Raw genomic sequence first — 243,793 nt, forward strand, 5'->3', positions numbered from 1 at the left:
ATCTCCCATATCACAGAGCGTGAACTTGGCTTTTCTTTTCACATGGGAGGATGTGTTGTATACAAGGTGGGAAAAGCATGTTCTCTGGAACCTGACATGGTGCATTTGTCTCTTCCCTCCTTTGCTAGCTCTGTGACCTCCAGTAAATAATAATAAAAGCAACCATCTATCACTTCTGCTGTGTCAGGCATCTTATATGTATTAACTTTTAATCACAGTCTGAAGTAGTAGAGAGTAGAGAATTCAAGTGGTAAGTAAAACGTACAATTTCATATATATATATATATATATGATCAAGTTAAAGTTGTATTTTTAAAATAAACCTTTTTCATAATCTGAGGAAAAGCCGGCCTTCACCAAACATGAAAACCAAATATACGAGCACAGTGGAAACCCATGAAAGTTTAGCACCAAATGGGTCTGTAAGATATAATGGAATTCAGTGACTGATTATTGCATGATTTCAACCACAGGAGCATAACAGAGTCTTACATACTGGGCTGCAGCCAAGGGACGACTGCGTGGCCAGCACAAGGCACAGACGACGGCCTGGGGCACCGCAGTGACGGTCATAAAGGCGGTGCTGAATAAGTCTACTTTGGTCAAAGAGTTAGGCAGCCCCATGAGACTCCCTTGAATGTGGTGCAGGTCACCCCAAAGCGGGGGTTACCTCATGAGAATAAAATGAAGCAATAAAGAAATATATAGAGGGGAGTAACTTATTTAAATTGTAGATTCCAGCATGCACACCCAAAACCTCCCTGGTATCAGAGACCCCTTTCTTTTCATGTGGATTCTGGTCAAGTCGATGAAATCAATACAGTATATAACTACACATTCACCTGGTCGCACCTGAAACCACTCAACCCTACTCCTGGGAGACAGCCACAGGCTGAGACACCAGAGCCACTAGGCAGCCTGTCTTGATGGCCTCCCCATCACCCAGCACCACCCAGAAACATAGGGGACCTATGAGGCTCAACCTGCTACTGTCTGCATTTTCTAGACGCTGAAGCAGGTCCTCCGTGAGATCAGCTCTCACATCTGGTAAGAGGTGAGGCTGTAGATTCTATTCCCAGAGCCCTTGAATGCCAAGCTCACGCCTCTCCCACCTCACTCCCCTAATGCTACACCACAATATAGCCTCTGACACATAATAAGCATTCAGTAGAAGTAGCTCTTTGCTTTTTTTTTAATTTTAAGACAGCTGCTGAATAATCTGCAAAATATCATGACAGTCTATGATTCATGCTTTACAGTAACATATGCTTTCAGAATTTAATTTGGTTGTGAACAGAATTAAACGTGCTGAAAATCAGGCCACAAGCTCTTCCTAATGAGGGGCAGAACACAGTAGTCACCTTACGTGCAGAGCAATTATTTAACATGAATTCACGAATTGCTTGATGGTGTTTTCTGGTGGAGACAGGCACAGCTGCTACACGGAGAAAGTGCCAAGTTGTATTCCGTTGCCCCGTTTCCAGGAAGAGAAAACCCTCCTGCCTTCTTCTGTAGGTCTCATTCTCCTCAAATGGCTCCACACCATTTAGCAGTGATTCCTGAGGCATCTCTGTCTTCATTGCTAAGTACTTGTTATTGGCCTCTGGCAACTGAGTGTGTGAGTATGTGGGTGGTGGGCTGTCATTGGGTTGCTGGGTGTTAGTATAATTAAAATGTATGCTATGTGATAAGGGCATGCACATTTATTAATAATAATAAGACAGAAGTTGATAGAAAAGCACTATAGAAAACGTTTTGATTCCCAGAGTTTTTCAGTTGATCTGAAGAGCTGGTAAAGCCCTCAAAGTCTGACAGAACATTCTAGGAAGCAAAAGGTTTCATGCATTATGGGGGTGGGGAGGAGTGGGTCGCATGTATCACTGGACAGAGCTCAACATACTGGGAAAATAGACACAGTTTCTTGGGAGGCTGGAAATCCTGTAATGGCCAGAGAACATTTTTTTCAACGAGGTTTTAGGTAGGTTAGTACTTTCAACAAGGCTATGCAGGAATGATAAATTCATGGGGACAAGACATTCTCTTGAGACTGACAAAAAAAAAAAAAAAGAAAAAAAGTATTAAAGCAGCCAATTCCCAACGAAAGAAGTAAGTTTATTCATAGATATGCTATGTTTCCTACTATATGCTGGCAGTTAAAACAGAGTGTGCTTTGGAGAGAGCAAAGATATTTTTGCCCTGAAGGAACAAGTTGATAAACACTCTACCCACTCTGTAAAAAGAATCCACTGTTCATACTTTGCATGATTCTCATTTTGTTTTCTTTCAAATCAGTGACCTTGAGAACTGAATTAGAATTCTGCCCCTTTCTTTTAGCCTTCCATCTCCTGAGCATTGTGTTTCAAAGCGAGCTACATTACTAATGAGTCAAATATTTGTTTTCACAGTAGTGACACAAAAGATATTACAACTAGTGTGTGCAAGACAAAGGATGTATTGCTAGTGTTGATGTTATTTTACTAAGAGAAAGGGCCTCTCCTTCCCCCACTTTCCGACTTGGACTCTGATAGTTGTGTCTTCTCCCTAAGACTTCACATGTCACTACAATAAAAGCTACATGAACGTCCCAGCTCAAGAAGAGTCCTTTGGAATATACAAATCACCTTCCTCAATATGTAGGAGAAAGTCAACATTGAATATAAAACAAAAAGAGTGATATAAACATGACTTCTCGCTTGTATCCCTGAAACATGAACAATACCTGAGTGGGTTTAATGGGAAAGTCCCCTAACTTCACTGTGGCACAGTCCATGTGTTGTAAGTGACCCAAGTCAGGGTAAACCTAATTATCTTGAAGCTTAACCGGTCTCTTTACCTCTTATCTCTCTCTTATCCCTCTCCTCCAATCCATCTCCCAAATTGACCTGGATTGATCTTCCTAAAGAATAGTTAATCTTCATGTTATGTTCCCTGCTCAGAAATCACCAAAGGTTCTCCACACTTCTTTGTTTGGCATTTAAAACCTTCTGTCCCTTTATCCAAATCACCTTTCAAGCCACAGCCACCTTTCTCCCCTGGACAAACTCTCAGCTTTCCCTTAGACACAGCTCACTGTGCTTCATACTTTCCCAGCTGCATGGCAGCATTCAAACTCTGTCTTCTGCCTTGACACTCTTCTCTCCTTACCTGAGTCCAGGTCCAAATTTTAATGATCTAGGAGACCATCAGTAACCTTTAAGCACTTTGCGAAGAGAGACTGTCTTGCCTATCTTTGAATCATCTCAGTAACTAAGAATGCCTTATACTGGATAGATATTTGCACAATATTTACCAAATAGATCAATGGGTGAACGCAGAGATAAGTAGGAAAAGAAATTTTGAATTAATGAGTGAGAGGGAGGATGATGAGTGAATAGATAAGTGAATGAATGGATAGATGATTCAATGAATGGTTTGATGAATGAAAAAATGAAGCATATCTTATTACATGAGATTCAAGTAAGAGAAACAACATCTAATAAAGTCAGTTGGCACTACAAAAATCTCTGGTAAAGAATATCAGTCCAACTGTGATTCTGGTCTAATCCAACTTTGTTCACAAAGACATTTTAAAAGTTAACTTTGCTACTCTGTCCTACAGCCAAGAGCTATTTAGAATAATTGTTTATTTCTATAGCTAGCACGGGAATGGTATTTAAATCAATCTTAACCCAGATCTATTTCCAAAGTACTACCTAACCAAATCCTCCTTCCACTGATGGAGAAAATGTATTGTTTTTTCAATACGATAAAGTTCACATCTCAAAAATTCAGGTTTCTGGAACCATCAACATCTCAAAACAAAAACAGTAAAAGCTTGATATGAGTAGCTTATACTCTTCTTAAAGAGGAGTACGCAGCCTTCACGTAAAGCCGAGAGACTTTTATGTAACTCAAAATGCTACCAAGATAATTTGATCTCCAACAAGCAGCAGATTACAAGCAACTACTTGGATACAGCAAGCATTCTGGCACAGACCAGTGTATTTACTGCAGTAAAAACTAGCAATTTAGGGGCAGCCGGTTAGCTCAGTTGGTTAGAGCATGGTACTTACTCTTAACAATAAGGTTGCCGGTTTGATCCCCACATAGACCAATGTGAGCTGCGCCCTCCACAACTAGATTGAAACAACTACTTGACTTGGAGCTGATGGGTCCTGCAAAAACACACTTTAAAAAAATGCTTAAAAATAAACTAGCAATTTATAGCCAACTGCTCAAGAGGGCGCAGGAAAATTATTTTAAAACTGTTTTAAGAAGCTCATTTTCTATATGCAACATTCCGTTAAGTTTATTGTTGTTGTTGTTGTTGTTTAGGTTTGGTTTGGTTTGGTTTGGTAACCATGTTATACAGCTTACTATATTGTCTACCGTTGACAAAAGTCTGGAGTTCTTTCCACATGTGGTTCTGGTTCTCTGAGCCCATCAGTGAAACAGAGAATTAAACGGGTGGGTCCCAAAAAGCTGCACTAGAGGACAGCCAACTAACCCACTCCTGGGATATCATGAAAGGCTTCGTAAAAAAAAGTGCCGTTCACACTTAGTCCTGAATGAAGGAAGAGCAGGAACACTACACACAACAGAGAGAGAGATGAAGTCACATTCAGGGAACCACAGTCGTTCAGAGAGATGGCAGCAGAGAGAAGAAAGGAAGTTTGTGGAAGTTTAGAGCTAGAGAGGAAGCAGGGTTTAGATGGCAAAGGACCTAATCAATTTGTGAAGTGGTTTGGAATTTATTCTGGAGCAATGAAGAGTCATTAGAAGGTTTTAAGCCGCGGTGTGACTTTCTAAGCAAAGATGCATTTTAGAAAGATCACCTTGGCCCTGGTGTGGAGGTTGGATGGAATAGAATAGACGAGAGGCAGCGTGAGGACATCTGCAACGATGCCAATGATGACCGTAAGGATTGCAGTGACCCCCAACTCTCTGAATATCCCCTGTCCAGAGTCCTCCAGGCTGTACTTCCAAAGTCTCCGGTTCTGCTTAGCACACACACCAGTGTTTCAGGCTTGTTTTGTCCACTCCTTTAATGAACTTGGATTCTCCAGCTTGATCTTGGCATTTTCAGAGAAACTTAGCTGGGAATCATCCTTTGGTTATTTCCATTCCAGCCCCCTCTGGCAGGACATTGCCACAGCTCTGTGTCCTAGAGCCCAAACGTGATATCCGTTTCCTCCAGTGTCCTCTGGAGCAAGGGTTTTATACAGTCAGTTTTCTGCCACAAAACTGAACTTGTGCAGAGAACTTTTTTGCAACAATCGTTTCCATAATTATGATTACGTGTACAACATTATATAAATATGTGTATACTTCATATAAAATTGCATTTTTGAAAACCACAGAAAATGTTAGAAAAGGAGAAAGTTCCACGGTCCTTCATATGCACACACTGTATATGGTCATTATCAGCATAAACATTAACACAGAGGCCTGGGGTGGGGGGAGGAAGGGACAGCCACAGGCTAATCAGAAATGAGGAAAAGAGAAAAGGAAGGAAGAGAATATAGAAGAGAGGTAAAGAGGCACCAAGAAGAGTAAGATCAAATAAACATAAACTTAAAAATACTTCAGAAAACAAAATGTACTAATATTAATATACCGACCAGAAGAAGAAAAAGAACCAGCTGAATAAAACTTGATAAAACTAATTTCCAATACGGCAGCATTGCCTCAATACTGTTTCGAAACAACTATTCCAGTACACACCGTTGGGCTATAATTCCCTCATAACTGAAGGATGCAGTACTGCCTGAAGTTTACACAAATGTTTCTGCGAGAGGTACAAACTAATTGCTAAAATTGTCAACATAACAGCTTTCTAAAAGGAATGGCTAATTGCAAAATGCTTTAGTCCTGGTCTCTGATCCTATACACCCAGTACATTCATTTTCCAAAAAGGATGTAAGATGATCAGACATTATACTAGTTGTATCTGAAATGTATTCATTGGAGCCAGCGGGATTAATTTATGTATAATGAAGTATTGAACTTCATTAGATGTGGTATTGAATTATTAAATTATTTCTTAAATAAAGAAAAAAGATGTGTTGCTCTGAAGAGTAAGAGTGGTATAAATCTGAGCAAAAGCTCTATTTTTGAACAATCCCTTGTTCTATTCAAACTTCTTTAAATTCACTGAAATGAATCTGAGTCCTATAAAGGTCATGACTCAAAAAATAGAAAAAAAAAACAAATTAATTTAAAGAGGCTAATCAAGGAGGACATTTGCAAGAAACAACCTTCTGAAATGGAAGCGAATTGACCAACAATTCCATTTTACATGTTAATATAACAGCCAATTATTGTTCAACAAAAGCAATACCCCAATTCATTCTTTTTCACAAGGTAACGACTCTGGACTGACTTGAGAAAATAAAATGATGGACTAGACACACGCCGCAGAGGAAAAGTGTGGGGTAGGTTTGGGGGCTTTTTACTGGATGCGGTACATTTCATTAGAGGTTGTGAATCTCCTGCTGGGCTCTTATTTCTAAGCCTTTTGTGTGGGATTTTCCTTTTAAAATGATACCTCAATGCAAACGTCCACATTAGTGTAAGAAAGCATTTAGCACACACCTAAAAAAACCTGTAGAATGGTCATGGAAAGCCCAGAAATTTTTTAAAGCAAAAATAAATGGAATATTTTGGGTTGCCCTAGCAGGTGGGTACTTGGTGGCTGAAAATCTGCTCTAAAACAAGCAGGACTGTAACTCTGTAACTGTAGCAAGAGAAAAGACACTTGTGTTCCAAGAATCCTGACAAAATTAAATTGCAGACCTGGGAGCATTAAGAGAGAGAGAGAAAAAAAAAAAATCCTTCAAAAGAAAAATAAAACAATGCTCCCAAAATAGGCCCGATTATGTGGGTCACTGCATACTATGTATTTCCCCTGTAGCATTTTATCGTGGTTACTGTTGCCAGGGGACACTTGATGCTCTCATTATATATGTTTGTCTTTCACATCAGAGCCACTCTTTTTCCTTGGATGCGCCCAGAACTGTAACAGAAATAAAAATAAGGAATGGACCCCATTATTACACAAATACCTACAAAGCAGAGGGAGTGACCCCCGTGGGTCACAGTGTTGTCCCTGGAAGCATTGATGCCCTTGCCCCCGGGGCCCCCAGCCTTTTGTCACAGGGTCAAAGCCAGGACCTCGACTGAGTATCCTCTGTGAAGAATTAACAAGTGTGACAATTTGTGGGCCCTCCCCCCTCAGCCCCTGGGCCGGCCTGCCTGAATGCTGTAAATAGAGACATCTGGATAGAGCCCTTTCACTGCAGTAATTGAAAATGAACACGGATCAAGTTCTGGCCTGTTGTATTCATAAATCTTGAGGCTTAATTACATTAAAGGGAAATCTAGGGCCCAGCGCTATGGAAACTGCAGATTCTATCAAGCGCTTGAATCATGAATCTTTAAGATAAGTGGGTTTTCTCTCTCCACCCCACCGTCCACTCTTCACTAGGGTTGAATGGGAAATTTCCAAATCAAGCTTTCCAGTATGAACGCACCAGGAATCTTCTGGGAAGATTTTCGTGCTCCACTAGTATTTTTTGCACATGTGCTTCTCATGTTCTCGGTGACATTTGCAACATTCCTCCGAAAAGATCAGCACTTGGAGGCTTACTTACCATTAGGCTCATTTCTATGAGTAACGATGATGCACTTGACCAATATTTAAATATGTTTTTCTCCCACGTTGAGCAGACAGATTATGCATCGGGTTAAAGTTTAGTGAGTTTCCAAATAAGAATTATGACAAATGAACATTCTAGATGAAGTCAAAGCTCTGGGCATCCCTTTTAAAGACAACAAGTGGGAAATTATATTCCTGGCCAATGTTACTGAAATATATATATATATATATATATATATATATATATATATATATATATATATATATATATCATGAATTGTTTTTATTTGCTTAATATAAAAAGTCACTCAACTCTATTAACTAAAGATGGATTTAAAAAGAAGTGTATGGCACGGTTAATTGGTTCAGTTAAGTTTTTGTTCTAATTTCATGTGTTGTATGATAGAGCCATTTTGGCAAATGGATGGATGGAAAGAAAGCAGGGCTACTTAACTTACTAGAAGTCCATCTACACCAGTCACCATGTAGAAGCCCTACAAGGACAGTCTCCACATGTAACTCCTGCTTGCTCTAAAGACATCCCCTCGCTCAGTTTTCCACACCCAGTGGGCACACAATAAGGGCTGTGGGGATGAGCTAATAAATGAATCACACAATGTATCTCTGGGATCAGCTGTGATAACGTAATCTGTTATTACCACCCCTTTGCCTTCGGTCCTTTGTGGTAACTTCTCGAATGAGATATATCACTGGGTATAAAAACATGTCAAGGAACCATGAGGAGACTGTAATAATAGTAGTTATCACTGATCTAGAATCCTGTCTTTCAGACATTGTGCTAGGGTCCCCCTATACTGTCTCACAAATGCTCACTACAATCCATCAAGTCAGATATCATTATTTCCATTTTCCAGATTGAGAAACTGAGCTCAGAGAAATTAGGAGACTAAGACTACACAAGTAGGAGTGATGGAGTTGAAAATTAAATAGAGGCCATTTTGACTCTGGAGTCCATGCTATTCCCACCAAACTACATTAATATCTAACCTCTTATGGAGATCTACCATTTATAAAGCACTGCCCTAAGTATCAGGGATAGCATAATATTGTGGTATGACCATGAGCTCTGGGTTCAAACCCTGAATTTGCACTTATTTGTGATGGCAGCCCAGACAAGTTAAGCTCTCTTACCTCCCAAGTTCCTCACTCTCAAAGGGGGAATGGGAATGACAGTAATAGCAACTGCCAAATTTGGGGTCATTTTGAAGATAAAATGAGATTTTATATATACTACTTAGCCTGGTCCATAAGAAAAACTCAAGAAACAATAGCTGCGCTATTCTCTTTTTCCCATGAGCTTCCAATGAATGTCTTTTATTATGATTTAATTATCTAGAAACCTCTTACTAGAAATATATCAGAACCGTGTTAGGAATTCATGAAGTATAATCAAAGGTCTCTGCTCCCTAAAGTTAGTAAGGGAGAAAATATGTAAATACACAGCCTTATTATATTTTATGGGCAGAACTGTGTCCCCCAAAGTTCATATGTTCAAGTCCTAGCCCTAAGTACCTCAAAATGTAAATGTATTTGGAGATAGGGCCTTTAAAGAGGTGATTAAGGTTAGGTGAGTCCTATCCAATCTGGGCAGCGTCCTTATAAGAAGTGGAGATTAGGACACACAGCTACAGATGGAAGACCATGTGAGGACACAGTTAAAAGGGGGCCAGCTACAAGCCAAGGACAGAGGTCTCAGAAGAAACCAACCTTGCTGACACCTAGCCTCCAGCCCTGTAAAAACATAAATTTCTGTTGTTTAAGCCACCCAGTCTGTGGTATTTTATTACAGCAGCCCTGGCAAATTAATACATTATACAAAATAGATTAAAAGCAGTAATACAGGAACAGATAACCCCAAACCCACAAAGATTCCCTTGGAACTATGTCCTTTCTTCCTAATATCTGATACATGGTAATTGTTTCAATTACTTATCGGTATTACCTAAAGCAGACACTTCCTAACAGGAGGGTATAGATATGTTTGCTGTTACGTTCCCCAACACCTAGCACAGGTCCTGGTACCAATAGATATCCATTAAATAAACAAAAACTATGAGAAATGCTTTATCTTTCCTTTCTGTGCTTCAGGGTAACCAAATACTTAATGAAAGAAAGTTCTTCTTTATAGAAACATTATAGCTAATAAATGCAGAAGGAATGACAGAATCGGGCAATTGCCATCTTGTAACCGTTAATGCAAAAATGGATTTAGCCAATGATTAAAAATGGATCCAAAAAATTATTAGTGAATTGTTGATGGAGAATTTACAATGAAAGGATCATGCTGACACCTGCGTTCATCAATCAGTCTTCAGATAGTTGAACAGGAGATGACCAGATAGTATGTACCTTATGGGGTAACAAGAAGGATGTAGTACCATCTCTGAAGTATCTTCCCTAAAATAAATTGTACCAGTGTCTAACCAAACCTCTAGAGCTATTGTTTAAAAAATATATATAGAAGACAGAAGAATAAATTAAAAGGCACATCAGTAAAGCAATCAATAAAATCTAGAATGTGGGACATTTTAGAAAGAAATAACCCATTTTCTCCAAGAAAACTGTAGTTCTGTTTTGGAGGGAAGAGGAAAGGGAGAGGGTCACAAAATTAAAGCGCACTTAACATTATATATGCAAAACGTGCAATTTGCTTGAATCTTGATTCAATCCTACCAAACGTAAAAGTGACATTTTTGAGACAAACTGAAAAAAGAAATGTGGGCTAATGTTAAATCATGTTGATGAATTACTGTTAATTTTGTTAGGAAAAATAATTGTATAGTCAATATGTAAAATTATGGAGACATGTAAATTTAGTTATGATATAGATAACCTTATCAAGTAATGATGCACACTGAAGAATTTGTGGATAAATGGCATGATATATGAGAATTTCCTTAAGAATTTTAAACCTTACTTGGTTCTCATAAATTCTCTACAAAATAAGACAGATGTTGTTATTTAAGGTGAAGACATTGGGAACAAAGTTTCTTGGTGAAGAAATTCGCCAAAGTTATTTAGTGAGGAAGTGGCAGGACCTGTTTCTTCTAACTCCTACACCAATGTATGTTATTTTAGACTCCTAACTCATGCATTAGGGATGAAGGCATACATTTTAAATTGTCGTACATTCAGCTACAGTAACCTTGCATCCAAATAAAAACCCTTGCTGGGTTTTTTATGTGCATTATTTCATTTGATCTTTGCCACAAAACCATGAAGTCTGTGCTATTAGACCCATTTTGCAGATGAACTGGAGCTCAAAGAGGTTATGTGATTTGCACAGAGTGGTGCAGGATTCAAGCCCAGATCTGTCTGACTCCACATCAAATGAGGAATTCATGTGGTTGGCCATGGAGCCAAATCAGCGTGGCAATCACTGCACACAGCAGCTTCCTTCTTGATTAGTTGCAATGTATTTTAGTTTAGCCAAAGTTCCCAAACTTTGACCATGAAACATTTTTTATATTTAAAATCTATTCACCTAACCTGTGCCCACAAAGTACATCTTGAGAAATGCTCCATTGCTCCACACTAGCAATGGATGAACTCTGAATATTTGTCTACCGTTTTTAAATTTGGGAATATGAATGCATACCATTAAATGGGAAAGGAATAAATCCATAGATCTAGCAAGCAAATAGGTGGCCAGCGTCATTGTTAATTGCTACGCAACTATCTTAACTCGGTCAAAAGCAATATTATTTCCTCCCGAGCATTTAGACTCCTGAGTATGATACTTTCCAAAGAGCTCATGAAGTTTTAGGCACCTCTTCCCCAACTCAAGCTCATTGGGAGTTTATTTCCTAGAATAGTGAATGGAAAGAGGAAAGGAAATTTGGCATTCAAAATCCCATACAAGCCCAAGGCTTTTGGCAAAATTTTAAGAAAATGAGTAAAAATTTTTTCTTGAGATGTGAATGAAGCCTTTGAACTGAAACTTCACCGTTAAAAGAAAAAAAAAAATGGAGCAACAATTTCAAACTGGGCTATTTTAAGAAATGCTTCCTATACGTGGCCAAAACTTGTCACCTCTTCCTCACCACTCCCTATATATCCTTATTTTTTATACAATTTTGAACTCAGGTATCTACGTGGATTTGCTACGTAGTAGCAACAGCCTCTGAGGCTGTGGGCAAAACCTAATGGAGACTCATCCATGTATGAAGGATTGAACCTCATCACGGCAAGGTCTTCAGAAGCAATAATAGTGGACTGAGGGCTAGAGGGCCAAGGTAAAGCAAACCCCACCTTCAGGATGTGAGTAGCAGCATCTTGCACCTTTCAGGTCTAGTATGATTGTCAGATGGGCAATTGTGAAACCAGGAAATGTGTTCTCCAATGACAAAAAGAAAAACAGAATTTTCTTTTGAGAAAGGGAGAGATGTCATTCTGCTTTCAAGGAAATCCAATCATTCAAGACAAATTCTTTCTCCCTTAAAAATCAAGAATCTGTATCGTACCCCTTAAAATTTCCACAAAAATTTCACAGCATGCTCCTTTTCCTCCACTTTTACAACTTTCCCCAAACGTCAGTTCCAATTATAAAATCTGATGGACATACATTTCCTTGGATGGAAAGGAAGATGATGACAGCCACTAACCATAACACATGTGCACACACGCTATCATTTCTTCAAAAAAGCAGGAAGTGACTGATGATCTCATAGCTGCTTTGTGGATCTCACAGTCCCACGAGGATGACAGCTCTGTGAGCAAGGACATTTGTAAGCAATGGGCAGTACAGACGTGCAAGTCAATGGATTGCTGGTTTGGGGGCTCATGACCTTCAGCAGACTGAAGACAAGGTCGTTTTCCCTGGAAAACCCCATCATTGACTTTCCAGTCTGGCAAATGGAGAGCTGGACTCCTCCACCCTGCTAAAATCTAAACCAGCCTTCATTCTGCCAGGTCCCTCTATTTTCAGTGCAACCTTTTTATTCCCGTCCTGATATACACTGATCTTCGTGCTCTAACAAATCACCAAATCACAGTGCTTTGTGATTAGAACAATGTAAATAAATTTATGAAATGACCAAATAAGTTAAACACCTTCTACTGGCCAGACATTGGATTATTACATGCTTTCTAGGTGTTACAACTGATCTTTTTGAAAAGGAGAGGAAAGAATAAACAAATTAAAAAATGATAGACATATTAAAGAGTAAATAAAATTTTTCATATTATTTGGAAAGGGAATTTGCCTTAGAAATTTTGTCTATGCTATTTCTCTCTCATATATATATATATATATATATATATATATATATATATATATATTATATTTATGAAATTATGTGTTTATATTACATATAACATAAAGACATTATACTGATTATGTGTTGAATTACATATTTTATACATAAAATGATCTCTGTCTCTCATATAATCATCCATTCAACAAATATCTCAGGCTGGCCCGGTGGCTCAGGCAGTTGGAGCTCCATGCTCCTAACTCCGAAGGCTGCCGGTTCGATTCCCACATGGGCCAGTGGGCTCTCAACCACAGGGTTGCCAGTTCAATTCCTCGAGTCCTGCAAGGGATGGTAGGCTGTTCCCTCTGCAACTAGAAACGGCAACTAGAAACGGCAACTGGACCTGGAGCTGAGCTGTGCCCTCCACAACTAAGACTGAAATCAGAACAACAACTTGAAGCTGAACACCACCCTCCACAACTAAGATTGAACGGACAACAACTTGACTTGTAAAAAAGTCCTGGAAGTACACACTGCTCCCCAATAAAGTCCTGTTCCCCTTCCCCATTAAAATCTTTTTTAAAAAATTAAAAAAAACAACAACAACAAATATCTCTTAGTGTCTATTAGGTGCCATGCTCTGCCCTAGGTGCTGAGAAAAGAGGAGTAAAGAGGGGAGGTGCCAGAACCTGCCTGAAAGCAACTTCCACGCTAATGTACACAGTTGCCAAGTGAAGATGGGGGAGGCAGTAAAAACAAACTGAAATTTTGAGTTTGCAGGTGGGTGAGGCGATGCATGGCTAGCAACTTCTGTACCTTAGAATAAACTGCAATCAAACAGCATGAGGTTCATTTTTCGAACACCTAAGCAGAGATGTTTATTATTATTCAATGTTTTGTCATGATGATTTTATTGTTCCTCTTGTTTTTCCATGGCTAAATAACAGGCGTCAGCATTTTATATAACAGAAAAGAACAACAACAAAGGATAAAACATGAAATGGATATTTACTGAGCCCTCAACCAGGACCCAGAACTCTGCGAGATGCTTCCATGTTCATATCTTAGTCAATATCCTTTAACCTTGGTAATCACGTTACAAGCCTAATATTTCCTCCACTCTGCTGATACCAAAAACCGATGCACTGTGGAGGTTAGGTAACATTCCCAAAACAATCCTGCTGGTAGGTGGCAGAGTTGGGATTAAAATTTGGAACTGTCTCTAGTCCTCAGCAACTCCAATATTTCCACGACAGAAATCTGGATTTTTAAGTGAAATCTCTCGATTTCTTTTTTTAATTGGCAATAATTCAAAAAAGTTAAAAATACTATGTAGGCCAAACAAAATACACCAGTAATCACATGCTGATGGCCCATTTGAAACCTCTGCCCTCTTTTTGCTCAGCTGAAATTATCCAGTTGAATTGGAATGACACAAACCATAAAGACTACTAAAAGGCAGCACATTGAGTAGGCATAGTCCTAAGCTTATTTTCTTCAGAGGGTTAGAATGTGAGAGAGAGAAGACTACAATAAACTTCATAGCTAATATCTAATTCAGTGGGTGTGGCAAAGTCCTTGAAATTTTAATTATCTATTTCCAGATTTAATGTTACCCATCTTTTTAATACTTTAATGTTTCTAGAGTCTGTATCTTATAATCAGTGGGAAATAAAATTCTTTACCTGTGCCATTTCTCTTTTTTCTTTTTACATTAATATATACCAAAGGTTTATTTCATAATTCTCGACAAAGACTCAACTTTTGGTTTTTAGTTCAACCTTACTCGTTTTTTATTTGTTTCTCGTTTCAATAATTTCTACTCTTATCTTCATTAACTGTAATGATTAGGGTTGGCTTTGTTATTCATTTGCTAGCTTTTTAAGTTGAATACTTGATTCTGTTTTTCTGGGTTTATTGTTTTTACTAAAATACCGTTTAAAGCTATACATTTTCCCCGGGACCTCACATGGGTGGTCTTCAATAGGCTTTGAAATGAAAGACTCTCATTCATGATTATTTAGTTCTTAGTCTATAACTTCCAAATTAAAAATTTAGAGTAAAAGTAGAAGCATTTTCTAAATTTTTTTCTGCATAATTCTTCATCGTCAGTCAACACAGTCTCTGTATCAAATTTTTTAAATCTATTGGGCATTTCTGTGTACTGAATATGTAAGTACATGACTGATTTTTGTAAATTTTCCAAATATATTTTAAAATGATGTGTCTCTTCTATGTGTATTTATATGTGCATACAAACACACATATAAAAGTGAATACTTGTCAGTTGTGTTAATATATCCTCCACAGCCAAACTAATTTTTGTGCACTTGATTCATTCATTTCTGGCCTAAGGAATTATCTATATTTTGTTGGTCAGTTTCTCCTTATGGGTGTTTCCTTAACACAAATAAGCAAGTTCCTTTTGTCCTCTGCCAGTTTTTGATGTGTTGACTATCACACCCTTCTTAAGTGATTGATCCTTGTATCAATATCAGAATTCTCTACTTTTTCCCTTTAAATGTCTTTTGCATTGAAATCTGTTTTGTCTGAAAATATTAGTACACATGCTTTTTCCATGATACTACCTCATATATTCTTTTCATACACCAAGAGGTAAACATTTTATGACTTTGGTTTTTATCATCCTCTTGATTAAAAAAAATAATAATAAGTTTTACCAAATATGTCTTTGTCCCTAACGTACCTATAACCAAATACATTCTTTAGTTCCACTTTTTTTTGTGCTTTATGTAAGTGGACTAAAACTTTATGTTCTTTCATGACTTGTTATTAATCTCATGTAACACTATAGTTTTAAGAATCATTCAATGCTGCATGTTTCTCTAATGAATTTGCTTTATTGTGATACACTATTCCACTGTATAAATATTTTACAATTTGTTTATATATTCTCTTGAAGTGCATATCTGGGTTCTTTCCAATTTTGGGTTGCTTTGTTCATTTGTGCTATTACAAACAATGCTACTATAAGCATTCCTGAACATAATAATCTCCTTGTACATATGTGCAAGAGTTTCTTATCTAGAGTACATATTTGGGAGTGGAATTGATGGGTCATAACATATGCATGTATTCAAAAAGACCAGATGATAAAAAACAGATTTTTTAAAACTAGCTATATAAATTTGTACTGTTTCTGATTGCTCCATGTTCTCACCAACATTCTAACCTTTTTTGGGGGGTGTGGGAGGGTAGGGAGGCCATTGTATTCGTTTGCTCAGGGTGCCATAAAAAATACCACAAACTGGGTGGTTTAAAGCATACAAATGTATTTTCTGGAGGTGAGAAGTCCAAAATCAAGGTGTCGGAAGGACTGATTTCTTCTAAAGCCTCTCTCGGTGGGCAGATGGCAGTTTTCTGTGTCTTCACAGGGTCTTTTCTCTGTGCACACCCATCTCTAGTGTCTCTTTGTGTGTCTGAATTTTCCCTCCTTACAAGGACACCAGTCAGATTGGATTAAGGCCCACCATATGACCTCTTGAATCTTAATTACCTCTTTGTAAAGTCCTATCTCCAAATACAGTCACATTCTGAGTTTGTGGGGCTTAGGGCTTCAACATATGAATTTTGAAGGAGCAAAATTCAGCCCATGACATCCACCTACTGCTATATCATTTTGAATTTAACGTGCATTTCCTTGATTTATTAATGAAAACAAGCATCTTCATATTCTCATTGGCCATTAATATAGGCTCTTCTGTAAAATACTTGTGCAAGTTCTTTACCCATTTTTCTATTGTGGTGTTTGCTTTTTAAAATAAAATGGTTATAAAGAGTTATTTATAAATCCTGAATATTAATACTTTCTGGATTATTTGTGTTGCAAATATGCTTTCCCATTTTGCAAATTATCATTTCATTTTCTTTGAGGTGTCTAAATGAACACAACCGATCTTTAATGTACTATACTAATCAAGACTTTCATTTTATGGTTAGTACCCTTTGCGTCTTGCTTATGAAATTTTTTCCCAGCTCAAGGTCATGAAGATGTTCTTCTATATTGTCTTTTAAAAGGTTTATAGATTTGTCTTTTATATTTAAGTCTCTACTCTATCTTAACTTGATTTTTATATATAGTATGAGACAATTTTTTTATAGGGATAATCAATTGCCTCAGCACCATTTATTGAAAAGTCCATCGTTTCATCGCCAGTCTGCAGCAATAGGACTAATGATCACAATCCCATCTGCTTTCCTTCTTTCTGGAATTCCTCCTTGCAGTTAGAATAGCACTGGACTACAACTGTTATTAGTAATAGTATAACAGTAACATTATAGCTAGTCATATGTAAGCCTTTCTAATAATATGTGATATTATTAGCTCTTAGAGGGGAGGATTCTGTCTTCCTTATATTTGTATCCTTCAGATAATAGAGCAAAGAGGCTAGACAGAGAAACAATGTAAAAGGAAGCCATGGAGATTTCTATTTCAACACGGTGAACTGGGTATATGTTTCAGTCTTCCACACCAAGTTTCTTGAATTGAATCAATCTGAATTACTTCTATAAAGCTTATAAAGCAATGTCTCTCACATTCTAGTTCTAGAGTGATAGAATTTTATAATTGTGATATATGTAACATATAATATTATGAGTTTCAGGTGTACAACATAATGATTAGGTATTTGTATGTATTTCAAAGTGGTCACCACAATAAGTCTAGTTAACATCCATCACCAATAGTTACAAAAATTGGTTCTTATGATGAGACTGAAGTGATATAATTTTTAAAGAAGGGTGACATAGGCAGAAATGTCTGTCTTTATGACCTTCTCCAAGTTTTAAGTGGGTTGAAAACTGTAATCCAAAGCAACATTTATTTAAAAATTCTCTATCTTTTCTGATCTCATAGGAGTCTTTTAATCTTGTCTCTCAAATAAACTCTCATCTGCACCATTCTAGTCTCCTGCCACCATCCTGGTCTGCCATTTTCTCTGTGTGCCCCTCAGCATTGTCTGAGAAGGCTTAGGTCTCTACTACAAGTCTCCTTAAGGTGTGAGCCTCCTCTTCCACTTTCATTGATTTTCCCTTAATAATAAACCCAGGCATCCTTTTGGTTTTTTCTCTCCTTAGAGAGAAGAAGAAAGAGGTGAACCTACATGTTAATTTTTATCCTATCAAGCTTAGAATGAGTATCTATAAGGTAAATTGGAGACATTTAAAACATTGACTTGTTTTTTTACTGAAAACATCTGCCTGTACAATATTCCTTTGTACTTTATCCAGGACAAATTTCACTTACTAAGAATCCCAGAGCTACATATTCTTTGTCTACGTGATGGCAGTGTCACTGACGTCTCAAGAACAGAGCTCCTTTGAATATGAGGGTTTTGACATTTTCTGGAAACAAAAGGAGTTTCTTAAAACTTCTCAGTAAAAAGACCTTTCATCACTGCCTCAGTTCCCTAATGTTTGGGCTCAAAACTTCACAGTGTTAGAATTGTTCACTGTACCACGAAAAGGAGACTTTTAACTCTGTATCCACCATTCCTGTTATGCAAATAACAGAAACGTAACACACGAGAAAAGAACCAATAACAAAACACAAAGTAAACATGTAGAAATTAACACTGGATATTTCCTCTGATATCTGCTTGGGTACATGGTACTGCATGCATTTCCATAAAAATCAGTATTGTTTAAAGGTTGAGGTTTATCAGTAGACCTTTGACATTGGGCTATGGTGTCCCTCGTCAGTCTGAACCCATCCTAATTTTTTTTTTTTTAGAAATTTCTCATAGAATCAAAGACATTCCTTTTGTATTACTCCATCAAGGAAATTAGCAATCTAGGAAAATCCTTTATGCAGTCATTTGTTTTATCTATGTTTTCTTGGTGTGATTTTTAAAGCAATATAATCTGTTTTGAAAAATTCATCAGGATGATGAAAAGATTTCTCTAAAAAAGAGACTGACCAGTCCAACTACTGTCCAGAAAACGCAATTTCTAAGAAGCCTAAATAGTTCACACATAACACAGAGAGAAAGAACCCCTGAGCCTGATGTTTCCTTTCCCTTTTGTGATCTTTCCTTAATTAACTTCTTCACAAATATGTCCTGAAGAACTAGCATGTTCACAGAACTTCAACTTTGTTGCTTTAAGTCACTGGAAACTATTTTCTATTTTGAACCTAATGCCCATGATGGTAAGGAGATAATTCTGGGAGTTTTCAATTCCAAATGAACATATACATAAGATTGAATTTCTGTATTACTTTGCCCCCCTGCAAGGAAAGTCACTTTTAATATAGTAAATAAAAGAAGCCATTGGCAGTGTGGATACTGTGTTTTTCAGAGGAAATTCACTTTCCTCTTTTCCACATTTGTGCCTCAGAAACTGTTTGTCTGCTCCTTCATCTGTGGCTTAAAAGGACAGAAAAAGAGAAGCCACTGGTGCCCTTGCATCTATCTGTGTAGCAGGGGTGCTATACGCTCCATGCAGCTGACCATCTCCCAGAAAACAGTGAGAAAATGACAGCCCCGGTGCCGAGGCCTGCTCTCCTGGCTAACGCTGTTCTTTCTTAACTGCATTCCTTTATGCTATCTGTCCAGTTGTCACAGCGATGTCTTACTGCTGTGTCAGACAGGTCAGCTGAATGGGGGCCTCCATGTATCTGTTTTAAAAATATTTTTAGTTCCCATACTTTCAAAAACATCTAGTTAAGTTGCCTAAATAGCTTGGTCTTTCAAGCTCTTAAACCAGTTGCCATGGTAACAGATGTTCAAAGACAGGGGCCTACAATTTTATATTAAACTATGTTTTCCTCAACTTCCCACAAGCTTCGCATTTATATGCTCTGTCTTGGGTAAAGCCCCCTAACTCCAAGCAAAATTCAATCTTCATTCCCCTTTTGTATTACATCTCTTTTTAAATAAAAGAAACTCCACATTGCACTCAAAAATTGGCCATAACAGAATGCAATTTCAAATCACTCTTGGTGTTTAATAAGACCTGAAAATATTGAAATAAATGTCATAGTAACTGAAAGGGGGAAAGGGGTGAAAGCATTAAGCTCTGTTGCCTCTTCTCCAACTATACTTCAGATAAAATTAAAACTACACAACTCCATTGACTGGTCATCTTGAAACAAAGAACAAAAGCTTAATCACATATCTAGACAGGGCAATTAAAGTCAAGACCACAGAAATCTAATTCTCCAAGCACATCCATGCATAATAACCACTATTGGAAATGCGGTCTATACTGAAAAGCCTCTGTGTCTGTATAGAATCTGTACTTTTTAATTATGAGAAATTTCACATAAAGAAGACCTGGGGGGCAGGGAGAATCCAATAAACCACAGGAGGGGAACAAACCAGACTCTGACACTGGTAGGTTTCTAGCCACAGCTTGTAGAAAGAAAATAGACAGTACTACATTTCTAAGAACTCACTGCAAAACTGCTCTCTGAAAACGCATGTGGCAAAGTAGAAAGGGCATGGTGGGTTGTGGAAGAGGGAAGACCTGGTTCAAATACCTGCTCTGCTTCTTATCAGATGTGTGACATGAACACATTACTTATAATCTTTGAACCTCATCCCCTTGTTGGGATAAAAATATCTACCTGAAATCGATTTCCACTTAATCATCCAATGAGATCTCATACGGAAAACATGCAACTTAGCAAGGTCTTAGTAAATATTCTTTTTTTTTTTTGTCTTCCCATCTCCATCAGGAATCCCCAAATTTGAAAGCAAGAAATCATCTTTTCTAGTGTCTCTTGAAGCCTCATTGTCACGTTCCTTGGGTGGACCACAGGGGTCTCTGTAACCACTCCTTACCCAGGGTGCCAATACAGCTCAAGGGCAAATGCTCATGGTTAGTAACGTCATATTACCTAGTCAGGACACTAGACAAGATAACCACAGGATCCCTCACATTTTAAGAGAACCGGTCCCTTTTTACACTTCCAAACGAAAAGATGAGAATATTTTCTGGGTTAATTCAGATTCTCTGAGAAGCAGAAGCCAAGATGGATTAAACACATAAGAAATCGATTAGGGGAAATACCTGTGGGAGAAAATGGAAAGGGACAAGTCTGAATCTGAGGAAAAAAGAGAGGAAAGGAAAGAAGAAAGGTTAGTTGGAAGCTTCCTAGATTATGATGCAATCTAAGGATAGTGTATCTAGAACTTCGGGGAGCCAAGATCAGCCATTAAAAGAGTCCCTTGTAATGGGCTCTCCTAGGATGGGCTGCAGTATCCCTACCACTCTTAGACAGATGTAAGAGGTAAATGCTCATGCCTGCCATAGTTTGCTAATTAGGTTTCACATTTTCTCCATCTATAGACAAAACCCTAAATTAAAACTTCGGTGTTTCCAAAGGAGTACTTATCTATATAAAGCCAATTCCCAGTTAATAAGCTCTTCCTATGAAGCAAGTTATGCAGAGAGCTGCTGGAGCCATTGCCACAGTTAGAGGACACTGTCACGGAGAAGCTAACACCCACATTGAGCACCCTTATCCCCCAGGCTTTCCAGGTCCCTGCTGCTAGAAGCCTTCCTCCTCAGCGGCCCTGAGAGCTCCCTGCACCCTGAGCCTCCTCCCAGGTTTTACTCTTGCTGTCATCCCATCTTCCTGAAAAGCTCAGAACATAGTGTCTTAACTCATAAGGAGTATTCATCAACACTTACTGTGGTGGTTAATAAATCCCAAAAGCTCACTGGCTTCACACAATTGAAATTTATTTTTTTGTATATCCAACAATTCATGTAGGTTTGTAGCAGACAGCCTTCAATACAATGAGTCAGGGACCTCCTCTTGGTCAACCCCTGGAGACTTGGAGACCTTCTCTTCCAGCCAGTGTGGACACACAAGAATAGAATATAGGAATTCCTGGGGGAGATTTTCATGGGCCAAGCTGGGGCATGGACTCCATCACTGTGGGATGTATTTGTTGACAAGAACAAATTCAATGGGCACATCCAACTGCAAGGAAGGCTGGGAAATGTAGTCTAGCTATGCACTCCAGCGTAAGAGTGGAAAGATTTGGTGAGTACATTTCTATCTCTGTTAAGAAGGGCCCAGTGCTGGGTCTTGGGGGCTGGGGTCTCGGGCTAACTGAATTACTATCTACCTGTGCAATAGTTGCTGCAGAAGGTTACGTCAAAAGATTTCTGAGGTTGGCTTCAGAACCTAACCACAAGTCTGCATGCGGCCAGAGGACTCACCTTCAGGCACTTAGTAAAACTTTTCAGGTAGAAAACTTCTATGAGAAAATGTATTTTGAGTTATAAACAACCTGTTTACAAACAGATTTTAGTAAGAAAATCCATCTGTAAATTGGGAATTAAATATATACATGTGAGCATAAGGGTACATGTTAAATGTGAATTTGGATATAAGGTAATTGGCCATTGGCTCTCATCTTCCAACAACTTAAATTCTCATTTATTGAGTTGAGTGGATCAGAGGCATGTTAGGATGTGACTGTCTGTGATATACAGTCTGTTACAAACACCATTAAGTTGATCTATACTTCTGTGGTTTGGGGGACAGCACAGACCGGCTAAAATACTGTCTTCCATTAACTTCCAGTGAAGCAACATGTTTTATGAGAATAAAAATTTTTGGACCCCATTTAATGCATTATGGTGAAATTTCGTATTTTTATGCATACGCAAATATGCCATTTCAAACATATGCTTGGAGAGAATGCAAAGACTGCTACCAATTTAGCCACTTTGCTCAGACAACAAACAATATTATCTTTTTTAAGCTATATCAGAGCTTCCTCTTACTTTGAAGATGACAAATGGCTCTTTATAATCTTGTAACAACATAATCCTGCATTACATTGTCCATTTTAGAAGACAGACAATATCATGGGCTTACAAATTAAAATCAGGAAATTTTGGGTCTGGTAAGAAGTTGAACAATAGATTCCTGATTAGAGAAATATGCATAGACTGACTTCCAGATGCCCTTTGCATTTATAAAACATTTCCATAACACTTATAGACATGTGGACATAAATGATATATTTGCCATGTATACATTTATGCTCATGAAATTGGAACAGAGATACCAGAGTAGAAAGAACTGTCATATAGGAGTCCAGAGACTTGAATTGTTGACTAAGGTCTTTATTTACTAGTTGTGTGACCTTGAACAAGTTACCTAACTTCTCTGGGCTTAAATTTCCTCCTTGTAAAACTCAGATTTGGATTACATGACTTTGTCCACCTCTAATATTCTACATGATAACTTTAATCTTTCTGAGTCTCCATTTCCGCCAACAGAAAAATGTCTATAAAACTAGTTACCTCTTTGCATCCTAACATTGTTTTTTTAAGGATCAAAAGAAAAAGTATATGGAAAAGAGCTTTGGAAATTGCAAAGTGCTATAGAAGTACGGGGGTGCCAAAAAATATATACACACAACTTGTAGTCATCTTTTGTTTTTGGTATATATTGAATAGTACAATTTTAATACAGTTCTTTTCTTTCTTAAAATGTGTATACATTTTTTTGGCACCCCCTGTATAAGATGTTTTAAAGAAAAACAATCACACCCATAATGTCCAAATCTTTTGCATGTTTACTTAGTCTGGACCCAAGCATAGATACAATGGAGTTTAAGATGCAGCTACGTTGATCCATCGAAACACCATTTAGAAAGCTGAGAGCTATTTCCTCCTTTGACAAGCTGTGGGAAATAGCCTAAAGTTTAGACAAAGAAACATTATTCACAACCAAAAAGTGAAGAATCCTCATAATATCACAATAGGTTGCTGCTGGAGGCTGCCTTCGAACCAGAATGTCCCCTAAAACCTACACACAAAACATGTATGTACAGAGACTAAAACTATAAGAAAGTAAACTTTTTCAGTAAAGGTCAAGTACGAAACACGTTATTTACTATGAGACAGTCAGACCTCTAAAACCCAAGGAGTGAAAACAGAAAAGACAAAGAAAAACAGAGAGAGCTCAGGGAATCACCTTGATTTGAAGAATACCAGGGCTCTTTGCACATCAGTCAAAGCACTGTCAGTGTGATGGTTAAATGTTAAAGAAGAAATTACAGGGCCATTGCTCTGATTACTCACTAGAGCCCATGAGTGGAGAATGTCCCCCAAACAAATGCAGCCACATCTTATGTTTCTTGCTTTCAGTGGCCCAGGCAACGTCCTGGGTGAGAATGTGATCGTGGCTAAGAGTTGGGCCTTTGGAGCTGCTCTTAGCAGGTTTGAATCCTGGCTGTGTCTCTTGCCAGCTCTGTGAAATTAGGCAAAGGGCTTAAGTGCTTTCAGCCTCAGTTTCCACCTGTATTAAGGAAACTGCTTCTCAATTTCCAACTGTAAAAGGAGAACGATATGTAATGAGGTCCATAAAAATTACATACACATCTGTACATAAAGGGCTTAGCACTGTGCCTGGCAAATAGTCAGTGCTGAGTGATTCGGTAGCTATTGTCTTGTTACCATCAGCCAGGATTATTGAGACTCATTGAGAAATGAAGGCTTCCTATGTCATACTCTGACTTATTTTCTTCTAATTTTCCCTAATTCCCCTCAGTAAGTATTTCATAACTGTTAGTTGTAACTTATTAGTATATCATTAGGTCAATTTAGTGGGACACAACCACCCACTATTTAAGTGGAGAAGAATGGAATGGAATGCAATGCACAGGGACAGAACATAAAATAGAATAGACTAAAATAGAATAGTAAATATAATATCCAACTATATCACATGTAATGAGAGGAATATTGTTACGTGCAAGTTTTGAGGGCAGAGGTATGGGTGTGTGTTACTGAGATAGGATGAAAAATATATTTCTTACTGTGGGATGCCATCCAAACACTTTCAAAGCCACAATCCTAAACCTTTTGATTATGCCCTCTGGAATCTATAGTGCACTGTAAACAAAATTCCCTGTATCTTCAAACTCTTTTCCGCATGGTCCTCAACCTCTTACTATAACTCAATGGTTCGAGTCTCCTGGAGAACTTTGTAGCGAGCAGCACCTAAGATATTCCCTCATGATCAATCCTTCAGTCCTAGTATTTCACCTGGTGTAATACTTGCTCATGTGAGCAACTCACTTCTAATAAATAGAATGCAGAAGTAATTGTTTATCACTTCCAAGATTAGGTTATAAAAAGAAAGACTGAGGCTTCCATCTTGTTCCTCTCTCTCTCTCTCTCTCTCTCTCTCTCTCTCCACCATCCACTGGGCAGAGCATTCCTTTTCATATCTCATCAGCACCACCACCACCACCACCACCATTCTTCCTAGCTCCATCACCTCTCTATCTGGAAAGAAGCTGCCAGACAATCTTTTCCAAGATCCAATCTACTCTCTAATGATCAATTTGTGAAGCTTATTTCTAGGAAAGCCCTTAGAATTCAAAATCTCTTTTCTCTCTCAGATACCTGACTCTTGTAATTGAAAGCTGGCTTCCAAGGCCATTGTTTCTGAAATGCTATTTTTAAAATTCTAACTCAGTCTCAGTGGGTAGAAGATGTAGAAAAGCAAGAATTCTCAAAATAATAATAATAATAAATAAATAATGTAACATTTTCAAAATGTTACCCCATGTGGTAGATTGCATTAATGGCCCCAGTGGTTCACCTCTCCCTGTATCTATGCCCCTGTGCCAGGTGACTGGGTAGCACCTCCCACACTGAATCTGGGCTCAGCCATGTGACTTGCTTTGGCCAATGGCATGCTAGCAAATGCAAACATAAGTACAGGCTTAAGGGGTTGCACTATTAGACTTGCTCACACTTACCCTCTGTCATTACCATGAGAATATGTCCAAGCTAGCCTGCTGAAAGCTAAAGGACACATGTGACAGAGCCAAGTCACCTCAGTCTTCCCAATCAAGGTCATTCTACATCAGCCACAACCAACCAACCAATCCCTTAGCCAAAAATCAGCCGAGCTGCCTAGCAGACTCACCGCTGACCACAAACATATGAGGGAGCCCTGCTGAGATCAGCCAGGTCCAGACCACATTAGCTGAACCTCTCAAACATCTGAGCAAAATAAATATTTACTATTGTCAATTGTCTGTTACATATTGGATAAAATGATGTTGGAAAGTATTTTCCCCCTAAATGTACATCACTGATCAGATCCCATATATTTACTAGAATTTTATTGATAAAATCTAGTAGAATTTATTATTTGCTAGAATTGTAAGATATGCACATACAGATCTAATCATTATGTAACCATCATGTACTACAGAATACAACGAATATCCATCATTATACTAATGGGGAGGGGAGGGGCTGGACAGGGCCGTATCTGCTCACTGAAAGGGGATTTCTGCTAAATAATCTGATGGATATGAATCTCTGCACACAGTGCGTTCTGAGCCTGCTTCCCATCTCTAAATACAATTAGAGGAAGTCACTGAGCTCATCCCAAGTCAAGCACCCAGGATCGTCATGGAGGGTTTCTCCCGATTCACTTCAAATACACTGGCTTACGCTGGGCTGAGCAGTAAGCTTGCTCTGCCCTACTTCCCTCAGGAAGAGAAACTATGGCATCTCTCATGACCACGGGGCAAAGATTGGATTGAGAAGGCATCTCTCAGAAATGTGCTCTTTGCTGCAACCAAGGGACCATGGACCTGCAGAACCCTGATGATAGAAAACCTACTGTATTAGCTCTTGGGCCACTGCATTTATTGAGAAAATGGCCTCTGTTTTCAGAGCTCCATGTCAAGACGGCTTTAACTCGACCACCTTATTTGGGTAGGTCTGGACTAAATATTTTGAAACTGTCGGTATTAACAAGATCATGGTGCCCACTGCCATATGCAATTTAAAATAATACATGCATTTGAATGTATTATTCAAAATACAAAACTTTGTGTCCGTTTCAATCTAGCTATTCTGATTGCACACTTCTTCACAAAAGCCAAAGCTTCCCTCTATAGTGGATTTTTTCTTGTTTATTTGGGGTGGGCAGTTGTTTTCATTTCTACTTTACTGGTTTCCAAAGCACATATTTAGCCCTTCTGTTAGGCAATCTACCCAAATACAGATTAGAAAGACCCCAGGAAAGCTAGATTTTTGTTTTTTTCTACCTGGACCTCAGACTGACATAAATTGTGTACCCATTTTTAAATGAAAACAATCTACACTAATGCCGAACTTTAATTAATAAATACAAAATAGATAAAGTTGCATACAATGTGCCTTGGAAAATAACTTATTTCTGAATGTGACTGCATTATAAGAACAAAGCTCTAATGGGTAATGTAAGTTCAGCCTATAATTGTTTATGTTGACTATTATCTGTTTTATATTTATAGTATTTATTGAAAAGAATCTGCAGACAAGTGAACCCACTATTATTATTTAATAAACTTGCTAACCACCCTTCTGAATTTACTTAGCCTGCTTTGAAATTTTAATTAGATGTAGTGTTCAGACAAACATAAAATGCTAGCATTCCAAGAGGGGTTGATGTATAAAGTATAGTTTCATCCTCATAAATGGGGACCTGCCCTTCTGAATCCCAAACTCAGCTTGTACACAGTTTCATAGGACTCACTGGGTTAAGAAAGGTATTTATTGTCTGAAGAACTGTAAGCATCATGCGTGCGCTAGTTGTGTTCACAGAATAGTTAGGAGGTTTTATTAACCAGAAGAGTAAACTTCAGAGTACAAACTGCATACAAATTCTAACCTGCATTTGTTTCCTGGATCAGACTTTTAAAGGCAAATTTCTCATTGTTCATAATTCAGGCCCTTTTACTCTTGACTAAGAGGCAATCTCTTCTGTTCTTGGTGTTTAACAGGAGGCAGCGACTTTGGAATTCCCTCCCATTTCAAGTGTCCATAAAACTGCTACTGCCATTTACAAGAGTCGTATAGAAGCCTGGATACAAAACAAATCCTATGGGAAAAATGGGTCTAATGAATTCACCCAAAGTGCAAATTACCTCCAGATTCAGTCTCCCCTTTTCTGCAGAACTAACAAGTACATCTTAGGAGTTGGGACAAAAAAAAAAAAAAAAAAAAAAAAAAACCAACAGAAACAAAACAATGAAGTGAGCCTTTGAGAGAGGTTTGTGCTGGTGATGACAGCATTTTCATGGTAATTTGTTAATGTTCTTGCAAAGCAGGGGTAATTTACTGCAGTAAAATCCAGCTAATAGCCTTGTTAGATTGGAGGCCTTCTTCTAGGAGGTCTCATGCAGGCCTTTAGGCTGTCTAGTGCCTGCAGGCTCCCATAGCCACTCAAACATCCCTTGCGAACTTGGTTCTGGCTGCACCACTGGAACCTCCTGGCCTGCGTTCCCCACCTTCACAGTCTCAAAGCCAGTGCTCACTGTGGGAAGACCAACTGGGGTTACAGGGAGCCCGGAGTTTGGGGAGGGGTAGGGCTGAAGGCATGGTGTTCATGAGATGTGGGAGTCATCAACCTGACAGCTTTCTCTTTTGGGGGGCAGTCCATTAGGAACAAGACAAAGGAAAAATGATGTGTAAAGGACATCTATCAATACCATTCGTTTCCTTTTCTGATTATAAAAAAAAAAAAATACACATTGATTACAGAGTTTAGAAACTCAGAAAGACACCAAAAGGGACAAAATCATCAATAATTCTATCTAGATGTCTTGATTCAGGTCCTTCCAGCTTTCCTCTATGCAGATTTTAATTACCTCATGTAACTTTATCACATATGGATACTTTTTTTGAAAATAGGATTCTGGTAGCTACATTATGCCATTATCTGTGTACACTGTAAGCTATGGAATCCACTTCCATTATTGCAAAACTAAATAACATTGTAGCGACCACCCTTGTACAGAAATCTTGGTCTCACTCTCTATTATCTTAAGATAGATTCTCAGAAGGGATGCGTGGTATCAATGGATATGGAGGTTTCAACATATTTGATTCATAAAATTGAGTCAAGTTTCTTTCCAGAAAAGCTGCAGCAATTAGACAGTATGTTCAACAGCAGCAGAGGAGTCTCGTATTAATGCACTTTCACCAACATTGAGTTTTTAATCTGTACTAATGTGACAGGCAAACTTATAAGCTGAAAGTCACTGTTTTAGTTTACAGATGCAAAATGCATTATGTATAGCTTGCTTTGCTCATAAAATTAACATATTTGGCCCATTTGGAGAACCACAAAATCATCACTCATTGGAAACTGAAAGTGACCTCGAACAGCATACAATATACCAAAGGTGAAGCATCACCCAGGACCATGTGATGCTTTAGTGATGAATTGGAAACTAAACCCAAAAATTCTTCTAATTCCCATCCCAGTAGTCCTAAATAGAGATTTTTAGTAAAAATGAAATCCACTTTAAAATCTGGAAAGAATGGAGAGAATGGATGAGGCTTTTAAACATCATTTGGTAAGTAAACATTTTCCCCACTAATTCTTCACATCTTGACAACACTGTACTGAGCTGGGGGTCCTGCCACCCAGCAGTTCATCAACTCTCACCTTCTGCCTCTCAGAAAGGGTCCTTTTTGAAGAGAGAAGTGACGAAATGTAAATTTCTTTCAGAACTAACCAGAGCAAAGTGTCATTAGGAAGCTTATTCCGTTCTGAAGATATCTCAGGTGACGATCTAAGGTCACATATAAATGACGCCTCCTTGCCCCTCTGCATTTGCTCCCAAGTTGTCTGTGGCTAGTTTATGGTGAGAACACGAAGATTATGGCCATAACTAAAGACTTTCCTTACTATCCCCTTCCACATTTAAAACCACCTTTTACTTTTTGCATTCAAGTCTCTTCTGTCTGACCTGCTGTAGCTTTAGAACCTAGCCACAAATTCTTCCTGATGAAAGAGGACGGGGTCTATGTCCCCCGAAACTCCCTTAATATGGACGGGCTGTGACTCTTTGATCAATAGAGTACAGGAGAAGTGATGCCATGTGACTCACAAAGCTAAGTGGTTAAAAAGCTATGCAGCTTCCTCCTTCCCCGCTGTGAACACTTGTTCTTGGAGCTGTGAGCCATCATATGAGACGTCTGACTACCCTGAGGCCACCATATGACGGGGAAGTCCACATCACATAGAGAGGCCACAGGTAGATGCGCTGATTGACAGTTCCAGCTGAACCCAGCCCAGGTGCCAGATATGTGAGTGAAGAAACCTCCAATTCCCAGCCACTTGGGTCAACCTTAGCCATCATGTCTTCTCAGCTGATGCCCCAGGCATCGTGGAGCAGAAGCAAGTCATCCCCACTGGGCCCTGGCTGAATTCCTGACTCACACATAATACAATGATTGTTGTTTCATACCCCTATGTTCAGGGCATTTATTGTGTGACAATAAGCAGCTGGAATATCACCACCACCACCACCACCAGCACCGACCCCCACCAACCCCCACCCCAGCCAGTCTCACTGCATTACTTTGATAGTCTGAATGTTTGTGTTTCCCCCAAATTCCTATGTTTAAATGCTAATGCCCAGTATGATGCTGTTAGGAAGTGGGGCCTTGGAGGAGTGATTAGATCACGAGGGCACAGCACTCAGGAATAGGATGATTGCCCTTATAAAAGAGGCTCCAGAAAGATCCCTAGCTCCTTGCAGCATGTGAGGGCACAAAGAGAAGTCTGCAGCAAGGAAGTCACCAGAACCCGGCCCTGCTGACACCCTGATCTTGGACTTCCAGCCTTCAGAACTGTGAGCAGTCAATTTCTATTTATAGGCCACCCAGTCTGTGGCATTTTGTTACAGCAGCTGAAAAGGTCTATGACGATTATTCTCCACCTTTTCTTTTCCTTACTCAGCCCAGTTCCCCCACTCTTCTTTCAAAAATCTCTGAGGATTGGAACAGGGGCATTCATAACAATACTTAATATTAATTTTTGCGTTGAAAAAGAGACTTGGAAGTCATCTAGAGCACATGAGAAAACCTATGAGGGAAATAGACTTTCCAAGTGACATTAAAATGTCTGAGGTCTTTTCTCTGCTCTTTTTTGGCATCCATTTCCTACCTCATTTTTTAATACCTATCCACATTTTAAACTTCAGGAATTTCCAGAAACTTACCAAACCCAACCAAGTAAACAGTTCACAGAGGTCAATTTCATTTAAAATAATCAAATAAGCTACCATTTGTTGAGTGCTAAGCACTTGACCCATATTCTCTTAGCATCTTGATGATATGAGGTAAATCTTATTAACCCAGTTTACTGAAGGGGAAACTGTGGCTCGGAGAAGTAAAGTAACAGAGCTGCTAAATAAATGGTGGAACTCAGATTTGAACTCAGGGTCATAGGACCTCAAACCCAAGTCTTAAACCACTACACCAGTAGCTTTCAAGTATTTTGGCCACATCCATGGAAAGAAATGCATCCCACAACCTGGCCAGTGAACACCCACACATATAGAACTGAATTAAAAGTGTCAGGAAACAATGACTACTTTCCCATATACACACATTAATTTTCAGTCTATTTCCTGTTTTTAAAATGTAGGTGGCAACCCATCAAACTGATTGCATAACCTGCTGTTAATTGATCACAACACAGAAACTGAAAAAAAAAAAAAGATCACTGAACTACCATCTCCAATTTGACTTAAAATCTGGGAGGTCATTATGCCAAGACCCTTTTCTTCTTTTAACCTGTCACTCCCCATAGGGTTAAAAACCAAAACTTTTATTTAATACAACTGTTTAAAAATTAGAAACAAGCCTTAAAACTTCTATCTACCACTCCTCTTTTTAACGTGAGACTATTTAATACAAAGCCCTATTTGGAAAATTTAACAAACAGTAACATTGATGCACAGTGACATCCTAGATCGAGTTGCTGGACACAATAGACACTATAGGAGAGATGGGCATCCTGGGTTTGCCTCTTTGCTCAAAGCCCTTCCAAGGAGAGCCAGCGCTCCCGCCAAGTCCTACAGTACACGACATACTGGTAGCCCCTCATTGCTCTAGCTTTTTGGACCATCAGCAGACTAGAGAATCATGACGTGCTGTGGCATGAAGAAATTAGCTGGGCTGATGTCAGAAAGTAGGATGAGGATGAGGAAATGGCCAACAGAACTGGGAGAGGAGAAAGTGAATGGTCGTGAGGTAGTGCTGGGGCTAGAGAGGCCATGGTGGCCATGGACAAACCACAATGATGAAGAAACTGAAGAGGCCACCTGACAGGAAGGTCAGGTTGACAGAAGCAGAGAGGGCCCTGCAGGGACCAGACATAGTCAAAGACAAGCTGGTTCCTCGCATGGCAGCAGGTTCTGCGGGCTTTCTGGTTCCAATTTCAATAGTATGCACGCTGAAGATAAAGATAGATCTTTCTTTCTGGATATGTGAAGAGCTTTTAATCCTTTGAAATCCAAAGGTCCAAAATATTACTACAGTGAAAATTCAAGAGAAATGCAGTGTGGGACAGCCACAGCATCACTGAAAAGAGACAGAACTTCAGAGAGAACTACTCTCACGCTTTTGCCTTTTGGAATATTAAAAATATTCATTACGGTGCCTGTTATCTTAATAATACAGTACTTTACAGTCCATAAAAAAACTGATTACACACAGTCATCTGTAAAGTGGGGGTAATAATTGTACCTGCTTCATATTTTATTGTGGAGGCAGACTGAACAAACACATGTAAAATCCTTAAACTAGGACTTCCCACATAGTAGAGTCTCACTACATAAGACCTCATCCTATAGTAATACTGTGACATGGGTAAGTGTTATAGAGCCATTTGATAGGTGAAGAAATGGTCACTCAGGGAGACTCCAGGCCATACTAAAGGTTACACAGCTAGTAAGTGGAAAGGAAGGTCGTGGGGCTTTGTGTCATCCACCTACTCATTCCACAGATATTTATGGAGCGCCTGGCTCACCCCAAACACAGTAAATGTGACAGATACAATTCCTACATCCACAACTCACAGCCAAATGTTCCTTCCCTAAGTCTTATCATGTCTCTAGAATACAAGCATCAACCAGATAGTTGTTCATTTTTTTATGCCTTACAAATGAGATTAAATTAAGCTATAATGAAGAGCCACAAGGCCAGAAAGGTATCATCTCCCGGTATCTTGAGAAATTAGAGTTGGTGTCTCCTCTGTGTCTGACCACAGCCTCCTGGGGCCACCCCACCACGGCACCGGGCACACTGTATTGGAATTCTTGGATAATTATCTGTCTCCGTGCCTAACCCCAAGGCTGTCAGCTCCCTCCGGACAGGGTCTATCCTCAAAGCAGTACAGAATAGGTGCTGAATAAATGTCGGTAGATTTTATTTGAATAAAAAGTGTTTGGGGTTTTTTTTCTCGTATCGGTGTAGATGCCTTGATTTTTCTTAATAATCAAGTTAGTCCAAGTTTTTAGTGTCATTGACAAGCTTTCATTCCTCAAGACTTTTTTTAAGTTTGTTTGTGTTTTTCCCTCCTATGGTAGTTTCTCAGTTTAAGAAGTACATAAAACTCAGTGGGACCTGAAGTAAGTGCCCGGAACTGAAGTGGTTTCCACCACGACTATCAAGGACACTTCAATACATTTCCTAAACCCTGAGCTCTAGGAAGACAAGGGACAGAAGAGAAAAGTAAGTGAAAGGATCGAGAAAAGAGAATGGAAGCAAAAGTGAGAAAGACGTTGGAAAACAGTTCACACCCATTCAGACTTGACAAAGCAGAATTAAATCTACCAGAAGGAAAAATAGTACAGTGCCATTCTGTCTCACCTCCTTCCCACCGAATCAAGGAAATGTTTAGCTGATTTTTTATATATATATATATATATATATATTCATATATGAAATATTATGAAATATATATTTTATGTATATTTTATATACATATTTTATATATTTATATATTATATATTTTTATATATATAATTATATATGTATATGTTTATGTATTCATAAATTATGTTATTTATTAATATAATTTATTATTATTTATCATATGTATTAGAGAGAGCAATAGAGACAGAGAAAAATTAAGAAAGATTAGTCAAAAATCAGTGTGGAACCCTTTGGAGTCTTTTATTAGAAGTGAAGAATTCTACAGAACTACAATAACTTTGCAAATGTAAAATCAGCCATGTTCCAAAAAGTCTATCAACCAGAAATACAGTTCTCGCTTTTAATAAAGCCACTACTTTGGGTTAATTAAACCTTGCCCAAAGTGGATTTTTTTCATTATTAATACATTTCATTAAAATTCAGAGTAGAGCAGTTTTGAGATCAAAATAGCTTTCCCCCAAAGCCAGAGTTTACAAAGTCAGTAGTGCTACATTTTAGTGGATTTCATCTCCATGAAACTTGGGGGTATGGGAAGGTGGCTGGATCATTTTGAAACTTCATAGAAACTTCATAAACATCAAATATTAGGAGTTAGCCATGAATGGGTGAAGGTTTAGAGACCCTCAAGATAAACTTCCCAAAGTTAGTCTTCTCTCTCCTGGTTAACCTAAGTCAAAGGCTTCTCTGGGGAATACAGTACATTTCAACTTTTGTGTGGCCTTTTTATTTGTATGTTTGTGTTTTAGCAAGCATCCTGGAATGGCAAATGCTTCCTCATCGGTGGAACCATGTAGATTCAGAAAAAGCCATCTTCCATTGAGAAGACAATTGTTTTCTATAGAGACAAGAAACAAATGCCTATGACCCAGGTCACATCGTCCCAGCAGGCTTTTGCTGCGGCTTCCTCTGAGCAAACACAACAAAGTCCAGAGCAGTCAATCCTGCCACCTCACACTGGGCCCCTGCAGTTGTGCTCTGCTATTTACCCTTCCTATTAATCTGTCAATGTTATAGTCAAACATGCAAAACAATATGGTGGGTGCATAGTTTGATTGGCCATTGCTAAGTAACTTGGGCCAAAGATGAAGAAATGGAACATCCAACCAACAAAATGTGAGGCCCAACCTAATTGTTAGAAAATGTTCAACAATACCAGTGCATTTCAGGGTGGCTGTGATTTAGCATCTCTCTCACCAGAAAAGAGTAGTCCCAATAAATGACATTCTGTTCTAGAATCTAAATGCAGGTCATGTTGCTGGTTTTATCATGGTGGGATAGGACAGCCTGGGTGTTTTGTAGAGGAAGATGTTTGATATAAGAAGGTGTTCAAAATGTGACATCATCCTGATAATGAAGGGACTATTGAATTTAGTTTGGCACACAGGTGAGCCCCTAGATAACAATTGAAATATTCTTTGAACTGAAAAGTCAGAGTCCTTGACTCAATGCTTTCTGAATGCTAAACAGTATAGCTCCATAGTTCCAAAATGTAATCTAAACTAGCCAACATTTGGAGCAAATTTAGTAGCTCATTTCCTCACTCCACATTTCTCCTGCTCTGCTATCCCAGCTGAGACCTCAGAATCCTTCTCAACACAAAACTCTAGGTAGCCATTTCTAATCCACTGGAATTAGCACAAAAAATGGAGCTTATTGGTTCTTCCAGCCCTGGAGCCTCAAGTGAAAAAATCCATCACGATATAAGATAAATAGATCATCAACAACAGTTCAAAACACTCCCTACTTGTATTATAAAGCATTTCCCTGCTATGTGTTTTCAGAAACCAGGCAGAATGGGAAGAGTAGGTAGTTGTTTATGAATCTTGGATGACAGGAGATAGTACATCAAAGTGAAAGAAAATATGGATATTGAAGTCAGGCTGACTTGGGATCAAATTCCCCCATTTAGTAGCTAATTACTAGCTTCACAAACTCTGGCAAGTACTTAACTGCTCCGAGATATGTTTGATCATCTGTAAAATGGAGAAAGTAAGACTGTATAATGTATGTCAGGACTTTTTAACTCCTCTCCTTGTTCCATTCTCCAACTATTTACTTCTCCACAGACCATAGGCATCCCTGGGATCATATCCTTGCATTTTTTGACCCAGGAGAAAAAGGAACCCTCTCTTCCCAGATTGAGTTCAAAAATTAAGAGGAAAAAATCTGATTGCCTTGACTGAGGTTATGTGGCAACAACTGGCCTCCCACTATGGGGATTCTGATTGGTCCAGACTGAATCACATGCCCATGCATTGCCAAAGTACTGTGGATGGACTATTTTTTCACTTGAGGCTGGAAGAACAAATAGTGGGAGTGGGTAGGAGCAATTTTCCAAAAGAAGTGGAGAATACTTTTCTGAGGTAGACAAAACAGTAAATGAGTGATTTATGACCTCATGGAGTAAGAAGATTAAATAAAATAATGTAAAGGACTAAGTAACTGACACATAGCAGTATTCCATAGGTAGTAGCAAAGATAATGGTGATTATTTTCATTATTATTATCAACCTGTAGTCTCCAAAGTTACAACCAAGAGTAGGGGTATTTACAGAAAGATGCTTAATGTTTCACACCGAGTTTATCACTCACTGATGTCAGTTTTAATTCTGGCTACTCAATTAGCAGTCTCAGTAAAATAACTAAGTGCAACAGTCATACTTTTTGTACTTCAATTTGAATTCAGCTCATAATTCAAATTATAGATATTTCACTTTGATCCAGTTCACTGAAAAAATATTATGCTAAAGAATGAAATAAAGAAATTGATTCACTCATGAATTTACTTGAGCTCTGATGTGCCAGGCACTGAACTAGACACTGGTGACACAGGGGAACAAAACTGACTAGACCCTGCCCTCAGGGAGCTTAGTTTCTAGAAGGGAGCTGAGAGTAGTGAGAAGAGCTATGGAGAAAAAAATGAGTGGATTTCAGACAGAGGCAGGCCCTCTGAAGAAGAGACATCTGGGCAGAGATATGAACAAAGTAAAGAAGTCAGCCCAGAGAATCCTTGGGGGATAGCATTCCACACTGAGAGAATGGTGAATACTGAGTCTAGAGTGTGGCAATGTGGCGAGAATGAGCAGGGTGAAGGTGACAGGAAGTGATGGTATACAGCTTGCCCACTCCTACAAGATGTACATGTCCTAATATGTGGAACCTGTGCTTATGTTACCTTGCATGGCAAAAGGGGCTTTGCAGGTGTGATTAAGTTATGGACCTGGAGTTGGAAGTATTATCCTAGAGTATCCAGGTAAGCCCAATGCAATCATAAGAGTCCTTAAAGGTTGAAGAGGGGGGCAGAAGAGGACAACAGAGTGATACAATATGAGAAAGACTCAACGCGCTGTTGCAGGTTTTGAAAATGGAGTAAAGGTGACATGAGCCAAGGAGTGTAGACAACCTCCAGAAACTAGAAAGGCGAGGAAATAGAATCTCCCCTAAAGTCTCCGGAAAAGAATACAACCCTGCCAAGACCTTGATTTTAACCCACTGAGATCCCTGTCAGACTTATGACCTATAGAACTGTAAAATAACAAATATGTGTTGTTTTAAACCACTATGTTTGTGGTAATTTGTTGCAGCAGCAATAGAAGTCTAATACAGTATCATTCTTAACATTACCAGATGATTCTTACTTTGTTTACATGTCACTGAAAAGTTTCTTTCCATCTTGACTTATACAACTGCTCAGTAATACTATCTGTTGCTTTAAAGTGAGTACAAATGCCCCACCCTAATGGTCTGGAGTCACATTATAAATACACAAAAGAGAGAATAGCAAAGGAAACCTGGGCTGTTTCTCCATATTTTTCTAGTAGAAATGTATTGTGTCCCTGGGGTTGTAAAAATTTATTTTATGAAGGCATGTAAAACTGTACTGTCATTCACAAAGACGCAGATAAGTATGGAAACTAAGAGAATGTTCCAAACTATAAGATCAAGAGAACTGAATAAAGAATCAAAATTATTGGCTGAAACGGAGCAAATCTACTTGCCTAAACAAAATGTTAGAGGATGTATTATTTGTCATATATTACCTGCATCCTAAGGGAAAAGGGTCTGGTGTGTAGTCCTCGAGAATCCTTCTTCTCCTCTTGCTCCATGCCATGTAACTTTAGACATATATTTGCCAAGTTCAACTCTCTATAAACAATGGATGGAGAAAGAAGAGAGGTTTAGAATATTCAGAGCTTCTGGTCAAGATGGTGGAGTCGATAAATGATGTGCTCACCTCCCCCCACCACCCCCACCACCTCAAAATTACAACTAAATTACAGAACAACCATCATTAAGAATTGCCTAAAGTCTAACTGAACCAAAGTCCTACAACTAAGGACATACAGAAGAAGCCACATCAAGACTAGTATGAGGGGCTGAGACATGAAATGGGCTGGTCTCACACCCACATGTGGCAGCTAGGAAACAGGAGGGATATCTCGGCTGCAAAGTTTACCCCAGGAGGAGCGAAAGATCATAGCCCCACACCAGGCTCCTCAGCCCAGGCCTTCAGTGCTAGGAAGAGAAGTATCCATAACTTCTGGCTATGAAAACCAGCAGGGATTGTGGCTGGGTGAGATGAAGAGCTGCTAGAATGTTCCTCTTAAAGGGCCTGTGCATGGATTTACTCACTGACAAACTCACTCACTCTGAGCTCCAGCACTGGGGCAGCAGCTTGAAAGGCATCAGGGACATACGGGGAGGAAATGAATTGTCTGGCTTCAGGGAGACAGCTGGAGGCTCAGCTTTCTCCCAGACAGAAGTGCTGGCAGAAGCCATTGTTCCTTTGTTGATCCCTCCCCCATCCATCCAGCATACCGATACAAATGGATGCCATCTGAGTCTCCATCAACCTAGATAACACCTCTCACCCCACCCTGCTGATTCCCTGAGACCCTGCCCCACCCAACTTGCAGGCCCATCCAAGGTGCTTCCAGTGGCTTTTCCTTACAAACAGCCTGTCTTGGCTCATGCTGTGGACTTTCTTAAAATTTCTCAAAGATTCACAAAGCCCAAACAAGCAGCATCTGGTCTTGGAGTGCCCTGTACCTCTCGCTAAGTAACCACAAGCCTGGCACTCATGGCAGCTGGCCTTAGTTCACAGCTTAGCCTCTCCCAGGCACTTCTAAACCCAGCACAAGTGGCAATCTGTAGATCATCTGTAGCTCAGACCAAGTAGCTCCAGGCAGGGCACTGGCAGTGGCTAACCTTGGCCTGTACCAATGTCCCATCCCCAAGTGGCCCCAGAACCAACACACCCAATGGCCAGCTTCAGACCATACCAGCACCACTCTACCTCCTCCACAAAAGGCACACCCAAAGGGCAGACTGGGCAGGCACCAGAGCCCTGCTAAAGTAAATCTTGCTCTGTAGGGTCAGCTGTTGTACAACAGCTCCTCCACTGTAGTCATGGCCAATCCTCACATTCAGCCTGAGGGTCAATCCCTCCCATTGACATGCAGACAGCAACCAAGGCTCAACTACAAGAGGAGGCCACATACAACCCACACATGGGACATACCTGCAGCACCCAGCTCAAGTGACCAAGGAGACTACACCACTGGGCCCCACAGGACACCTATTACATAAAGCCACTCTACCAAGGCCAGGAGATACAGTAGCTCTACTTTATACATTGAAACAAACAGATGGAGCAGCCAAAATGAGGAGACAAAGAAACATCCCAAATGAAAGATCAGAACAAAGCTCCAGAAAGAGAACTAAACAAAATGGAAACAAGCAATCTATCAGATGTATAGTTCAAAACACTGATAATAAGAATGCTCAATAATCTCAGTGGGAACTTCAAAAAGGAGATAGGAAACAAAAAGATGGAGACAGAAAACATAAAAAAAGAACCAGTCAGATGTGAAGAATACAATAACTGAAAATGAAGAATACATTAGAGGGAATCAACAATAGAGATGAAGCAGAGGGTCAAATCAGAGACTTGGAAGGTAGCAGAAAACACCCAAGAAGAAGAACAAAAAGAAAAAAGAATCCCAAAAAAATGAGTATAGTTTAAAGAGCCTCTGGGACAACATACCAACATTTGCATTATAGGGGTACCAAAAGGAGAAGAGAGAGAGCAAGAAATTGAAAACCTATTTGAAGAAATAATGATGGGAAACTTCCCTAACCTGGTAAAACAAATAAGTATACATGTCCAGGAAGCACAGAGAGTCCCCAACAAGAAGAATCCAAAGAGGCCCATACCAAGACACATCATAATTAAAATGCCAAAGCTTAAAGACAGAGAGAATCTTAAAAGCAGCAAGAGAAATGTAGTTAGTTACCTACAAGAGAGCTCCCATAAGCCTGTCAGTTGATTTCTCAACATAAACTTTGCAGGCCAGAAGGGACTGGCACAAAATATTCAAAGTGATAAAAAGCAAGGACCTACAACCAAGATTACTGTACCTAGTAAAACTATCACTTAGAATCAAAGTACAGATAAAGACCTCCCAGACAAGTAAAAAGCTAAAGGAGTTCATTGCCATCAAGCCAGTATTACAAAAACTGTTAAAGGGACTTCTAGAGCAAGAAAAAGAAGAAGAAGGAGAAGGAGAAGAAGGAAGAGGAGGAGGAGGAAAAGAAGAAAATGAATAATATAATGACAATAACTAAATATCCAGCAACAATTACTTTAAATGTAAATAGATTAAATGCTCCAATCAAAAGACATAGGATGGCTGAATGAATAAGAAAACAAGATCCTTTCATATGCTACACACAAGAAACTCACTTCAGATTGAAAGATGCATACGGTAAGGGGGGTGGGGGGTGGGGGGTGGGAGATGAGGGTAAGGGGGATCGAATATATGGTGATGGAAGAACTGACTCTGGGTGATGAACACACAATGGGATTTATAGATGATGTAATACAGAATTGTACACCTGAAATCTATGTAATTTTACTAACAATTGTCACCCCAATAAATTTAATTTAAAAAAAAAAAGAAAGAAAGATGCATACAGACTGACAGTAAAAAGGATGGAAAAAGATATTTCATGAAAATGGAAACAACCAAACAAAAAACTTGGGGTAATAATACTTATATCAGACAAAACAGACTTCAAAACAAGAGACAAAGAAGGACCCAGCAATTCCACCTCTCGGTATTTATCTGAAGAAACCCAAAACGCTAATTTGAAAAGATATATGCATCTATATGTTCATTGCAGCATTATTTACAATAGCTAATATGTGGAAGCTAAGTGTCTATCTGTAGAAGAATGGATAAAGAAGTGGTACATATATACAGTGGACTATTACCCAGCCATAAAAAAGAATGAAACCTTGCCATCTGCAAAAACATGGACAGACCTAGAGGGTATTATGCTGAGTCAAATAAGTCAGACACAGAAAGACCAATATTGTATGATTTCACTTACATGTGGATCTAAAAAACAAATGAACAAACAAAATAGATACAGAGAACATTTTGATAGCTGTCAGATGGGAGGTGGTTGGGGGATGGGTGAAGAGGGGGAAGGGACTGAAGGTACAAATTGGTAGTTACAAAATAGTCATGGAGATGTAAAGTATAGCATAGGGAATATAGTCAATGATATGGTAATACCTATGTATGGTGCCATGTGGGTACTAGATTTATCAGGGTGATCACTTTGTAAGTCATATAACTGTGTAATCACTACGTTATATACCTGAAACTAATATAATGTTATATGTCAAATGCAATTGAAAAATAAAAAATCATTAAAATAAAGAAGAGAATTTTTACAATAATGCAACAATGGGAACAATTGACATTTTTAAGATACTTAATCATCCTAACTTTGAATATATTACTTTCTAGGGATTGCCAGTAAAATTTTATAGTTTTCTACATAAGTTATTGACCATCTTTTTAAATATGTAATCCTAGGTACTGTTGGGGATTTTTCTTTTTTTTTTTTTTTCTTTTTGGTTGTTTTTCATTATAAGTAGTATCCTTTAAATTACATTTTTTCTATTCATTTTCAGGGTATAGAAATATGATTTAATTTTATAGATTGTTTTAAAACAGTAAACTAGCTAAACTCTCACGTTAATTCTGAAATATATGTCTAGATTATTTCGGGTTTGTGATGTGAACATTTGCATCACCTGCTAACAGTGACAACTTTGTTTCCTTCCATTCTTTACGCTTTAAATTTCTTGTCTTGTTGCCCTAGCTTACATCTCTAAAAGAGTGTTTAACATTTGTGGTGGTGGTGGGCATCCATGTTTTTCCCAAAATCATATTCACTGTTTATTTACTAAAGTAAATAAAACTTGGTTGTAGAGGCCTCTGTGAATTCTGGGATTATTAGTATTTGCAGAGTATTCTAGGTTGAGCAGCACTTAATGAAAAATTGCTTTATTACCGTAGGTCTCAAAATGACAAAACTAAACATACTCTTACCATATGATCTAGAAATCGTTTTCCTTGGTATTGACCCAAAGGAGTTGAAAACTTATATCCATACAAAAACCTGTACATGGATAGATGTTTATAGCAACTTTATTCATAATTCCCAAAATATAGAAGCAAACAAGATGTCCTTCTTTAGGTGAGTGGATAAATTATGATACATCCAGACAATGAAGTGTTCTTCAGCAATTGAAAGAAACTGTTACACCATGAAATGACATGCAAGAACCTTAAATGCATATTACTGAAAGAAGCCAACCTGAAAAAAGCTACATACTGTATGAGTCCAACTATATGCACTATGTGTATACATTCTCAGAAAGGCAAAACTATGGAGACCGTAAAATGATCAGTGGATGCCAGGAGTTGGTGGGAAGAGGGCAGAAGGGATGAGTAAGCAGAGCATAGAGACTATTTTAGGCAGTGAAAATTCTCTGTGATACCATCATGATGAATACATGACTTTATACATTTGTCCAAATGCAGAGAGTGTACAACACCATGAGTGAACCCTAATGTGATCTACGGACTTTGTGAGATAATGATGTGTCAATGCATGTTCATCAATTAAAACAAATATACGACCTGGTGGGGATATTGATAAAGCGAGAGGCTGTGCATATGTGGGGGCAGGGGTCTATGGGATATCTCAGTACCTACTCTCAGTTTTGTTCTGGATCTAAATCTCTTTTAAAAATTTTTTTGTTTGTTTTTTAAAGTCTCAGGATAAAATGACCTAAATCTCTGTCTCCAATTTTTTGTATTTTCTTTTCACGTTCATTTTGATAGATAATTTTTAATTGTAGTATGGAGGCTTGAATTATGATATATTTCAATCAAAAGGGAGTTACGACAGGAAATTGCTTACAAAGGTGTTGGAAAAGAAGAGGTGCAGAGTTCCAAAAATAAAAAGTGACAGAAATCACAAGGTGCTAGTCCTCATGTAATGAAGGATCCAAAATAGTATAAGCTTCAGCCTTTACAAAAGTTGTACTTTCTTGGCTGTTCCTGATATTAATAGGAATTTATACAACATTTTTCCCATCAATTACAATGTTTGCTGCATTTTTATTCATTATTTATTTATTCTTGGTAGACTGCCCTATCAGGTTAAACAAGTTCCCTTCTAATCCTACTTTGCAAAGTTGTTTTGTTGTTTTGTTGCAGGGGTGTGTTGTTTGTTTTTAATTAGGAAGAGATGTTGAATTCTACTGGATGTCTTCTTTGCATCTATTAAAATGATCATAGTTTTCTTTTTAATCAGTTAAAGTGATGTTACATTGACCGAATTTTCAATATTAAACCAGCTGGGCATTCATGGAATGAAAACAACTTGGTCACAATGTATTTTCTTTTTAATATATTGCTGTATTTTGTTTGTTAATATTATGTTTTGTTTTATTTTATTTCTTCAATGATCATGAGCAAAAATGAGTTTTTTTCCCCTTATTTGTCTTACTTTGGTACCAAATTATGCAAACTTCATAAAATGACTTGGAAAACATTCTCTTTTTCTAATTGCTGACAGAGTTTGAATAAGATTAAAATTACATGTCCCACAATATTTGAATGACAGTATTGGTAAAACTATCTTATTCTCATGTTTCCTTTGTGGGAAAATTTTAAACTACTGATTCAATTTATTTAATGCTTATAGGACTATTTAGTATTCTGTTTCTCTTGAATCAGTTTTGGTAAATTGTGTTTCCCTAAAAAATGATTCCTTTATTTTCTAGGTTTCCAAATTTGACATTAAAGTGTATATAATATCCACTTAGGTTTTTAATCTATTCAGCATGAGAACATGTTCCTGTTTTAATTCTTAATATTATTTATATTGCATTACTCTCTTCTTTCTTGACAAATTTTGCCAGAGGCTTATCAATTTTATTACTTTTTTCAAAGAACCAACTTTCATTTTTGTTGATCCTTTTTACATGCTTATTTTATGATTTATTAGTTTTTTTAATTATTGGTTTTCTTATGCATTTTGGGGTTTATTCCACTGTTCTTAACTCATTGATATAATTTTAAAATATTTTATCCAGCATTCGCTTTGTCAACTTAGAGAGTCACACAAGATAATTAGTCTGCAATACCCTTAGAAATAGAAAAACCCCATTGGACTTTCCAACTTATCATTATTAATATTTTAAAATTATTAAATCTTCCACTTTTATTTGGCATCCAATTAGCTTCTTCAACGTGATCATTTTTCTATCGATTTTTTTCAGATTTTATTGGTGAGCAGTATGTTATTAGTAATTAGTGATCTTTTCCTCTTTTCTTTTCAACTGGTATACTACTTATCTTTGTTTCATGTCTTATTTAATTTCTTAGAATTTTCAGAATAATCTAAAATAGTAGTGACATGGTAGGTATCCTTGTTTTATTTGTAACTTAAGTCCTCTAGTGCTTTTCATTAAGTATGATAATGGCTCTTACAATAAGATAGATTCTTTATTGCATTAAGTACCTGTTTCTAATTTATAAAAATTTTTATAAGGAATGCTATCAAAATGTTTGGTATTTAATAGCATCCTGATATGATTTTTCTTGTTCATCCAGCTATTGTGATATTTTTTGTTTCTATATAATTCCTAATGTTAAATTATCCTGAAATGATATCTGCTGGGTACGTAGAGTATAAGACAATGTATTTATATTATTTGCATATTTGTATAAGACAATGTATTTTATGTACAATGATGACTTCAATATGTTCATGGGGTTTTTAGGACATTGACATCCATATTCACCAGTAAAATAGTTTGTTGATTTTGTTTTATTGTAGTACCTCTGTCCAGTTTGGCTGTCAAATGAATTAGGAAAATTTCACCAGTTTTTATGTCCTATAACAATTTCTATAATGTGGAACGTGTTTCTTTAAAGCATTGAAGGAACTCACTTGTAAAACTGTCTGGGCTCAGAACCTTGTTTAGAGCTAATAATTTGAAAGCATTCTTCATCACTGCCATGACTTCTGTTCTAAGTAAGTCTGTCATCTCTCTGAGTTAATTTTAATTGCTTGTGCCCATTTTTGTTGAGGCTTTTAAATGTATCACCATGAAATTCTACATGGTGGTTTCTTATATTATAAATCTCTATCTGTACTATAGCAAGAGGAAACTGGTTCATCCATTCCATTTCCTTGGAATTGTAGGTATGGTTGGTTCTGTTCTACTCTTTATGAGAAAATACAGAAACAAACACCCCTCCCCTCAAAAGATAATTGGTGAGATTAGAGAAGGCTTATACCTATGGGGCCCAATTTACAAGGAGTTACACTATTAAAAAAGTAATAAGGGTATCTCTCTAGCTCTGTTTTTATCCTGCTTCCTCTTCTGCCTTCCTGTTCCTGGCCTGGTTTCTATGTGGAAAGCAGACCTCACAGACTTTGGCAAATTGTCTTGTAAGTCACTATTTGTCTACTCAGTTTTTCCACTGTGACTTTTGATTTATCTTCATTCAATTCAGATTGAAGATAGTGGGAAATCCATTCTGGCTTAAAAACCAAGCCACAATTTCAATTTGTCTTTACCAGTGAGCCTTTTACTTGCTTGGCAAGGCATTTGGCCTACATTACCGTGTTTCCCCGAAAATAAGACCTAGCCAGACAATCAGCTCTAATGCGTCTTGTGGAGCAAAAATGAATATAAGACCCGGTATTATATTATATTATATTATTATATAAGACCGGGTTTTATATTATAGTAAAATAAGACCAGGTCTTATATTCATTTTTGCTCCAAAAGATGCATTAGAGATCATTGCCCGGCTAGGTCTTATTTTCGGGGAAACATGGTAGTACAGCTAATAAGTTATGCAAAACAGGCCTTGAGTCTATGAAGCAGGACTCTGAAAGGGAAGAAGGCATTATTCACTTCCCGAACATAACCCCTAACTTATGAGAGACCTCTTCTCATTCTCAATCTTATGTGTTTGCGGTTTATCTTTTCTCTTAGATCAATGGTCCAGCAATTTTCATGTCGTTGTTGTTTCAGCATCTAAAATAAGAGATTCAGTCTGAACCAAAAGCAGCGGTAAAGACCTCAACTGCATAGCTTTATAGAGCTTCACTCCAATGATACTTTAGTTATACAGCATGGTTTCTTTACATACACTTGCTTCTCTCTGCCATCTTCTCTTCCCTCTATCAAACAATTTCCTACCCCTCCACTGTATTTCATAGCTTCTGCTTACTTATGTCATCCATTTGATCATGATGCTTAATAATTATTTATCCAGGACTTTTCAGCTCCTCCTCTGATGCTAACAGCTGGGTTGTGTCAGATCCAGGAGGTAGGGAATCTTACTAGCCCAGCTTGTGCCTTCATGCTAAGCCATATCACAGATCCCGAGAAGCCTAGAGAATGGACAGCCCAGGGCTGGTCAAGCATCTGCCCCTAAGCCTTGATCTCCATTTGGCCACCTCGATAACAGCTCCAAATTAACATGCCAAACCAGTATGCAAGCCTGTTCTCCCATCTCTGCTCTCTTCCCCATCTCCATAACGTGCACCTCCATATGCCCAATCATTCAGGCCTGTGTGCTCTCCTAGGTTCCTCCCTTTCTCTCATCACCTCACTCCCACACTCCCACTTATCAGGTCTTAACCATTCTTCCTCTAACGCAGATCCCAAATTCACCCATTCTTTGCATTTCCATTAACTTCACCTTAATTCAGGACACTATCGTTTCTTATTTAGATTATTACAACAGTTTCCTAACGCTCCCTAACGAGTCATGGCACTTCCAATTCTTTTCATCATTCAATCCATACTCCACACAGCAGCAGTAATTATCTTCTTAAAATAGAAATTCGGTTGTGCAGCTCCCTCACTGAAAATATTTCAATAGCTCCCTATTCTTCCTAGAATAAAACCCCGTGCCCGACACAGCTTTCCATGATCCGTTCCTGCCTAACCTCTCCACCTCATCTCACAGTGTGCTCCCCCACTCACAATGTTCCAGCGATACAGGCTTCTTTCCGTGACTTAGGGCCCTTGAAGCTCTGTTCTGCCTTAGGGCCTCTGCACAAGCCTCTGCTTGCTCTTCCCTCTTTGCTTCTTCATTTGCTTTAGATATGTGCTTCTCTGAGAGTCTTTCCTTAGCCACTCTGTGCAACCAGAACTCCCCCCCAACTTATAATTCTTTATATTATTGCCTTATGTTTTCATATTTGTGTCTGTCTCCCTAAGTTATTGGGAAAGAAACTACAAAGAACAGAGAAAAACAAGCCAAAGTCAAAAAGAGAAGAAAATGAAAACTTCAAGAGATAACAAAAAGGGGGAAAGGCAAGAAATTGAAAGGGAGTAAGCACAAAATCATTAACCTTACTGGAGAAAAAAATTCATAAACTTTTTAAATAAATGCAAATAATGTATACCCCTCAAGTGAACATTTTAACCACTCATTTCTAAGTCTTATGTAATGATTTTCTAACTTTCCTGTCTTTAAGATTTATGCACGTCAATTTTCCTTGAATTCTGGTGGCTGCTACAATCTTCTCTAGTTTGAGAACTTATCAAAATGAAGACTCAAAATGAGTTGGAAGCATTTGAAAAAGTCATTACGAAACACTAGAAGAGTCTAATGCTTCTTTTCTCATTGTAAGTTTGCATAGCAAGCATCCAAGACAAGTTTTAAAATAAAACAAGCCTCTCTGGTGGCTATGGGTGCATGGGGCATACTTTTCCCACAATAGCCTGGCCCTCTCGCCTCTCTTTGTCCTCTGCAATGCCTCTTTGTAAATCACAGGTGTTTGTGGGCATAAAGCCCATCAGAAGGGAGTTTATTGTGAAGAGTTCTTTCTTTGCCACTTGTTCTAAACCTGTTCAGAGAGTGCTCCGTGCCTTAGACCAAATCTCCATAAAAATCAAGAAACAAGAAGTTTTCTGTATTCCTGCCCAACAGCCGCACTATGACATTAGTTTCGACAGCTCTGTGACCCCGTATTGTCCCAACTTTATTCACTCGTCTCTTTTTGTCTTTCTCTCTCCACTCCTTTTTTTTAAGCCTTTATTGGGATTTTTTATCTACTGTAAAATAAAAGCAAGAGGATGGGTGTTTTTTTAAAAGCACTCTATGTGGCGGCAGTTAAAAAAAAGCTATCTGCAGTTACTGTAGTAATGGTTTCAAAAAACACCTGCAAATCAAAGAAAGACACCATAGCAGTGTCTTCAGAGTTTTTTTTCTTCTTCTTCCCTTAAAGGTCCTTCTTGGCCATTATAGAGTACGCTCGGGAATGAATTTATGTGACAGCTATGAAGTTAGTATTAAAATTGTGAATAGTGCCTAGCAGTTTTCATGCCCTTAGTATAAGATCGCCTCAATTTGCCACACAGCGGTGAATAGAGTAAGGGGGGGGGGGGCGGAGGGTGTCAAATGAATGGGAGGAGGAGGGTATGTGAATGGGAGGGTTCCCCTGGAGGGAGCAGCACGGTAGTCACAGGAGAAGAGTGATTTATTTTTGAAATTCCAGAGAGAAAGGCCAAGAGAAGCCGCCTGAAAGATCGTGGAGCATAGGGTGGGGGGATGTGAGATAAAAATGTCCGTACACATTTAGCAAGTGTCAACACCAACTCTAGAAGCAGGGACGGGCACAGAGGTAAAGGAGTGGGGGGTGCAGGGGTAAATCCATTCCTCTGGTCTTCCAAGATTGAATATTAAATGCCAGCGGGGAGCAGATGTGGGTAGGGGCTGCAGAATGGGGGTGAGAGGCATGGACAGAGGGGGTTAAGCGTTTATCTCAATGGAAATTAACCACTTGGTGAGAATTAGGAGAGAGCTGAAGCATGCTGGGCTGGGGCGGGGTGTGGAGGGTGTCTCTCAGGGTATTTAAAGAGAAGAACTCTTCTGGTGCGAGGATTTGGGGAGGACATTCACAAAAATGAGGCGAGGTGGCCTGCAAAGAGTAAGGCGGGGCGTGCCCTCGGCTGCCCCATGGCCCCGCCCCGGCGGCACCCTCCCGCCTCCCTGCCCCCCACCGCCCGGGTATTAGCATGCTGGCCGCAGAGGGCCGGGCAGGCGGGGGAGGACAGCAGTGGGGTCGCAGCGCGGGTCGCATTGTGGGCCGCGCTCGCCTCCGCGGGGGACCATCTGCTCGCTGTCAATGCATCACCTGCTCGTCTGGGCCGTCGCCGGGGCAACGGGGGCGGAGGATTAAGGAGCGTGTGTGTCTCCATCCAGGCCACCGCGGCGGGGGCGGGCCGGGAGCTCCTCGGCCGCCGGGAGCCCCGGGACCGGTCCGCCCGGCAGAGGGGGCCTGCGACCACCATGGCGGGCTCCGCCACTCGCCGTTGCCCTTCGGGCTTTGCAAAGGCCTGGGAGCTGCCTTCACTCCAGGAGGAGGCTGGAGTCCTGAGGAGGAGCAGAGAGCAAAAGGCCCTGCGAACCCACCCAGAGGAAGAGAGAAACGCAACCCCCGCGTCTACCTGGAGCTGAATGGGCCACGTCCCAGGCGGGACCCCCGCAACCTCCTCCAGGGAATCTGTCTGGCCCGCTCAGTCCCTGGGATCGCGGCGCTGTGCAATTCTGAGCGCCCCGGAGTCGCTGGGCAACCACAATGGGGTCAGCATCTCGGGTAGAACCTCCCTGGCTCCAGCCACCCAAGTCACAGATAACTTCCACATCTCTCATCTGACCTTCTGGTCTGCTGCCCCGACTTCAAGACTGGGGGAAGTGTTCGACATCAGAATATGAGTGACACCTGCCCTTTGGTCCTGAGGTTTATCAAAACGGGTTGATTTTCCACGGAGGGAGTAGTTCTGGAGATAAAACTCCCCAGAAATCCTGAAATTCCCCTTCCACCTACTCTTGCTCACACTCAAAAATGAATACAGAAGTGCAATGAGAGACGTGCCAACAGCAGGGGGCAGAGCTAGGCTATAGGTGGGAGCAGTGTCCACTTGGGGATTATATTCCATCCAAAGTCATGCTCTCTGGTTTAGAAGCTTCCAGGAAAATCTGTCCTCTGCCATTCCCCATCTCCACCTCCAACTGGTCAAGAACACTGTTGTATCAACAAAGGTCAGTCATATCTGCTAGAGGATTTCATTCCCCTAATCAAAGAGGGACCAGTTAACTGCTTCCATGTGCACTTTCCATAGACTACACAGAACCAAGGAGTTGTTAAATTTTAATCACAACTCGTAAGATGTCTTTTTTTCTTTTTCCTTTCTGGGCTGGCTAATTACTGTATTCCTCTACAGAATAACAGACAGTAGCAGAAAGTTGAGATTCACAGAGTCCCAGACTGGACCTTCCACCCTGCTCCAGACCCACATCAGAAGCATTTCCAGCCAACTAAAATCCCAGCTAGTTTCTAAAGAGCTGTGAGTCAAGAAAACCCCAACCTTTCTTGTTAGGTCTCATTCCAGGCTCTGATAACTCTTGAGGAATCAATAGTCTTTCTTTTACTAACTCAGTAACTCACATCCATTTCCTGCAGTTCGGCTTTCTGAAGAAACAGAGACACTGGCCTCTTTTCAAATCAACACTTTGTGCTGAAGATATTGTTAAATTGTCCATCAACCTTCTCAAAATTTCTCCTGTCTTTTACTTCAGTCATTTTTATTTTCTTTAACAAAACCGTTAAAGTTACACCAAATATAAGTTTGTGATATTGACCCTATGTACTCCAACTAAACTCTCATAGCCATTAAATAAAATTTCTCCCATACTTTTCTGACTTCTAGACATGAACAACATGAATTTTATGATTAAAATGAACTCTTAGAATTTTACTTTTACCTCAATTATTTGCTATTCTTACCCATTATATACAGGAGGAAAATGTCAACTTATATATAAAAATATCCACGTGCTTTGACATAATAGATGAAGGAAAAAGAACAAGTGTTCAATGTATAAATTTTCTTAAAAGATAAAGAAAATTCAACCTATCCAAAACTACTTTTAATTGTGACTCTCATGAGTTAAAGTTGAGGGTTCCAAGAAGGCATGTAGTTTGATTCACGAGGTATTTCTAAATAGAATCAAGGCATCATTCCCACTTAAAGAAAGTTGAGTTTGAGACCAACCATCCTGTCTATAGCTAAAGTAATTGAAACTGAAAGATAACTAACCAGCCCAAGACTGTTACCCAAGACAGTGGGTGGGGATGCCCAGGGCACTTAACCCCACTAACCTCCCAGAGGAGCAGCTTTCCACACTAAAAACACCTCAAACTGCCATTTAGCCACTCTGTTCCCACTCCTACAGCTGCTGGCTTCACAGGCAGAGATGAGAACTCTTCACCAATTCCACAAATAATCATTGAACACCTGCCACATGTCAGGCAAACTAGACAAAGATCCCCACCCTCATGGAGCTCACTGTTTTGTAGAGATAAATATTTTTTTAAAAAGCTACATTTACCCAATAAACATTTCTTGAACATTTCTACAAGAGGAAAAAAATATACATCTAAATAAGATATAGATATCTCCCTCAAAAAGAGAGAAACACACACGAAGAAATCAGAGCATAATATAATTAATCAGAAAATAGTATCAGTACGACAAAGTATCATGGGAATATAGAGGAGGCATCAGATAATTTTTGTCTAGATAGCACTGCAGAGATATCATGAACTGGGCCATGAAGTAGAAGTGTCCAGCACCTAAAACAGGGCATGGTGTGTAACAGATACTCAATAAATAGTTGTTAAATAAATAAATGATACATTTTCCAAGTAGACAAAGGGAAGATATTTCAGGTAAAGGTATCACAGTGTAAATCAAGGCTCCAGGACATACTATTTAAGGAATGATGAGTCAGAAATTCATTGTGAGCAAAACAATACAAGGGGAAAGAGGAAGATGAAATGCTGGTGTGGAGGCTTTGAATATCATACCAAGAATGTGGACTTTGTCTTGAGGACGAACAAATTTTCAACAGCAGAACACTTGTTTTAGACAGAGTCCTGCAAGAAACTCAAATGTAATAAAATTGATCAAAGTAGAGCCACCATGGTTGAAACAGGGATAGGACCTGACACCCTTCTGCTTGGCTACAACTTCACCATGTAGGCACCACTGGGGAACCCTAGTATGCCCCTTGGAACACTGTTTGAAAACCAGTGTCATGGACAATGGATTGTCACTGAACATTATTAGACATGAGGGTGTTGAGTTTGGATGATAAGAAGTCAAGGAGAACAGTTAGAATGCTATTGAAATTGTCCAAACACAAAAATAATGAAGACTTAAATTAGCTCGGTGACATGAGTAGTGAAATGGAAGATAAAGAAATTTTGAAGATGGAATCCTTAATATGTATGTTCTTTTTGCTTCAGGGAAAATAATCTCACCTCTGGCACATCTGAATTTGGATACTTCAAAATGGTAATATATCACAAACTGTGCATCGTAACTGTTACTATGGCCAACACATTCCCACACTTGCCAAAGTTAGTGAAAAATACAAATTCCTTTATAGTAACAGCTTAAAATATGACTCATATGTCAGAATATAGATTTTGGGATCCTAAGATGAGCAAATGGAAGATTTAGAAAGATAGCAAAAAGGAGGGCACAGATAAGAGATACCAGAGGAACCAATTTTTGAGCAATGATTATAGTTATGGTGATTGGTGACTTTCCCAGCTCTACCTTAAATGTAAGCATTCAAGTGTTTTACTTAAAAGCCACATAAAATTCATGATTACTCACTTATATTGAGATACAATTGTCTGTGAAGAGCTTGTGATTTAAGGAATCCACGACACTTCTGGACGGGGTCAAACAAAGATATATGCTCACACAAATAAGCTAACGGAAGAGAGGCAGCAAAGTGGAGCTGGGAAGCTGAGGAAACTCACATGATGAAGATAGCTGGCATTCAGCCCAAAGTGAAAACGACAAATATTAATCAGATGAGAATCAGTGTCACTTTGCTGCAAGAATGTTCTGTAATTAAAAGGGTGGGTATTGTGTTGTGTGTGTTAGCACAATTGCCGCCAATAATATTGGATGCCAGCAGCTCCCGAGTGCTGGAGAGAACAGAGATGCTTAAGGATGGCACCCAGCAGAAAGTTTGCTACATAAGCATCAGCCATTTATGTCAAATTTAAATGATACTTCAAAATAAAGGGAGGAAAATAAATAAATAAATAAATAAATAAATAAATAAATAAGGTAAAGAAATACCATAGTTTCAAATTTGTGTTTCTGTCTTTAAAAAAAAGGCAAGGCAAGAAATGTTTGTTGGACACCTAATAGATGCCAGGCATTTATCAGACACTTTCCAAACAACATGTCACTTAATCCTTATATTAAACCTGCACAAAAGGTGTCCTCATAACCACATTTCAAAGATGCGGCAGTTCCAAAGTTGGCTGTGTAGTCCAGGGTGTGACTGTGGTGAGTGTGTCTGAAGTGGAGCAAATGTGAAATGTCCAAGACATTGGTGAATTATAAGATCATGAGATTAGGGTTCTTAATGGATCATCCATGTGAGCACTGAGTCTCCCAGGAAGCTGATGACCCTTGAAGTGGATGGAAAGGCTTGGAGGGAGGCGCCAAAGCTCTCCTGTGGGGAAATCACTAGTGACTCCACTCAATGGTGAGGCAAGGATGTTCGAGCAACAGACCAAGAGTGTCAAAGGAAAGGGCATTATTGGAGATCATGGGATTAATGGTGGAAAGACATAAAGGCGGGGAAAAAGTATGCCGGTCCTTTACTTCCTCTGTGCCTGGTCATGGATGAGAGAGGAAAAACAGCTTCCACTTTAGGAGGGTGCAAAAGAAGTTATCTCTTCAAAGGAAAACGTTTTGGTTAGGTCAGAAGTCGAGGCACCTTTGAATGAAAAGTTCTGGTTAGGTCACTCTCTGGTCTCTCCCTTGCCTACAGTCCAGATCTTTAAACATTGTTCAAGGGCTGATATGATTTTGTCCATGGTACCCTAATGAATGCTTAACAACCAGCTCTCTGGGAGGATAAAGCCATGATTTGTAGCATTTGCTAGTTTCCCCGGTGTAAGTACTCCCACCATGACTCATTTCAAACTCCCAGCATAGCATTAATGAGTGCAGAGTGGGGAGAAGGTATGCACCGTCAGCTCGTAGGAGCAAGTGCACGTTGGCTCCAGCAGACCACTGGCCTTGTCTAGCTCATATTTTCCGTTTGCTTCTTCCCACTCTGTATTTGTGTTCAAAGAGAGGTCTGCTAATTTGTGCCAACTATACATTGCACAACTCTAGCAGTTCCATGTTCACCACAGACAGCGTTGATAGGCACATGTGACAGCTTTCCTTCAGATGGCTGTGAAGTGTACAGAGAATGAGACCTTCCATAATTTGCACAAAGTGTCATTTGGTTGTTGTGCTGCTCAAAACCACATACTAAAAGTCAATGCCAAATCCAGCTCACAGACATCTTTTCTTTAGTTCACACTGGGTTGAAAAAAAAAAAGATTTTTTTTTTTTTTTCTTTTTAACTTGCCAACATTTACAAGTAAGGAAACCAACACCCAAATTTCTAGATTCTCTTGGAGAAATCAGAGCAGGCTGCATTATTAACCTATGGAAAGTGCCTACACCTGCAACAACGTAGTCGCTCAAAAGATGTCAGCCCCGTCAGCCCACCTGGTGAAATTTCATACTCACGGTTTTTATCATGATACCCTGGGATCCGTGTCATCTGGACTTCATCTTCCTCTGCAGGTCCTCATTCACCTTCTCCCAGTTTCTAGAACAGTGTTTCCACCTCAGGACCTTGTACCTGACATTCTTCTTCCTGAAACACTCCACTCTCTACTTCCTTCACTTGACCAACGCCTACTCATCCCTCCATCCCAATTTAGACATAATTTCCGCCATCAGCTCTCAACACGACTCCCAAATGGCCTTCGACAAGCTTATCCCCATGCCATGTACCATAAAGTGCTCAGAGGGACCTTTTTAAAAGGTAAATCAGATCATGGCACAGTGAAATTGCAATGACACACAAACTCCTTAAAATAGCCCTTCCAGGACTATGTGATTTGGACACTCTCCCCATTTTTCAGTTACACTGTTTGCCTTTTCTCCTTCACAAATCCACCACACGTGTGCTCCTGCTACTCCCTCCACATGGAACGCTCTTCCCCGGGGCTTCTTCATAGAGCCTACACCTTCATAGCATTCAGGTCTCAGTGCAAATCACCTGCACATCCTCAGAGAGGCCTGCCATAGGGATCCCTATAAAACAACAGCCCTCCTCCCTACCAGCCTCTCTGCAACTACGCTTTATCACATCCGTTTGTCACATATCCCAGATATCCCCCCAGACCTCCAAATCAGAATTCCTGTACTTTTGCTGAGCTACCCCTGATGTTTCTGATGTGCACCAATTTGGGAACATCCAGTCTATGGCACAACAGGTAAGGAAATAACAGTATAACAGTATGTATGTTAAGGAATGTTAGTGCTTCGTTCCTTCTGAGTTTTTGTAGTTCAGTACTGCAGTGACAGTACAATACCACAAACCCAGAATAATTGTGCGGCAATAAAGTACTAGTATTTCCTTGCCTGTTTATTAGTGATACCTAAGGCCTCAGTCGACAAAATTCCACAGAGCCTGTTAGAAACAAAACCCAAAATTCCTCCAATCCCTTTGAAGAACAGTGGTGATCAGAGGGGTGAAAGGATGAAGTGACGGATGGACACCTAAAAGTGATCTCCACAACAAATAGGATGAAAACAAATACAGACAGGGGTTAAAATCTTAATGTTGATGAAAAATAAAGACGAAAGGAAAAGAAATGGAAAGTGGCCATAAGATCAGCAAAGTATAATCCGTCTTGTGAGCAGAGAGACTGTTTTCCTGCCAAGGGGAACATGGCAATCATGGAGAAATTATTTCCCAGCAGATTTGCAAGCTTTTGAGTTTGTCTTAGCAAACCAAAGCCGTCGGTGATGTCATTTCCATGGTATGCTTCCAAATTTCACACTTACATAGGAAAAAGAGTCCCAAGTCAAATTTGAAAGCCCACAAGCACGAAGTGGAAATGCAATTCAGTAGCTGTAAGACAGACAGTATTGCTATTGTGGAGAACACTGCTGAGAAGAAATGTCACTTTCTCTGAAGCATCCATCATGTCTCTATCTACAGAGAATCTCTCCTAGGACCTTTCTTTTTTTAACTGGAAATTACAGTTACTTATAAATATATGTATCTTCCCTTCTACACTGTAAGTTCCTTTAGGGCAACATAATTCACAATGGTCAATAACCTAAACATTGGAGGCAGAGACACCTGGTTTCAAGTCCTGGCTTGGCCAGTTGCCAACTGCATGGCCTTGTGTAAATTATTTGACTTCTCTAAGTGTCAATCTCCTCACCTATGTAAAAAAAAAAAAAAAAAAAAAAAAAAAAAGTACTCATTTAAGAAATAATAATTATAGCTAATATTTATAAATGCTTCCGTGCCAGGAAGGTATGAAGTGTTCCAAGTGTTTTACATGTAATATTTTAGTCAGCCCTCATAGGAACCCTGTGAGGTAGCTACTACTATTTTCCCCATTTTATAGATGAGGCAAGCTGAGATATAAGAATGTTAAGTAACTTGCTCAAGATTACGCAGCCAATAGGTGATCGAGATGGTACTTACACCCAGCCCCTCTGATGCCAGAATGAGACGATGCTTGTAAAGTGCTCTGCACAGCAGTTGTGTGCCGAGGGTGATCTGTTCACACCAGGGAGTCCTCATGCCACCTTCTCACCAGTGCCATGGGGCAGTTACCAACCCTACACTACCTTATGCTCCAATCATGTAATGTTTGTTGCTGAGGAATCAGGGCAGGAAATACACAAGAATAATCTTGGAAATATCTCATTTCTTCTGAAGTTAATCACCACCCAACTAACAGCCTCAAGGAAGAACCATTTTCCTGGAACATTTCCAAATCTGCTCTCCTCAAAGGAAAAAAAAATCAATCTCAGCTCTTGAGCCAAGCTTGAACACCTACAGACAACCTTGCGAATGTAATTTAAACAACACCCAAAAAAGCATCCTTGTGTAAAATACAGATGATACTGCTAAAGAAAAGAAAATGGTAAATCAAAGTGAGTTTCCAAGCCTAAACCAGTTTAGCACCAATTTTGATCAGAGCAGGTACTGGATATTACACATGGCTATACTGATCCTAACCAAGTCCCATTTTTATTCTGAATTCCTGTTTTGAGCAGTGCAACACACACAGATTTCAGAGATCACACACATATATGGAATACAATAAATCCCAACACAGAGGCTTTCTCTTTTTCATCCCTAAACACACGATAACAATTTCCACATCCCATTTCATCTCAGACCTTTAGACTTTCTGAACCCAGGGAGTTGACATGGAGATATGATTTTCTTAAATCCCCTTAAAACTATCATTTTGTTTGTGATAAAATTACAGTATCACACCAGAGAAACCCTGGGTTTCTTTCCTTTGTGCTATAGGCTCAAGAGAGGCCAGATCACAGGCATTTGAGAACAGAAAACTTCAGTGTGAAATCAGATTTTATTTTGTCCCTTCTTTAATGGCCGCAGTTTGGTTCTTGGCCCATTCTTTATCCCAGCTGCACACACGGCAATTCTCTCTTGTATCCTGTCCATGCTCATCACGTCCAGCCCCCTCTTCTACCAAGAGACCACATGCTGTTGGTTGCTCCCAAGCTAGACAGTGAAAGACATTATATGGTCACTTTGGAGAGTTATAGAGGTTCCCGTCCATGAGGACGGGGGACAGGATTGAGCATCTAAATTCTCAAGAGGCTCACAGGTGAAGCTCTAAATTTTAAAGCCCTCAGAGAAAAAATGGAGGGGAGGATTGCAACATCTTTGAGAATTTCATTCTCCCAATATGGTAATCTCATTATGACCTGAAATTAGATGCCACTGATGTTTGGAAAGTCAAAGAAGTAAAAGAGAACCAAACAGATGTTATACGAGGTTGGACAATTAAGTTCGTGAACTCATCCTAGAAAAAGTGCTACATGCCTCATTGCTGAATATCACTATGGTCACCTTTGAAGTACTCCCCTTGGGAAGCTATGCACTGATGCCAGTGCCTAGTCCACCCTTCAAAGCAATTCTGGAACTCTTTTTCTGGAATGGCCATCACAGCTGTCCTCATAATACACTTGATGTCCTGAATGTCATCAAAATGTCTTCCTTTCAGTATTTCCTTTATCTTTGGGTAAAGAAAGAAGTCATTGGGGGCCAGAGCAGGTGAGTAGTGAAGGTGTTCCAATACAGTTATTTGTTTACTGGCTAAAAACTCCCTCACAGACAGTGCCTTGTGAGTTGGTGCATTGTCGTGATGCAAGAGCCATGAATTGTTGGTGAAAAGTTCAGGTTGTTTTCGTCTAACTTTTTCATGTGGCCTTTTCAGCACTTCCAAATAGTAAACTTGGTTAACTGTTTGTCCAGTTGGTACAAATTCATAATGAATAATCCCTCTGATACCAAAAAAAAGGATAGCGACATCATTGTAACTAGTTCATGAACTTAATTATCAGATTTCATATATATTTAATAAAATTATTTGTATAATTTATAATATAAATATATTATAAAATATGTAAAACATTATATACATAATACATGTGTATATACACTCATATAATTGAAATGTAACAAAAATTGTCACACTATAAAAATACCCTACAACCCTCATTTAGGAGTGTGAGGTATTCCCAGTTTGATCAATCCTTTGCTCAACTCCCTTTTCTTTCTTTCTCCTAACTTCAGTCTCACTCTCTCTAGAGGCATAGATAAATGCATTCAATTACTTGAAAGAGCCACTAGCTTGAGTGCATTTGCAAAAAGTTAGTACAACTAGAAGCAGGGCCAGGCAGAGATGTCCTTTTTCCTCCAAGTTGGCCAGTAATGTGATATTCCTGGTACGGTAATGTTTGATGCCTTTTCAAACTGTTATTATTTAAGTATTTTAAATTTTCACACTCTTACTTGCCTTAGGTTTTCAAACATCTAAATATACTTTTTAAGCTTGCATGGTTTTTTTCTGTGGAGAGGGTGACAATGACAGCTCTAGCTTCACTGTATGTGCTGGAATGTTAAGCTCTGCCTCAAGTGTACTTCAACGCAGTCTGCAAAACGGAAGCCCTGAAGGTAGCCCAACCCAGTCTCCTCAGAGAACAGTTTAGAAAAATAAGAGTGTCATATTTGAGCCTGCTCCTTGGGAGTCTTGGCCCTTTTCCAGGTGGATTAGCCATATTTTCATGCCTATCACTATTGTACTCTCCTGAGAAGTACTGGTGTATTTGATTTTCTCCCTTTATTAAATTTCCAGTGATTTTCTTGGTTCCTTTCATGGAATTTACTCATATAACAAATGGCACAGGTAGCCTGCCCTCCGATGAGACTCTGGGACTCCATAGGGATTGTTGTTGTTGGGGGTGGGGGTAAAGCTGGTCTTGACAGGGTAGCAGACACCTCTTGCTCTGTCAGTCCAGCATTCATTCTTGCCTCTTCAGGTAAGAGTTTGCTGATAATCCGCTGGGGAAGTACTCACACTCCAGTTTCAGTCCATGTGTCCCATGGGTCATGTGTCCCGAAAGTGGCACATAACTGGTTCAGAGATGGACAGGTGACCCCAGGCAGGCCAAGGAGAGTCAGGATGTTTGCATAAACCATAAGGAAAGGGGATCTCCTTTTCCATGGGGTTTACTAAATTCCATTTGGCCATTTCTTGTCATCGGATGAAAAGAGAATGAAGACACACGGAAAGAAACAGAGCCAAGAAAGAAAGATTCCTGAGGACATGACTTCCTAAGAGATCTAGCCACGCCTAATGCCAGATAGGCCCCTGAATTTCAATTAGGTGAGCAACTTCCTTCTCTTTGCTTAAGCCCACAAGAGTTGGGTTTTCTGTCCCTTGCAACTAAAAAGTCCTGATTTATAAAAGCAAACTCTGTGATCAGCCTTCCCCCTCACTAACAACAACAAAGATTTTACCCTGAGATTAAGAAATGGGGTCTTTTTCTGAGGATGGATTATAGTACATCTCTGGGATTGGAAGACTCTAGTTTGGGGAGAAAATTAAGATAGAACCAAAACCCATTTGAACTAAATTTACTAACATAAAGAGTATTCAATCCCTTAACGAGTATTACTGACACCAAATGCATGTTAGACAAGTCAGCGTACCCGGTGCTGAGACACAACTCGGAAGACAAGGCAGTGTCTGCCTCCTGATGCGCACGCTCCAGTGGAGGGAAACGGAAAATAAGCAAGTAAGTACTATGCCACATGGCCATGTGCTTTGGAGAGAAATAAAGCAGGACATGGGGTAGGGAGTCGGGGATGGGATGATAGGAGAGCTCACCTGAGCAGGAACCAGAAGAAGGTGTGAGAGCCAGGGTGTGAGAAACTCTGAGGGAAAGGTGTTCCTGGCAGAGGACAGAGCAAATGCAGAAGCTCGAGATGGGAAGGGGCAGAACAGAGCCAAGGAACAGCCGAGAGCCTCGTGTAGAAGGGTCGGTTGAAGGTAAAGTCTGAGTTAAGAGGGAGGCCAGATCCTATAGGTCCCATCGGGAATTACAAAAGACGTTTTTACTTTGGCTCTAAGTGAGGTGGGAGCCATTGAAGGGCTTTGAAAAGAAAGATACGATCTGACATCACTTAAAGCTTCACTCTAGTTGCTGGATAGAAAATAGGTAGTAACTGGGGGGAGCAAGGACACGCTGAGAGATATTGTCCCTAGGCAAGTCTACACAAGCTTTTAGATGGAAATACCAGTATAAAACCTCTAAATCCAAATAGTCTGTGAAGCTCTAGTGTGAAGAACTGAGTATAAAAAACCAACTCCCAAATATACTTGAAGAGAAAGAGGTCAAAACCGTAGCACATAAATAGTTATTATTTTAGTCCTTCATAGTTCCAAACCCATGGTTCTCAATCAGGGGCCATTTTGTCATCCACCCCCACCCCCACCCCAGGAGGCATTTGGCAATGTCTGGAGAACTTTTTGGTTGTCAGGACTGGCAGGGGAGAAGAAGGGGAGAGAGTGCTACTGGCATCTTGTGGATAGAGGCCAGGAAGGCCACTAAACATCTATAATGCACAGGACAGACCCCCATGACAACTATCCGGGCCCAAATAGCAATAATGCCAAGGTGGGAAAAACCCTAGTCTAGAGAATGTAAAGATTCGTTGTTCTTCGTTTTTTTTAATAACTAGTGACTTTTAAACTTGCAATAAATACAAAATCAGAGAAGCACAAACTGAGTTTGATTACTTTCCTCTTTGGCCAATCATTTGAACGGCAAAGACTATAGCTGCTGTTTCACATTTAAAAACAACTTATTGGGAAAATAAATAAATAATGGCCTTTGCTTTCAAATAGATCATTAAGAAAACAAAAGTGACATAAGAATATTCCTAAATTTATAACAGGATGAAGAATTACAATTTTTTTTTTTTAATATGAAAATGTCACTCCAGGGAAACAAAAGTACCTGGCACAGATTTTTCTTTGGGGAGGAAAATGCCTTTGAAAACCCAACTAGTTGTATAATTAAGTGATAATGAATGCAGAGCTGTACTTTGTATTCCATTCCAGCACATTGGAGTTGAATCTGAGCTTGAAAAGCTAAATCCCTCAGTGCCTTGGCCCCTCATCAGTGAAGTGCAAATCAAGGCCTTTAACTGCTACAGAAGGGGTGGTTCCAAAAAAAGTGTGAACTACAAATATTATGTTTTCAAACTGCCTGCTTTCTAATGATATGCTAAGTTGTATGTGCAAACTGTATTTAATAAAAAGACATGTTTCATTGGAACAAGGAAGCAAACTATCATATGTGATGTTTTATGCACAGTGGAATGATAATCTTTTTTAAAAAAAAAGAAATAAGGGCTATTAATTTTTATTTTACGTGGAAAATAGAAATGCTTTCTGGATTTTTAACTCACTGACGATTTCACTCACAGAGAGACTAAATAATATTTTATAGTTGTGCTCTAGCTAACATGATGTACAAGAAAGATGTGCGAGAGTAGATAGGTGTGTTGGATTGAGTTTTTTGCTTGGTTATAGAGATACAATACAGTACAATTAGTCCTTGAAAACTTGTTTGAATGAAAGTTGGAGAAACTTCCCTTAAAAATACTGCAACAAAACCTTCATAGAGGACCTGCAAATGGAAGAAATTCATAACTTCACGAGCTATTTTATATTTTATCATAATAATTAAAGGTCATAATATAACCAACCTGTAGATAGGTCATCATTCGAAAAAACTACTAGCATTTGATGTCTTTCTCTTATTGTTTAAAAACAAACAGAAAGGAGATGAAATATGTTTTTGTTTTCATACAAATTGGTATTTTCTCAAAGAGGGACTAAAAAATTCCACATACAAAGAATTTAGGAGTTAAGCCTGATGGGGAGTAAAATAGGTGATCTAATACATGGTCAAGTTTAAGTAGCATTTATAAAATAGGTAGGCTTAAAAGTCTACTTAGTCACACACGGGCACCCAGGTCAAGAAAAAGAGGGCTTTGTAATAGGAGGGTAAACAAATGACAAAAACAGTGAGAAAGCATACTACTCAGTTGAATTTAACACCACCTGGTATCTACCAGATTTAACAGAGAACACAAGTTCTCACTTAGCCTTGACCACAGGCACCAGCCATGGTGCAACAAACTCTTGGAAGAGGACCAACCAGCCACAGGTCTATTGAGGGGACCACCAGAGAAGACCAGGACAGCAGTCAAACAAGGCTGCCCTGACGAAGCTGTCCAATCGGTGTATTCTCTTCACAGCAAAGATCTGATAACAGAAGGAGGAAGTTTGGGCAAGCCAGGTTGGTGACACAGTAAGACAGACCCAATATAAATTTCTCTTTTGTAAATATACATACATCCAAGTCTGTGTGCTTGAGAACTTTCTGGGTGAGACAGGCAAGTAGCTTCTTCTGCTGGCTCTGGTCAAACCAGTGTAATTAATTATTCATGGGGTTGCATACCCACATTGCCCCGCCTCCCCTGCAAGTCAATATCCCAGCACCAACAGAACTACGGATTGGGAAGCTTGCAACCTGAAGCCTGGATGGCTCACATAAGAGGTTTTGGTGGAAGTAGTCAAGGCCACAGTAGCAAGAGCAGGGTGAGAAGAAGGCCTTCGGGATGTCTTTGCCGATGCCAAAGATGGAATGTAGGCAGCCCACTTGAAGTTCTGTAGTGGCATGACCCCCGGATGGATGACCCCCAAATTAAATAGACCATTTCAGATGAGTAGCTGGAGAGGAAAATGAACTAAAACTTCTTTTCTGATATTTTCGGATTAAAAGATACCCACAAGACAGCCCAGAGGCAAAACAGAGGCCTGGCCTTTGGGAAATGCTTTGAATTATTAATTTTTAATGAGGATGTCTTTTCTCTCAAACTGGATTAAAAGTTTCTTATGTTTCTCTCATCCCAGGCATTTGGCTTTTAAAGACAACCTTTAGCAAGACCCCGCTTAGAGGAAAGAATAAAAAGTCATAGAGGACATTTTTAAGATTTGAAAGAAAATTCATTGAAAATAACTTTAGTTTCTTCTGAAAGAAAATATAAATTACTGGTACATTTGTGGATTATACCTCCATTTTTTTCCTTTTGTTTTTTGTTTTGTTTTGTTTTTAATCATCATGAATCAGAAAGCAAAAAAAAAAAACATTGAAAAGCATTATTCAAAAGGCAGTAGAAATATGCTAATGCCACTAAAGGCCCAGCAGAAATTACAACACTTCAGTCAGGATATAAAGGTTAAAAACAATGTGAGTCATGAGGAAGATGCACAGATGTTACTTTGAACTCTAAGCCAAAAATTGGCCCACAGGCCTGCCAAGGGCTAATGCTGTATCAGTCAGAGTTCTAGGGGCAAACAACAGAATCTACTTTGGTTGGTTTAAGCAGAATGGGGATTTATTAAAGTTATATAAGGTAGCTCACTGAGTCTTAGAAAGAGACAAGGAGCCAGACCTGAAGTCACCTGGCTGGGAATTCTAGCCATCCCATGGGATTCTCTAATGAAACATTACTGCTGCCTCTGCTCAGCATCCCCTACTTGGGACCAGACACCAGAAACTTCCACTGCCGCCTATGTGAAGCGGACACCATTGCCCCACCACACCCAGAAGACTGACTCTCCCCCACGTCAGGTCAATTCCTCCCATTGCTGTCTCATATGGGTGGGCCCAACACGCACAAGCACCCAAGTGCAAGAGAGTCTAGGGACACGTGGTTTTTTGCCTTCCACCTTGAAAAGGACTTATAAGGTGAGAAACTATCAAAATGTACAGAGAATGTTCAAAGATGGTAGGTAGCCACAAGTGACAAAAGTCCAATATGAACCCCAATCTCCCCCTTTCATCCATATTTCTTTCCCCCAAGCCCTCCATTCTAGGCAGCCTGATCTCTTTATTTTTCCCCGCACAACCTACATCCCAGTTTTACAATATGAAGCACAGTTTAGTAGCTCCAGATCACACAACTACAAAGAAGTAAAAATCTGAATTTGAACCCAAGACTGTCTTGAGGTCCAGAGTCCACATCTCAGTCATGTGCTGAGAGTAGATTTAAAATCTATCCTAGCCTTCACCCTGTCCCCAACCACCCCGTTCTCTATACTAGCTACTTCGTACCAGGTACTAAGGTAATAATTTAATTCATTTCAACAATTTCAACAATTATGGTTTTAATGCCTGAAATGGAGTCTTAGTTCAGCCACTGAGAAATTATGTAATGTTGGACAAACTACTTAACCCTCTGCGTCCATTTCCTCATCCACAAAGTGAGAATGATGAGTTTCTCATAGAGTTGATATGATGAGATTTTTGGGAAATGCGGCATAAGATTGGACTGGAATAGACACACGATAAATAGCAAGTTCACTCATAAAGGAGCACAGGAAAAGGCCTTATGCTTTCATGGAGGCAGCAGCTGCCTAGATGTGTGATTTCCAAGGTCCCAGGAAGCCCTTCCGCCCCTCAAGCAGTGTCCCCCACTCAAACAGTGTCCCCTCCCCATACACACACGTCTGCTCGATGATGACTGACGTGCGGGAGATTCCAGAACCCAGCCAAGAGAAATGAGGCTGACGACATCATGGATTTGAATAAACGGAAGTAATGATTATGAGGTCCTGTTCTGAGAGCAGTTGTACAGGAAGAGGAGGGAAGAAGATAAAGGACGTTGGACTGTCTGGTGGTAGCAGGAGATGAGCGTCACAGAAGGCTGACTGGAAGTCAAAGGGGATTAGGTGGCAGCTGAAGTGGCCCAGACAGTCCTTAAAGTGACAAATGACAAGCTCCATTTGACCAACGTGGAGAGTGAGCAGCGAATATAAACGACTGGCAAGACCCAGGACAGGGATCACAGAAGACTGGAAAACTATGATGTGACATGCCTGTATCACCTTAGAAGGTGAACAAATTACCCACAATTCTTGGGTACAGGCTGTCCCCAGTAGGAGGTTGGGGAGATTTCACTCTCTTTGGACCTTAAGAGCAGAGAGTTGAGTTCCTTATCTCTGGCCCATGAAAGACCATGTATCCCTATATATCAGAAAGACTATGTTTCCCTACATATCACCTTATAATAAACACCCCTCCAGAATAGCTCTCTATTTCTTATGATCAAAAGCAAAATGAACCAAAAAGAACTAACTGAAATGGTGGCCTGGGCCAGAAACTCTTGAGACAAAAAAAATGGAAATGTGAAGACTTCATGGGCATGCCCAACCACACATGCTTTTTCATCTCTCTGCCTTGTGTGAATGCTATTTATCCCTGGCACTATTCGTGGACTCCTGTTCATCCTTCAAGACCCGTCTTCATTATTTATCTCCTTCTCTGTGAAGCCTTCTCCCAGGACAACAGAAGAAATTAGTCACTTCCTTCCCACTTGTGAGAGGCTTTTATGCTTCCGGTTGCTACAGTGCTCACCCATCTCCCCTACTAGGCAGAAAACTCTGCCTTTATTTGTCATGCCAAAATTCTGTATGTACTCTATAAGCTGTAGACTGTGGCATGCGCAGTACTCCATTAAACCTTTGAGCTTCAGCAGCAAACATGGTATCGAAATGATGTTCAACAGATGTGGATGGAGTGACCAGCCCTGACCTTGATTCTATTTCCCTTTTGGTTGTGCTTCGTCTCACTACATGGGCACCACTGTGTTCCATTTCCCATTTTCTTGGCTCACCTTTTTGACTCAACCCTTGTTGTGGCACCAGCTGTGCCCTGGAACTACCTGGCAATCTTATACCTCAGCTGTACCCCCATCTCTCATGTTTCTCCATCACAGCCTCATCCAGCCATCTTGATACATGTGCAAATCTAGAAGGAAAAGGGAGTCAACACTCCATGGGACAACCCTTGACCATTGGAAGATGGGAGCTGGTGGGGAAAAAAATGTCCCACTTTTTCATGTCTCAGGGGACAATTTTGAGGTTCATTCTACATGGGATTGCGTTCTCGTTGCCCCCAGAAGTAACCAGCTAATAATATACCCTTCAACAGGCTTTCAAGTCTTCCTAGCTTCACTATCTAGCCACCCCTCCACACACATCTTGAAATTACCTCCCAAAATAAATAGGGCCTCACCTCAGGCTCTGCTAAGATAGAAGTTCACAACGATTTTGATTGTAAAGCATATGGGAATAAAATCTCCAGAAAGACTATTCTTCTATCCTCAACAAGTCAGTTTGGAAACACGTCCTATTGTTACCTGGATTATGAAAAAAGACAGTATCTGGCAGGTTCTTGTGGCTAGATAAACACAAACCTATCCAGTCCCAGAGAGGAAAACAATACCAACTTTGAAAGATGTTAGCCTAAGGACCATCTTTGCATAGGGAGACCATTTCCTTTATCTAACATGGTTTAGTATTGACAGCTAAGATAAACTAACCCTCTCTTCCAAAGATGGCCCACCTATAGTTCAAGTTCAATCCTTTCAGATGGTGATTCCCAGTCACCGGAGGTCTGTGCGGCTATTGCAATACCACATAATAATTTATATGAGCACTGTGCCTTATCTGTAGACAGAATACATGTCTCATCATTTTTATCTAAGTACCTATGTATGTAGATGTGTTGTGATTAATCAAATAGAAATTCATTCAAAATGTTGCTGACTTCAGCCTGTATGCACCGTGTTTCCCTGAAAACAAGCCCTAGACAGACAATCATCTCTAATGCATCTTTTGGAACAAAAATTAATATAAGACCCTGTATTATATTATATTATATTATATTATATTATATTATATTATATTATATTATATTATATTATATTATATTATATTATATTATATTATATTATATTATATTATATTATATTAAAGACCCGGTCTTATATTATGGTAAAATTAGTCTGGGTCTTATATTAATTTTTTGTTCCGAAAAATGCATTAGAACTGATTGTCCAGCTAGGTCTTATTTTCAGGAAAACACAGTATTTTCTCCATTAATAATATATATTCTGACATGAGGGGCATCTGCAAATTACTTTACCATTATAAAGGGATACCCATATTCCAAAAGCTTAATAACTCCCTGTTTTAAATATTATTAATATAAAATAATTGCTTAATAATAGCTTCTATGCATTGAGTGCCTACATATATTATCTTAAACGTCTCAACAACCCAGCAAGAAAGTATTATTAGTCTCATTATAAAGGTAAGAAAACATTCAAAAATGTGTAAAGAACTAGCCTAAGGACACAGAGGTAATAAGTAATGGAGCTAAGATCAAAATCCAGGCCTCTGAGACCTATTGGCGTCACTCATTCATTCATTTCCTTATTGGACAGACATGTTTGGGGACGGGGCATGTGCTATATACTTTGGGTAAACACAGTCGTTACCTAACCCCTGATCCTCAAAACATGCTCCCTCTGCCAATTTAATTCAATTATTCTGTCTTTCTGTTCAGCTTAAGTTGGTTTAAAGTGTAACAGAATCTGACTTTCTCCTTTAGCTTATTTTCACAGCCCCTAAGACCCATCCTGCCTATCCTTTTTCAAGGATTTCTTGCTCTTTTATCATGTGTTTGTTCTCTGGCCTTGAGTTCACCTACGAAGATGACAGAAGAGACAAGTCCAGCGATTTGAGTCTCTCTGGCCACCTCAGTTTCTTCCTTTGGCCTGGGAGGAAAGCTTGGGTCAATAGAGAGCAATCGAAAAGTTGGCAAGAACACAGCCCCATCATGCTTCCTTGAGGCACTGAGTAGGGACAAGAAAGAATGGGGTGATCATGTTTTCCAAGTGTACCGTTTTTGTTCAAAGCCAAAACGACATGCTTTCCTCGCCCCCACCCCAACACACCATCCCTCGTTCCCACCCAGTGACAGCTAACCCTGGGCCAGTTCTCCCTTTATAATTCCTGTGAACAAACCCAGCAAACCCAGGCAGCCATCATCAACCCTGCCACTTAACAGAATGACTGTCAGCCCACTGACACAGTAAGACTAGACGAAATCATTTTTTATTTATTTGAAATGTATGATTTGCGAAGTACATTTATCTATTACTACGGCTCGGGCTGTTCCCTGACAGGGTGTCTCATGATGAATGGCTGCTTGGGGGCAAAAAGAACAGAAGTTCTGTTTCCAGATCCATCAACAGGTCGTGGGTGAACATTGTGCCAAGACAGTCACAGGACATCTCCAGGAAATATTTTCAGGGACACCTAAGGTGGCACGGTGACAAGGGGAGCTCAGCACCGCAGTACAGGAACAGGGTTGCCTTCTCCTGAGTCCAAGGGATACTAATCGCAAAATACGCCTGGGCCAGCTGCAAAATTAAACATTAGCTCCATCAGATGGTGTTCTTGAGTCTGAAAGAAGCAGTGTGGCAAGTGTTCTTTGACCCAGCACTTCAACTCCTCTAGGAACTCATCTTAATGCATGCAAAGATTTGGCGCCAAAGCTGTTTGTCATAGTGTGACGATGATGATGTCAAGTGATGATCAGAAGGATGACAGCTAAGGCCTATGGACCTTGTGCATATTAACTCAGTTTATCTTCATAGCAACCCCATCGAGTAAGGGCTATTATTGTTACCACTTTACGAATGAGGAAACAAACATCAAGTAGTTAAATAATTTCCCAATATTACACAGCCAGTAAGATGCAGAACTGGGATTGTGGCCCTGGCTGCCTGCCGTCAGACACTGTTCCCTTAACCAGTTACTCTAGCTGCGAGAAACCAGACGCCTCAGTGTGTTTCATCTTTCAACTGTGCAGAATTTTCAATCGTATATCTTTTAGTCCTCAACAAAGAGAATCCATAATAATATTCATATAACAACATGACCAAGCCACCTTTGAGAAGAAATGATACAATCCTTAGGGAGACTAAAATACAGTTTGCTTTTTTGCTTTTTTTTTTTTTCATATTTAAGCTACTCTGGCTTCCTGAAACAGCACTAATCTCATTCATTAGGACTCTATCCTCATGACCTAATTACCTCCCAAAGGCCCCAACCCAAAATACCATCACATTGGGGGTTAGTTCTTTAATATATGAATTTTAGGGGGACACAACATTCAGTAAATAGCACCAAGACTCAAAGAAACTAAGAAACATGTTCAAAGTCATACAGTCGATCCGTGAGTGGTAAAGCCGAAAGTCAGATTTTTTGGACTCATTGTTCTTTCTACCATGTAATGTTTCCAAAGGGTAAGGAGATTTGGTGTCCTTTTTAAAATAAGCACCGATGCCAACTAAATTTAATGTTTTGTCCCATGATCTTATGGAAACCAATAAATCCCTCTCTTCTAAGTACCTGAGAGCTTCCATGAAGGGTACAACCGAAAAATAGAGATGGTCCCTATCCCTTACATGTATCTCGTCTCAAATAATCCCAATGAAAAAAACAGCACAAGATTCCAACCTTTGTGTTCACTATTTCACTCTTCTCTTTACCACTCTTACTAGCCACAAATATTAAGTTCTAGTGGACCCTCTATTCCTCTTGATAAACTAGGGTATAACTCAAAGGTAGATTTTTTTTCAGAATGTAATACCTGGAATATTAGATTTTGTCAATCTTTTCATAAAAATGCTGTGGGGGCTCAGGGTTGGAGCCCCTCACCGCTAACTGCTTTCATGATTCATGAACTATTTCTACTGTGCCTCACCTCCTTCTCCATTCTCAGGATATTGGTTGCCAGGTAAACACCCCATTCTGAACAACCCCACCTATAAACAGGCCGTGCTGAGTTAGCACAACAATGCACAGATCTGTGCTGGCAGTAGGAGACAGTCAGGGATGGGGGTTTGAGAATTTGAGCTCTGCAGACTGTTGGATTTCTCTGGAGTGTACTAGAGTGTGGGCGTTCTGCTCTTCAGTACCCTGACAGCTGTAATAAATGCAATTCCACTGATCATTTCAACCTGCAATTTGCAGAAATCTGATTCCTTTTATGATGTGTGGCTATTTCAACAGTGAGGCAAAACCAATCCTGCACTTGGGCGTTGAACTCTCATCACTTTTAAACTTCTTTTTTTCTCCTCCGAAAAACTACTTCCAAGAGTTCTCTTATGGTCACCCTTCTTCCTCATACTTCATTAGATAGCATCACCCCTCTGACACTCAAAATAGTCCCAGAGACCCATAGAATGGGTCTTAGGAACATATTTCTTACAATAACCTTGTCTTAGTTTTGCTTCAATCATTACGCTCAAGACACAAGTTATTTAAATGTGTATTACTGACTTGACTTTAGTATTTAAAAGTGCAAAAAAGTCTTCTCTTTATATTAACTAATGGAGGTGCCGAAAATAATAAAGCCTGAAATGGGAAAATTTCAGCTAAATCCTTTTTCAGAGATTCCTCTGAAAAGAGAAGATGACCCATCCCAGGACATAAAAGTTATCGGGAAGTGTTTGCCTAGTTTTCGTGGAGGCTGAGGCCATTCTCTTCTGGAATCCAAACTGTCACCAGCACATGGAGTCTGACTGACTTATGAAGAGTGTGATGTGGAATCGTTTGGTATTCTGCAAAGGCAGTGGCGTGTGTTGGGGGGCCAAGGCATGCTGGTGACTCTGGGGTCTGCCAGGCTTTCACTCTCTCCAGATTGCCCCTGTCTCACAGCAGGAGCTGACCCAGGCTTGGAAAAGGTTAACTAGCACAAACAGCCATCATTTGTGATGAGTGGGAAAGCCCCATGTGTTGTCCCAGCTTCTCTTTATGAGGCATGAGGGGTGGTTTTTCTCTGTTGTTCAGACGGTTGGCACAAGGTAAGTACCCAGCATGCTTCTGCTTTAGGAACTGGAAGGGCCTGTCTCCAGGCAAGTGTTCAGAAGGCCAAAAAAAGAAGCCATCGGAAACCCTCCTATTTCTAAACTGGGAGAGGTGAGGGGTGAAGGGGGTAGGGAAAGAGGTTGGGGTGGGGTGGGGGAAGGAGCAGAATAGCTCTTCAGTGTGCACTGAATAAATGCGCTCACCTCGACCTAATCGGTTCAAATGCTCTATTTTCAGACCCCATCTGCTTATCTCAAGGAAAGTTTGGGGAACAGCTCCTGTCCTATTGTGAGCCCATCATTTTGCAAATCTATTCCCGTCAGAGCTCTCATTATAACAGATGTCAGCAGCGGAATCTGAGCTGTCGGAGAACCGCCAACCATGAAAAGGAGGGGCAGAGGCAACAAGCCATGCACACAAAACCGTCGCCCCCACCACAAACGTAAACAGGCATGTTTGTCACAATATTTTCCCACATTGCCTAACAATTCCAGGGGACTTTGTTTGAAAAGGAAAGGGGAAAAATCACTGTCACAATAAAGATGCAGAATCCTTCAAATTCATTTCCAAGTTGAAAGATTTATACCCTATTGCTAAAATCGTCTTTTTCTGCAACAAAAATTAATACATTGTTTATTCCCTACAAGAGAGTTTCCTGCAAACATTAAAATGGTGTACTGGCTAACTTTTGGTCTGGGCAGCAATGTAGAGTTTAAATTCTTTTTTTTTTTTTTTTCTTTTTTTTCTAATAAACCCTCCCGTCACCCTGGGTTGTGATCAACACCAGACCTAAAATTTTGCATGTAGTAGGAAAGAGAGCACAATTTTTTGTCAGCCCTACCCTCTTGTCAGGCGTTAGAATAACCCACAAATGTCGTCTGTAACAATACAACGTGCTCGAGGGCTGCGTCCCTTGGGAGCCGTTTGTCTAAACTGGGTTTTCTGTGGTGAAAGAAAAGCAAAGAGTTGGGTTTTGGAACTGGAGATAGTGGGGACACTGGATTTTTTTCCCAGCTCAAGATTTTAGTAGTTTGAATGGCAGGTTCTTCTCCCTACTATTTAAGTAAAAGGATATTGACCTGGTGACTATTAACAGTTAGCATTCATCAAAACATATTAATTCCTGGAACCTGAAAGACTTCCCTGAGCTCTCATCCAAAATCAAAGCGCATCAGTGATTTTGTTTGAAGACTAAAGCCCTCACCATATCTGCAAACAGGAGCTTCACTTACTCACACAGTTCTTTATTGAAGAGAAGACAAATAACCTGAAAGAGCATGCTGGTTCTTTCAAAGTTTTATTTTAATCTCAATTTTAAAAGCTGCATCATGAAGCGTTGTGGGGTTACAGTTTTGACATAACATGGGTTGTGATATTCAGTCGGTTGGTTTTTCTACTTTTCAGACCAAATGACTGAAGGCAGATTCCAGTGTTACAGCCTATCTATGAAGCATTACCCGCACGTCCTATAAAGACACTTTACGCAAGAGTCTGGTGGGTACTAGACTTATCGCAGGGACCACTTCTTAAGTTATATAAATGTCTAATCACCACATTGTATACCTAAAACTATTAGGTTGGTGCAAAAGTAATTGTGATTTTTGCAATTATTTTTAACCTTTTAAGCTGCAATTACTTTTGCACCAACCTAATAATATTGCACGTCAATTGTCATTGAAAGAATGTTAAATATATAAATAAAAAACTAATTTTAAAAAAAGGACTCCTTTTCTGGCATATCCTGCTCTGTGCTTCACAGAAACTCACTTAACTTTCATGACAACAAGACAGCCACGCAAATGTTAGTATTCCCATTTTACACTTGAGGAAATGGAGGCCCTCCAAGAGCTAAGGTTTAAAGCTGCATCTTCCAACCCTAATGCCCCATGTCTTTCCTGTGCACCCTATGTGTGAAAAAAGCCCATCAGTTTCCACACCCATCTGCATCACAAAATTCCATGCGGTCAGAAATAAAAATAAAAAAAAACAGGTAAGAATATTTATTAAGATAAGAAAATGTATGCAGTATATGATGTGGGAAAATGCCAGATACCAAAAATGTGTATAGTATGATGCCAATTTGTTTTGCAAATGAATTTATTTATATGCCTAAGATTAGAAATATGTACAAAAATACTAACTGACTAACTATGGTTGTCACTGAATGGTGATAATTTTACTTTGTCTTCTATGCGTACTTTGTATTGAAAGCAGTTTATACAATAAACTTGTAAAATAGTGTTTTGTCCATCAGAAAAAAATAAAATATTTGATTGGTAGTACTTATCACAAATAATGTTCTAAATGAAAGAAAATTTAATAAGAAAGGAAGATAGCTCTCCTTTATTTTGTTTAATTCTCTGTGAACTCCTCACGCAATGACAAGGAATCTTCTTGACTTTCAGATCTCTGACTGCCATGGCAAAATCAAACATTGTCATCTGCTATTTGAATGATATGCTTATTAAATTATCATTAGTATGTGTGACCTACTAACTATGTGACAGAATACAGAAAAATGAGGGTGAGCGCCGTCACCATTTCTGCAGTATCTAGGCTTGCCAACCTCCTCTAACAGCAGGGTGAGACACAGCATTGAGTCTTCAAAGAGGTCACATCAAACCAGTCTTGCCCCACAGGCAAGGTGAAGCGCAGATCACACGGACAACGGGGAATTGTGTGTCTGCTGGCATGACTGGAACCAATGCCAATCAAACAAAAGCTCAGCCTTCAGTTCAGTCCTTGACAGGATGTGATTTCTTTCAGACTGACTCGGTCAACACAGTGAGCTCCTGGATCTTTTCTGGCTGCGTTTCATAACATAATGATGTAAATGAATATTTAGCCTTGAATATTAACTTTGAGCAACAATGCCGGTTATGTCCTCTAATTCAGTAATGACTGTACTTATCGAATACTATGGTGATTTGTCATTGCTAAAAACAGCAAATGCATTTGGGGGAACTTGAATTTTCTTAAATTGTCCCTTCAGATTTCCAGTCAAGTATTCATTCTGACAGTATAGAGTTTAATATTTATAATGCCCCAGAAGACCTTTCAGCTAATCTGATGTTCGCTGGTTCAGTGTCTTCAGCAGCTGCTGTAGTCTTGATTCTTGTTCTTGTACACTCTGCTTTTGGTCCTCATGGATCGTAGTTAAGAAACCACCTCTCCCTGGCCCTGTTTTCCATGAAAAACTATCCTGGGTGACCTCAGGGCCTACAGAAAAGTGTAACTGTGATGGCAGGCATGGTTTGAGGAACCAAAGCTCACCCTGGACTCAACATACTGGATGTTTCTGAAGCTACTTTTTGAAAACCACACTTCTGAGATGATGTTTGTGGCACATATTTGAGGTTGAAAACACGAAATTGCCATTTTCTAGGGCCAAAAGGTTCAAAGATCAATACTTGCCACGCTACAAATTTTCAAATCGTGGGATCAGATAATGATCCACTGAAAATGCATAACATAGGTTAATATTCTACCACCTTCCTTCTCAATAAATGATAACGCTCCAACATTAGCACTTTATGGGCATAGATGCTTTGTGTACAGTCACTACTAGGTCTGAAGACTCGACTAGCGCCTACTAACAGTGCAATAGTAAACAAGTCTTCATTTCCTTAAGCCTCAGTTCCCTTATCAGCAAAATGGGGCTAATATAGTATCTATTTCGTAGGGTTGTTGCTCAAATTAAATGAAGCATATAAGTGCTTAGCCCAGCCCTGGCCATATAGTGAGTACTCAATACATTTAATTCTTTAATTCAATTAACAAAAATGTGTTAAGGACCTATTATCTCCAAAAACACCTTCACGGAGTTTACATTCTGGTGGACGGCATTGTTTTATCAAAATTCTTTGAGGGCTATTTAAAGGTTCTTCTTATACCAGAAATATCTGCCAGTCACCAGCCTAGATATAGAGTTAGGATTCAAATAATTACTCTGAGTCTCCGTACATCTAACTTACATGCTCTGGAAGAGAGGAAAAGGAGAAAGAGAATGTTGGGATATCTAGTAATTACCATCATCTCCCCATTCCTGAAATTATGCACCCAAATATTTGTCCAAGCATGACCCAGAGAATCCATGACCCACTGGGAGAACCCCAGCATTGCTTCCCAGATACTGTTCTAGCTTTGGATGAGAAGAGCTGGACATGGAACATCAATCCCAGCCCTTGTGTCACAAGTAGAATGGAGAGAGTTCATTCATTCATTCATTCATTCATTCATTCATTCATTCATTCCATAAACATTTACTTCACATTTACTATGCACTAGTCACTGTCCTAGAGATATAGCACTGGAAAGAGACTGTCGCCTGCCCTCAAGAAACTTACAGTACACTTAGAGAAAATGCAAATGAACAAGCAATTACAGTAACCTGTAGTAAGTGATATGAGACAATTAATTCTCCATGGGTCTCAGAGTTCTGCATGTCTCGTGAGCAGAAGTACTAATTGCTCTTTTGCTCAGACTATCTTTTCAAGAATGCATGTATAGCAAACAGCCTTGGATGATAGAAATAGTATTTCCCTCCAGAGAAAAGGGCAAGTTTTTTTTTTTTTTTTACTGTCCAGTATAATAGAGATAATGTCTCTCCTTTGGGTAAACTTTGGTCAGGTTTGCTTGCAATCCATTATAAAAGATTCAGGATCTCCAAGCTCAGGGTTCCTCTCATTAAATACAACCAATGCATGTGCAAGGACCACCTGGCCTGTGGAAATTGAGCTCAGGGAACCAATGCAAGAAAAAGATGGTAGTCTGGCAACTATTATTTCTGTGAGTAATAAGCCTTCCTTTGTCTCTGTCCTCCCAGAATTTAAGAGACTGTAACCAGCTAACATTTTGGAGTAATCGTCCTAAAGGTAGGGATTGAGAAGCCAAATCCTGAAGGCTTGTTAGAGTTCACTTATCATAGAAGAAGGAATGTTATCTCAGATGAAAAATATCATGGATATTCTGTTTCCTGAAAGCTAGAAATGGCTTTCCTGACTTTACCCAACCTGACACTGAACCCTTTCAATGGTTTTGTGAGCCTCCAATTCACTGTAATATCCCTCACTGCTTGAAATACCTAGAGTGGCTACAGTGGTTTCTGTTTTCCTGGCCCAAACCTTAAACAAAGAGAGGGAGGTAGGAAGAGAGAGCAGGACAGTTTATGGAATGAGGACATGGAGGTAACGGAGATGAGGATGGAATTCAGAGTTTAAGTGAAGAAATGGGCCTTAAAGAGGTGAAGGAATCCTTCCTTACTTACCTCAGAAGAGAACAAAAAAAGGATGAGTATTAAATAAATAAAAGTGAAACAGAAAGGCAGGACATCCCAAAGTTTTTTTTCTTCCCAGAAGCAATAATAATAATTGCTAACATTTATTGACCCCCTAATACATGTCCAACAATGACATAAGGACTTTAAATGTATTAGCTCATTTAATGGTCACGATGATGTAATTTCCCCAATTATTATTACCTCCATGTTATTATACAAAGGAGGGATCTAAGGTAGAGAAAGATTGAGTGCAGAACCATAATTTTAACTTGGACAGTCCATCTCCAGATGATATAGTTATATAGATATAGATATAGAGATAGAGATAGAGATAGAGATAGATACATAGATGACGTAGATATAGATAATTAGCTGCACAGCATTGGATTAATATTATCCTTGCTTCCCTTTTTTTTTTTAATAAGGAAAAATCACCTAGAGTTAGAATATTGACAAGTTACCTTTACCTACTGTGTTTCTCCAAAAATAAGACGGGGTCTTATATTAAGTTTTGCTCCAAAAGATGCATTAGGGCTTATGTTCAGGGGATGTCATCCTGAAAAATCATGCCAGGGCTTATTTTCCTGTTAGGTCTTATTTTCGGGGAAACACGGTATGTGCTTCCCCAATTCTGTTCCCATGCCTCTCCCCATCTGAAATCATCATTATATTGAACCTTAACTTCATCATACCTTTACTTTGTTAAATACACACTTATGATATATTGGTGTACATATATATTAAAGTTAATTTTTCTTAATTTTAATAAAAGGTAACATGTTAAATGTAATCTGAGACTTAATGTTTCACTTCATATTTATTAAATATGAGATCATGTATATTATTTGCACTCTTTAATATTTTTATATTATTATTATTTTGACTTACTTTATCAATTACTAGAAATGTGTATTAAAATCTCCCTAGTATGAAGTTAGATTTGTCAGTTTTTTCTTATAGCTACTTTTGTTTTATGCATTTTGACAGTATGTTGCCCGGCAAATACACAGTTAGAATTTTTATATCTTCCTCATGAATTGAACCTTTTCTCATTATGTACTAACTTTCATTATTTCTTGTAGTGTTCTTTTCCTTATATTCTAAAGTTATTGATATTATTACACCAGCTTTCTTAAGATTAGCATTTGCCTGTTATATCATTTTCTATACTTTTAATTTTTCTGTATGCTGATGTTTTACATGTGTCTCTCTTAAATAGCATATGGCTGTATTTTTAAAAACCCAGTCTGATCATCTATGTCTCTTAACTGGAATATTTACCATTTCATTTTTTGCAGTGACAAATGTATTTGGGTTTACTTCCATCACCTTATTTTGTACTTCCTATTTGTCTCACCATTTGTCTAATTTTCTCATTTCTTGCTTCTTTTGGATTATTTTTTTCTTATTCCACTGTCTCTTCTATTGATTTAGAATTTATAACCACACTTCTACTATTTTATATTCCCATAAAACTGTAGCATGAATAGATGTTGTTAAAGTCTAAAATTAATCATATATTTATCCTCTTCCCATGAAATACAAAGGCCTTAAAATATCTTAATTCAATCAGCCACTTGCCAATTTGCATACTATTATTATTCTGTGTATTTAATTCCATTTCAGCTATTGCCATAAATGTTTTCTAAAATTCATGCTTGTTTTAGACTTATACATATATTTATAATTTTTTCACTACTCTCCCTTCTTGCATCTAGAAACATTCCATCTGGGAACATGCTTATTATTCCTCAAATACATCCTTTTATAATTCTCTGTAGTAAGTTTCTATTGGTAGCAAACTTACTCAGGTTTTATTCTTCCTTATAATGTCTTTATTTTACCGTGACTATTACATTTTTTGCTAGGTAATTTTAGGTTCACTGTTATTTTATCTGTACATTCACAAAATTCTACTTTCTTCTGTCTTTTGTTGTCACTGTTCAGAAGTCAATTCCATTCAATTGCCATTCTTTTGTAGATACTCTATTTTTCTCAGACTGCTTTTCAGGTATTATCTTTCTTTGAGAATTTTAAATTTTGACCGTGAAGTTTCCAAGTATGTTTTTTTTTGTTTTGTTTTTTGTTTGTTTTTTTTTTGCTTGATTGGAATGGATTAGATTCCTAAATATGAGAATTGGTGCTTTTCATCAGTCCTGGAAAATACTTAGCCATTATCTCTTAAAACATTCCTTCTCCCTCATATAGCTCTACTCTTCCAATGAAACTCCAAATATTAGACCTTCTCACTCTATCCTGTGTTTCCTAACCTTTTCACAATATTTTTCTTCTCTTTGTTTCTTTGTGTTTTATTCTGGATATTTTCTTCAGATCTACTTTCAATTCATCTATTCTCTTTTTTACTATGTCTAATGTACTATTCAAATCTAACCATTGATTGTTTTTCTCTCCTTATCTAGTACCAAGTTACAAGGTAAACCATTGTAAGATCAATTCTATTTTTTAATTATTATAATTTTTTGGTGCTTTTAGGTTTTTATTGTTGTTGTTTATATGATGGGTTAACAAATAAACAGTTAGGAGTAAGAATATTTCCTGGAGATCTTGAAGGATATGGGAGAATGGGATAAAATAGAACAGTCACCTGATAGTGAGGTGGTACAAAATGGTGAGGTGTTTTGAAGGAGGTCATTATAAGAGAAATGAAGAATGTTGAAGTACAAAGCTATTATAACTTAATTTATCATCTAGATTTTCATGCTGTCCAATGTACAGCTACTAGCCACATATGGCTATTTAAATTTAAACTAAATAAAATTAAAGATTAAATTTCTCCATCTTACTAGCCCTATTTCAAGTGCTCAGTAGATATTTGTGGCCAGCCGCTAAGTGCATCAGACAGCTCAAATAGAGAACAATTCCATTATTGGAGAAAGTTCTACTGTCCTGAACTGAGAGCTATAGCTCAGAAGAGGAAGCCCTCCCTAGGGTCCCACTACACATCAACAGGCACAATTTTCAATGCATGTCGTGGCCTAAAGTTAAATGTCTTACGTGGAAATTCTATCTACCTCAGTAAACATTTATTAACCACCTTCTAGATGCAAGAACCAACCACTGCGGGGTGGGGGAGGCAAGAAGGGGAGATAAAGAAACAAGTTATATGATGTGGCCACTGCCTTTAAAAAGTTTACGACCTAGAGAGGAAGAAAGATGTGTGGCCTGCTTCAAGGGCTGGACAAACTCAGGAATCGTTTCCTTAAGCATAATGTCTTCCAAGGTTGGAATTGTAAAAGGTACCACATTCTAAATTCTCTAATTTCAGTGTTGAAGTGAAGGTTTCTGGAACGTGGGAGACAATGGAATAAGACTTGTACATGTGACAACATAGGTCTCCTATACAGAATCCAAGACTGGGATTCTTTAAAGCTCTCTCACCTGCCCCATTTTTAGGGGAAAATGGAGCATGTCGAGGTAGCATGACATAGTTGAACGTAGTGCAATGTTGTGTGAAACCATATTTTCACATTTCTCCAAAGAAGAAATGTAAATAGGTTTATATTGGTTAGTTCCTCATTTGTAAAATAAGCAAGTTAGACTGCAAGGTAATCCTTGGCAGTTTCAAAAAGATCATGTTCAAACGACTTATATTTTTTTTATCTGAAAATATGAGAAAGCAGTAAGGTTTTACTAATCTGGATTGGCACCAGGCCCTGACCTGGGGGCTGTGTCAGAGGTCTGTGGTTACATGAGGCATATGAGGAATCCTGAGGGAGGAGCAAGAGCTCCACGATGTGGAGGGACCACAGCCCTTTGCCTTGAACGTCTGGCGACACACTACAGTTGGGGTCCCTGTTAGTAGACGTATGTGTTATATTAATTAGATAATCAATTCTTCCAAAATGGAGAAGGGGTTAAAAAATGTTCACCGAAGAAAATGCAGACTAAAGGTAATGCAAAAACACATCTAACACTAAACCACATGAAACTGCCAATATTTACTCAGTTTTTACATAAGAAAAACAATAATTATTTTAACAGGGTTCAAACTAATGCTTGCAACAAGGAAGTGGCATGATTCCTTGTGCCAGTCAGTCAACCACATTATAAGGCAAGGACCATGATCATATAATGAGACTTGATAGGAAGTGAGCTCAGAGAAGGTGAAATTATCAATAACACTTGCAATATAGACATATATCCACTGTCCTTAAATGTGGACCTCACTGTAAGTACATACATACTGGGCCTTAAGCTATTAGCTAATGATAGAACCAACACATCAGAATGACTTATTTACTTTATCTTTACATTATATTTTACTTGTTGGTGTATTTTATAATGTACATAATGTGCATATGTCAGTATAGCAGTGCCCATCGGGCACAGTCAAACCATGTGTAGATGACGCCATAATTGCCAGCCAGGCCCTCAGCAGTAATCCTGATGTGGATGGCTTATGTTCTACTGCCACCTTGTGGCAAGCACACTAGGAACATGCCTAAGGGGAGGACTGGTTTGGACCAATAAATTCTAAACTTCCAAGGATCCTAGCACCCAAAGAAAACAACCTGAGTTTTCATGAGTGTCACTGCCACAACACCTGGAAAATTTGGTGACTCAAACCCGTGTCACGTCAGGGTCCTACAATCTTGGCAGTTACCTCACCTCTTTGGACTTCTCTTTGCTTATCTGTAAAATGTTGATGATTTTCAAACACTTGATGAACTTCAAAATCACCTCCAGTTCTAAAATGCCTGTGCTATTAATCACGTGTAACTTTTCCTTTGACTTGCTTCCAAAACTCTTCATTTACAGCTGCTTACGGAGCTATAAAATCTCAGAGTTTGTCCTTTCTTCTCTGTGTCTATTCCATTGGGTACACCTATGTTGAAATATATTTCTAGGCCCAAAAGAGAGCTGCTCAGGGTGCCACATCAGCAAACCCAAACTTAGACAACCTTCAGGTCTCTGTAAATGCTCCACTTGACTGTAAATGCATGAATGTATGACCAGTCAGCCAAGCTCCAATTGCCAAGCCAACTCTGGATTCTCTACTTATTTTCTTGTTCCTTGTTCATTTCCTATTTTTCGATTCCTTGTTCCTTATTCTTTGTCCTATAAAAGCTTCCTGCCTTCTGCCTCATTTTGCAATTCTCTGAACCCTCAGGACTAGAAACTGCCTGATCCATGAAGCATTAAATAAAGTTTGTTTGTATCATCTAAACCAGGGGTGTCCAAACTTTTTTCACCAAGGGCCATATGCAGTAAAATACACAAACAGCCTGGCCACTCACTCGAGGTGAAGTATGTATTGCCTCACCTGGTTTATTTAAGTAAACTAAATCAATCAGCCTACAACACTACTTTTCATGAATGGGATTTTTTTTTTTTTTTTTAGAACAAAAAAGGTGGGCAGTTCATTCTCAAAAGAGCTGCCTCTGATTGCTTCTGGATAGTGGTCCTTCTTGACAGACCTGGAAAGGGTGGGGATATAAAATAAATTATATACTATATTTCAAGCTTGTTATGCAAATAAGGTTGGATTGTAAACAGATCAACTAATATTTGTTTTAAAAATGCTATCAACATAAAATGATTACATTTGTTAAGTAATAGGGCTTAATAACACATGGAACGTGTAATATATTTTGAACTCAGGGGAACACAGTTGCAGCTCAGTGGGAAAAATGAAGTTGCGCTTTGGCCTGCAGGATTGCTGGCAGGTCCAGAGTCAGTTTTGTGGTTGAGATGCGAAGGACGTCACAGAGATGGTCGTTGGTCATTTTGGTTCTCAATCTGCTTTTGTTCCACCTCATCAGAGAAAATGTTTGTTCACATATGTATGTTGAGCCGAACAGACTCATCATTGTTTTTGCATGGCGTCTCGTCAGAGAAAACTTGGCTTCTTCCAAGTTCCGGGAGAAGTCAGGTAAGGAGAGAAGCTGACGTTGATTCTTCAGAGAATCATCACACTGCATTTCTATAAGTTCTAATTGCAGACTCTCTTCCACTTCCTCTGCATTTATCATGAAGGGAGTCGCGAACAGCTTGATATCAGTCTCAATGGTAGAAAAATCTTGGAAGCGCTGAGAAAACTCTGTCATGAGACATGTGATCACAGACACATATTTCCCCTTTTTATCAGCGAGATCGGCCTTTGGAAACGCATATCTGATTTCGGACAGTGTGGGGAAGTGCGCGACATTGAAGGTGCGTAACTGTGCCTCAAACAGTCGGAGCTTCGCACAGTATGCTTTCATGTGTGCATGAAGCTGCGGTACAAGTTGGTCTTTGCCTTGTAGGTTTTTGTTGAGCATGTTGAGGTGTTCAGGGAGATCAACTAAAAACGCCAGGTCTGCCAACCATAGAGGGTCACTCAGCTCGTGAAGAGCTCGGTCCTTTTCTTTCAAAAACTGGTCGATCTCTGATCTCAGAGAATAAAACCGCCAAAGCACGGAGCCACGACTTAGCCAGCACACTTCTAAATAGTAGAGCAGGTCCCCATATTCAGCATCAACGTCAGTTAAGAAAGTTTGAAATTCTCTGTGGTAGAGTGCTCGTACTCGAATTATGTTTACCGTTTTCACAACAGTGTTCATCACGTCGCTGAGCTGTACTGTCTTGCACAGAGGGCTTCTTGGTGGATGATACAGTGCATTTTACCTGCCTCACCTCCGCTCTCCTGCACCTTGGCGCACACCAGAGGCCATTCCTTTGTGCTCTCCTGTCACAGCTGGAGCTCCATCCGTTGTAACTCCACACAACTTGTCCCATTTAAGTCCTATCTTGTCAATTGCATTTGACACAGCTTCAAAAATGTCTTTACCCGTTGTTGAGGTATTTAGACTGCTGAGATCAAGCAGCTCCTCCGTAACGCAAAAGTTATTGTCAACTCCCCGCAAAAAAAATAATAACTGTGCGGTATCTGTGGCATCTGTGCTCTCGTTACATGCAATGGAGTAGAAATCAAAAGCACACGTTTTGTCTGACAGTTGATGTTTTATGTTGGCTGACAAGTCTTCGATTCGCTGCACAACTGTGTTTCTTGATAGGCTAACGCTGTCGAATTCTTGACTTTTTCCTGGGCACATTATTCCTGCGACTTTAGTGAGGCACTGTTTTATAAATTCACCAATGCAATACCACCAGGTTTCATGTGCGGGCCATATTCTGGTATATTTTTGGAATTTGCTGCAGGCCAATTAAAAATGGATCATGGGCCGCAGTTGGCCCGCGGGCCGTAGTTTGGACACCCCTGGTCTAAACTGTATTCTTTAATCATTTTTAACATGTGTCTGCCACTTACAGTTCTTACGTTGTTTTTTGTTTTTGTTTATCTTGTTTTGTTTTACCTTTTATTTTGAAATAATTGCAGATTCACAGAAGTTGGGGGGAGATGTACAAGGAGGTCCCATACACACTTCTCAACCTCCTCCCGTGGTAGCATCTTATGTAACTACACTACACAAGCAAAACCAGGACACTGACACCACCGCAATCCACAGTTTACTGAGATTTCATCTGTTTTATATATGTATTTATTTGTGTGCATAGGTTGTTTTTACGTATTCCATCATTTTAGATTCCCAGTGCCTGGCAAATAAATGACCTTCCCTATGTGTTGTTGAAGGGAGGTAGAGAGGTAGAAAGGAAGAACGAAAGGAGAGAAGGCAAAAAGGGACTCCTGTCAATTATCAAAACAAATCAAACAATGAATAAACTTTAAATAGCACTTACGTGGATTTTTCTGAGACAATATTAAAATTAGATCAATGTTAAAACCCAGCTTTTGACTCAGAATTACGGTCTTTTTTTATTATTATTACCCAATAGATTATTCAATATGCCAGTCTTCAAGACATCTATACAAATGACATTCATACAAATTACAGAATCTCTTGGAGTTTTCAGCTACTGTTCAGGTGGCTTATGGAGGCCCTAACATGCACCTTTATTTTTTCTTTTCCTTTTTTAAGAACTATTTCTAAAAGTGCTGTTGAAGGCCAGTTTTACTTAAGGCAGTGACTTCACTCTCTGAGCCTGTTTTTCCATTTGAAAAATGGCAAATGTTCCTCTTAGAAACGCTATTCTAGTAATTCTATGTTACCATGATATTAGAACTTTTTCAAAATGACTCTTTTTATTATTCATAAGTGTAATAAATATTTTCTTGGTACAAAAATGCCCACCCCCCAAAAAAAAAATGTGTTGAAAACAAAAACTCAAAACACCTATAGTCTCATCCACTGATAACACAGTATTACTGTTAAAAGTCATTTGAAAGTGTTATGGGAGTTCCCTTGTATGTAACCCTCTGTCTTTCTCTTGCTGCTTTTAGGATCCTCTCTTTGTCTTTAACCTTTGCCATTTTAACTATAATGTTTCTTGGTGTGGACCTGTTTGGGTTTATCCTGGTTGGAACTCTCTGCACTTCCTGGACTTGTATGTTGGTTTCCTTCATCAGGTTAGGGAAGTTTTCGGACATTATTACTTCAAACATGTTCTCAATCCCTTGCTTCCTCCCTTCACCTTCTGGTATTCCTATGATGCACATGTTGTTGCGCTTGATGTTATCCCATAGGTCTCTTAAACCATCTTTATTGATTTTTATTATTTTCTCTTTCTGTTGTTCTGTTTGGGTGATCTCTGCTAACTTGTCTTCTAAGTCGCTGATTCGATCCTCTGCTTCATCTAACCTGCTGTTAATTCCTTCAAATGAGTTCTTTATTTCAGTAATTGTTTTCTTTAGTTCTAACTGGTTGTTCGTTATGATTTCTACATCCTTCTTGACGTCCTCTCTAAGCTCCTTAAACATTCTTATCATCAGTGTTCTGAACTTTGTCTCTGATAGGTTCGTTACCTCTGTTTCATTTGGTTCCATTTCTGGAGGTTTCTTCTGTTCTTTTATTTGGGACATGTTTCTTTGTTTCCCCATTCTGGCTGACTCTCTGTGTTTGCTTCGATGTATTAGGTAGATCCCCTAGAGTTCTTAGTTCTTGCTGGGTTATCTTATGTAGTATGTGTCCTTTATATTTGACTTGCACTACTTTGTTCTTCTCCTCTGCATGTGCTCCAAAGGTGACTCTTGTGTTGTGTATATTGTCCTGTTAAAGAAGATCTTTAATTGCTTTTCGCTTGTGAGTAGGTGGGGTTAACTCCTAGGCTAACTAGTTGTGAGACTTGGCTCTGCCCACCGCAGGGTGTTCTGCTGCGTGAGGGTTGGCCGCTTAAATGTGGTTTGGCCTCTATGGGCTCTTGTGCATGTAGAGAATTCCCACTGGGTGTGTCACTTGTAGGTCAGACCCAGTAGTACTCTGGTTTGGTCTGGAGTTGGCCTCTGGGTATGTTGAATCTTGTGCCTCTTAAGCTGTTCCAGGCAAACAATCAAATTTCCAGAAGGTATCCTTATTTTTCTACTTCTTTCTTTCTCAATGAGCCATCCAGGACCTCTTCCTCCTGCTTATTCTTGTCACATTGCTCTGGAGTTCCCTCTCCTCTACATGCAGAGGTCCTTGAGTTCTCAGATACAGCAGTTTCCAGGAGCTAGCAATGCCTCAGCCACTAATTCTCCTCGCTGACTCCCCAATCCTGTGGGGGATGAGAAAATTCCAAAGACAGTGAGGTAAGCAAGATTGGGTGCTTTGCAGGTAATTTAGGAAGAGTGGCACACTCACAGGGCCGGGGGGGCTGGGTAAATTGTTAGGCAACCCAGAACATAAAGGGACACGGGGGAAGGGTGGTCAGCAAGCTCCACTGGGCATCTTCCCGCCTCGTGCTAAGGAGTTTATGCCCTCTACCAATCTCTTGATAGTTTCTAAACCACTGGTTTTCCTGGGCCTCCAGCTTGTGGTCAGCAGGTCACTGGACTTTCAGCCTCCATGATCATGAGCCAAGCCCTCAGAGTTCATCTCTTTCTATATGTCTAAATTGATCCTATTAGTTCTGTGTCTCTGGAGAGACCTGACTATTAGAGAAGAAAGATGAATAATTGCCATTGCCATAGAATGTGATTGGTGCCACAAAAGAGGTAAGCATTTGTTACCAAAAAAGGGTGGAAAGATGTCTCTAGGGAGATCAAGTGAGATCTGGGAAGGCTTCGTGGAAGAGACAATGCTCAAGGTAGGGATACTGGGCGTTCAGAACAAATACGGGGTCTGCTTACACTCTTGAAAATGTGGCTGGTGATTACATGGGTCTAACCCAGGGTTGCTCAACCTCAACACTATTGATATTTCGGGTTGGATAATTCTGTTGTAGGCACTGTCCTGTGCATTGCAGGGTGTTTAGCAGCGTCCCTGGCCTCCACCCACTAAATGCTAGTAGCACCTGCCCCCACACACAGTTGTGACAACCAAAAGTGTCTCCAGACATTGCCAAATGTTGCACAGGGGTAGGGTTTCCAGGTGGGCATTCCCACCCATCCTCAGGAATGTTTTTCACTTTCCTTTTCCCGAATCCCGAGATATAAACTGTTTTCTGTTCTCCACGATGAATCGTTTCCACAAAGTAACAGTCACTATTACCAACCACCTGGGTTCAAAGAGCTGACTTTCCTGATTTCCTGACCAACTTTTCTCGGGATTCAGAAACAGGAAAGTGAAACAAACTCCAGATCCCGACCGGAAACCCTACACAGTGGGGACACATCACCCCTGGTTGAGATCCACTGTTCTAATCCTATCTCTTTCTGACAGCAAAAATGAAAGTGTGGGTAATGTAAGACTGCAGATGGCTTTCAGTGAGTTATCTCAGTTTCTCAGGCTTCAGTTAGTCACCCATCCTCCCCTGGAAATGGTATAAGTAGTACTGCGGTCCTTCAAACAAGGAAAAACTTCTTGGAGCAACACAGTCTGCGAGGAACAATTGCAACCTCTCTAACTTTCAGTCTTCATCTGTAAATGGGGATATTTAAACCCTCGCTGACGTCTTTTTCTTTTTTTTTTTTACTATAGATATTGTCCTGAGTGTTGTGATCAATTCTCTTTTCTTTCTTTCCTGATTGCTTCTTTTTTAAAATTACAGTTGACAGTCAATATTATTTTATACTAGTTTCAGGTGTGTTATATAGTGATTAGACATTTATATAATTTATGAAGTGATACCCCGTTAAGACAGAGAAAGACAAATACCATATGATTACACTCATATGTGAAATCTAAAGAACAACATAAATGAACAACCCTCACTGATTACTTACTGTCAGGAGCATTATAAGCAAAAATAATACCTATTATTATCGCATTGTTATTTCTGCCAAGCTGTGAATCTCTCAATATTGAAATAACTCAGCATCGCCCAATACTGAAATATCATACACTGAAAATCAAGGCTTAATCATAATGAAGAAAAGGGTAAGAACTCAGAAAACCATGTGTATTAGTCAGGGTTCTCCAGAGAAACAGAACCACTAGGAGATATATATAAATATAGAGAGATATAAAAAATTATATCTATATTGAACTATATATACATAGTTCTATACATATATATAGTTCTATATATATAGTTCTCTATATAATTCTATATATATAGTTCTATAGAACTATATATATAAAACTATACATAGAATTATATATACATAAAACTATATATATAACTATATATATAGTCTCTCTCTCTTTCTAGTTATATATATATGAGGTGAGCTGCTGTATGCTAGTTTCATATATATATATATATATATATATATATATATATATACAGCTCTGAGCATGACATGAGAGGCGTAACCAAAGCAATCAGTTGTGTGATACAAGGTGTTCGTATTCTCTCTTTACCAATGAGTAGCAGCTCCATGCGAGTGGACATCAGCCATTCTTACTCACTGTGGCATCACTAGTACCTACCATGATGCTTGACCCATCATAGATGCTCAAAGAATATTTGTTGAATGAATGAATAGCTAACAAATAAATAAATGAGTAAATTAATGAATGTATCTGGGATTTGTGTTACATTCTAATAGCACAGATAATTATTATTGATAATTGTCACCAATAATCATCTCTCAATACCTCAAGCTATCAAATGTAGTTACTTGGATAGTACAATGGCAGCAACACGGTTTTGTGGCACTAGAAGTATTTAATTTTAATTTTCACCTTTTCAGCTTATCCAGGTGTTTCACGCCATTAAAACTCAATTGCTGATGCCAGAGTATCTGCTCCATGTAGAGCTGCTGCATTTCTTCCTTTTCTCACTCCAGCAGTTGGATTAAGCAAAATCTTGTACCTCAGATCTGCTGCTAAAGTCACTTGATGATCTCGCAGTTAGAATCTGGAAATGGCTCCTACGTATCGAGCATTTTCTGTATACTTGGCATTGTGTTAGCATATTCCACGCTTTATCTCCTTCAGTCTTTACAACATTTTGTCAAAGGAACTATCATTATCCTCACTGGGTCAGTGAAAAGGGACATTCAGAGAAGTCAGGTCACTTCCCAGTTCACACAGTAAGAACACAGGTTTTACTGACTCTTGAGAGCAGAAAGCATCTACCAGACACAGCTTAGTATCCTGTTTCCCCAAAAATAAGACCTAGCTGGACCAGCAGCTCTAATGCGTCTTTTGGAGCAAAAGTTAATACAAGACCCGGTCTTATTTTACTATAAGACCAGGTATAATAATATAATATAATATAATATAATATAATATAATATAATATAATATAATATAATATAATATAATATAACATAACAATATAATATCATATCATATCATATCATATCATATCATATCATATAATATAATATAATATAATGTAATACCGGGTCTTACATTAATTTTTTGCTCCAAAAGACGCATTAGAGCTGCTGGTCCAGCTAGGTCTTATTTTAGCTGAGGCTAATGGTTTCAGCTCTGCTCCGTTTGTCCCTCATCCTCCAGCAGACTAGCTTTGGCATGTTCTCATGGCCATGGCAGAAGACCAAGACATCAGGTCCCAGTGCTCAAGGCAATTTCAGGCCTCTGCTGGTATCACATGTGCTAACATCCCATTGGCCAGAGCAAGTCACATGCCAGAGCTCAGAGTTAAGCGGGGAGGGCCCTACAAAGTTACATGGATGTAAGGAGAGGTAAAGAACAGGGACCAGACGATGGCCTTTCTCCAAACTTCCACCTCATAATACATGCTTCTGTATAGCTCCCCATGAAAAGTCCATCCTATGAGGTTCAATTTCTGGGTTTCAATTTTATAAACACTTTACTTAACAAAAGAAAACAGACCCTCTTGCGTTTTTCAAGATTTCTTCCTCCTATCAGATGGGTGCCACATTCAACTATTGTTTTTAGATGGCAGTTCTCTCTGATTTTCCCCCCATCATCCTCCTATACCTCCTTCTCTTTAATCAATGTTTGTGTGCTAAGAAAAGTACAGGTTTTGAGTCAAACAGTCCTTGGTTGGCTTCTCAGCTGATTCATATGAAAGCCATGCTACCCTGGAACAATTCCTTCACGTCTTTGAGCCTCAACTTCCTTATCTGCAAAGCCAGAATAAGTTCCCTATTTGGAGGACAGTTGTGTTAAATGAGATACTGTGCAGTAAGTGCCCAGCATGTACCACAAACAGTTGATGCTTTCTCCCCATTTGCTCTGCTGCCACGAGGAGGGGCTGGGAAAGCTTTTTAAATAAGAGAAGTGAATCTGTAAGAACAGTTCCATTTGCAAGAGACAGAGAACATGGCTCAAAGCAGCTTAAGCAAAACAAATTAGTCATGGGCTCAACTAACTGAAAATCCAGGAGTAGTTCTGGTTAAAGACCTTATTATCATTATGACCCAGAATGATTGGGGAGCATTCTCTCCTCTTAACTCTGTTTCTCCCTACATTGGCTTCTCTCAGGCATGCGTTCTCTTCAAAATAGCCTCTGGGACTCACTCCATAGTTAGCCCCCACAGTTCCAAGTCTAGTGGAAATCCTGTAACCCAAAACACATACACTAAGAACAGGAAAAACCTGGTTCTCAAGCAGTAAGATTACCAAATAAAATACAAGAGGCCCAGTTCAATTTAAATTTCAGATAAACAACAAATAAATGTTTGGTATAAGTATGTCCCATGCAATATGTGGGACATACTTATATTAAAAAGCTATTTCTTGTTTATCTGAAATTTAAATTGAACTCGGTGTCTTATATTTCTATTTGCTAAATCTGGCTACTCTATCTAGAGGGAAAATGATAATACTCTTAATAAAAGGAAGGAGAATGCATACTGGGCAACAATAAAAAGAAGAAAAGAAAGCCGAGAAGAAAGAAAGAAAGAAAGAAAGAAAGAAAGAAAGAAAGAAAGAAAGAAAGAAAGAAAGAAAGAAAGAAAGAAAGAAAGAAAGAAAGAAAGAAAGAAAGAAAGAGGGAGGGAGGGAGGGAGGGAGGGAGGGAGGGAGGGAGGGAGGGAAAGAAGGAAGGAGGGAAGGAAGGAAAATAGGTCCAACAGGTCCATTCCAAAAGGCAACTGGTTTTAATTCTTATAGTCCCACTTCTGCCCTGAGACTTATGACCATTTTCAGTACACCAGTCTTGCTAAGTTTGGGAAGATATGCTTTCTTTTCTCTCTCATTCTGACTTCTTTGCAGCAATACTTCAAACAATAAAGAATTTTTCTAAAGTCATTTAAATGTAGCCAGAACATTTCAGAACCAGAAAGGAAATTAAAAGTCATCTCTGTCAACCCCACTGTTTAACTGATAAAGGTGCCGGACTCAGCTGAAAAAACCGATCCAAGGTTAAATAGTACTGCCGGACAGAACTGAGTCTAAAGTTCAGATTTTCTAAAACCTAATCATTGTAATATCTACTCTTCCTCTGATAATCTTTGTCATAGCATCTAGAAATAAAAAAAGTCATTTGGGGCTGACTTTGTTTGTAGCACTTTAAATTGAGTTGACAGAGAAATTCCACGTAACACTAAATTAATACTCCACCAGAGAGGGACAATGCATCCACAAAACGATTTGTTTATGTGGAGGCCAAGGATTTCCTCAAAACACGTGCATGATCCAGTACGACCCTCATGTGAGCTCTCAAATTCACGCTCAACACCCATGATGCATATAGCCCACGTAGCTTGTACGCCTCCCCAGGCAGGCCTGCCCTGCTCCTGTCCAAATAGAGCTTCTTTTTGGTGACAGCAATTGCACCAGCTGAGCGACTCTTTTGAGCCACACCACAAAAAGACACGAAAAGAGGCAGCTTTCAAGATTAATCTCTGGGTGAGACCACCCCTTCCCAGGCAATCAAGGTAGCTGTCAGCTATTGACCGCAGGGCCGCATTCCAGGATAAAGCAGCAGCCTGCCTGTGCCCTCTGCCCAGCGCCACCCCAGCTCAGACTGATAAAGGCCTGGCTCAGGCCCACAGGTCGCATTCCTCCGCAGAGCAGCTGCACTTACGTTTTAACGCGTCCCATTGTACTGTTGATTTAATGAGGGCTCTTGGGCACTTTGTAAATGACAGGTCATCAAAATGCCAAAGCACGGGAGATACAACTGTCTTGTGTTCTGCCATCTGAGACGCTTGCACCATTAAAGGAAAAACATTTTTTTTTAATTTAAAAATAAAATAGAATCATAGTAAAACCCACATTACTGTCTGGAATTTATTAATTTATTAATTCTCCCCTATCCCGAGCAAGTTACTATGGCAGAGTGGTTAAGAGCATTAGTTTTGGAGGCACAAACAAGTCCCAAGTCCACACCTGCTACCTGGGACAGGTTATTGAAGCACGTGGAACTCCAACTTTCCCAGCTATAACATGGATATAAAAGCCGTACTGCCCTCAAAGGAGTTCTGGGAGGCTGAGTGAGACATTGCATGGAAGATGCTAAGCCTGACATCTGGTATCTTGTAAGATCGACAAATTAGCTATTATTTATTTTACTAAAATACATGTGATACTGGAAGACAATAGCCAAAAATGTGTGTGTGTGTGTGTGTGTGTACAGCTCACTATTACCTAAATCACCTCCTCTTTACCAGGTTTTAATCCCTTTTTCCACCAAGTCAGAGATAATGCGTTACAATTTGGAACGTGATTACAAGCAGTGACTGGGACATACGTGCCATATAATTGTCAGCTATTATTGTTATCAATCACATTGTTGATACTATTGTTGTTGTTGAAGAAACAAACTATTAAATACAAATTGAGTTCTCTGGAACCAGACCTCAGTTGGCTTGAATCCACTGATTAATAGGTTTCTCTGCTCTGAAATTTGGGAAGGAAAAGGAAGATGAAATATTATAAGGGATGGAGATGGACTCTGGGAGAATTAGGCTAGAATGAGGGTCAGCCAACCACCACCCACAGAGCAAATCCAGCCTAATGCTTGCTTTTGTAAATAAAGTTTTATTGAAACACAAGCTTTATTGACACACAGCACCACTCATTAGTTTATATATTGCCTATGGCTGCTTTTGCATTACAGTGGCAGAGGTGAGTAGTTGCCAAGGAGAGCTTATGACCTACAAAGCCTAAAATACTTACTCACTAGCCCTTTGCAGAGAAAGTTTGCTGACCCCTGAGCTAGAAAGAAGGGAACAGGCCTAGAACAGCATTTGGCATATAGTAGTTCGTCAGTCAATATGCTTGAAAAAAATAACAAACTGAATGAACAGGCAGGAAGCAGTTGATTTATTGTTGCTCCTGACCTGTCAAGGTCATGATGAAGTCAGGACGACTTCATATTGACGTGTCAGCTCTATTATTGTCCCGGGGGATTGTTTGAGCCATTGTTGGGAATGAATAGGGCATAAATATCACTTTGTAAATTAGACACAACAGTACTGGGTTCCTGCCAGTCAGCTCCAAGTGTTCCATCCTTTGCCCTATTCAAGCAGGAGAGGGAGAGAGGAAACTGGTAATAGCGGAAAATACATGGAACGTTACATTGAGATACTATAGAAGACAGAGAGCAAAGGGGGCAGAATCTAAAATGGCACATTTGTCTTTAGTTGTAGCAGAGGAAAAGGATGCATCTGATTCTTAATCCTGTGAAACGCTATGGAGTGCAAAAAGAAAAGTAAACCTCTATGTTCAGAGAGATCAGTGAGCACAGCCATTTTGAAAACAAAAAACAAGATAAAAACTTGAGTGTGGATATGGCTAGGATTTGGGTTGGACAAGATTATTTAAACACAATTGTCTTCTAAAACTTCCATCAAAATCCCTAGCTTACATGTGAATGCTGGGTGTTCCTCCATCATAATGTGAGCTCTCTGCAGGCCCAGCATCGTCTCTGACCTTTATAGCCACCCAAAAGCTTAGTACTTTGCCCTGTACATCCTTTTTTGGTTTAAGCCCAGTTTGTTCTGGGTTTTCTTTGACTTGCTACTAAAATTGTCTAACTTATACCATTACTGCTGACTATCAATGAACTCTGCCCTCCTCCCCTCCGAAATCTGTTGATGAAAAAGAGGCAGCAAAAAGAGAGGTTAAGAGTTCAGAACCTGAAGCCAAACTCCCTAGATTTGAACCCCAAACTCTGCCACTTCCCCTTGGGCACATTACATCATTGTATCTTCATTTCTTCACCAATAAATGAGGAATAATCATAGTACCCACCTCATAAAATCATTGAAGATTTGTGAAATAGTTTATGTAAATGCTGAGAAGAGTGCATAATGATTAATAAGACTATAAAAATACTTCCCATTACCACCGTGGTGATGTGGCCGACCTATGCTGTTCCCTTTGCCCACACATCAAAGGAGCCATCACCCTTTCAACCATTTGATGCTTCCCCTAGTTGCTTCTCTCTCTCTCTCTTTCTCTCTCTCTCTCCCTCCCTCCCTCCCTCCCCCTTCACAGCCTCTCTTCTCCTTTGAACGTAATTGGCATGGACTGTGGGGACAAAACAAATTCTTTTACTACCCAAAACAGATACACAAGCTCACCCTGGATGAAAAGGGTTTTTCAGACCCTAAATGTGTCATATATTAGAAACCAGATATACACACACAGAAGCCGAAACTATCATTTTCCAGCTGTTGCGAAAGCTGCATTTTCGAGCTGTTGCGAGTAAAAATCCTCTCTTGAAAGGTGGAAAGAGGGGACCCAAGTACAAAATCCAAAATGCTACTTTCTCTCTACTGAAATGTAACCTGCATGAACTGCTCCACAAATCAGAGGCAATTATTTATTCTCTCCAATCACCTCTCTAGGCTCCATAAAGCTTATTTGACATGAAATCTAGCATCTCTTTCTAGAATATTCTGCGCCACCCCATGTCCCGCTTGTCCATAAACCCAAGGGATTGTACAATCCAAAAGGAGGGTCCCCATGTGGTTCCCACACTCAGGCTGGGAGAAAACTGGAGCCTCGGGTACTGTCATTGCCTCTTGGGGCCACACGGGGTCACTGTTACAAGCAGATGCTGCAGGTCTCCGCTGGCCGTGGCTCCCGCACAGGTTGTTCACGTCCCAGCTCTCTAAGGGAACTCCATCTTCGTGCCGAGTGTAACAAGAGGGCCTGCTGCACTCACAGGTCTGCCACTTTCAGGGACTGGCTCTTTCAGCTCATGTGCCCAACCACCTTCTAGAGAACATTAGCCAACCCCAGGCCAACGGAATCAGGTATTTGTTCTAGCATCTGCCACCTCAGAGCCAGAATAGCCTTCCACCTGTCTTTTCCTCTACAGTGTTATCATTTTTCAAAGGGGTAGCACCCCACCCCACCCCTGTTCTGAGGGTCCCTCCTCAGTGGCTCCCAGGGGTCATGACTTTAGAAGGGAAATTGCCCGAAGTGATTCCAGAAGGCACCTCTCTCAGGACAGGAAAGGGCAAACACCACATTGAAAATCACGCAGTGGAATAAAGTCAGTCCCTTGCTAACTCCTTGTGGGTGGGAAAGGAAGTGAGAAAAGGAAAGGAACTTGAGATTGATATTGCCCTTCCACTTCTGCCCCTCACCCCACCCAGACTTTGTGTGCTCTCACTTCAAGAGATTGCTTGCCCTCTGTCTGCTGATACTAATTTGGGTAATTTTATTAAATCTATAGTTTTGTGTTTATTTTCGCTAAAATCCCATTGACTGTCCTCTTTGGACCATTTTGGGTAGTTTGTGGACTATCAGGTGGTGGGTGGCTCCTGTGCCTTCAGAGCTGCCACAAAAGACCACAAAATTAGCCATGACTGAAGGACATTAGATTTTTTCTTAACTTTTGTTTTCTACTTAATCTGCTTCCAAAAGCACGTAGTAAGCGACTTTTTCATTACAATTTTTTTCAACAACCTATATACATACAAAATTTAGGTAACCATTAAAATATACACTGTATTATAACAAATGCTGACAGCGGGTGTATTTTTAAGAGTAGGACTAATAAATCAAATCTTCACTTTTTCAACTGCCAGAGAGGGTTTTTCCCATCTCCACATTCTTGACCTGCTGTATGTTCCTCCCTTATTGTTTTACAGTTTTTACTCTCTTGATCTTTCAATTTTTGCTCCCTTGATTGTTGGCCGTATTCAACTGAATTGTTTTAATCAATGTGTTTCTTTAATATAACGTAATGTTCCCTGTTCTATAAGAACCAGCTTCAGTGGAACATTTTTCTACATCAAAGACAAAAACATATGAAAATTATAAAAGTATAAGAGCTAAAACTATAAAACTCTTTTTAAAAAATCATAGGTGAAAAGTTTCATGACATTGATTTGACAATGATTTGTTGGATATAACACTAAAAGTGAAGATAACAGAAGAAAAAATAAATTGGACTTCATCAAAATTAAAAAATGTGCATCAAGGGACACTGTCAACAGAGTGAAAAGGTAATCTGTGGAACGGGAGAAAATATTTGTAAGTCATATCAATGATAAGGAATTAACACCCAGAATATATAAAGAATTTCTACAATTCAACGACAAAAAACAAACAAACCCCATTTTAAAATGGACAAAGAACTTGAATAGACATTTTTCTAAAGAAGATAAACAAATGTTCAATGAGCACATGAAAAGATGTTCTACATCATTAAGCATTAGGGAAATACAAATCAAAATCACAGTGAGATACTATTTCACATCCGTTAGGATTGTGACTATCAAAAAAAAACTGAAAAGAAGTGCTGGCAAGGATGTGGAGAAATTGGAACCCTTGTGCTCTGCTGGTATGAATATAAAATGGTACAGCCACTGTGGAAAACAGTACAGTAGCTCCTCAAAAACTGAAACAGAATTACCAGATGATTCAGCTATTGGAAAAGATCAGCGAGAGAGCATGACCAACAACTGACCCAAGAGCTGGACCCAGGCTATCGGAGGCTTCTCTCCTCACCCACCTTCCCTGCATCCCCTGTTGGCCCACTGTTCCCAAAGTAGGAGCTATACCAGGGACATAACCTTGACAGAGTAAGGTGTTCTTGAGACCAGCTGGACAGAATATATGACTAAACTCAGGAAAGGCCTCTATATAAACTTTTAAGATGCTGGTGGGCATGTGTGACTGTCCAAGACAAGCCTCGTAAGTAAGTTCCCAGGCTTATTAAAACTGCTGCCTACCTATGTGGAACGATCTGCCTCTCTCTTCTGCCTCTACTTGGCCCTCTGAGTAACAGGCCAGTTTCAAATTTCACCCAGGAACCTCCCAAGGTTACGAACCAGCACCAGCAATTCCACTTTTGAGTATGTGAAAGGATTTCCATCTAGAATGAAACTGGAGGATGTGAAATGCAGAATCTTACGCACATGCCCTCAGAAGAATGGAACTTAAGAACTGAGAGACTGGTTTCCCGTAAATGCCTGATTTCCAGGAAACCGAGATTTATCTCCTGACCAATAAACTTCTGCCAAGAATCCCTCCTGGTCATGAAGCCAATGAACTTACTGCTTGGATCTAGCTGGATTCACTCTCTGCTCACTCTTTGTGCTAAATATAGCTCTCCCCAAATCCTCAACGAATTGGCCCATAGCTTGCTACAGCATGCATTTCTTGAATTGCAGTTCCTCTGTTATTCCCAAATAAATTCAATTTCTGGTCATTTAAGCTTGCCTCAGTTTACCTCTTCATTTAGTTGAACAGATATATACCCAGAAGAATTGAAAGCAGGGATTCAAACAAATATCTGTACACGCATGTTTGTAGTAGCATAATTCACGATAGCCAAAAAGTGGGAGCAACCCAAATGTTCATTGAGGGATGAATGCGTAAATAAAATGTGGTATATATGTACAATGGAATAGTATTCAGTCTTAAAGAAAAGAAAATTCTGATATATGCTTCAACATGTATGAACCTTGAAGACATTCTGCCTGCTAAGTGAAATAAGCCAGACACAAAAGGACGAATATTGTGATTTCATGTACATGTAGTATCCAGAATAGTCAAAATCATAGAGACATAGGGTAGAATGGGGTTTCCAGGAGCTGAGGAGAGGAAGGAAATGGGGAATTAGTGCTTGGTGGGTATGGAGATTTAATTTGGAATGATGAAAAAGTTCTGAAGGTAAATATTAGTAATAGTGAGGGCTACACAGCAATGTGAACATACTTAATGCCACTGAACTATACACTTAAAAATAACTAATATGATCAAATATATGGTGCTGGAAGGAGAACTGACTCTGGGTGAAGAACACACAATGGGATTTATAGATGATGTGATGCAGAATTGTGCACCTGAAATCTATGTAATTTTACTGACAATTGTCACCGCAATAAATTTAATTAAAGAAAAAAAAATTAAGGAGCAAAAAAAAACAAAAAAAAAACTAATATGGTAAATTTTATGTTATATATAATTACCACAATAAGAAAAAGAAAGAAAATTAGCGGTCTTTTAATTTATATAAGCTTAAATTCCTTTTTTTTTTCCTTAGGCAGGTGGTCCTCAACTAAAGAGAGAAGCAAATGGAAAGTGAAAAAAGAAAAGAAAATTTCTGCTGCAGATCTCCAAAAAGACTCAGAGAAGGTATAATGCTAATAAGTGAAAACCAAGAGTCAAGTTGAGGAACCCAAGGACCCTAACAGGTATGCAGCTTCTCCAAGATTACACCACTTGTTAATGAGAGAACTAGAACTAAGACCCTGGAGAATGTGTAATAGTTCAGTGATTTTCACATCCTGGAGTAAGAATTGGGAAACAGCTATTCCAAATGGTTTTCTGGTCTTGTCTTGGAGTCCGTGACAGCTCCACATCTCCCTCTATCTCTAGCAAAGGTATTCACTCCCGCAAAGTGCCACAGGGCAGGAAGTCCTAGACAACAGTACAGGCCACCCAAGCATTGAAGACTCTACATCTTAAGGACCAGGCTTGGGGCTCCAATAGGGAATGTGGGGAGTGGGAATGTTAAAGTCAGAGGTGAGTGGAGTTGGGGCATAAGTCATTGGTTTGTGGGTATCACATTGCTACTTAGGATAGGCAATGTGGGGTGTATTTGTGTGTGTGTGTGTGTGTGTGTGCTAGTTTTCACCTTTACCATGGAGCCTGGTTAAAATTTATCTCCCCAGTGAATTAATTAGGATGATATACATAGGGATGGTTTTTTCTATATTGAAGTCAATCATGATCATCATCATTTTTTCCTTCTCTATTGGAACACACCTAACAGGATATAAAAATGCTGTTAATTTCCCTCATGTTTTAAAAATCTTTCCTTGATTCATTTCCAGCCCACCCTCATCAGTTACTGCCATATCTCTTTGTTCCCTGCTTTCTGCAGAACTCAGTGAAAAAGAGATCTACCCCATCTCCAATTTCTCTCCTCCCATTCTTTCTTAAACCTATTCTATTCAAGTGTCCTTGCCTACCTTCCCACTGAAATTGTTCTTGTCAAGTTCATCAAAAACCTCCACGCTGCTAAGTCCAAAAACCTTACTCCAGTCCTCACCTTACTCCACCCCTCATCATCATTCAACACAGGTGAGCATTCCCTCCTCCTCAACCCAGTTCTCCTGCACCCCTTAGTATCAGCATCACCTGAGCTTAGTGGTCTACTTTCTATCCACTCTCACTCCCTTGACGACATTCCTTGCCCCAAGGCTTTAAATATGACCTATGTTGCTGATAATTCTCAGGTGTGTATGTCCTGCCCAGGCCTCGCTCTGGAACTCCAGACTCATTTATTCAACTATTCAGTGACATCTCCATTTGGATATGTGACAGCCTCCTCAAACTTACATCCAAAAGTGAATTCCTAAACATCTCCACAAAATCCTGTTTGACCCACACCCTCCTGTCTCAGTGGACAGTAGCTTCATTCTTTGAATGAGTCCGGCCCAAAACACTGGAGTCACCCTTGATTTCTCCTTGTTACTCACCCCTCATCCAAACTATCAACCACTTTCTTTGGCCCTCCTTGTGAAATATACCAAGAACCTGACCCCTTCTTACCACCTGCTTCCACCGTGATTCAAGCCACCCACTTCTCTCGCCTGGTTTCTTGCAATAGTCTCCTGAGGGGTCTTCTCACTTGCTGCTCCAAGGTCTGTTCTCAACACAGCAACTGAGATGATGGTTTCCTAATAAAACCCAGATTACGCCTCTCCTCTACTTAAAATCCTCCAGTATTTCCCAGAATCCTCATCAAGGCCCTTTACCTTCTATCTTCCATTACCATTTCCATTTAAGGGCCCTTGCTCTTTCTCTTCCCTCTACCTGGAATGCTCTGGGATATCCACTCAGCAAATCCCCTCACTTCCTTTAAGTCTTTCTCACATTTCACCTTTTCCGTGTGGATTACCCTGACTGCCCTGTGTAATATAATTTTCCTAGCTCTCCAAAATCCCTTTACTCAGCCCCGCTGTCTCTGTCTTGAAATTTGAATAATAAAGCATTTCATGTGTGCTTTCAGTAGTATTGCAAGAAGGGGGAATCATCATCTTCACCATCACCATCATTGCCGCCATCATCATCATCATCATCACCACAAACTCAGGCATAGCTTTTACACCGTGCCAGACTTTCTTAGTCTTTAGCTCACTTATTTAATCTTCACCACAAGCCTATGACATAGATGTTATTATTAGTATCTTATTACTATCCCCAATTTGCAGATGAGAAGACTGAGGCAGAGAGCAGTTAACTTGTACAAGGGCACAAGGCTAGTAAGTGGTAGAACAGGGATTTGAACCCAGGCAGTGTGGAGCCAGAGTTTGATGCTGAGCCATTCATTGGTTTTTGAATCTTGAGCGAGGTCCTTCTGGACCTTGTGAGGTGGTCAACAAGATTAGAGTTTAAGCTTCTGAAGGAGAACTAACCTGTTTACTTGGGGATCCATTGTATCTTTTGCTTTGAAGGAAAAAAGAAAGGCCAGAAACTGGTATCTAAGGTTAATTTTCTGGTTTCAATTTATTTTTTGCTCTCTCAGTAGTTTTGGCTGAACTGAAGAAGAAAAGATCTCAGAACAGCAGCTAGGGTTTGATTATTTTTTGAGCATGTATATGAAAAATTGAAAAAGTTGCTTTACATAGTTTCAACATATCCAATAGCTCCTAGAATTTTTCCAAATAAAAATGATGCTCTGGGATGTTAAAAAAAAAAATTAGAAAAGGAAAAATGATAATAAGTCCCTGAAAACTTCCAGTAGAAGAAATCACTAGGAACTATCTGGAAATGCTTGCCATCCCTACTTGGACTCCTCCAAGCCTAATGCGTTCCTAGATAAAATTTAGATTCTGTCCAACATGGGGCAAACAAAGCTAACAAAACAGACTGGCAAAATCTCAGTTGACAATTTCTAGTAGTATTAAGGTAGTCTCCAGTCTGAGAAGTATTCAGTTTTTCTTTCCCTTTCTTTCCTTGCTTTGGGTAAGAATATGTTGCATTTTTCTAGATCAAAGGACACAGCAAGCTAAAGTGAGAGTAGTCTATCTTTTTCTATCATGTTTTAAAATAACCTCTGTTTAAGAAGTCTTTAAGTGGAAGTCTAAATAATATTTTATCTGGCCTGATTTATACAGGCAGGTATTCCAAATACCCACCTTTACTTTGTGTAGACATAGGTCATATCTAACAAGATGAATTTTATTCTTGGTTGCTATCACACTGTAGATTTTACTTATCCATTCATTCATTCCACAAAGACTTATGGAATGCCAGATACTATGCTGGGCTCTGGGGACAAAGTGCATTATAGCTTCCAGCATACTTTTGCACATATGATCTCAGTGAAACTATATTCCAACCTTGTGAAATAGTCTGGGCGAAAGGGAGGTATCTTGATTTGGTAGGTGTGAAAATGGAGGCACAAAGAAATTGAACAATTCATTCAGGGTCAGTAAGTTAGTATGAAGTAGTAATAGATGCCAGGTGATCTTACTCTAATCATTTACTCTGCCTGTTATGAGAGGCCACCATGCTGATATCAGATACCTAAGCTAGTAAAGTAGATTACTGTGGTTCATCTAACTCTGTCGTTACAATGCTGCGCTGCATTGGGTGCTATTTGTTATCACATTTAGACCAGGCCATGGCCATCGACGCCCTGAAAAATGAATATAAAGAACATGGTTGAGATTCACACACCCTCACAACTGAAAGTGTTGGGTCACCAATTCCCAGTGGTCCACTGCATGGTCTACTAGCCTTACTGTCCATAGCGTAGCACACCATGGGCAAATTGGATGGATTGAGGCTTCCTATTTTGTGTAAAAGCACTTAGCCTAGGAATGGGGACCACCCTACCTCTCCAGTGCACATGATGAAGGACACACCTGCCAGGCCTGCCTCTACTTTGTGACTTGTTTAGGCCTGGAACAATCTTCCCCCAAAGAGCCACTTGATTAACATACTTCCTTCAAGCCTTTGTTCAAATCCACCCCCCGCCCCATGAGACTTATGCAGAGTACTCTATTGAAAATTGCCACATGCCTTCCTCCCACCCTGTAACCCCTACTTCCTCTTATCCTCATCTTCTTTTTCCTTTTCCTTGGCATGTATCACTTTCTAAGCCACCATACAATTCCCTTGATTATTGTGTTTATTTTCTGTCAATTAGAATACATGCTCATTTAAAGGCAAGGATTTTTGTCTTTTAGTTAACTGCTATATCTCAACTATCTGGAAGAGTGCTTGATATATAGTAAGCACTCAATGTAAAAGATTGACAGAATAACTCACAGAAGTGAAAATTCTCAGCTCTATAGATAAGCAAGTTAGATAATTCAAGTAAAACATCACTCTAAAAAACACACATTTATTAAAACATACTCTTCTTTTTTTCTTTAAATTCCTTGAGCCATTTTCAAAATCAGTTCTTTCTGCTCTTTACGTTGTCACTCAGTTCTGCTATAACATCCTCCTCTAAATGGGGCATTCTAAAATCTCCTTGTGTCTTAGTGAGTTTTTCCACATCTTATTCTGTTGGATTATTATTTTGCTACCTGGGAAATCATATTCTTATAACTCGTGTTAAATATTTTTCTATTTCTTACAAATGAAGTGATTTTCATCCACAAAAATCCCAGACTCTTTCCATATATGGTAAGTATTTGTTTCAGAAAAGAGAGTTGGTTCAATATGTACAAGGGTCTGGCTCCCGTTCTGCCCCAAGCTGCTGACCCTGACCTTGAACAAGTCCTTGAGCTCTATGATAAAATAAGAGCGTTGGACAACAAGATAGTCACTCTGCTTCTCCACATTGACAGGATTATAAAATATTTCTTTTCACATTTCTCACCCTAAGATTTCTCTCCCTCCAAATTTAAGTCTTGGACATTTTGGTAGTTGAATTAAATTTTGGGTGCATCCTAGAGGATTATATGTAAATTATTTTCTCCCTCAACTAATCTGAAATTGCTTTAATCCCTTAATATTACTTTCTCAATGAATATAGAACATTCTAGGATTTTGAGGAAAGGGATATATTTAATTAAGCTAAGATTCATTGCCATGGTGTTAATTTTGCCTAAATTATTTCATCAGGCTGCAGAAGCAGATATCAGGTTGAACCACATGAAATAGTCACTCTTTTAGGTCAAAAATGAACTAATACTGGCAACTTCATATGGTGTACCCTAACACGGACCTGTGTAGCACTATACATGATTAGAAAAGAATCTAAACCATTAAACTTCATGGAGAGGCACCCTTTCAGTCCCTTTCTCATGGACTGAATTTTCTAGGAAGGTTAGTATTGTGAGTATAAGATACCAGGGCTCAAGAGACGACCTGTTTGGGTTGAAATGTTATGCCTCCAGGTAGCATGTACACTGGGCTCATGGCATTGCCTCTCTGTAAATGCTTTCCATCCTACAGAAAGGGCTGAACGAAACGATGGAGAAATGTCCATGCCTTCCCCTGGGCCCAAACACCCCTCCTGGTTCCTCTGCATTGTGCTTTGAGACGATAAATAAACGCACCCACTTGTTGTTAGGAACTGACAGGGCAAAAGGGTTTCCTGCACACTCATCAGATCCTGGCCCTCAGCAGTCAGCTTTCCCCAGCGGGGGATGTGTCCAAACATGTGTGTCGCTGTCCTCCTGGCCCTTTCCTTTTCCTTTGTTAGTTCAAATCTTTCTATGCAGTAAACTTTTTTTATTCTTTCTTTTTTTTTTCTTTTTGATTTTGTTTTTCCTCTTTGTGGAGACCAGTCAGCAGGTCCTACTTTAGGCAAAATTGTAAAGTTGGCAACGTTTGTCTTCAGCTTCCCCCTTCCATTCCCTGTCAGCATCCTCCCTCCTCCCATTCTTTCACTCATTCAATCAACCAGCATTTACTGGGCACTCAGCATACCCAGGGTACCTTTCTGGTTAGGATGGTTTTTTCATGATAGCATCCAAATTCTTAGCTAGGATTATTAATTAATATTTGGTATCAACATTTGGTATTTATATAATAATCTGTGGTGTTTACATGGTCATTGTGAGCATTTTTCCACCCAGTTGTTCAAGAACCATTTTTGTTTCTTCTCTTTTCCTCACCACCAACAGCAGCAATCCCTACTGATTCTACCTTGAGTAGGTAGAATCGTATTATGAATCTAACCACTTCTTTTCATCCCCACCACGCTCACCTTAGCTCAAGCTGCCCTCCTCTCTTGCTTACGTTACGATAACATCCTACTTGACCGCTCCTTCCACCTTGCCCCTCTCCCCCAAATCCATTTTTCAAACAGCAGTCAGAGTTATCTTTTAAACACTAAGTAAGACCTAGTGTTCCCAGCTTAAAACTCTCGAATGACTTGCCATCACTCTTTTAACCAAGCACCAACCCACTGCCATGGCCTGGGTCCTGCCTGATTCTGGCTCTGGTCCTCTCTCTGGCCGCAACCAGAAGCACTCTCTATTGCACGCAGCAACACTCACCCTGCCTTTATTCTGTGTCTCCGACACCCCAAACTAGTCCCCATCTTTGGCACCCTCACTAGGTGTTCCCTCTGCCTTTTCCTCTGACTTTTACACAGTTGCTCTTCCCTGACTTTTATGCAGTTGATTTTTTCTTGTTATCAGCTTCATTTAAATGTCACCTTACAGAGAAGTCATCCCTGATCACCCATGCGAATATAGTCATCTAGCCACTCTGTCACATCACCACTTTTTCGTTTTCCACATAGTACCTATTCCATGTAATAGTATCTTGTTTGTTACTGTCTCTCCCCTACTGGAATGTAAGCTTCAGGAGAACAACTTTTCATAGGCATTTTCCCAGTCCCTAGAACAGTGCCTGATATATAGTAGACAAACAATTAATTCTTGTTGAATGAATGTATAAGTATTATGTGCCTGGTAGTTAACATAATGTTATTTAATCCTCTCAAAATTCCAATAGGAAAGGTACTGTTATTAGCTGTGTTTTACAAATTAGAAAACAGAGGCAAGTAGAGATCTTTAAGCAAGGCTAGCTACATAACTTATGGGGCCCAGTACAAAATGAAAATCCAGAGCTCCTTGTTAAAAAATCATTAAAAATTAAAGCGACTAAAATCTTGGTAATTGGCATGATATAGAGAAAGGAGCAGTTAAAACACTAGCAACCCAGAATCCTGAAGTCACAGGTGATACTCAAGTGTTACTCAGCAGGTGTCTTGGCCCTTCTTTTTCTTTTTCCAACATGGAAAAACTCTACAGATTCCGATCAGGAAATGAATCCCCTCACCCAAGAGCAAGCTATCACCCCTCACGTTGCCACCACTGACGATAGATCACAGGAGCAAAGAAGGTGAATGCTACCTGAGAGCATGAAGAGGGAGCAGTGAGAGAGCAGAAGGGCAGCCCTGGGCAGAGGAAAGCCATTCTCAGGTCTTCAGTAATTGACAACAACACAATAGGGGACACTGGAAAAAGCAAAATGCCTGGAAATGTTGTTGATTAAAAACTCTCAACTCAGATGGAGATCCAAAATAGCTGAGTAGATAAAAACTGTGCCTGCTTCCTTCCATGAACACATTGAAATTACAACTAAATTATAGAACAATCAACCTGGAGAACCATCTGAATTCTGGCTGAACAGAAGTTTTATAACGAAAGATATAAAGAAGCCACGTCAAGACTGGTCGGAGGGGCGGAGATGTGAAACAGGCTGGCCCCAAACCTGTGTGGTAGATGAAAATTGGGAGGAATATGTCAGCCACAGAGGTTCCCCATAGAGGAGCAAGAGACCCAGCCCCACACCAGGCTCCCCAGCCTGGAGTACTGGTGCCGGGAAGAGGAAACCGCACAACATCTGGCTGTGAAAAACACTGGAGATTCCAACCACACAGGTGGGACTAACGGCTGTAGGAAACCCAGACGTCTTCTAAAACGGCCCGCACACAGACTCACCTGCAGACACTCACCCTGGACTCTGGTGGAGGGTTGGTGTCTCAGGGTGTATCGGAGGCATATGGAGGGCAGACGAAGGTATGTGGCTTTGGGCAAGAGGTGGAGGATAGTCGCCGTTTTCCCTGCATAGCGTCCTTCTCTTGTGTAGCTGAGCAGGCGGCCGCCATCTTTAATGTGTTGAGCCCGCCCCCTTCGCTTACAGCCAATTCTGAAGATGGTCCAGTGTGCTCAGCTGGGACCCTACCCCACCTAATTCCCCCATTGCCAGAGGCACTTTCTCCCCAGCAGCCAGCCCCGCCCACATTGCACTCAATCTTGGAAAACTATTGGAGTCCCCTGCCCCAGGTGGGCAGCAACTGGCCTTGGTGTGTCCTAAGACTTTTGCTGAGTAGCTGCAGACCCAGCACTGGCACCAAACTAAAGTTCACATTAACTGGTAACCACAATTCTTCTCACTCTAGTGACTCCCTTACACCCTGCTTCACCTAATTTACATGCCACACGAGGCTCTATCAGTGGCTAAACCTTAAGAGAGGAGGCAGGTGGCAGCAGGCCTCCAGGTGTCCTGGCTTTTTGTGGAGCTACCCCAGGCCTGCTACTGGTGACAGCCATCCTCAGTTTGCAGCATGGCTTCTCCCACATGCCTCCAACTTTAGCACAAGCAGCAAACAACCGTGAATCACTTTGTAGCTCCTACCAGATGATCCCTGGCTGGTCACAGGCAGTGGGTGACCTGTGCCTGCACTGGAGCCCCTCCCAAGAGGCCCCAGAACCAACATACTTGGAGGTTAGCTTCAGATAACAGCAGAGCACTGCCCAAATTAGCCCCACAAGCACCACACTCAAACAGCAGTCTCAACAGGCACCAGAGCTTGCTACAGCAAACCCCACTCAATGGAATAAGACCCCTACACAGCAGCCCATAAGCTGTGGACGTGGCCAAACCCCACAGCCAATCAGCCTGACAGCAAATCCCACCCACATATATGCCAATAACAATCAAGGCTCAACTATAACAGGAGGCCACAAACAACCCACACAAGGGACACTCCTGAAGCACTTGGAGCAGGTGACCAGAGAGATTGTGCCAGTGCCCCACAGGGTATCTACTACATAAGGCCACCTGGCCAAGACAGGGAGACATAGCAGAGCTACTTAATCCATAGAAACAAACACAGAGAGGCAGCCAAAATGAGGAAACAAAGAAATATGTCCCAAATGAAAGAACAGGAGAAAACTCCAGAAAAAGAACTAAATGAAACAGAGGCAAGCAACATACCAGAGACAGCGTTCAAAACAATGGTTATAAGGATGCTCAAGAAACTTAGTGAGAACTTCAACAGAGAGGTAGCAAGCATAAAAAAGGACATAGAAACTATAAAAAAGAACCAGTCCAAAGTGAAGAAGAATACAATAACTGAAATAAAGACTGCACTAGAAGGAATCACCAGCAGTCTAGATGAAGCAGAGGATCAAATTAACGATTTGGAAGACAAGGCAATATAAAAACACCCAATTGGAACAGCAAAAGGAACCCAAAAAAATGAGGAGAGTTTAAGAGACCTCTGGGACAACATCAAGCATAACAACGTTTTCATCATCGGGATACCAGAAAGAGAAGAGAGAAAGCAAAGAAGGGATTGAGAACCTATTTAAAGAAATAATGACTGAAAACTTTCCTAACCTGGTGAAGGAAATAGACATACAAGTCCAGGAAGCTCAGAGAGTCCCAAACAAGATGAACCCAAACAGGCCCACCCAAAGCATATTATAATTAAAAGGCCAAAGTTTAAAGACAAAGGGAGAATCCTAAAAGCAAAGAGAAAGGCAACTAGTAACTTATAAATGAGCTCCCATTAGATTGTCAGCTGATTTCTCAACAGAAACTCTACAGGCCAGAAGAGATTGGCACAAAATATTCAACCAAGGGTGTTCTACCCAGCAAGGCTGTCATTTAAAATTGAAGGACAGATAAAATGCTTCCCAGATAAGAAAAAGCTAAAAGAGTTCATCACCACCAAACCAGTATTACAAGAAATGTTAGAGGGACTTTTTTAAGACGGGGGGGGAAAAATCATCAAAATTATGAATAATAAAATGGCAATAGCTACATATCTATCAACAATTATTTTAAATGTAAATGGATTAAATGCTCCAGGAGGCCTGAATGGATAAGAAAACAAAACCCTTACATATGCTGCCTACAAGAGACTCACTTCTTATTGAAAGACACACACACAGAAAGTAAAGGGATGAAAAAACATACTTCATGAAAATGAAAATGAAAAAAAAAAAAAAAAAACTTATACCAGACAAAATAGACTTTAAAACAGAGACTATAACAAGAGACAGAGAAGGACTGTAATCCCACTTCTGGGTATTTATCCAAAGAAACCCAAATGCTACTTCGAGGGGACATATGCATCCATATGTTCATTGCAGCACTGTTTACAATGACCAAGATGTGGATGCAGCCTGGGTGTCTGTCGATGGAAGAATTAATAAAGAGGAGGTGGTACATTAATTATAATTGAAGTGGTACACAAAGCATATGGAGCTGCACTGGGTGTAGGGTAGAGATTATGACAATGGAATATTGCTCAACCACGGAAAAGAGTGGGTTCTTGCCATCTGCAGCAACATGGATGGACCTGGAAGGTACTGTGCTGCGTGGAGTGTAAGACAGAGAAAGACAGATGCAATGTGATTTCGCTTACATATGGAATCTGAAGAACAAAATAAACAACGACGACAACAACAACAAAAAAACAGATACAAGCTCATAGATATAGAAAACATTTTGATGGTTGCCAGATGGGAGGGGAGTTGGGGGCAGCATGAAAAATGGGGAAGGGATTAAGAAGTACAGATTGGTTGTTACAGAGTAGTCATGGGGATGTAGGGTATAGCATAAGGAATATAGTCAGTAATATTGTAATAACTACGTATGGTATCAGATGGGCACCAGATTTATTGGGGTGATAGGTGGGAGGGGGTTGGGGGCAGGGTGAAAAAGTTGAAGGAATTAAAAAGTACAAATTGGTAGTTACAAAATAGTTATAGGGATATAAAGTAAAGCATAGGGAATATAGTCAATGATATGGTAATAACTCTGTGTAGTGTCAGGGGGAATCACTTCTTAAATTATGTAAATGTCTAACCACTATGCTGTACCCCTGAAATTAATATAAAATAATATTTAATGTCAACTGTAATTGAAAAATTAAAAAAGGGGGAGGATAGGTGAAGGGGAATAAGGGTCCAAATTTCCAGGTATAAAACAAGTCATGGGATGTAATGTACAGCATGGGGAATATAGTCAATAACATTGTGATAGCATTGTATGGTGTCAGATGGTTGAACTTATCATGGTGATCACTTCTTTAGGTCTATAAATGTTGAATAATTATGGTGCCCCCTGAAACTAATATAATATTGTATGTTAGCTATTTTTAATAAAAATCTTTAAAAAAAAAAAAAAAACAACTCTTGTCTCAGAACAACTTTGAATGATTAGAAACAGAGATTAAACAATCTGCAAAAAGGCATATGGACCAAAGTAAAGAAAGTGACATCCCACCCTGTGAGGGACACACAGATCAGCAGAACTGGGGCAACCCAGGAAGAGGAAATCCACACCCACCTTGGAGCGGCACTGGGTGTAGGGTAGAGATTGGTGTAGCTGTTGTCTGTGAAATTGGCATATTTTAACTATACAATAATAATGATTAAGAGTGGCTGAGCGCCCACTATGTGCTAGGCACCTGTCTAAGTCCTTTACTTGTTGTACATTTACTTGTTGTACAGGTACATTTAGGGAAAGCTGTGGTAAAGATTTGAAATAATTTGAAGGTTCTCTGTTCAAATGAGTCTCAAAGAAATAAAATTAACAAAACTCCTCAGACAATTTCTAAACAAAGCCCTGTGAGTTATATGTATTTTTTTTAATGCCACGAATTGATAAAGTATATGAACAGGTCTCTGGAGTCCCCGTGGCCATTGGAAGCCTAACTTCTACTTTCTTGCAACTTAAACGTAAAATAGTCAACCCGCTATAGGCTAAGACTGTATTTCCCTAAAACAGATCAATAGAGAACTAAATCTTGAGGTTGTTGGGTTAACTTGCGAAGGGAAAAACATCTCTTGGTCCGAAAAACAAATGGAAAATGTTACTTTAAGCAAAGTGAAATGGTTTTTCTTGGTTTGCTTATATTATGTTTTACTGCAGGACTTCTCAGAACCTTTACTAGGCTAATGAGAATAGTCAGTACATCAGAAAGGGACCCCAGAGGTAGGCTTTTTCAAATTATCTGATGAGAGGATTCTTCCTCAACATTCCCTGCAGCATCTTCCAGAACTGGTTAGGAAATGAAAATATGGGTTCATTTTACTATTTCCCCAGGGATCTAGCCCACTCCAAGCCCCAGAAATGTATCCATGTCCTTCTGAGAAAAAAGAATCAGAAAGAAGCTTCCAACTGCTCTTCCTGGTAGCATCAGTTAAGGTGATATAGCTGCTATAACAGATAAACCTCAAACCTTCCTTGGCTTTACAGAATAATGGTTAATTTTTCAACAAGCAGCAGTCCCATGCACGTGGAATCACCCCGGAAGCTTTGAAAAAGACTCCTTCTGTTCTCCACACCCAGAACTTCTGATGTGATGGTTCTGGAGTAGAGCTGGACGCCAGGGAATCTTTCTTAAGCTCCTCCAGGATTCGAGCCATGGTTGAAACCCATTTGAACCAAGGGCTTCCTCATCGGGCATCTTCCCATTCAGACTTCTGGGTTCGCCTCTAAGGCTTTCTGTATTGGAAGTTTCTCAGATTATTGATCAGTATAATGTCATGTTGTTTCAAAAATTCAAAAAGTGGAAGACTTGGCAGAAAAAAAGAGGATTATTTAACCCAAACTAGTCTCTGTAGCTGCATGAGTCCCCCAGTTAACTCAGTGTTATGAGATATACCCTCATAAGCCCTTCTTATTGATAAGCCCAAACTTTATCCTTTCTGGTTCTGGGCCTGACATTTTTCCATTATGTCAATGGGACTGGAGTACCACCTGCTATTTATTTATGCATAAAATATTTATTGTTTTAGGCGGGAGAGGGTAGTGGTTAACTGTGTTAGCTCTGGCACCACACACTTTGAAAACCGGATCCCCACCCACGAGCTGTGTGACCTTGGAAAAGTTGCCTAACCTCTCTGCATCAGTTTCCTCATCTGTGAAATGGAGAAAATAATCCTCACTATTTCACAAAGTATTGTGAGGATTTAACAGGCTAATCCATGGAGAGATCTAGAATAGTGACTAGCACATACTAAGTTTTCAACAAATGTTAGTTATTATTATTTGCTCTAATTATTTTCAAATGCACATCTCAGCTTAAGGTTGCCGGAAGTATGGAGACAATGAAGGCTATGCCCCTGTTCTCAAGGAATTCACAGTTGGGCATGGAAGACAGACATACAGACAGATGGATTGTGACAGACGTGACTGGGCTTTTGTAGCATGAAGTGCATAACTTAAGTGCTAGGGTCTCCAAGGTGCTCTTGGAGGGGCAGGACCGGAAGGCTTCCATGAAGAGGTGGCATTAGATCCTTGAAGAGGTGGTCTTTGAGGGAAAGATGAGATCTATAGGTTCAGTCATTTGCTACTGAAGCGACATGGAAGAGGGGAAAGGATGAGTCGAAAACCCAACTTTTGGCACCTGTAAAAAGACATTTCTTTGCAATAGTTTGCCAGCCAACCAGGTGAAGCCACCCTCAGTCTTCAAAGTCAAGGACTCAGTCTTCTGCACCATGCCCTCCGCTGGACTGTACTCATTTATGGGTGCTCCCACAAATACTGCCCAAGAGCAAGCTTGGAATCAGACGGCGAGGCCTGTAGTTTTCCATCGGGTAGTTGTGGAAAGGTTGGCAGGGCTGTGGGTCCAGGAGCAGACAGAACCAGAGGCATAAGAGGCAGAGCAGTAGGAGGCAGGAGCTTATTCCTGGGAATTTCACAAGGCACCATAATTCTAGATCATGTCTCTGCCCCAGCCCCTTCAGGATATCCTGTCATTCAGCCCGGATACATATACAGTTGAGAGTGGCCAGTGTCACCACAACCCCTGGATTTGCCATTTTTCCTGCCTAGAGGCAGGTCTCACATGACATCGCATTCAATCCAGAGAGAAGTGCGGGGAGGATTTAAAAACAAACACTGAAATGAGAAAGAATTCACTGGGAGTTCATCAAACGAAGTTAAAATAGGTCAATAGTTCTGACAGGTGCCTGGCACGGAGAAGGAGGAAATACTTCCTCGCCATGCTACAGAAACTAATATTTTTTCTTGGATTGATGGTACAAAGTTTCTGCTCCCCACCTGACACTGCAGAGCAGGTAAGATGAGACTTGAGTTTTGGGGTGATTTTTTTTTCTAATTTGTTAGTTTTCACGATATGTTCAAAAGCTTTTTGCTTTCCTATGCTGTCACGGATAGAGAGTACTATGTGGACTTCACAAAATAAAGAGAAAGCTTATGGAGAATAATGGTGATGCACCGTCTTTCTGAAGGTGTGCTCACCCCGTTGGTGGTGATTCCTGTGCTAACATGCCATTGTTGGGAGGTCTGATTTTGATGCCAACATTCCTCTTGCCCTTGTGGGTTTGGGTATCCTGGTTTTTCGTGTGTGTTTGTTTCGGAGTCTTATCACTGCGAATACCTCCTATTGCGCCATTCTGAACGGAGAAGATAGCAATGGCTGTAGAGAGCTGTTTTGGGGGATTCCAGGTTGGGTGATATCGGGCTGAGAAACACAGTAGTACAAAATGTATTAGGTATTCATCCCTCTACCTCAGAAGTTGCAGGAGAAGTGCCCAGGGCAGTAGTAGCAGCAGCCCGTGTGAGTACTCTAGCACGCCAGCTTCTCGAGCTGGCTCACCTGAGTTGCCACAAACCAAGTTCAGTGTCAGACCTGCAGCAAGGCCCGCCTCCAGGTGGGGTTGGTGAGAGGCAACCCAAGTGATCGATTTAAAATGCATTTCACAAGATACGATGGCTGCTCTATTAGTAATAAAATTTAAACATGATTCTGCACCTGTGCCAGGCAAATTTGCATCAGCACCACCAGCTTCTTTGCAGATGGCTGTACTCTGACAGTGTCTGTCATGAAAACCTTGGGAGATGGGCTAATGGTTATGCACTCCAGCTCTGAGGTTAGATAGGGGTGAGTTTGAGCTGTGGTTTCATTTGTTTCACAAATATTTCTGAGGACCAGTGACTGTTCTTCACAGCTTGCTTGCTGTTCAGCACTGAGCGAGTTACTGAGCCCCTGTAAGCTTTCGTTTCTCCCTTGACAGTACTCCCCATCGGCAGTAATTACCATCCTCACTATCACCATCACCATCATCTTAACGACTACTTGCTTTAGGGCACATGTCGGGTCTTGACTGGTGCTTAAAGCTGAGTTTACTTTCCAAGAGGGGATCTTATGAGAAGCAGAATGAGTCATTCCATTTGAAAAGGACAATTTGATGGCCAAAGGATTTTTAAAAAGAGAATGTTAACTCTGGCCTACTAAGAAAAAAACAACAAAGTAATGTCACCCCATATACTTACCGACCTGGGAAACCCTAATGTAAAGGCAATCCTGCTTTAAAAAACATAGAGGTATGATGACCATTAAAGGGGATTAATTCAAACTGCACCTAAGGGTGGCTTTTATTATTATTCCCTAAAGACCATTCCAATGCTATTTTTACTTCTTAAGATCACCAAATGAAAGCTGCCAGTAAAAACAGATTTTGTTTTCCTATACAGTGTGCAGGGAAGAGAAATGGCTAATCAAGGAATCAGAAGTCCACTCACTTACAGCGTGACCTTGGGCAAGTCACTAAACCTCACCTCAGTTGTCTCCTCCCTAAAATGGGAATGATGACACCTGCCCTACTTACCTTTAGGGTGGTCGAGGTCAAGTACGATGATGCCTTTGGAAGTATGCATAACAAACCACTCTGTCAATGTAAGGTTTCCTCCCTCGTTCAGCCTTTATAGATTTCAATAAATTTGGAAATAGCTATGGTGTTCCCTTGCCCCCTACTCCAGTGTTGGGCTCGAGGAATATGCCGTGGCATGACAAAGAAGTATGAGAAGTAAATGAAGAGCAGTGACAACAAATTGTGCTCTACCCGCTGACCACTGTGAAAAGGAAGAGAAATGAGTGTGGATGTGGGGGATGTTACACAGAGCCCTGAAGGATATGAGCTTTGGGCAGCCAAGGGGAAGGGAAAGAACATTCCCATCAGGAGAGGCAACAAGCAAAACACAGAGATGGGACTAGAGAAGCGGTACAGGAATTAACACTTACTGCCTACAATGTGCCACATTCCGGGCCAGGCAATTTGTACGTGTGACATCACCTAAAGTCCTCAGTAACCTGAAGAGTGTTATCAGTATCTCCCCCTCACAGAGGCCGGCAAAGAGGAAAGAATTCATTCCAGATGGTACACTTAGCAAGATACTGTGCTTGATTCCCAGCATTGGTCTTTGGAGTCCTGAGTTCAGTCTGTCTTCATGGTACAAAGCTGCTGCTTCTTAAGCTTGATGGGGACATGAAAGAAACTTGAAAGAGGGGAGGCAATCTAGTTGGGAGGATTGGCACCAGCATCATGGACACGGAGGGGTCCTGAAGACAGGGCCTAAGTGGCTCTGCATCAATCATTTGAACAGTTCTCTGCTGCCTGTTGTTGCTAATTGACGGTGTCTAGTGTGCCTGTCTGATTTCCTACAATGCATTCATTCAACCAACAAATATTTCCTGAGCACAACTGTGTGCCAGACAGTGCTCTAGGTGCTCAGGACAAAACAGAAAAAGACTGCTGCCCTCAGGGAGCCCACATCCTAGCTGGATTGCAATCAAAGATTGCCAACATACTGGGAGCAGAAGCCATATGCTCCATGACATTTAGCACCCAGGCTCTAGAGTTTTTCTGTGGAATGAATGCTGAAGTGGTATCTCTGATATTTGTAGATCTATGACCAATTAACCCTGAATAACCTGCCTTAACAATTTCCCATTTAAAGACAATACTCTACAACATATTGCAGGTTTCCCATTTGGAAAAGTGTAGGTAGTAAGGTTCCCTAACCTTGCTGGACTCCAGACTTTAGATCAGCAATGGCAAATGGGTGATACAAGCAGCCCATTGCACAGCCATGGCAGACATTGCTTGTTGATCCCAACACTCTTTCCAGATAAGATTGAAAGCAGCCCTCCAGTCATGACCAATCAACCTCTCTGCCATCCCTATCAATCCATTGACATAAATGGAGAAGATTGGCCCAGCAAGGTTCTGCTAATGGGACTTTTTTTTTTTCACAGACAAAAAGATGCGATAAGAAGTCTCTCCTTATAATTAGGACTGAGTGCCTATCCTGCTCACTCAGTCTTGGAATTAAGTGCCCCGATGGTTACACCAAAGTTACCAATGGCTCTGTAGGGGTTCGAGATTGCAGGTAACATTATGAGAAAATAAGTGTGCTCAAGTCTTGGAACTCAAGGGATTGTGAATCCAAACAGAACTTCCTGTCTCAAAAACTACAAAGTATTTCCATGATTTTCTCTTACTCTGAGACTACATGAGTTCAAACTTAGGTAACTCACAACTATGACCTTGAGTCTACAAAATGTATTATTGTTGATTCACATTTTAATACAAAATTAATTATGTTGCATTGCGCATAAACATTCTCCCTTCATTTTGCCTTTCTTTAGTTTGAAAATACGGGTTTTGTATTTGCCTTTCCTTTAGTTTGAAAATACAGGAAAGGGTTCTAGTCCGACCATGTTAAAAGCCTTGGGTCTGACAGTTGCGTTACCAACAAGCTATGGACCCTGATATTCATTAGAACCCCAAAAAATGGAGACAAATGACTCACAGCTTCACTGCATTTCACGTGAGCTCTGCATTCCTGAAATCCTTTATGATTCAAAACTCTCATAATTCAAAGCTAATCCTTGCAAAGGATGACAAGCACTTCTGCTGACCAGCTAATAGACGAAGCCATGCAGCTCAAGGGCAAACAATTTTTTATTTACTTAGTCTACTCATGTAGACATTAAGCAGTACTGAATGATTTCATTTTTAACCGGTAAAGGATTAGTATGATTTCTTATTTTGTATACAATGAAACCTTCACACCGTTATATCTAGAAACACTAAAGTCAAATCCTGGAATAAGCCATCCAAGCAGCGATCCCTGTCAGCAAACAATGGTGTTGACCTCCACAGAATTGTTATTCCAGACCTGTATCTCAGCTGATACAAAAACTGTTCTAAGGAATTCATCGCTGTATCTCCCTAAAGAACCGGTGGCAGATGTCACTCACTGCATTGTACCACCTCTCACAGAAATTTCTACACCTATAGTATCTGCAAACACACGTGCTACTCCTGAGCAGTTGGTTTGCTTTAAACCCACAGATCCTGTGTCATCACATAACTCGTGATCTTTCTCTTCTCGCATTGGCTGCTAGGATACCCAGTGACAAGTGTGAAGTATACTTCTAGCATGTGCCTAGACCCCAACCTGATTTTTCTCATCTACTAACTTCACTTCTGACTTCATTTTAGGTATTTCACCCCTATTTTCATCGTGCCCTGATTTTTTTCATGCATTTCTTACAATGAAAGATAAATCAGGATTACAGTTTATTCTACCTAGAAAGCAAACTGTGTTCAATGTATATATTTTTTTAAATATAACCAAGTGTAAAGACCTGAATAAAAATCTAGGGCAAACCCACTGCCCAGAGTTGACTGGATCGCTCTGATTGTGGGTTAATGTCCTCTCTTTACCCTTGAAGGTATACCTTTGAGGTCAGATCATACTCTCGGTCGCTCCCTGGATGCCGCCACATCTGTAGGAAGAACTACCTCCAGCCTCAGTGCTGTCCAGGCCACTGGGGCCCAGACTGCATGGGTAAGTAGCACACTTTTCTTGGATTTTGATACTTACTTCTCAGTGTTCCTCCCTTTGGACAGAAAACGGAGAGGATGGAAACTCGATAAAAGGAGAATATCAACATCTTTTTCTAAAAAGTCACATTTCTGTCTAAACGTTGACAATCTTTCTTGCCCTCTCAGCTTGTCTAAAGAAAACTGCTTTCCTCCAGTTCGTGATCTCTCTGTAAGAGAACCCCTTTACAATTCAGAAAATGAGACAACTGAAAGAAAATTCATTTTTACAAAAAAAGATAACAGCCCCTAGAAAGGAAGTTAAGAATGCTGGGTTCTTATGACCCCAAATACAGTTTTCTTTGAGAAGAAAGTTTGTTGCAACACCTCAAAAGACTGTAGTTATTGTTGAGCAGCCAAAATAATTACTAAGTCTTCTAAAAATATAGAAATTGGGATGGAATACCAAACTCTATACTAACCAGTTTCCACTAAAAGAAAGACTATTGGCCAAGTCTGAGCCAGTGGTACAGTTAGTCTCCTGTGGTCAAGCATTGCATGTGTGGGCTGAAATTCAACTTCTATCCTGGTTAGAGATGTTTACATTCTAGAGTGTAAACAAGTGACTCCATCCTTGCTATTACATGTAAATTATATGAGATCCCTTTTTGCCTTGGATAGTAAAAAAAAAAAGTCATACATTTTAATTCATGAATTTACATTTATTTTCCATCTACTAAAATGTAATGAAAACATCTCCTTATTACCTACTTAAGGGGAGAGATTAGTTCTCTTTTGCTTTGTGGTTTTTTTCCGATTAAAAGAATATAAGCAAATCGTACACAACTTGTAAAATTTAGAAAAGTATAAAAAAGAAAAAATACAGCAACTCGTATTCTGTCATACATCAGAAACCCTGAATAGTTTGGCGTATTTCCCTGGTCTTTTATTCCATATGGCTTCTAAATAGTTGAGCCCATATTATATGCACAATGGTGTCTCCTGTTCCTTTTTGTAACTAATGATTAAATGAATAATAGCTTCCATTTACTCAACATTGCTGATATTTGGTACTAGAGAGGTAGTGGACCTATATTATCTGATTTAATCCCTTAAAAAAGTCTTTGAGTTAGACATTTCTATCTCCATTTTGCAAATGAGGAATCAGAGATTTGAAGATTATCTCTTGCCAGTTTCCTTTGGACTGGTAAGTGATAAAGCAAGTTCACATTTAGGGCTGCCTGGCACCAAAACCTGAGAGAGAGAGGGTGAGAGAGAGAGATTCTCTAAATGTTTTTTTTTTTTTAATTTATCTTTTGATTGGCAGTACCTTCAATCCTCCCACTCAATGCCTGGATCAGCTCCTTGCCTGGAAAGGTCAAGGTTTGGGGTTTAGGATATCTTGGCCCTACTCTCTGGTAACTGTTCTGCTCTCCATTTCACCCAAGCATGTTGGCACAGTGTGTTTCTAAGAGTTTATTACATCAGAATCAAGTGATTAACGCAGACTTCCAGATTTCCAGAACTTTTTTAATGCTAAATGTGGTCATGATCACATCCTATTCTTATATACATCCTAATAGAATAGAAAGAACTTTTAGATTTAATTTTCTCTTTCTAACCCACAAAAACGAATCTCATACTAAGTTACTAATCAGAGACACCACAGACAAGAAAAGGATTTGTCCAAAATACAGTAACAAAAGTCAGCGCATCCAACATAATTAATGACAGACCACAGCCACGAAAGGGAAAGTACTCTGAGCCTTTTGCCAAGTTTTAGGTTTGAATTTAGTTCCATCATTACTGGTTTGGACAAGTTATTTCCAGCTTATGCCTCAATCTTTTTAGCTGTCAATGGGGGTAAAGAGTCCTAGTTTATAAAACTATATTAGAGATTTAAAAACATTGATATAGGTGAAAATACTTGGCAGGTGTATGACACAAAAAAAGACTTCTTATAAAAGTTTTATGAATAATGAATGAGTGAATCACCGTCAAAACAGACCTCTGATAATGAAAGGCAATAAAAAGACACCCTTTCTCCGAGGCCTTTTTCAACTGTGGGTAACTCATAAATCATGAACAGGCTAACGAGACTGAAAATCTTCAGTGGGTTTCACACCGTCACCCTGTGCTATGCGCAAATGTGGTAAGGCTCACACCTGCCATCGAAGTTGCCTGCAATTCCTTGAACGTTCAGGCATTTCCTTCTGATAGGTCTGGAAGCCACAGAAGCAAAACATATAAAAACCAAGGCTTGAACATTCTTTCGGCTATCCTCTCATTGGGGCAAAAAATGTATTCCCTTTATCTTCATCTTCCAAACATACTGAATGTCTCAGAAGGCTTCCTTCCTTCCTTTGGTTCAGGAAAGAGATAAATCCTCTACATGGCTGTGTTCTTTCACCTCTTACATTTTGTGGTGATGACAGGTGCTATCTTGGTTATCACTTTACATTTCCGCAAGGATAAGGCCATTTCAGAGCTGCTGACATGTGTCCATCCTTCTTTTTGAGGAAGTACAAGCTCTGGAATGACCTTCTTTCCAAGGCAAGGGCAGTATCCACTTCCTTTCTAATGCATCAAGAAATACATTCATACTCAACACCACTGGGTTACTCTTTAAATTCTTTTAATAGTACCTTATTCGACTTAGAAAATAACTCTATGATCAATTCTGAAAACGGAAAACTCAAAAAAACAGAAGGAAAATAATTTACTCATCATCTTCTAAAATTAAGACTAAGGCATGAATTCTCACTTGGGGGAACAAAACAAAACAAAACAAAACAAAACAAACAATATATATATATATATATATATATATATATATATATATATATATATATATATATATATATATCATCCTGACATAAGAAACGTGTTTCTATTCATTTTTAATGTGATTCACCCTCATTAAACCTTGTACTGCTTTATCAGACCTGCATATGGAAGTCTGTTCTCATTAGCACAAAAAGATATTTTTAACCTTGAAACTTCCTACATTTGAACAAACAATATTCTATTTGACGTGAAGTAGACCTTTTCTTATTTGAACATGCCAGTTCTTTTTATTCCGCCATGCATGTTAATGAATTTGTGCTATAACTCAAAGCAATGGAAAAAGAATGTGGCAAAACAACCTGATTATTTCAAAAGGAAATGACCTTGATTCTTCTTTTTCAGGTCAATGTCATCGAATTATGCACATTGAATTTTTTTGTGTGTCATGTTATTTGCATTTTCAGACCACTGTTTTCTTCCCTGGTGTATGTGCCTTGCCATCCACTGCACAGGTTGCAAATAACAGACGATATGGATTTGGAACCATTCTTTCAGGCATGTCCTTTTCAGTTCTGAGTGACAAATAATGCTGAGTTCTCATGAGGAACCTATTTCGCATCATTTTCCCAGACAGACAAGTTCAACCCGAGTTATAAATTGAATACCGGGACAGAGTCTCTGCCTAGCACTGTGAGCCAAGCTTTTACACAAAGATGGTGACCTAGAATAGGCACCCCTCGAGTTCCTTGGGAGATAAAGTTACAGGGAGGTCCCTGGCCTTTGCTGGCCAGGAAGTTCATTATCTTCCTTTAAAGAAACAGCACAGCTGATGATTTGCTGACAGCTTACAATGGGTAAGCCGCCTACATGAGGAAAGTCACAATGCAAGGGACCCCCAGAGTGTCCATGACCAAAGGAAAATGTGATAAAGGCCTAAAATAGCCTTATCAACTCCTTGAGCCTCACAATGCATCAGAAATGTACCCTCATTGCAAATTCTGTAATCTCTCTTCCAAGTGTGGCTGCTGAAAATGTCAATTTTACCATCTTTTTTCTTAATGGGGGCCTGAGGTGATAGCGAATGATTAGAGAAGCAGAAAATAAATTTACACTTTTGCATAAAAACCTCCACCTCCTCCTCCCTGCCTGGAAAAATTCACATTGATTTTTTTCCAGCATACCCAGAAGTTCTCAAACATTAGTGCACAGTAAAATTACTGTCAAGCCTGTGAAAATGCATATTCCTGGGTCTTACACCCAGAAATCCCCACTTGGTAGGTGTAAAGGGCCAAACTTGGCATAAAATTAAAACTGGTTATTCCTGACCAACGGGTTGAGTATGGACTGAAATCCAGCCCCTCCTTGGCTCACCAAGCCATACATTCTTGGTCCACCCCAAGGAAGGACCACCTCTCGATTGTAGTTTCATCTTCTTGCCAAGCCTCGTCTGTTGGATATATTGACAAGGGCAGTGGGGGCTGGGGAAGCTTTTCTTAATTTGCACAAAGCCTCTCTATGCTCTGGTGGATTAGCCCAGGTCCTGTGGAAAGCAGATGCCAAGGCAGGGCTAGAAATGCAAGAGGTTAATTAAAAGAAGTGCCTACAAGGGAAAATGAGAAGGAAGCCAAGAAATGCTGCGGGAGCCATCCAACAAGCATGGAGGTCTGACCCTTGTGAATAAGAGAGGGAGCAAAGGAAGGTTAAATGGGAAAGTTTTACACCACATGTAGCTCTCAGAAAATTTGGTAAAGCTGACGGGGAGTCCTCCAGCCAGAGTCACCCAACAGAGGAGTTCTGTGTCTTGTAAGAATGGGCCTGCCCTGGTATCCCTGCCAGTCTCACTCACTGCTGGAAGCAGTCATGGGAAGTGTGGCCTCATGAATAAGATGGTGGTTTGGGGGGAATTTATGCTCTCACCATACAGATGTGAGAGGTGCGTTTTCATGGCTACTATTCCTGAAGAAGCGGGCCTTAAGAATCTGCCTTGGTAACAATCCCCCTTCCCAAGTGATTAGAAGCAGATGGTCCAGTAAATACCCTTAGAGAAACACCTGCCTACATTTTTAAAAAGAAAGGCTTGCTAACCATCCCCTAAGGAAAAAGGATACAATGTCACACTCTCAGGAGTCGGGATGGGGGAAGCTCTCCAGTTCCTCCACCATCAGCCTGTAGCCCAGACTATGGTGACATTCTCAGTAGGTGACTCAGCCCCATTTTCTTCTCTATATGTTATCACAAGGCATGGGCTAAGTGGAAGGGACAACCAGAGGATAGAAAAGTTGAGTCTGCCCTAGAGGAGGCGTCAGGGAGAGTGTCTTTTCGGGTGGGAAGGGCACAGGCAAGGTGTGGAGGGAAGGAGACGCCCAGGGTAGTCAGCTAGGGTGAACAGAAGGGATGTGAGATGGGAAAGGAGTTGGTTCAATAGACGGAGGAAACTGTTCAGTGGAATGTGAGTGTGGGAGACTGGGGTTCAGGCATCATTGCCTGCAAAAGTGAAAATGCCTGGGAGGGCATTTCTGCGAGGTGGCACTGACTGCTGAGCCTCAGGGTGAAGGAAGCTGTATGTTCTTCTGAGCCAGCCCGGAAGGCAAGCTTGAGATCTCTCAGAGAGCCCCTTGCATGCCTAGGGAGAGGCATGGGGACCAAGAGAAGTGAACAGGGGCAGAGCTGTCACCTTTCTATCTTCCTGGTCCTGCCTAAAGTTGGGCCAAGTTCTTAAAAAAAAAAAAAAAATCTCAGCCCAAGAGGGGCCTAATGTCAAAAGGAAATGGGAGAAGAGTTGTGTGATAGCTGATGCTGTACGAAAATGTTCTCTTAGCACCTAGTGTCGTGCATTGTGAACTCAAGTCCTTCAGCTGGTTTTCAGATGAACTTCAAAGTGCATACCTGGTATGGTGAGGCCCTCTCCTTTTCTCTTTATCCTCACCTCCCGCTGATCTTTTTGAAATAAAAACCAGTCCTTAGTGATCTGGCTATTGCCCTCAGATCTAAATCAACTGGGCCATTCAGGATTCGGTTGTTTTTGGTAAAAGCAGGTGACCTCCAGTAGGTGGAGTGATGAGCGCTCTAGGTCTCTTCCCCTCAACAACCTTGATCTCAGTTAGGAAACCAGTATTTATTTGATTATCTGTTGATCCATGACTCTCTCCCCACTGGACTGGACTAGAACCATGGAAATAGAGACCAGGTCTGTGCACACACCTTGTATATCCAGGACCTTACTTGGTCCAGTTTCAAATAGGTGCCGGATATCTCAGAGTGTTGGTACCTGTTATACTGCCAATCAGAAAGAACAGACACTGGAGAGGATGGAGAGTATCCACTCTCAATACTAACAGCCACCATTTATTGAACACCTAATATTTCCAATCCCTACCAGAACCTGCCAGGATGACACTTGAACTGAATCTCAGAGCCAGGCATTGACATTCCCAAAGGGATACAGCTAGCAAAGAGTTGACCTGGGGTTCAAACCAAGAACATTCTTACTATAAAGCTCCGGCTCTTTCATGACATTGTTGCAGCTCATGCAGCCACTGCCCTAGCTGATGCAACATGTTGGTTTTCAACGTGATTTATAAATATTAGCTACCTGTCAGTGTGTCTTCTCCTTCACTCATGAGCATTTCTGTTATCTGTGCTGTGGCTCTGGTGTATAGTAGGGCTTGATTTGTGTCTAGCATGATGATATACAGTGTGGAAGACTCTGTAGCACCGGCCTGTGTTTGAAGCCCGGCTCTGCCACTGTTGTAAAGAAAGAAAGACCATAGACTCAAAGTGTACAATTTAGGCCCTGCGGTTTAATCTTCTGCATGCAGGGAAGAAACAGAGAAGCCGGAGAACATAGCCTACGCATGTGCCACTCAACTCTCTCTCCTTCCAGTACCTGCAAGTGACACAAGTTCTTTTAAAGAACTAGCCTAGTAACTCAAGCGAGCCATTGGGGTATTGCTGAGAGAATGGATGGCTTCTCTCTGTGGTCTCTTTCTTTAGAAGTCTCTTTTTCCCAAAACTGCCTTTTCTGTTTCTATGGATGCTGATTTCTCGGAAGATAGATGGCACAGCAAGCTTGTGGCACAGAAGAGCTCTGAACAAAGGTCTTTGTCGATGGGTGTGGAAGGGGAGGCAGGGCAGGAAGGTGGGCACTTCCAGTAGAGGAGTGTCAAGTGAGTCTCTCATTATCCCTTGACAGCTGGGTGACTTCGAGCCACTTTACTACCACATGCCTCAGTCTCCTCATCTAGAAAATGGGGCTTAAAATAGGACTTAATGTCAGGAGATTGCTTTGAATGGTACATACATGCATCCTTTATTATTATCTAGAACTCCATACCATTAGCTGTTTTGTGGAAGGCATTTGCCTTGCTAACTTACATTTGGGGTGACACTTGATCCTGCCTCATTCACACAAACACATTTCATGGCCATTGTGTGATTTCTGCTTGGTGTTTGCTCGTCCGGATCCCTCGTTTAGACAGAACTCACCCAATGTGGTATTACAGCCACGTAGAATGTAGACCAACAAGTATAAAAAGAAACAGAAATTTGTTTCACTCTCATCACAGTAGCATCTTACACTTCTGTCACTTATCAATACTTTAACGCCCAATTGGATTTGGGGCCTTGTGATTTCTGACTTTCTAGCTGAATGTCCCTGTCCTGCAGGGACTCAGCTCCCGCTCCCTGCACAAGAACGCAGGATATGGTAAGGCCAAAAAGGAACACCCATGGAGCCATTTACAGGGGGCTCATACCACTATAGTCTCGCTGGCGGCTGGGTTGGAGACACAGGAAGCAGGAGCCACACTATCCGCAATCTGCCATCTGCCTCTCTGCCAACCGACCAACCACTTTGCCAGCGAAGCCATGGCAGTTATATCAGTGGCCAATGGCTAACCGGTAACAGCTGATGGCCACCCAGCCACAGCAGACGGCCATCGGATTACAGCTGATGGCCATGTAATAACGGAGCATCTTTCCACGTGAGGCCGAGAGCCTGGAAACTGCTCTCCTGGCTCTGTCCCTACAATCCCTCTGCCCCAACATGTACCATAATTCTTAGTGGATAGTAAATATTCTCTGAATGTTTAGTGAATGACTGAAATCCTCTAATAAATGTTTATAAAAGCTCCAATTCAGGCCTAGCACAGCCCCAAAGTGCAAAATCCGTGCTTGTTTGGAACCACCTTCTGAGTAAAATCTAAATTCTTGTGCTTGCCACACAAAGCTTTTCATTCATTGGCCCCAAGGATCTCATGACTCCTCATCAGCTACCTCTTCCCCCAGCGCCCAAGTTCCAGGCCCCAGCAAACTTCTTACCATTCCCAGAACAGGCCGTGGCCTCGTACAACTCTGAGACTTTGTACTTGTCCTTTCCTCTTCCTGAAATGCCCTTCCCTTTCAAGCACAGCCAACTCTTATTGAGCCTTCAAAACCCCAGCTTAAATAATTCCTCCTCAGGGATATCTCCTAGACTCCCCAAGGCTCCCTTTTCTGGCCTCCCTCAAAATCCTGTCAAGCACACTAATTAACAGGCCTGGCCGTAAAGTCATGCTAAGCCGTGAGCTGAATTCCCAGCTTTGCACCTTGTCAAGTGTGTGTCTTTGAGCAAATCATGTGACCTCACTGAATTTCATCCTCCTTATCTGCTAACCAGCACCAATAACAACCCCTGAGGATGGCAAGGGGAATGATTTAATTAGATCATTGTAAAGTGGATAACAAATGTCCAAGATTATAAGAATAAATAGCAGTTTGATGCTTACTATTTATTACAGCCCCTGACATTATACAGTATGATTCACTTGCCTCCCCTGTATAACCCTAGGTGATACCAGCAGGGTCTTGCATTATTTCTTATCCCCGCTCAGTAACTGGCACATAGTAGGTGCTTAATGCATCCTTGCAGAATGCTTGTGTGTAGTCATGAATGAATGAATCTGAGTCCTTTGCTTCCCTAGAATGCCCAGGAGGAGCGAAGTCCCCCTGCAGTGGCAGGGGCAATTGTGTGGAAGGCATGGAAGGAAACGGAAGCTGCGTGTGCCAAGTAAGTTCAGAAATGTGTTCTCGCCTCTGACTCTGCTCCCTCTCCTTACCTTTTGTCCCTCCTTAAACAGACACATACTAGCTGGAGTCTCTAAGAAGTAGCGATATTCGTATAAAGAGTAGGCAATCTGCAAGAAAGTGACTTCTTAAAGGCTGGGGGCCTTTGAGTGAGTCTGTTAACTGCTCAGCCTTAAGCGTATGCATCTGTGAAATGGGTTTGATAATAATACCTATGTAATTACATTAGTTGAAAAAGTGAAATTAGATCATACCAGTGAAAATACTTTGTGAAACAATCCAGGGCTGTAGAAATTGTCATTGTCCCTGTTCATAATCACCACTATTAGAAGGATTTCTTTGTTATCCCATGAAAGTGACTTTTGCTAGACTTTTTAGATAACTCAAGTACAAAGAAATCCTTCTGAGAAAAAAAATGAGCTCCACTGTCTTCAGAAATGCCACATTGAAAGAGTTTTCATTTCATCCTTGGGTACAATGCTGAGATGGCTGTTAGCACTGGCTCTGTAGTTACATCTTTGGACGGACAAAGCAGCTTTCTTCTGAAGAGCACCACACTCACTAAAAAAATAATACAGGGCTTAACATACTCATTGTCACACAAAAACAGCAAAAAATAAAGGGGAAAAAATAGAAAGGCACTTCCAGATTAGCACAGAGGGAAGATGTAGCTGAGAAGCAAATGCTGACCAGACCATCAGTGAGAAATCAATGGGCTTCCTGGGTAACATAGATCACTTTGAGTCTAATGATATCTACCTGGGGTGTTTTGCAGAAAGGGTTTAGTGGAACAGCCTGTGAGAGCTGTACGGACGACAATGTATTTGGACCCAACTGCTCAGCAGGTATGTCTGATTTTTGTCTAATCAGATACATTTAGAAAGGTTGACAGTCTAAACCTGGCTCTACAGCTAAAGATCCCAAAAAGACTGTTCCTTGGGGGGAAAATACGAAAGAGTTGTGTATAACCAAGTCTACTGAGACAAAACAGAGTTGACAACAAATCTGATCAAACTCAGTTTTTGAAAAAAGAGAGTGTTTCCTGTGGTTTTCAGCACTTGCAGTCAGCATTCCTCACCAGTGGTGTTTCCTGGCAAATTGGGGGCATACAGCTTCCTCTCTCTCGGCTCCAGGATTCAACACCCACTGTTCTTTCCCGGTCCAGCTTCTCCCTAAGGTCTTTCCAGATCTTGGTCTCAGCATTGACAGTCTTCCTATGGCCACTACTCCCACCATAGATCCCTTCACATTCTATTCTGTCCTTTCCTGTGGGGAGTTCGCAAATAAATGCCTGAGGTGATCAGAGATTGTTAGCTCCATATTGCAGATTAAAACAAACAAACAAACCTGACACTGGTTTGTCCACTCTCTTATTTTTGGTTTCCCCCAGAAGCAGAACCTGAAACAAGGATTTCAGTACCAGTAGCATAAGTGGGAGGTGACCCCGGCAACCACTAAGAAAGTGACATAGGGGGAATAATGGGTGTGTTGTCAAGTCAGAGACTAGTGTGAACGAAAAGAGCTTAATGCCCTGGGGAAGTCTGGAGTTGGTGTGGAACATTCACCTCAGAGTTATCTCACCTGAGGGGAGAGGGAGCCAGAGTGCAGCAAGAAGAATAATCACCCCTCCCCCAAAAATGTCCACATCCTACTCCCTTGGACCTGGGGATATATTACCTCACACGGCAAGGAGGAATTAAAGTAGCAGATAGAATTAAGGTTGCTAATCAGCTGACCGTAAAATGAGATGATCCTGGATGAGGATTTAATGAGATAATCAGTGCACGATAAATGTTAGCAATTATTGTTATTACCGATTATTCCCCAGTGTCCCCCAATCTTGCTCCATCTACCACTCCATTAAAGATGATTCCATAAGAGTTAGCAAAAGTACATTTAAAACAGATGTTGGTATTCTGTATGTTTTTAAGATTACATTATACTAAAGGACATTAAACTCAAATATAGTCATTCGATTGCTTAGAAATAATGTGTCTCCCAAATTGTCCCTTTCCTACCAGAATACTAGAATTTAATCACATATTTTAAATAAATATTGAAATGGGAAGGGAGAAAGACAGTATCTAGCATTGCTTACTTCTCAAGAAAGCCAAGTAATTACTATGGGATGAAAATATAGATAGAAAATGAATCCGTGTTGCCTCTAGGAAACTGGTATTGGTTGCCAGTGAGCACAGATGTCCATGGAGATTCCAAACATTTCTAAATAAAGTAGCGTTTCTTCACAGTTGCTTGTGCCATGGAGAGAGGCAAGTGAAAGGGAGAAAGATGGTTTAGAGACTTAAATTGTTAAGAAAGTTACAAACCTAAACTGAAAGTCAGAAGAAAAAAATTCCCAATTCTAGGTTCTAACAGAACGTCGTGTGGTGACAGAAATGTTCTTTGCCTGTGTTATCCCACAGAGCCTCTGTCACACGTGACCATGGAGGACTGAAATGTGGCTAGTGTAACTGAGGGGCTGAATTCTAAATTTTCATTCATGTTACTTAGTTTAAATGTAAATAGTCGCACATGCTAGCGGTTACCATATTGGAAAGCTCAGCTCTAGAACATATGGTGCCTAAGAAAAGGTTTTGAAACCAGACTGGCCTGTATTTAAAACCAACCCCAGCTGCTGTGTGACCTGGGGCAAGCTAGGTAACTTCTGCAAGCCTTCCTCATCTATAGAACAGGAATCATGATACCTGCCTCACAGGGTTAACAACACAGCAGTGCTCTTAACAGCATGGCACAAACACTCCGTCAATGGAAGCAAGTATTAAACGAGGACAAAAGCCAGCCAACAGTAAGGTGGACAGTCATTCACCTAGCAATGAATGAATGAATGAATGAATGAATGAATGAATGAATGAATGGCTCAGTGATACTGGTCGTTTCCTATTGGCAACGACTAGGGGAACTTGCAAACCTTTACAGCCCTGCATCCACTGGGTGCCAGTGTTGTTTTATCCAATGAGGTGTTGGTCCCTCGGAGGTGGTGTTCTGCCTATAAGTAGGACAGCTCTATTAGCTGCAGTTTATTTTTAACGCTGGCTTTAACCTGATGCCGGAGCATTCTCCTCCCCGACTGGGGATTAATTTAGACACGATTTACGGCTGCATCGGCCAAGGATTTTCATGGCCGTTGCCAAGGCCCTACCCTGCTCGGTGCCTCACCCCTGGGTGGGCAGAATGCAAAGCCCACTTCCTCTGATGTGACCTTCAAGTCAGTCCCACAATCGTGTCGCGTTAATTAACAGCAGCTGGCATGTGCTGGGCACCTGCTGTGTGCCAGGTAGTGTGGGAAGAGGCGTGACATACTTGACATACATGATCTCTTTGGCCCTTTGCAGCAACCCATCAAGCTGGATTCCTCATTTTATCGATGACAAAACAGAGAGGCTTCTCAAGGTCACATGGCTATTAGAGGGGCAGAGGCAGGATTTGACCCCAAGTGTCTGTCCCTAGAGCCTGGACACCAAAGCATTGCACCATTCTGCCCCTGGCCAGCATCTACCATTAGACCGCTGACAGGTGATGGGGATACAAATAGGGGAGAGATTAGGTCCCCACCCCCAAGGAACTGGAGACACAGGTGACAATTATGATCCAGTGTGCACAGCACCACGGAATGCTACAGGAACACCGGTGAGGGAGCAGCTCACTCTGCCAAGGGCCCCGGCACGGGGGACTGGGTGCACTGCCCCTCTGACCTGATGGCCACAGCTTTGACCACTTTAAAGTCACACACCATTAAAAATTTGACACATTTAAAGTCAAATTTCAAGTGTCTCTAGAGATTTGTCACAAATACCAAGGGCTCTTTAAATGACATCTGAGAATCCCTTTGCCATTCACTTCTCCTTCCCAAGGACACTTTCTTGGCAGTGGCTTGCAGCCCTGAGATGCATGTCAGAAGGTCCCTAAAGCTGTGCCAAGGCAGTTAATCCAGTACAGAGGCTGTGCTGGAAGGCCGGACGCAGGGAGTGGCTCACACAAGGTTCTTGAGCCCAGAGGGGAGCTTAGCGACAAGGACAGCTCTTGCGGTGAGCATCTAAATTGGGAGCAGGGACTGAGTCACATTCACCTCTCTTCCACCCCCTTGCCCTCTTCCAATGACCACACGACAACCTTGTATCTCTTAGGGTCTGGCTTCCGCACTACACTGTGAACCTGAATTTAAGTACTGTGAATGACTCATATTTGTATCCCCCATGCCTCATTCATTGCCTGCCCCTAGGTGGGACCTGGGGTGATTGAACTGAGTCTTCTCTGCCGGTATACCCACTCCTCACCCCAGGTGTGTCCATGACCAATCTGCCTTCTCTCAGGAACTCATCTGTTCCAAAAGCGAAACCATAAGTGGACATCAAAGTGCTTTGCTAAAATAGAAACAGTGGCAAATCAGTTTTTGAAGGAAGGATGACAACTGCAAATCTGACTTAATTCTTCACTTATTTCAATGAGTTCTTCAGCTCGTTAGCTCCCATTTTTCATGTTTTACCGGGTTAATGATGCTTACCTCACAGGGTGCTGTCAGCGTTAAATGAGATAATGCGTGGAAGGAGTGTGGCAGGCTGCTTGGTAAATAGTAAGTGCTCAATAAAGGGAAGCCCAGGGCCAGTCCTAGGGTGAGGTGAGGGAGGCACATGCCCCAGCTGCAGAATGCAGGGAAGCATCAAAACCTCAATAATCAAGCTAAATCATTTCATTAGCTATTTAGAGCTGCTGGTGCAAAGTACCACAAACTAGGTGACTAAAAAAAAAACCACAGGAATTTGTCTCAGCTCTGGACACTGGAAATCAAACAACGATATGTTAGCGAGGCTAGGCTCCTTTCAAAGCCTCCAGGGGATGACCCTTCCTTGCCACCTCCAGCTTCTGGTAGCCCTAGGTATGCCTGGGCTTGGGGCAGCACCATTCCAATCATTGTCTCTGTCTTCATGTGGCCTTCTCCTCACATGTCTGTGTCCTCTCTTCTTATAAGGACACCAGTCATACTGGACTAAGGCCACTCTACTCCAGTATGACTTCAGCTTAACTAATTACATCTGCAGTAACTCTGTTTCCAAATAAGGTCATTTTGGGGTACTGAGGGTTTGGGTTTCAACATATCCTTTGGGGAAATAAAATTCAACCCACGATAATCATATTCTTAGATTAGTGAACAAAACATCAAAATGTTAAATAATGGCAGGATCCAACTATGTACTTGTGCTACCCTGCCTCACCTCCTCACCCTACGCCCTGCCTCACCTCCTCACCCTATGCCCTGCCTCACTCTCCTCACCCTACGCCCTGCCTCACCTCCTCACCCTAATCCTGGCCCTGCAGGACCCTGTCTTTATTGAAATTTTAGTTGTGCAGTTGTTGGTATTGTTGTAAAACACTGTAAAAGATGTTATAGGGAAACACAGGAAGGGGAAGACCTTCTAAGAGATTCCAATCTAATAGGGAGGAAAAAACATACAGATTGAGAAGGGAAAAAACAAAGCAGCCTTGACAGCTGTCAGCTGGTAGCTGGCCTAGTTACTCCCAGATCAGCTGTGGTGTTGCCCTGCTGAGCGTAAATAATTCCACAGCATATCATCATCAGAGACTCGCCATCTCAGTGCTAGAACAAAACAGAAACTAGACCACTGCATAACCACGTCTGAAGAGAGAAATAAACAATGACAGTGGGCAACCCTGAAAATAATCCACCAGCTGCCTCTTGGCTAATACAAGTGGCTACTGCTTCTTCTCCCACAGCCACTCACCGCTGCTGCTGACTTTCTCTGACCCCTGACGTGTCCTTGGTGATCTCTGGCTGGTTGGCATGAACAGAGTTAATAGTTTACAGTAGGATGTGATAGTGGACAAGGTACCAAAAAAGTGCTGCTGTTCCCAGAGGAGCACACATTCTGCTTTGGAACCTCAGATGGCACCACAGAGGTGGGGGTTGGGGGCTTTCGTTGGCCTTGGAGGATGAAAAGGATTTCCATTGGATGCTGACGGGAGCACGGCTGGCAGAGGCAACAATATGGAGCTGTGCAAGTGTACAATGTAGGTCCTGGTACTTCCACCTGGCATGGTCTTTCCGAGGCCAGCCCTGTCAATCTATTCCCTGACAACTCCCAGTGCCATTACCACGTCATGTCACAGCACTGATCACACCACACTGTGATGGCTTCTTTCTTCTGGCCTTAGATGGTGAGCTCTTTGAGGGCAGGGACTTTGGATCAGAAATCCTGAGCGCCGCACCCTGACCATAGCAAATGAAGGAAGGGGAACTAGTGAGACATCCCTTGTGCTTAGATCCTAAGACATGTCAAATGAAGTGGTACAAGAGAAAGATGGAAAATTTATAAAGGTTATAGTCAGCTTGGAGAGGGCCTTATTTGCCAAACAGAGAAATTTCAATTTCGTTTGGTTAGCAATTGGGCGTCACTGCGGTATTTGGGGGAAGTCATCCAGATTCCATTATTAATCAAAATAAGAGGATGGACCAGACAGGTGAGAACTTGGACAGCGATTTCAGGTAATATGTTACTGCAGTAGTCCAGGCAAAACATGACAAGGCCCCGCATGAGGACAGCTCCAATGGAGATGAAGAGCAGAAGATCAAGGTGGGACACATAACAAGAATACAAAGGATTCGATGGCTTATGAGACGTTTGCAATACTTGAAACCTTATTAATCCTTGCTTTTCCAGTATTTGGTTAGGTTTTTAAGCAGGTGTGTCTTCTTAATTACGTTTCATCTGAGCGAGTATTACATGGGCTTACATGCACCAAACACATGTGTGGGAGGCAGACTGATGGCCCCCTAATGATGTCCACACCCTACTCCTTGGGACTTCTGAATATGTTAGGTTAGGTGGCAAAGGAGAGTTAAGGTTGCCGATGGAATTAAGGTGGCTAATCGGTTGATTTAAAATAGAGAGATTGTCCTGGACCATCCAGGTGGGCCCAATGTAATCACAAGGGTCCTTATAAGTGGGAGAGGAAGGCAGAAGAGAGGGGACAAATAGAGATGGCAGGATGGGAAGGACTCACCTTGACATTGATGGCTTTGAAGATGGAGAAAGGGGCCATAAGCCAAGGAATGCAGGTGGCCTCTAGAAGCTGGAAAAGGCCAGAGAACAGATTCTCCTCTTGAGTCTCTAGAAGGAACACAGCCTTACTGAAACCTTCATTTTTATCCCAGTGAGACACATTTCAGACTTCTGACCTCTAGAACTATAAGATAATAAATTTGTGTTGTTGTAAGCCACTAAGTTTATGGTACTTTGTTATAGTAGCAAAAAAAACGAATGCAGTACATTTCACAGAGGGCTAGGCATAGGATGCTGGTGACCCACCCAGGCAGTAAATTCTTGCTACAAATGAGCCACACACTAAATACTAAAGAGTTGAGCATTTATTTAAAATGCTCTTCATTTCTCATTCCTGAAATCAGCTGTCACTGGGCTGAAAAGTCATCTATTTCAAGCTAGAAAATATGGCATATTCCCTGCCCTTTCAAATTTCTTTTTATACTTGCATTGCCCCATCATTTGGGAAGTAGGCTTTATTTCCATATATATACTCCTGTTACCAACAGTGATTGAGTCAGTGGCAACATTCCTCTTTAAAACGTGACAGGTGTACACATAAGGCACTAAGTTAATTCTCTCGGTGAGGTGTCCAAGGAGGAAGTAACTCGTTTGAAAGTAGAAAAAGGAACTCCAATGCACAAAACATGCCATGTATGCTTTATATACATTACCTCATGTAACTCTATAGAAATCCCATGAGGGAGGCATCATTATCCATATGTTATACATAAATAAATGGAGCCTAATAGAAAGAAAATGAAGTCAAGATTCAAGCCAGGGTCTCTCAGACCGCAAACTCTTGGTTATCCCACCTCATCATACAGAGTCTCTAAGCATTATCCTTCCAGAATCTTTAGAAGTCGGTATCAGATAATGAAAAAAAAATCCCCATTTTCTGCCTTCAGTGTGCAACTGTGTGCATGGAGTTTGCAACAGTGGAGTAGATGGCGATGGAACGTGTGAGTGCTACTCTGCCTACACTGGGCCCCACTGTGACAAGCGTGAGTACCGCTGGTTTCCTGAATGCGCACCAGACCAAACAGACATAGATGTATGCATTTCCATTGTGGTTGCATATCCTGGGGCTCTATATCAAATGTTTTGCTGGAAGAAAACCAAAAATTAAACAGAGAGAAAAATAAAGGAAAGGAGAAGAGGGATAAGAAAAGGGAGGGGAGGGAAGAGATAGTCTTGAAGATTGGCGGTCTCGGAAGGTTTGGGAGCAATGCAGTGACATGGCTACAGCTATGTTTTGGGAAGGGCAAGCTGGGGGCAGTGTGAAAGATAGAACGAAGAGGAAAACGCTGGAAAACTGGGAAACCCGTTGAGGCCACTGCAGCAAGTTAGGCACCTCGTAAGTCATGTTCCCAATTACAGTTCTCAAAGACAGAACACAGGAAACGGAGGCTCCAAGGGTGCTGTGATTCACCAAAGGTCACAAAACTAGTAAATAGGAGAGCTGGGACTCAACAATCTTCCTTTGCAGCCATCCCTGAATGTGCAGCCTTGCTCTGCCCAGAAAATTCCAGATGCTCACCTTCCAGTGAAGATGAAACAAAACTAGAATGCAAATGCCTTCCCAATTACAAAGGCGACGGCAAACACTGCGAGCGTAAGTAGAATTTAGATCCTGCTAGTTTATTAATTGAGATGTTTAGGTTACTCAACAGAAAAAAAAAAAGAACACTCAAAACCTACCTAATATGAAGGCAATGACCACTTCTTCTATGTTGTTGAATGAAATATATAAAAAGTTCTAAGTAAAATGCTCATCATGAAACTGGAGCCAGACTGCTTGGGTTCAAAGCAGTAGGTCAGAATTGCCTATTACCGACTACATGAACCTTGGACAAATTCTTTAATCTGCCTTTGCCTCCATTTTTCTATCTATCAGATGGGGATAATAATCGTACTTATTTTAGAGGATTGTAAGGATTAACTGAGTTAATGTATGAGAAATGCTTAGAACAGAACCCAGTACATACTAGAAATTCTATAAGCATCAGTGCTTTCTTTCATGCTATTTTATATTTATATTGACACATGACATGGCATAATAATATGTCAATATCATATTAGTAGTTTTAATCTCCGATGGTCATATATGGATCTGTTTGGTAGGTACAGGTGATCAGCTAGGGTAAGATGAACTGTTTCTTACTCCCTCTCTTAAAACTTTGAATGGCCTTTGTGGCTTTGATGAGCCGTGATGGGCAGTCCCTTCACAGTTCAGTTTTCCTTCTCCATCCTGAGTTTGATAATTGCCTTTTTTTTTCTTTTCTTCTTTTTTTTGTCATTGCTTCTCAAGCCATCAATCCCTGTTTACAAAATATCTGCCACCCTCATGCTCGTTGCACGTACCTGGGACCAAATCGGCACAATTGTACATGCCAAGAAGGCTACCACGGGGATGGCCAAGTGTGCCTACCAGTTGACCCCTGCCAGATTTACTTTGGAAACTGCCCTACAAAGTCTACAGTGTGCAAATACGATGGGACCGGAAAGGTGAGCTAATGATGGATGAAACTGATGCGAATAGAAGTAGGACAACCACCGAAGGTAAAAGCTGCCATAGGTACACTTTGTTTTTTGTGCCCTCCCCGTTCTCCTTTTCAATGTTCACTGTGGGCTTCCTCTCCAGACAGACCTGCTTGTGCCCAGGGCGGACCTCAGTGTGTCCTCTCCAGTCCGTCCTCTACTCTCCCACTTTCCAAGATCCCCAGTCAAAACTTCACTGTCCTACACCCTTTTCTATCCCAGTCCTATATGTTGATTGACAAAATATACATACAACTCAAATTAGTTTAACAAATTAACTGTTAACCAAGTCTTGGGTGAGGGTCACCAGCAATCTCCTAGTCTCTCTAATTTCTTTTCAAGGTAAAATAGGACTCTTAGAACCAAAACTACTCTGCCTCAAAGGGCTGAACTCTGATGAAACATCAGGCAGCACTGGCAGACTGTGGGGATCAGTGAGGACATTCTGAGGGTGAGACGCTGACCCTCTAAATCACATCATGACCTCAACTGGTTTAGTTCAGCCTGGTCAGGAGACCTTTGCTAGGAGTATAGTTGAAAGAGCATTTCCCCTAATATTTTATTCAACCATCAGATTAAGAGGTGCCTACTGCACTCATCACTGCACATCAAGTGTTCAATGGAGGAAATTCATCCACGCAGCTGTCACTGCCTGGGTGGGAGGAAAGTTTTCAAGTACCCGCTTCACCCTCAGTCACGGGACCCCAGCAGTCTAATCAGCACCCCTGGGAATGCTTTTGGCATTCCTTGCAGAGCATCCACCCACTCTTATCTGAAAGGGAAAAGAATATATCACACAAATATTGCTGCTATCAATTTCTGAAGCAGATTTGCAAGAAATTCAAAAGGCGGAACGCCTATCCTCTAAATGAGGTCCCTTATGGGCAAAATCATGTTACTCTGAACCAACATCTCAAGATCTTAGGAGTGAGGTTAAAAATATACTATGTCTCTTTAAAAATGTGTCCCAAGGCAGATTTTCAAGTCCTAGAAACATCCATTGCTCACACAGAAGGAGTGCGTTCATTATTTCCATTATTCCAGAGCAGGGTTCCTCAACCTCGGCATGGATCGTCTTTTGGACCAGATAATTCTTTGTTGTGGGAGGCTGTCCTGGGCATTGCAGGATGTTTAGCAGCATCCCTGGCCTTTAGTAGCCCTGCCTCCCTCTTCCACTGTGAATGAAAATCAAAAATATCTCCAGGTATCGCCCATTGTCCCTTGGGTTGAGACTCCCAGTTGAAAACCACTATCCTAGAGCAATACTTCCCTTCTGAACCTCAATCTCTATTCACCTGTAGATAATTTAAAACCAGGAATCCTGGTGCCAGTGAGGTCCAGGGTTAGCAAACAAGAAAACTGAAAAAATAAACTACCAACAAGGTATATGAGTTTCCAAACAGATGAGCTAAATAGACATGGTTTCCAATTCTAGACACTTTGACAAAGTTCTAGTTTAAGCCCACATTTTGAACCTACCCCAAGTTAGTTTTTACGGAAGAATAAAGATATGAATTTAAGAAGAATATCAGCTTGATTTTCTTTTAATTTTTCAATTACACTTGACTTTCAGTATCATTTAGTTGTGGGTATATAGCATAATAGTTGGACGTTTATGTAACTTACAAAGGGATCCCCCCCAACAAGTCTTGCACCCACCTGACACCATATATGATTATTACAATATTATGGACTATATTCCCTAAGCTGTACTTTACATCCCCCTGAATCCTGCCTACTTCCAACTAAGTAAGTTTAGAAATTGGTCCTTTCCCATGTGAGCCTGCAGATGAGACCCCCTACCTGGTCAACACCTCTATTGTAGCCTCAGGAGAGACCCTGAGGCAAAGCATCTTCAAACGAAGCTGTGCCCAGATTCCTGACCACAGAAACAATGAGATAATAAATGGGTTTTAAGCCAAAAACAAAAAAATAAAAAAATAAGGAGAAGAAGAAAAATGTCAGCTTCCGTGACTAACTAGAACCTTGCTTGTGTTTCTCTCCCTGTCTCCTGAAGTCTCACTGTGAGTGTAAGGAACATTACCACAATTTTGTACCTGGAGTCGGGTGCAGTGTGACCGATATCTGCGAAACTAATAACCCCTGTCACAGGAATGCAAACTGCACCACCATCGCACCAGGCCAAGCCAAGTAAGTCTTTGCCATGCCACCACCATCTTTCCAAGTGGTTCAAGAGGTGGCCAGTCAATGCTGCAAGTTCTTGAAGGGCAGGAAATATGTCTTATGCAGCCTTGCATCTACCCCCAACCCCACATAGCACAATGCAAGGAGCATAGTAGGTACTCAATGAATCTTTGTGTAATCGATGAATCATTCAATAATTGTTTCCTTTGTAATGGCCATTAGAACCATCTGAGATACTGATCTGGCTTGCTAACATGGTATTAAGTGGCCAGAGCATGGGAGAAGGAAACCACTGTCACTGGGAAAACAAAGGACGGTTACGATTGCAAGTTTGCCCTCTAATGTGTATGCCTGTTTCCTCATCTGTGAAATATTGCTTGTTAGTGGTGCAAAACAAGACCAGGGAAAGTGAATAAACACTACTGGTGTTTCCTGGACTCCAGGTTTCAAAAGAAAGGGGTTTGCTGTGAATAAAAATATTTGTGAAAATTCCTGAGGCAGAGGCAGTTCGTGTGATGGGGAGGACGTGGTATTTGGAATTTAAAGACCTGGGTTTGAGTCTGTGCCCTAGTATCTATCAGCCGCATGACCTTGGGAAAGAAACACCATCTTTCTGGCCTGTTTCTCCATGTGCAAAATAAGCACAGTGATGTCTACTTCATAAGGTTACGTGAGAGAATGGTCTGGAAACTGCTGTGCAGCTGTATTGTTATTTGTGGGTGAACTGAGACTAGAACCCAAGTCTTTTGATTCCCAGACTGAGGCTTTTATCTTGGTGCCACTTTCAGTTCTCATTGTCATTGGCACCTATGAAGGCTCTATATGGTCATTATGAGCTCAAAACCATTAAGACATTGAACCGTGTAATTATAAAACAAGTTCCTGCCATTCCAGAGCCCCCTTCTATCTTCTTTGGAGTTCATTCCTTTTATAGTTGGGTCTTGAAGGTGTGGATTTGCCCAGATCAGTTTTGTGGTCATCATGTTCTCTCTGGGCAAATAAGCACATCCGTACTCACTGTGGGTAGAATAGAAAGCGCTTGGGTGTCAGAACGTCTGGGTTCAAATCCCAGCTCTGCCACTTAAACTTTAACCTCTGAACTGAAGTTTCCTCTGTCATAAAAGGGGGAGAAGCAGGGTTGTGGTGAGGATTGCATGAGATTATATTCATCCATCTCTGAGCGGGAACTGGCACATGGAAATCGCTCCATACATGTGAGTGCACATACAAACACACCATGGCCATGAGAATAGGGACATATGCACTCAACACACGTAATACACAGGCACGTCTTCTCCTGAAACACAGATGCTGGTAATATTAACAACCAAACAAGCCAGCTTACACCATTTCCACCATCCTCTGAGAAAGCTTGAGTAGAATAAACACTTTCTTTCCTTTGTGTTTGAGAAGGTGAAGTTGAAAAATGAAACTGGAACATCAGAATAGTTGCAGGTTGCCTTAAAACTTGTGGTTAGGATGTCACTGGGCCTAACAATGGATTTAGGGATATGTGTGTCACTCACAAACCTCCCTGATCCCCCCACTACCCCACCAGAATTGACTGTCTTCAGCTGAAAAGAGGCCTAGGTGAAAGCTAAGTTACATTGATAAAATACGGGGCCATCAATAAGTTAGGTAATTTAGTTCACCCAGGAGAGTTGATTATAAGATAAAGATTTATTTTGTTTATTCCTCCTTAACATGGCAATCAGTTTACGGAGAATGTTCAAAATCACAGTGTTAGACACAGAAGACCACCCAATAAAGAAAAATGGGTTCAACTATGGGCTCTACCCTTCACCACTGGGGTGACCTTGGGCAAATCACGTAATTTTTCTGAACTACAGTTCCCTCACCTAAGTCAGGCCTGACACCGAAAATATCTCCCTAAGGAGCGCTGACACTTTAAACTCTAAGTTCCCTTTTGATTATTACTAAGGAGAACGAATAGCTTCATGTCTGGTACAACTGTGAGTGTTTACTTTGACTAGGTAGAGGTGGGATGTCAGGGGTGAGAGGGGGAAAGAAGCATTTCTCTCTTCTTGGATTCAGTTCAACTGTAAAGGCTGGAGGTGACTGAGAAGGCATATTGGAAAAGTGTGGTTTCCATTCCAACTACAAGTGGACAATAAACGACACTGAAGTCTAGAGCCTCTTAGAACACTAGTGACACTGATGCCATTCCATGTTTGTCTGAGACTTGTACAGGCTCGGGGTCCTTGCTGTGAATAATCTCCCTGGAGTCCTGTCCAAGGTGCAGAGGTGAGAGCATGGGTTTTCCCAGATAGATTAGGTTTGAATCCCCGCGTGGCCACTCCCACGTGTGTTTCCAGCAGTACAACCTTTAGACCTGGGTGACAGGGGACCCAGATGGGATGCATTTCAGAGGGCCCCATCTGGCCCTCTGCTGGCCATACCAGGGCAAGGAGTCTGAAGGACAAGCGGGCTGTGCTATCCCAGAGCCTGAGCCCCCCTTACAGACCACACCCGGGTACCCAGAACCCCATAATTCTACACCCAACAGGCTCCAAAACACTTCCAGGACATACACAGGGTCTTCCTGGGATCATTCTCCCCAAGGTATGGCCAAGAGTGGCTGTTCTCAGAGGGTGTGGAGGAGCCACCATTATCTCCATCACTCTCATGAACACACCCTTGGCTCTAGTTCTGCTGAACTCCTTCTTGGTCTTCTAATGCCGAGATGTGCCCCTGCTTAGCCATCCTTCCCTCCCCACCTCCTCTGAGTCAGGCTAACACACTGATCCTTCAGTGTTTAGCTCCAGTATCTCTACCTCTAGGATGTCACCCCTGTCCCTACCCCCCATCCCCGTCTACTCAGATGTCCCCCGCCCGGCATCCAAGGCACGCTGGAATGCTTCTATTTATCACCCTGAACTGTGATGAGTGCGTAATACAGCGGGGATAAGCACAGGTACTGCCACGTACAGGCTGTGTGATCTTGAATGAGGTACTTCGTCTCTGTGTGCCTCAGTTTCCTCATCTAAAATGGGGCTAATAACAGCACTCACCTCATCGGAATGTTGTATTAAATAAGACACCACAGGAAGGCCTCTGGAAGAATGACTGGCATAGGGACGATCCCCCTGCAATAAGAGATGCCAGCTCTTATTATCAGTACTGATCTCAATTCCTGATGAGAATGGAAGGTCCTTGGGGGCCCATGTCTTATTCAACTTATTGGAACAACTCCTGTCCCCCTTTGCCACAATGAAATGAGAGTTTGGAGGAACAAATGAATCAATGAAGGAATGAAGTGAACAAGGGAAGAAATGAAGGAAGCGACTCTTTGTTGTCGGTGCTACCCTGGGCACTGCAGTATGTTTAGTACATCTCTGACCTCTGCCCCCTAGACGCCACTAGTACCTTCATCCCAGCTGTGACAACCTCAGTGTGTCCAGATATTGCCAAATGTCCCCTGGGGGAGCAAACTTGCCCCTGGTTGAGAGCGACTGCTCTATAAAAACCCTGAAGACTCAATCAGTAAATCTGTCTGGCTGGGAAACTATGTATCCTTCTGGGATTATCTTAAATGTTACTTTCTCTTAGAACCTGTTCCATATTTCCCCAGGCAGAATTAGTCACTACCTCTTCCATGCCCCCACAGCATCCTATGCCATCTTCTCTTGTGGCACTTCGTACGGAACTTAAGTTATCTGTGTACGAACTTGTCCTGCTGTGTTCCAGCCTCTCCTCATGACTGTTGCCGTCGTCACCACTGTCTCCACCATCATCTCCATTGTTGTCATCGTCACCATCATCATATTCCAAGTACTGAGCTTTTTCTATGTGTCTGTCACTGGGCCAGCTCTTTGAATTGCATTATCTCTTCTATTGACAGCTTTAAATGTATTATTAAACTTAGTTCATAGGTAAGGAAATTTGCCTGTGATATTGCTATAAATTATATGTTGTCAGGTCCATCTCTAGCATGTGAGATGCTAAAAGGGCAAGGTGTCTGTTATTATCATCTTTATAAGCCTCTTAATTCAAGGTTCTTAGAATTAAGTAAGTACTTAGAAAATAATCAGTTCCATAGTTAGGCACTGTCCCAGGTGCTGAGATACAGTGAGGAATCGGTGGGGAATCCAGGTTCTACAAGAGCTTCCTATGTAGCAGAAAGAACACCTTAAAAGGTCATTTTGGTGGAAAGGGTTGTGATGGAGGTATCTCCAGAATGTCCCTGGCATGGGAGAGTCAGGGGGTCAGGAAGGCTGCCTAGAACAGGTCACACCTGAGCTATCATTGAGGCTGGGAGAGCAGATGGTCTGAGAAGGGACTTACGGTCTACAGAAAGAATTTAGTATCGCTGGAATTTGCAGTGCATGGCAGGAAAGAAACATAAGCAGGATCCCCCTCTGAGGGCCTTATATGCCATGCGAAGCACTTATACCTTATCCTATAGGTGAACCGACTCCTGGAGAGTTTTAAGCGCAGAGGTGCCAGACTTCCCTTTTGGAGAGACCACATTGGGGTTTGCGTGAAGGATTGATTTGAAGGGAAGAAAACTAAGGGCAGAAAGACCAGTTAGGAAATCATTGCAATAATCCAAGCAAGGGGTGATAAGACTCTGAAACGTTTGTGCAGTAAACTTGTTGAAAATACATCTATTTGCCATGGCACCATATTTCACAGCACAAGTGGACGAATGCGTGCATAATTGTTCTTTGGAATCTAAGCATGAGTTATATCTGTGGTGTGGTATGACCACAGCATCCCTGAATCTCTCTTCTCTGAGACATTCTGCCCTACCTTACATTTGGGTCCTCACTTACCTCCAGGATCCTGGTGAATGTCACCTTCCTACGCACATTACCAAGTTCAGCCAGCTGTCAATTAACCTTGGCTGGGTAGCAGTGGTGTGCTAGAGCCAAAGCTTGCTGATTGTTCAGTTTTCAGAAAATTTGCAAGCTGGTTGGCATCATGTTGGTCGTGTGAGATTGGCCAGGGTAGGAGTATGAACCATGGAAATTGGCAAATGCTGAAAATTGGGGCTCCCCACCCCACCCAGAGAGCTGGTTGTTCAACATTTGCCAGCACACCACTGCTAATACAGCTTTAACTGCGTCTTTAACTCTCTTTATCTTTTATGAAATTAAACTCTAGTATATATTCTGTGACTTTCATCGTTTATATATTTATTGTAACTCATTGACTACTTATTGTACAACTGTTACTTAAGTGCCTATTATGGACCATGCCCTGTGCTAGATCCTGGGGTTTTAACAGGGAATAAATAAACAGCGCTTATCCTCACACTTTGCTCAAATTAGATAGGGAAGCAGAGATAAATCAAATAACCACACAGCTGAAAAATCACAGCTGCCACTGGTGGTACAGAGAGGAGCTACACAGTACCAGGAGAGTCCCCAATTAGGGGGAGGCAATCTATAGTGGGGGAGTGGGAAGGGGATGGACAATCGAGGACGATTTCCCTAAGGAAGGGACAATTGAGCAGAGATCTCAGCTAAGAAGGAAGGGGAAGGGAAGAGTCTTCTAAGCAGATCAATCATTCTGAGTGGTTACTTAAGGCTGGTTTCAGCAGCTTATTCAGACTCCGGTTCTGCAGTGAGGCCCTAGAACCTGCATGTATACATAGTAAGCTCTCCAAGTGCTTCTTGGTCACACTTTGAAACATACTTAGACAAGGAGTATACAAATATATCTAGTGTTTACAGATGTGCATCATGTATTAGATACACATTTCCTGTGGGCCGACTGTATGTCAGGCACTGCACCAGGCATACTCACTCGTGTTTGTGCCTCTCCTCTCCCGGCCTTGTTCCTGGCCTACCCTGGGTATCGTTTTCCCCGTCTTTTGCCGATGAGGGAGTTGGACTGTAGGGTCTCATTGCTCAATGGCTCTAAGACCCTGAGATTATGTTTTCACCCTCTTTATAGATGCACTTGCCAGAAAGGTTATGTGGGTGATGGCTCAACATGTTATGGAAACATCATGGAGCAACTCAGAGAATTAAACACTGAACCTGGAGGAAAATGGCAAGGAAGGCTGACCTCTTTCATCTCACTCCTGGGTACGTAGCTACAGGGGCAGATTTCCACGTAAAAGGCAGCCCTCTTTCAGGAAAGGGCATCTGCAAGACATAATCATTCAAAATTTGGTGGGCAGGCTAGGCAAGTCTTGTCTGGTGGGATCAGCCCTTCTAGGGAAGAGTGATGCAGGTGGGAGGGAAAGCACAGGCAGCTGTTTCCAAGGAGACAAGCAGGACTTAGTGCCAAGAGATCCAGCAATGCAACAATTAGGAGGCAGAGAGCTGAGGACAGGGTCCTGGGGCCACCAGAGAGGAGCTGGTCTGCAACAACACTGAGATGGGGCAGCTACTAAGTGACTATGGAGACCACCCTCTTTCCCTTGCCCTGTGGGTCTTCCAGGTTTGAAACGAGGTTGGCAGGTAATACTGGAAATAGAGAATGACTAACCCCTTGAGGCAATATCTATGTTCCTCAATGGAGGAGCTGTTTGAATTCGGGGAATAGTCTTGGCTGTGTGTGACCATTTCACATGTTGTTGGATGTTTAGCTTCATTGACCCCCCCAACCACTAATTGTCTATAGTGACACATTCCCCACCAGCCCTTCAGCAAGGGTGACAGCCCAAAGCACCCGCCTACATTTCCAAATGCCCTCTAAATGTCATTACCCCACATTCCCTTAAAAATGAAATATCAAAGCTGATAGCAGCATTAGGCAAGACTTTCAATAAAACACAAGTTTGGCCAATCAACAGAAACCAAAACACAACTTGACCAATCAGCAGAAGCCTTCAAATATCAGGATTTGGAATTTCCCGGTCACTAAAAATGATTTCCCAGAAAAAGCACAGATAAAGAGGTAAATATCGTCCATGGGTCAATGCTGTGTTCTCAGCATAAAGCGTAACGGACATCCTGCATAAATGTCCTGCTCTTTCCGAGGCATCCATGCCAGCGTTACTGGCATGCCTTGGGACTCGGGGGCAATCTGCCAGGCTTCTCACAGCCTGAGAACTCTGAGAACTCTTAGAATGTCATCAAATGAGAGCAGACAGGGTGACAGAGTATCCTTTGCAGACTGGGTCCTGGAACATTTTCCTGGACTAAGTCCAGTCAACCTCTCACCTGCCCCGTTTATGAAGCGCTGGTACATATGCCCTCCTGTGTGAGAGCACAGAGCCCATTCTTGCGTCCCAGCTCCCCAGGGCCATGGAAACAGGACCAGCTGCATAACTTGCAGGGCCCCGTGCAAAATGAAAAGTCAGGGTCCTTTGGTAAAAAATAATTAAGCATCTTAAGATGGCAATAGCAGAGCATTAAACAAAGCATGGGGGCCTTTTGAGCTGGCTCTGGATGGAACAAGGGCTGGCAACATTTCAGAGAGTCAGGCCCAGGGTCAGGGACTTACTGGGTGGGTTTGTCTGAGGGTGTTGTCACGTGACCCTCACAGAACCTCTCATCCCTGGGTATCCTTGAAGCCAAGACGGCGGCTGCAGGGAAAAAACACATGGTTATGAGGAAGTTTGGGGCCTTGGCATCATGCTGCTTACACTCTTAGGCAGCTTCCCAGTTTACGGAGGGCCTGCACATGCCAGTTAGAGCAGTGATGCTCTTGAGTCAAGGGCCTAAGTGGACCCCAGGGACCATTGCCTAATTTCACTCCTCATCGGCCACTGACCCATTTGTGTTTTCTTTTTGTGTGAATTTCGACTTCCAAGACAAAGCCTATGCCTGGCCGCTAAGTAAACTGGGACCATTCACTGTGCTGTTGCCAACTGACCAGGGACTGAAAGGATTCAATGTAAGTATGTAAAATAAATCTACGGAGGGGCTAATGCAAAAAAAAAAAAAAAAAAATTAAAAAAAAAAAACACCTTAGTAGGCAGTACCTTCTTTTACCTAAAGTGGGAAACGCTGATTAAAATGAAACTTACTGATGAGAATGATAAACGTTGGATACATTTCTTTGAGTGAAATAGAACATCCTGACAGAAAGTATGCAAATTATAAGTGCACGACTCAATGAATTGTCACAAAGTGAATGTACTGTGTATTCAGCAAGCCCATTGCCAGCTTTCTTTAAGATCCCCCCTGGATCCCCCTTCCCATCATTACCTCTCAAGGGTGATTTAATCACTAAGGGTTCTTAAATAAGATTTGCATAATGCAAAACGGCTCACTTCCTACAGGAAGAATTAAACTAATGCATTCGCTAGGTGGTTTGTTTCTTTAACGTTATCATACATGGTGACAGTAATAGGGGAAAGTAGAGGACAATTGTAGTCTTCAATGTGATCAGCTGGTGTCTGAGGTAATGTTATCCAGTGGGAATGAACCTCAGCGCCTGGTGCAGGTGTAGCATCATGTTGGTATCAACGAAAAACTCAGATTTGATTTCACGTCGGTAATGGACATACTGATTTGTGTAAAATTGGTTTATCTTAATCCAGTATATTTTGTGATGATAATTTTTGTTGCATTGAATGAAAACCCAGTAAGTTCCAGACTCCCGCACCCTAATATACTACCACCATTCATCTACCTGAGATGAATCCATCATCGTCTTCAGAGGTGCCCTCACGTCTCGGCTCTTGGGGAGAACTAGTAAATATTGAATGCCTCTGGGCTAGGCACTTGGCATGTGGTCTCTTCTTTAATATCCAGATTGAATTCACACAAACATAATAAAAAATGTATCTGTGGGTGGATTGTTGGCAATACACTGACACCATGTAGATTTGGTCCGATGGATTTCAGAAATCTTAATTTTACTGTTCAAAAGCTCCATGGAGCCACTCTAACTTCATATCTCATTTCCATCTGCTTCCTGGGCTCTAGGTCATTCCTTGGTGCCTGCCACCCTCCTTGCTCCTCTTGGCCCCAGTGCTGGGCTCTCCCCGCTATGTCCAATTCCACACCTCAGCACCTTCCCATGGTTTGAGAGTATCCTCTGCATCACCTCCCACTCTCCAGACTTATAATCGCTTTAAGGCCTGGCCCAGGACAGCTGCACTCAGGGAAAGGCATCTGTATGTGAAAGAGCCCAAACCACAGGGAGGGTTTGGGCACTGCCTTTGATGTCTTTGATACTGAACAAGTGAATGCATGAAATACAAACGTCATGTTCTCCTTCAAACAGTGGAGACTGAAGAAACTGCTCTCCTTTCTTAGGTAAAAGAGCTTTTGATGGATAATGAGGCCGCTCAGTACTTCGTGAAACTCCATATAATTGCTGGGCAGATGACCACAGAAGATATGAATAACACAGACACGTTCTATACCTTGACGGGAAGGTCGGGGAAAATCTTCAGTGGTGATAAGGTAAGGGGATCTCTGATGTTCGCTCTCAGAGCCAGTGCCCACAGGGGGCGCTCTCTTTGGGTTTGCAGGTCGGGAAAGGTTACAAAGAACTTTTCTGATTCTTTGTCTGTCAAAGCACCTCCCCACACTGGAAGAAGCAGAAAGCAATACCAGAACGGGTCAGGTAGGAGAAGAGTGTGCACTGTTACGGAGAGAGGAGTTTTATAGTGTTTGATTTCTGAATTAGTTTGCCAGACAATCATCATGCAACTGCCAGCAGCAAAGAGAAACTTTGCAGCAGCCTGTTTCCTGGAAGTATCAGCACAAAGCCAGATCAGCGTTCTTCTCACAAAAGGAAATGGATGGTGTTTGTTTTAGACTGTTGGAGTTTATCCATCCTTTACAGCATAACATTCCATCTCTCCCAAGGCCATTAGTTCTGTTTTTTGTTGTTGTTGTTGTTGTTGTTTTTAAATAGAACTATCGTCTTCCCCTTTCACAAATAGCTCTTTCTGTGACTCTACTGAGCTGGCGTACATGTGATTGAGTGACGGAATGTGTGTGTGTGGGTTATGGTCTATATGGTTGCACTTCACCAAATGTCAATAGTTGATAGATTTTTTATTGAGCACTTACTCTATGCAAGGTACTAGGGTAAGTCTTTACTTATGTTATATAAGATTCACAACAACCCTGTGAAGGAGGTTTTGTCAGAGCCAGGATTCAAATGCAAGCCTTCCTGACTCCAAAACCTGAATTCTTAACCAGTGTATTGTATTGTGTGTGTGAGGATGGATGGATGGATGGATGGATGGATGGATGGATGGATGGCTTTCTTTCTCACAAGGATATGCATGCATTCATTCATCCATTCATTTAATAAATAGTTACTAAATCTGTAACTTATAGGAGTCACATGGGAAGAAGAAGGACTTCGCTTCAGTTATTCATTCAACAAATATTTTTTTATTGTGTGCCTTCTTTGTACAAGACACTAAAATAGATGATGAATTTATAGTAGATTGAATAGTTTTGCCCTTTTGGAGCTTGTAGTCTATTGTGAGACATTTATAATGCCTTATTAACATTTAGCATGTAACAGTCATCAGTAATGTTACACACTCTGTCTCAAATGATCTTAATGAAAACCCTGTGAAGTCAGCCAAACAGATACCATCATCCCCATTTTAGGTGAAGTGACTTATCCAAGATCACACAGCCAATTAATGGAAAAACCAAGGACTCAAGATTTCTGACTTCTAGTCCAGTGCTCACTCCTTTGAGGACACCACATTAATTTTATTTTATTTTTCCTTGGTGTTTTAGGACAATCAACCTAAGCTTAAACTCAATGGAAGCAAAAAGAAGGTCAAAATTATACAGGGGAACATAATTGCTTCCAACGGGCTCCTGCACATCCTCGACCGAGCCATGGCCAAGATGGCGCCCACATTTGAGAGCAACACTGAGGTGAGATATTTCAGGTGAAAGTGGTGGCAGCCCCCAATCCATCTTCCTTTGTTCCCTGGAGCATTATATCCAAGAAGAAAATGCATGCCAGCAATATGTACTTGTGCTTTATTTGTACTAGGACCCCAACCATGGGGGCGATAGGGTCATTTGTCTGTTTTCAACAGAATTCTGGATACCTCTTCAGAGAGGCATGCGGTAGGTGTAGGAAAGATCTTGATTTTGTGACGTCTTTTATAGCCACATCTGACAATTCAGTCCAGTGACCAGTGAAAATTTATCCCTTATGCTTTATGGAGGAGGGCAGTCTCACTTCAGTAAAATTTGTTCCCTCTGACCTATTTGATGGTAGCTAAAGTCCACTTCACGATGTGCAGTTCTCAATTACTGTTTTGACAACAATAAGAAATATTTGTATAATGTTGACCAGGTCTCTTTATTTCTATCCACATTTACACCTAAACTCTCTCATCAGTTTTTTTTAATGTTAGGGTATCTATTTCCTAAACCACCTTATTTTTTTACTGATTTTTAAACAAAATGTTTCTTTTCAGCAAACGATAATGACAATGCTACGACCAAGATACAGCAAGTTCAGGTCTTTGTTAGAGGTATGTCCTTTTCATGAGTTTCTGAGAACTGTTTTATGCCTAGTCCTTTGTAAAATTAGCAAGGGTGTCGATTATAAATATTTGTGTGAGGAATTACTCAAATATTTGTCTGAGATAGGTTACAAATATAAAATTTCATTTCTCAAATGCAGAAAACCAATATGGGACATGCCTTAGATGAGGATGGAGTTGGTGGATCATACACCATTTTTGTTCCAAGTGATGAAGCACTGAATAACATGAAGGATGGCATTCTCGATTACCTTCTTTCTCCAGAGGTATTATAACCTACATACTCTGACAACACCATTGTCAGCATCACTGCTTCAGTCTGTGTCTATACAGGCTTTTTCTAAACTAGATATGGCAAATAAGTAGCACATTTACCACCACCTACCTTCCCACTACCAAGGCAGACATCATTAATCAATCAGAGTACTCTGGAACTAAGCCTGGTATCCCAGTGGCTTAAATCTCCCCAGTAGAGTTCCAAGTATCTGTGACCAGCCAATCAGACTGGGCACAGAAAATAAAATCTATTTTCAAACCCAGATCTAAATGGTTGGTTTGATTTGTCTTGGCTTCTCTAATGTTTCTCAGTAGTGCAATCAATGTTTTAAGCTCTCTACAATTCTAAAACTATCTAGAAAATGAAGTCTAAACTAGGCCATTCCAGGCCAGGAATAGGTGAAATTTAAAAAGAATAAATGTTATTTTTACATACTCCAGCTTTTCCTTTCTGTTGCTTTCATCTCTCTCCACAATGACCCTCTGCTTATATACTATGAGCCTTCAATTTTCTCACATTCTCCTCTAGAAAGGATACTTTGTTTTACTCCTTCACATTAAAGTGTAAATGACTGAAACCATTTACAGTGTTTCCTCTTCCAGAAATAACAGTCTTAAAGTAAAGAGGAGGATGGCTAATTATGGAATTATGTTCATTAGAACATCAAATGGTAGAAGGGCCACAGGCTTTCTTCCAGTGTCCTGAAATCATGCTGCCATCTTGGCAACAGGGCAAACCTACCTATGACCTCACTTAAATCAGTGCTGATTATACAGAATGGTTGGGGGGAATCCAAATGTTTTTGGGGTAATGATTCCCAAATTATAATATGCTTAGGAATCACCTATGGAGCTTGTTAAGTAGGCATATTCTTGAACCTTACCCTAAGCTTTCTGACTTAATGACACTAGAATGAGACCCAGATATGGACATTTTTGGTAAGCAACAACTTTATAACTCAGCTAACCCAGGCTATACTGTTTTTGGAACCCTGGAACTTGTTGCCTGTATGGTTTAGAGGTTCACATGGATATATCCCTTCCTAGAATACTTTCAGGTATCTACAAAGATATCTTGCTTTCAGAAAACTTTGGATTAAAACATTATGCATCGAGGAGATAAATCAGAAGGTAATCTCTTACACTGCAAACAGAGGTTCAACATATTAAAGGATTTGCTACAGGCATCCATTTAAAATGCTATATCTTTACCAGTGTCTTAAAAATAGGATGTTCATATAGAGAGATGATGTAATGCAGAATTGTACACCTGAAATCTATGTAACTTGACTAACAATTGTCATCCCAATAACTTTAATTTTTTAAAAAATAGGAAGAAAAAAATAGGATGCTATTTTTAAACTATGATTCGTGCTCAAATTTTCTAAACCCTAGCTATTGCAGGAAAACTGTTAGGCCTCTCTTTAGAACTCACACTTATACCTAATAGTAAGTAAAGCTAAACAAGTAATGTTGCTCCCCTGGGAAATTATTAAGATCCTGAGATTACACGTCTTCTCTGAGTGCGTGAGCATCTAATTTGATACAGATTTTTTTTAAAAAAATAATAAAGGCGTTCTCAGATACCTAATCAGGTACACTTAGAATTACACCTAGAATTAAAACAAAACCTTTTAAACTAGAACAGAAAAAATTCAACCTCCCTGCTTTTCTGTCAAGCACCTTTACTCAGAAAGCTCTTCTCTTTCTCCTCCCTCTAACTCCTTCCAGTGGTGGCTGGAGCGGGCCCTCTCAGGCTCTTGAGAGCAGATTGCGTGTATCTCATTCAGTGAGATCACATTGGCAGCTTGAAGTCAGCCTGTGGTGACTTAGACCATATGAATTGGCCAACGCTATAAATCAGGGCTTTTCTTCATCCCATAGAAGTGATTTACCAGCACACCCCTGCTCCTGACTCTCAATCTCCTTTCTCTCAAAGGCAATGTTTTTCTTCCTGCAAAGAATATAAAACTTCAAGTCTCTGTCCTGAGTCAAAAACGATCTTTCCACTTCAATTTCTACGTGAGGAACAGAACAATCATTTCTGCCTCCTTTCCAGGTCCAGAGCCTGTGTGGGTTAAAATTTCTCAATCAATGAAGCTCCTTCTCTTTCCATCCATCTCACTCGCATCCTTCAGCTTTATCTTCAGGGAAGAACCTCAGCTGGAGACAGTCAAGTTCCCATCAACTATACCAATGAAATGGAAAATAAACTGATTTCATTAGAGGAATGGTTTCTAATTTGGATTTGGGAATGCCACGTTTCCTTGCCAGTGTATCTTTCTATTTCTCCCTGAAGCAAAATTTCAGTCCTAAAACCATCCCATCCCCTCACAAACCACAGGTACGGATTATAAGCCTCAGTTTAGAACTCCTCACTGACCTGGACAGAAATAAAAGCAAAGGGAGCAAGAGACTGACCCTTGCCAATTCATAAGTGCCTGGAAAGTAAAAATGGGACAAAGGGAGGTGAATTTACAGAGTTCAAGGTCATATTCACAATGTGATAGAAAACTCTCTCTTTCTGCCTCTGGCACCAAAAGATTGGTGGGGTTTGTTATTGCTGTTGTTATTACCTAAAACAGCTGGGAGGAAGTGAGTGTCCTCATAAGGAAAAGAATACACTACACCAAAAGTCTCTTCCACAGTAGCCCCTGGAAGCATATCCTGTCGATTTAAACTGCACTGGACTGAATTCTAACTGAACGCGGGCCCCCAGCCAGATAAGGCAGCAGGCACACACACACAGAGGCTGGTGTGATGCTGATCCGTGTCTTTGTCCCTTTCATTCTCCTGTTTCTTGTAAAAACGATCCAACACTCAATTTCTAAATTGAGGCTTTAGCAATGGGTTACCCAGTTGATAGTTTTCCCTATAAAATCAGAAGTCTGGAAGGAGTCCATACCAATCCCTTTATTTTGTAGGTGAAGCTGAGCATAGATAGAGGAGCTAAGTGACTTGCTCAAGGTCATTTGAGGAGATTCCCACAAGAGGGAATCTTGTGTTGTGTTTTCATCATTGACTAGCAAAATATTTTAATTATTTTGCAGGGATCTCGGAAGCTTCTGGAACTCGTCAGATACCACATTGTCCCATCTATCCAGGTTGGCCCCACTTTTCCTGCCTTATTTTTCCCTTGCTCTCAAAGATATCTGACCTTGTCTTAAATTCCAATATGATGGTGCTAGAAAATATGTGACAGTTGTTCTTTTTCTGCAGTTCCAGGCATACCCTTTACCACATGAAGAAATCTTCAAAGCCATGAAAACTCATGACATCAAAGCTCTCATTATTTATGTCATAATCTGGCAGACTGTTTTTTTCCAGTGAGGACTTTAAGAAAGCAGGTCTCTGGATGTTGCTCTAAACATCTCTGTCTATTGTTCTCATTGCAGCTGGACGTGGCCACCCTCATTTCGACCCCTCACATTAGAAGCATGGCCAACCAGTTCATACAGTTTAACACAACCAACAATGTAGGTGAAAATTCTACCACCGGTATTGTTCCTCACATGTATTTTTGCTCTTCTTCTGTTTATTCTTTAGGTTACCTTTCCTCTACATGAGCTCACAGGCTTTACAATTAGTTCATTCATTTGTTGTTTCTTTTGGCAAATATCTGCTAAGCATCTAACTACCTGGGTGAGAGTCTGAACTCAATGCCAAGGATGAAGCAGTGAAACAGACAGGCGTCCGGCCCAACAAGGAAAAAAAGACTTTAAACAATGAATTAGCAGCCACTTAATTATTTAAATACCATTGTAATAAGTGCCACCAAGAGGAAGTTAGGAGGGTTGTGAGAGTATGTGAGAGGAGGAATCTGAGCAAGTCCGAGGGTCCAGAGGTCCTCAGTGAGGAGGTGATGCTTTGGCCAAGATTCAAAGGATGAGTAGAGTGAACTTGGGCAGAAATGAGAGAGTTCCAAGAAGAAGGGAGAGCGTGTGCAAAGGCCAGGGGGTGGGAGGGAACAGTACTGATTTAAGAAACTCACAGAGGGAATCATTATTCAGCTAACTCCCTGGGGTTGTAATATCAGCAAAAGTCTGGCAGTGTAGAGATTCTATCTCCTGTTGATTCATTGTTGATGGTGATGATGATGACCTCTCAACAAATATCTATGAAGTGCCTACTATGTGCCAGACACCATTTCAGGTCCTGAAGTTGGACCAATGAGCAAACAGACAAAAGTCCCTGGTTGCATAGAACTTTCATCTAGTAAATAGGAGGATAGCCAATAAACAAATTAAGTAAGTAAAATATATCCTGTGTTAGAGAGTAGTAAGTGCTGAGATGAAAAACAGAAAGGGGGATAGATAGTGGGGATGGGGCTGACATTTTAGATAAAGTGCCCAAGAAATCCTCATGGAGAGGAAAACATCTGAGCAAAGTACCTGAAGGAAATGAAGGAACAAGCAGTGTGACTATCTGGAGAAAGAGCATCCCAGAGTGAGGGCACAGTACGTGCAGAGGCACAAAGCAAGGAGCGTGCCTGACCTGGTTGAGGAACAGCAAGGTCACTGTGGCTAGAACAAAGAAAGCAGAAGGGAGAGAGGTCAGAGGGAAGTTCAACACAGTAAGAGGGGGTGGGAGAGGTGTGGTCAGGTCGCACACGGCCTAAGAACTCAGAGTAAGGACATAGGCTCTTACTTGGAACAAGATGAGAAGCTATTGGAGGATTTCAAGCAGCAAAATGACACCATGAGACATACATTTTGGGAGACTAGCTAGGAAACCATTGCAATACCCCAGAGAAGAATGATAGTGACATAGACCAGGTACGTGGTAAGAAGTGGTTGAATTCTGAAGATATTTTGAAGGTGGGTTGGATGGAGGATGAAGAGAGAGGAAGCCACGGATGGCTCCTGAGGTTTTCACTTGAACACCCACAGATGGAGGTCGCCATAAATGCTGCAGGTGGAGCAGATTTGGGGGGAACGTGGAGAACTGAATTCCTCACTCATTTTTGCTCCCTCCCCTACGACATAAGCAGGAACTTGTCTGGGTTTGTTCACTGATTTGTCCTCATCGCCTAAAGCAGAGCCTAATGCAAGGTCAATACATGGATCTGAATGAAGGAATTCTTATTTCACCACAGAGACGTAAAATAATTTGCCCAAGGTCTCACAGCAAATGTATTGTAGAGGGGAATAGTTACACTTCTTCCTGAGTCTGGCACCTGCAGGGACCATTTCTGCGAGGACATCCTTGCCTGGTGTCACTCAAGAATTCATTTAACAGATTCGTCTTTCCCTGTCTGCAAAGCCCTTCCAAGAGCAATCTTCCACACTCTGAAAAGTGAAGTTGAAGGCTCTTTAGTGAGGTCGCCATCGTTCAGCTCTGCCAGGGGACCACTGGTGTTCCTGCTGTAGAGAATGAAAATGTCGTTGCTTCTTTCCAGGGACAGATTCTGGCAAATGATGTGGCAATGGAAGAAATTGAGGTCACTGCCAAAAATGGCCGAATTTACACGCTGACTGGAGTTCTCATTCCTCCCTCCATCGTCCCAATTCTGCCCCACCGATGTGATGAAACAAAGAGAGAGCTGAATCTGGTAAGGAAACTAGGAAAGTAGATAAGGGCCCCTGAACAGCCCCAGAGCAGACAACTGTCCTGCTATCACAATTCTGCAGAAGCTGACAAACAGAGGTTTACCACAAACAGGAGCCTCACCCCAACGGGGTTTCTGTCTTCACAAAGAGACCAGGCGTGAACTAAGATTCCTTTGGAGGAATTTCCACAATGATAGACGCTGCCCAGGTATATTCGTTTTCTAGGGCTGCCATAACAAACTAGGTGGCTTAAAGCAACAGACATGTATTCTGTCACATTTCTGGAGGCCGGAAGTCTGAAATCAAGGTGTCAGCAAGGCCATGCTCCCTCAGAAGGTTCTAGGGGGATACTTCCTTGCCTCTTCCAGCTTCTGGTGCCTCCTGGCAGTCCTTGGCTTATAACTGCATCACTTCAATCTCTGCCTCCATCTTTGCATGGCCTCTTCCCTGTGTGTGTCACTGTGTGTCCCCTTCTCTTCTTGTAAGGACACAAGTCATTAGATCTAATGCATCTAATCCAGTATGACCTCAGCTTAAATAATTACACCTGTGAAGACTCAATTTCCAAATAAGATCACATTCTGAGAGTTGGGAGAACATAAATTTAGGGGGCACACTATTCCACCCACTACATTTCAAGGGACTTGACGAGGGATTTAAAACAGAATTTCTTCTCAGGGGATGCTCTGGCCTAGCCAATCAACTGTCTTTCTGTGCTTCTTTTCAAATACCAAACTTTCTGGTTGTTTATGAGCATGTTGTGTACCCTCTAATGGCCTTTCCTGTTTCCATAGCAACTTTTTGGCTCAGTCGGTTTTAATCAGAGTGCCCCAGATTTCAACATTGCGGTACCTGTGATCTTTCAGTTCCATAGAAACCACATCTCTCACATCACAGTAATGATACGTCTGGTTATTGCTTTCTTATGACACTTCAATAATATTTCACTGATTGTTCTCACAGTATCTTTGGAACATGGGCATTGAACAAGTAATGATGGCCTCTTTTTCCTGATTTTATTTTATTGATCCCTCTTCTTGTCGTGGAGGCTGGAACTAGCTGGCTGAGCACCTGGCACAGGCTTGTGGCTGATCCCAGATTTCCTCTCTGACCTAATGACTCTGACATGTTTTAGGCTGTTATGACAGAATTAGCCCTCCATGCCAGTCACACACGATCTGGGGGATTGCATTCGACTCTGAGCACCACTTTTTAAGAGAGGCAGAAGTTTGGTCCCTTTCCCAGCCAGTCCCTGGCAGTGATTTTTGTTTGGTTCAGTCCTTGAAATAAATATTGGCAGATGTGTCACCAGGCCTAGACCAGCATGAAGATCAGAACAGGGCACAAGAGAATAGTCCCATTTCCTGGCCCAAAAATAAATGTATTAGGAAAATAGGGCCTCTGCAGAAAACAGTCGATAGGATTCAACAATTAGATGTCTTCAGAGCACCCCAACCCTAAGCAGCCCCTTTGCAAGGACAAGGAAGAAGTCTTTGGAGGGACAAGGCAGCCCTAAGTGCTTGCCTTGTTGTGAGTTGCCTAGTTAGTTCCAAGCTGTTCAAAAGCTTGTTCTCCATCTACGTGAAGAAGGGAATCAAGATGTGGGTTTGTGCCGTGACCAAAAAAATTTTGATTAGATAGGGAGGAAGAACTTCCCAGCAGCTGCCTTAGAAAGGAATCTTCTACTATTTTTTCTGGGTCTAGTCAAATCTGTCTGCTCCACATGCATTCTCTGCATTCTCTGGAAAGTATTTAGGGCTAGCAAAGAATAGAAGCTGCTGGCACCTTCTATAAGTCTCCGTTTTCACCAGGCTGAAACCATAACTGCCTTTGGGCATGTATGTTTCGATCTGGGGGCATGTGTGTTTGGGTTTTAGGGGTTTAATAAATAGTCCTCTGTACTTGTTAGGGTCTGGGGTCCCTGCAGGAAACAGAATTTATCCCAATGATTCAAATGGAGAGTCTTTACTGAAGAAGCCACCACAGAGAAATGGGCAGGGCTAAGGAAATGAACAAGTCATGCTGAGGCATCTGGGGAGAAGCAATGGCAGGAAACCATCACCACCCCAGGACCAAAGAGTCACAGGGGTGTGAGGGAGCAGAGTTACTTGAAGCTTTAAGAGTAGGAAGACTGGAAGAAGGGATGACCGTCAGGAGCTATCGGGATGGTTTCTAAGCATAGGGAGAGCAGGGAAAAAATACCTTGACCTTGCTCCCCACCTCCCCACCAATATCTTGCTGGTGCATCCCATCAGCCAAGATCAATTGGAAGCGGGCAAGGAAACCCAAGAGATCATCCTCGTGGTCTACCTGCCGGAGCACAGAGCCCTGTGCAGAAGGTCAGAGAATGCATCTGGAGAGATTTGGATGCACACACTCCTTTCCTTCCTCCCGAATTCACAACCAATGGAGGAAGACGCCCGCGAGACTGAAAGGCAGAGATTCAATGTTCAGCCTCATTACTGCTAAGCTCATTGGAGAACAAGGACTTCATCCCACTGCTTCATGCTTGGCACAAATGGACACCCAGCGTGTCCCCTGAGAGGCAGGTGCCTCTCTACACAGCAGACAGTTGATCAGAAACCTGAGGCCTGTGGACAGCCTGATCCTAAAAGACAGAGAGGAAGGGGCTGAGCAGGCTCAGTTACTTCTCCCAACTCCCTCCTGCATTGTCTCTGTTCCTTCTCTCTGGGGAGGAATCAGTAGGTGATGGGAAGAGAGGCAGGGAGTGTTACTCTAATGGAACCCCCTTCACAGGGAGGAAGTATGAGGCCAGACAGGGTGGTCTCCTGCTCCCTCCTACAGGGGCACCTATACTGACCCACCATCTTTTTTTCCAGGGCACTTGTGTGAGCTGTTCCCTGGTGTATTGGAGCAAATGTCCTGCTAACTCCGAGCCCACAGTGAGTGTGACAGCTTCATGAAACCACGTATCACCCAAGCAACCCCACTGGTGTGGTTTCTTATCTTTTCTACCTTCCTCTTAAAAACTATTAACTCCAACAGGGGTTAATACATGATTAGCTCTTAGCCTGCCACCTGGGGGATGGTAGCAAGACAACCTTCCGATCCGCGTTTGAGTCCTTGCTTATTAACCCTAAGTAAGTTGCTTAACCTTTTTACTCGAATTTCCTTCATCTGTAAGTAATAATAATAATAATGAGCACAACAACAGGATTAGCATAGATGAAAAACCCCAGCGCAGTGCCTAAGTCAGGTAGCCCTTCAATAAAGGTTAATTCCTTCTCTGTTTTCCCTTTTAAATAAAATCCAACATTTGTGTGGGGAAGGCAAAACTTTCCCTCCACACGCTAGGGGTCTCCACCTGGGCCTCAAAATTAAGTTGACATAAAACGGACTAACAGGAGAAAAGCATACAGATTTTGACACCTACATGGGAGCGTCCATAGGAGAATGAAGACTAGAGAAGGCAAAACCCAAATGCTTATGTAGTGGGTTGAACAGAGAGGCAGTTTTGGAAAAGTAACGGAAATGTTCGAGGAGGCTAAAGGCAGATCAGTTATTTTAACAAGGTCTGTTTGTAAGATTCTTCTTGGCTTCCATTCCCTGTCTATTGTGACAAGGTATTTCTTTTCTCCTGGTAAAGGGAGGGCATCTTTCACATAGCAGTTTTATCTCCTGTTTTCAGAAAGAAAAGGAGACATCAGAGTGTCCCTTTGCTATCTGCTGTTTTTCAGGTATCTTTAGCTCAAAATAATCCTTATGCCCACTTGGCATCCTTTGGAATGGCATATTCTCCCACCTGTTATTTGTATTTGCTCTTCCCCATCCTTGTTCTAGAGAGAAATAACAAGAAAATGCCACTAGAACCATCAAAACTTTTTCAAGTTTGATTGAATTCCACACACCTTTATTAAGGATTTATAGTGCTGGCTCTAGGGGCAAAAAGATGAATAAGGTACTGTCATGCGGGGAGGCCTGCGGGGTCTCTGCTCCCACTCCCCACATAAGAACGCAGGATACGGTGAGGCCAAAAAGGAACACCCACGGAGCCATAGGTAGGGGAGTCATACCACTATATTCTCTCTGGCGGCACTATACTCTCACTGGAGGCTGGATCCACACTGTCCGCAAACCGCCATCCACGCTTGCCAGCCCAGCCGCCATCTTCTTGCTAGCCCCCATTTTCTGCTAGCGTAGCCACAGCAGTTATATTAGTGGCCAATGGCTCACTGGTTACAGCTGACGGCCAACTAGCCACAGCTGATGGCCATCCAATCACAATTGATGGCCATTTACTACCTGAACCAGCACCTGTCTATGTGAGGCCGAGAGCCTGGAAACTGCTTTCTGGGGCTCAGTCCCCACAGGTACAGTTTGTTTTATTTTCTTTTTGTCTTGAGAAGCTCTAATCTAAAAAGGGAAACAGACAATTCACAGTGCATATGCCATGTATTCTATTGGTGGAAAAAGTAAAGTTGATGATAGAAATTTCTGCCTGTAAGTCCATCCTCAGAAAGAACTTCCCAACCAGAAGTTTCATTCAACACTAACATAAATCACTAAGGAAGGCGATGAGCTCTTTAATGCAATCCTATGGTGAAGCATTTCATAAAGCAAAACATTAAAATTAAATAGGCACAGGTGTTCAGGTATTTATTTTGCTAAATGGAGCCTTGAGTCCTTCAGCACGCTGCCAAACAGGGAATATGGAGAGGAAGGAGGAAAGAGGAAATCGTGTTGGTGGGTGTCATAGCCACGGCTGTGTGCCAGACATTGTTCTAAAAGCTTTACACAGCAAACCTATATGAGACAGGTATATTAGCATCCTAACCACTGTGTCGCCAGGGGACTGAGGCAAAGAAACATAAAACACCTCACATAAGGTCACTCAGCTGATACGTGGCAGAACCATGATCCCAAGGAAGGAGGAGGAAGGCAGGAAAGAAAGATGGGACACATGGCTTTGAGCCAGAAGAGCCCCATAAACTGCCCCTCGCATGCTCCCACAATCTACACTTGGCTAATTATTCTGAGATCCAACCAGAGCACTACATATTCCCTCAATGAATATATTTAAGATTTTAGGATTTTATAGTCTGTGAAGTTCTCAATGCTGTCTTCTTGAGCAAGACCCTAAGATGAAATGGTAAGGTCAACATCAATATTTATCTCCCCCAAAGTCAGAGCCGGGGACTAGTGCTTAAGACAAAACTTAAGATCGGCATTATTGTCCCATTTCACAGATTAGGCAACTGAGGCACACAGAGACTACATGACTTGCCTGTGTTATCCTAAAGGTCATAGGTGGTAAGGCAGGTCCCATTCTCTGGACCTTATTAGCAGTGTTCCTTAGAAAAATGATTTAACCTGTCTGGGCATCAGTTTCCTCATCTATAAAAAAAGAGATGAAAACACCCACATGGAGTTGAAGACTGATAACCTCATTGTGCAATGTGTCTGACTCTAGTAAGCTCTGAATATATTGTAGTTCTAGATAATTATGAGTGGACACTGGGACTAGAGGATAAACGGAAGTGTTTAAATCTGTACTCCTCCCACCCCGATAGAAAAACTCAGACTATCACTAATTTTTGGGGGGGTTGGGGGAGGCATGGATCTTTCTAAAAAATAGAGATGAACTCTTTACTGACTCCAAAATTTCTATATAAAAGGAGTTTAGGGGTGGCAACTGATTGGAAGGGGCATCTAAGCCATGTCCAGATGACCATGAGCGTGTTCCCTGATCGATTAGCGATGTCTGCCCCAGCATGACAGGGGCAGAAAGATGCATGTGCCCTGCGTTGTGCAAACCTTGGCCTGGATTCTACTAACAAGGGAACGGAGTACCTAAAGATGGTGACCAGGCTCTGACCAGGACCCACATGTGCTGGCGTGGTCTAAAGCAGCTTCCTGGCATGGACAATAAAGTGGAAGTAGAACATCTAGTGCATGTAGAAGCTGAGAGATGCGCAGAGGACCACGAAATGCACACTGCAATGCTTGTTCTCACTGGCTTTCTTCCAGGCACTCTTCACACGCAAATGTGTCTACACTGGCAAAACAGGGAGCTTAAAGAGTGGCTGTGCCAGATACTGCAATGCCACTGTGAAGGTGAGGAGTGGTGTGGCCGGGGCCCTCATCCAGGCCAGCAGGGCGCACACAGAGACCAGCAGGACTGGGCAGCACCAAGGCTACCCTCTTGGGCCCCCGGTTCTGTGCAGTCACAGGCTGCCTGTGGGACCTGGGCAATGACTTCCTGCATGGGAAGTGAAGGGCAGATTCTCTCTATGGCAGCCAGGTCACCCCCTTCCCTGCATCCGCCCCTCCCATGGTGCCCTATGGCTCTTAACATAGAGCCCATACTCTCAATGCCCCCCACGCACCCACCCTCTGCCTCTGACCTGTCTCTGACCTCATTCCCACCTCAGAGTGTGGGCAATCACTGTCCATTTCCAACCTCAGAATGCTCTTCCAGGTTTTCTTGGGGCTCAGTCATCTTTGAAGTCTCCACTTAACTGTCACCTCCACCCAATTTCCCCCAGTTTCCGCCACCTCTGTTCTCACCTGCCAACTATATTATGGTACTTGGGTTTTTCAGCACTGACCACTCTCTGAAATTCCCTTCTCTTCCTTCTCCTTCCTCTCCTCTTCCTCCTTCTTTTTTATTTATTGTCTCATCCTGATTAGATAGAACATATACCCCACGAGCAGAAGCCTTCATCTGTCTTGTTCGCAGGTGCCAGAGCCAGGCTGGCCCCCGTGGTCAGCCCTCAGTAGATTTGTGGTGAACAGATGGCTGAGTACTGGCCATGCCATCATCTGCCAAAGAAAAAGTCCAGCTCATGGACAGGGGGTGGGAGGGGCTAGTGCTGTTTATGATATTAATAGAAATGACAATATAGATATCCTTTAAGGAAATGGCACTCTGTTCTGGGTTTCAAAGGGCAGCACGCATTTTGTTTCCCAGGTACCAACATGCTGTAAAGGCTTCTACGGGCCCGACTGCAACCAATGTCCGGGAGGCTTCTTGAACCCATGCTCAGGAAATGGACAGGTGATAAGGACAGTCCCTGATGCATACTTTTTCATGAATGTTGAGGTTGACCTTTCGTAAGTTGAAAAATGATTTTTAAAACCACTGAACCAAGAAATGATACAATGCCAGCCACTATCTCCAGGAAGTAAAAATAAAAGATCAGTTACTAAAAGAACAGGTAGCTGCATTAGAAGGAATCTTTTGGGGGCAGGGGGAGGTGGGGTGGAGGGAAAGGTACAGCGATGTTGCTTCTAGTCTTTGCTTTTCTATTGCTGACTGCGTGACCTTGAGCTAGCAGCAAGGGTCGTTGGACCCCTCCCATGGACGACAGCAAGCTTGGCGGCATTGAACTCTAAGATTCCTTCCAGGAGTAAGATTTTATGATACTTAACAACAACAACAAAATAATAGCATTGCCCAGTGATTACTTTTTGTAACCTATTTGTAAAACCCAGTGAAATATAAAGGCCAAAACTTAACTCATCTAGCTTGGAGGTCAGAGCTAAACAAGCAAAGGTTAAAAAAAAAAAAAAAAAAATTAGTTGTGGTTCACATGGGAAAAGTCTAGATCTGCACATTTAAGAAATCCATATCTGAATTAAGCCTCTTTCAAGGGGAGGGGAAAACACAACCATTTGTGGGGACACCACTCAGGTGAGGAGACTAGGACGAAGTTGGTACTAATTAATCACTGAAGCCAGGTGGTTGGGGAGGCACCTCTGATGCATGCCAATCATTACAAATCTAACCTTGAAACGGCTGGGGAGATGGAAAGCAAAAATATTTACCACTGAAGGGAAAGATACTGCAGTGTAAAGCCACAGATCTGAGCAAGTGAGAATCTGGAGAGAAAGGACAGCCTTCATTCTGGAAGTCAGTAGCTTGTCATGCCATCCCTTAAGCATTTTTTGGAGATTCCCAGTTCACCACTGTGACTCCCCCTGCCCCTCCCTTGACTGACTTCCCTTAAAGTTCTAACTCCTGCCTTGGGACCCCCAAGCTTGTCACTGTTTTGAGTTTTCTACCTGATACCAACACGACTCCACTTTTCACAGATTCCTGAAGAGTCATTTCAAGTGGGATTGAATCTGAGTTCAAAGAAGTCAGGCCATGCAATGAAAGGGTCTGAGACTTCTGGGGCGGGGGGGGGGGGGTTGTCCTAACGGCCCACGGTGCCTGCCTTTGTTCTCAGTGCGCAGATGGCCTTGGTGGCAATGGGACGTGCATTTGCCAGGATGGCTTCCAAGGCTCCCAGTGTCAGTTCTGCTCAGATCCCAATAAATACGGACCTCGGTGTGACAAAAGTAAGTGGCCCTTCCAGAGCTTCCTTCTGCTCCTCAGCCAGGATGCCTGCTGCACTGCAATAAGCCAAGGGTGCAGGCCTGGTGTCCTGGGCACCTTTCCTTGGTGTATGCCCTCATCACAGGGCAATTCTTAAGCACTTGGTTCTCAAACTGTAGCACGTGCCAGGTGGCTGGGCCACACCCATGGACTTACTGAGACAGTAGGCCTGGATGGTACCAGACAATTTGCATTTCCAACAAGTTCCTCGGGGAGGCTGACCACTGTGGGTCCAAGGACCACATTTCGAAAACCAGTCTTTTAAAGTTTCCCCCACATACCTGAAGTGATACTAGTGGGTTCCATATCAAGAAACAGACTCGCCCCCTGCCTGTCAAGCCGTCTGCTTCCATCAGTCCCTCTCTTTGCAAAATGTACAACCTTAGGCGAGTTATTACACCTCTTTAGGGTTCAGTTTCCTCATCTATAAAATGGGGATAATAATACTAATTACCTCATACAGTTGGTATAAATGGAAACCACTTGCCTTAGAACAATACCTAGCACATAGTATGCACTACCCATAATACATTAGCTGTTATTTTTATCTACCATTGTTGTTGCTATTATTCTCAGTTCAGTGACATAAATGTCAGGAAGCTTATAGAACATGTAGAAAGTTCCACAACAGTAGACATTGAAAAAAATGAAGTTATATAATCTTAGAAAATGCACTGTGTTGTTTAAAATGACATTATGTATATATTTATGTAGATAAATATATTTAGATACATAATTCTAAGCTAAGATTAGAACTTAACTTAGAATGAAATTAACTTAGAACTTAACTTAGAATGAATGAAATGAAAGAACTGCATCAGAGCTGGATGTAGAGTCAAACCCAGCTGAAGTTAAGTCCCCACTGTGCACCTTACTGGCCGTACGACCTTAGAAAAAGTCTCTCATTGAGCCTCAATTTCCCATCTGTAAAGTGGAGATAATACTGGTACCCACTTCATATGTCATTGATTAAGTTACACCATCATTTAGGGCTTTAAGTAATCAATAAATGAAGCCACTCTTATGACGATTACTCCTAACTTCACTCATTTGTTACAAAATGCACAACCCTTCCCGCCTCCTACCTTGTCTGATCTTCACAACTACTTCTTTTTTTTTTTAATTTTATTAGTTTCAGGTGCACAAGACAAAGCAATACTTAGACGTTTATCATTTATATCCCTCACACTGTGAGAACCCCCTCCCCCTATCCACTGTCCTTCTGACATCGCACACAGCCATTATGTTTCCACTGTCTCTATTCCTAATGCTGTACTCCGCTTCTTGTAAGTATATACATATACATATATATACATATACATATATATACATATATATACATATACATATATATACATATACATATGTGTATATATATAAAATTACAGTTGGCATTCATTATTGTTCAGCTTCAGGTGTACAGTGCAGAGATCAGGCATCTACGTCATCGCTGAGGTGGTCTCCCAAATGGGACACGTGTCCATCAGATACCCTGCAAAATCTTTACATTATTGATTACGTTCCCCAAATTAATTTTCAAAACCCCGAGGGCATCTTGTGGTTACCAACTGTTTTCTAATCCCCTCACCTTCCCCTTTATCCCCACCCCCCCGCCCATCTTGCAACCCTCAATTTTTCCTCTATGTCTCCAAAACTGTTTCTGATTAGTTCATTCACTTATTCTTTTCTTTAGATTCCGCATATAAGTGAGATCAGATGGTATTTGTCTTTCTCTGTCTGACTTATTTCACTTAACATAATGTTCTCTAGGTCCATCCATGTTGTTGCAAATGGTAAGATCTTTCTTCTTTATGGCTGCGTAATACTCCATTGTATTACTGTACCACAGTTTCTTAATCCAGCCATCTATCACAACTACTTCTTAAGATGGACAGGAAGCCAGAGCACAGCAGAGTCAGGGCTGCTGGTCCTAGTCCGATGCTCTTTTTGCCAAATAAGGTTTCTGAGGGGTAGAAAATAGGGGTTTATTCCAAAACCTGCCAATGTTGGCATTTTTATGAGGTCAGTGGGGCAGGGGGCCAAGGCTGGGGGCAGCGGGGCTGGGCATCCTGCTCGAACACTCGCCCTACACCCCCACCCCCTCACCATCTGAGGCAGGGGATCCTTTTTTCTGAGGTCTTGTTCCTTACAAATTAAGCCTCTATTAGTTTTTAAGGAGTCTTTTTTTGTTTGTTTTAAATCCAGTCATGCTTTTCCAGCCCTCTTCCTGTGTTTCTCTTCTCTTTCCTGGATGTTGGTTCCAACCACCCAGACTGATTTCTCTCCCATCAGTCCTTTCTGGGGCAAAAACCACAGATTCCTTCATTCCTGATTATATTCGAGCCTCCACATCTGTGCCACCTGCCTTTGAGGATCATTCACTCCCATGTGCATAGGAACCTGAGTCTGAGGAGCTGCAAATTTGATGAGCTGAGTCATGCTGCAAATTTTAAATACCTCTAATCAAAAGCAAAGTAAGCTGTTGACATTTAAAATGACAATAGGCATGTGGAAATGCCAGTTAATATGCTGATTTACTGTGTTTACACATGGTCACAATATAAATGGGCTTTGAAGACCTGAGTTCAAGTTCACGCTTGGAAACTTAGTAGCAAGTTAGGCAATTTGCTTCACCTATCCCGGCTTCAGTTTCCTCACCTGGAAAATGGGGATGATAAAAGTACCTACTCTTGAGGCTGGTGACTATTAATGAGATGGTACAGGTTAAAGACAGGCCCAATGCCTTGACTGGTTTGCTGTGACGGAGAGTGAAGAACAAATGTATAAGCTACACACATCAGAGATCATACTGGCATGAGCAATCACTTCTGTTTTTCCAGAATGTCTTCATCAAAAGATGAGAAATTTCCAGACTAAAGTTTCCAACTACAAAGTACATGAAAATTGAGTTCTCTGGCTCCTTTCGCAACATCACAACCCACCCTCCCCACCACACCCCACACACAAACATATAAAGCAGCCCTCAGACCAAGTTTTTCTCATCCTCGATGGGCCACACTGAGAAACACTTGAGACCCTAAGAAGTAGCATCCAGAGCCTTCCCCTGCTCAGCCCCAGGTTCTGCTCTGACAGGAGTGGGGGTTATGAGGGGAGGTGGCCCCGTTTTCCATGACCCATGTACCCCAGCCCTGAATGTTCTTCTTCCTTCTCTTTCAGAATGTCTGTGCATTTACGGAACGTGTGACAACAGGATCGGCAGTGATGGGGCCTGTCGTGCTGGCACATGCAGAGACGGTTCCGCTGGGAGATTCTGCCACAAGCAGACCTCAGCCTGTGGGCCCTACATGCAGTTCTGTCACATACATGCCACTTGTGAATACAGCAATGGGACAGCGAGGTAGGCCAGTGCGTGTTGGGGGAGGGGGGAGGTGCCATCCTTAATGGCCCATGGCCACTGTGTTACCTGTAGACAGACCCAACCCATATACTAAGGCCAGTTCTCTCCAACTGCCAATGTGGTTTTATGAAGAAAACCTCAGACTGAGCTGGATTCAAATTGCAGCACTCCTTTCTTTGAAAGTTGTGGCCTTTGAAAGCTGTGTGTCCTTGGGCAAGTTACTTAACCTCTCTGAGACTCACTTTCCCCATCATGACAATAAGGGTGATGTTGCCAAGCTAGCAGGGCAGGTGTGGACATTAGAAAAACTCAATGTAAAAGCACCCAGGACCAGGACTACCGCGTTATAGGTATTCAGTCATGGAAACTGTAATTATCATCATCACTCATGTGAAGGAAATGAAGATTTGTCCACCCACTTTCCAACCCTTTAAAAATAGTTTACCACCTAAGGCCGTTAATAATAACTCCCCTGTTACAGGCACCTTCCAGGAAATTGGGTCTTTGGTCATTGGATCACTGTTTGTTTCCTCAATATCATCTAACATGTTCAGTGGGCTTGGAGAGAATGTTTCCTCTCCAGGCGCATCTGGTTCAAAGTCAGTATCCACTCAAACAATATCCAGGGCAATGCAGAGAATGTCTGAAATTCTTGGCCTTATTTTTACCGCACTTTTCTTAATTTGTAATTACATAGTTATTATATGTGCTTACCTATTTACGGTCTATGTCCCCCACTAGACAATAGGAAGCAAGGGGCCAGAGACTGTCTTCTCTCTTCCACAGTTGACAATAGAAATGCATCTTCCTAAGGACTTAGGATCTACATCAGTGCATAAAGCAAAACCCTTAAGTAATCAAAAGTGTCCTTAAAACCTCTTAAATCACCCGCAAAAGACTACCGATATGGGTCTGAATATACTATATAAGCTGAGCTTAGGTAAATCAAATGACGTTGGAACAGGTCAACCTATATTTTCATTTGCATACCAGATTAAGTATTTAATTCCTCTAGGGACCTTGATACATGAAAAAAATTGTTTAGATTTTTGCGATGCACACAATTTGCAACAGTGACATAGGGGTATGGTGGAGTTACAAGGTGCCCCAGCACCTATCTTAGGGCACTCAATAAATATTGGCGGAACCAATGCCCCCCCCCCCAATCTAATAGCGAAATTTTCATGGTAGAACATTTTGAGAGAAGCGTCTGAGAGGGTAAGAGGTCAGGAAACTGTTAGCTCATATGGAATGAGGCACCTCACGGAATGAGGAGAATGTTGTGTTTGGGGGGTGGGGGGCAGAACCTGAGAGACTAGAAAAGGGAGACAGGGGGGGTCTCACCTGACCGCCACTTTCACATATTTTAAGAACCATTGCATAGAAGAGGGTAGGCTTGTTTTCTACTGAACCAGAGATAATAACTAGAGTTATAAAGGGGCAGATTTCAGCCCAGTATGAGCAGAAAAGCTGCCAAATGTTGAGCCTTAGAAGGTGCAAATGGGTGCAAGTGCCCTGCTCAATGATCCACATGCTTTAGCTCATGAAATTTTCACCACGGCCTTATGAGGGAGGTGGTCTGATTAGACCCATTTTCCAGATGAGGAAATAAAGTCTCCCAGAGGTTAAGGGACTCGCCCAGGGTCACATGACTGCTGAGAGGTGGGGCCTGGATTCCCACCTGGGTCTGACTGACTGCAGACCCCAGCCTGTGACCACCTTGGTTCACTGGCTCCCTGCACAAAGGCAAACTGTCATTCTTTCTGGCCATGAACCAGTTCACCCCAGGCTGCATGGTCCTCTTCCGGGTGGTTGGTGCTTATATTTCTGGGGCTGATTCTGTTCACTCCTCTTCTTGGCAGCTGTGTTTGCAACGCAGGATATGAAGGGGATGGAAGCCTCTGTTCAGACCTGGACCCTTGCTCGGGATCAACCCCAGGGGGCTGCAGCCGCAATGTGAGTATGGTTGGTCTGCATTTATTTCCAGGCTGCCAGGGTTTTTAGGACATCCTGAGAGAAGACCTTCCAAATGGCAGTGTCTGATGGCTTTTCACTGCATGAAGCACATCTGTTGGAACCTTGTGTTTTAAAGACAGTGCCAGGTGTCTTCTATAAGGCCCCACTTCCTCAGTGAACATGTGGCGGGGGCGAGGGGGGGCACTTTGGGCTCTTAAAAACACAGCCTGAGAACCAGACATTGAGATTATTAATCAAACTCTTGATTCAAACGCTACAGCTTACACGTGACTTTCATGTATGTGATCTAACGCTCCTCCCACCAACCCAGTGGAGCAGATTTTGTTATTCCCATCTTACGGACTAGGGAACGGAGGCTTGGGGACAGTAAGTGACTTGCCCTGAGTTCTGTTATTGTCAGGGCATCAGCCCAAACCCACCACTGCTTTCACTAACACCTTCTGAATATCACCACCATCACCTGGTCCTACTCACCTTCATTCCTTACCCACAATAACGGGTCTCCCTGCAGTATATTCGTTGTCCACCCACAGACGGAGTGGCTTGAAGTGGGTCAGGCCGTGTTTCTCCCATGCGGAAACTCCCTCAGGTACTTCCCCTGGCCCTGAGGATGAAATCGGACACCCTGCCTTGCCCTAGCCCACCGGAGTCGCCTTGGGCAGGCCCAGGCCACTCAGGCAGGCTCATCTCAGTAACCTATCTGGCCCCTTAGGCCCTCTCACCATGTCCTTCAGCCTCCTGATGTGGACATCCCGAGAGGCCTGGAGTTGGTACAGTGATGAGGAGCTTGGTCTTCAGCATCATATAGACCTGGGCTTGTGCCTCGTGGCCGTGTGACCCTAGGCAACTTCCGTCACTCTTCTCAGCCTCAGTTTGCTTGTCTGTAAAATGGAAATAATAACACTGCCTTCGTCAAGACGGTGGCTTACCCCTGCCAAACATTAAGAACAGTCTCTGGCTCAATAAAATGGCAGTGAGGTTAGGGGTGGTGGCCGTTAGCTAGCTAACTCTGAGCAATGTGGCTCTTTAAACCATCTCACGTTTCCACTTTTCCACTGTTCTCCCTACAAATATGTGTTTTACTTCTTTCCCTTGAACTCCATGCAAATCTGTGTTTCTAGAATGTCCCTCTGAAAATCCTTTTTTGCTTTTGGTATCACGTAACTGGACTGAGGTTTCCGGAGTTTTGCTGCTTCTTTTCCTCCTGCAGGCAGAATGCATCAGAACCAGCGTAGGCACCCACACCTGCATGTGCCAGCAGGGGTGGACCGGGGACGGAACAGATTGCTTGGAGATCAACAACTGCCTGCTGCCCAGCGCTGGCAGCTGCCACAACAATGCGACCTGTTTATACGTAGGCCCCGGGCAGGTAGGTGTGACGTGGTAGAGCGACAAAAGGAAAACAGGATTCCAGCAATGTTTTTTTCACCCCGCCAGACACAAAAGTACTCTGCTTAGAACTTACTGCAGCTCTTTTATCATTTGTAGTAGTGACAATAAGTTCATTGTCACAACAAACTTATGAAGTAGGTACTATTTTTTTTTCACCTTTTGATCTCCTTCACCCATTTCATTTACCCCTACCCCTCACCTCTGGAAACCACCAATCTGTTCTCTATCTAGGATGTTGGTTTGGGGTTGTTGTTGTTTTTTTTAAGATTCCAAATATAAGTGACATCATATGGTATTTGTCTTTCTCTATCTAATTTATTTCACTTAGCATAATGCTCTCAAGGTCCATCCATGTTGTGGCAAATGGCAAGATTTCATTCTTTTTTGTGGTTAAATAATATTCCGTTCTAGATATATGCTGCATTATCTGTTCTCTGTGGATGGACACTTAGGTTGTTTCCATATCTTGGCTATTGTAAATAATGCTGCAATGAGCATGGCAGTGTAAATATCTTTTCAAGTTAGTGTTTTGTTCTTCAGATACATACCCAGAAGTGAAATTGTTGCGTCACAAGGTAGTTCTATTTTTAATTTTTTGAGGAACCTCCATACAGTTTTCCATAGTGGCTGCACCAATCTGCAAACCTACCAGCAGTGCACAAGGGTTCCCTTTTCTCCACCTCCTCACCAGCACTTGTCTTTTTGAGGATAGCCTTTCCAGCAGGTGTGAGGTGATACCTCATTGTGGTTTTGATTTGAATTTCCCTGATGATTAGTGATGTTGAGCATCTTTTCATGTACCTGTCAGTCATCTGTATGTCTTCTGTGGAAAAAGGTCTATTCAGATCCTCTGTCCGTGTTTTAATCAGAGTGTTTGTATTTTTGCTACTGACTTGTATGCGTTCTCTATAGATTTTGGTTATTAACCCCTTATCATATATATGGTTTGCAAATATTTTGTCCCATTCTTTGGGTTGCCTTTTCATCTTGTTGATGGTTTCCTTCACTGTGCAGAAGCTTTTTTGTTTGCTGTTTTTTTTATTTTTGCTTTTGTTGCCATGCAGGTACGGTTATTATTCCATCTTATAAATTAGAAAATTGAGGCACAGAAAGGCTAAATATTTTGCCCGCATCATACAGAAAATCAACCATGGTGTGAGATTTCACACCCAGGTAGTCTGACTCCCGAACTGCCCTCTCAGTCACACTTTGACCACACTATATTTCTGTAGCACTCTACAGTTTGTTGATCACTTTCACATCACCTTATTTAAGGGGGGCTGAGGCAGAGAAAGCTATTTAACCTTTCCCTCTTGGATAGAGGGGCCAGTTTTTCCAATGCGATGTCCTTGAACATCTAAGTTCTCTGAGAATCTCCATATGGCCCTTCTGAGATATTAAATTCTAAATGGAAGTACCAAGAAACTATCAGATTGGGAAATTTAACGTAGAATGTGGATGACCAACAGCTCTGGAATCTGAAGTATAACAAACAAAAGACATGCACGCAGTTTTCAAGGAGGGCCGAACAGATATGGTTCCCAGCGTTCATTTTTCAGTGCCACATGAGGGCAAGGAATGGGAGGCTGTTGTTTTTAATAATTCCCTTCGACTCTGTTGGAATTATAGAGTGAGTGTGAGTGCAAGAAAGGATTTCGAGGCAATGGGTTTGACTGTGAACCAATAACTTCATGCTTAGAACAACCTGGACAATGTCATCCACTGGTGAGTTACTTGATTTCTTTTATCCCTACTAAGAAACAAAAAAACAAAAAAATGCTTGAGAAAGAAAGTTAGGATATTTCTTATCTGAACAAAATCCTTACTCCCAAAGTGAGTCCCTAAGCAGGATGTGAGTAGTTATTGCAACTTTCACTCTATTCCAAAGCTTGGAAGAACCAACATATAATTGCCACAGGAAATACAGGACACCCCATTAAATTTGAATTTCAGATATACAATAAATCCTTTTCCAGAACAAGTATGCCCCCAAGTTAGTCCATGGGATGTACTTCAACTAAACAGTATTCATTTACCTGAAATTCACATGAGCTGTGTCCTGTGTTTTTCCTTGCCAAATCTGGCAGGAATGAGAAGAAAGAATTTCATTGTGATTAAATAAGAGCTGCACCAAACATGCAGACAGGAGCCTTTCCTTGCAACACTGAAGAGTCACTTCTAGCATCTTTCAGCCCCAAATTTGCAGTTCTCACCTTAGATGGGGCCTGATGTCTCACGGATGTAACTCGTATCTAACTCTTTAGTTAGGAAGTCAAACCATTTCTTTCATCTTTGTTTTATCAGGCCACCTGTCAGTTTATTTCTTCTGGCGCCTGGAGCTGTGTCTGTCGAGAGGGCTATGAAGGAGATGGCTTTCTGTGCTATGGAAATGCAGCAGTGGTAAGTCATCTAAGATCAACTCCAGTACAGAATAATAAAGACAAAGCTGTTTGGTAAAAAAGCTATTAGCTAGAATGCCTTTCAAGGGCTCTACAAACCATTTGCTCCAGGAGATTTTATATGAAGCAAGCTGCTTCTCACAGATGGTATATGTGAGTCACAAATTTTCTACAGGCTAAAGGGAGCTAACTTTTATTTGGCACCATCTGTGTACCAAGCAATCCTGTCTTCTCTTTCTTTCCATTTGATCTCGTTTCATTCCCAAACTTCCCAAATGGACAACTAACTGGCCTCTGCTGAGCTCTCTGAGTGCACTGTGTGCCTCCTATTGGTACCAGAGCACCCTGTGCTTACCACACCTGGGGTGTGTGTGTGTGTGTGTGTGTGTGTGTGTGTGTGTGTGTCTTCAGTATACTGGCATCTTACTAAGTCCTTAACATGCAGCAGCACCCCCATTTAAATCTCCCAACCACCTCTGAGGTTGCTGCTACTAGTACACCCATTTTATAGATGAGGAAACTGAGAGGCTAGGCAAACTTGCCTCAGGCTGCTCAGCTCCAGAGTGAGGAATCCAGCCCACGGTTGTCTAAGTGCAGGGCCCAAGCCATTACCCACCAGTGTCGAGCATGTACACGTCACACAGAATTGTCCTTGCTCGTGCATTTATCTGTCTCCTCCCTCCACTGGACTTGTAAACTCTTGAGGGCAGGTCTTCGTCTTGTTTCCTATTTCACTCCCACTGTGTATAAAGATTTTTTCTTGAAATGAGACATTAAAGAAGTTGGCAAAGTCTCTCATCACTTCCTTTTTGTTCAGCTCACTCACTGCAGTTTGTTTCCTGTCCCTCCTCTCAGCTGAAGCCATTGGTCTAACAAACCCCAGGACTCGCACTTCACCCAAACTGAGAGCCTCTCTCGGGCTGGAGTCCTTGTTCCCCGGGGTTGGCTGCAGCATGCGACCTTTGCCTCTCTGCCTATGCAGGCTCCTTCTCACCCTTCCCTTCACACTGTTCCTGCTGCTCACCCCGTCGGGCCTAGGAGCTATCTCCTGACACCCAGACGTGGAGCGTAGACCCAACATTTTGTCTGCACTGTCCATTGGCCACATTTCCTAAAACCCTGCTTTTACAACGTCCCTTTCCTCCCACAGAAAATGAGATGAAGTCCAAATCCTCAGCCTGAGACTCCAGGCATCTTCACACAGGCTCAACTCACTTTTCTTGCAAGTAGCTTAGCTTAGCTTTAGCTTAGCCATGGCTTTCCCAGCTCCATGCCGGCTCCGTTCTCCTCTCCCACGGACCCCTGGTCTTTCTGCTGCCCCTCCAGGTCCAACTTGTGCCCTCCTGTCCTTTAAAGCAGCCCCTTTAAGGAGTGACATGAGCATCTCAGCTCTTGTACTTACCTGTTTACTAATTTACTTTTTAACAGGTGTTTACTAACTTAATAACCCCAACTACTTTCAAAAAAGAATTGAGACAGCTCTGAGATTTATTGTCTTTATGTAGTTGTCTTGCATGTAATTGTTACTGCCATTTTCATGGAGCCTAATGATTTAAAAATGCTTTCACATACATTCATGCATATAATATTTATAATTCCAGGAGCAAGGCAGCATCATATTATCATATTCATTGTTCAGATTAGACTCTTGAGTTCTCAGAGGGGTTAAGTGACTTGCCCAAGGTCACACAGCTAGTAAATGGCAGAGTCAGGAAAAGAACCCGGTCTTTTCTAACTCAAAGTCTGGAGCTTTCTTTACTCTCACACCTTCAAACGTCACTGATATATTGGCACTCTTGATTATCTTTTCAAGTCTTAACTTCCTCAAAACCACGGTAAGTTGTGTAAGAGCAGAGGCCATTTTTCCCCTTTCCTATCTTATATCCTCCCTAGTGCCAATTGTGGTGGTCCAATATACAATGTTCATTAATAAATGCCATGGTGAGTAAATTAAAAATAAAAGATAAAACCTACTGAGCACATCCTGTATGCCAGCCTCTGTGCTAAGCACTTTAAAAACATTAACTCCTCCAGTTTGCACATCGACCCTATAAGTTGGTGCCTTTATTATCCCCATTTTACAGATGAGAAAATTGAGGCCCAGAGAGATTAAGTCACTTGCCTAAGGAACCAGGAAATGGCCACGCCAGCATGAAAATCCAGGCGGTTTGGCTCCATGTTCCAAGCCACTACTCAATATTGGCTCTGAACGGTGGCTATCTATTAAGCTCTGTGACCCCCTTTAGGGTTGGGTGGCCATGTTCTTACAACCTATATTCTGATTTGGAAGAACTTCAGGTTGTTGTTCCCTTTGAAGTTTCTGGAATTACTTCTTTACCTCAAATATAAAGGCTAATCAGGCCACTAAGCATGAAAAGAAAAAAATGTTTGGCTCTTGCAACCTGGAAAGCTGAGGCACCCGTTCATGTCAGCGTCAAGGAGGACCGCAAGAAAAATGAACCTAGCCCTGGGAAAGCTAAGCACAGGCTACCCAGAAATGCACTGATTATGCTTCTCATTGTTCCTTTTCTCATGTTCTCTCTCATCTTTCCCTCCCTCCCATGCACGATATGAATAAGGAATTGGCATTTCTCTCCGCGGCAGCTATATTTAACCAGTGGATAAACGTGAGTACCTTTGTTGGAATTTAGGATTGGGAATGTATGTAATTCGAGAAATTTGGAACGCATATAATAGAAAACTGAAAATGCAGCTGGTAAGAAGTAAGCAGGGCAATTGTCTGGAGCAGAGGTTCTCAACCCTGGCTGCACTTTGCAATCACCTAGAGCACGTTTTTTAAGTAGCCACGCCTCTGCTCCCACCCCAGACGCTCTGATTTGAATGGTCAGAGAGGTTTGCCCTGGACATCAGTGTATTTTAAAAGCTTCCCAAGTGAGTCCCACATGCAACCAGGGCTAAGAACTTCTGGTCTAGGATAAGCTGGGGTGGCCAACTTTTCAATTAATTCAAATGTGTATGCATAGCTTCATTCATCACAAAGGTCTTTTCTCAAAGTTAACATAATTCATCATTGTAATTCACCAAGTTAGAGTTGGGATTTATAGTTGCAGTCTAGGAAACTCCCTGTGTGCTTAGGTCTCAGCCCAACATGCCCTGAGGAGCTTTTTCCTCTCCCCGGAAAGTTCTGTGACAAAGACTCCAGTCCCTACCCAATCCAGTGGTCTGAATCCCTGTCATCTTTGCCTGAGTAGACAGAAGTGGCTGCCCCCGCCAGCCCTCACACAAGTGTTTTACACCCTTTAAATAGACATGTGCCAAGATCAGTATTGCCTGGTCAGCACCCACCCTGGGGCAGCTCCCTGTTGCTTCTACTGTGTTTCCCCGAAAATAAGACCTAACGGGACCATCAGCTCTAACGCGTCTTTTGAAGCAAACATTAATATAAGACCCGATCTTATATTATATTATATTATATTATATTATATTATATTATATTATATTATATTATACCGGGTCTTACATTAATTTTTGCTCCAAAAGACACATTATAGCTGATGGTCCGGCTAGGTCTTATTTTCGGGGAAACACAGTATGCTCTCCGACCCCATTACATGGGACAACAGGGACTGAGTCCTGTTGTGCACGTTGGTCTCCATATAGACCCGCCCCACACGCATAAGCTTGCCCAGTGGTGTACTGGGCCCAGCTCATCCTAGCTCCCGAGAGCACATCTTTCCCAACTCCACCTCCAAAACTGTCAGGTTGGTAGCTTGAATTCAGCCATGGTGGGAATATTTACCCCTCAGAAATCAGTGAACACTACAAACCAGAGCTTTGTGTGTGTTTATCTTGAAAAGCCAACTGTTAAACATAAGCACACCACTGCTTTTACCTACAACTAGCTCCAGGTAAGAATGAAAAGTAGGTAAAGTTGGATTCCTGTCTCTCTCCCATGCTGCAACTATAATTTACTGTAGTTTTCCCACCATCCTTATACCAATGGTTCCAAGGGGTGTCAAGTTTCTCTGCAAATACACACACACGCACACATATAAGCACACACACACACACACACACACACACACACACACAGTCATGATCCTATCAAAACTATTCACTGACTCTGTTTGGACTAAAGGGTGAATGACTATAATGACTCAAAGTGTGACTCAATCGGGAAAATTTGCCTTTTGACAAGACTCAGACAATTACATAAAAGGAAAGAATCTCAGCGGGAATATGAAGCATCTGACAGCTGGTGGGGTGGATTTGGGAAGGGGTCCCTAGAGCCTTCACAGTGTCCCTGAAATTATATCAAAGGGGAATGGTCATCTCTGTCAAGCATTAGGTCAGCCCTGTTTGTCCCCTAACATGAGTCAGGCCACTTTCTTTTCCTTCTGTGCTTCAGAATGCTTCTTTACAACCCATGCTGTCCGCTGCCTCAAACCTCACTATCCTCGTGCCTTCCCAGCAAGCTATCGAGGACATGGACCGAGAAGAGAAAGGCTTTTGGTTGTCCAAGAGCAACATTCCAGCCCTTATAAAGTAGGTATTGTGCATTTTCTTCTTCACGGTATCTTACTGCACCAGTGTGAACAAACTTCAGTGGAAGGAAGCCACATGGTCCTTCAGATCCAGGGAGCTGAATGGGTTCTAGGACTCCCCTCACCCCCCTCCCCCAGGATGGTAATAGTTAACATTATTGACAACCAGCTCTGTGCTAACTGCTCTACATAAAACTCAGTTCCTCTTCGCAAGGACCCTATGAGATAGGCAGTATATTTATTCGCATTTTACAGATGTGGAAACTGAGGCACAAAGTGATTCAGTAACTAACCCGAGGTGCCCTAGCTGCTCATTGCAGGGGGAGATTTTGAGTCTGGCAGTCTGGCTGCAGAATTTGGTGTTTTGTTTTGTTTTTTAACTACTCAATGATACTGCATCATGCCTTGATATTTCACTATAGTCCTTACAGACTGTTGTCTTAGGTACCACACGCTATTGGGCACGTACGGAGTGGCAGATCTGCAGACTCTGTCATCTTCTGATATGCTGGCAACCTCTTTGCAGGACAACTTCCTTCACCTGGCGAAGACAGATGGGGTAGGAGAGCACTGCAATATGTCTGTTCAGTGGAAACATGTCACTTACATTCGTATTGTACTGTTTAAATTTTTGTTTTATGGAAAGTTCCAAGCATGAGCAAAAGTAGACCAAAAATAAAACCTCTAACCTTCATGTAGGCATCACCCAGCTTCAACGGTCATCAGTATATATGGATACACACACACACACACACACACACACACACACGTACTCTACAGCAGTGATCCTATAAAATGTGGCCCTCTGCCCACATTTTAGTCACAAGGCTCTTCCTGACAGACCCCAGACTTATCCAGAAAGTCAAATATTGCAACTCTTCTGGGTGAAGGTTGTGCAGTTTCACAACTTTGATGTTTATGTATGGTTAACTGAGAGCTTCTTACTGTAGCGTACTAATTGAATCATTATAGGTTACTAAAATGTAATGTTAAGTTAGGGTCAGCCAGTCAACAAATACTTATTGAGCACCTACTATGTTCCAGGAGCTGATTGAAGTGCTGGAGTTAGGGCAGTTCCCCAGGAAGAGCTGAGCCCTGCAGAAGTTCACCTTCTGGCACTTACTACAGTGTGTCAGGATTTGAATCCAGTCTTCCCTGAGGAAGTCTGGCTGTCCTGCTGCACGTGATAGTGTCTCAAAACTCTTCCTATGAATTGCACAAGATGAGAATGCAGGTTTACTGGAAAGGGAGAACTGCTACACCAGTGGACCATGGGCTACAGTCCCAAATGTTTGATAACTACTGCTCTAAAGCATGTCTACCTTCCTACTCAACAGTGTGAGCTCTACGGAAAGCTCCTTGCCTAGTGTTACCTAAATATGTGTGCTTCATTAGATAATTCCTTTTCAAAATCAGAGAAGAGTTAAAAATGGCCCCACGTGTTCTTTACATATGATTATAATTCTAGTGCATTACATGCATATATCAGACAGTGGGGTTATTTTTTACCCCCATTTTAAATCACTGATTCTCTTAGCAAGCATTAACCGAACATCCACCCTCGCAGCCTTCTCCCAGACTCTATAGATTCAAAGATAAACCAATCAAGACCACTGGTCTGGAAGAGCTAACCATCCAAGACACTTTCTTAATGAGTTCACTCCTATGTCTGATATAAATGTCTCCCTTTAATCAAAGAGAAGTGCAAAGTGGCCGGGCATGTTTTCTTCAGGGCCTCTGCTGATGTGACTTGGTTGCTGATTGGGGTGAGAAAAGTCCCCTTTGCACCCAAAGTGCCCAGGAGGAATTTCAGATGAAGGGTAACGGTGAGGAGAGGAAACCAGAGAAACCAGAGAGGGTGTCTCGAGTCATGGTTGGTTGATGGCTAGGCAGGCGGGTAGGTTACGTTTTATTTACCTCCATTCCCCATGAAATTAATATTCTTGGAGTTGGATTCTGACCAGCAAAGTCAGTTACTGTGTGTATGAGTTTGCTAGGCTTATTCTAACAAAGTAATACAGACTGGGGGCTTGGACAACAGAAATTTCTGTCTCACAGTCTGGAGGCTGGAAGTCCACGATCAAGGGATGGGGAGGGTTGGCTCCTCCTGAGGGCTGTGGAAGCAGCTGTTCCAGGCTGTCTTGTAGATGACCATCCTCGTGGTCACATGGTGTTTCCCCCTTAACAGTTGTCTGTGTCCAAATTTCTTCTTCTTACAAGGACACCAGCCATATTGGACTAGGTCCCATCCTAATGACCTCCTTTGAACTTGATGACCTCTATAAAGACCCTGTCTCCAAATAAGGTCACATTCTGAGCGTCTGGGGGTTAGGACTTCAATGTGTGAATTTGGGGGAGGGAGGGAAGACAATTCAACCCACGATACTTTCTACAATGTTGTTTAAACAGCAGGGTCCCTGCAGTAACCTCAACCAGCACATCTTTAATGAAACAGAACAGAATGGAAAAGAATTGATGATCAGCTACCTCCCCCGTAGTAGAAGAAAGTACTATTTCATTCTGCTTGCATGTATGTGTGTGTGTGTGTGTGTGTGTGTGTGTGTGTGTGTGTGTGTGATGTCTAATGGGTCACAATTTAAAGATATTTCTAACTGTGGATCATGGTCCAAAAGTGTGAAGGTCGCTGCTGCTCAGAAAGTGGAAACCCCAGGAATAATAAGGTGTACTCTGTGAAGAGTCACCTCCCCGCTGTGGCTTGCGTTTACAGAACGTCACAATTGAAGGAGCGTCCATCGTTGACGGTGACAACGCAGCTACCAATGGAGTGATACACATCATCAACAAGGTCAGACACTCCATCCTCCCACACGTGCAGCTGCTCTTCTCCCCTTGCTTATCCTCCTGTACAGTGTCTTTTGAGGAGAAAAATACTTAACCTTAGTATAAAAGTAACCTGTATTGTGCTTCATTACTTTTATTTTAACACCATTTAGAGGCTCTACTCATTCAAGCAGACTCATTTACTATTTGCTCAGCCCACAGTCTGCAATGGGCCCTGTCTAAAGTGTGGTCGCATATATTGTATTTCTTATTTATGGGACCGTCTTACAGACACACAGAACCTTAGTATTGGGAAGTCCTTCTGCCCAGGTGGGATATTATCAAGAACTGAAGGAGAAGCAAATGCTTATGTATCACTTTTCCACTCCCCCTCTGCATTATTAAAGTGATGAGATGGGGAAGACCATAGGGGGGAAAAAAAGGAAGAGGGTAGAAAACATATTGTGAAATGTTTATTTTCTTCTAAGATGCAATTCAACAGTATTCAAAGGTATGAAATAGAAAATTAAAAAGCTATAATTTTCAGTTACTATATTAGGATCTTCACTTAAAGTTAGAATTTAGGGTATATTGGGAACTTTAAGATGTGGAAGATTAGAAAAGACAATTAACTAATTACAGCTTAACTAAAATTGCTCTCATTTGGCACTTATATACTCACTTTTTGATTTTAAGTTACAGAAAAGGTCAACTATTTCCATTCAGAAAAGAAAGGCTATTTGTCTCCTGGGTGCATTATTTTTCAAAGACCTTCCAATTCTCTTTACCAAGAGACATTAAGAAACAACATTTTTTGAATAAGTGATTCATTACTTGCAAGGAGCTATGCTGGGCTTGTGGCTTCATTCAGTGCTAAATAACATTACTTTTCAAGGGTATTTTTCTTTCCTAATCCTGGCTTTCTAAAGTACTAAAAACCTTTTTTAAAAAAACAGAAAATTACCTCTCCTTCTCATTTACATTTTTGATAGACATAACCTCCTTAATAGAATAGCACCTCAGCCCACCTCCTACATTGAACATTATTATCATGGAGGCTAGTTCAAATCCCCCCTCCTCTGGGAACCTTCCCTGACCCCTGCAGCCCATATCACCAAGATTGTCAAGAAGATAAGTTCAAGAGTCCTTAGGCACGTGGCTAGCTGTGTGACCTTGGGCGAATTACATAATCTCTCGGAGCTTCAGTTTTCTTCCCCTGTGAGGATTAAACAGCACCCTCTATCAATGTGTGCTGCCTGGTGGACCCTAATAAATGTTTCTTTTATTCCCTTTTCTTTCCTCTGAAATCCCATGGGGTTTCTTGGTATAGAGCTCATTTAGCATAACTGTGCCCTCTTGTTTTGCTCCTTGTTCCTTAGAGAATAGGCCCTGAACCCCTGTATGATGGCATGTCCGGGAGGGCTGCAGCTGCATCTGTGTGACCAGCACTCTCACCTGGCCTTGTGTACAGTCACAATCGGAATGATTGACATCCCATTAGGGGCCAGGCATGGTGCCAAGTACCACGCGTCACATTATCTCATTTGATCTTAACAACAACCCAGAGGAAGGAGGTGCTATTGTCCTCACCTCCCAAATGAGACACCTGGGGGTCCTTGTGGATAAGTAACTAGACTGAGGAAAGACTTATATGAACACAAAAGATTCATGGATGCATGTCCACTGATTCACGTTCTCTGCTTAGCCTCTGGGTTGCACTGGCTCCCTAAGGAGCTCCTTCTATACCTGTCCATTGAACATTATGGTCACCTTGGCAGGGCCACCTCGTATAGTTGTGCAAGTTGTGCACTGCATAAATATCCCTAGCTTAAAGATGGAGTGGGGCTGCAATCCAGCCCACTTCCCTCCCCAAGCTATGCACCCTTGTTGGTACTGCAAACTATCATAGGAAAGGGTACCTTTTCTTAAATTTGCAGAGGCAATCTAGGAACTAGCAGTGACCCTTGTAATTGCATGAACCCAGGCATTGGAGAATAGCAAGTACTCCCAACACGTGCTAACAGAATTTGGGGGCTTCCTTCCCCAGGTTCTGGTTCCCCAAAGAGGTTTAACGGGCTCCTTACCAACCCTGCGCACCCGGCTGGCCCAGATGCCTGACTACTCCATCTTCCGGGGCTACATCATTGCAAGTACCACATTCTCTGCATGACTCGCTTGCTCAGGTGGCCTGGGAACAGAGGGCCCTCACACACGTTGTCTCTCTCCATCACAGCAATATAATCTGGCGAATGTAATCGAGGCTGCCGATGCTTACACCGTGTTTGCTCCAAACAACAACGCCATTGAGAGTTATATCCGGGAAAAGAAGGTCGCCACTCTAGTAGGTATTGGGAATAATACCAGAGAAATTGTTTTCTGGGAATTCAACCACTCAGCATTGTTCAACCCATCAGTCACGGGCCATTTCACTCTTCATTCAAAACTTCATTTCCGTACCCAGATACTCAATGTAAACTCATGTGGAAACTCGCTCATACACAAACCTCCCCCATGCTATAGCTGCCCATTCACTGTATTTAGTTTGTACTCCTGGAAGCACACACTGGGGCCCATGTCCACCAGGATGCAGTGTCCCAGAAACCCAGATGTGTGTCCACAGGACACAGCTGTTCTCTTGTCCTGAGCCAACGCTAGGAGTGCAGGCCTGTCTCTGTGCAGCAACTTCCCACCTCACCCCACTGTGCATCAACCTGCCAGGTATGAGCTTGCTCCGGCCCGAGTGAGACCCCAGGCCCACAGGCCTCCCTCTCTGCAGGGGACACAGATCAAGCTCTTCGAAACATCCCATCAAACCTCCTCATGACCCCTGAGGTGAAAGGCAGGCTTGAGTGTGGGGACTCTCTTCACAGCCGTTCTTTCCAAAAAAAATCATCTTTAAAATCCTCCCCCAAACTTTTATGCCCTCATTCTGGGTCTTAGGGTCACGTAATGAGTTCCTGATCATCCTACATGGAAAATGTGCAAGTTACCTAAGGTGATCTGCCTCAGATTTAGTATTTAGTATCTATTGTACCCTGATACCTTGGTCAAAACTTCCCGTTCAACAAGCTGTTGCTCCTGCATCCCCCAGTGCCCGGCACGTTGGAGCAGCCTGGTAAGTGGCCGGCCTGTGGGGTGACCTGCGCTTCTGTGTGTTGTCCAGGAGGAGGACATACTCAGGTATCACGTGGTCTTGGGGGAGAAACTGCTGAAGAATGAGCTGCACAATGGCATGCACCGGGAGACCATGCTGGGCTTCTCCTACCTCCTCGGCTTCTTTCTCCGCAATGACCAGGTGCCATCCTCTTAAAACCCAGGAATGAGTGTCTTAGCTCCTGCCATCTGCCATCACTTCCATATTGGAATAATCTCACCAGGGCTGCCTAAGCCTTATCAACCAAAGACAGTTGTCTGTGTTTCACCGTAAAGTAATGACTAAGCCAGACAGTCAAGCTGCCACTCACCCTTCAGATACCAATGGCTCTACTCACCATGGTATTTGAACCCCAGCAGTCACAGGTGCCCTTCAATACTGCCTTCCTAACAAACCGACAGTCCCCAGCAGCCCCCAGAACCTGACAGCCAATTAACCATGAAGTAGAGACACGCTGCAAGTTCAGTGAGTTCCATGCTCCGTGTCGTGGTTTGGGAAAGCATTCACACCTCCAGGGCCTTGGGTCCGCAGCACAGCGGAGCATGTCCATAGAGCTATTTTGTCCATGGGCACTAACACAACGTTCATGATTCAGAATTTTTCAATCCTAAACCACTGATTTTGAGAGATGGAGAGAAACCTTAGAAATTATCTAGAACAAAGGAAGCCATTGAGATTCAGAGAAGAAAATCAACCGGCCCAAGATCACACAGCTAGATGGTACACAAGGTCACACAGCTAGATGGTACACAAGGTCACACAGCCAGATGGTGCTGGATGCAAGACTATTACTCAGACTCCCCTCTCCTAGGCCAGAGCTCTTTCCACCACAATGTGCTACCTTCTGGGTAAATATTGGGAGATATCCTAGGCTGTTGTCATATTGATAACCTCCAAGCCCCATCTTCCCTGTTTCTCTTAAAATCACTGCAATAAAAATTTACATTTAACTTTCTTGTTCACAGCTCTATGTAAATGAAGCTCCGATAAACTACACCAATGTAGCCACTGACAAAGGAGTGATCCACGGCTTGGGGAAAGTTCTGGAAATTCTAAAGAATAGATGTGATAATAACGACACTACTATTTTACGAGTAAGTTATATCAAAGGCCAGTGATGCCACTAAAGAGTGTTGGCTTATTTTCTGTAACATTTTAGGCATAAGACTCATCTATTAGGATATCTCAATTCAGTTCAAACAACACTGAATGAGCATCCCTGAGGTGCAAAGAAGCAAACCCGGCTGTGGCTCCACAAAGATAAATAAGACATGACCTCTGCCCTCAAAGGGCCCACACTCTAGTGCAGTAAGTTGTACCTTGACTGCCGAGGAAAGGCTGCCTAGAGAGTTGTGTTGAGCAAGATCTGAAACCATGGTCTTCCTCAAAAGGGAAAAAATGTCATGCCTAACAGAGACACAGGGAGAGGGCTACAGTGCACCTGTGGCAGGTATTGGCCTGGTCTCCTAGGAGAGAACATATGAAGAAATATTATTTCAGTAATGGAGACTTTTCACTGCAGTCCATTGGATGGTGTATGATCTTCCAGTAATAGTAATACCTGCTGACATTTACTGAGCACTTACGTGCCAGGCACTGCTGTAAACATTTTCCACGTATTAACCCATGTAATCCCCACAGTACCTTACAAAGTAGGTGCTCTTACTATCCCCATTTTATCGATGGGGAAAATGAGCCACAGAGAGGCTAAGGGATGCACCCAGTTTCACAGAGCTAACAAGGGGCAGAGAAGGAGTTCAAGTCCAGCCAACGTGTCCCCAGAGCCAGAACTCGGAACAGCCACACCAGCCGCTCTGGCACGTGGTAGGTTAAGAACAAGACACATTGGTGGCCTCTTCCTGTTGTAGGAGCAGGTCACACTTACGAGTTCCCATCATTCTCAACTTGTGCTCTTTGTGTTGAAATAATACTTATTACCTCCACTTTGACCCCTCATGTTCTCCCCAGGCTGGGAATGTAATCTGGCCCAATTCAGTAAATAATGGATTTTCAATAAATGAGGGTTGCTATTCAAGGAATTGGGATTTCAGTGACATAGGACCTCCACGCGTTAAGGGATCGTCAGCATCAGAAGAATATGGTGGAGGAAAGTGATGCTCAAACATCCAAGACCTAAAGTAATTCAAGTGCTTGTCTCAAAGGGTAATAAAGGGTTGACCAGATACGCTTCCCTCATACCTTTTTGATTTTCAATTCTATATCCTAAAACTGTCAGCTCCAAGACCTGGGACATATTTGCAGCCTCCTTTTACACTAAAACTATAACCATGAAATGCATGAAATGTTCTCTTTGCCTCTGTTTTTCCCAGGGAAAGTGTGGGAAGTGTCCCCAGCAGCCAATCTGCCCATTTGGAAGTAAACCGCTAGTAAGTATTGTTTTCTGCTTCGATAAGAGTTTCCAGGGAGGTCCAACTTAGAAAAAGAATCTCAAACGTACCTCATTTTTCACTGCCCTGATTCCTTCATTTGGTTTTAATTTAATTTTACCTTATTATGTTATATGCATCTTTCTATAGTCTTGAATCCATTTCTTTTGGACCAAAGCAAAATTTTAACTAATAAACAAATATAAGTGGGGGTGGGGAGAGTCATCTCAAGCAATGCACAATGGAAAAAGAGATTTTTCACTTTCTACATATTCCAGTGGTCATTTGAGGACAGGAATAAGACATCTTATCAGAGAAGGCAGCTTCCAAATGCAAAACCATATCCAGCCTGGATGAGTTCCACCTGCCTGATTTCCTTTTACAGTTGAAATTACAGCTAACTTTTCTCTAAGAAACAGAAGGCAGACTTGGGGGAGGGAAGTGGACATGTCTTTGAGTTAATTACCAATCTGTGTTTCCAGTAGATATTTCTTCTGAAAGCTACTTCTTCCATTCCAACCATTACAAAGAATAAACTCTCACGCACCTTCCGTAGCATGGTGATAATTTGTAATGGTAACAATGCTGATTCTCTCATTTGGGTTTTAATTTAATCTTGTATATTATAGGTCTTTGTTAGCAGGCTTAATCCTTTCTCAGACCAAGGCACAATAGAAATCAGTACAAAGATAGAAATCAAGTTTCAGATCAACCAACGTCTTATGCTGGAGGACATTTTTGTCTGGTTTACGCTATGATTCTTCCTAACTTAAAGTTAGTCTTCTAGAGAAAAGTTCTTTTTACAGAGTACTACCTTATGGTACAATTATTTGGATTTTTCCACCTGGTGTTCTGACAGCCAACAATTGCGTATTTTCTTTCTTACGAAGCAGCTCCAAGAAACCATAGCCCTCCCTTTCCAGGACATTTCAGTCAGAGAGACAGCCATGTGTCACCCACCTACTTGCTTTTAGAGATTGGAAAACTCTTTTATTCATTAAAGTGCTAATATAACCATTACTATTTCATAGGGTGAAGAGATGAGGAAATGTATTTATACCATGTATTTCATGGGCAAGCGATCCGTATTCATTGGGTGCCAGCCAAACTGTGTGAGGACTGTCATTGTGAGTATAATGATTTAATCCTCCTCCTAAGTATTGCAGTGGCACTGGGAAATTTAATCATCTGTTCTATTTCTCAAAGTGCCTTTGCCTGTTTTCTCTCTGCCATCTCCTCTTCCTACTCGTTACCTTCATTATCATTGTCATTCAAAGCAGAAGTGCTGGCAACAAAACTCAGGACAGCCCAGTAAGTCATCAAATAGGAAAGCCCTGCAATATCCAATTGCACGATGAAGAAATTGAGGGACTGAGAAAATGAGGCCTTCCCGGTCCTCACACCAGGGTGAAATATCCTGTGAGCATGCTTGTAAGCTAAGGGGAAAGAAGACACGAGCTTCCTAAGGAACGAAAAGGTGCACCTGGACATTTAGAAAACGGAACCGCAGAGCTGAGTACCGCTGGGCTGCTGCTTTGGAATCTGCAGGGAAATTCTTTATAAATTCTTGTCTTGCAGGAAGTTATATAGCAGACATAACCTCTGCCTATCCAACAGAGGCGAGGTGGTTTAGCTCTTAAGCTGCAGCGCTTGAGACCACAGGAGATTTTCCAGATTTTGTGTTTTAACGCTCTCCAGAATAAAGGCAGGCCAAGCCAAGCAGACATCCTGCGGGGGTTCTCTAACCTACAAGAGATTCATTTTTAGAGTGCCAGGGATCTCACCTGCAGTGGCCTCCCACCTTCAGTGTGACGTAACGTACACCATGAAGGGGCCAGGCTTGGGGATGGTGAGGGCCCCCAGTGTCCCACCCCTCTGGCATCACTTGCATTATATTTTACTTTGTTTTTGCTGCCCTTTCTTCTTTCTCACTTTTCTTCACCCTCTTCTCTTACTTGCCTGTTTCCTTTCCCTCTTTCTTCTCTCCTCAGTGGAGCCCTCCATCCTATTCCTGACACCCTGGAAATTGCTTAGCCTCCCCCATTCTCAGGGGTTCTCACAACCCCTACAGGATGGGGTTGGAGCTAAGGGGACACAGCCTGTCCCACCAGCGGGATGTCTACACTGCAGCTGTACGAAACCAGTAGATGGGAGCACACGGGCTCAGCCTTGTCCTTCTGTTTTAGACAAGAGAATGCTGTGCGGGCTTCTTTGGCCCCCAGTGCCAGCCCTGCCCTGGGAAGGCTGAGAACACCTGCTTTGGAAACGGGATCTGCTTGGACGGGATGAACGGCACGGGCACATGTCAATGTGGTGAGGGCTTCAACGGGACGGCCTGCGAGACCTGCGTGGAGGGCAAGTACGGCATCCATTGCGACCAAGGTGTGCACCCCCTGTCCCGCTCCCCCAGGCTGGAAGGGTAATTTGGCCTATCTCTGCAGGCTGGCTGAAATCCTACCTCTATTATCATGTGATATAAAATCATTTGTAATGATCTTATCATTGTGCTGTGTAATTTGCATAGGGCAGTGTGTCCAAACATTTTCAGTCACTCATCTAGACCTACCAGCTCACCCCCCAGCCTGTTCGCTGACATTCCCCAACCCAGCCACATTTCTGACTTGTCTGTGCTCACTGGTTCTCACAGTCACTCTCTCAATTTTGGACATTGCTGGATAGTTTGAAAAGCAGGCTTGTGCACTTTATCTCATTTAATCCACACAGGAACACTATGTACTCGGGTGTTGTCACACCCAGTTTACAGATGAGGATGTTAAGGCAAAGAGGTTGAATGGCTTCCCCAAGGTCACACCTGAGGAGAGGCAGAACTGAGATTTGAATGCACACCTTGCTAGACTCCGAAGGCTTGCTCTTGAATCATACTGTCCTTTATACAAAGATCACTCTTTTGATTCCCCTCAGCAAGCCACGTGCTTTAAATTGTTTTCACAAAAATCATGATCTGTTTGAGCCAAGCCGTCTGCATCCTCTCAGCCTCACTTTCTTGTGTCCAGGGACACACACCGGCTTGACTTGGGAGGAGGGGTTTCCTAATCCATGACGAGAACACAGAGCATTTCTTTTATCTTGTACTAAAAGCCATAAGTTTGACCTTGCTGTCCCTGCTTGGGCCACATAATATATAACTGGCATTATAGTGCCAGTCTGTCTCTACATTATGTGGAAGAATCATCTGCTCGCATTTGTGCAGGCGTTTCTAACCTGGGATCCACAGATGACCCTCAGGGGCTGAATGTTTTTTTCCTGGGGAAGGTAGCCCTAGCTTTCATCCAGTCCTCAGAAAGGTTCATGAGGGTGCTGTATAACAAAGGAATCAGCATTTCTATGTTGTTGACGACGGTAGTGCCATCCCAGGTTTACATAAACCCAGTATCAAATGGGCTTCTTTTTAAATCCCACTCTTAGGGACCACAAAGGGTCCCACATAACCTTGGATCCTCAGATAATCCCAGCTGAGGACATTCTCACTGTTTGGGTCACCACCCCACAGTGCTACACAGTCCCAAAACTGTGGTCCTTGCTGAGACATGACCTGATTCACCTGTTAACCTGCTCAAATCTGCCTCCTCGGCCCCTGTGCTTCCTGTGAATCCAGCCCTCCATGAAAGACAACGGTTCTCGGGACCCAGGTTGGAGAATTAAGGGCACTGAAGTGACGCTTTGTGGTAAATGATTAATGAGTTATTGATCACAGGTCAGCAGTCTGACAACGTGTGGGCATTTTTCCACTTAGCATGTTCTTGTGTTCACGGGAGATGCAACCAAGGACTGTCGGGTGACGGCTCCTGCGAGTGTGACGTTGGCTGGCGGGGCGTGAAATGCGACAGTGGTAAGAGCGAGCCCTTGGTACTGACAATCTGTTCTTAGCCTCCCTTTTCAGTAGCTGCATTTTTTTTTCTTTCTGAAATAGAAAAGACCTATTTGTTTCTTCCTTGAGCTATAAAAGTAATTTCTACTTGCAGCAAAAAGCTTGTAAAATAAAGAAAAGCAGGAAAAAAAGACAATAAAAATTACTCATACTCCCAAGGCAGGAAAAAGTTATCATTAATATTTTGCATTAGCCTTCCGACATTTTTATAGGTAGACAAATATCTGTGTACAGAGCCGTGTTCTGAATACTGTTTTGTAGTCTACTTTTTCACATCCCAATATATAATGCATATCTTCCCACGTGAATAAAGAGAGGTAAGTATTAGGTGGGTGCAAAAGTAATTGCAGTTTAAAAGGTTAAAAATAATGGCAAAAGCCACAACTACTTTTGCCCAACCTAATATCATTATTTTTTAAATTTCTACATAAAATTCCATTATGTCTCTACCACACTTTCTAAACCAATTTACTACTATTGTAAACAGTGCTGCAATGAGCATCTCACATACACATCTTTGTGCATTTGTCTCATCCCTCCCTCCCACTCCTCCTCTCACCAGTCACCTTGTGATATGTCCCATCACTTCCTGTCAGATTTCCCTCCATTCCGTGCTCCACATTTCTGCCAGAGAAAACGTTCCACAACATAGATGTTTTAATCTGGCCAGGCTGCTACAACAAAGTATCACAGACTGGGTGGCTTATAATCAGCAGGAATGAATACTGCCCAGTTCTGGAGGCTGGACGACCACATTCATGGTCAGATTCTGGGGAGGCCCCCCCTCTGGGGTGCAGATTACCACCTTCTTGTGTTATGGCAGGAGAGGCCAGGGCGCTCTCTGAGGCCTCTCTTATAAGGGACGAATCCCCTTCATGAGGGCTCTAAGCTCATGAGCTAATCAGCCGCCAAAGACCCCACCTTCTAATACCATCACATTAGGGACAGGTTTCAACATATAGACTGGAGGGGCAGGCAGAACAAAAACTTCAGTCTATAGCAATAGGTAAGATCATGTTTCCCACCTCTCCGCCAGGACTTGACAACCTGCTATGATTCCTCGTTGTCTCCAGGTAGAAAGTTCATTGCCTCCAGGACAAACACCTTAGCAGGGAGGAGTACAAAGCAATTTGTTTTTGTGGGGGTTTTTTTTGGGGGGGGACTGGAAGGGGTTCTTTTTTTAATTATGTTTTTCAGTTACATTTGACATACGTATTATTTTCTATTAGTTTCAGGTATACAGCATAATGGTTAGACGTGTATATAACTTATGCAGTGATCGCCCCCCATTAGTCGAGTATGCACCGGACACTATGCATAGTTGTTGCAACATTGTTGACTATCTTCTCTATGCTGTACTTTACATCCCCGTCACTATTTTGTAACGACCAATTGGTATTTCTTAATCCCTTCACCTTGCAGACAAAGCTATTCACCAGTTGGCACGTGCCCAGTTTTCCAGGCTTATCTCACTCAGCAGTGCACACTCAGCACAGGGAGCTTCCAGTCTAATAATGGAAATAAATGTTCAATACTGTTCACAGAATGGTGGTATGGGAGTGTAGAGCAAAGAGCCTCTAGATCAGAGGAAGGAAGACAACCCCTCTGTCTGTGTGCACATTCCTCACTCCTAAGCCCATGGCAGACATGACTAATCAATCACTGCACTCCTTCCCACTGAGGCCAGGTAGAGGTGCCACATCGTTCTCAAAAGAGTCTATAGCAAATGTAGTGACTACCAATTCACTGAAATTGGCTCAGAAGTTTAGAGTATGTTTCAGAGAGGAGAACCTAAAAGATGGTTGGGATTTCAGTAGATAGTAAATGAGAAACAAACTTTCAGGTTTGAGGTAGAGTGTACATTAAGACACCAAATTGCATTGCATCCATTTGAGCCTGTTAACGTTCCTTCTGACACAAAACAGACCACTTTTGCAGCCAGGTCTGTTTTCAGGGCCTTCTGTGCGACTTGCCAGGCCTAATGAGATTTCTCTCCCAAAAGCTCTCGGCATGAGCATCCTGCCCAAAGGGTACTCGTTCCTTATCTCTAACCATTTCTTTCTGGATCCTCCCCTGCCAGGATCATCAAAAAAAACTGGGCATCCAAGAATAAGAACTTATACTGTTCCGGGAAATTTAAGAATTAATTCAACAAATAGTATCTCCTGTATGCTAGGCCCTGGGCTATTTCTGCACATGCAAAAAAAAAAAAAAAAAAAGCAACAACAAAAAAAAAACTTTTAGTATTAGTTATAATTAGGTGTTTTTTGTTGAAATCACTTCATAATAAAATGATGAAAAACTAGAAAGAATAAGGAACATGGGTAATAGAAATAAAGTGGAAAATAAAGCACCAGGGATGGACGGGTAGCAACACACAGCCCTAAGGAAGGATACTGTGTTTTCCTCATCTTTTCATCCTCAGCATATTTGACCTTCAGATTTGGCTCTGAGCTTCCTGGCAGCCAGTGTAAAAACATATTGACATGATCACATGGTTTTACATAGTAAACATGATGTATATCATTTACTACAGAGAAAGTAAATCTTTTCCTAGAACCAAGTACTAAAAGAAAGTTTTTGAGTGAGGTTCATAAAAAAAGGCTGACAACGCAATTGGCTTTTTTTTTTCAGAGATCACTAAGGACGACTGCAATGGAACATGCCATACCAGTGCCAAGTAGGTACCCTCTGAGCCTCTTTTGGGGACAATGCGAAGGGGATTCTTTCCTAATAGTGTGCACCCCAGGCCCTATCCTCAGGGGAGTCGTTTCCTGGTACCGTTTCGAAGGATTGAGGATAAATTTAATATGAAACTAGAAATCTCTCTGAAGAGGCCACCATCAACTTGCCAGATTCAGTCTTTTAAATGAGCTGCCACCTGAGTTACCTGGCATGTTGGTAAAATGCCAGCTGTTACCTCCAGTTCAAGCCACAGGGATTCCTTCACAGAGGCAGAAGGAGCCCGTGGGCCTCTCGCTTTCATCAAAGCTTACTGCCAATTCACAGCTAAGCCTTCTTCACATTCAGTTTCATGCTCCAAAAGCCCAATGGGTTAATTAACTAAGAGCCTACAGCTGGAGTTAGACATGAATTTAAATCAGCCTCTGTCATTGTCATTGACTGCATGACCTTGAGTCAATTATTTAATGCCTGTAAGCCTCGGTTTCTTCATCTGTAAATGGGAAGAATACATAATATCTCCTTGTCAGGGCTATTAGATATTGTGTAAGTTACATGAAGTAATGTGTGAAGCACACCCCCTAACACAGAGGTGACTCTGACGATTGGTAGCTACCCTCTCCTTACCACTGGGCCGCTGCCCACATATATACACTCTGGTTTGCCTGACAAATGACTGCCGTTTCAGCTGCCTATGGCAGGCCCATGCTATAAATAGACTCTCCTGAGCATAGGCAGGCCCCCTGAGTGCCTCCTGGGGCAAGAGCTGGGATGCTGGGGATGAGGGGGGTGGGTGTTCTGTTTTCTCTACGAACAGCATTTGCCCTTTGTCCTTGCAGCTGTCTTCTCAATCCGAATGGCACTGCCTCGTGCAAATGTGCGGCAGGATTCCAAGGGAACGGGACAGTCTGCACAGGCAAGTGAAGAAGGAATTTAGCTGCAGGGAAACGAGGCAAGCAGAGCTGTGGAGAGATCTGTGTTCCTGCAGGATGAATGGGCAGCTGCTACCAGCTATTGATGGTGAACTGGATGTAACAGGGCTGCTGATTTTGCCCGTTGGGCAGGAAACCACTGTTTAGGGATGGGCGTGTGGTTTGGAATGGGATGGGGAAAGGAAGGGCAATCGCACCTCTTCTCTTCTCCAAGCAGCATTCACAGCCTTGATCACATTTGGGGGGGCTTTAAAAAGCACTGATTTGATTGACCTTGGGGGTGGCCTGGGCATGGGGACTCTGGAGTGGGACACAAAAGGTCTTGAGTCCTGCCTGGTTCTTCCTCCTACTACCCACGCGGCCTTGGGTGGGTCTCTTAATTGCTCTCTGCCCCCTTAGCTCATTTATAAAGTAAACATAAAACTATCTCCCTTGCCAGTGGTTTGGGGATGAAATGACCTGTCCGTGTACAATGGCAGAATGACACAGCTGTTAAAAACAGCTCCAGCATTAGACTCCCCGGGTTGAATCTAAGTTATTATGATTTGTGTTACCTTGGGGAAGTTATTTGACTGCCCTACATCATTTTTTTCATCTGCGAGTTGTAAAGAGTAAGAGAGTCTCTCTCACTGAATGGCTGGATGATAACCTGAATTAATACCTCTGAAATGCTTAGAACAGCCCTGGCACAACACTCAGTCACCGTAAGCTGATACTCTTATGGTGCCCAACACATGTGGTGCTAGAAAAATGGAAATGCTTAGCGTCATTTTTCTCTGGAGCACTGTGTCCAGGCAAGCTTCAGATTGTGGCAGAGCTGGACAATGATCGCACCAATCTGCTTCCTAGAACATCTTATCCCGGGGATTCTCCCAGCATGCAGGTATTCTGAGCCTGGGCCCAGATGTTTCGTGCAATAGAAGGTGTACAGTATCCTAGTGAAAACAGCTGGAAAGGACAAATAACTGGAATGTTTTTCTCGCCCTTGATTTTGGGGGAGAAAAGGCAAAAGCAGAAGACACACGTTAATATAAGAACAACCAGCATTCCTGTAATCCTTTCACATACAGTATTAGATGTGAGTCCCCTCCATAGGTGGACCCCACAGTTCATGTTAATTAAGTGGCTTGTCCAAAGTCACGTGATGAGTGAACGCCAAGCCAAGGCACACACCTCGGGACTCGAAGTGGATCTAGGTCTTTGGCCCACTTTGAATTAATTTTTGTATGTGTTGTGAGGGTGAGGTCCAAACTCATTCTTTTGCATGTGGATATCCAGCTGTCTCAGAATCATTTGTTGAAAAGATTATTCTTTCCCTCATTCAAACATTTTGGCAACTTTGTGGAAAATCAATTGACTATGAGTTTATTTCTGGGCTCTCAATTCTATTAGATAGATAGATAGATACATAGATAGATAGATAGATAGATAGAATATATATATATATATTGCCAGTACCACACTGTCTTTATTACTGAAGCTTCGTAGTAAGTTTTGAAATTATAGAGTGTGAGTCCTCCACATTTTTTCTTTTTTAATACTGTTTTGACTCTTCTGGGCCCTTTGAATTTACATATGAATTTTAAGATCATCTTGTCAATTTCTGCAAAAATGTCAGCTGGGATTTTGATAGAGATTGCATTGAATCTGTAGATCAATTTTGGGGAGTAGTGCCACCTTAACGATACTAATTCCTCTGATCAATGAACATGGAATGTCTTTTCGTTATTTAGGTTTTTGTTTTTTCAATTTTAGCACCGTTAGTAGTTTTAAGAGTGTAAGTTTCATACTTTGTTAAATGTATTCCAAAGTGTTTTATTCTTTTTGATGCTATTGTAAATGCCATCTTATTGTTTTCTTAATTTCATTTACTGTTTGTTCATTGCTACTATATAGAAATACAATTGATTTTTACCTATGGATCTTGCATCCTGCAACCTTGTTGAACATGTTTATTAGTTCTAATAGTTTTTATCGGATTCCTTAGGATTTTCCATATCGTATAATATCATGTCATCTGCCTATACAGATGGTTCTACTTCTTTTCCAATCTGGGTGCCTTTTATTTCCTTGTCTTGCCTGATTGCTGCAGCTAAAACCTGCAGTACAATATTTAATAGAAGTGGCAAGAGTAGACATCCTTGTTTTATTCCTGATCATGGGGAAAGCATTCAGTTTTTCACCATTAAGTGTGATTTTAGCTGTGGGTTTTCCACAGACATTCTTTATCAGGTTAAGGAAGTCCCCTTCTAGTATTAGTCTGTTAAGTGTTTTCATCATTAAAGGTACTGAATTTTTTTCCTTTTGCTCTTTCAATTGAGATGATCATGTACTTGTCTTAATTCTATTAATAGACTGTATTCCATTGATTTTTGGATGTTAACCCACCTGGCAGTCCTGTATAAATCCCACTTAGTTATGGTATATACTCCTTTTTGTATCACATATTGCTGTATTTTATTTGCAAGTATTTTCTTGAGGATTTTTGTGTCTATATTGATAAGGGATATTGGTCATAAAGGATAGTTTTCTTGTGATGGCTTTGTCTGGTTTTGATATCAGTGCAATACTAGCTTCATAAAATTCACTGGGAAGTCTTCTCTCTTCTAGTTTTTGGTAGAGTTTGTGAAAATTTGGTATACGTTCTCTTTTAAATGTTTGGTAGAATTCACCAGTGAAGACAGTTGGTGCTTTGAATTCTTTTGAATTATCTATATTTAATCCAATGCCTGCCATTTTGAAATATGTTCTATTTCTCAATGACGCAAATAAAAAATACGTCAATTTTTTTTCCCCTCTCCTATTTCTCTGCTCTGTCATCTCTGTCTTCTACAGCAATCAATGCCTGTGAAATCAGCAACGGAGGCTGCTCTGCCAAAGCTGACTGTAAAAGAACCACCCCAGGAAGCCGAATGTGTGTGTGCAAGGCAGGCTACACGGGCGATGGCATTGTGTGCATAGGTAGGTGCCCTCCCTCGTCCATCTGGTGGCAATGGTTTAAGCATCAGGCCTGTTATGTGATCCTAATGTGTGAGCGCTGCTGGGATCACCTTTCAGTTTGTCTGGGCTGGAAGGTATGAGGGTATGGAAATGTGACCACAGTGGTGTCCAAAAATCACTTTGGAAGGAGAAAGGGTGGAAATTTTTTCCAATTAAACATTATGAAGATGACTGAATTTTAAAACATTGGTTCTTTTTTTTATACGAGTACCACATTCTCAATATAGAAAAATTAGAGGATACATATAGGCTGAGGGGGAAAAAATTCTGGAATAACCACTCTTACGACTGTTGTATTATCCCATTTTGCTGTGTACACATGTATTTTTTGAAACAAAAATTGTTCCTCATATAATGTTTGCTCCTTAACAATATGATAGGACAATTCTCCCTGAATACAAGTATACCTCCAATCATTACCTTAATGGCTACGCACTGCTTTTCTGTAAAGGTATGCTATCGTAAGTTGTCTGAATTTTAACTTTTCAGTTGTAAAAAAATTCACACGGAGGAGTTGCAAGAATAGCACAAAAAAGGACCCACTTGCTCTTTACCTAGGTTCACTTATTATTAATCTTTTGCCCCATTTGCTTTATCTTTTGCTCTCTTTATGTGTGTGTGGGTGTGTGTATTTTTCTAAACTATTTGATATAGATAGATAGATAGATAGATAGATAGATAGATAGATAGATAGATAGATACTATAGACAGATATCATATTGCCTTTATCCTTAAATACTTGTGCACATTTAAGAGTAAATATATATGAATAAAGATAGATCCTTAGATAACTACAGTTACCAAGTTCAGTAAATGTATTATTGATGTAATACTTTACCATTTGTATTCTAATTTTATCAATAAACCCAATAATGGCCTTTTTTGATATTTTTTCCTCCAGTGCAGGATCCAATCTAGTTCTGCATTTAGTTACCATGTCTCTTTAGTCTCCTTTGACCTGGAATGATTCCTCCATCTTTTATGACATTCACATTTTGGAATAATATCATCCACCACCCCAACTTTTTCTTTGCTAGCATGTCCTTCATTTGGGGTTTGTCTGATGGTTTTTCATGATTATATTCAGTTTGCAGTCCAGGCCCAATATCACATTAGTGACATTATCCTTCTCAGGACATCACACTGGAAGCTTGTGATTTCCAAGTGCCTCTCGTTTGTGATGTTAATTTTGACCACTTGGTCAAGGTGCTGTCTGATTTCTCCGTTGGCACAGTTACTTTTCTCCCCTTTGCTACTAATAAGCAATCCGTGGGGACACACTTTAATGCCAAGCAAATATCTTGCTCGTCATTGACATGTCCTCCTAAATTTAGCATCTATTGATGAATCGTCCGTGAACCAATTATATTGTGATGGTGACAATGATTTTTTTTATTTCCTAAATCTTGTCATTCATATCATGTTGTAATGGATTCCAAGATTCTATTATTTCAAGTCCTTGGCTGCAAACGCTCATATTAATTCAATAGAAGAACAGATTCAAGCCCACAAACTGTGCCTCTGCTGGCACAGCCCCATCCCAGAGTTGACTTTGAAAAACCATGTCTGGTAGCCTCTCTATTGGGTTACACCCAGCTGAGAGGTGTCTGACAACTGAATCACACTTTGATCCCTGCTCCCCTCAGTCAGTTCACCATCCTGGCTGGCCCCTCAAGATGCCTCTACTTGAAAATGAGGCTTGATTCTCATGCCAGGTGTTGGCTTTTTGTTTGAAAGAGATCAACCCGTGTTTGGAGAACCATGGTGGCTGTGACAGGCATGCAGAGTGCACGCAGACAGGACCCAACCAGGTGAGCTCTGCCTCTGTAGGGAGGGCTAAGATTTCCTAGGAGCAAACTGCTGGGGCTTTAGACCCAGGCCTGAGAACAGACCTCTGGGGAGCAGCAGTGGAAAATAAATACGTACTTTAGGGGAAATTCGGAAGGACTTCCCAAAGAGGCCATTCTTTGCAAATAAGGAGAAATGGGAGGAAGAGACAAAGAGGACTTAGGAGAACAGGTTTTCCTAGAGTGGGGAGAAGTGAGCGTCTGCACACTCCACAGGGTTCCAGAAGCACCCAGAGGGTCTCAGACAATGTTCCCCTTTCTTTCAGCTTTCTGATTCTCAGAATCCCACGATTTTTCTTTGGCTTGAGGCTCTGAAATGCATGTGCCCCAGCAGAAGATAATGGTTTTAGGCCCACTGTCAGTCATATGTTCCCTAACACAATGAACCTTGCAGGGCCTCCCTAGTGAGCAGGTTCTGGGAGGTGGGAAAATGTGAGGGCTCCAGTGCAAAGGACAGGAGAGGTCACAGGGTGAAAAGACACATGTAGGAAAGCTGGTGGCGCAAGAACCCAAGCTCTGCCTCCTTGGTCTCTGTCACACTGTGAACAGCACAGCGACCATGCAGGAGACAACATACATCAGAAACTGGATGCTGAAGTCCAGTTCCCCAGGTCAATAGAACTGTTGACCTTGTTGAGCCATTCAGAGACCTCAGTGCCAGGTCTTCCGATGGGCAAATCAAGCACATACCTACACCCACCCCAAAATGAGAAAAAAATATTCTTATTTTGAAAGATTGTGTGCATGTATGTGTACTTACATGTATAGTCACAGGGAGAACCAGAACAACAATGTTGGTCTACCTTATGCATACTTTGGAAATCAGTAGAGTTCTGGGTTCTACATGTGGAGTGGGGGAAACCTATAAGATTTTTGGTGCTCAGGGCCTCTCAACGGCCTCCTCAGGATCTAGAAGGCACAGAGAGGGATGCAGGTTGATCTCTGAGACAGGACCTTAGCCCAGGAGAGGCGGCTGATGGGCATCTTGGTAAAGGTGTGAGTCCAGATCAGGGTCCATAACGAAGGCTGAGGAGGAAGAGTAGTGAAAACCTCCCATTTGGCCCTGGCTGGCCCGGCCAATGAATTCAGTTTCTAACAATTCCTGTGTGGGAAGCTTTCGTGTGGAGTAGAAAAGCCATCTCTTGGGAGGACCCGCCAGGACCAGGTGCCCCTGCCTTTGGACACAAAGCTGGGTGAACAGAGTATGGCTGGGCTTCAGCTCCACTCACCCCTGCGCCCAGGTGCTGCTCAGTAGAGCGCATGGGACACAGGGATGAATTAGTCCCCAACTCCCGTAGTCAGAGTCCCCGCCACCAACCTGAAGTGCCCAGCCGACTTCTGTGGCCAAACAGTGGGTTATTTTCACGTGTGCAACTCATTTGGCTTTAGTGTGCCCTAGCATTGGTGCTGTGGGGCAAAGCCTGGGTGGGGATGGGCAAGAACCGAGTACAAACAGGGGTGGGTGAGACATACGGTAACAAAGTTTTAAAAAATAAAATAGCTTGGCAGCAAAGATAGGATAGGTAGGAGATCCCAGCACAAGAGTGAAGTGTGCTAAAACATGCTAAAAAAAAATGACTATTATCCTTATAGAGTAGATATTATCAATGTAGGATCTTCTAGCACGACAATTACCATTGTGGAATTCAAGTGTGAGAACCAGCAGAATCTCCCTGTGAAATGACCCATTTCCCTCTCCTCCTGAACAGGCCGTCTGTAACTGTTTGCCGAAATACACCGGCGATGGGAAGGTCTGCACTCTCATCAATACCTGCTTAACCGTGAGTGTGGTTGAGGGCCGAGGCCCTCGGAGGTCAGGCCTGGGGTGCCTCCTGCTCCTCTTCCAGGGGCTGGGGTGCTGGGGGGATCTCCTCAGAGCTGGAGATCATGGGCTTGAGGCTCATTGCTCCCTCATGTTCCAGTTGTAATGTTGAGGAAACTCCTGTCTTCTGCGGCCTTCACCTCTGTCCGTGTTTTCTTTTCTAATAAGGACGCGGTGGACGTAAGGCCCACCTGGTTAATTGAAGATGATCTCTCAAGATCCTTAATTGCATCTGCAAAGACTCTTTTTCCAAACAAGGTCCCACTCAGGCCCCAGGGCTTAGGACAAGGACACGCTTTTTGGCGAGGCCACGATTCAACACGCTGCAGACTTGAAGGAGGGAAGGTCCTCGTCCCAGATCACAGAACGAGCTCATGGCACAGCCAGAACTTGCACCCACATCTCTCTGACTTGAAGGCCACACTCTCGGCCACTTCTTGTGATGCTTGTTCCTCCCACAAGGCAGTGACCCCAGAGGAAGCCCTGTCCAAACACCTTACTTCCTTTATCCACATCACCGCCCACCTGAGAATTTCCAGCTGTAGGCGTGACAACAGCGCAGACACCACACAATTAAAGCCTTTCCTCTCCACGTGAGGTCCTTTCTGTCCCCTTGCATCAGTCTGGCAAGCTTCTCAGGAGAACAGTGTCCCCACATGAAACCTTCGTGTAGGGACAATAGGGAAGAAGCTGCAGAAAGCAGGGGGCTGGGGTGAGGAGCTCTTACAAGTAGTACGATGGCCAGCTTTATTTTAACAGCAGTTCTGCCAGCGGCTATTTCCACTTTTTCCAAAAATGGCCCCCTTGTCTTGGCAGTTAATGCAATGAACCCACCTGTACCTGACACTCAGGTATAAGAGTCATTAACTCATGGCAACTCTTCTTTGATCTGTACCCATGACTGCCACCATCCACTGGGTTCATTTTTTTTTTTTTTTTTTTAATTTTTATTTATTTATTTATTTATTTTAATTAGTTTCAGGTGCACAAGACAAAGCAAAACTTAGACGTTTATCATTTATATCCCTCACACTGTGTGAACCCCCCTCCCCCCATCCACTATCCCTCTGTACGTTCCCAAAACCTCTCACCACTGGGTTCTTTTCATGAAGAAAGGAAGTTTGTTTTCTTGCAAGATGAGTAATGTTAAGGCATATTTTTATGCTAATGAGTGTGATACAATAGAGAGAAGGAAACTGGTAGTGAAGGAGAGAAGGTGGATTGTTTCAAGAGGAAAGTATATGAGTGGATGAGAGGAATGGCACCCAAAGCCCCCAGGTGAAGAGGGAAGCCTCACATACCGTGTTTCCCCAAAAATAAGACCTAACCGGAAAAAAGCCCTAGCATGATTTTTCAGGAGGACATCCCCTGAACGTAAGCCCTAATGCAGGGGTGTCCAAACTTTTTTCAGCAGTTTTCACCAAGGGCCATATGCGGTAAAATACACAAACAGCCGGGCCACTCATTCGAGATGAAGTACATATTGCCTCACCTGGTTTATTTAAGTAAACTAAATATATTTTTGGAATTTGCTGTGGGCCGATTAACAACGGATCGCAGGCCGCAGTTGGCCCGTGGGCTGCAATTTGGACACCCCTGCCCTTATATGTCTTTTTGAGCAAACCTTCATATAAGATCCAGTCTTATTTTTGGGAAAACACAGTAGGAGCAGAGGCAGTGGTAGGTAGGTAGGTATGCATGCAGGTAGTCAGTCAGTCCATCAGTTTGTCAGTCAACAGGCAGTTAGGTAGATAGGTAGGTAGGTAGGTACCGTGTTTCCCCGAAAAAAAGACCTAGCTGGACAATCACCTCTAATGCGTCTTGTGGAGCAAAAATTAATATAAGACCAGGTCTTATTTTACTATAGTATAAGACCCGGTCTTTAATATAATATAATATAATATAATATAATATAATATAATATAATATAATATAATATAATATAATATAATATAATATAATATCTTAGTCTTATTATCCTGTAAGACCGGGTCTAATATTAATTTTTGCTTCAAAAGACACATTAGAGCTGATTGGCTAGGTCTTATTTTTGGGGAAACATGGTAGGTAGCTAGTTAGGTAGGTAGTCAGTCCGTCAGCCAGTCAGTTAACTCAGTCAGTCACTCAGGGTCACCTACTTCACGTGGCCCTTTTACTATGAATTAACTTGAAATTGTCTATGTCTGGTCATTCTAAATAAATTATTGGTTCTGTGAAGACAGAGACCATGTGCGTTTCTATGTGTCCAGTGGGAAACCTTGCACAGCATGACACACATCTAGGTCGATGAACATTCACTAGCTACCAGGCACCGTTTAAGGCACTGGGACATCATCAGTGACCAAGCAGCAACGTCTCTTTCCTCAAAGAGTTTCCATTTAGGGGGAAGAGATGGACACTCAGTGTGCAAATGATCTGTCAGTCAGGGGGTTGTTAGTGAGCTCATTTGTTACACAAGGGGAGCAGAGTGGGTGAGTTCAGGCCCAGACAGGCGGTGAATTTCAGGACAGGAAGCTGAGGGGGTTCTTATCTCTGTCCATTTTCTCCACGAGGTGTGAGTTGAGCTCATCAACTGGGAGTGAGGGGCCAGTAACTGAGAGTTAAGCAGGGAAGTGAAGGTGTGAAATGTCTTCTCCAGAAAGAGGGGATGGGCACAGGGAAGACGGGTTTACAGGAGACAGACATCTCTTCAGTAGGAGGTGAAGAGAGCTTTCAGGAAAGAGGTGGAGACCGCTGGGAGTTTGCTAATGGCGGGGAGTTTCAGAAGGCACGGGGAGGGGTTTGTGAGGGCAGGATATGGGGTCAGATCACAGGTGTGCAGAGCATCGTGCCGGGGAAGGTCCACGTGCTGGAGGTGACCTTGGGCACCTAGACCTCTGCCTCTGAGATAAACAGCAAAATGGGATAAGAAAGGGTTCATCTTGGTGGTCTTAGAGCATGCAGGGTATTGGGGCAATTAAAATCCAAGGTGTTTAGCTGGAGGACCCAGGGCCCCTCGCAGGTGGTGAACCGTCTTACAGGAGTCAGCTCGTTTGAACAGCTCACTGAGCTGTGTCGGCTTGAGGTGGGAATCTGGGGCTGAAGGTCCCTCCTGGTTGAAACAGCTTGCTCCACCAATACTTTTGAAGTGGGGATTGGGATGGAAGGAAGATTTTGCAGCCAGCCTTTACAACTGTCCACCTCCTTCTCTGCTCAACCTTATCAGATTTTTTCTTGCGCTTTCCATTCTTTCCCCTCTCGAAACTCTGCTTAGGCTTGCAGAGCCCTTCTTGGGGTTTCCATGGGTGTTGGCTTTGAACTGTACTTCGCTTTGTTGATATTGTAGGTCTCTGCTCCATCTTCCACAGTTTATAAGCTCTTTGCAACTGAGGACAATGTCTTGGATCTATTTTATACCAACTGCCTTTTAGCCAATGACTGTTACCTTTGCTACGATGGGATCAGAGTTTAGCCTAAAGCAAGGAAATGTCAAACAAGATTGGGGCCTTTCTCATGAACCCCCAGGTGCCGAGGAATTTCTCATTTGGCAACTCTAGGCTTATCCACGTAGAGCAGAAGATCTGCTCAGATGGACCTGCCATCTTGGGATATAAGGCTGGGTGAATAAAGTGGCCCCAACAACTGTAGGGAATTAGAAAGCAAGGTCAGGAACAGGGCAAATAATGCAAACCAATCAGTGAGAGAGTGAGACCAAAAATCAATTTCACTACAGAATTGCTTTGTGAATATTGGTAGAGGTGGCAAACTAACTGGTCTGATTTCCATCCCCCACCCCTTGGAAATTTTACCAGAAAAACGGCGGCTGTAGTGAGTTTGCTATCTGCAATCACACTGGGCAAGAAGAAAGGACCTGTACTTGCAAGCCAAAGTACATTGGGGATGGGTTTACCTGCCGTGGCAACATCCATCAGGTAACACAAAATGTGTTTCCATAAAGTAAACTCTGCTCCCCTCACTGTGTTAAGAATTCAGGTCTCTAAGGAATGTGTAAGTTTTGTAACACAGAATGCTCTATAGCAATGTGAAAGACTGTTATTAGATAAATTGGCAATGAAAAGAAATTTCATCTACCCACGGGAATTCATTTGACCTGGAATGGAGTGATTCAGATTGAACGGTTCTAGAGTCCAAAACACCTCGGTTTGAATTCAGCGCTGCCAATTAGTAATGTGACTTTGGGCAAATTACATCACCTCTCTCGGCATCAGTTTTCACATCTGTAAAAGAAAATAATAATGGTGCCATCCCCCTCAGGTTGCTAAAAGATTTAATGAGACAATGTGTGTAACAGGGATAGCACACCCGGGCATTACCACTATATGGACTGCTGTCGGAGTGCGTGAGAGAGAGAGAGAGAGAGAGAGAGAGAGAGAGAGAGAGAGTGTGTGTACTGGGCAAAGAGGATGATGGGGTACAATACTTACATATTTCTACCTGTTATAAAGTGGATGTTCCCTTATTTGGTGTAAAGAGGGAATAGAGCATTCTGGCTGATCCAATAGTTTTGTTAATAAAAAAGAAACTAAGTGTGCCGTAAACCTATTAACTCATGTTTTAAAATACTGGAACTTTTAAAAATACTCTTAAGCTCAGATGCTCCTGGAAATGACTGACCCTTTCTTTGATAAATCAGATGGTTTATCCAGAAAGGTTTTGGAACTCCCAGTATGTCCACATAACCACCCTACACATCAGTTGTAAGCCTATCGATTGGGCTTGAAAAAGGTGCACTGTGACAGATTTCCAGTTGAAACGATGGTAAATGCTCTTTTCTTAGGGCAACTGTCCTGAGATCACCCTATGTTGTTCTTATATATAATTCATATTCATATTCGTATAATACATATTAAGTGAGCCTGCCCTGTTCTTTGATTCTAGGAGCTTCCCAAGGATCCCAAAACTTCTCAGTATTTCTTCCAGTTGCTGGTAAGAATAAGTATATCTGTCTCGCTATAAGAGGTGGGTCTCAAGCCACATACAGGGTAATCCTGTAGCCTCTGATGTAGGTGAGGGTAGAAGAACGTCTGGGGACCTGGGATAGGTTCTTCATTGGTCATTTGTAAACCTCTCGGGTCTCAAGTGGGCAGCACGAATGCCTGAAAAAATGTCACACTGGCCCATTCTACACATAAAGGCGAGTGTATGAAAAAACTGCCATCATACCAGGGCAGAAAAGAAGCATTACTGGGGCAATTGGTTTACTCTTTGGGTGAAAACATTATGTTAGATCTTTCTGCACATCAAACATCTGAATAAGTTCCAGATATATTGAAGAATAAAAAATAAAAATCTAGAGGAATAAAATCTAGAAGAAAATATAAGTAACCATAGGATCTTAGCGTTGGCGAGAAGATAATTAGAACAGTGAAGTGAATCTTCTTATTCCTTACATTTGTATTATTATCCCAATGAATATTTACATGTGGAAGCGACACATGTAAATACCTGAAAATAACAGGGATTACTTCTCAGTGATGGATATGGGTAGTTATTTTCTTCTTTATACTATATTTTCAACTCTCAACACAATAAGCATATGTTATCTTTATAACCACATAAACATAAACATTGTTTCAATGACAAAGAACCTGATGAATTTGAATATAAAACTAATTAAAGAACAGATCCCCGCATCCAGTGTTCACTCCCCTCTGCCACCATCTACTCTCTCTGCTGTTTGTTTGAGCCCCTACCTGTATTTACGTTAACTATGTGGCCCCCACCTTCCTTCCCACAGGAGCATTCTGTACAAGACCTGGTTGGTCCAGGCCCCTTCACTGTTTTTGCACCTATATCCTCAGCCTTCGATGAGGAACCCCGGGTAAGCACGAAGCTTAGGCGGGTGGAAGAGGTCTGGGAATGGAACACTGGCTTTGGGTGTCACCCTGGAGCCAACCGTAGAGACATTTCTGGGCAGGAGATTAAGGATCAGCTGGAGCTGACCAACAATGGAAAGGGCTGCCTCTCATCATAGGGACCCCTATCAGGGGAAACATTCAAGTGGATTTGGGGTAACCGCTGGCCAGAAACCCCCTAAAGGACATTCCCGAATAGAGTAGGAGGTTGGAAAAGATCAACAATTCTTAAATGATCCAAACCTCCCATAGACCCCCTCCACCAAAAAAAAATGGCATGCTGGATTAAAGGGATTTAAATAGGTTCATTTCTTGCAGGACTTATCAGTGCCTTTACTGTTCTTACATTCACTGGGACTCTTCATGCTCGGTTGCCCATTAATATGTAATAATGTAGCAAACACTTATTGAGCATGCCACATACTGTTTCTAGTGTCTGGTCGATATTAGATCATTTAGTCTTCATGACAAACCTGTGAGCTAAGTGCTATTATTATCCCCATTTTACAGTCAAGAACACTGAGAGAAGTAACTTTCTCAAGGTCATGTGACTAGCAAATGGTGGTGCAAAGACTCAAACATGACCCCAGAGCCTGTGTTCTGAACCACCGCATACACTGCCTCTCTGTGCATATATTTTAGACATTAGCAAAGCAGGGACACAAAAATAATTTTTGAAAGAATTTGATGCTTGATAGTCTTTTTCATAAAGCCTCAAAGGAGCTTTCATAAATCAATGAGAAGCATGTGGGCTTTTTATTACACTGACTTTATGGTTAATATTGTTTGAATTTTGATTTACAAATGGAGAAGCATTGCGATCTTTTTCTATACTAAAGGTTTAAATCTGGCCTAGGTACTTTTCCTAGAGGGGAAAACAAACGCAGTCTTTCCCAGAATTTTTCTCAAGAAAACTCTTTTTTCAAGCAACATCTCACAGGACTTGAGGTCTTTGCCACATGTGTTGTGAAATGCTGGACCAAAGGAACTCCAAGTTCCCTTCCATGCTGAGATTCTACAATGGAAGCAGGAAAGGAATTAGGGCTACCTTCTCCCTCTTGCCTGAAACACACTCTAACCTGAAATCCTGACTCCTACTTGCCAAGGTCCGGGTGGGGAGAGAAATATGGCTCAGCACATGGAGTAAAGGACAGCAAAAGGGCGAGGGGGGAGCAAAAGGCTCCTGGCTCTAGCGGGAACCCTCTGGTCGTCTATTACAGATTAAAGACTGGGACAAACAGGGCCTCATGCCCCAGGTGCTTCGGTATCATGTGATCGCCTGCCACCAGCTGCTCCTGGAAAACCTGAAGTTGACCCCAAATGCTACTTCTGTCCAAGGGGAGTCAATTGTCATCTCCGTCTCTCAGGTAAAAGAGGCCACTTCAGGAAGGGGCCCATTTTCCTTGGGCCTTCTTTCTTCTCCTCTTACTTAGAGTAATACCAGTAATAATAATAATAATAACAACAACTAATACATGTTGAGCAATACATGTTGAGTGTATACCAGGTATTAAATGTTTGATACATACTCATTTAATCTGCAAAATAATACCATAATCTAGATACTATTATTTTCTTCAATTTACAAATTAGGAAACTGAGCTCAGAGAGATTAAGTAACTTGTCCAAGGTCACCCAATAAGTAAATAGTAAAGCCTGAATTCAAACTCAGAGGAATCAGGTGGTCAGCAGAACTGCTTTTGGCAGCATTGGTGAGAAGCTGGAGAGGGATGAGATCTTTTGGTCAAAGCCACTTGACCATCCTGGTTCCCTCCCTCCCCACGACATAGAAAGAAATGATGGCTACAGAATTCATTGCAAAAGGGAAACGTGTGTGGTGGGGGCAGACAGGAGGTTGGTAATATAAAGGACACATGTGAACGGTAGGCTAATTTTGATCTGCTTGTTATTTTGTGTTTGAGAATCAGAGTGAAATGACTGTTTTGGTTGATTACTTGTTATTAACTTCTCCAGGTGAAACTTGTGTTTGTCTGTTTCCTTTTTATAATCATAATAAAAAAACATGCTAGACTTGGATCTTCAGATTTTGCCACAGCTCTACTTAAACCATTCACTTTCATGACAATCGAACATGTTGGTGAGCATTCTAAAGAAGCAATTTTGTGTCTGTTTCTATTTGTGCTCATTTTTTTTTTTTTGGTTGATTTCAGGACACGGTGTATATAAATAATAAAGCTAAGATCATATCCAGTGATATCGTCAGTACCAATGGAGTCATCCACATCATAGACAAAGTGCTGTCTCCCCAAAACTTGCTTATCACCCCTAAAGATGCCTCTGGAAGGATTCTGGTGGGTGAACTCACTGTCTAACTCTCAGCACAGAGTGACTGATAATACCAATAATGTATTCTTACCTCAACTTTTATTTTGAGTCACCATTTTGAGACATTTTAATTTTGCTGCTTTAATCTCAAGCTACTATTAAAAGCCTAGTAAATATTATTCTTGGTAAGACATAAGCAAGTCTATGTTAAATAAATAGACGTTTTTATCGGTTTTTCTTTAGTGTCCACAAGGGCAGGAGGTCTTGCATAGATTTGGAAGATGGAAAAATTACAAAGATAGATGGGAGGAGGGGTCACTAAAACTAAAGCTGGAGTAAAACTCCTTCTTAATTGACAGAAAAGACCATTTTAACTTTTATTGTAGTTTATTCATATTGGCCAGGGTTCTTCGTTGTAGACAACAGAATCCACTATACCGTTCTTAAATAAAAAGTAATTTCTTAAGATAGTAACATCCCCAAATCTCTTGGAAAGCCAGAGAACCTAATTCAGCTGCTGGACAACTAAGAGCATAGCAGCCCAGGGACCCTACAGAGGGAAGACCCCTGACTTCCCCACGGGGCTATTCCAACTGTACCAGCTCTGCCAGTGCCGCTGTCTCCATCCTCACCACCTAGGACACAGGACTGTGGACACCAGATGCCTCCACCATTGTGCTTGTCAGAAGACCTGATTTTCCTGCCAGCACCGACTGCCACCTCCTATTGTTTCTTTCCACCAGTGTCTTGCACAAGCACTTCTCCTTGGTAGATCCTATATCACTATGGGGATCTAGCTACAAGGCACTCTGGGAAAATGTAGTGCGTAGCCTTCCAGCTTCTGTAATACAGAAATGCATGGGAACAAGAGAGCTGGAAAGGGTGCCAATGAGTCCATCTATAGTACCTGCCATGTTATCGTATGTTATTCTGTTGCGCGTTTGTTAAAGTACTTTGTGAACTGTATGAGGAAAGGTATCATTCCCATTCTTATTATCTTTGCAGCAAAATCTTACGACAGTGGCAGTAAACCATGGCTACATCAAATTCAGCAACTTAATCCAGGTAAAAAACCTAGGAGAAAAATTACCTCAGGGGATAACCTGCCTAAGGTTTGGGGAAGGTTTTTTTGTGTGCTTTTTGGGGTTTTGCTATTGTTTTGGTTTGGGTTTTTTTGTTGTTTTGTTTTGTTTTGTTTTGGGCACTAGACAGCTATTGTGGGATCTGTGTGGGGAAGTCCTAATTTCCTAGAGAACAAAGTCATTCTCTGCCTCTCCATTCCCAAACTGTAGTATGGTTTGTTCAGCTATGTAGTGTACATTGGCCAAGTTAGAAACATAAGTATGTGCGGCTAAAGCAAGGGAAAGGAATTAGGACGTGCTCGTCCCTGAACTAGGTGCTTCAGATCAGGAATTGTCACCTGCACTATAGCAATGCAGAGGGAGGCTGAGGTGGAGAGTTGGGGAATCTATGCCGGGGAGGCAGGTAGAAATGACATTTAAAACCTTATCGTTCCGACTTCAGAGACTGTTCCCAAGAACTGAGTAGAGAATCTTCATGTTCAAACAAAGATTGCAGACGAGAATCAGGGAGGTGCAGGGCTCTCCTCCTCCTGCCCCAACAAGTCCTGGGTGGACCCCCCATAGCACAGTCTATGAACCCACAATTTCCAAAATGGCTGGGGCTCCAGCTGTCTGGGGAGCTTTTTCGAAATGGAGATTTCAAGGTGTTCAAAAATGAGAACCTCCAGGAATGTTACAGACAAGTAATCTTTGTTCACCCACCCACTCCCAAAACTTTATTATATTAGTCACTGCCACACCTGGGCATTAGGTCTGGTTGAACACAGACTTTTATAGCAAATTAGGACACCTCTTTGGGGCTCCATGAAAGGAAATGATGAAGCCTACTTCAGAGGGTTACAAAAAAATGAGGAAGAAAAAATATATATCATGCACCCAGCTTACAGAAGGCTCTCAAAATGATCCCTCCCCATTCATCTGGTCATTCCTGTTATCTATTAATAGAAAGCTTATAAACCAACAGAAGTTTCTCAATATTGGATAGATTTCACTTTTTTAAAATAAAATATGGGAAAAGGACTGAACGGGTCTTCCACAAATTAAAATATCTGGGCAGGAGTAGTGACTACAACAAAAAAAGGTACTCGTTAAAGTTTATTTTCTTATTAACAAAGCCCAGAATTTGACTCTCTGTTTTGCTTTTCTAAGTTTTCTTGGACAACAGAGGGAGCAAATGGCTGGAGTGTGATGGTCCCCTTGTTTCTGGCTGTGTCATGGGGCAGGCACAGAGGGAACCATGCCCCACCCCCACCCCAGACCGACACTCAGCCTCATGGCTGCCCACCTCCCTGTGTTTCAGGATGCCGGCTTGCTGAGTGTCATCGCTGATCCCATCCACACTCCTGTCACTCTCTTCTGGCCCACCGACCAAGCCCTGCAAGCCCTACCCGCTGAACAACAGGATTTCCTTTTCAAACAAGACAACAAGGAAAAGCTGAAGAAGTATTTGAAGTTCCATGTGATCCGAGATGCCAAGGTATTTTGTTTCGTGCACATGTGGCTGCAGCGGAGACCCAGGGAGACCCAGCCCAGAAGCAGCCGGTCGGTCGGTGTGTCTCCACCTCCACAGAGGCCTGAGCACCCCGTCCCACCATGTCCTCCTCTGACTGGCCCTCATTAATTGGCCCCTGCAGTATCCCACTGGTTCTGTTTCTCCCACCTGCATGGTTTTGTTTTTTTCTAACTTGAACCAATACCCAAGAGCCGCGTTCCTCTCTGGTACAATAGACGAGACTTTTCTCTTCTATCGTTCACATGGCAAAATGGCTGCGGACCACAGTTCCCAACTTTCTCCAGATGGGCTCTCTCTCTCCCAATTCTAACATTTCTAGGCAAAGAACTGATTCATCAGCTGCGATTAGTTGAATAACTAATCAAGCTACTTAAGCAAGCTCCTGTGCTCAGGGAATTGAGACCTTGTGGGAGCCTGGCAGCTCTTGCTAAAAACTCTGTCACTCTGAGTCCTCAGCGAGGACCCATCTTTCTCTCCAGGAGTGAGTCTGTCCAATCCAAGAATGCCAAATGTCCTAACTTTGGTTAATTCATGAGACCTGCATGAGCTTCCTAGGTAATTTCCTGTCACAAATGACCACAAACTGGGCAGCTTGAAGTGACAGAAATATCTTCGCTCAGCGTTCTGGGGGCTGAACATCTGAAATCAAGGTGCTGACAAGGTGTCCCTTCTCGAGGCTCTGAGGGGACATCTGTTCCATGTTTCTCTCCTAGTTCCTGGTGGTGGCCAGAAACCCTTGGCATCTCTTGGCTTGTAGCCGCATCCCACCCATTTCTGCCTCTTTGTCACATGGCTGTCTTGTCCCTGTGTGTCCCTGTGTCTTCACACGGCATTCTCCTCTCCTCTCTTTTTCTTACAAGGACAGCAGTCTTATTGGGTGAGAGGCCACTCGACTCCAGTACGACCTCATCTTAACTAATTACAGCTGCACTGACCTTATTTCTAAGTAAGGTCACGTTCTGAAGTAATGGGAGTCAGGACTCCAATAAAACTTTTTTGGGGGGACATAATTCAACCCATAACAGTGCCCTGTGCTACTTGCCTAACCCACTCATCCTGCCATTGGCTTCACACACCAAGAGAGCATCTTCCACGGACTCCCAAGCACAGACGGGGGATGGAAGGGTGACTGAACATAGTCCCGCTGATGGACACTTTTCCTACAGAAAGAATTTCCAACCTCCTAGAGGGCCCGTGATTATTATTCCTTTTGGTGATATCTACTGTCATTTTGAAGCTGGAATAATTAGAACACTTGGAAAACATTTGCGTCTGAATTTGGTTTGTTGGCAAAGTTCCTTTGGGCCCTTCTTCAGCCCAAATTTGGGGTATTAATGTGGCATCCTCGCTCCTACAGATTTTAGCGGTGGATCTCCCCAGATCTGCTCCCTGGAAGACCCTGCAAGGTTCAGAGCTGAGTGTGAAGTGTGGGGCTGGCAGTGACATCGTGAGTATTGCCACCCTGGTGGGAGGTGAGAACACATTATCAGCGTTCTCTAACCATTGCCCTTTCAAGGAGATACTCTTTTTTTTTCCCTTCATTAACAGCAAGCTCTTTTCTCTCATTGCCGTGCGGTGTAGTCCCCCTAAGAGTAAGTAAGTGGATATGAAAAAGCTTATAAATCCTGGCCAGCCCAAGCCCTGGAAGCAGTGTCAAGGAGCCCCACATCCCTTCCACTTGTGGAGAGCAGCTTTTAGTATTTATTATTTATTTATTTATTTACTTATTTAGCATTTATTTTCCAGTGTGAGACACTTCCCTGGAACATGCAAGGCCACTGTCATCCCTTTCCCTTTCTCCCCAGCCCCACTGTGACGTCCTCTCCAGCTGTCTCTTGGCAATCAGAGAGAGCCAGCTCTGGGCTCAACCGTCCTAGATCAGCCAGCAGAGAAAAAGTTTGTGATTTTTTTCACCTGCTCTGGCTAGTTCCTGAGCAATTTTACCTTCCTGTAATTCCATATGATGAATGGGTATGAAAGAATAATAGTAGCTACCTCCTATATCCTATATATAATGGAAAACCCAAAATGACAGTGGCTTAAATATATAAGGGTCTATCTCTCTTGTAAAAGAAGTCTGGAAGTGGCCAATCCAGAGTTAGTATGATGGCTCAATGCGGGAGCTCCTTCTGTCTTTCTGTTCTGTAGCACAAGTTTCCAGCTTCAAAGTCACCTTGAGGTCCAACATGGCTGCTGGGGCTCCAGCCACTTTGTCCACTCTACAGGTGGTAGGAAAGATGAAGAGAAAAAGGAATGCAGCTCCCAGATGATCTGATTCAAGGAGCCTCCTGAGAAGTCCTATACAATATCCTGTTTCCATCTTCTGACCAGACAGAATCCCTTTGGTGTTTGAATTGGAATGCCATTGAATTTATAAATCAATATGAGGGATGTTAGCATCTTCACATTCCAAATTCTGGAAAATTATCCCAATGTACTTAACACTGTTGAGATCAGCTGTAATATCTCCATAGACCAAACTGGACACCTATCAAACAAACATACTAAGAATGCCCAATGCTTGTTCCGTGTGCTAATACAGCTTTCAGAGCACTTTGCAATGTATTATTTAGTTTGATCTTTATAACAACCCTATGCAATGGAATCATTCATCCCATTTACCTGATGAAGAAAATTCAACATCAGAGAAGTTCACTGACTTGCCCACAGTCACACAGTACGTAAGTGGAAGGGGAGAGATTTAACCAGAGTTTCCCATCTCTTCCCACTGTCTGTCTCATCAACAGAGGCTGAGATTTATCCTGTTTTTCTTCTCACAGAACTTCCTAAAAGTATTTTGCTCACTGGGAGGGAGTAGGGGAAATGTATCCATCAACTTACTAGCTGGGGGGACCTTAGGGAAGAGAGTGTTAGATTGTTGCAAGCATTCAAGGAAACAATGTACCCGAAGCCCAATTTTGACAATGCCTAGTACATGGGAAAAAGAAGTTATTGTGATCATTACAAAGTTGAAGCCCACTTCTTGTATATCCTGGAAAGAAAGTTGTGTCAGGCACTTTGCTGGCACTAGATAAGAAACCTGGGTTACTGCACATGGAGGGGTCACATCAACAAAGTTTATCCTGAACCACAGACAGGTCATCCCTGCTCCACCCACCCTGTCACACTGCTACTGTGTCTACTTTGGTACAGGCAGTGTTGCAGGGTGGACAAGCGTGTGGGCTCAGGGGCTGAATTCCTGGGTATGAATGCCTGCACCATTCGCTGCGTGAACTTGGGTGTTATTTAACCTCTCATTGCCTCAGTTTCCTCATCTGTAAATGGGAATACTAGCAATAGTGGCTACATCCTAGGGTTGTTTTAAGGATTAAAAGAATTTGCACAGGTAAAGCATGTAGAACCGGACTTAGCACATAATACCTGCTGAGTGATTCAGATATGTATCTATATGTGGGTATATATCAGTTCTTTCTGAGTCTTGCAGTGCTGATTACATATGGCCTAGAAAAGGAAGAAGAGCAGTCTGAGAAAGATTGTTGACTTTCTCTCTCTCTCTCTCTCTCTCTCTCTCTCTCTCTCTCTTTCTCCCCTCCCCTCCCCCAACAGGGCGAGCTCTTCCTGAATGACCAAACATGCAGAATTGTGCAGCGAGAGCTCTTATTTGACCTGGGTGTGGCCTATGGCATTGACTGTCTACTGATTGATCCCACCCTGGGGGGCCGCTGTGACACTTTTGCCACATTCAACGTCTCGGTCAGTCCTAAAAGCACTCCTCTTACTATGGTAGGAGAACCTTGGGCCAAAGAACATCTCTCATGATCCAGCATGGACCCTGCTGTGAAACTACTGATGGCTGGTCCTCAGTGAGCCTGGCATCCAAGAGATCAGTGTTCTTCAGATTCAGAATCAATAAGCATCAAGCTGGCCCTGCACAGGCCTTGCACATTATCATTTTCCCACCCACCCACCCAATCCATTCATTCCCTCACCATTAAGGAAACCATTGTTGGGTACCAACCATGTGCCAGCTAGTCTGCCAGTCATTTTCAAGCCCACCCATCTGTTCGATCAGTCACTCATTCATTCAACAAACATTTTTTGAGCTCCCGCCAGATTAAACCCTATGAAATTACCACATGTGCCATACAAAAATGGCAATTTCATATGGTTCAATCTAGCATCATATGCTACCCACACCTTCATTTATTTACTCACTAATAACACTGGAGGAATTTATGAGTATGTCCTGAGCCCTGCACCGTATGCAGCATTTTCATATTTCACACTCATTCATCCAGCCAGTACCATTTATTGAGTTTTGGCTCAATGCTCATCTTACCCCTGTAATAATCCAATAATAGAAGTAGTGATTATCAACCCTATTGTGTAGATTTGGAAATTGAGCCTCAAAGAGGTGAAGGGACTTACATGGCAAAGTCTGTCACCAGTTAAGTTTGGCAACAACCTGGCAACTTGTAAGCATTCAATAAATATCCCAAATTATTAGGATACCAAAGTAGGAGATGAAAACCCAGTTTTCCTTTTGGCTGTAGAGCGTGTGGCCTTCTTAACTTCCAAAGTATATTCACACATATTTTTCCAGTTAGTCACTTTCCCACACCAATCCCCTGAAGATCAAACAGCAGAAAGAATTATTATCCCTGTTTTATATATCAGAAAACTCAGGATCAAAGAGTGTGACTGGCCAAAGGTATCGCAGCTGGTTTATAATGGAACTGACAGCTGCACCCACATTTCCCACGGCTGCTACGCTATACACCTACGTGACACAGCCCTGGTCCATCCACCTCTGCATAACAGCGAGCTTTTCCCCTCAAAGAACTAAACCAAGGAGCTGAGGTCCAAGACAGACCTGCAGAATTCTCCATGGCGAAGTTTCAGTGTGTCTGCTTTCATATTCTTGAGCATAGCCGGAATCTTAATCAAAATTAATTAAGTTCTTAGCTCATTAGGGTGTAAACCAGGGGCATTTCCTCCTATTTCCCAATATTCTTGATTTTTAAGTGTTTCTTTTTCTTGAATACTAGGGGGAATGCGGGAGCTGTAGCTATACTCCCAGCTGCCCACGGTGGACAAAACCAAAGGTAATTATTAATGCTATGATAATGTTTAGAGAGAACTAGGTTTGTTTCATTATCAGATACCAATTTTCTGTGAGGTATGTGCATGTGTGACTGTGTGTGCATCCATGGGTGTGTTGGATATCTGTAATTTATGTCATTCTTTCAACAACCAGGCCAATGGGAGATGAACATTCTTAACCCAGGCAACCTGTCAACCCACTACCTGTCTTCTTGGAACTGTCTAGAAAACTCATGGGATTATAGACCTAGAAGGGACTTCAAAAATAATTATAATGATAAAAATAATAGCTGCATTTTGTTGGCTGTTGTGCATGTCCCTGATTCTGTGCTAGACCCTTTAGGTATACATTATCCCTGTTCTTCATTAGAACACTCAGATGAGGCTATTTTCACCTCTACTTATGAAAAAATTGAGTCTCAGAGAGGGTAAGCAATCAGCCCAAGGCCACACAGCTAGCGAGGAGCAAGGCTAGCAGGAAATCCCAGAAAGCAATGTAAGAGTAATGGTTAAGCCAATGAAATTTGGAGTCCACAGATATAAGGTCAAATTCCAGTGGCTTGTTTTCGGCCAACAACATACTCTATGTTTTTTGCCCTGTAAAACTGAGCTAATAACAATTCTGATATTAGGAAAAGTAATTTTTAAAATGTGGATACAGAGCCTGGCACATAGTAAGTGCTCGTTAAATATTGGTTTTATTACTTATTCCAAGTAAAACCTCTAATAAAAACACTCCTACAAAACAAAATGTAACTTATACCCTCCCTACTGATGATTTGGGGGCCTTGCTATCCCTCCCATGATAGAAAGCTACCTCTCCTCCACTCCCCCCCGAAGCAATCACACCTTCTGCAAACACTCTAAGAGTCGGGGAAAATCCTTCCTCTTAAAACTGGGGAAGTCTAGCTCCGCACCCTCCCCCATTGATTTACCTATCTACACCCCCAAGAAAAGAGTTCCCTGTAAAAGGCCATTTTCGATTTGGGCAGTACCCAGATAATCCACTGGGAGCAGACTAAAGCCCAAGTCCCGGAGGTGGAAGGCGAGGGATGGTTCTCTTTCTTCCTTTAGGGTGTGAAGCAGAGGTGTCTGTACAACCTGTCCCTCAAGAGGAACCTGGAAGGCTGCCGGCAGCAGTGCGCCCTGGTGATACAGCTACCCAGGTGCTGCAAGGGCTATTTCGGGAGAGACTGTCAGGGTGAGGGCGCCTCTTACCCCCCGGACATTCCAAAAGGATTGTACAGTCACTCCGCAGCATTTGCAAGTTTGGAAAGTACTGAAATTATAAAGTGCATGGGTTGCAGGGGCGGGGGTGCATCGCTCCTAGTGACTCCGCTAAGAAAAGATGCAAAAGCCATCATTCCGAAGAGTTGTGTAGCCTTCCTCCTACTTTTTTCTTTTGTCACATTTTGGGTTTTTTACAGTTAAGGGTCTTACAACTGTGTATCATGCTTTTTTTGCTTAGCACATTTCCCATGGTGCTAGAAACACCATATTTCCATTTTTACTCTAGTCCATGATGCTGATAATCATGTGAATTTAAATGTATCTAATAGAATTCTACTTTGGCAGGGCTCTATACTAATATGATATTTGTGAGCCGTTACTGCCTGAAAAATAAACTCTGCTATAGGATATATAACATCGCCCTCCCTTACTTACCTCACCAGGAAAGGGCTCCATGCCAAAGGGCATTTCGGCCCATCCTGAAACCCCTGTGTCTAGATACAACTACTAGCCAACAATACATCAACAACAGAAACATGACAAATGCCATGGCACTTCCCATTTGCCATGCGTTGTTTTAAGTAACCACACTAATTGAGTGCTATGTCCCATATATATCAATACAGTTACACCTCAGAACAATCCCTAAGAAGTAAATTACATTGTTATCCCATTTTACAGATGAGAAAATGGAGGCACAGGAGCACCTGGGACTCCCACAGAGGATAAGAAGGCAGCCCACAGTCCCACACTGTGTCTCTAGAAGCCATGGTTTTAATTACCATGCATACTCCATTTGTTCTGGTCCAGTTAGAAAATTCTGGGCTGGGAGTCCACGCTTCATCACTAAAGTGTGGACCATTCACAAAAATCAGCGCCATCTCTTATATTTGTTCAGTGCTTTATATTTTCAAAATGTTCTGTTATAGTACCTCATTTGACCTTCATGTCACAAGGTTGTATAGGTCAAGTGGGCAGTATATCATCATCATCATCATCATCATCATGATCATCATCATCATCATCATCACTTAGAGCTAAGAGCAAGTTCATTATTCAGGCCAGAGTGACTCAGAGACAGGTCTCCCGGCCCCCAAATACAATGCACGGTTCAGCATATCACCCTGCCAAGGTAGAATCTTATCAGATACATTTAAGTTCATGTCCCATAAGCCAGTGACTTGCCCTAAACATCATGACACTATGTAGGTGTGTCCCCAGGGCCACATTCCCTCTGGGCTAATGGAGGTCAGAGCCCACAGCTAACCATGGGTTAGCAGCACATTTACAAATGCTGGGGAGACTGTTGAGTCCCTGCTGTTTCATTTCTTCCAGCCTGCCCTGGAGGACCAGATGCTCCGTGTAATAACCGGGGGGTATGCCTCGATCAGTACTGGGCCACGGGAGAGTGCAAATGCAACACCGGCTTCAACGGGACGGCGTGTGAGCTGTGCTGGCCAGGGAGATTCGGGCCTGATTGTCAGCGTATGTGGTACCCACTCCCCTGTGCTATAGCCTGTTCAACTGTGTACTCCCCATCCTCATCTACACATCCTCCTGACCTGGAAGCATCCATCTTCCCCTCTCTCCAGCCACCCACCTCCTATCTGCCTGCCCTTACATGCTTCCCCTCCTAGAATGTATTCCCAGTTTCCATCTACTAAAAGAGCTTCATCTCTAAAAATTGAAACTCACGTAGCCACCAAGGCAAGCTGTGCCTGAACAACATCCATTCATTCAATTATTCAACCAACATGTACTACTGAGTCCTTACAAATATCTATAGCTAACGTTTACGGAGTGCCTACTATGTGCCAAACAGGTATGTTTTACCATTTAATCCTCACAGCAACCCTTTTAAGGGAGGTACTGTTATTACTTCCACTTAGCAGGTGAGAAAAGGAGGCACAAAGGGGCTAAGTGACTTGCTCAAAGCCAGGAATTGTTCTAAGTTGTAAGGATACAGTGGTGTGGGGAGGAGGCAAAATCCCACTTCTCAAGGACTGTATTCGTATATTCAAAGGGTGGAAATAGATAAAAACTGCAGTAACAAAGTAGTTATAAAAGGTTCTTTGCCAAAATTTAAGGTTTCAAGACTATATATGTTTCTGAGTTCCGGTCAAGATGGCGCAGGAGGTAAATGCTGGGCTTACCTTCTCTCATGACCACATCAAAATTACAACTAAACAACAAAACAACCATCATTGAGAATCACCTAAAATCTTGCTAAACCAAAGCGCTACAACTAAGAACATTCAGAAGAGGCCACATCGACACTGGTAGGAGGGGCAGAGACGCGGAACGGGCTGGACTCACACCCTCGTGTGACCATCAAAAATCAGGAGGGATATGTCAGCTGTGGAGCGCCCCCCGGAAAAGTGAGGAGTTACAGCTCCTCCCCAGTGTCAGGGAGAGAAGTCGCGATAATTTCTGGTTGTGAAAACCAGTGGAGATTGTGACTGAGTGAGACAGAGGGCAGCTGGAGTCCCAGATGCTCCTCTTAAAAGGACTGCGCACGGACTTACCGACGGAATCACTGGCTGAGCTCCAACAATGGGGCAGCAGGTGGAGAGGCGATGGGGACATACTGGGGTGAACTGAGTTGTCTGACTCCAGGCCGAAGGCCGAAGGGGCAGCTTTCTCCCAAACGGAGGGGCTGTCGGAAGCCATTGTTTCTTTGCTGAGCCTTCCCCCTCCCTGTAGGCAGACGCAGGCGGCCACCATGTCTGAGTCTCCAACAAGCTGGCTAATGCCGTTCATTCGCCACGCCCAGTTGATTCTGAGACCACACCCTGCCCGACTTTCGGGCACACCCAAGCGGCTTCCAGTGGCTTTTTCATATAAACCGCCAGCCTTGGCTAATGCTGCAGACTTTCCTAAGGTCTCTCAATGGTTTGTCAAAGCCAGACAAGAAGCCTCTGGCTCAGCATGTCCTCTACCTCTGGCTGAGCAGCCCTAAGCCTAGCACTAGCAGCAGCTGGCCTTAGTTTATGGCTTGGCCTCTTCCAAGCATGGCTCAGGTGGCAGGCATCTGCAGATTGCTTTGTGGTTCCTGCTGGGTGGCCCCAGGTGGGGCACAAGCTGCAATCAAACTTGACCTGCAGTGGGTCCACTCCAGGTGGCCCTGCGGCTGGCGCCCCCAGCAGCCAGCTTCAAAACAAGTTGGAGCATCATTCAGTTGCCTCCAAAGATGACACAACCAAGGGGCAGACTGGGCAGGCACCAGAGCCCTGCTGAGGCAGATACTGCTCTGTAGGGTCAGCCCTTGCACCACAGCTCCTCCACCTTTGTCATGGTCAGTCCTCACAACCATGAGCCTGAGGGACAATCCCTCCAATTGATGTGCAAATAGCAACCAAGGCTCATCTACAAGAGGAGGGCACACACAACCCACACACGGGACATGCCTAGAGCACCCAGCTCAGATGACAAGGAAGACTGCACCACTGGGCCCCACAGCACCTGCTACACAAGGGCCACTGTACTAAGACGGACACAGAGTAGCCCAACCTAGTACATAGGAACACACACAGGGAAGCAGCCAAAATGGGGATACAGAGAAACACGTCCCAAATAAAAGAACAGAACAAAGCTCGAGAAGAAGAACTAAACAAAATGGAGACATGCAATCTACCAGACGCAGAGTTCAAAACACTGGTTATAAGGATGCTCAGTGATCTCAGGGAGAACTTCAACAAAGAGATAGGAAACATAAAAATGGAGATAGAAAACATAAAAAAGAGCCAGTCAGAAATAAAGAATACAAGAACAGAAATGAAGAATACATTACAGGAAATCAACAGTAGATTACATGAAGCAGAGAATTGAGTCAGTAATTTAGAAGATAAGGCAGCAACCCAATCAGAACAGCAAAAAGAAAAAAAGAATCTGAAAAAGGGAAGAGAGTTTAAGAGGCCTCTGGGACAACATCAAGCATACCAACATTCACATTATAGGGGTACCAGAAGGAGAAGAGAGTGCAAGGAATTGAAAACCTATTTGAAGAAATAATGATGGAAAACTTCCCTAACCTGGTGAAGTAAATAGATATACAAAACCAGGAAGTGCACAGAGTCCCCAATAAGATGAACCCAAAGAAGCCAATAACAAGACATACTATAATTAAAATGCCAAAGTTTAAAGACAAAAAGAGAATCCTAAAAGCAGCAAGAGAAAAGCTACTAATAACTTATAAGGGAGCTCCCATAAGATTGTCAGCTGATTTCTCAACAGTAACTTTGCAGGCCTGAAGGGACTGGCACAAAATATTCAACATGATGAAAAGCAAGGACTACAACCAAGGGTGCTCTACCCATCAAGGAGCAAGGCTATCATTTAAAATCACAGGACAGATAAAGAGCTTCTCAGCCAAGAAAAAGCTAAAGGAGTTCATCACCACCAAACTAGTATTACAAGGAATCTTAGAAGGATTTAAGATGAAACAAAAAGAAAGAAAAAAAAAAAAAAAAAAAAAAAAATATATATATATATATACATACACACACATATATATAATATATATATAAAATATTTTATTTATATATTTTTTATTATATATATATATATATATATATATATATATATATATATATAATAAAATGGCAATAACTACATACCTCAACAATTACTTTCCATGTAAATGGATTAAATGCTCCAATCAAAAGATAGGGGGGCTGAATGGATAAGAAAACAAGACCCTTATATATGCTGCCTCCAAGAGACTCAAGTCAGATCAAATGACACATACAGACTGAAAGTAAAGGGATGGAAAAAGATATTCATGAAAATGGAAACAAACAAAGCTGGGGTAGCAATACTTATACCAGACAAAATAGACTTTAAAACAAAGACTACAACAAGAGACAAAGAGGGACATAGCAATCCCTCTTCTGGGTATTTATCCAAAGAAACCTAAAATGCTACTTCAAGGGGACGTTCTCATCCATATGCTCATTGCAGCATTATTTATCAATAGCCAAGAGGTGAAGGCAACCTGGGTGTCCCTCGATGGATGAAGGGATAAAGAAGAGGTGGTACAAACGACACAATGGAATATTACTCAGCTGTAACAAAGAAGGAAATCTTGCCATCTGCAACAACATGGATGGACCTAGAGGGTATTGTGCTGAGTATAGTAAGTCAGACAGCAAAAGATGAATGGCATATGATTTCACTTATAAGTGGAATCTAAAGAACAAAATAAACAAACAAATGAAACAGAAACTCATAGATACAGAGAACATTTTGATGGCTGCCAGATGGGAGGGGGTTTGGGGGCAAGTGAAAGGGGGACGGGATTAAGAAGTACAAATTGGTTGTTACACAGTAGTCATGGGATGTAGGGTATAGCATAAGGAATATAGTCAATAATATTGTAATAACTAGGTATAGTGTCAGATGGGTAGTAGATCTATCAGGGTGATAGATGGGAGGGGGTTAGGGCAAGGTGAAAAAGGTGAAGAGATTAAGAAATACAAATTGGTAGTTTGTCATTGGGATGTAAAGTGTAGAAAATATAGTCAATAATATGGTAATAACTATATATAGTGCCAGGTGGGTACTAGTCAGGGAGATCAATTCCTAAATTATATAAATGTCTAACTACTATGCTATACACCTAAAACTAATATAAAATAATATTGAATGTCAACTCTAATTGAAAAATTAAAAGGGGGGGGAGATAAAGAAAAATAAGAGGTTCAAAGTTCCAGGTATAAAACAAATAATTCTTGGGGCTGTAATATACAGTATAGGAGATATAGTCAGTAGCATTGTGATAACATGGTACAGTGTCAGATGGTTGCTGCACTTACCATGGTGACCAGTTCTTTAGCAAGGGAATATAATCAGTAATGGGGTAATAACTCTGTATAGTGCCAGATGGTACTGTTGAATATCTATGATGTACACCTGAAACTAATATAATATTGTATTTTATCTATATTTTAATAAAAACCTTTTTAAAAAGAGTAAATACAAAAGGTATAAAGAAAATGAAGCAGGTAAAGGGAACTGTGGAAGAGAAATGAGCACATGCAAAAGCCCTGAGGCAGGAGTGGGCTTAGCATGCAACAAACAGCAAAGAGGCCAGGTGGCTGAGCAGAGTGGGCAAAGAAGAGGGGGAGAGGAAGGAAATGAAATCTGAAGGTTGCCAGAGGCCAGATCACGTAGGAACTTCTCAGCCAGAGAAAGATCTTTGGCATCTGTTCTAAGTGTGATGGGTGGACCGAAGAGGATTGTGAATGGAGGAGTGTCATGAGCAGAGTAGAAAGATCACTTCCGCTGCCCCGTGGAGAATATCCTGCAGGAGAACAAGAGCAGAAGCAGGGCCACCAGCAGGGGAAGCTACTGCAACAATCTAGGTGATAGCTGGTACTGCCTTGGGCTAGGGTATTAGTGCTGGAGGTGGCGAGAAGTGGAAGGAGCGGTACGTATCTTTAAGAGTTTACTGTTAAGTAGATTTCTCCAATAGGAGAGCCACATAAAATCCATTTAAGTTCATGTCCCATAGGCCAGTGGCTTGCCCTAAAATAGACATCACAATACTATTTTGTTACATACACCATCCCATTTTCTATTTCCAAGTTTATGACACACCATATTTATAATTACATGGTCAATGGCCAGTTACTCCAAGATCCATGAAAACAGGGACCTTATCTCTCATGTTTTCCATGGTAATCTCATCGTCTAGTAGTGTCTGCTCCATGACAGCCATTGAATAAGGTAGTTTTTGAATGTTTGAATGTTTGAATGAATGAATGCATGAATGAATGAATGAATGAATGAATGACTATGGCATAAGTAGTGTGCCTCCCACACTGACAATATGGCCAACAGGTGGTCAATGAGCTGGTTGATTGGATTTCAATCCCTGATCACTGATTACTGATCACACTCCAATTTGTTGGTTTACAGCCTGTGGCTGCTCCGACCATGGACAGTGTGACGAGGGGAGCACAGGCTCCGGGCAGTGCCTCTGTGAAGCAGGATGGACGGGCCGCTTCTGCGACACTCAGGAAGGTCTGTCATGTGAGGGGTTGGTGAGCCGCCAGTAGCACCACGCTGCAGTGGACCCTACTGAGAGCGTCCACCTGAGAGGGTGGGCATCTGAGCAATACCTAAGAAAAAGAAAAAAGATAACACAACAGCTTTCCCTTTTCCATGTAGAAAAGATGACTTGGATATGTGGCCCCAGGCACCAGAAGTTTGGGCAACTTGAAGAAAAACTAAAGGGAAAGATTTAATTCAAACCCTTGACACCAGCATGCAGTCCTGTGCTATCATGGAAGGTGCCGCCTCAGGCAAAGAATACAGGATCAGACAGGAATGGTCCCTCCCTCAGCATCATGTACAGGCGATGGTGTACACGATGTTCCCACACGTGTACAGACACAGAGGCATAGTGGTCTCATAGTAAACGCCCAGTCTTGGAGCCCAGGATCTGGCCCCTGATTCTGCTGCTCACTAGATGCGTGGCCTTCGATAACCCACCCACTCTGAGCCTTCACACGCTCATCCTTTAAAAAAGAAGTGCGTGTGGCACGCTTTGCAAGGGGAGCGTTGTTCTGAGGGTCGGAGATCATGTTTTGAAGTGCGCAGTGTATGTGGGCACTTAAAAGGATACTATCATCATGGCCATAATCTTGATCCTTACAGAGCAGTCAGTATTCTGAGGCCTCCCTCGTTCCCAAAGCCCTGTGTTCTGGCAAAAGCCCTGAGATGTGAAGTTTGAATTATCCACTGTGAATCACTGTCATTTCATCCTCTCTGGGGGCAGAAGGGCATGACTAAGATCTTCCTGTGGGCTTTGGCAACCTGAAGTTCCAGAATCCCAACAGCACCCTTAACTGCGGTGCCTTCTCCTTCCCTAACGTCTGACCGCCCCATGGCTTTGGGCTGCCTGTTGATGCTGCAGCCCCATCCAGTCACCAAAGCTCCAGACTTCTCCCAAGCTTAATGGTGCCCTCAGAAGGCTGTGGAATTTCTCCTCCAATTTAACCATCTCTGTCTGGAACCCCATGTCCTTAGGGCCAGAGCGCTAATCTGCCAAATTCATCTCTGCTAGCAAATTTTGCAGTATAAAGTTTTAATTGGTTGCTCCTAAAGTTAACATATTTGCATTTTAATCTGATTAACATTGCAGAAATAATGTCTTAATATGAAGGAATAAATCCGGAATCTCAGAATCTCCAGGCTAGGAAGGACCTTAGTAAATCCACCCATCCGCCTCCCACTGTGAGGGGACACTTTTGAAACACAGTAGCAGGCCAGAGAGTCTTGAGAAGATGCTTTAAGCGGATCTCAACTCTTCTCACCACGATGCAGGATGAATGGTGACCTTTTTCTTTGCAGTCCTGCCCCCAGTGTGCACACCTTCGTGTTCTGCTCATGCCACCTGTAAGGAGAACAACACGTGTGAGTGTAACCTGAATTATGAAGGAGATGGAATAACGTGCACAGGTGGGTCCCCTTCGTGCATATGTAAAATAGCAAGGTGGTACAGGAGCAGAGCGGGACTCAGTCAGAGTGCCTGGGCTCCATCCTGGCCCTCTACGTCCTGCCTGGGCCACATGGCAATACCTACACTCTCTGTGACTCAGTTTCCTTAATGGGTTTGCTCACATGTGACCTACCTACCTCCCAAGCCATGGTTTCAAAATTGCTTTGCAAACTGCAATGTACTTTATTTTATAGTGTTTTTCTAAGTCTATGATTAATCCAGTCTTATTTCAAAAAGTTCAGAACATACACTACAGTATTTAAAAAATAACAGTTAAACCTACTCAAATTTTCACCACTCAGTGAGAACCACTCTGAGCTTTGCAAAGTCTGTCCTTAGTAGTTATCAGTTCACCCACACAGCAACCCAAACGAACAGTGGCATACACAAGGCAAATACAGCAGTACCTCGGTTTTCAAACGTCTCCATTGATGAACATTTCGGTTTATGAATGCCGTAAATTTTATGGATCTATGGTATCATTATATAGCAAAATTCATGCTAAATTTGCAGTTTTAGGGGTTGATTTTAAAGGTCCGGAATGGATTAATCCATTTTGCATTATTTTCTATGGGGAAACCGTGCCTCAGTTTTCGAATGTTTCAGAACTCGAATGGTCTTCCAGAATGGATTACGTTCGAAAACCGAGGTACCACTGTATTTAGATGTTAATTTTTATCTCATAGAACAGTTTGGATGAAGGCATGCAGGGTTAATATAGGGTAGCACTCTGAATGGTTATCTGGGAGCCCAGACGCCTAATATCTTGTAGCTCTGCCATCACTGACTTGCCTGGCCCAAGATGGCCACCACCATAAGCACATCCCAGGCAACAGGATAGAGATGGAAAGGAAGGAGGTAAACCTCCCTCTCTTTAAGAACACAACTAATAGTTGCTAAAATCCTGTCTGTCCCCATCGCATTGGCTGGACCCAAATCATAGGTGACACCTAGCTGCAAGAGAGCCTGGAAATATAGTCTTTGGTTGGGCAACCATGAGCCCAGCTGAATATATATTCTGTAAATAAAGGAGACAATAGGTATTAGGGCAAAGCTACCAGTCTTGGCCACAAGTACATTCTTTTTTCATGAATAAATATTCATATAGAGATATGAACTTTCTTTATAAAACTGAGATCTTAAAAAAAAAAAAAAATGAAGCATAAAAAAAAAAAAAAAAAATGAGATCTTGCCATCCCTGCTGTTTTTGTAATCTGCTACAAGACAGTCCAGAAGTGAGTCAGTGCTTAACGACGGCAGCAAAGACCCAAGTTCTGTCTTTCTATCCTGCCATCCTTAGGGTGAGGCCTTCTGTCTTCACGTCCATTCTCTCAGTTTCAGGTGGCTACAACAACTCCAGGCAAAAAGTCCGGCAAGAGAAATCAGATGGCTTTCCAGCTATTCCTGAGGCTAGAGCTAATCTATTATTGGGGAATTGAAATTTGGGGAATTGTGAAAAACAAAGGTCCTTAGAGATAGCACAACACAGTCAGGAAAGCACGGGCTTTGGAATCAAACCATCCTGGGTTTAAATCCCAGCCCCACCACGTTCAGCTGTTTTGCCTTCATCAGGTCAGTGAAGCTCTCTGAGTTTCAGTTTGTTCATCTGTAGGATGGGGGTACAATGTCTCTCTCACAGGTGCTCAATAGTGCACTAACTCTACACACATAACCGTCCTAACATTAAAAACCCAAACTTATTCAGAAAAGTACTAACAAAATGGAGCCTGGATGTGTGTGCCAAAGGGGGCAGAGGTGGACAGATGCCATCAGGCATGGTCTATGAGGGTGTTAGCCATAGGATAATGTTTGCAAAGGCTAGCCCAGAGACCACGGGGCATGGGGACAGAAGGCACCAACATGTGGGGACCCATATATTCCCACAGCCCCGCTGGTCCTGTGACTCATAACCCCTAATCTGAAGCCCCAGTTACACAGATGGTGTCTCATTGAGCCCTCTCTCCCCTGCTCTTGCAGTTGTGGATTTCTGCAAACAGAACAACGGGGGCTGTGCGAAGGTCGCCAAGTGCTCCCAGAAAGGCACAAAGGTCTCCTGCAGCTGCCCAAAGGGCTACAAGGGGGATGGCCGCAGCTGCATAGAGATAGACCCCTGTGCAGACGGCCTCAATGGTGGGTGTCATGAGCATGCCACCTGCCAGATGACCGGCCCGGTGAGTCTCTTCCCCAGGGAAATGTGACATCAGCTTCTTGTGCCTCCCTCAGGCTTGCTTCTCCACGCTGCTTACCATTCTGCCTCTTCCTAAGTTTTCTTCCCACCTCAGTCCATTTCTTGTTAAGTCAGCAGGCTAAATGCAAGGTGATAGCCTAAGCAGAAGCGGACGTTAGTGGGAAAACAGATGAAATCCACATAGTCTATTGTTTAGTTAATAGTAATGTGCCAACACTAATTTCTTAGGATTGACAAGTGTTCTACGGTTATGTAAACTGTTTACATTAGGGGAAACTGGGTGGAGAGTATATGGGAACCCTTTCTGCTATGTTTGCAGCTTTTCTGTAACTCTAAAATTATTCAAAATAAAAAAGTTTATTAAGACAAAGAAAGTTGGTAACAAGTGGCAGGAAAAGCGCAGGTTTGGACACACCCTCAAGTCTTTACAGAATGGAATCATTGCCCTGTTGCCCTGTTTATCCGATGGGAAGAGAAGATGGTAGGAGATAATGTCCGTTATGGTTATAAACGTGAACTTGGAGTCAGGCAACCTTGGAGTCTTAGCTCCTGGACTTCCGCACCGTGTGGACTGGGGCTGGCTATTCAATCTCTCTGAGCCTCAGTTTTTTCATTTGCACAGTGGGCCCAATAATGCAGACCTCCTAGGATTGTGGCGGGGATTAAACGAGATCATTCATTGATTCAACAAATGGTCATCAAGCACCTAGTAGGTGCTATTTCAGGTGCCAGGGATGTAGCAATAAAAAGATTATATACAGGCGAGGGAGCGGGCAATGCTCAGTAAGGAAACAAACGTACAAGACACATACGTTCAGGGATCACCAAGCATCAGGAAGGACATAAATCGGGCCGATGTGAGAGAAGGGACTGGGAGAGCTAGTTTATTTCAGTGGATCAGGGAGGCTGTGTCTGAGGAAACGACACTTGCGCTGAGATGTGAAGGATGACATTTCATCATGAGCCTGTACAAACACCACACGTAGCCGTTACAAAATTCCCTCTGGACAGGAGACGTGCGTATTCTTGGTCCCTCTCAACATCTCCTATGCTGGATGATGGCCCACAAAGCACTTGGGGGCCCTGGGGTCCTAGAGAAGGGGCTTTTTTATCGTTTCTACTCTCCCCACAGGGCAAGCACAAGTGTGCATGTAAAAGTCATTACGTGGGAGACGGGCTGGACTGTGAGCCGGAGCAGCTGCCCATTGACCGCTGCTTACAGGACAACGGGCAATGCCATGCCGATGCCAACTGTGCCGACCTCCACTTCCAGGGTCAGTGTGGCCAGGGGCTGCTGGCCCAAAGCACCTGGTCTTCAGGCTTTGGGGAACGGGATCTGGGCAAGAGCAAAAGGGAAAAAAATTAACTTTAAAAAAGTAAAAGTTTTAATTTAGTATTTTTTAAATTAAAAATTAAAACCTGGGGACCAAACAGCCCATGCATTGCCCAGGACCCAGTGCCCAGGAGGCCGTGGGCCCCTGTCGTGGAGAGGCGGAGTAAACTCAGAATTGGACCCTGAGCCATGAGAACCAGGAGGGAGCTGAAAACTCATCTAGCATGGATTTTCCTGATACTTCCTTTCCCCCACGTTGCTGAGTAACCCCTGCCACCAGTTGATTGGAATTGAATCTAAGGAGCGTAGTTTAGGGTTTAAACCACAACGAGGAAGCGCCTGCCACATACAGAAGCGATTTCTTAGCAATTGTTTTGATCATAGCACATGGATGGGCATAGGCCCCACTTACTTTCAGGGATGATTTCAGTGGCTTAAAATAAAGCCACAGATATAATGAAACAAAGAAGTACAGAGGTGCAGGTGTTAGGGCCTGCTGAAACTGGATGGAAGAAAGCCATAAGGGACCCACAAACTCGTTCTGAGCCAGAGTGAGGAGGGGCTTCTGTGGTTCAGAAAGCGATTCAGGGCACTGCATGTTATGGCTGACGGGATGTCTCTGACTGGGTTGGCTTTGCTTTACAGACGTGATCATTTTCGTGAGGCAGGTTTTACACATTTCAGTGATAACTACTGACTTACTACCTGTATGTACTAGCTTAGTCCATCAGGGCTCCTACGATGAAGTACCGTAGCTTGGGTGGCTTACAAACAACAGAAGTTTATTGCTCACAGTTCCGAGGCTGGAAGTCCAAGATCAGCATGGCGGCATGGTCAAGTTCTAATGAGGGTCCTCTTCTGGGTTGCAGGCTGCCGACTTCCCGTTGTGTCCCTACATGGCAGAAGAGGCAAGGGTGTCCTCTGGGTCCCTTTTATAAGGGTACTAACCCCATTCATAAGGGCGCTATCCTCATGACCTAATCACCCCCCAAAGACCTCACTTCCTAATACCATCACATTGGGGGTTAAGATTTCAATATATGAAGATAAGGGGGACACAAACATTCAGTCCATAACATATATCAAGTCCTCAGACACCTCAAATTTCTTTTGGAGATGAGATAGAGGATGCATAGGATATATAACATTGTCTCCTTGTAAGACGATGCCCAGTGTAGTTGAGGAAATTTTTATAAGACCAGGAAAAGAGAGTAATAAGACGGAAAACAGCAATTTATCTCGTTGATGGTGCAGCTGAAATGAGAGAGAAGAATAGAGAAAAATTGAAAGCAGAGATGCGAACAGATATTTGCCCACCCATGTTCACAGCAGCCAAAAGATGGAAACCACCCAAATGTGCATCAACAAATGAATGGATAAACAAAGTGTAGTCTATCTATACGATGGAATATTACTCAGCTTTGAAAAGGAATCAAATTCTGATACACGGTACAACATGAATAAACCTTGAAAACACTATGCTACATGAAATAAGCCAGACACAAAAGGACAAATGTATGATTCCACATACAAAGACTCAATAGTTGGCCTTCCACTTGGAAAGTCCTTTGCAAGAGCTGCTGCCAACCAGGCAGGCTGACCTGGGCCATTCCTCTTCTTCCCCTTCTAGATACCACCATTGGAGTGTTCCATCTACGCTCCCCACTGGGCCAGTACAAGCTGACCTTTGATAAAGCCAAACAGGCCTGTGCCAACGAAGCTGCAACCATGGCAACCTACAACCAGCTCTCCTATGCTCAGAAGGTGGGTCCCCAGTTAGTGGGTACCATGCAGCCAGGGTCTGATGGGGAGGAGCTACAGCACCTTCTTAAGATGGTCTGGAGACTTGGGCTGTTGCCTTCTTGGAGGGGAGTGCAGAAAGCTCCTGGAGCTATAATAACTTGTCACACATAATAATTTGTCACATTAATTAAGAGTCTACTATGTATCAGGCACTGTGAGGGGTGGTTTGTTGACATTACTATCCATCCTTACGACATCCCCGGAGGTACAGATAGGGCAATGGAGGCTCTGAACAGTTAAGTAATGTGCCCAATGTCAAATATGGCCTTGACCCCAAAAGTCTGTTCTCAACCATGACATTCAGCTGCCAAGACAGAGGCATAGACTGGGAGTGCACCTCACAACTGGAAACCAGAAAGAGATCAATAACCACAAGCCTAGGATCCCCCTGAACCCACAAAGCAGTCAGGTTTCTCTGGAATAGCTGGAGCTCTCTGTGTCTGGAGGGGCTGTGAAAGGGGTAAGTGGGGATGGTCCCGGCTCTCAGCCACAACCAGGCAGGAAACGGAGCTCTGGCCAGCGCGACTCTCTCGGCCTCTAACAGAAGCTCTGCCCACTGGGAAAGGCCAGCACCTTGGAGTTACCTGCTAGTGGCTTCCCACTGGGGGTAGAGGAGGTGGCTGCCTACACAGTGTGATTTTAGAGCTCTTCCTTTACCTCCATCACTACCAAATCTCTCCAGCTTTCTTCAGACCTGACGTTTCTTTACTAAGGAACAAAGGCTTTGATGGCAGAACCCAGGTTCCTGGAAGGTCTGAATTTCTGCTCTCCTGCTTGCTGGTTGGGTGGCTTTGATCAAGCCACTGAAACCTCTGTGCTACTTGGAATGTTAATATGAAGACTAAAGGTAATATGGCACAGAGACTAGCACACAGTAGGAACTCAGGTTTTAAGAGTAAGAGTTCTACAGTAGACTACCGGGGTTTGAATCTCAGCTCTGCTACTTGCTGGCTGTATGACTTTGAGCAAGTTACTTAACTCTTCTTTGCCTCAATTTTCTCAATTACATGATAGGGATTATTTTTTTAAGTTCCTATCTCAAAGGGTTGATGTAAGGGTGAAAGACGTTGACACATGAAAAGCCCTTGCAGTAGAACCTGGCCCAGAATACGCTCTCAGTAAGTGTTATGGTGATGATGGTGGTGACGATGATGGTGGTGATGATATTGTTGTTGATCAGTTAGAGTTTTGTCAACTCATAAGCAGAAGAATTTACAGCCAGGGGTCAATGGTTGACAGCAAATCCTTTCTCAAGAGCGGGGCAGAAGATAAATGAGTGTGACATACTCAGCCACCTACAAGAAAGAGAGGGTACCACTTTCATCCATCCAATGGTTCAATCAACGAAAACAATGAGCATATACTATGTTCCAGGCTCAGAGGTATAATAGGCAAAATGAGCCATAACCCCAGACTCCATAGAGTTTACAGTCTGATGGGGAAATCAGACATGAACCACAGGAACCCACAACACATCTGAAATGGCAGCTGATCTGTGGCCACATGTGTCCCTACAGGCCAAGTACCACCTCTGCTCAGCAGGTTGGCTGGACAGTGGGCGGGTTGCCTATCCTACAGCCTACGCCTCCCAGAACTGTGGCTCTGGCATCGTTGGGATAGTGGACTATGGACCAAGAAACAACAAGAGTGAAATGTGGGATGTCTTCTGCTACCGGATGAAAGGTAACTAACCCCAGATTCCAGGCCACACAGCTGCTCAACCTGGCCAGCCATCCTCCCAGGGTGAGCTTGGCAGCCCAGGCCCTGCCTCACTGGAGCACAACCCCATGTGTTCCTGCCTTCCAGATGTCAACTGTACCTGCAAGGTGGGCTACGTGGGAGATGGCTTCTCATGCAGTGGAAATCTATTGCAGGTCCTGATGTCCTCCCCCTCACTCACAAACTTCCTGAAGGTATGTACCGTGTCTCCTGGTGTTCACCTCAGGGAAGGAGGGGTTGCCTCAAAGCAGATTAGAGAGATGAGTCCTTGAGAGGAGGCAAAGGCTCACAGTCACGGTGAGGAGCATGGCCACTGGACCACATTGCCTGAATGTGAAGCTTGGGTTTGCCGCTTGTTGCCTCACCTTAAAATTCCTTTCCTCCCTGGGCCTCAGTTTCCTCATCTGTACTATGGCGATAATGATAACACCAACTTCATAAGGTCACTGTAGTAAGTAAATGAGTTAATACTTGTAAAGCACTTAAACCTGGCCAGCACACGGAAAATGCTATATTGATGTTAGCTAGTGTTATTATCTCTGTTTGCATCTAGAGCAGCATAAGTGTCTGAACTGTAGGAATGAGACGCTCTTTTGTCTTCATGGACAGGGAGGGACACAGTGAGCTAAGTCTGCCTGGGGATCACCCACTGAGCCAAATTACCAGCATGGCGCCCACTTGCATGTTGCACGGCACTTCAAGTCACTTTGATATTCTACAAGTTATGTCCAATGAAGAGAATACCCCAGTTAGAGAAGGATTTGACGCTGACTGATCGAAGAACTGAGCTAACAGTAACAATAACAAGAACAGCTAATATTTCTTGAGCATCTACTTTGCACTGGGTACCGTACTGAGCCCGTTCAGAGCACTTTGCTCTTAGTCCACAGTTCTAAGCTCTGGAAGGCAAAGGATTTTCTCGGCCTTGTGGCTGGTGTATAGTAGGTGCTCAGTAAATACTTATTAGAAGGAATAATCCTCATGCAACCTTATAAGGTCACTTCTGCTATTATTCCTTTTGTGGATAAAGCAACTGAGGCTTAGCAAGGTCAAGGACACAGCCAAGGAAAGCAGACTAGGCATAAATACAGGTCTTGCAAGATCAGGGCAGAAGTTAGAGAACACAGACCCCAAAATGGTGAGTCTCTGTCCACAGACCAAAAGTATCTATCTAACTGGTCTGAAAATCAGGGTTAATATTCTAAAGAAAAACACCCAAACCAACATTTCTGTTATGTGGGAGCTTGTCTTCTGACAGCATTTCAGGAAAAAAACAGTATCAGAATAAAACCCACTGCCTGCATGCCCTTCAGCAAATTAGTTTCTCTGGGCATTAGTGGTCCCGTCTGCACAGTGATGAAGTCGAACTGGGTAGTGTGACTTCTTAACATCTATTCAGTGAGTATTTGTTAAAAACTGACTATGTGCTTGATACTATCACTGAACAAAATAGACACAGAAAAAAAACACACAGAATAAACAAGTAAAGAGTATTGAATGCTAGAAGGTGATCTATCCTAAGGGAGGAACAAAGCAGAGCGGGGAGGTCGGGTGGGGCGGGGGAGGAGCACCACACGGTTCTCATTTTGCATAAAGTGATGAGAGAAGGGCTTAGAGAGAAGGTGACATTTGAGACAACCAATGAGGAGAGAGAGTTCGCCATGCAGATTTGGAGGAAAAACACTCCAGGCAGAGGAACAGCCAGGCAAGTTGGAGAAACAGCAAGGAAGCCATGTGGCTGGAGCTGAGTGAGCGAGAGAGAGGACAGCTGGGCCAGGGGTCAGAAGAGCAACCGTGCCCAGGTGGTTCAGGCCTCCTAGGACATTTGAAGGACTTTGACTTTTCCTCAGTGAAGCCAGAGCCATTGCAGGGTTTTGACAAGAGGAGACTCAGGATTTGACTTCACATTTCAAAGAACTGCACAGGCTGCCATGTTGAGAATGGTCTGGGATGTGGCTGTGACTTAGGACCTCAGGATTCAGTGAGGAAAAGTGCTCCTAAAACTTTCTCAAGGGACAGTCAGAAGACACAGCAGATGAGTGGCAGCCTGAGCTGGAGCTAACGTCAGGAATGTTTCCAGGTGTGATCCTCTCCAGCCATCACAGCCCTTACACACCAGGGCTGGCCCATCTGATCCCTTCCTTCCTCTCCCCAGGAAGTGCTGGCCTATTCCAACAGCTCAGCCAGAGGCCGGGCATTCCTGAACCGCCTGACTGACTTGTCAATTCACGGCACCCTCTTTGTGCCCCAGAACAGCGGGCTGGGGGAAAATGAGGTGAGTCGGGTCCCTGGCGTCTGTGCTGTAGACTAGCAGTCATAGAGAATCAGTTACCTATCACCACAATGATGCTGTGTCACAACTCCCCCCAAAACTCAGTGGCTACACATTTATTTAGCTCAAACATCTGCAGTTCAGTTGGCAGTTCTTCTGGTCATGGCCAGGCATGCTCATATGTCTGCGATGGACTGGCTGTCAGCTGATCTAGGCTGGCCTGTCTCGGGCTCTGCTCCTCGGGGCTCTCAGCCTCCAGCAGGCTAGCCAGGGTGTGTGCTTATGGCAATGGCAGAAAGTGGTGAGAGCAAGCCCAGTCCTGCCAGCACTTTTCAAGCCCCTGTCTGGTGGTCACATTTGCTAACATGCCACTGGCCCAGTAAGTCAAATGGCTGAGCCTAAAGTTAAGAGTGGGAGGCCCTCAGAGTTACATGGCAAAGGGCAAGGATACAGGGATGGGTGACGAAGCAGGGCCATTGATGCAACAATCCACCAAACTTGGTCATGTCATGGCACACAGAGGAATCGGCAATGCTTATTCAGCCCTCCCACAGATGGTTGACCTGCAGGCTCTGACAGCCTCACCCCTAAGGCTGAGAGGATCAACACCTCTGCCTACTTGTTCAGCACTCTCGGCCCATTCTTCCTAGGACACCATTGGGAAGCTCTGCTTAGATCATAAAGATAACTTTCAATACCATTTCGTAGCTAAAGGAGAACCTCAGGCAGGGGCCAGACAACCAAAAGCCTCAGAAAAACTCAACTTTTCCTGACCTCCACATGGAAACAGAAGAGCCAAGACCATGAAAAGTGACTTTGTGTGTGTGTGTGTGTATGTATGTGTGTGTGCTCCCACTCATTAAAAAGAAAAAATATTGCTTGGCCTTTAAAAACCATTCTTGTTTCTCCTTTCCTCTCAGACGCTTTCTGGGCGAGACATCGAGCACCACTTTGCCAATGTCAACATCTCTTTCTACAATGACCTTCTCAATGGTACCATCCTGCAAACTAGGCTGGGAAGCCAGCTGCTCATCACCTCCAGCAAGGACCAGGGCCAACTGGTATGAAGAGTCTTCTGGGGTTTTTAGGAAAACTGGAGATAATACATGCAAAGCTCCTAGCATACAGTAGGTGCTTAATAGATGGCCACTATTATAATGTGAAAATACACTCTAACCCTGCTATTAGGGGACGGTATTAGCTGCACACCGTAGCCTACTACACTGCCTGTTAGGCTGCCTCTGTCCCTTTGGAAGTAAGCCATTGGTGACCAGTGAGGAACTATCAATGAAACAACTTTAAACTGTCTGATTGTCCACCTTTGTTTCTGTCACACTGTCAACCTATCCCAGGTGTTATCACGTGATTCTTGAAGTCAAATGAACCTACTGTGAAAACTCCTTCCGCCACTTGCTCGCTGTGGGAACTCAGACAAGTTATCCAACTTCTCAGTGTCCCAATTTCCTCATCTGAAAAATGGGGGTGATGGGGATGTGTTGATGATATTGAGAATGATGATGGCGGTGATGATAATATGGATAACAGTGATGGTGATAATGGTGGTGATATCATGATGATGGTGATGATGATGGTGGTGATATTAATGGTGATGGTAAGGATATTAATGGTGACAGTGATGACTGTTTTGATGATGGTGGTGATGGTGTTGATGATAATGATATTAATGGTGGTGATATTAATGGTGATGGTGATGGTGGCGACTATTTTGATGGTGATAGTGGTGGTGATGGTAATGGTGGTAATGATAATGTTGATTGTGGTAGTGATGATATTAATGGTGATGGTGATGGTGATGGTGGTAGTGATATTAATGGTGATGGTAAGGATATTAATGGTGACAGTGATGACTGTTTTGATGATGGTGGTGATGGTGTTGATGATAATGATGATGGTGATATTAATGGTGATGGTGACGGTGGTGACTATTTTGATGGTGGTGGTGGTAGTGGTGGTGGTAATGGTGGTGGTGATGGTAACGGTGGTAATGATGATTGTGGTAGTGATGATATTATTGGTGATGGTGATGGTGATGGTGGTAGTGATATTAATGGTGATGGTAAGGATATTAATGGTGACAGTGATGACTGTTTTGATGATGGTGGTGATGGTGTTGATGATAATGATGGTGGTGATACTAATGGTGATGGTGACGGTGGTGACTATTTTGATGGTGGTGGTGGTGGTAATAGTGGTAATGATAATGTTGATTATGGTAGTGATGATATTAGTGGTGATGGTGATGGTGATGATTGTTTTGATGATGAGGAGGAGGAGGATAATGATGCTCATGATATTAGAAGTAGTGGTTGTGGTAATGATGACCATGATAACCATGTTGTCAAAATCATAGGCTCTTGTGGGGATTCAGTGACTCAAGGCTTGCAGCATGCAAAATAATGCCTGACATGGAGCAAATGCTAAATATTATTTTTTTAATTTTTACCTAATAAAATATTTCTGTTATTGAAGACCAGTAGTTTAGCACTTCTCAAATTTTAACAGGCATTTAAATTACCTGCAGGTTTGTTAAAATGCAGGCTGTAATTCAGCACGTGGAGTGTGGGGCCTCAGCTTCTGCATTTCTAATGAACTCTTAGGTGATTTCCCACACCACAAGCCAGTGGATCACACTTTGATTAGCAAGGGATTAGATCACTTAAAAATGCCTTTTCCAACGGTGGGGAGTGATGTTCAGAGCACTGGATCTGGAGTCCAGAGGCATGGGGTCTGCCACTTACTACCTGGTTGATCTTGGATAAAACATTTTCCTCCTGATCCCTCATCCATCAGCCCAGTGGGCTGGACCGTTAACCCCTTAGGTCCTCTGCAGTCAGATCAAGTTGTTGGCACAAGGGCAACTAATGTGTTCCGGGCTGTCAGAGAGTGAGCTGAGTCCTGTGCTGCCTGTTGGTGAAGGGAGGCCTGAAACCCAGACTCCGAGATCTCGGGCAACACAAACAACTTCCTTCCATGGAAACAGCACCCCATGGGGAGAAAGAGCCACATGACCACAGAGCTCCATCAGCCCTCTTCTTGTTTCCCTAGGAGACCAGGTTTGTTGATGGAAGAGCCATTCTGCAGTGGGACATCTTTGCCTCCAATGGGATTATTCATGTCATTTCCAGGCCTTTAAAAGCACCGCCCTCCCCAGTGGTGAGTACCCAGAGATCCTGGAGAGGGACCAGGAGGAGCCCAATGTCTGTCTGCTCCCCAGGAGGTAAACTGTTGCTGGAAGCCCTGTTCACCCCCTTCCCTGGAGACTGGAGAGGCCTCCCCCAACCACGGGAGCTGGCCTTGGGGATGCCTGGTTCACCCCACCCCCATTCCTGTGCATTAGCAACACAACACTTGTCACCATTAATATTTGTTGACTAAGAGAGACAGGATGGGCCAATGACGAAACCACTGGAAGGGAAGTGAGAAATAAATCTTGGGTCTTCCACTTCATAGCTGTGTGATAAGTCCCAGAACATCTCCAAGACCCACTTTTCTGACCTGCAAAATGGGGGGTCCTATTGCCTTCCTTCCTGGGTTCTTGGGAGGACCATGAGTTAATATAAAATAATTAGAATTGCCCCTGGCACACAGTACATGCTACAGAAGAGTTGCATGGTTGGTTGGTGGTGTTGGTATCTTCACTTGGTCCAAAAAGTGTGAGGGAGGGGTGAGCACAGCTGGCTTCTGGGAAATTCAACAGCATTGTAGTTAAGCGCATAAGCTCCAAAGCCAGGCTGGCCACAAAGCGCACCTGTACCACTCACTGGCTTCACGATATTGGTCCAGTGCTTACTCTCCCTTTACCTCAGTCCCCCCCTATAAAAATGGAAACAGTAATAACTGTCCCTATCCCTTTGGGCTACTCTATTTTTAAATGGATTATTTCACATAAGGGGCTTAGCACAGACTCTGGCAGTATTAAGAGTAGATAAATGTTAACTGCTTTATCATTATTTTTATTCCAACATGTCCCAAGAAGCCCCAGGCCAGCAAGAAGGGGGTGGGCTCCAGAAAGCGTGCCCAGTTCTAAGTACCGACCCCTCCCCTTTCTGTGTTCAGGCTTCAGTCCACGCTGGCTTGGGGACAGGGGTAGTCTTTGCCATCATCCTGGTCATTGGGGCCATCGCTTTGGCTGCATATTCTTACTTTCGACTAAACCGCGGAACAATTGGCTTCCAGCACTTTGAGGTAAGAGCAAGAAACATGGGAACATGGGGATGGGGTTCCTCTCTGCAATTCAGCCCTTGGCTCTGGACTCTTTCTGGGCTGCTTCTGAGCGCTCACCCAGCAGTTGGGTGCTTGGCACACACTTCCTGCCTCCTGGGTGGGGTCTGTGCCCCTAAGAGCAGCAGCAGTGCCAGTTCCAAGCACCTCCTCCTGAGACAGGGTTGGTGAGGAGGGTGATGGGCTGCCAATAGCACAGGGCCTCCAAGCCTCTGTGCCAGGGGTCTGGCTTGGAAGCCAATGCACCAGGGCCCAGAAAGCACTCTCCCCTTGGAGGATTCATGAGACAAGCAGTCACCATGATTGGCTTGGGCTTCAAGACTGATTCTGAGGTGGGAAACAGAGTCAGGGACCTGCACAGTGGGGCCGCACACTGCAGCAAGCGAAACATAATGCCCATCTGAACTGTTTGGGAATTTCAAACATTTCACCCTATTTTAACTGTTGAGCCCACAGCTGGGTCAGCGGGTCTTGGCTGACCGTAGGGTGACCCTGGGGACCAGGCTCAGCAGCGGCACAGCAGCTCAGCACCCTCTCTTAGGAGCTTTCTACTCCCTGGCCCAGCCTCTCCTCCCGCTGCCTCCTCCAGACACTCCTGGTAAAGACTGTGCAGAGCCCCCAGGCAGCAGTTCATTTCCTTCTAGCAAGTATCCCGCCTCTTGGTACGCTCCAGGGCAAACCTCAAAACATCATTTTGAGCACAAATGGACACTCTGTACAAACCCTTCTACATCAAGTTCAAAGGCAGGCAAAACCAGTCCAGGGTGATTGAAGTCAGGTTCCCCCGGGTGAGATTGGGTACTGGGGCTCCAATGGCAATGACAGCACTTCCCGGGGAGATGGAAATGCCCTTGTGCTGATTTGGGTGGTGGTCACACCTGGATGGAAATATTAAGAAGTCATTGGGGTAAAAAAATAGAAATCATTGAGCTGAACACTTAAGATGGGTGCATGTTACTACGGGTAAATCAGATCTCAACTCAAGTACAGTTAATACATAGTTCCCGAGGTGGAGGTGGGGGGCTTGCTTTCCCTGCCATCTTGGATGCACCCCTCCAGCCCCCAGCGCATCCTGGCTCTCAGCTTAGGCGCTTGTCTTTCCGAACAGTCGGAAGAGGATATCGACGTCACAGCTCTTGGCAAGCAGCAGCCTGAGAACATCTCAAACCCTATGTATGAAAGCGCCAACTCAGCTCCCCCAGAACCTTCCTACGACCCCTTCATGGTGAGTTTGCATTTTTATCTGGAAGAGGTTCAGGTGGGGTGCAGGGAAATGATGTCTTTCAGCAAATCTCACTGGAAAGCGTCTCACCAAGGAAAGCTCAGTTCTAGGACAGGTCTTGGGGCAACACGCCTGAAAGCCAGTGTGGTGTTGCAAGCAGAGTGAAGCCGTGTGGTTGTTCAGGCCTGGTTCTTCTGGGTAGACGACAGAAGCTTCCCACAGTTAGAGGTAGGGAAGAAACAAGCTGTTGCCCAACCCCAACCTCATGACCAGGTGACACATCGTAAGGAGAAGAAATGGACAAGACACACAAATGAGAAACAGAAACTCATAGACACAGACAATAGTTTAGTGGTTACCAGAGGGTAAGGGGGGTCGGGGATGGGAGATGAGGGTAAAGGGGATCAAATACATGGTGATGGAAGGAGAACTGACTCTGGGTGGTGAACACACAATGGGATTTATAGATGATGTAATACAGAATTGTACACCTGAAAGCTATATAATTTTACTAACAATTGTCACCCCAATAAATTTAAAAAAAGAAAGAAATGGGCTAAATTCTGCCACAAACATTTGAGGTAGCAGCTGCAAAGTAAGACATAAAGTCTTAAAAGAGTATGTTTCCTGTAGTTATGCTTTACAGTTGCATTTACATTGTTGGCCCAGACTCTTCTGCCTGCGGTCAGCTGCTTCTTGCTTTTGGAGCTATGTCCCTTTGATGAGGTCCTTTAATCTAGGGCTGCATGCTGTGCTCTGGTCTTCCAGGTAAGGCTCATTTGTTCCTCAAGTTAGTAATCCTTGAGCTTAGACTCCACTGACTTCAACCCAGGGGGACCCATTCACACTGAACGTGGAAGGTACACCCTGCCTGCCAGTGTATTGCCAGGTCTGGACTGAGAAGCTAGGGATAAAAGTGCTGCCTTTTATACAAAGATAAGAACAACTGACGGCCAGTCTAATGCACGCCCTTTTGAACCTCAGCAGACTGAGCTGATGGCCTTACTTTTATCTTATGTGGATCTAGAACCTCCCTGCGACAGTAACCAGAGCCAGAGAGCTGCTGTGCTCACTTTGTGTGTGGACATGTGCTGCCCCTCCCCCCAAGACTGTATTATGGTTGTTGGATTTTTGTAAGTTGGCCCTGAAACATTATGCAAATATTTTATTGCACCATTTTAAGCGTCTATGGTGCAACAGATGTTATTTTTCCACGGTGAACCACATGTAAATACCATATGGTTCTTGATGCCTGTGGCAGAAGATGGACTATAGTTGCGATAGATGGAAAAATAATCAGATCATAAATCCCATTTTGTTTTTCTAATCAAAACGATGTGAAAGTGTCTAGTCCAAATTGCAAGGGTAGGTTCAGCTGGATGGCATTTATTAGTATTTTACTTCTGCACGCATTACATTGACATCAACCTCATTTTAAAAGCAGGGAAAGAAAGTTATCTGTCCTGGTCAAGGCGCCCCTTGCCTTCTCAGCTCTCGGGCGCCTTCAAAGGACATGCTCAGCACCGTGTATGAGAGAATCACCCGAGGCAGGCGAGAGTATCGTAGATGCAGGATTCCCCTAAACCGTCTCATCAGACCTGATGGCAAAAATGTTCCAGTAACAGGACGCCTGAGCTGAGGGCACCATCCCAAAACGTGACGTGCTATATTCTCTTGCCTTTTATACTGAAGGGTGGGGGGCACTGATAGAATACGCACAGCCAGTGCAGACATCTTGAACACGTCTATGATGCTAGTTAACAAAGCTTCGGTGCTGATCAGAGATAAAGACAGCTACAGGCTTGGGGTGGCTGCCTCTGCAATAGGGCTTCTGACTGACTCACTCAAATCTCAAGGGCCATCCTTAGTTCAAGATGAACTTTCAAACTGAAAGGACGTTTTTGGTAATCATATGAATAGCCACCTTTTGTGGGGTGGCCCCTCCCTTAAGGTAGTATCTAATTTAATCCTCACACCTCCCTGTGAGGTAAATATTACTATGACCCTTTAGAGATGAGGAAACAACAGCAGAGTTAAAATGATTTGTCCAGGGCACACAAGCTTTGAACAGTAGCGACTGCAGCCACCCCCAAGCCTTTTGCTGCCTTAGCTCTGATCAGAACGGGTAGCCCTAACCATCACACCGTCCTGCCTGCCAACACGAGACATGAGACAGCAGCATGAAGGAATGCTCCCACCCACGTGTATTCCCAGGGCACTTGGGGAAGAACTGTATTTTAGGCTGTGGGGGAGGGAAACGTTTTCTTTGACTCTTAGGGTCCCTGGCTAGGTCTGAAAAATAGACTGACAGATTCACAGGAGAAAAGCATATAAATTTTACTGCATGTTTATGGGAACCATCAAAGAAGAATGAAGGCCTGAATAGTGGCCAGAGCAGGAAGTTTTTATACTTTTAGACAAAGAAGCAATATACTATTTGTGAAAAATTGACAAGACACAGGGGTAGAAAGTGGTGAAGAAGTAAGTAGGAAGATAAAGTTAGTGTCACAAGGTTTGTTTGTACAGATCTCCTGGACCCAATTCCTCATCTCTGGTGATGAGTATATTCTTTCCTCATGGTACAAGGAGGGGCCCTTTCACATGGCAGTTTTATGACCTGTTTCAGGGAAGAAGGGGGAGGAAGGGAGGAGGTCAGAGGGACCTTCCTGCCTCTGCCATCTTCCGCTTAAGATTTAATATGCCAAGATGCTGTGTTTTGGGGTAATGTGTCCTGAACCCCATCAAGGCCTCAGACTGGTGGCCAAAAGGAAACGCTCAACCTGGAAAGGCGTGACGAGTGCGAAGTCCTGGGCCCTCTCTGCGTTTCACAGACCTCTCTCTTCCAGGACTCTGAGGAGCAGCAGCTGGAGAGCTGTGACCCTCTGGGGGCGCTGTGAGGGCCCGACCAGCTGCCACCAGCCATCACTCCGCCCCCCGAGCCTCCTCATAAAGGCCATCAACTGTGAATCCTCAGCACCAGCCGCCCTTGGGGAACCGAAGGTCCTCGAACACTTTGAAATACAAAGCACTCAAGCCGTACCTCATCTCTTGGTGAATCTGGGGGACTCTTGTTTCTGTGGGTGACAGACCATGTCAAATCCACCCACCAACTCAGGGGGGCTTCTCCCTCCTCTGACCTTCTGCTGTCTTTCCTGTGTACCTTTAGAGTCAACATTCTACCCAACTCGATAGTAACTGTGACCTTGTCTTACTTCCCTATTAGACTGGAAGCTCCCGAAGGCAGGGGCTTGCTTTCTTCATCTTGTATCTTAGCACTTGGCACCGTTGTCAGACACATGAAAGGTGCTCAATAAACGTTTATGGAATAGAAGTCAAGTCAGTGGGACCAACTCAGTGTTCTGGGAAACAATACGGTTCGCCATAGAAGGGGTCAAACTTTGAAGACAAAATCCATCTATTAGAACTAATTAGGGCCTTTTCAATTAGCCCACATCTGCCTTATGAATTATTTCTTAATTCTGTTTTGTTTACTTGTGTATTTTAAGGAGACATGGTCACCACAATGAGGTACCACTTCCCACCCACTAGGGTGGTTATAATCAAAAAAGATAATAACAAGTACTGGCGAGGATGTGGAGAAACCGGAACCCTCACACATTGCTGTTGGCATCTGCAAAATGGTGCAGCCACTGTGGAAAAGAGTTTGGCAGTTCCTCAAAAAGTTAAACGTAGAGTTACCATATATGATCCAGAAACTTCTCTAAGGTATATACCCGAGAGAAACAAAAACATGTCCAAACTCAGATATGTTCACAGCAACATTATTCGTAATAGCCCAAAACGGAAGCAACCCAAACACCCCTCAGCTTATGAACGGTGTATCCATATAATGAAATGTCAGTCCAGTCCTTTAAGGGAACTAAGATCTGATACGTGCAACAACACGGTTGAACCTTGAAAATACACTAAGTGAAAGAAGCCACACACAAAAGAACACATACTGTATGATTCCATTTATATGAAATGTCCAGAATAGGCAAGTCAGAGACAGAAAGTAGATTAGCGGTTGCCAGACACTGGGGAAGGAGTGG

At 42.2% G+C, this 243,793-nt stretch overlaps 1 protein-coding gene across 2 annotated transcripts; it reads left to right on the top strand.

Moving 5' to 3' along the window:
* Window positions 1-112,281: 112,281 nt before the first annotated feature.
* Window positions 112,282-243,077, top strand: STAB2 (stabilin 2). Of its 2 annotated transcripts, XM_074326224.1 has the most exons (69): window positions 112,282-112,562; window positions 115,544-115,677; window positions 117,029-117,144; window positions 125,867-125,952; window positions 126,745-126,814; window positions 133,954-134,049; window positions 134,535-134,660; window positions 135,357-135,553; window positions 137,604-137,737; window positions 143,654-143,787; window positions 145,464-145,546; window positions 146,917-147,066; window positions 148,372-148,515; window positions 149,070-149,126; window positions 149,279-149,404; window positions 152,465-152,518; window positions 152,810-152,890; window positions 154,813-154,965; window positions 157,804-157,866; window positions 160,952-161,038; window positions 161,895-161,981; window positions 163,156-163,267; window positions 166,482-166,662; window positions 168,525-168,618; window positions 169,850-170,008; window positions 171,661-171,756; window positions 172,336-172,431; window positions 175,010-175,057; window positions 176,800-176,936; window positions 177,380-177,494; window positions 179,664-179,741; window positions 181,764-181,862; window positions 181,950-182,057; window positions 182,880-183,011; window positions 183,836-183,964; window positions 185,201-185,257; window positions 186,289-186,384; window positions 187,444-187,639; window positions 189,012-189,107; window positions 191,781-191,826; window positions 192,668-192,744; window positions 195,596-195,721; window positions 197,498-197,571; window positions 199,317-199,388; window positions 203,221-203,340; window positions 204,308-204,355; window positions 205,167-205,250; window positions 206,505-206,651; window positions 207,456-207,596; window positions 208,576-208,635; window positions 209,953-210,129; window positions 211,523-211,612; window positions 213,733-213,879; window positions 215,175-215,231; window positions 216,304-216,430; window positions 217,795-217,944; window positions 223,378-223,482; window positions 224,815-224,922; window positions 226,940-227,133; window positions 228,283-228,424; window positions 230,114-230,247; window positions 231,804-231,969; window positions 232,093-232,199; window positions 234,161-234,280; window positions 235,198-235,338; window positions 237,344-237,451; window positions 238,355-238,483; window positions 239,628-239,744; window positions 242,588-243,077. In XM_074326224.1, the coding sequence occupies exons 1-69, from the start codon at window positions 112,488-112,490 to the stop codon at window positions 242,636-242,638; spliced, it is 7,647 nt and encodes a 2,548-aa protein (XP_074182325.1). In that variant the 5' UTR covers window positions 112,282-112,487; the 3' UTR covers window positions 242,639-243,077. The 2 variants fall into 2 exon arrangements, with proteins under 2 accessions (XP_074182325.1, XP_074182326.1); XM_074326225.1 differs by lacking the exon at window positions 115,544-115,677 and having other exon boundaries at window positions 112,431-112,562.
* The last annotated feature ends 716 nt before the right edge of the window (window positions 243,078-243,793 follow it).

Source organism: Rhinolophus sinicus, linkage group LG02 (assembly GCF_036562045.2).
Source record: "Rhinolophus sinicus isolate RSC01 linkage group LG02, ASM3656204v1, whole genome shotgun sequence".
Lineage (NCBI taxonomy): Eukaryota > Metazoa > Chordata > Mammalia > Chiroptera > Rhinolophidae > Rhinolophus > Rhinolophus sinicus.

Coding starts and splice junctions, on each gene's coding strand:
- STAB2 (XM_074326224.1), top strand. CDS start 112,488: ATGCTACAGAAACTAATATTTTTTCTTGGATTGATGGTACAAAGTTTC. Junction 171,757..172,335: donor CTGGACAATGTCATCCACTG/GTGAGTTACTTG, acceptor TTGTTTTATCAG/GCCACCTGTCAGTTTATTTC. Junction 186,385..187,443: donor ACTGTGTGAGGACTGTCATT/GTGAGTATAATG, acceptor CTTCTGTTTTAG/ACAAGAGAATGCTGTGCGGG.